Here is a 236,265-nt window from a genome sequence, read left to right on the forward strand (position 1 = left end):
ACAGTTGCATCTCACACCCACACACACATGCAACATACACAGTCTCTCAAATGCACCACACACAGGTGCACACATGGGGCACACACATAGGCACCCACGGGTGGCACACCCACACCCAAACACTTCATAGGCATGCACTCACATATTCACACACCTTCACACCCATGTGTGTGCATACTCACACATATAACACAGGTACACACACACACACACACACACACACACACGCTCCCGCCCACCCACATACATACCCACACAGTTGTTTCCTGACCCTTCAGACTCTTCAAACACACTTTCCTCCCTGAACCTCTTTACTTCAAACAAATTCCCATTCTGAAAGGCTATTTAATTAAGACAAGATGCCCAGCATTCATTCAGCAGGGAGGAGGAAGGGGAACTGATCTCTCTAACTTTTGTCACATCAGTCAAAGGAAAAGTTAGGAGAGTCTAGGGTTCTGTTGTTAAGTCCTTAGTTCTTCAGTTTATAAACCCACCAAAGTTTCATTAATCTCATCTCATTTGCATATAGTTTCTGACCCCACTGATTCAATATATCACAGGTCAAGAAATGTCGGCTCCACGGAGGTTCAACTTATCAGGATTCAGTGGGTGAGGGTTTTGTTCCTTAACAACTGCATACTAAAATACTTTCTTGTATTTCATCTCCACCAGGCAAAAAAAATAATGGCATACCATCTGGCCAAACTTTTAGATTGACCATTTATAGAAAAGTAGGAGTATTATCTTAGTTTGGGGAAAATGCTTACGTTGAGACATGTCTGGTTATTCTAAACCTTAAAGTACAGGGCACTATAAATCCAATTCAATCTAGACTGTGGCTTCCCTAACAAGGTCATCACACCAAACCCCTTTCCTTAGACAAATGAGGGAAAGAGAGGGGAATGAAAAAGGAGAGAAAATTATATAAGGAAGAAAGAAGGGAAAAATGAATAAGAATGCAAAAGAAGAAAGATATTTTATTTAAAAACTTGCTGTATAGATACTTCAGCAATGACTGCTACATATCTTACTCGAAGTCATAAATTTTAAGTCTTCAAGAATCTCTTGAGCCCTAGCTGGTTTGGCTCAGTGGATGGAGCCTTTGGCCTGTGGACTGAAGGGTCCCAGGTTCGATTCCAGCCAAGGGCACATGCCTAGGTTGCGGGCTCGATCCCCAGTAGAGGGCGTGCAGGAGGCAGCCGATCCATGATTCTCTCTCATCATGGATGTTTCTATCTCTCTCTTTCTCTCCCTTCCTCTCTAAAATCAATAAAATATATTTTTTTAAATGAATCTCTTGATTTGCTGTCTGAAACTTCCAAGCTCTTTATAAGTAAACAAACACTGCTTATTAAGCACAGTTATTAGTAAACAAAATATAGTTACCATGTATGATTCATATACTAATCTTGAAAGGACAAGAAATAAAGCCTTGAGACACAAAATGACAATTTTGTTCTCATTGAATTTAAAAATCACCCACTTTGTGAATATCTCAAATGCAAAAAATAAATGCAGATGATTCTAGATGCTAATAGTTGAAATAAAATCCATTTGATAAAGGAATCTAATAAGTGATCACATCATGTGCTTCTTCTAACATCTGGACTAAATAAAGTTTATTAATTAGTCTAGAAATGGAAATACCATTTCTATACCACTTCTTTGGGGGCGGGAATGCTTTCAGCATTCTGAGCAAAAAAATAACAAATTTAGATTGCAGTGTATTCTGAAATGTCTGCAGGAAACATAACTTTCATAAAGTTAATTATATGCCCTAGCCGATTGCTCAGTGGATAGCACGTCAGCCTGTGGACTGAAGTGTCCCAGGTTCTCTTCTGGTCAAGAGCATGTACCTTGGTTGCAGGCTCCTCCCCACCCCAGGCCCTGGTCGGGGAATGTGCAGGAGGCAACCAATCAATGTGTTTCTCTCACATCAATGTTTCTCTCTGTCTTTCCCTCTCTCTTCCACTCTCTCTAAAATCAATGGAAAAATGTCCTCGGGTGAGGAGTAAAAAAAAAAAAAAAAAAAGCTATCTAGCCATGAAACGACATATTAAATGCATGTTACCAAGTGAAAGAAGCCATTCTGAAAATTCTACATACTTTATGATTCCAACTACCTGACATTTTGAAAAGGGCAAAACTATGGAGACAGTAAAAAGATCGAGGGAGAAAGAGGTATGAATAGATGGAGCACAGAGAATTTTTAGGGTAATAAAACTCTGAATGATACTGTTCTTTTAATCCTCACCCAAGGATATATTTATTGATTTTTAGAGAAAGGAAGGGAGAGAGAGAGAAACATCAATGTGAGAGAAAAACATCGATCAGTTGCTTCCTGGGGATCGATCCTGCAATCTAGGTATGTGCCCTGAACAGGAATTGAACCTGCAACCTTTTGGTGTACAAGACTATGCTCCAACCAACTGAGCCACCCGGCCAAGCCTCTCTGTGTAATATTTTAATGGTGGATAAGTCTTCATAAATTTGTTCAAATCCATAGAATGTAAACATGAAGAGTGAACCTTAACAGACAATAAACTCTAGGTGGTACTTTTAGTACAAGTGATGAACCACCGTTGTGTATGCTTCTTTGATAATCCAGCAGGAATGCTTGCTCTTCTCTCTCCTGACAAATGTGCTCTCATTCTCACATTCAGCCTTAATCTCCTGAGTTTCTCGCAGCAGCATACTTATCAACCCCACTGTCTTCAGAGTAGTTTTAGCCTATTTCCTTGGGTTTTAACAGTCAATTATAATGGTATCCAATTCAGTATTTTCCTATCATCTAATTTCCTCTTCTGACAAATGCTATCATTGAGAAAGTATGGAGAATTTCCTGACTCCTGTTCCCCTTAATTGTGGCCTCTCCTGAGCATTTCCACTTAAGTGTTCTGAATGGGGGAGCACTGGATGCCTGGGAAGGGTGCTGACTCTACAGTTTCCAGTTGTGGATGGGGAAAAAAGAGAGGCCTTCTTAATTATTTATTCTGAGGAATAGGAATGTAAGTCTTTTAGAATGCTTGGACTTAAATCCAGTGGAAAGATTAATTACGTATCACCAGTAGTGGTTTGGACCTAAAATAAACTGTAGATACTTTATCATCTATAAATATTATAAACTAGAGGCCTGGTGCATGAAAATTCATGCACTGGAGGGGTGTCCCTCAGCCCAGCCTGCCCCCTCTCATGGTCCGGGAGCCCTCAGGGGTGGGAGGCAACCCGGTGATCAGGGGAAGGCGATGCCCCATCACACCTTTGCTGCTGCCACTGCCAGCAGCACAAGCCTCGGCCGGCCCTGGTTACCTACACCTTGGGCAGCCCTGGGCAGCTGGGCAGCCAACATCCGAGGCTTGCCTGCACCTCAGGCTGGCCCTGGGCAGCTGGGAGGCTGAGGGGACTGGGAGACTCCAGATGCAGGCACGCAGCAGGGGTGAGCCTGGCCTTGCCGCGTGCCTGCCGCCCCGGCAGGGCTGAGGGGACTGGGTGCTGCCATCTGTGGCGGAGGGCGGGGCAGTCAATTAGGATATTCCCTTCTTATTGGCTGTGGGTGCCACCACCTTTGAGGACAGGGCAATCAATTAGCCTATTCCCTCCTTATTGGTTGTGGGCGCCGCCATCTTTGAGGGCGGGCAGTCAATTAGCATATTCCCTCCTTATTGGCTGTGGGTGCCGCCATATTTTTGGCAGTATGAGGGTCAATTAGCATATTTCCTCTTTATTAGATAGGATAGCACCTAGATCTGTCACAACTATGATTACCAGGGATCAAAAAGACTGAATGGGTCCCAGAAACTCCATCCCAGAAAAATTTCAAAGCCAAAATTTATTCTGCAAGGAACTTTTTCTCATGAAACCTCTGACCAGCTACATTTGAGCAAAACAAACTCTCATTGCCATAGGAAGCGGAGTGGGAATGTTTTACCTGTCTGGTCCATGCTTTTTCACTGATCGGTTATCTTGTTCAATTTCTGCAAAGGCGCATTAGGAATATGTGTTGTGTTTTTGTCTTCTTAAACTCTCTAAAACTGACTCTTCTTCACCAACTTTAATAGAAATATCAAGTATACTGTAGCTTTGGGGTCTAATAGTAGCCCTTCCTAAGATTTTAAATGCATAAATTGCAATATCCAATAGGCATCATTTTTCCCTTAGTGCATGAAGAGAAGAAAGAAGTGAATGGTCTAACCTACTCCAATATGGGCAACTTCAGTTAAATATTAATTACTCTAATTGAATATTGCAAATCTAACCTGCCATCCAGGCCATATCCACTGCCCCGCAAAGCCTAGCACGCTCCGCGGACACTGCTAGCAGCCTGCTCCCTGCTTTTGATGGCAGGGGGTCCGCTGGTGCTGGGGCAAACACACAGCTCCCTGCTTTCGATCGCGGGGGAGCTGGCTGTCTGTCCACAGGTACACCAGGCCTTTCGAAAGCCTCCGGCGCGGCAGAGGCTTTCGAAAGGCCTGGTGCTGGAGCGGACAGGCACCCAGCTCCCCCGCTTTTGATGGTCCGCAGCAGGACGTGGGCTCGCTGCCCCAGAGGCCCCTTCTGTGCCACAGCACAGCCATGGCGCAGACGTTGAGCTCGCGCCGCCTCTGGCGACACGAGCTCAGCGTCCCACCGGCCCAATCGGCCACCCCGAGTCCCACCCCCTGTGCCTCCCGCTGGCCCAATTGTGGGCGTAGCAGAGTGATGGTGATTTACATATTACCCTTTTATTAGGTAGGATAGAGTCTTTTTCAATTTCCAAAGCTATTTCATTGGCATTAACTCATTTAATCATTACAAAACACTACAACTTTTACATTATTCTGTTGGTCTCAGAAGAATCAATGACTTTTAGCTGTACTTTTATAGCAAGAGGCTGCCTCTCAGTCTTGTATCCACTAAATGTATTCACAGAGTGAATTCATGGAATAATAGAGATGACCTGCCTCTGGGTCTTCATTTTATAGAAGAGAAATTCAAAATCCAAAGATGTGTCCAAGTTCCCAGAACTAATGGTGGAATGGGAACATGAGTTTGGGTCCTTGGATTCCAAGCCAGGGGTCCACATTGTGCCTTTGCAATATATCCCATGTTTCTAATTCCCCTACGGTATGACAAGCAGGACCAGCCTGCCAACCTCAGCATTTCTATCTAGAGTGATTTCAAAGAGTCTTTAGTGTGCCCAGAGGTCACTGCTGTTCCAACCTGGTGGAAAATGGGCTATGCACTGCCCAGCCCTGGTCTAGCAACACTCCTGGTACTGACACTCACATTTAAGGCTATCTTCATCAAATGTCACTTGTTCACAGTGGAAGAACCTGTAAGAAGGTTGATATTTTGAACTTACCAGATTAATGCTTTGTAATCCTATATAATAATGAGAGGAATATGTTAATTATCCATTACGCCCTGAGGTGTAACGACCAACCACGTAACAACCAGATCATGGATCTGTAGGAGGGAGGGGCAGCAAACTACAAGCGGGTGGCCGAGAGCTACAGGAGGAGGCAGGGCAGCAAGCTATAAGGGGGAGGGAGGAGGGAAAGGGCGGGGGGAGCTACAGGAGGGTGGGGCAGTGGGTGGAGAGCTACAGGAGGGTGGCAGCGACCTCCTGGTGCACAGATTCATGGTGCACCAGATCTATAAAAGAACAACAGAGTGGCTTATCCATAGGGAGAGTCATGGATGGCAGGAAAGCTTTGGCATTTACAAGTCGTGTGACCTTGAAGAAGTGCCCTCATCTTTCAGAACCTCAATTACCTGATGTATAGAATGGGTGTTATTCCTTTAGACATCTCCAGGAGTTGGCATGAATTTTGAATGGAATAATATGCTCGAGAAGTCTTCTGGCACCTCCAAAGTAAAGATCAAATGTCATTAGATTAGCTGATGTATACAAAGCACTCACATGGTTACTGCAGCATAAGAAACATGCCATAAATGTTGACTATTAATATTAGTTAACTAGAGGTCCGTTGCAGGAAGATTCCTGAAATAGGGCTTCCTGCAGCCGGAGTGAAGCAGAGAAGGGAGTGAAGCCTGCCAAGATGGATTTCCCTCCTGTCTCCGCCGCCACCTCGACTCCCTCCCTTCTCCGCTGCCTCGCTCCCTTCTCTGCAGCTTCGCTCCCTTCTGCAGCGCTTCGTTTCCTTCTACACTGTCTTCAGTCTTCACTCCGTGCCTGCGTATGCAAATGAACTTCCATCTTTGTTGGGTTAATTTGCATACTCGCTCTGATTGGCTGGTGGGTGTGGCGGAGGGACAGTCAATTTGCATGTCTCTCTTTAATTAGTGTGGATTATATCATTTATGTAGAAATTAGGACATTTTTGAAAAATTGATCCTCCACATTGAAGATTTAAAATTTTTTCCAAAGAAAGTTCTAGCTTTAGGGTTTTTTAGAAACATATTTTGAGTTTTAGTCAGTTTGGCTCAGTGGATAGAGCACTGGCCTGTGGGCTGAAGGGTCCCGGGTTTGATTCTAGTCAAGAGTACGTACCTCGGTTGCAGGCTCAAACCCCAGCCCTGGTTGGGGCATGTGGGGGAGGCAACCAATCGATGTGTCTCTCTCACATTGATGTATCTTTCTATCTCTCTCTCTCTCCCTTCCACTCTCTCTAAAAACCAATGGAAAAATATCTTCAGGTGAGGATTAACAAAATAAACACATACTTGAGGTATAAAAACATATGATTTGAGATGAAGTGCATAAAGTACATTAGTCTTAAGTATAGAGTTTGATGAACTTACGCACGCATATAACTACCACCCAGATAAAGATATAGAATATTTTCAGTAGCCGAAAACGTTCCCTCATTTCCCTGCCCAGTCAATAACCTCCTTCTCTACTGAGAGGTGACTACTATTCTAGCTGAAATCACAACAGAGGAGTTTTGCCTATTACTGAACATTGTATACATGGTATCATTCAGTGTATATTGTATCTGGTTTATTTCACTCAACGTCAGTTCTGTGAGGTTTTCCCATGTTATTTGAATACTAGTAGTTTACTTTTATTTTTATTATTACTATATAATATACTATTAAATGAATTTTCAACAATTTATCTATTTCTTTGTTAATAGACATTTGGGTTGTTTCCAGGCTAGGGCCATTATGAATAAAGTTGCTGTGAACATTCCTATATGTCTTTAGGTGGACCTATGTACTAGTTTCTCTTGGGTATATTTCAGAAATTGCTATATCTCAGAGTAGGAATATGTTTCAACTACAGTGTTTTAAAGAAGCATGATTTTAAATAATATTAACTTCTAAGTCCAGTCAAACCTAGCCTGACTCTAATTCTGTGCATTTATCACAATATATTTTACTCAATAAATATTTTTTAGGATCTGCTATATACTAGGAATATAGCAATAAATGCGGCAGACAGACACTGAACTATAAATGTGAATGTGATGAATTCACCACGAAGGGGAAGTACAGGTCACTATGAGAGCATAATTGTTCCAATAGAGTTAAGAATGAATCAGGATAAAAAGCTCTGAGTAAAGAATCAGAAGACTGGGTTCCATTTGCAGTTTTTCAATCAGGCAGCTGTGTGACTTAAGGCAAATCTCTTACCTTTCTGGGCCTCCCCTGCAGTAATCATATCATCTTATATTTTTATCAAAGTAAATTGTTCCCCTTAAGTTACTTGAAGAAACGAGTTTGTAATCGTCACCGATTACATAAACAAGCCAGGAGAGAAATGTCAGAGTCCTGCTGCTTTTCTGACCACAAAAAGATATCTATAATGCCTTTATGTAGAAATGAAGTAAAAATTCAGTTCCTCTGGAAACAATTAGTCTGTGTAGCTATAAAAATAATGTTAGCTATCTTAGTTCAATTATAGCTCAATAAAAAAAAAAGGACAATTGTTCACTGACCGGTTTGGCTCAGAGGATAAAGCGTTGGCCTGCGGACTCAGGGGTCCCAGGTTCGATTCCGGTCAAGGGCATGTGCCTTGGTTGCGGGCACATGCCCAGTGGGGAGTGTGCAGGAGGCAGCTGATCAATGTTTCTCTCTCATTGATGTTTCTAACCCTCTATCCCTCTCCCTTCCTCTCTGTAAAAAAATCAATAAAATATATATTTTTTAAAAAAAGGACAATTGTTAAGTTCAGAGATTATCATTAATTCATAAGTTCTTTAAACAACAGGCTAGGAAGATTTTTATGATGACTAAATCAGATTTAGGTATCTGCATAGGATGTACCCTCTGACAGGATGTACCCTAATCACAAGATGCAATGTATGCCTTTAGTATCTTGTAAGTCAGCAGTCCTCAAAGTAGTCAGGAACACTTAGAAATCCCCAAGACCATTTCAGGGGCTCCATGAAGTCACAATTATTTTTATAATAATAAGATATTCTTTTCCTTGTTCATTCACATTCTCTCATGAGTTCAGAATGTAGTTTTCTGGAGGCTATGTGACATGTGATATTTGCAAGAGACTGAATGCAGAAGCAGATGTGAAAATCCAGCTGTTTTCCATTAAGTCAACATTAAAGAGATTTGAAAAAAAATGTAAAACAACACCACTTTTTCAGTAATTTTTGTTTTTTAAATTATAGCTATTTTTCGTGAAAATATTTATGTTAACATGTAATAAATTTATTGTTCCTTTGAAATAAATTAAACATTTTTCCATTTTAATTTCTAATACAGTAAACATCAATTAAACAAAAGCTCTTCAGGGTCTTCAGTAATTTTTTTAGAGTATAAAGCAACCCTGAGAACAAAAAGTTTGAGCGCTGTTGATCTAAGCAAATGTCTTGCAAACACTTCTCAGTCTCCTTATGTAACAAGCTCCTGGATCAAAAATCTGGCTTTAGCCATGGTCACATTAGCTAAAATGAAATAAAAGAAAATAGGGCTTATGGAAATCAAGGATTAATTAAAGAATGTAGGGCTTATCTTTTCTCCTCAAATAATATCAGACGTATATTTTTTATCTCTCCACAGATAGTGCAATAGTTCATGAGTCCACATTTACATTCATGATTTTATTTAATCCTCATAACTCAGAGGTAAAGAGGAAAAGCATTATCCTTGTGATTTTCTGGACGAGGAAACTGACATAGAGAAGCTACATGAATGATCCATGGCTACAAGTCCACCTGCCTGGGCTGGGCTTGGAATGTATGTGTCTGTGATTCCCTCTAAGTGTGCTTTCCATGGAGCAGAATGAAGGACATGTATCTAAATATTCTCTAAGTAAACTTTGAATACTTTATAACTCCATGGTTCTTAATCAGTATTATCTTCCCGACATATTTCCTTCAAAAGAGGCAACATCATCATTTCTCTAAAATCTACTTTCACCAAACCTGAAAGTATCTTAAGAGAAGCTAATTTGAGGAAGTGTCTTTATCCTCCAAGAGGAAACAGTCAGACATCCATTTTGTCTTTGCATTCACTAAAAGCAAGTACATGGTCTCATTTGGCTTGGAAGCAAATATATCTCCTGAGACAGATCTAAGAGTTAAACTTACACAGTCCATAAAAAGAACAGAAGCAGTCCTTAACACAGCAGTTAAATACCTTATGAGAACCGAGTATTTAAATTAAAAAAAGAAAGATTTCGCAATTATTTCCTAAGAACAGTTGTTGAATCATTTTGTGATTTATTGATAATTTTATTTTTGTCTCTAAATCAATGCACAATTTGATGGGTTCCCCCCACACTTTGACTTACTTCTTAAATGGATGATTAAGTGATATCCATTTCTGCTTGAGATTAATGGCATGCCATTGATTAATTAAGGAACTACTTAAAATGGCATATAAGTACAAAACTTCAATTCTTTTTACTGAGGAAGGTGGTCAGTTTTAAGCAGACAAGAATCTTAGTCTCAATTTGGGGGTAGCTAACTGAGATTCATATCATGAAGACAAGTTTGGTTATCACTATATTCATAGGAATACCAACAATTTGAAGTGATTGAACCAGGTAATTAAAGCCAGGAGATTCTTTAACATAGATAACAGCATGGTTGTTAGTAAGGTTTTAACTATTCCTAAATATGAGAGCACTTTAATATTTATTAATGAATAATCAATCACTTTAAAAATGTCAATGACAGACTTACAAGGAACTTTTCAACTTCTCCAAATAAGTGTCAAGCATTTGAAGTGTGAACTTCCAACTTTTTTATTTGTAAAAAAAAAAATCAGATGGTCTTAAGTCATTTTGTCATTATAATGAAAACTATGTGGAATTAGGGAAACGGAGCAGTTTGAGGATTGGAATAAAGAGTGAGGTAAGAATTTTCCTTGGGAGACATCTTCCTAAATTTGACTAAAAAATTCTAAGCCATCCCCATCATAATTTAAATGGAAGATCACAGATTTCCCATAGTTGGTGCTTTGGAGCTGTTTTTATAACATAATGATAGACTACTCTACTTGCCAAGAATAAAACAAGAGCACAGGGAATGAGAAATCTGTCAATCTCTAAATGAAGTGCCGTTAGAGTGCCAGAGATGGCAAATCAACAGCCAGGCTTGCTTGCTTGCTTCCCAGTAAGCAAGGCGTGACATTTCAGCAGCAAGATAGCTTTAGCAAAAAGTAATGTCCTTTGCAAAAAAGGCCAACAGCGCAGTCACATGAGGCTGCAGGACGCAGAGAATTCGAAGGTAAAGCAAGCTCTGAAAATATGACCTACTATGTGTCAGCACTCCCCAAACCACTGCCACGACAAATCAGACAGTTAGAGGAGGGATGCAACTCACCGAAGTAACTGATGGAATTCCCCATCTATTTCCAAAGAAAACCCTTCAACTTGGTACTTTTCAGCAGCACTGAGTTTACCTCTACATTATGAAGAAGTTATCATTGATGAAGTAGGGGTGCCCCATTCCACAGATTGAAACAGGAATTTAGAAAAGAGGCACCACCCTAAGAGGGGTGGAATTCCTTCTTTCCTCAAACCGAGTTCTATTTCTATGCGTGTGCATATTTGGGGCACCTTGTCTCAGCACTCTACACTCGAGATTTTTAGCATCTGTCTACAAATTGTTCACTAGTGTGCATACATTTTAATTAAATAGGCAACTGCTTTTAAGATTAGACTTAATTTCAGTGTAACATAAATCTTGGTCAAGTAGATATCTTCAGACATTTATGGCAGATTCTGCCGCATAGGCGAAATCTTCTTGAGCTCTGTTATGTGGGAGTGTAGCATCTGCTTACTATCAAGAGGCTAGGGAAAGCATTTTCCGATGACTGTTTCCTGGGGGGATACATAGGGAAAAAACTTAATTTTTCAGCATCCATTCCTTTAAATCTTATATTAGCAGCACATTTACAACTAATGGTCTTGTTTTACAATGATAACTTAGAGCTGGGGAAAATGTTTTTTCTTCTCAACCACTTAAAAGTAAACAATTAGCCTGGTTCAAAATTTTTGGTGGTGGGTCAGCTTTTCAGTCTACTCCCAAGGTAAAATTTATTTAAGGAAACTTGAAATGGCCACGTCTTTTCTAACACATCTGATGCCTCAGTCTAAATCTAAATACTGTTTTACACATTATTATGGACCATAAGAAACTGTTGGTTTTATTACTTCCAGAATTAAACCAAATCAAGATTCTCCTACCTAAAATGGTCTTAGCTCGGCATCTCATTAGCAGGAAGCTGTTCTTTGGTGGTCTCCTGGGCAAGTACAGGAATATAATCAAGCATTTAGGACTCGGTCATCTGGTATGCAGACCTGTGGTTCAGTTCATTACTAAGCTACAGTCACTGGAATCATGGATTCTAATCCTAGGGTAACTTTTAACCTCCCAAGATTAATTTATTTTTGTGGGTTGCACTTGGGCAACATTACTCTCCTGAGTACAGTAAGGGACACTATGTATAGGCATACAACACTCACTATTTTATTTATTTGAGATTGTAGCTGAAAACATTGTTAATTGCATGATGAACTCCTTAAACTAATATTTAGAAAGCAAACAGTATGATACCAAGCACTTTTCCGACATGCCCTCATTTAAACATTCCGGCGATGCCGAGAGGAAAACACACTTAGTCTCATTTTGCCTGTAGGAAACAAAGGCTTAGAAAGACCCAAAGACTTGCTCAAGTTCAGGAGCTAGGAAATAAAAGAATCAAGACTTGAACCCAGGTCTACCTGATGCCAAAAGCCAGCTTTCCAGTACATGAAACCCTCCTGGGAATTCTGTCTTAGGCCTAGGTACCCAAGGAGACTCTAATTTTCTGGTCAACAGCATGATTTTCCTTGTGAATAAGGAAACCATACAATCTACACTGGTTTCCTTATTAATTTGACCACTACTAAGCTCATCTTTTTTTTAAAAAACAAGCTATTTCATTGTTTTCCTTTGTAAGTCTCCTTAGGAAAATGTCAAGCTATTAGAGATAAATACAAAGTGCAAAGTTTTAAAAACTAACAAAGTTCTAATACCCAGAAACAATTTAATTCTTAAAAATCAGCTCCTTCTAAAAAGTAAAATATCTGATACCATGCAATGTTGGTAAGGGAGAGGCCAGACAGTTCATTCACATCATGCTAGTGCAAGAGCAAATAGGGGACTCTTCCTGGAAAGCCATGTAGCAGCGAACTAAAGAGTTTTTAAATGTCCGTCCTTTGACTTAGCAATAGCTCTTCAAGGACCCTGTCCTACACAATCAGGGAAAGGGACAAAAATTTATAATGTTCATAAATTCTTTGATAAATTTATAAATATTACTTACAAAGAATACAAGTTAAAACAACAAATGCCCAAAACTAGACAAAAATTTAATTATGAGATATAATAATAAAACTCACACTTCATTAAAAATCAAATTACCTGTAATATAATTTAAGGGAATAAAACAAGCCACAATATAATTATTATGCAATAGTATTATTTTTAATAAAGTTACTTACTATGAATATTAGTATATTGATATTGCTATTAATATTAGTAATAAATATTACCACAGCAATTATATTATCAACATAGTAAATATATTGAACAATTAATACATATATTAAATGTTATAGGCATATGTTGATATTATATTTCTGTTGCTATTACTATATTGATCAAATATTAACATGCTGATATATTTATATTGGTTTTATAATATCTAACAAATTGAGTTTTTCCCACTATGCCAGGCCATGTGCTAAAACCTTTTTGTAATTTATTCCATTTAGTCTTTATAACAATAAGTACTCTTATTATTTCTTTTTTTTTAACTTTAAAAACTATTTCAAAATAACTTTTTCCAAAGAATTTTCAAGAATACTACAAGCACTCTTTTATACCCTTCACTTGGATTTACCAAATAACACTTTGTCACATTGCTTTATCTTCTCTCTTTCTGTCTCTGTCTCTCCAAACACACACATACATTTTCTGAACAGCTTGGTAAATCGCATACATCGTGCCCCTTTACTCCTAAGTACTTCATGTATATTTCCTTATAAGAAGAGCATTTTGTTTTATAAGCACAGTATAATCAAATCAGAAACTTTCATGCTTATACAATATTTGATATACTACATTGCCCCAATAGTATTCTTCATAACAATTTTTTTTCAGATCCAAGACCCAATCCAAAACCACTCATTCTATTCAGATGTTATGTCTCTTTAGTCTCCTTTAATCTGAAACAGTTCGTCAACTTTTGCTTTTCATAACACCGACATTTTTTAAGTGTATAAACTATGCATTTTTTAGACTTCCCCTCATTTTGTGTATATCGTTATTTTTGGCAAAAGCACTATATATGTGATATTGTGTCCTTCTCAGTGCATTGCATCAGGAGGCACCGGATGTCCATTTATCGCAATAGTGGTGATGTTAAATATATATGAAGACATTAGGTAGTGTCAGCCAAGTTTTTCTACTGCAAAGATATCTCTCTTTTTTTATTCTTGAAAATATACATATATATATATATATATATATATATATATATATATATATATGCATCAACTCATCAAACCTTACTGTTATAATATTTATAAAAATTTCTCTGAATTGGTTTTTTTCAATTGCAGTTTACTTTCAATATTATTTTGTTTTAGTTTAGGTGTACAACATATTGGTTAGACAATCATATGCTTTACAAGGTATTCCCCTGATATTTCCAGTATTCAACTGGCAACATACATACTTATTGCAATATTACTAACTGTATTTACTATGCTATACTTTACATTCCTGTGGCTATTTTTTTAAATTGATTTTATAGAGAGAGGAAGGGAGAGGAAGAGAGAGTGAAACATCAATGTGAGAAAGAAACATTGATCAGTTGCCTCCCGCATGTACCCTGATGAGGATTGAACCTGGGTATGTGCCCTGACCAAAATTCAAACCCATGAGCTTTTGGTGTACTCGATGATGCTCCAACCAACTGAGCCACACCAGCCCAGGACACCATGACTATTTTTTAACTATATTGTACTTTTTAATCCCTTCAGCTCTTTCTCCAGTCTCCAACCTACCTACTCTCTGGCAACCACCAGTTCACTCTCTGTGTCTGAGTCTATTTCCATTTGTTGATTCATTTATTTTGTTCTTTAGAGTCTACATACAAGTAAAAGCATATGGTATTTCTCTTTCTCTGACTGACTTATTTCACGGAGCACAAGAAACACAAATTAAAACCACAATGAGCTATCACCTCGCACCTGTCAGAATTGCTACCATCAATACATGTACAAAACAAATTAAAAATAGAACTGCCTTATGACCCAGCAATTCCACATCTGGGGATTTATCCAGAGAAAATCAAAGCAGTAATTTGAAAGAATTAATGCACCCTCATGTTCATTACAGTGTTATTTACAATAGATATGAAAGCAACCCAAGTGCCCACCAATGGATTAGTGGATAAAAAAGTGGTGAAACATATATACAATGAAATATTACTCATCCATAAAAAAAGAAGAAATCATACTATTTGCTTCAGCATGGATAGACCCTAAAGGGTATTATGAAATAGTTACTATTATAATGGTCACAAAATGGTGATCTACCTCTATCATTACTGACTTTCCCCTTTAAGGAAACATTTTTTAAAATTTACTTAATTGCTTCTGTTTATTATTATTATGAACTCACAATTTCTACTTTATTCAATGAGTTATATAAATTATTTTCTTTTTTTCATAGGTCCTGTGATAGTTAATTTGGTATTAGTAGGTGTACCTGTTAATAATGAGAATTTTGTAATCAAAGAAAGCATGATAATTTCAAGAGAAACATCAAAAGTGCTTTATTCAAAGTAATGTCTATCGCTAGCTACACATTTCCCCATCTTTCAGGTAATCTGTGGATACCGTCCCAATAGAACTTTTCTTGTTTTGAGGCAAACCATTCAGAGACCCAATTTTCCACTTCTTCGTACATTTTGAAGTGCTGCTCAGAAAGTGAGTGTGCCATCAATTGGAACAAGTGGTAATCTGAAGGAGCAAGGTCTGGTGAATATGGTGGGTAGGTTAATACTTCCCAGGCAAGATCTTTTACCATGTCTTTAGCTGGTTTTGAAGTGTGTGATGGTGTGTCATCATGAATCAAAATTACTTTGCCGTGTCTTCTGGAACATTCTGGCCGTTTCACGATCAAAGCGTGGTTCAAATTGATTATTCGTTGTTGGTAGCAATCAGTATTAATGGTTTCACCTGGTTTTAGAAGCTCATAATACACCACACCTTCCTGATGCCACCAAATGCATTCTTTCCTAAGCGATTTGGCCTTGCAGTCGATGTTGATGGTTGACCTGGATCAACCCATGATTTTGTGCATTTGGGATTCTCAAAATAAATCCACTTTTCATCATCAGTCACAATTCGATGCAAAAAAGACTTTCTTTCGTGCCATTGAAGCAACATTTTACTGAAGATTTTCGGTTTTCCATTTGTCTTTCGTTCAGTTGATGTGGCACCCATTTTCCTTCCTTTAAAATCTTTCCGATTGCTTGTATTGACAGGCATCTTCATCCAATAATGCTTGTAATTGTTGATCTTCAAACTTTTTCAGTTGACCTGGACGTTCTTTGTCTTTCACATCGAAAGCATCAGTTTTAAAGTATTTAAATCAACATTCACACGTATCTTGAGATGGAGCATGTTCACCAGAAGCTTCCTGAAATATTCAGCAGCACTTTTCTTCAAAATAAAGTAATGAGTTATAACTTCCCACAAATGCTCTTTTGGGGGGCACGAAATTCAAAATTTTTAAGTGTAAAAATATCTATGATGTTAACACCTTCAGCAAACTTGACATGTGAAGTTTTGAAGCTTGTTGTCAATACAACAAAATAGCATACATATCAAATCGCATATATATCAACATATGTGTAACCCCATCTATTGAAAAAAATCCGCCTTATTAACCGTAAGTTGACTGGGCCAGGCGCTGCCACATATTTGGGCAAGCATTATTCTGGGAGCTTCTCTAAGGGTGTTTTGAATGAGATTAGCATTTACATCAATAAAAGCAGATTGCCCTCCACAATGTGGTTAGGCCCCATCCAATCACATGAAGGCTTAAATAGAACAAAAATGCTGACCCTCCCCCCAAGGAAGGAGAATTCTTCCTGCCTAATGAATATTTTTCCATGTGTTTAATGGCCACTTTTATGTTTTTTGATCTTTCACTCATTTTTCTATCAAGTTTTTGTCATCATTTCTCTTTAACATATGAGATAACAGACTCAGAGAACTAACCCAGCATCATATATGCAGGAACTGCTGGAGCTGAAATTGGATATTGACTATAAGGGAGAAAGCTTCACACACACACACACACACACACACACTTTGAGATAACTCTCCCAGGATGGTGGCCATGGCAAAACAGCTTTATGAAGACAAGCCAGTGTTCCAGCAAAGTGGGGGAAAGCCACACTGCACCCCACTGACTAGGAATCCACATTGGAGTCATACAGAGTTAGCAGCTTTCTCTGATGAAATGCTGTTCAAGTGTCTCCTGACTTTTAGAGTTATTTTGTTTTCTATTTCTGAATTTCTGATCCAAAGCTCTATTATACAGCAAATTATTCTTCAAAATTATGCAATTAGTTGCAACCTGTATTTCTTTTTCGAAGCCAGCGCAGTGTGGTCCACCATAGAAGTTAGGGGGAAAGAATATAGGAGTGGAATAACCAAGTCAGAGCCATTTGCTGTCTCTCTGAGGGGCTGAAGGATGACTAAGGAGAGCCCACAAATAGATTACTCTTCCCCTGTACCTCTAAACACAGAAACAATTTCCAGAAAACACAGAATTCCCTCAGTGGGTTGTTTCCTTGTTCTTTTAGGTAGTAGGACCATTAAGTGTGATGTAAATTATGTTCTTAAGGCCTCTCAATCAAACCGCTTAGACTCAAGGGGGAATAGGAAGCATTCTAAACTGGAAAATACTTACACTTTTTTTTAAAATATCCTTCCAATAACTAAATGCCACTTATTTGCATTCCCCTCCTCAGGGATTTTTGTGACCTAAGGAAATGCATTTGATGAGGGCTGGAAATTTCTTAAGCAATTTAAAGTTTATTTTCATTGTTTGCAGCAGATCATTGGACATCAAAGATTCACTGAACTAATTACCAGGAGCCTTCTTTTTCAATTCGGTGTAATTTGAAAGGCTGTACAATGTGTGCTGATGCAAGCCTTTTTCAGTTCAAGAGAATAAATGTTTACAGATATTTAAAAAAATATTTAAGATAACTCAAGTATATTTTTGTTGTTGTTTTGGATCTTTGGACTTAACTCTCCAAATTTTCTGTCACAATAAACATATATTACTTTTATAATTAAGAGAGAAAATGAAGTAAGTTTTTTTAAAAAAAGAATGGAAGAAAGTAGAAGAAAAACCAGCAGCTCCTTAAGTCACAACTTGCAGGTCTGCCAGCATAATCTGTACCTTGAGGTGGGCGCAGTCAAGTGGCCAGGCTGCCAGCTTCCAGGGGCTGTAGGAATTCACCGTATTTGTTTTTACTTTAAATGAAAAAGGGAAAACAATGAGAAACAAGAAGAAAATATTGATAAGGTGACATTTCAGAAGCCTCAGATTGCACACTGAAACCAAGGAGCAAATGGGGAACCATAGGAACACCTAAAATCCATCAGTGACTTGAGCTTCGTAAGAGAAATGGGAGAAGAGGAAGCTCACCCATAAGACAAATCTCAGAGACTGTTTCAGACCCTCAGACGTGACTACGAGGGTGAGGTTTTCAGCACAGAGAAGAATGTAGAAGTAATGCAACCAATCTGATACCTCGGAGAACTGAAGAATGGCAAAGTCTGTGGAAGTGAGTTGTAAATTGGCTTTTCTGCTAAGCAGTGGTTCTCAGCCCTGACAGAAGTGCAGAAAGACTAACATCACCAGAGGAACTTTTAAAGCAAGTGGATGCCTGGGCCCGACTTTGGAAATGAAATCAGAATCTCAGAGGCAGGAGGCTGGAATCTTGTTAAGAACCACAGGTGTAGCCACTGCACAAGAAGTACCTTTTTGGAAGTTTTTAGATTTTCTTCAGAGGATAAGAGAAAGGGATCAGATCTATAATTTAACTCAACAGGTCTACCCATCAGTACATATAAAAAGACTATATTACCATCATCATCATCACCATCATCATGGATCCCAACTAGGGAATACTGTACTATGTCCCAGGTCCTATGCCAGGTACTTTATACTCTTTACATACCCTCATCTTCACAGCAGCTCTTCAGGATAGATATTACTGTTTTTATTTTAGAGTTGATAAAACTAAAGTGCAGAAACATTAAAAGATATACCTAAGTTTACTCTTGGCATACTTCCCATCCCAGTTAGTTTTGTGATTGTACCACATTGTTCACATTTATCAATATCACCAACTACACTTATTCTATAATACAGTGATTCCATTTCTAGATATAGACCCAAGAGAATTGAGCACCTGTATTTAAAAAACAGATTTCTACAAGAATATTCCTAGTAACAATGGCACCTCCATTTATAATAGCCCCAAAGTAGAAACAACACAAATGTTCATTAGCAAAAGAAAAAATAAACAAATCGTGGGATATCTACACCAAGCAATATTACCTAGCTATTAAAAAGAACAAACTTCCAAACTAATACACACAACAACATGAATGGATTTCAAAAACATTTCATTGGCCCTAGCCAGTTTGGCTCAGTGGATAGAGTTTCGGCCTGCGGACTGAAGGGTCCCAGGTTCGATTCTGATCAAGGGCATGTACCTTGGCAAAAAAAGGGTCAACAATATTCAAACCACATGAACTGAAAAGAAGGTGGGTGGTTTCTTAAAAGAGAAAATTGGGGTGCTATTACTTAAGGAAGCAGAAAGGAATATGGGAAGACAGAAACAACAAAGCTACTTATGTATCATTGTTTAAACATATTTTAATGACTTGAGCCTAAGGCAAAATTTTTCAGCAAAGTTCAAAACAGTTACAAGTATTGTGGCTGTGCACCAACCTGCAAGTCACTCTCTCCATCTACGGGGAAAATCACTATTTTCTACATTCCCATTTTACTTAGCTCATCAACTCTGTTTGTAAGCCTGAGCACATAGATCCCAAGTAGGGGGTGTGCAGGAGGCAGCTGATCGATGTTTCTCTCTGATGGATGTTTCTAACTCTCTATCCCTCTCCCTTCCTCTCTGTAAAAAATCAATAAAATATATATATTTTTTAAAAAGCATTTCATTCAACAAAGAAGACAGACATGAAAGAGCACATACTATATGATTCCATTTATATACATTTTAAAGACAAAATTAATCCATAGTGCTAAATTAGAATAGTGATTATACTTGGCAGGGAGGGGCAGGTATATGGTCACATAGGTATATACATATATAAAAATTAATGAGTCACACATTTCAGATTTGTGCATTTTACTATATGTAAAGGAGAACTCCATTAAGCACAGTAATTTTTTAATTTTTTTAAAAGCTTACCCACAGCCACAAAGCTAGTGGCTGAGCCAAAATTCAGAACTTAGGCTTGTCTGAGACAAAGCCTATGATCTATTAATTGGGCATATTATTCCCCTAAATATGTATTAGTTGTTCCTATTCAAGTATCACAGTTACTCAACAGAACTAAAATAACCCAAATGCTTAAACAGGAGAATGAACAGTATGGTATGCCCACATAATCCTATATAATAAAAGCTTAATATGTTAAGTGAACAGTTGACCAGTAGGCTGTTCAACCAATCAAAGGATAATATGCTAATGATATGCTAAGGTTGCTCAACTGCTTGCTATGACATGCACTGACCACCAGGGGGCAGATGCTGCAACCGGTAGGTTAGCTTGCTACTGGGGTCTGCCGATCTGGACTGAGTGAGACAGGCTGGACATGCCCTGGAGCCCTCCCATGGTCTCTCCCGGGCTGGCCAACCTCCCGCACCCCTCCCCAGCCCTATCGTGCACTGGTGGGGTCCCTCGGCCTGGCCTGCACCCTCTTACAATCCAGAAACCTTCGGGGGATGTTGGAGAGCTGGTTTCAGGCCAATCCTGCAGCCCAGGCCGAGGGACTCCACTGGTGCATGAATTCGTGCACCGGGCCTCTAGTAAAATATAATTCAGCCACAATTTGGCCCAGCCAGTGTGGTTCAGTGGTTTAACTTTGACCCATGAACCAGGAGGTCACAGTTCAATTGCCAGTCAAGGTACATGCACAGGTTGCAGGTTCAATCCCCAGTGGGGTGCATGCAGAAGGCAGCCAATCAATGATTCTCTCTGTCAATGATGATGTTTCTATCTCTCCCTCCTTCTTCTTCTCTCTGAAATCAATTTTTTAAAAAACTATAAAAACTTCTAATTTGTTATAACTGAGGGATTGTGGGTGATTTTTTTTAAAGTTCCATTTCCATCATTGTTACAAGACTGTCTTGACAATGAATTATAAAGGACTCTATAAAATTATTATGTCATATTTCCAATGAAATGAAACAACAGCTCCTGTCTAAAAAAGATACCACCCTACTATACTATCCAGAATTATGCTGGAGGATGAGTGGGCTGTGAAATATACCTGATACTTCCAGTACCTGAAGTTTCTTAGATGGGACCAATTTTAGAGACAATTACCTCTAATGTAAAAGTTAATGATGACAGAATATGCAATTATATGAAATTAAAAAGTAAAAAGAAAGAAGAATCAAATATTTTAAAAGGTGCCATTCAAAGAGCCAGTTCCAGTATGTTATATATGAATATATATTTTTAATAAGCAGTATGAGTTATTATTTTTTGCTTGTATTGGTGGACAGTTAGAAGACAAGGTCAATTCTAATTTGTTTAATACAAGTTCAATTTTTTGAGTTTATGCTTTAGTCAAGAGAAGCATAGTATATCTGTATTATTGATTTAAAACAATGGTGTATCCTTGTTTAAACATGGCAGATTGAACACATTTTGCTCTGCTTCTTTCCCAAATCTTACAAAAATGTCAACAAAAGAATAAAAAGAGCCCTAGCCAGTTTAGCTCAGTGGATAGAGAGATGGCCTGAAGACTGAAGGGTCCCAAGTTCAATTTCAGTCAAGGGCACATACTTTGGTTGCAGGCTCCTCCCAACCCTGGTTGGGGCATGTGCGGGAGGCAACCAGTCAATGTGTGTCTCTCTCTGTCTCTCCCCCTCCCCTTCATTCTCTCTAAAAAATCAATGGAAATATATTGTCAGGTGAGGATTAACAAAACAAGCAAACAAAAAGAATAAAAAGACACAAGACTGCTCAGCCAAACAGAATACCTGTAGTAAGATAACAAAAGATGAGTCTAAGAACTGATGGATAAACAAAATGTGGCATACCCATACTACAAAATATTACTCAGCCATAAAAATATATGAATAATAGAGGTGGTATAGAGGGCATGTCAGCCTCCAAATATGCTGACTAAAGTAAGAGATGCCTAGCTAACTGATAAGCATAACAATCATTTTCTACTTACTGAATTACTAGTAGCTCTGGCACGTTTTATGTACCTGATTTAATTATTTTTATGGGAAAACATACTGCAATAAAACTAAGTACCAGTAAATATTTCTCCTGCTATACATGTAAAATTATCTTTGTTGTAGTTAAGTTAGTAACAACTGCCTGTTTCAACAAATACAAAGAAAAAAAGAGCAAATATAACCTGCTCAGTCAGAGTCGGTTCTGAACACAAATTGAAAGGATCACTAGTAGAATTTGTGAAATATGTAGTCCTTGAGTCAGACTTTAAAATCTCTTTCAGATGGAAACAACAAAAACCCTTAAGCATCTAGCCAAGGATTATAATTTGATTTCTACATATCATAAACTTGCATCATGTGTGTAGTTACATAGACAGTATCAAAGACCTTTTAAACATGATGATGGATGTAACCTTGGCTCACAGTCTTTTTGGTGACATACAGGGTTTCCTTGCTTGTAGGTGCTGGTATTCTCCTAATTGTTTTGTCCTTCAGTGAAAAATGGTACAATCTATTATTTTAAAAAAAAACTTAATGAAGGTAGATCAACTGAACACCTGAATGAAGGACAGCCAGACTCTTTCCCATCCTGCAGAATTTCATGTAATAACTGGAGTTTCGGGGCACTGAGAACTGCTAGCATGGATGGAATATGGTGGGTACTTTTCATTACAAAACAGTCTGTGAACAAACTGAGTTAGAAAACATATGCAAAATAAAATGCAGACTTGCCAGAAATCCCCACTTCTTCGCTCAAAATGTATTTATGTATGTACATATGCATGTCCACCTTCTTCCAGAAAGAATTTAAAGTATCCTTGACATTTCTCCATCTGTACAAAACAATTCATTCTAAGTTCTCTCCACAAACTGCAAATATTTACTTCTAGCCCCAACCAAGGGAAATGTGGCAGTATCCAAATCTTCTGGAAGTTTACTCTCGTGGGAGAAAATGTTTTGTCTTTCTAAATAAAGACAGCCAAAGAATGGAAAACTTTGAAGAGGTGGGGAGTGTTGGAGATGTTGGCTACCACGGTGAGAAGAAAAATCTTTGAAGAAATTGGGAAATTAATAAGAGCCATCATCAGATGGATATAGGACCCTGGCAAATTTAATATGTAGAATCTATTTCCAAATAAAATACATTGTAGAGTCTACATATGCTTCCTAAAAGGAGGGCGGGAGGAGGTGATTTAAAGAAAATAATCCCTAATAATTAGTAAAAATTCCCAGGAGATCTTCAGCCCCAAAGACTATGGAAGTGGTGATCTCCAAGCCTATATCTTTAAAGAGTAAAGGACAACTAGCAAATATCCAGGTTATAATGGAATTAGGGAAAATTACATACACTAAGGAGTATATATATGATCTCCTGAGGAAAACGGGAAGGACCAGGGCAGGGTGGAGAGGTCTATGGCCATGAGCTGGTGGTGGGATCTGCCCGCTGGATGGTGGGAGAGGGGCCGTGGGATCACAGTCCTTTTTTTGTCCCCTCGTCTTCTTTCGAGCCTTTCGTGACTGCGGCTTAATCCTGGGTGTGGGCCTGGAACCTTAGACTGGAGCATCATTCTCTTTGCCCCGTCTTCTGAGACAGCAGTGCGTCCGGTGATGGAGAATGTTGGCAGGTTTCTTCCGTTTTTCAGCGAGTCTTGGGAATTTGGTTCCATCTTTATTTTTTGTGGGGGGTTGGTGTCTTCTTTTTGTCCTGTGATTGCGTTCAGTAGAATTCAACATTTAAAAAAGACTGTGCTGCCCATCAGGTAGGGCATCTCTAGGTCCAGCTCACAGGAAAGACTGACTTTTGATTTTTTTTTTCTTTCTTCACATTTAAAAAAAAAATCAACTAAACAGAGAGACATCAGGAATGAAATCTCAGGGAAAGATTAGGACAGGGCAAGGGAGAGAATAGGAATCAGAGCTTCTTTCCAAAGCTCACAGACCATCTACTTGAGTGTCGTAGGGGTTCTACAATCATCCCAAATACCATGATTTGGGGACCAGAGATTGGCTTATTAGGAGAATTCAGGACATCGGTGAACAGGTCCTCAGCATTGCTCATCAGCCATCTTCCCACCTCAGGTATCTCTGGGCCAAGCCTCCTTGTTCTGTTAGTGTTGATCTGTGAGCCATGCCATTTTCTGACAACAATTGGAGAAAAAGACTGAAGGAAGAAAACACTAATGAAAATATAGTAATTTTTTTAAATCCACATAGAAAGCAATGACAAATCTTCTGAAAAGGGGCAGAGCAGTTGATGCCAAAGGTTGTGAGGGAGCAGAAAGAGGAAAAAACCATGAAACTATCCAGAGAAGGTAGCATTAGGTGAGATGTCTTCCTACCATAATTGCTAAATTACCGTAACAAGCCAACTGCTAACAAAATAGCAGAAGCAGTTTATAAGAAAGACTGACTAATAAATCAGACAATCCTCTGCCTTGCAGAAGTTTTTTTTTTTTTTAAATAGGTTGGTTTCTTGAAGCTCTTTGGACTTCCTGTCCATAGCTTTTTATTTGGGGCGGGGGGTTTCACTAATCTATTGATAAATAATCAAAACCTATTCCAAAGAACCCTAGAAAAAAGGAGGCTCTAGTCCAGTGGTCGGCAAACTCATTAGTCAACAGAGCCAAATATCAACAGTACAATGATTGAAATTTCTTTTGAGAGCCAAAAACCAACTTCTGCCCATGGGCCACGAAGTTTCAATCGAACTGTACGTGCGCGCCCGCACGTGGTATTTTGTGGAAGAGCCACACTCAAGGGGCCAAAGAGCCGCATGTGGCTCGTGAGCCGCCGTTTGCCGACCACTGCTCTAGTCTCTTCAAAGAGACACAGTCTAGTTGCAGAGATGGAGCAAGCTCACAGGAAAGCTAGACTTGTGTGTCTGCGCCTAATACATAGGACATTACAGCTCACTCTTAATAAAGTGGAGGATGGAATTCATGCTGCAGCTTTGATTAACAGGCACTTTCAGGTGTCAGTGGTCTAAAATCAAAGCCCCATTCTCCCTTGGCTGAATAAAACTGAGTGATTTAATAATGTTGAAGGCGATGATGATAGCCATAACATTAGAATGACCTGCTATTTACCCAGGGTACATTTCAGATACACATATCATCTTCCCAACACTATTGCACTATTTCATTCTCACAGATGAGGAAACCATCTCAGAGCGATTGAATAATTTACCCGGGTCACACAGCAAGAAAGTGGCAAAACCAGGGTTGGGATTCATGCTTTCCAATCAGTGACTCATGAAATGTCCTGCTTCCCATCTGTGTGATATTGGGCCTGTTGCAGACACCTTGGAGGCAGATCTTTCTCTGTAAAATGGGCTAAAAAGATTATTGAATTATTGTAAGGACAAAAAATTAACATATGTAAAGGGGCTCAGAAAGTGGTAGAATGCTATCAACATATAACTTAATATTATAAAGAAAGCTTACAAATAAATTTCCAAACTCATTTTTGGGCTGTTTTATGCCAAAGCAGGCCTGGATTCCATATATGAGAACTCGTTGGTGACACAGTGCTTCACATGTTCAACCATTTTTGTTGCATTTGCCGTGCGATGATTGGGTCCCTCATTTGGGATACGTTTACAAAGCTGGTTCGTGTGTCGAGCAGACTGCTGGGTGCTGGCTGCATGATGGGGTGTATGTAGTCGGCCTTCATGGAGTTCATACATCCATGGGGGGAGATCAGAATTAAATACACAAACATGGAAACATACACATATAGTTACAGTTTTTTATTAGTCCTTTAAGAAGGAAAAATACCATTATGAGATAAAACCAAGAGCGGAGGCATAATTAAATGGGGCAGAAAGTAAGGATGAATAGGAGTTAATTGGGTGCAACCAGACTGTGTCTCTTTGAAGAGACTAGAGCCTCCTTTTTCTAGAGTTCTTTGGACACAGGTTTTGGTTATTTACCAATGGATTAGTAATACCCCCCTAAATAAAAAGCCATGGACAGGAAGTCCAAAGGGCTTCAAGAAACTGACGTATTTCAGAAAAAACTCTGCGAGACAGATGATTCAAATCAGAGCCAAAAGCTCCTGGCTCCATACTCAGAACTTTTTAAACCTTAGGCCAGAAAAACCAAACAGACCTGTGTCCCGTTTCTGGAAAGAAATCAACTCTCTGATGAGTGGACTGTTAGGCAGGGTGCCACAAACAACAGTCATGGTTCTTGCTGTTGTTCAGGCCGACCTGGTTAGGCCCTCACAGAGCAGGTACGACCCTGTCACAGGGAACTCGGTGAATTGAGGAGGACAGATGGTAATAATTAGGAGGCGGGGTGACAGGGGTGATACCTGAGGTTTATGTTTTCAGCATCCCCTAGATGCTATCTGCTATAACCACCGGTAAACTGCACAGAACCAATCCTTTTCAAAGGGGTTGTAAGGGTTCCCGGTTTCTTCCTCAGGCTATGACTTCAACATCCTTATCTCTATGAATAAGGGTCCCTGGTTTTAATCCTATGAGATTGGCCACATCATTTCCTGTTTGCAGCTCAGCCGAACACAAAGGCTGGGATTCAGAGCTCCAGCTGCCCCACAGCAGCAAGTCTCCTGTCTTGACTGACCCTTTCACGGAGGCCCCTGGCCATTGTGTTTTCACACTGAAAAGTGAAAAGATCTTTCTTACAGTAGGAAGGTTGCTCAGATATGGTGAAGGCACTAAAAGCAGTGAATTTGGGGCCAAACTGTAAGTGACAAGAATCCAAGTTTATTACTAGATCAATCTCTGCAGTATTGCTTCAGTATATCATGTCTTAATCATAAAAATAACAGCTGCTATGCTGGAAAAACAGCTAATATGTCTTGAAATAATATAGCCAATATTTATTTAACACTTACCCTTTGCCAAGCACAGTGCTAGATTTTGGAGAAATTAACTCTTGGATCTTTATCATCGCCAGGTGAAGTAGGTACTATAATTATCTCCATTTCACAGATGAAAAACAGAGACTCGGAGAAGTTAGGCAATTCTTCTGAGGTCACACAGCTAGTTAGCAACAGAAGAGATAACTAAGCTCCGTGCTTTAAGAAAATGGGTGCCTGCCATTTACCACGGATGACTGCTAAGAGCAAATCAGCTCTTGTGAGTTTGTCTTGCCTAATTTCCTTTGAAAAGAAAACCAATATTCACAGTATAAAGGGGGTTTGATGACCCTCTCTATAGATCAGGCTCTGTAATGCGCTTTATTTATTTATTTATTTATTTATTTATTTATTTACAATCCTAGGAAGTAGGTACTATTTTTGCCTTTGCACTCATGAAGAAAGTGAAGTTCAGAGGAGGTAAATAATTTGCCCAACATCATTCAGCAAATGTGTAATAGAGCCTGGATGGAGACGTAGGTCTGAACCCAAAAACCATGCCTTTCTTACCCACCAAGTAATGGCCATGACCCCACATTTCTCAAAGCAATTTATTATTCCCTTTACTTTTACCCACTAGAGTGTAGCAGGAATTCCCACTGGAAGCCAGACTTCTAGCTACAGTCTTATTTGCACCAGTAATGGAATTGTCTGTTCTCTGTCACACACAAAAACAACCCATCATAATTCCATGAAGAGCTGCTGGGACTTTATTTATTCCTGAACACATGAAGACTCTTTACTTTCCCAGCTTTTTATCCTTCTAATGGATGAAGCAGGAAATTCCCATCTTTAGTCCCCAACTAAAATATTCAACTGAGATTTCAAGTATGGAGAAATCAAAGACCTCGCATACACACATGTATATCATGCCTCCCCTATGAGTTCTCAGAGTGCTACTCCCGAGGGGCATAAAGAACGGCAGCCATGGTAATCTCACATTTGGCAAGGGCTGGAGGGGACTGTATTTTCCAGACAAAAGCCAGACCAGGCAGTACACAGAATGGAAATGTCTGTAAAAACCTGTGTCAGAAAAATAAAGTGTTCTTATCACTGAAGTGTTAAGGGCTTTAAAAAATCTGACTTAGCTCAAAATACCAGAAAACAAAACACAATAGAATCCTAAAACCTAGCTGGTTTAGCTCAGTGGATAAAGCATTGGCCTGCAGACTAAAGGGTCCCGGGTTCAATTCCAATCAAGGGCACATGCCTGGCTTGTGGGCTCGATCCCCAGTAGGGGGTGTGCAGAAGGCAGCCAATCAATGATTCTCTCTGATCATTGATGTTTCTCTCTCTTTTTCTCTCTCGCTTCCTCTCTGAAACCAATAAAAATATATTTAACAACAACAACAAAGAATCCTGAAACAGTTCACGATGGAGCACTGTCATAAATAAATACTTGCAAAAGGCTGGCCCCATGCTCTGTCTAGATCTAAGAAGAAAGACAAGAATCTATTGGCAGAGTCAGGCTCATTTGATATCTTCGATAGGAAGGGGGCAAAGTTTATCTTCCTAACCTCTCATTTGCAGTTTTTCTGGTCATAGTTACTTTGAACTTCAGGATTTCTTTTCGCCTTCTTCTATCAAAACAAACTCTCAAAAAAAAAGAATAGCTGTCGATTCATTTCCATTAAGTAAAAATTAATGTTATGGCTCTATATGCTACCTATTCTAGGGGTTTCTGCCTCACAACCAGAGACAAATACAGTAGTTATATATTTTTAATTGCCTCCTAATTTTGTTCCTTTATGGAGAAGCTAGTTTTTCTTCCTGGTCCCCTTTCACCATGAAGCCTAATAAGCCACGAGGCAGGGAAGAAAAGTCCCAGCTAGCCAGAGAGGAGAGGCACAAAAAAACTGTCCTTTCTACACCAAGGCCTGGTGGGAATATGGAGGAAATCAAGGTAAAGTGAGAAAGTTAGGCTCCAGATGCCTTCTCCTCTTCTGCCAGCTACACCAAAGATGAGCTGACTTGAGAAACATCCAGAACACTGGGGGTGGGGGTGACATCCTACTCAAGCATTGTGTTGGGGAGACCGTGGGCCCAGAAATGAAACATAGCCTTGAGAGCGAAGCATAATATTTAACAGTGTAGGAAAAGGGGGGGGCTTGGTTGGTGTATCAGTAGGAACTTACAGACCCAGGCATAAAAAGCCTCTTTAAATTATTATAGCAGGCTGGATTTACTGTTGGGTTGGCCATAAGAAAGTACCAATAATCATCACTTTTGACCTATAGCAATCTTGTATGGTTCTACTGGAAAAAAACAGAGTGGGGGTTCACAATGAAGATGACTACATTTCATTTCTTTGCACGTGTGTATAGCGAGATTAAATGATTAAAATTGCTATATGAAAGGAAGGTACAGAGGACATCTTTGGTCCACTTCTCCCAATCCACTTTCATTCCCCTTTATCTGTTCCATAGCCTGGAAAACTCACCTGTATGGGCTATGTCACCAGGCTCCTGTCCTCCAGCTTCCTGTTGGAAACACTGACAGGAAATAGAAGAATGAGGTAACAGTATTTATTCCCATTTCCCTTTCTGCAAGGTCACTGGTCTTCTCAAGGCCACATTTCCTACAAGACTTTCTCCTCTTATCCCTTCAGGCTTGATATAAGTGCTTTCTCTACTTTTATTAGCCCCTGTACAGCCCCTTGTCGTTCTCTTATACTCTGCCCAACTTTGTAAATTATCCAAATTTCAGCAGATCATCTGTTTCTTGCTGGGACATCAATTACTACAAAAGGGAACAAAATTATTTTAAGTCGTACCTCTGTATCAAGCATTAAGCTAGGTGTTATACATGTATCATTTCATTCCATCTTCCTAACAAACCAGTGAGGCAGGTGTTATTATCCCCATTTATATATGAGAAAACTGAGGCTCAATGAGTTTAAGTAGCTTGCTTAACAATGTGTGAATGAATCTGACTAGTTCTAAAGCCCATGCTCTTTCCAAACATGCTTCCAGGGCAGAGGTGGAGAAAGTGATATCTGAACTAAATCTTACAGGGAGGAATTTCACTGGGTATACAATGGTAGAAAGGGAAGAGCATTCTAATATGAAGAAACAGTATTTACAAACAGAAGAGAAAATACCCTGAGGTGTTCTCTGGGCAAATACCTGTGACTTGGTGTCCTATGTGTCCTTGTCATAATGTCAAATCTGAAAACAATTAGCAGATGCCCAGGTTCTACTGCAGTTTGGTATACGTGGGCTGTAGAATGCACCTGTCAGTATGGAGAGGTGAGCATGGACTGGATGAGATCAGGAACTGGCTGTGTGCCATGGTAAAGAAGGTGAGCATGATCGGTGATCAGCTAGGGTGTGGTTGCAAGCAACAGAAACCAGCTTGGCTAACATAAGCAAAAAAGGAATTTGTTATAAGGATATGAATATATGGTAGCTCCAAGGTTGAGAAAGAGCTGAAGAACCACCACAGAATGTCAGCTCCAAGACAGCATGAACTGACCTGTCTTATTTAACACAAAATCCCTGAGACAGCAAACAATATCCATTAACTATTGAATGAATGAATGAATGAATGAATGAATGAATCAGGCTTCAGGGGAGAAAGAAACAAACACTGCTCAGGATCTGGAACAGAAACTAAGAACGGTCTCTTTCAGGTTTTGGTCCCTCTTCTCAAGATTCAGTTTCCCACAAGAGATCAAAATTTGGCCTTACTCACATCACATGACCCATCTTGGCTAATAAAGAGTCAGTGCGTTAACTGACAGTCCCACAAGAGGTATATGAATAGAGAGATAATTTTCCAAAGCAAAATCAAGAACCCACTACCAGAGAAGGGGAAATGGATGCTGGATTACAGTTGCAAAGATGGTCCTTATACTCAACCCAACTGTACCCAATTTGTTGGCAGTGTAAAGAGGAAAGAGATTAATTTCTCTCAGTAGATGCCCTCTGATTGTGTTGAGCCCCTTTCCCCACTGAGTTGTGGATCCCTTAGTGACATCTAGATTCTCTACCTTCTTAATCAACTTCACCTATAAGAATATCTTCTCAGTCTTTAAGGCTTAATCCTATTTACTTTACTCCAGTTCCTAGTCTCAAACTTACACCAGTGTGGACGTAATTTTAAAATGTTTATATGTGGCTTCTTAAAAGGGCAACAGGGGTCAGAGGACCAGCTCTGAAGCCGTAACATCTGTGCTGAGTGTGCAGAGGTCAGCCAGGCATTCGCACAGAGAAAGACATTCCAGGCAGAGTGGGTCTGGAGAACAAAACCACTCTGAGCATTAAGTCCAAATAACTCTTCACATGGAGCCTCAGAACAGCTCAGAAGGATAGGAGCAATGTGTCAGAAGCCATTTCCAGAGAATAAAGGAATAGTCCTCATGTGTTATTTTTCTTATTGATTCAGAGAGAGGAAGGGAAGAGAAACAGCAATGAGAGAGAAATATCAATTGACCGACTCCTGCACATCCCCCACTAAGGATCAGGCCTGCAACCTGGGCATGTACCCTGAACGGGAATCAAACAGGTGACCGACCTCCTTCCTGGTGCACGGACGATGCTCCACCACTGGGCCACACTGGCTGGATATCTTTTATCCACTCACTCACTCAAAAGCCTAGAAAAATGACACTCAAAGAAAGGACCACAGCAGAGCAGAAGGGGAAGGCAATTCAAGTGCATTGGTTTCAGGTAACCTCACCCAACGCAAGAAACGACATGGGGAAGCTCAAAGCCCTAGCCACTCTCTCTTTCCCTTTAATCACTCATCTTACTAGTAATTTTCCTTTCAGAAGAAGAACCACTGTCGAGTGAAAATAAATAAATAAAAGTGCTCTCTGGTGAGTGCCAGAAAGGCATTTGTTCCAGTTTGTTTCAAAATATAGAGATCATTAGGCTCATGTGGCCCCATGACCTAAGGCAAGAGCAGAGAGAGTTTCTTCTGTTCTTTTTCAAAACCATTTCCATTAATCTGGGGGCTGAGATGCTCAGGGTGATAGGTGAAGAATGTTTGCCTAATGTGTCACACGGTTGAGTGCTTAAAAAAGTTCTTTCCAATCTGCCTAGTAGACCATAGCTAAGATTATTTATGAGATAGACATAATTTTTACAACTATAAATTTCCTTGGTTACATACAATCCTCATTAATGAATATTTATGGACAATTCTGATATCATCTGCTAGATACAATAACTAAGAAATGTATTAGCCCTTAGCACTAATAATGTCTTAGTTTCATGTGACAATAAAGATCATAAGAATATTGTTTATTCAGAATTAGAATCTTCATTTATTGCCTTTTCTTTATCGTTGGTACTTAACATGCATTTGAACTGTTTATTGTCTATCTTCTCGCAATGGATTGCGGTCTAGGAGAGGAGGAGTCTGGTCTCCTGTCACTCTCTCTCAGCACTTAGAACAATGCCTGGACCATAGTAAAAGCTTTTAAAAAATATATATTTTATTGACTTTTTACAGAGAGGGATAGAGAGCTAGAAACATTGATGAGAGAGAAACATCGATCAGCTGCCTCCTGCACACCCCCTACTGGGGATGTGCCCGCAACCAAGGTACATGCCCTTTACTGGAAATGAACCCGGAACCCTTCAGTCTGCAGGCTGACGCTCTATCCACTGAGCCAAACCAGTCAGGGCTGTAAAAGCTTAGTAAGCACCTGCAATTCAGCTAAAGAACAGCTGTGGCAGACATACGGTATAAGAGGTTGGGCTATGGAGTCAGAAACCTGATCCAAATCCTAATGCCACTAGGAACTAGTTGTGTAAACTTGGGTGAGCAAGTAATATCTGGGAGCCTCTGTTTCTTCATCTTGACTGTGGGAGAAAATACTTCACCGGGTTATTTATTGTTATGTGAAATAATGTATAGAAAATGCCTGTAGGAGATCAATAAACACTAGTGGAACTGAAACCTTAAGCAGTGCTAACATTACTATTACTTAAATATTGCCCCAGGGTGTAGGTGAAAAATTTACCATGACTAAAAGGTTAGTTAATACTAACTGACAAGCCCTGGCCAGTTTGGTTCAATGGATAGAGTATCCACTTGTGCACTGAAGGGTCCTGGGTTCAATTCCAGTCAAGGGCACGTACCTCAGTTGCAGGCTTGATCCCTGGCCCTGGGCGCATGCGGGAGGCAACCAATCCATGTGTCTCTCTCACATCAATGGTTCTCTCTCTGTGTCTCCCCCTCCCTTCCACTCTCTCTAAAAAATAAAAATACCATCTCACACCTGTCAGAATGGCTATCATCAACAAATCGACAAACAACAAGTGCTGGCGAGGATGCGGAGAAAAAAGAATCCTCTTGCACTGCTGGTAGGAATGCAGACTGGTGCAGCCACTGTGGAGAACAGTATGGTATTTCGTCAAAAAATTAAAAATGGAACTGCCATTTGACCCAGTAATCCCACTTCTAGGACTACATCCCTAGAAAACAGAAACACCTATCAGAAAGGATATATGCACCCCTATGTTCATAGTAGCACAATTTACAATAGCTAAGATTTGGAAACAGCCTAAATGCCCATCAGCAGATGAGTAGATTAGAAAACTGTGGTACATCTACACAATGGAATACTACTACGCTGCTGTAAAAAAGAAGCAATTCTTACCATTTGCAACAGCATGGATGGAACTGGAGAGCATTATGCTAAGCGAAATAAGCCAGTCAGAGAAATATAAATATCACATGATCTCACTCATTTTTGGAATATAATTAACATCATAAACTGATGAACAAAAATAGATACAGAGACAAAGAAGCATTGAACAGACTGTCAAACTACAGCGGGAAGGCTGGGGAGGATTGGGGGTGGGGGGTAAGAGATCAACCAAAGGAGTTGTAGGCATACATATAAGGATAACCAATGGACACAGACACTGGGGCGGGGGGTGGGGGGGGGGTGAGGGCGTGTGCCCAGGGATAGGAGAGACTGGGGGGAGGTCAATGGGGGAAATAGGAGACATATGTACTACTATTTGTAATACTTTAAACAATAAAAAATACTGACAAAAGATCTCAAACTTCAGTGTGCTTGAGCATCTTCTTCAATGCAGATCTCTGAGCTCACCATGAAGATGCAAATTCATAGGACTGGCATGGAACCTGAGATTCTGCATTTCTAACATGTACTTTCACCATTTTGATGCAGGTGATCTATGGAACTAAAGACAGCAGCATAATTTAATCTGCAAAAAATTAGATTAAGAGGTTGATAGCTCCACAGTCAATATCTCACCCTAAAATAAGGAGGGCAGAGTAGGAGAGGTAAATGGAAAGCAAGCAGGTAAGTTTGCATCAGCCCCCCCATCTAGTCAAATGTTAAGATTGCTCCAAGAATAAAGACATTTGTGCTGCTGGGGCTATGACTGACCTAAAATCATTTCTATGTGTTTTGATGTTTAAAAAGCTCCAAATGCATTTTCTCTCCCTCTCCCTGTGCAACCACTACCACACACCAGTCTTAAAGCCATGTTTATTTCAAAATAAATCTAATCCATATGTTTGTCTTGTTTAGACTTGAGTCCAAAATATTTTTTGTTGTTTTCTTCCTTAGTGTCCAAAATGTTTTTAGTTTCAATTTATAAACAAGAGAAACCCTTTTCCATGAAAACAACAAAGAAGAATTAATCTACCTTTGGTCAGCATATTTTGACAATAAATATTCATAATTGAAGAATGGGGATTAAAACTGGGAGAAAGAAGAAAGAAGCAGCAGCAGCAATTCAAAAGCAAGTAAGAAGGATTTTTCTATTGCTGCTTAATGTTTAATTCAGTTCAAAGCAAACATTCTCCACTGCTTTGAACTCTTAATTTACTGCTCTCTCACATCCATACTTCCACTACAGATATATAAAAAGGGCACATTTAACCAAGAGTGAATTAGTTTTGATATCTCATCATAATAGTTGTATTGCTTTCAACTATTTTTTAAAATAAACTTTTTTTTTTTATGCAAGAGACTTGCCTCTAACCACAAACAAGCCACGAGGCTATTTATGTTTATTTCTTGAGAATAAGCCAAATACATTAGGAAACTAGACCAGCTGTACTTTCCTGTAGGTCTGAATTTAGTCATTGCTTTTATATAGTTATTTTCACAGTCAAAGATGATATCATAAGAGCTTAACAGTCCAAAGACAACCGAAGTATTTTTATCACTGGGGAGAGAATGAGCACTGGCCCACTGGCCCAAGTGGCACTCTACTGTCCATGAGATTTTAGAAGCTAAAGAGAGAGCAGCACTAATCTGCTGGGTCCTAGAAGAGGAGGAAACGCTGCATCCTGTTAGATTTTCCAGGCTGCCACGGAAAGGCAGGGCGAAGTAGTGGAGACAGCATAGGTTTGCACGACTCCTGTCTACTGGTGTCCTTGAGGGAAATTCTTAATCTCTTTAAGGTTCATCTATGAGGACGACAACACCTTATAAAGTTATTCTAAATTATACAACTGATAATATATGTAAAGATTAGAATGGTACCTACCAAGGCAGGTACTGAGATGAGACTCACACCTATGTGCAGGTAACAAGAGGGTGCACTGTCTGCAGAGAATTTTAAAACAATAATAAAACTGGGTAAAAGTTAACCCGCTTTTTACTATTACAATACATGAAAATTTTTAAGCAAACTTAGTAATTAGATACTTTTCCCACCGGAGCAGGCAATTTCCGCTATACCTTGGTACGCAGTTGTCTTAGTGACTGGTGCACAGTAGGTCCTCAGGAAATGCTAGTTTTGTTTTAGGTGAAAATGGGGGCAAATCTGTGTGAAAAATAGTTCTAACGTAAGAAAAGAGTCTTTGAGCATGGATCCTACTGGAGTTCAATTGAGCCCCAGTTGAGACAGTGACATTTATGGGATGTTACAAAACTGCTTTCTGTAATCCAAGTGTTGACTGACTTTACATGTTGTCTCTGTCTTCACCCTACACTTCACCCCTTCTGCAATGAAGAGACTTCCACTTAAGATTTTTCAGTGGAGATGGACATAATTTATATCACACAAGAAGTATTTCTCTCCAAACATCGCCATAATACATCTCCATTACTCCAAAAGTTCTCCCAGCCACCATCCAAAGAGTCACCTCTTTCTATCCTTCCCCATGGAGACATCAAATCTCTTAAGCTGCAGCACTGGTGCGTGGACCTCCCTCTGGGCCTCTGTCTCTCTCCTGTTTTAACCAGAGCAATTTAGGTCCATGCCAGATCCTTCATACTAGCTTCAAGGATGAAAAAGACCAGCAAACATCAGATCCTTCCATCACCATGTGTCCAATTGAGTTAATAGTGTATAACAATAAAAAATAACACCTATTTTTTTCTTCTTCACATGTGAAATTGTTTCCATTCTGACACCCAGAACTAATCTACCCAACAGAAAGGGACATAAAAAAGTCACACCATCAATTTTATAACAAATCAACCAGTTGGGTTTTACTTAATAAAATTAATTTCAAAACATCAAATTAAAATACCCTCACAGGGCCCTGGCTGGGTGGCTCAGTTGGTTAGAACCGTGGTCGGCAAACTGCAGCTCGCGAGCCACATGCGGCTCTTTGGCCCCTTGAGTGTGGCTCTTCCACAAAATACCATGGCCTGGACGAGTCTATTTTGAAGAAGTGGTGTTAGAAGAAGTTTAAGTTTAAAAAATTTGGCTCTCAAAAGAAATTTCAATCGTTGTACTATTGATATTTGGCTCTGTTGACTAATGAGTTTGCTGACCACTGGAGAACAATCCCTGATACACCAAGGTTGTAGGTTCAATCTCCGGTCAGGACATATACAAGAAGCAGCCAATGAATGCATAAATAAGTGGAACAACAAAGTTCTCTTTCTCTCTCTCTCTCTCTCTCTCTCTCTCTCTTCCTCTCTCTCACCCTTTCTCAAAAAAAAAATCAATACAAATATTAATTTTTTAAAAGCCTCACAGCTGTTAAACAGCATGTTGATATTTACTCAATTTCCTGTTCTTCACACTCATTTTATCAAAAGACAACCCCTAGAAAAAAACATAAGCCTAATAAATCATTGCTTTTATTTTTTAAAGGGGAAAAATTCACAAAATACACACATTGATGAAACAGAAGCAGCGTAGTAATAGAATGAAGAAAAGATGAAGGAATCATGGAGTGGTCCTTTAGCCTAATGTTCTCATTTTACAAAGTCAGAGCTCACGGTAGCAAACAGTAAGAGCTACTTAAGTAGAAAAGGTATTTGTAGGGAAGCTATTGGCTAGCCCCTGGAATCACTGTGAAGATTGAACAGCAGAGATGAAAAAAAGGCAGGAACCAGGGGAGGTAGCCAAATTGAGACACTGCCAACATCATTCCACAGGAACTGTTTTGGATTTTACCACTGGGGCCCCAACACTGGACACTCATCATTACACCCTGACCCTGACCTCCACTACCACATGAAGAGTCACTGGCTTTTCCTGCATCTCTGCGCCATGCCTTCAAGAGCCAAAGTCCCAGGCAGGAGTGCCCAACTGGATCAATCCTTGGTCACATTTCTATAAAGCAGTAACTCCTCACCCTGACAGGTTACATATGCATGAATGACTAGGGGTGTCCCGGCAGGGGTCCCAGGTTGCCTTGTCAGAGAGTCTTCGGGGTGGGGAGCAAGAGGCATGTGACACAGGTTGTACCTGCATGAAGCTGGTCAAAGTTCACACATGTTATTCTAACAACAGCCCATGAGGCCAAGGGGATTGAAAGTGTGAGCACAAAGACCCTGTATTTCTTTAGGATTTTGATTCCCTTTTGACACACGTGTCTCACTACTGGCACATAAGTGTCTTACCAGAACATCTAGGGCACCCACTACCCGCCTCCTTGGGTCTTACCAGTATGATGTCATCAATGTAATGGACCAATATAATGTGCCACTGAAGAGTAAAAATGGGGGTGGGGGTAAGGGGGAGAGATCAACCAAAGAATTTGTATGCATGCATATAAGCCTAAGCAATGGACACAGACAACAGGGGGTGAGGGCATGAGTGGGGGGGGGGGGGGGGAGAGGGATGGGGAGGTAATGGAGGAATAAGGACACATAGGTAACACCTTAATCAATAAAGAATTTAAAAAAAAAAAAGGGTGAAAATGGCCAAGGTCCCAATGCCATTCACTACAAAGTGGCATAAAGTCATGATGTTGGTATCACCTGAGGCAACTTAGCAAATTTTATTGCTATTCCTTCTAGGTGAAAGCAAGTGTTTCCTAATATTTTCTGCTAACGGAATATTAGGGAGAAATGCCGGATCAATTGTTAAATCCAGGGGCCAAGGTGGAATAAATTTGTTCCAGGTAAGGATACTATATTTGGAACTTCAGATACAGTTGAAGTCACCTCCTAATCAAGATTAAGAAAATCCATTCTTGCCCGGCCCATGTGGCTCAGTGATTAAGCATTGACCTATGAACCAGGAAGTCATCATTTGAATCCCAATCAGAGCTCATTCCAGGGTTGCAGGCTCGATCCTCAGTGTAGGGTGTGCAGGAAGCGGCTAATCAATGACTCTTCCTCATCACTGATGTTTTTATCTCTCTCTCCCTCCCACTTCCTTCCTCTCTGAAGTCAAATCCTATCTCATAATAGACAAATATGCAAATTGACCATACCTCTGACACACCCAGAAGCCATGCCCACAAGCCACGCCCACATCCAATCAGAGCGAGTATGCAAATTAACCCAAACCAAGATGGCTACAGCCACAGAGAGCAAGGTTTCCTAGGTAACAGAGGAAGCCAAGCTTTCTGCCAGCCATTGCAGGCCTAAGCCTCCACTCAAGCTACAAAGTTTCAATTATAGAAGGTAAACAAATTCAAACAAATGGCGGCAGAATGGAGCTTGAGAGAGCAGGCCAGGGTTGCCGCCGGCAACAGGGGAAGCAAAGCTTTCCACACACCCTGGCCGGGCCCGCCCGCTTAAGGCAACAAAGTTTCAATTATAACCCCAACACAAATGGCTGCGGGCCTCGGAGGGAGCCCCAGGCTTGGCTCTGCTCCAGGCTATAAAGTTTCAATTGTAGAAGGAAAATAAATTCCAGATACCAGGGCCTCCCCTTGGGTTGCCAGGGGGCGTGGCCCGCCTGCAAACCACCACAAGCCCCTCACTCAGGCCGCCCCATGCCCCAAGGGAACCCCACCCTGATCAGGGACACCCTTCAGGGCAAACCAGCTGGCCCCCACCCCTGTACCAGGCCTCTATCTTATCTAATAAAAGAGTACTATGCAGATTGATCATCACTGCAACACACAATATAGCTGTCCCCATGTGGTCAAAGATCCTGCCCCCATGTGGACACAAGATGGCCACCACAAGATGGCCAGCAAAAGAGGGCAGTTGGGAGGCACCCAGCCTGCAAGGGAGGGCAGTTGGAGGTGATCAACCCTGCAGGAGAGGGCAGTTAGGGGTAACCAGGCCGGCAGAGGAGGGAAGTTGGGGGCAAACAGGCTGGCAGCAGAGTGGTTAGGGGGTGATCAGGCTGGCAGGCAGAAGCGGTTAGGGGCAATCAGGAAGGCAGGCAGGCAAGCAGTTGGGAGCCAGCAGTCCTGGATTGTGAGAGGGATGTCCGACTGCCCGTTTAGGCCCGATCCCAGGGATCGGGCCTAAACGGGCAGTCGGACATCCCTTGAGGGGTCCCATATTGGAAAGGGTACAGGCTGGGCTGAGGGACAACCCCCCTCCGTGCATGAATTTCGTGCACCAGGCCCAGTGCATGATTGAATCATGCACGTGTAGGGTCCCCTACACGCTTTAGATCGCGGGGGAGCTGGGTGCCTGTCCGCTGGTGCACCAGGCCTTTCAGAAGCCTCCGAAGCCTCCGCCGAGCTCAGCGGAGGCTTCGGAGGCTTCTGAAAGGCCTGGTGCCGGAGCAGACAGGCACCCAGCTCCCCCGCTTTTGATGGTCTGCGGCGGGACGTGAGTTCGCTGCCCCAGAGGCCCCTTCTGTTCCGCAGCACAGCCATGTCCCGCTGGCCCAATCGGCTACGCCAGCCACCCCGAGTCCCGCCCCCTGCGCCTCCCGCTGGCCCAATAGTGAGCGTAGCGGAGTGATGGTAATTTACATATTACCATTTTATTAGGTAGCATATGAAAATCCATTCTTAGTCTCTCACATCCTTCTGTGTTCTGCAATGTCCAACCAGAAGATTCAAATTGGGGATGTGGTAAGACCACCCCACCTCTTTCATATCCTTGGTGGTGGTTCTGACACCTGTGGTTCCCCAAGGGCTGTAGTATTGCTTTTTATTTGTTTTTTTAGGGAAGTGAAATATCACATGCTTCCTCCTTTTGGTGTTTTAGACCATAATAGCCTTTATCATAAGAATCTGAGAGCCAAAGTGAGGATTCCGCTATTTGCTAAGGAGTCCGCTATTTACCACTTAAATTACCACAGGGAAACTAGAAAATTAATGCAGAGATATATGCAGGGTTCCACTGAGTCCAGTGGGAATATCTTGGTTTAAAACGCATTCATCTCCTGAGTCTGGGTTTCACAAACCCCCACTGGCATTCTGTGTCCCAGGCACCAGTACTGTTTCAAAGTCAGTGTTCAATCATTTTTACAGTTCGAGGTATTTGCCTCTTCTCAGTGTGCAGAGCCTATGGGAAATGCTGCAGGTCCCTCTGGGGAAGGGTAAGAACAGTAGCCCCCATATACACAATGTGGGGCAAAAGTAAGTTCACAGTTGTTCATTTGGAAAATAATACAATTAATAAATAACAATACAAGAATAACTGTTTCATAACTTACTCACAACTGTAGGCCTACTTCTGCCACACCCTGTATTTGGAACATTATTGCAAGTTTCTCAAGTGTTCCAACCTCCTTTTCAAAGAGCTCTGAGACTATGAAGTGACTCATTCTAAAAATTAAAGGGACAGTGATGGTCTACTGTATCAATGGCTCAAGTCAGGCAAAGTTCTGGAGTAAACTGGGCCCAAATTTTTTCAATTATAGCAAGCAGATCTTCGTGGACTAACTTTAAATTGAAATGTTTAGGACTCTGTGATCAAATAGCCACATTAAAAGACCCCCGTGAAAACCAAACAAAATAAGAAAAAAGATCATGATATTTTTATCCTTGAGTCATTCTAAAAACAAAGGACATTGTCTTACAAAACCATTCATTATCACATCTAAAAAAATTAACAATAAATTTTTAATATGTTTTTTATTGGTTTTATTTGAGAGAGAGAGAGAGAGAGAGAGAGAGAGAGAGAGAGAGAGAGAGAGAGAGAGAAAGTGAGAGGGATAGAGATAGAAACATCATGATGACAGAGAATCATTGATCAGCTGTTTCCTGCACACGCCCTACTGGGGATCCAGCCTGCAACTGGGAATTGAACTGTAAACTCCTGGTTCATAGGCCAATGCTCAACCATTGAGCCATGGTGGCCCGGTAATAATTTCTTAATATCATCTAATACCTAGTTCATCTTAAATTTTCCTTTATGTATGTCCCAAATACCTTTTCACTATGGTTTACTATATTGTATTATACTACATTGAAATATATTACATCTTATATTAAAATACATTATATAAACTTCTGGATCTAGCTTAGAGATGTGGAGAGCCAGAAAAGGCATCACCCACACCCTTAGGACAAGAAAAAAGCGGAAGTGCAAATTATTGACTTTTCTTGACCTCATTGGACCATTGAGATCACAGAGCAAACAGGTAATGTGAAATGTGGGAGTGACAGGCGCCAGGCGGGAGAAATAGGACTCCAGGATTTGCTTGCTGGGGGAAGATGTCACTGGAAGACATATAAGTCAGCAAGACGTTTTAGCTAGAAACCCAAAGGATGAAATAAATATCTTTGAGCCCATGGCGATGCAAATAAATGATTGCATAAATAAATAAATGAGGGAGAAGGGACAGCTCTTCCTTACACAGAATGCCAAGTAGTGAGTATAGGGATGAAGGGCAAAGTAAACCATCTTAGAACACCACCGGGATAATTGTTACAATAAGATTCACTGATGAATGAGAAAATTCTCAGAACAACCTTATAGGGGAATGGGATATTTACATAGCCTCAAAGTATCTTGCCCAAATATTTGTTAATTTCTGTGGTGATTCTAACAAATGCCCAGAAGTTCTCTGAGAATCTGCCCTCCAGGGAAGATGGGTAAGTGCTGTTTGCAAAGAAGCTGCACTTAGTGACTTCTAAAGAATGGAGAATGGAGAGGGTAATATAATAAGCTGACAGCGGAGAAACCTGGCAGTCACCACCTTAACCAAGTGACCAACGTTAACATCAACAGGAAACAAGCCATGTTGATAGCATGGACTCTGACATAATGCAATGAGGAAAGTACTTCACCTCTGTGGCATCTTTTCAAAAAATCCATAACTCCAGTCTAATCACCAAACAAGCCCAAATTGAGGGACATTCTATAAAATACCTGATCAGTACTATTCAAAATGGTCAAGATCATAAATTAAAAAAACAAAAAACAACCTAAGAAACTCTTATAGCTTGGAGGAAACTAAGAAGACAGGACCACTAAATGCAATGTAGTATCCTGGAAGAGCAAAAGAATATTAGTTGTGGAATGACTGGGGGCATCCAAATAAAGTCCGTAATTTGGCTAGTAGCATTATTCCAAAGTTAATTTCCTAGTTTCTATAACTACCTCATGATTGTATAAGACTAGAGGCCTAGTGCACAAAAACCATGCACTCATGGGGGTCCCTCAGCCCAGCCTGTGCCCTCTCACAGTCCAGCTTCTGGCTGAGTGGTGCTCCCCCTGTGGGAGTGCACTGACCACCAGGGGGCAGCTACTGCATTGAGCGTCTGCTCCCTGGTGGTCAGTGTGTATCATAGCAACTGGTTCTTCCACCGTTGGGTTGATTTGCATATTAGCCTTTTATAATATAGGATGTTCAAATTAGGGGACAGGTCTGAGATTATGATGACCAAACAGTCTCTATGCCATTGAGCAGAAGTACTGGGGATTGTTTCAGAGACCATGTAAAAATATTTAAATGGGTCTTCAAAGTATAAGTAGAGCCATACAATAACAAAAAGTCATGAATTTATTACTCCTCAAATTCTAAATGGTAAGTTTTTTCATATACTCTAATAATAGAAAAATTAGAAAATGGGCATGAAAAGAAAGAAAATGAAAATTATCACTGGGATATCTTTTAATATCAATAAAAGTCATTCTAAAACACAGTTTTTTCTATCTCCATTTAAGTTATTAAAGTTTGGCTAAATATGATTCACAGGCAGAATATAATGTTGTAGTAGTCAGTAAATTGATAGCTACAATATTTCAATTTGTTGATTACAGTAACAGCCAAAGTAATGCTTCTAAATGCAGAAATAAAATTTATAGGGGGAAAAAAAACTTTACTGGCTGATACATCTCCTAGGGCAAGAGAAACAAAGGGAAAAATAAATAAATGGGACTACGTCAAACTAAAAAGCTTCTGCACAGCAAAAGAAACCATCCACAAATGAAAAGGGAACCAACTGTATGAGAGAGCATATTCACTACTGATACATCTGGTAAGGGTTAATTTCCAAAAGTATATAAAGAACAAATCAACCAAAGGAAGGCAAACAATTCAATTTAAAAATGGGCAAAAGACCTGAATAGACACTTCTCCAAAGAGGACATACAGATGGCCAAGAGACATATGAAAAAATGCTCCAAGTCACTAATCATCAGAGAGATGCAAATTAAAAACACAATGAGGTACCATCTCACACCTGTCAGAATGGCTTCCATCAATAAATCAACGAACAAGTTTTGGTGAGGATGTGGAGAAAAGGGAACCCTAGTACACTGCCAGTGGGAATGCAGACTGGTGCAGCCACTGTGGAAAACAGTATGGCGATCCCTCAAAAAATAAAAAATGGAACTGCCATTTCAGCCAGCAATCCCACTTCTGGGACTATATCCTAAGAATCCTAAAACACCAATCAGAAAGAATGTATGCGCCCCTCTGTTCGTAGCAGCACAACTGACAATGGCTAAGACCTGGAAACAGTTCAAGTGCCTTCCAGTAGATGAGTGGATAAAAAAGCTGTGGTACATTTACACCATGGAAGACTATGCAGCTGTAAAAAAGAAGGATTCTTACCCTTTGAGACAGCATGGATGGACCTGGAGATTATATGCTAAGTGAAATAAGTCAGGCAGAGAGAGACAAATATCACATGCTCTCGCTTACATGTGGAATCTAATGAACAAAATAAACTGACTAATAAATAGGTCCAGAGACGTGGAAGCATGGAACAGACTGACAGATCTCAGAAGGAAGGGTGGGGGCGGGTGTAGGCAGGAAGCTATTAACCAATACTTTATATGCATATATGCATAGCCCATGGACACAGGTAATAGTATAGTGAAGGCCTGGGGTGGGCTGGGAGCCAAGCAGAATGGGGCAAAGGAATGGAAAATGGGGGACATCTGTAATACTCTCAACAATAAAAATAAATTTTAAAAAAACCTTTACTGCTAAGGACCTAATTAAGCAGTTTTAGTGAGCTCTCGGGGCCTTCTCAAAGGCCCTCTTTGCACAATTTCCCTTATTTACATTTATTCCATCCTAACCCAGGAACTCCTATACCAGAGAAGTATCACTAAAGAATTAAATTTTTTAAAGAATTTATAGCAAATTACAACATGCTAAGTTCTATACTCAATCAGATCATTAAGTCTCAGCTGCTTGTACAAGCTAAATCCCTAAATAAACATTTGGTGACTGATAAGCGAATAGCTAAGGAAGTCAAGAAAGAGAACCATGACCTGCTGTCGCTGCACAGCTTGAAATAATCAAGGGAAAAGGAGACTAAAGAATACAGTTTCAGTATTTCTCTATCCGAGTGTGGTAGAAAGTTAGTACATGGGAGACTATATGTATGGACTCTGTTTTGACCTTCAAAATGAAGGTTGATTCTTGTTAATTGCAAGATAAACTATTACTATCAATAGTAATGAGTCTACTAAAAATTGAAGCACAAGACAAGGCGTATCTATAAGGGAGGCTTATGGAAATAGTGGTGTCTTCACTGAGGAAACACGTATTTTGTTGAACGAATCCTAACAAACTGTTCATGCTCTAGAAATCCAGGGTAGAGTGGATCGAGGGGGATGATACTCAACACAGGTGTACACAAATCGGGTATCCATGATCCCCAAGTAACTTACACGCATAAACCTTATGTTAGAAGTAGTCTTAGAACTTAATTGTCCCAATGGCCCAGTTGAGGACTCCACTTATTACAGCCCGTAGAAAATGATACTCATAGAAGTCTGTGGCAGGAAGAAAAGGTATGTAAAGTTCACCTGAGTGAAACGATCTCAAGATAGAGAAAGTAGAGCTCTGAGGAAACCAGCAGAGAATAGAGAAATGAGATTCTCAGTGAAAGATTTTTAAAGAAAAATGGGACAGCATTCAGCCTTGAAAAAAGACAGTCACAGTGAACTTCAAGATTTCCCCCAACCCACTTCAGGGTGGGATCGGTTTTCTAAATCCTCCGGGAAGACCACAAAAGGAAAAATTTTAACTAACAAGCCATTTCATTCTTTGCTGTTGTTGTTCTATTTAAATTATAAAGCAGAGAACTGTCCTAAAAGGGAAAAGGTGAAACAGGCTACAGAGGGAATGTGGCTAAACTCCATCATTCTGGAGATGTTTAAAAACTGGACTGATTTAAGTATAGCCTGAAGGCAGGAATGGCTGGATGCAAACCAACCGTTGGTTTTCATGGCTTCTGCAAAACCCCAGCAGTCTGGTATTTTACAGGGTCTTTCACGTGCCCAGGAAGAATTCAGGAAGTTCAATAATTTCAGAGGTCAAAGTTAACAAGTCTAAGAATTCTACAGCATTGCCAAGAACCTTGGACTTTATTAATAGTGTTCAAGGATAGAGGACAGAGGAAAGGAAAAGAAAGCGCTTCGGTGAAGGCTCAACTTCTTTCCAAACATTTCTTAAACTTTGGTATTCCTTTCCTGAGATCTGATTTAAACTTATCTACAAACTAATTGATTAGCCTATTGCTGTTTCTTGGATGCTGGCAGAAGCAATAAGACCTCTGGGTTAGAGACAAAGGACTTTACTCACGGCACAGCAAGCAGTCTGAGCTTTAGCATGCTTGCATCTGTTCCACTTGCCCTCCAACAGTGCATTTTTAAGTTAATTTGGAGAAAGTACCTAGGAACTAACTGATATTTTTTTAAGTTTTGGGATCCTTTCTAAGAGAAGGGTTTGATTCTATTAGCTTATTACACACTTACACACACACACACACACACACACACACACAATATTGTCTTATGTAACCCTTACAACTGAAAGAGTTTATCACATTTGCTCGGCTTCGCTAACAAGCAGATGCTTGTGCAATGCCTGTGGGAGGCAGAAGAGAGGCTGGCCCTCTTACACAATGTTTTTGAAATAAGTTAATTCAGCAAATAATAGGACCACTATTTCTCCTTGCTGTATATTGGGAAGCTCCTAAGCTTAGTCACTCAGCCACCAAAAAGGTGGTCTCTGTGCCCAGGAGCACAAGCTATACAACCAGATGACTATCTCTGTTTCTCCCTCTCTCATATCTAATATTCTTTGATCTCTGATTTTAATATTCCCACATCACACTCATTCCTTATGGGCCATGTAGGAAGAAGAGGCAGACTCACTAGCATTCCCACGCATGAGAAGAATCTCTACCGTGAGGGCTCCAGGAGTTTATGCTGCCGTTTATCAGGATCTCACCACACGTGGACACTATGCCCAGTGTCTGTCAGCTCGGATTCCTTTACTGCTCCTTTAACAGCAGTCCTCTGAGTGCTTGCCCACGGACCTGAGTGTCAACCTCCAGAGCCCACGCTCTGGCCATGGCTATGCTATAAAAGGGTCAGTGGTGTCCTAAGAGCTATTTTCCAGAGCTTGAACCTCAAGGAGGTAATTTTCCATCTGTTCTTTCTGCTAAAGCTCAAACAAACAAACAAAATATGAGCTTAAATTACAAAGAAAGTTTGGTAGACACGTGGATAATAACCCACTGAAACAGGAGGCTAGGAGAAGCGTAGACGCTCCATCCTCAAGCGCGCCTAAAAGAGCCACGGCAATCCCATCTTGGGTTGTTTAGGGAAAACCTAAGAAGTCTTTCTTCTTTCATGGTCAGCCTATGTAAAGGGGAAAACTGAATCAGCGAATACTAATCGCTAAGGTTTAATGTGGTGTCTTTTCTGTGCCAGACTTTATTCAAGTGCTTCATATTTGACTAGAGGCCCAATGCATGAAATTCGTGCAAGAGTAGGCCTTCCTTCCCCCAGCTGCCAGCTCCGGCTTCCCTCCAGCACCTGGGACCCAGGTTTCCCTCCGGCACCCGGGACCCAGGCTTCCCTCGCAGCCCTGGCTTCATCCGGAAAGTCGTCCGGAAGGACGTCCAGTCTAATTAGCATATTACACTTTTAATATTATAGATAAGAAAACACAATTTTTTTCCTTGGAAAAATAGACATTCTCCTCAAACTATTTTTAAAATTACAAATAATAAAACTCTATTTCACAATAACCATCAAAATAATACTTCAGCTCAACCGACAGTTTAAAAATTGGTGGTGTAGGTGGAGAAAAGGGGGGAAATAGTAAGCAAGAGAGGCAAAGGGGGCAGCAGTGGGGAGGAGGGAGTAAAGAGAATATAGGGGAAAAGATAAATATTTAAGTGTGGGGAAGAGGAGAAAATAAGAGAAAGAATCAGAAGGAAAGAATAGAAGAAAAAACTGAGAAGCAAATAAAAAGATAAAGGAAACGAAACCCTAGTAAGATTACTCTTATATCACACTGCTATTCAGTTAGGTTATGAGTGCATTTAGGCCAAGATATCAATGAATTATTTCCTTTTGCAATGTCTAGTTAACTGTTTAACCACTGTCCACAGATCTCCAATATTAAGTTTTCTGAGTCTTGGCTCCAACTGATGTTAACTGCAGTACCTATCTGGCAAAATTATTGTTCAGGCCACTCTGCAGGTATCCAGAGACTTACTGCTTCCACACTGAACAACATTGAAATAAAAGACAAATTGACTCTCAAGTCCAAAGCAATTTAAATATCACCTGAGGAAGCAGACTGGATTGCACAATTTATACTTCAGTTCCATGCCCAAAAAAGTTAAATTAAATTAAATAATATCTCACTAGAAGCATTCTCAAGTGAAAAAGTATGTCCTTGGCTGGACTTTAGATTTCCTCCCTCTCGGGCAATCCTTTGCTACATCTGTTTCTCCAGCTCGTCATAGTCTATTTATCTTCCTTCTAGTCAATAAGTTCTGCTGGCCGGGCTCCTCACACCCTTAAAGAAATTCTCTGAGGTGTTCACTACATCATCACAATAGGTGAAGGGGCTCTCCTGGCCTCACTCATCTTGGCTTTCCATCATTACGCTCTTCCACCCTAGCTCCAGGGAGTGAGGAATAGTAGCACATTTTTCAAGTGAAGTTGAAAATGTTCCAGTTCCCTAAGTCTTTGCAGGCAACTTACAGATTTGTATAACACAAAATGGAACTTCGAAAGCAGAATGAAGCTGCTAGGGAATAGTCGGTCACCAGATGTGGCTGTTACAGAGAATATAAAATGCTTTCTTCTAAACGTGCAAGTGATTAAATCTGGGGGAACTACTCTATCATTATAGTAATAGGGATTTTTTTTCCTTACAAAGTTGCATTTTTCCTGCTCAAAGTCTCCTTTGACTAAATGAATTTCATATGTGTAATCAAAGCATTGTACTTGGAGTTAATTTGAGCAATTTTTGTTAAAATTTACCCACATGGTGAAACACTCTTTGAAAAGAATTTCATGAAAGGGAGCTTTAAGGTTATTATTTTAAGCATAACCATGCATCTTTACTTTAGCTGTGGTATGTCTTCTCTTGAACTAAATGAGTATCCTTAGACACAACATGTTTTTACATCACTGTAGGAATTCATCTTGTTTCTTAAGCAATGACTAGGTTTACTATTACCACACAGGGAAATTTTAAAACTTCAAGCCTCTTAGTTGTAAAGGAATTTTTAAAAAATATGATTAATAGTGAAAAATTGGGAATAACTTTAATAATATTCATTCACTTATTCAGTCAACAAGAATTTATTGAGCACCCACCCTGCGCTAGCCTTGTTCTAGGCACAAGAAAACCACAGTACATGGAACATCCCCACCTCATGATGTTCAGATCCTTGAGAACCAGAAATTGTGTTGTGCAAATTACGGTGTATTTAAAGAGAGGAATACTGTTTGATCCTAAAAATGATGTTGTACAAACAAATTCATTAACTAAAATGATGTTCACACTATAGTAAGTAAAGAAAACAAGTAACAAAGAGGATTACAGTGTGAAAATTTTTATGTAATATATATAGTAAGGTAAGAGCTAATAATTATTCAGATTTTACTATAGGTTGGCACTGTTTTAAGTACTTCATATAAGTTATTTCATTTTATCATCATTACAGTTCGGGTCAGAGTTTGGAGTTAATATCACTACAGAAGACTTTTATTGTTCTTATTTAACAGTATTTCCCACTTTTTCTATAATATATATGTATTGGGTGATTAACAAACAATTAGATATAAAATAAAATTTACATTTCTCAATTGTTGCATGCTACAAATATTATAATTTCTCTAGAGAGGTGACAAAGAATGCTAAACTTTTATCAAGCACATTCTATATATCAGACACCATTTTGGGTGAAGAAAACATGAAAATGAATAAGACATGGAGCAAGCTCTGACAGAGCTTACAGTATAATAGGAAAAAAAAAAAGTGTGAAGGGAGACCTGTAGAGAGAAGGGAATATTCTTAAAGACACATGCACCATATTATATAGCCCAGTAGAGACTGGGAAGCAAGAGAAGACTTCACACTGAAGGGGATGAGAAACTGTCTTCCAACTTCTCAGAGGAGGAAGTCAATTATAACTACGTTGTTTCATTAGAACACTGATGAGATGTTGTAGGAACTTAACTCTTGTTTATATCAATTAGCCTGTGGTAAAATTGGTTTCGTTACAAGTCGTTGCACTTAAGGTTGCAGAACCTATCAACAATGCTAATTAAGGACTTACCACAACATGATAGGAATGTCAGAAGCAATGAAATCAGCTGCATACATTGTGAGCTATAAGCCACACTTCCATTTATGAGAGACTTAAAACTTACCAGCATCTTATCTGTGCGTTCCCCTGGGGATCAAATCACTTCTCATCACGCTTATAGGTGACCCTTTAGCTTAAGTCCTAACAGTGAATAGGAACGTTCTTCTGATACGAAAGAGCTGGAGTGCTTCAGCTAAATCTAAGGATGAAGTCTGATTACCAGTGGAGAAAGTCAGTTTTAGATGATACTTGGATGCTGCTGCTCATATACTGTTATTCTTCCAATTCTTGGAGAGCAGATGTTTATTTTAAAAAAAAAACAAATACAATTTTCTTACTCTCTTAACAAATTAGGCACAAAAATTTCCTAAGTTGTCAGCTGAGAGAGAATCTATCATAAGAACAAGAATTGGAACTACATTAAAGATCTGATACAAATCACTAAGATAAATGAAAATGTGCCCTGACAGGGAATCGAACCATGACCTCCTGGCTCATGGGTCGATGCTCAACCATTGAGCCACACCAGCCAGGCTGTGCTTTTTTTTTCTTTTCTTTTTTTTTTTAAAGAAGGGTGTGGATGTATGGTGCAAGCTCAGAAACCCAACAGTCATATTGACTTTCACGAGGCTAACGTCAGGCTGTGAGCCCCCATTCTGTTTATGGCTTAGTTATAAAAAAGCAGTACTGATTCTCCACCCCCTGTGAATGGTGCCGCCTATAGAGGAAAGTGATCAATGTTCAGATAGAGATTTTTGAAAGTATAACCCAATGGAATCAACAAGCAATGCCCAGGAAAATTCTAGAATTGACTGCTACTCAGAATTTGGGGGAAAAGTTAGTGAAGAAAGTAGCATCACTATGGCACAATATAGGCTCAGACAAATGAGTCAGGTCCCAGGATTCATAGAACAAGAAAATATCCTAGATAGACTAAATCTAGATCTCATAAAATATTTTGTCTTTTTTGATATCTGTGACCAGTCACAATTTTGTCCATTGGCTTTTTTTTAAAAAAAATCACAGTTTATTAAATGTTTGTGTGGATACAGCATCCACTCTCATCTTTTTATCACTTCCACAATGCCTGCATATTGCAGGCACTAAATAAGTGTTTGCTGAATTGATGAATAAATGATGCTACATTTTCTTTGCAGATCCCAGTAAACTTTCCCATGGAAAGTTAGTTTTTAGAGAAAAGGTTCTAAAGGTAAATGTAAACAAAGGCTTAATTTCCTTTAGCAGAAAAGGGGCAAATAAATTTTCCTTCTCAAATTCCTAGATGAGAATAAACCATATTTCACTGGGTCAGGTGAGGTGAATCCATCTGTTGGTGCTTATAAAACAAACACTTGTGGTTCTGTTACATTCAATCAGTCCACAATTCCTACGCCCCGTACCCCTGTCCCAAATGCTAAAATCTGAGTGGTGCTGACTCAGCTCACTTTCCCTAATATCCTTGGAAGTCAACATTTCAGGATAATAAAATCTAGCATGATCTGAACTGTAACAAATAGTAAGAGAGCTGAACAGTGAGAAGGAAGGCACATGATATGATCAGCTTGGATTTTACAAACCTTAAGAAATGTCTTGTCCTCGTGTGAATAACAGCTTAGTTAGTTTTTCCTCATTTGCTTATTCTTGTCTGGAATTAAATTAAATATATGTTCACTTTCTGAAATGCTTTCATTTCAGTAATTTCAGCTCTGTACCAGAACACAGGAATCCTGGTTTTCCAACTGCCTTCCTGCTGTTTAAAAATTTTATAGGAGCCCTAGCCAGTTTGGCTCAGTGGATAGAGCATCAGCCTATGGACCCAAGGGTTCTGGGTTCGATTCTGGTCAAGGGCATGTACCTTTTTTACAGGCTCCTCCCTGGACCAGATCCGAGCCCTGGTTGGGGGCGAGCAGGAGGCAAGCAATTGATGTGTTTCTCTTACATCAATGTCTCTCTCTATCTGTCCCTCTCTCTTCCACTCTCCCTAAAAAAATCAATGGAAAAATATCCTTGGGTGAGGATTAACAAAAAAATTAATTAAAATGATAACTACAAAAATAACACTGCTTTAAAAAATAAAATAAAAATTTTATAGGAGTTGAGGTGAAAGGGAAGGAGGGATGGAGGGAGAGGGAGAGATGGAAGGAGGAGGGATGTGAGAGAAAGGAGGGAAAAAAGGAAGAGGAGAGGAGAGGAGAGGAGAGGAGAGGAGAGGAGAGGAGGGGAGGGAAGAGAAGGGGAGGGAAGAGAAGGGGAGAGGGGAGAGGGGAGAGGGGAGAGGGGAGGAGGGGAGAGGAGAGGAGAGGAGAGGAGAGGAGAGGAGGGGAGGGAAGAGAAGGGGAGGGAAGAGAAGGGGAGAGGGGAGAGGGGAGAGGGGAGAGGGGAGAGGGGAGAGGGGAGAGGGGAGAGGGGAGAGGGGAGAGGGGAGAGAGGAGAGGAGAGGAGAGAGGAGAGGAGAGGAGAGGGGAGAGGAGAGGAGAGGAGAGGGGAGAGGAGAGGAGAGGAGAGAGGAGAGGAGAGGAGAGGAGAGGAGAGGAGAGGAGAGGAGAGGAGAGGAGAGGAGAGGAGAGGAGAGGAGAGGAGAGGAGAGGAGAGGAGAGGAGAGGAGAGGAGAATGAATTCGGGTCTTTAAATGAGAGGAAACAGCTAATCTTCCTAAATGTTTAAGTGAAAACATAAATTACAGGTAACTCCCACCATAAACACAGCTGCACTATCTCATCTCCTGACATTAAAGATAAACACTCTTCTGCCAGGATCTCAGGAAAGAAAAGCAGCAGAAGTCTGTCTCTGCGTGGAGCAGAGTAAAACAGTCCCCTTGGCGTCCCCAGAATGCTGTGGGCGCGTCTGAAGACAAGGGCAAACAAACTCCTCCCTCCCATCCACTTTGTCTGGCTTTAAGATAAGTAGGAGTGTTTCCTTTAAACAGCTTCTACATGAAAGGCAAGCCTTTCCAGCTGGAATGGAAGCCTGTGCGTCAATGACAAACACATGCACTGAATGTCAACTGCACAACAGTTTGAAACATTACAGGAAGTTCCTCAAATGACTCCGTTCACTGTAGGCCTAACTGGCCGTGCTGTTGAGATACATGTAATCATAAAGGACCCACAGGCACAGCTCCAGCGCCGGGCCCCCTCGCAGGAGAGACTGGGCTGAGCTGGTATAAAGAGCCAAGATCATCTCAATGTCACTGCGATAGTTTCAAAGTGCCTAAGAGCAAATAAAACTAAAATGGAGAGAATATACTACTTTATATGTATTTTTAGTAGAACTATGGCTTTGACATCTCCAATGCAATAGCTGAAAATAAAAGGGAGAAAGGGGAATAGAGGAAAGAGGAGGAGAGCGGTAAAGAAGATTCTAACTGGGTTAGAATCACAGAATTTTAGTTCTGGATGGAACATAAATGATGTAACCCAGTGGTTCTTAAGCGCAGTTACACCTCAGAATCACCTGGGGAGCTTAAGAAAAGATGAGTGATTTGATAGATAGATAGATAGATAGATAGATAGATAGTTAGATATATAGATGACAGATAGATAGATAGATAGATAGATAGATAGATAGATAGATAGACAGACAGAACTCATTCCCCAAGTCTCTGAGGAACTTGAGACTTGAGCTCAGGCAGAGCTAGGAGGACATGGATATATTTTCAGTTCTCCAGCAGAGGATGCTCTAGTTGTGTCAGGGCTGATAAACACTTATTACACACACACACACACACACACACACACACACACACACACACACACACAGTGTGTTCAGAGCTAGGATACCAGAGGTTTAGGTTGCTATGGAATCACAAACAAGAAATCTCTAACCCAATCTGACAGGCCAGAAGGAGTTCATGACATGCTGCTTAAATTGAACCTTAGATAAGTTGTCAGTCAAAGAGTCAGAAATACAACTGTACAGGTAGGCAAGACACATATAGCTTGCTAAGGAACCTGGCAATTATCCAAACACATTTGGGAATGATTGCAAGACTTTAAACAAGAAATGCCACGTGCATCTGTTGTGTTTGCCTGCCAAGACTCCCTTTGCCCCATGCATGGGGTTTGGGTGGGGTTGGCTGCCCTCCAGGTCACGGGGGATGGATGGATAACCCAGGTCTGCCCAGACAGAGGCTCTGTGACTCAAGCATCAGTGATGGAATAGATCTAGGGCCCTCCTTGGGACCATTCTGCCAAAACCATGTGGGAAGATGTTCTTATTTTGCTGGCTTGTACACCTGCTAGAGTCTGAATCCCGTGCTGCCAGTGACCAGCATACCCATCGGTGGGTATATTTGAAACTCTTCATCAAGCTGGGCCTTTAATCAGACCCATCTCTTGGATTTCCAAGTGATGTGGGCCAATAAATTCCCAGATTTGCTTAATATAGTTTGAGTCAGGTTTCACTCACTTGCAAACAAAAGAACCTAACTAATACAGGAGCACTACTGTATTTTAGAAAAACCAAGCTAGCTACAAAGTGGAGAATTCCATAACATTACAGAGGTTACTATAGCAACCCAGGTGAGACATAATGAGGAGCTGACCTAGGCGGGGATGGTGAGGAGGTAGAGAGAGAGAAGGAGGGAGGATGGGGGGAGAGGGGAGTTTTATTAACTTAAGCTACTTTAACAGTAATGCCCAAAAATAACAGAATCGAGATGCCTGTAGATCTCATTTCAAAAATATAAAGGGAAAGACTATTCATGCCTGTCCTTAGATATATTTACTAACAGAAAACTAAATGACAGCAGTATTGGAAATTTATAAAAATGCCAGCTTGATATAGGAATAGGCTATTTAAATTTTTGAGGTGTTCAGAGAAGTCTATTTCAGTGAAACACAGCAACCTTGCTTGACACAATTACACTGAGTGGCCAGATTATTATGATCTATGAACGCATTATATATATATATATATATATATATATATATATATATATATATATATATTAGAGGCCCGGTGCCTGAATTTGTGCATGGGTGGGGTCCAGGGGGAGGGGACATGGGCATTTGGCTGGCCTGCCTGATGGTTGAATTCCTGGTCAAGGGGACAATTTGCAAATTAGCCTTTTATTATATAGGATATACACTGAGTGGCCAGATTATTATGCGTTTAGAGATCATAATAATCTGGCCACTCAGTGTAGAAAGCCTAACACAATGACTCAGAGAGGTGCTGAGAGATCTAAGACCGTGCACCAAGGACATAACATCAGTATTGGAGCCCTGACAACCAACTCTCCAATTGTCAGTAACTTCCTATGACCTCATGGGCTCACTGTATTGTTCAAGAAGGAAGAAGGCTGACAGGAATGATAAAACACTGCAAAACGGTTCATATTGGCAGGAAATGTTTCTTCGACATAAGCCAAGCGTCTCCACCATGGTTCTTGATCATCAGTGTAGAGCACTCAATGTGATGGATGGGGGGAAATCCAAGAGAAGCTACTCTTCTCATCTATTTTGTTCCATGCATCCTCTGTAACTCAGTAACATATTGTAATTCAGCCACTTTCTGAATATGAACAATGGTCTCATAAAATGAAAATTTTTTTCACAATCTATTAATGTATTACAAAACAAGCAAACAAAACACCCTCTGAGTTTTAGCTAACCTGATCCATCCCATCAGGTTTGTGTTATGCAACAGGTAATTCCAGCTGGGGAAGTTGGATAATTTTTTTATTGCTTTTATTAAAAAAGAAAATCTCTTTTTTATCATTGCATGGCATTCTAAATGTTGCAGTCCTTCAATTAATTTTTAGTTTCCACATGCAATGATCATGAACCAGAATCCTTTACCAGGTTCATAGAAACCCCAACCCAGACAATTATAAGACAGCCCTTTCTCCTAGGGTAAGAATCCCATCCACGTGTCCATCAAGCGATTTCTCCACCTCAGCTTAAACATGTCCAAAGAGGGGACACTTTCCTACTTAAACTATGTTCTGATGCTTACGTTGACATTTTGCCTTTTGTGGAACAAACTCTATCCCCTTAGATACTTCGTAGAAAACATTCATCCTCCCCAGTAGGCTGCCAAGTAAAGAGGTGCTCTTCAAATCCCCCCCTCCCCTCCCCCCGCACAGAGGCCGGCTTGCTCTTGTCACAGGTATAATTTGAAATATGTAGCCAGATACTCTCAAACTGCTAAAGCAGACCCCTCAGAGTCCCCACTTACCAAAGGAACCACTGTTCCTTGCAGTTTTCTCTAGAAATTCCCCCTGAACTGCTAGGAAAAACTGCCCATTTCTGTAGCTTCTCCCGCTCTCCCTAGACTGAAATTTACTTCCTACCTGCTAGGACCCAGAGTCAGTTGAGGTGCCTCTTCACTATAAATTCTACACAGAAACACTGACACTCAGACCTTCTCACCTTCATTCTCCTGGTATTCATGAGGGAGGGGTTTTAGCTGGAGTCGGGGATGACTTGATAATCACCTGAGGCTTTGGTTCTTCAACTTCTGTGGAGCCTTTGAGAACCTGGTGAAAGTTATGGCCCTTCTTGCCAGAAAAATGCATAGACCTTCCTGGCCTCTGTAGTTCAGTGATTGAGTGTCAACCCATGAACCAGGAGGTTGTGGTTCAATTCCCGGTCAGGGCACATGCCTGGGTTGCAGGCTCAATCCCCAGTAGGGAGTGTGCAGGAGGCAGCCGATCAATGATTCTCATCATTGATGTTTCTCTCTCTCTCTCTCTCTCTCTCTCTCTCTCTCTCTCTCTCTCCCTCCCTCCCTCCCTCCCTCCCTCCCTCCCTCTTCCTTCCTCTCTCTGAAATCAATTTTTTTAAAGTTTAAAAATCATGTATAGACCTTGCATGTAATTTTAGACAGTCAAAGGAGAGTCACTGGGGCAAAACCACAGGTAAAAACTGCTGGTCCAGGCCAAGCTTTACACTTAAAATATAAGAAAAATAAGGAACAGAGGGGACAAAGGACGTGTCTAAGATCTTAGAGCTTCGTAGTGGCAAAGCCTGCTGGGTCTCCTGCTTCCTGGTTTGGTGCCCATTCTACCATCTCACGTTGCTGCTTCATATGTTGGAGGCTAAGTTATTTTTTTAATTGGGCAGAATTCGGACCTGCAATTCAGTTGCAACAAAGGCCTCAGCCAACCCTATGAGGAATTCTGGAGTGAGGCTGTCCTGAGTTGAGGAGGGGTGGAGGGTGACATGAAAAGCCGGGGCCCACACATTCCCACATCAACCCGTCAATAGATGTGGGCTGCTCAGAAGACACATGACCTCGGGCCAGGAAGATCTCTTCCAGCTGAGAGTCACCTGTACCCCAGCAGTAGAGTGGAGGGAGGCCTCTGTCCCCCAGAGAGGGGAATCCGGGCAGGGCACCGTAGCGTCCACCACAGGGGTTATAGGAGCTCTTGTAACCAGCCTCCTATTTCTTTTCAAATAACCTTCAAAATTCTAAGGTAACATTTCCTTCTCTTCAAGAACTGAAATCTGCCCACAGATTCTCAAGAGCAGAAAAATGCAGCTACAATGCCCCAAACATATCCGAGCTAGCCTGAGGACTCCTCCAAACATTGTCAAGACAATTGACCTTGACAAAATCAGGGAAGTCCATTTCTGGAAATAGTCTCTGGGGCATCCCAAAGGTAATGGGATGAAATTGATCGAGCAGTACACTGTTTCGCTTTATAGCCTTTGCATTTGTCATACAAATCATAATGAATACTTATTTCTTGATTTACATTTCGGCCTTCACACAATTGGCAGCTCTTGCCATGTTTACATGCACCATCTGGAAGAACTAATGAGCCAAGGAGCACCAGAAATTATAACTTGCTTTGACTAAACCTAGAAGACTTTTACTGGCAATAAAATGATTTTGCTTTTTTTTTTTTTCTTTCTGGATTTGCAAGGAGATTAAAAAATGAGCTTCACCAAGTATAGGCAAAAATATGCAAAGCTAATTTTAATAGAATGAACCTGAAGGCATCTGGCGTTCCTAATCAATTCAGAATCATTTAGTCATTATAGCAATAGTCTCAGGACAGAAAGTCTCTTCTAACATTGGAATACTTAAATTACCTCGTCTATACACAAATCTCACAGTAGGTCTCCATGGGCATAAGAGGGAACACAGGAATGCTGAATAGTACAGCGTGTAAGAAATTGTACTCTGGCTTCCCGTGGGCCTGAGTCTACCTCTGATACTAGAGTTATGACTCTGGGCAAGTTAGTTAACCTCTTTAGATATCAGGTGCTTGTATATAAAATAAGGATGATAATGGGAATGACATAATGGGGTTATTGTGAGAATTAAATGAGATAATGCAAGTAAAGTACATTGAATTATTAGGGCACAACACTAAAGAAGCACTCAATGATCATTAGTAATTATTATCTCTTATCTTTTGAGTGTCTACAAAAATAAAAATTCTTCTTTCAATGTAGCCCCTCTTGGGTCAAAGCTGCCCTTGATAGAGGGTAACCGAGGATAACGTGAATGAATGAAATACATCCATAGTCCATCCATGTGCTCGTTTTTGTCCCAAGACGGAGTGTGAAGGTCTCTGGTTAGCCCTGATCTATCAGGGTAAGTGCAGGGTTCTCCAGGAAATGTAAATGGAATACAGATGGGGCCAGCTGCTTGGGAGACATTTCACACTCTTGTCTTCTTAAAAGCTAAATTTAGAAAAGGAAATACGTGACTGTTCTAATCATTTCTGTTGCCATAGCGTCTCCCCCACTGGCAAAGTGAAGGAATGAGGCAAAGACTTAGGACTCCCCACTAAATCTAAAAAGATGTTGTCAGAGCCTTTGAAAGACTCTTCTAAAAATAACACTCAACTTGGCATGCTAGCATTAAATTGTCATCGTTTTTATAATATTGTATTTGTTATTTATGATTATAACACAAAAGTTGCCTATTGCAGAAAATACATTAAACTTTTGAAGACAATAACAAAAATTACCCAAATCCTACAATTTGAACACTTAATATATGGATGGGTTTTCTTCTAGTTTTTTCTATGCAAAAGTAGCATTGTTTTTTGTGGGGTGTTGTTTTTGTTTTTTTTTTTCCAGAATGGTCATCATACTGTCTACTTAGTATTTGACCCTGCTTTTTTCATTTAATATTTCCTATAAACACTTTCCCGTGTCTTTACCTATTTTTTGAAAATGTGATTTTTAACAACATGGACTATCCGTTTACATAGATTCATCCTATGAGTCATTAGTTGTTTCTAACATTTTACTCTAAAAATGAAGTTGCAATAAGCATCTTTGCACATTAATCTTTGTCCAAATCTCTGGTTTTTTAAAGGATACCTAGAAATTACTGCAAAGATTGTACTTTAAGCCAATTATTGCCCATCAATTGCTTTCCAAAAAGATACCAACTTACATTTCCATCAGCAATGAAAATGTAAGTGCCCACCTTACCAACACTTTGCCCACACCCAATGTCAAAACTTCTAAAATTCAAAGAGTATTTGATACAAAATAATTGATATCTTGGCAATAAGAATATTTTAATTATCTAAAATAAAATTTTAGTTATCTAAATTAAAATTAGAAAGTTAATTCATGACAGTTGGATCAAACTTAATTATGTTCTCTCTTATGATCAGTCTTGAGGTTGAGTTATTTGTGTATTCTTTTACCTGTTGCCACAGCCACCAGTTTATGAACTTCCGGAGGGCAGCAAAGGGGTTTATGTACCTCCCACACCATCTAACAGTGTCTGTGTGCACTCCATGCTCAACAATTATTTGTGGAATGGAACTGATTGTGCTATCAAGCCTTTATGAGGATTTCAGCCCATACTGGGAATGAGAGAGACATAGATTACAAAACCCAGAAATGCCTACCTGCCCATCGCCATCATCTTATTTGGATCAGAGGAAAATAAAAAGCAAACCACAGAAAAACAGTTCAGTGGTGGTGGTGAAGGGGGGAGAGGACATGGAGGGTATAAATGATGATAGAAAAAAATGTTTTAATATTTTTAAAAAACAGCTCTACAGCAACAACACTGGCACATTTTATGCTGGAACAATAGCTTTTAAATTTTTTTTACCATGGCCCACAGTAAGAAAAACATTAACACCATGACTGAGCACAGACATAGAGAGAGAGATGATTAAAATAAACATTTCATTCCTCTTTTATTACCTGTGATGTACTCTGCCGTTTTCTATTTCATTTCAATTTTTACAGAATGTTCATCACAACTCAGCAAATTATTTCACAATATATGGTTCAGAAAACAATTCGGTAGAGTAAGATCAGAATTAGCCACCATTTGCATGGCAGCCTCAGAGGCCATCAGCTCCATACTTCTCTGGGGTTGGGGAGACCTTCCTGGACTCCCTACTCCCCCTTCACCCAGGAGTGAGTCTGCAAACCACCTCCACCTGAGGTGGTCTCCTGGTGTGCCCTGTTTCTCTGGACCACAGATCCAGGCTACAGTAGGTAACCTGTACTACCTCAGCAGTCTGGCAGCTAATTCAAAACAGTCAAGAGGACAATCTACAATAATAAAAGGGTAAGATACAAATTGACCGTACCTTCATGACGCCCACCAGCCAATCAGGATGGAGTATGCAAATTAACCCAACAAAGATGGTGGGTTAATATGCATACACAGTTGCTGAGCGGCCGGGGGTGGGGCAGGACACTTGCTTCGTTGCCATGGCAACAATGCAGGCGTTCTGCACCGCCCCAGCAGCTCTAGGCCTCTGGGCAGTGTTGGAAAGTGGAAAGGCGGCTCCGGGCCAGAGCGAAAAGGTGGCTCCAGCCGGAGCAAAGGCGGTGCTGGCAGCCAGGGGAAGAAAGGCCCATTCTTGCACGAATCTTCGTGCATCAGGCCTCTAGTTATTTAATAATTAAATGTAAAACTTGTATAATGAGAATGGATGACAACTTATAATGAACGGAAAAGTTGAAAACCCTTAGGAAAGAGGCATAGATTTCCCATCAAGCCCTCAGATTCAACTAATCAGTTTTCTGTAGAAATCAGAGCTCCTCAGAAGTCTGAGACTCCAGCTCTGTCAGATCCCAATGCCAGCTTCCATTGCAGATTGTTGAAGGCCACACTACTCCTCACAGGTTCCAGAACTTCGTAGAAGCTCTAGCAACCATTTTCTGATTCTGAGATTCATAAGCAGTCAGGTAAACCCCACTTTCATTTTCAGAAACCAGAGTTCCAAATCATGACATTTGTGATAAAGACTACAAAGGAGGCAATTCTCCATGGGATGAAGGGGAAAATGGCGAAGATGCATAAGGATGCAAGACATTCAACATCCTTCACAAACACCTCAAGTCTAACTCTTCGTGCCACCAGGTAAAGCTCCAAATGGACACAAAAGGTGAAGATATCACTTGGCCATTGTGAAACAGTAAATCTCCTGGGGATAGAGCTTTAAAATAAATATACAAGCTGTTTAGTAAAAACTACCCAGCAAAAGGCAAGGATCCAAGTAAACCTACATGTTTTCTGTTATTCACAGCTAGTTGAATAGTTATATCCCAGGTGCCATATCAAAAGCTTTATAAGGGCCCAGCTGGTATTGCTCAGTGGTTGAGCATCGACTCAGGCACCAAGAGGTCAATGGTTTTATTCCTTGTCAGGGCACATCCTGGGTTGCAGGCTTGCTCCCAGTAAGAGGTGTGCAGGAGGCAGCTAATCAATGTTTGTCTCTCATCGATGTCTCTCTCTCTCTTTCTCTCTCCCGTCCTCTCTCTGAAATCAATAAAAATATACTTTTTAAAAAAGCTTTATAAGCATTATCTCATTTAAGTCTCATAATTTTATGAGATCCATCTCATTTTCCCGATGAAAGAAATGAGACAAAATAATCCTATATAATAAAAAGGCTAATATGCAAATCAACTGAATGGCAGAACGACTGGTCACTATGAAGAGCACTGACCACCAGGGGGCAGACGCTCAACGCAGGAGTTGCCCCCTGGTGGTCAGTACACTCCCACAGGAGGAGCGCAGCTCAGCCAGAAGCCCGGCTCACGACTGGTGAGTGCAGCAGTGGTGGCAGGAGCCTCTCCCACCTCAGGGGCAGCGCTAAGGATGTCCCACTGCTGGCTTAGGCCCAGGGGGAGCGGGCCTAAGCCATCAGTCAGACATGCCCCAAGGGCTCCTGGACTGTGAGAGGGTGCAGGCTGGGCTGAAGGACCCCCATCCCCACCCCCGAGTGCTGGAATTTCGTTCACTGGGCCTCTAGTTATGAATAATTCATCTGTGGAAGAGAGCAACTGTGCCCTTGTACCCATTATCCTCTTCTTTCAGTAATAAACATCTGAGTTTAGCTGGGCACATAGCCACTTGACTTTAAAAACACACTTTCCAGTTTCTTTGTTTGGCCACTGTCTTAGCTCAGGCTGCTATAACAACATACCATGGACTGGGTGGCTTAAACAACAGAAATTTATTTCTCACAGTTTTAGAGACTGGGAAGTCCAAGATCAAGTTGATCACCAACTCAGTTCCTGGTAAAAACTCTCCTTCTGGTTTATAGGTAGTTGTCTTTTTATTATATCTTCACAGAGTGCAGAGAGAGAGTAAGCTCTCTGGCCTCTTCTTAAAAAGGCACTAATTCAATCATGAGGGTCTCACCCTCATAACCTCATCTAAACCTAATTAACTCCCAAAGGCTCACCTCCTAATACCATCACATTGGGAGCTGGGCCTCAACATATGAATTGAGGAAGGCAGGAGATACAAGCATTCAGTCCATATGAGCCATGCAATTAAGTCCTGGGCGATGGACTGTGAGTTAAAGTGACATGTGTGACTTCTGGGTTGTTCCCTTAGAGGGACATATCCCCAGTTCTCTTCTTCCCTTTCCACCTGCTGGGATGTATATTTGGCAGCGGGAGCTGGAACAACCATCTCAGACCACAAAACAGAAGCTATATGTTGAAGATGGTAGAGCAACCAGAAATTAGAGACCAGGAATTGTCACTTCAACTCTAAAGCGTGAACTCTGTTAGGTGTGATGGGTACGTGCTTCTGTCCTACTGAGGCCACTTCACTTTGTCCTGTGCTACAATAGCTGAATCTGTATCATAACTAATTCATTACCTGGGTCACATCACCGATAAATATTTAAGCCCAAGTCTGTGTGACTCTAAAGCCCAGTTTCTTACTGACCATAGAGTGCTGCCTGCAAGATCCAAAAGGAGAAGGTATACCAGAAGGAGGGCAGGCTGGCATCCAGAGAAGGTACCAATGAAAACTACCTTTAGCTCTTCAATGCCCGAAACAAGCCTGTGCCACACGCACTGGAAGCACAGGCCTCCTGATCTTGAATGAAAATACCGATAAACAGCTGGAAGGAACAAGGGGCATTCCACAAACCTCGAGCGGGCGAGCACAACCTGACCGTTGCAGATGAGGGCCGGATCCGGGCTGCTGTGAGAAGCAACCCCTGTCAGCGGCCTATGGAGATAACACCATGTCAGTGACATTTCCCAGCTGAAGTCTCGTGTGGCAGCACCACGGTCATTTGGTTGTGGCCGCCTTCCACCCTGCTCACCAAAGACATTCCTCCAGCCCTTTCCCAGTAGCACCCGGGGCCTGACATTGGAGCATAGTCAGTCCAGAATCTACACGTGGAAAGATCGGGGCTGGCCCACTTCTAGGACCTAAGCCAGCAACACCCCTCCTGGGCAGGAAAGCCTCACTTTCCATGACAGGCTGGTTTAGCCAAAACCAACAAACAAACAAATGGGACAATCTGCTTTAGACCCAAAAGATTTTCAGATCCAGCCACTAGATCCTCTTCCCATGTTCATATATCTCTGCCCTGCCCACACCTTCCCCCTCCTCCCCAAGCCCTCATTCACCCTCCAACCCACCACCCCGTGAGTGTCTACTGAGGAAGCACCTCAATATGAGGAGTTGGAAGAAATTGTATGGGTTCCTTTTATTCTGTGGACCTGAAGGAATCACTAAAATCAGTTGTGACCCAAATGTCAGAGCGTAGGGCCACATGTCACAGCCAAGCAACAAGGCTTCTAAACTAAATCGGCCCAGCTGTTTGTCCCTGCGGACGAAGGGAGAGCGAAGATGGTTTCCAGCCTGCCCGCGGGCAAAACAGAAATCCAACAGCCCAGGGAAAGTCTCAATTCCCTGTAAACAGAGGGAAGAACTGTTTATTACAGCCACTGAGGTCTTTCAATATCAGGCTCCAGCTCTGTCAAGCTCACCAAACAAATGTAGATTCACCACCTGTTCCGGAAAAGAAACACCCATGCCAGACCCCCCAAAAGCACCTAGATATTCCCAGTGTGGATTAGTGGGGAGTTTTTTCAAGCATGTTCTATATTAGTTGGTAAGCTGGACACCTAATATATACCATACGGCTGCCTTGGAGGATGTGCAAAGTTTTTCTCCTGTGCCTTTAAAAAATCATATTTCTTGCCAGGCCGGTGTTGCTCAGTGGTTGAGCATCCACCTATGAACCAGGAGGTCACGGTTCGATTCCTGGTCAGGGCACATGCCTGGGTTGCAGGCTTGATCCCCAGTGGGGGGCATGCAGGAGGCAGCCCATCAATGATCCTCTCTCATCATTGATGTTTCTATCTCTCTGTCCCTCTCCCTTCCTCTCTGAAATCAATAAAAATATATTTTAAAAATAAAAAATAACAATAAAAAATCAAATTCCTTTGCACCACTGTTACTAGACAAAATTTGACAAAATGGTTAGCAGTACTAAAATAAAATTAAATAAATAAAATAAAATAAAACAACCTACCCACCCTTGATGTGACTCTGAGTTGGGGAACAAAGAAAAGAGCCTGTAGTCTTACTGAAGGAAAAAGACACATACTTGAAAAATTCCATTGTTCAAGAGACATGCCAGAGAGTGTGGTTAATTGGCAAAAGGGTGAGCTAGATGGTAACTGATAAACCACAGATGTGTAAGTATGTCAGTGCCAAGAGGTATAAAATGCCATATAATAGGCAGGTAACAGAAAAACTAATGCCTCAATTAAGCCATATAAAAGGGTCCAATTTTTTTGAAGTAGCAAAATATTATAATAGGGAATTCTAAAAGGAAGATATACAAATGACAAATAAGCCCATGAAAATACTTTGAATATCATAGGTTATCAGGACATTTCCAATTAAAATCTCAATTTTTATACTGCTACATACCCTTGAGAGTGGCTGGAATTTTAAAAAGTAACAATACCAAGGGCTGACAAGGCTGTCGAGAAACTGGAACTTTCCTACATTGCTGCAGGGTTTGTAAAATGACACAACCACATGTCAGCCATGCACTTCTCAAAGGTAATCCATACACTTAACCATAGAACCCAGCAATTGCTCCCCTAAGTGTTTTTTCAAGATAAAAAACATACATCCATACAAAACCTTGTATGTGAATTCTGTTATAGCTCTGTGCCTAATAGCTCCAAGCTAGACTGTCCTAATTACTCAAATGTCCGTAAATAAATGGATAAGCACAGGTGGTATATTTATATACTACTCAGCAATCAGAAGGAATAGGGATAAGTACAACATGGATGAATCTCAAAAACTTTATGCTAATGATTCCATTTATAAGAAATTTTAGAAAAGGCAAAGCTAATCCACAGTGACAAAGAAAACCAGTGGTTGCCTGACATGGGAGGGGCAGGCTGACTGCAAAAGAATAAGAACGAATTTGGAGCTGAGGAAATTTTATAAACCAGGGCTGTAGCAGTGGTTACTGAGGTGTATATATTTGTCAAAACTCATCAAACTGTACATTTCACAATAGGTACATTTAATTGTATGGAAATTACACCTTAATGAAGTTGATTTTTTAGATCTCTTTGACACCACCTACTATTCTATTCTCTGCTCCCTTACAGCCCCTCTCAGAGAGGGTTATCTATAATTGTTAACTATTTCCTCTCCTCCGTGTTTTGAGCAGGCTTATGACCACACCACAGCACCAAAGCTGTTGTTAGATCACCAATGACCTCAAATTCCTAACTTGAGTATCAATTTCCTAAAATTTCTCATTTCCGTCTTCTTGATATACTTGGAGACAACCTTTTTTCTTTTTTGGTTCTCCCACCTCACTAGCTATTCCTCAGTCTTCTCTACTGGTTTCTTCGCATCTTTCTAACCTCTACTTGGAATTTTCCCATGCTTAGTAAACCTCTGTTTTCTCTCTGCACTCCTTTGCTAGGTGATCTCATTCAGCCCCTTGCTTTAAATATTAAGTATAAACTAATGATTCAAAAGCTGTATCTTTATCCCAGACCTCTTCCTGAGCCCAGACTCACATGCCAACTGCCATGGACACTCTACCTGGATGTCTTAGAGGTATCTCCAACTCACAACACCTGTAGTAGGCTGACTAATGGCCGGCAAAGATAACCCAGGTTCTAATTCCCGGCACCAGTAAATGTTTGTATGACAAAAGGAATTTGGCAGAGATGTTAAGGATCTTCAGATGGGGAGAGTAACATGGATTTCCCAAATTGGCCCTAAATGTAATCACAAAGGTCCTTTTAAGAGGAAACTATAAGGAGACTTGGTTACAAAAGAAGAAGGCAATGACATACAGACTAACGACGACCAAAGGAAGAGGCAAGGCTGCTGACTTTGAAGATGGAGGGCAAGGCCACAAGCCACAGATTGTAAGGGATGCAGTTCTGGAGACTGGTAAAGTCGTGGGAACAAGTTCTCCCTGAGAGCTTCCGGAAGGGACACATGCCCCTCCGTACCCACCTCGATTTCAGCCCAATAAAAGTGGTTTCAGACATCTGACCTCCAGAACCGTAAGAGAATAGATTCCTGTTGTTTTAAGTCATAAAGTGTGTGGTAATGTGTTCTAGCAGCAATAAGGAACTAATACAATGTCCTAAAGCGAATTCCCAGACTCTCTCCTCCAAACCCCCACATCACTCTCATTCTCAGGAAATGGCTCAGACCTAATAAACCTTGGATATATATTCAAGAGAAGGGACAATGTTATGCACTAGTGTATCTCTAAGTATAAAATAATGTAGGTATTTAAAAGCCACCTGTAAAAAAAAACATGAAAACCACCTGTTGAATAAATACAGATTATTCTATATAATAAAAGCCTAGCTAAGTATCCGGTTGTCCGGGGATGGGTCGACTGTTCAACCAATCAAAGCGTAATATGCTAATGATATGCTAAGGTCGCTCAACTGCTCACTCTGATGTACACTGACCACCAGGGGATAGATGCTCCAACTGATAGGTTAGTTTACTGCTGGGGTCCGGCCGATCAGGACTGAGCAAGATGGGCCAGACACACCCTGGAGCCCTCCCACAGTCCCTCCCCAGCCCTGATCATACACCAGTGGGGCCCCTCGGCCTGGCCTGCGCCCTCTCACAATCTGGGACCCCTCAGAGGATGTCGGAGAGCTGGTTTCAGCCTGATCCTACAGACCACTCCCCTCGGGAGGGTGCCAGACGCAGGGCTCACGGGTGGTGAGCGCTGCTGTGGTGGCGCAAGCCTCTCCTAATAGGGACTGATAGGGCACAAGCCCCCAGCAGGCGCAGTGGGGCCTGGATGAGTGGGAGTGACAGGTAGGAGCTGTAGGTGGTGTTGGACTGTGGGTTTCAGCCCAATCCCCACAAGCTACCCAGAGGGACCCTACCCATGCTTGAATTCGTGCACCAGGCCTCTAGTAATATCAATATAAAACTATTCTTAATATCCTAAAGTTAAAGTTAGATATTACACCCATGAAAATTAATGAATAAATATAGTATTAAATATCAAAAATAAAAAATTGAAATTTTATAATCACACAAAAAAAGGCTTTGAAATAAAAAATGTTTTGGCTGAAATATTTTTAAAATTCAATATAAAGGTTGGAAGAAAAGAAGGAAAAAGCAGAAGATGGTAGAAAATAAGAAAATTAGGATAGAGGCCTAATTCTAATCCAAAATTAATATTGAGACCCATGGTCCAATTAACTGAATTTTTAGACAGAGAGAACAGAGAAAAGAGAGGAGAAAAAACTGCCTACGAATTTTCCAAAACCGAAGGACATGGGTCTTCATTTGCACATAAAAGTGGATTCTAAAGGAACGTTACCATGAAATTTTAGAATAAACAGAAAATTCTAAAGGGTTGTACAGATTTAACAATAATAACAATCTACTTACAAAGAAAGTGGGAATTGGAATCATTCTCATTTTCTTAACAACAAAACTAGATTAGCTTGATAAAAGAGTAGGATTTTTCTCATAAAAAAGAAAAGGTAAATACGTCAAGTGAAAATGTATTAACTCAATGGAGAGAATTTATTCACAATGTATACAAATATTAAATTGCTACATTGTACATTTAAAATATCTCACAATTGGGTCAATTATACATCCATAAAGCTGGGGAAAAAAGAAAAACCTAGATTATCAAAGACAGTGAACAAGGCCTTCAGAATCCTGATGGATGGGAACAGAATTCTATACCAGGTAACACTATTAACTAATCAAGGTGTGATTAGAATGAAGACATTTTCAGACTGCCCCAAAACTCAAAACACATGGTTCTCAAACAAGGCTGGGCTCCAGAAAATCAAGGGATGGAAAGGGCAGGGATCTAAGAAACAGGACAAGACCGGAGACGTCCCACAACGATCCCGTGCTGCAGGCCATGGAGCAAGTGCTCTGAGATGGGGTAGGAGTCAGAGGGGGAAATGGAACCCACAGCCTTTTTGTAAAACTGGTTTGAGTGTTTAAAAAAAATATTGACAGATGTTTGACAAATCTGTTGGGACAATTAAAAAACAAATTATTAATGTATACATAGAAAACTAAACAAATGTAAAAAAATAAGGCAATGTTAACATCAAGATTAAAAAGGTAACTAAGAAAGAAAATGCAATTGTCAAACATGACTTGATTCTACAGTGAGCAACTTATATGGTTATGATAATGTAAACTAGAGGCCCAGTACATGAAATTCATGCACAGGTAGGGTTCCTTGGCCTGGCAGGAGATCAGGGCTGATGGGGGCCTTCCGGCTGCCAGCCGGGGCCTTCCTCCCCGCAGCTGCTGGTTGGGGCCTTCCTTCATTCTATGCCACCCCCTGGTGGTCAGCATACATCATAGCAAGCAGTTGAACTCCCAGTCAGTCGAACTCCTGAGGGGACAATTTGCATATTAACCTTTTATTATATAGGATGCTGGGTATTGATTTAATAAAAAAATTGATATAGCCCTAACCAGGTTGGCTCAGTGGATAGAGCGTCGGCCTGCAGACTGAAAGGGCCCAGGTTCAATTCCAGTCAAGGGCATGTACCTTGATTGCGGGCACATCCCTAATAGGGGGTGTGCAGGAGGCAGCTGATTGATGTTTCTCTCTCATCAATGTTTTTAACTCTCTATTCCTCTCCCTCTCCTTCTCCCTTCCTCTCTGTAAAAAATCAATAAAATATATATATTTTTAAAATGTGATATAACTAGATTAAGAGAAAGGGGCCAGGAGCAGAGAAAGCAGTGGGGACAAGAAAAAAGATAGCTGAAACCTCATTGGCAGAAAAAGAAAAATGTCTAAAATTGGGTGGGAGGGGAATATATAATATCAGTATAAGCATATTAGAGAGTATAATAAATACTAAAAGAAACAGCTAAAAAGAGTTTAATGTAATCATTTTCAGGGAGGTCCGGGACAGCGGGTGGGAGGAATGGGGCAGAGGACTGCTATTTTCTTTATAGGTTTTTAGTCCTACTTCATTATGTTAATATATGTACATGTATTACTTTGATACAATAATTATTGCTAAAGTAAAAACTAATAAGATTAAATGAGAGGCTCAAGCAATTATAGATATAAAGAAAGAGAATCTCCACACACCCCTATATGGCCAATTTATCTATAACAAAGGAGTCATGAACATACAATAGAGTAAACACAGTCTCTTCAATAAATGGTGTTAGGAAAACTGGATACATGCAAAAAAAAAAAAAATGACATGACCACCTCTTATACCATACACAAGAATAAACTCAAAATGGATTCAAGACTTAAATGTAAGGCCTGCAACCATAAAACTCCTAGAACCGTGGTCGGCAAACTGCGGCTTGCGAGCCACATGCGGCTCTTTGGCCCCTTGAGTGTGGCTCTTCCACAAAATACCACGGCCTGGGCGAGTCTATTTTGAAGAAGTGGTGTTAGAAGAAGTTTAAAAAATTTGGCTCTCAAAAGAAATTTCAATCGTTGTACTGTTGATATTTGGCTCTGTTGACTAATCACTGTCCTAGAAGAAAGCAGGCAGTAAATTCTTTGATATTGCTCTTAGTCATATTTTTAATATGTCTCCTTGGGCAAGAAAAAACAAACAAAAATAAACAAAAGGGACTACATCAAACTAAAAAGGTTATGCACAGCAAAGAAGCCATCAACAAAATGACAAGGCAACCTACTTGAATGGGAGAATATATTTGCCAATAATACTTTCCACAGAGAATTAATATCCATATTTTATAAAGAACTCATACAACTCAACACCAAAAAGCAAAGAACCCAAGGAAAAATTAGGCAGTGGAACTGAATAGACACTTCTCCAAAGAAGATATACAGATGGCCAATAGACACATGAAGAGATGCTCAGTGTCACTAATCATGAGAGAGATGCAAATTGAAACCACAATGAGATATGACCTCACACCTGTCAGAATGGCTAGCATCAATAAATCAACAGACAAGTGTTGGCGAGGATGTGAAGAAAAGGGAACCCTCATGTACTGTTGTGGGAATGTGAATTGGTGCAGCCACCATGGAAAACAGTGTGGAGGCTCCTCAAAAAGTTAAAAATAGAACTATCATATGACCCAGCATTCTGGGTATTTATCCAAGAAATCCAAAACACTAATTCAAAAAGATATATGCACCCCTATCTTCACTGCAACATTATTTACAATATCCAAGATATGCAAGCTACCTAAGTGTCCATCAGTAGACAATTGGGTAAAGATGTGGTATGTATAATATACAATGGAATATTACTAGGCCATAAAAAAGAAAATCTTACCTTTTGCAACAACATGGGTGGTCCTATAGGGTATGCCAAGTGAACTAAGTCAGACAGAAAGACAATGCCATCTGGTTTCACTTATATGTGCAAATTAAAAAAAATAAATAAATAAAACAGAAACAGATTCATAGATACAGAGAACAAACTGAAGGTTACCAGATGGGAGTACAGTTGGAGGTCTGGGTGGAAAAGGTGACAAATTCAGTACAAATTTTGTAATAATTATATATAGTGCAGTTGGGTACTGGAAATACAGGGGGAACACTTTGTAAAGTATATCATTGTCTAACCTCTATGCTGTACACCTAGAACTAATCTATATATAAAAAACCCTAATATGCAAATAGTCCAAACAGCAGAACAACTGAACAACCAGTCACTATAATGTGCGCTAACCACCAAAGGGTACGCACGGAACATGGCGGGCGTCAGCAGCAAGCAGCAGAGCGCAGAACATGGCAGGCATTGGCCGCAGCAGGATGGTGGAGCATGTGAGCGGGGGCACCAGACCAAGGCAGGGCGCCGGTTGCTGTCATCAGGGCAAGCCTCTGGTGGTTACTGAAAATTCTTTGCTCCTGCGTGCTGCAGTCCCGCAGGGTGCTTGCACCTGCTGCTGGTGCTGGAGCCACCACTTGCACCCACTAACGGCACCTGGCACCAGCCCCAATGCTTGGCACCGTCAGTGGGTGCGAGCAGTGGCTACTGGCCCTGATCGCCCCTGAGGGCTTCTCCACCTCCCCCTGATCCTGAGGGGCAATCGGGGCAGCAGCTGCTGCTCGTACCCACTGCTGGTGCCAGCCCCAATCGCTCTGCACCATCAGCGAGTGTGAGTGGGGCCGACACCATCAGTGCATGGGAGCAGCAGGAGCAGGGCTGCCAGCAGACAGGGGACCAGGCAGGGGCACGGAGGATGGGCCAAAACCCGCCCCTGTGCTCACCACAGCCTCGCAGCCCACAGTTCCTTTCAAGGTGCAAGAATTCATGCACTGGGCCCCTAGTATAATTTTAAATGTCAACTCTAATTGAAAAAGAAAAAGAGCCATGGTCAGTGTGGCTCAGTTGGTTGAGTGTCAGTCATCCCATGCACAGAAAGGTTGCTTGTGTGATTCCCAGAAGGGTTACATGCCCAGGTTGCTAGCTCTATCCCCAGTAGGGAACATACAGGAGGCAGCCGATTGATGTTTCACTCTTACATCAATGTTCCTCTCTCTCTCCCTCCCTTCTTACCTCCCTCCCTCCCTCAGTCACCTGGAGCAGAACCAGGAGAATAAGGAGAGCAAGAGAACACAGACATGACAGAAGAGAGACCACTTTCTAGACACACCCGGCTCTGAGTGTTTATCAGTCCCTTTGTGAGAAGGAAATTGGAAAGTAATGTATACAATAAAAGGTAATATGCTAATTAGACTGGATAGACTGGACATCTTCCAGATGTCATTCCAGACGTCCTTCCTGACAAAGCTGGGGGCGTGGCCAGCCTGCAAACTGCCTAATGCCCCTCACCCAGGCTGGCCCTGACCCCCAGCAGGGACCTCTACCCCATTCCAGGGCTCTTTTTAGGGCAGGCCAGCCAGCCCCCACCCGTGCACCAGGCCTCTATCTTACCTAATAATAGACAAACATGTAAATTGACCGTACCTCCGCTATACCACCAGCCAATCAGGAGTGATATGCAAATTAACCCAACAAAGATGGTGGTTAATTTGCATACACAAGTGCTGAGTGACAGGGGTGGGCGGGACACTTGCATCATCGCCATGGCGACGATGCAGGCATTCTGCCCCACCCCGGTCTCTCAGGGCCTCTGGGCAGTGTGGAAAGGCGAGGCTTGAGCGGAAAGAGGCGGCTCCCGGAGCAGAAAGAGGCAGCTCTGGGGCCTGAGTGGAAAGGGGCTGGGCAGGAGTGGAAAGGCGGTGCCAGCAGCCAGGGAAAGGAAAGCCCATTCTAGCACAAATCTTCGTGCATCAGGCTTCTAGTCCTATATAATAAAAGGGTAATATGCAAATTGACCCTAATGGCAGAACGACCAGATCAACTGCTGGACCAGTCACTATGAGGCGCACTGACCACCTCTTGGTTCGTTTTCCTGGCCAGCAGGCTCTGATTGCCTCATGGCCACCCATGGAGGGGGTGAGGCCTGCAAGTGGGGGGAACAGCTGACCTCTCGGTCCCTTCCCCCGGCCATCAGGCACCTATCACCCGATGGCAAACGGGGGTGGGTGGTGACGGGGGAGCAGGGCCAGCTGCAGACAGCTGGGGAAGATGGCCCTGATCGCAGGCCAGACCTAGGGATCATACCTGCACACGAATTTCATGCACCAGGTCTCTAGTAAAATTATATATTGATTTTAGCTTTTTGCATATCAATGTTTTACCATATAGAAATGTGTGTACAGTTATCTTCCATGGTATGAGTATACTCATTCTCAATAACTGTGCTCATCACCCTACAGTTAAGAGGCCTTCAGGACTGTCATTAGATAGAAATCTGCGCTGGCCAGGACCAAGAGGTAAGTCCAAGGAAAGAGTTTCTATCACAGAATGCTAATATAAATTGACTCTTCGTTTTAATCATTCAAACACCATCACTACAACCACACCACCTATACACACATCCCCCACAGTGTGTTCTTGGGAGGGGTTTTCTTTTTAACAATTGTCTTCTGGCTTCATTCACTCAGCATTTACTGTTCCTCTCTCCCTCCCTGTCTAATTGAACGTCCACTTTCACCTCAACTAGAATAATGCAGTGTAAATTACATTGTGTGAGCTGAGCAAAAGGCACAGAATATTCTAGCCCATAGCATGACTTGTAGCAACAAATTATGATGCTGCCTAAGCTGACTACAAAAGCAATTAACCACACCCCAAAATTGCTCCAATTTAACATGATCTTGCTGCATTTGGAGAGACTTCTTAATGCTAAGGCTGCATATGTTATTGCCACAAAGCTACCACTTCATAGTCACATATTCACTGTTGAAACAGCCCCACAAGGTTTAAGGGTCTGCCATCCTAGCAGGCCATAAAATAAATTTTGACTTTAAAAATAACACTTTGTTTCAAAATAACGCACAGGTACTTTTTTTAAAAAAAATCAAATTATGTTCAAAGATATTGCTTGTGTAACCCAGAGGCAGTGGGAATTAAAGAATTAAATGGCAAACCCAGCATGTGAGCTCACACTAAGTCTCCAGCAAACCCTAGAGAGAAAGAAAATACGTGATAAGCTTGTAGACACAGACAGAGGCGTTTCTAAGTAAAATCAGGGACTTCTAAACATTTGTTATTCTAAAACCAAGGAGGCTCTGAAGCCCTTCCTCACATAGTTACAAAGAAAGAGCATTTGGCAAGAGGCTTTAACAAGGCACCGTGAAGCAGAGCCCGAGACGTCGATATGGGTGTGGCCCGGCTAAGCCAATCAGTGACTTCTGGTCTGTAGCTTTCACAGAGGTCCTGGCGAATAACTCCAGAGCAACCCTGAGGAAGCCTGTAGCTTGTGTGCAGCTCTTCACAGGTACACACATGTATATGGACACACTGACATGACTTGCTTAGCCTGTGTCTGGTTAAGAGTTGTGGAGTGAGGTCACTATTATGTGGTGGGTTACATTGTATGAGTCCCATTCCTTAGTGTCAGCGTGACACTGATCCACGCCCTGGCGCTCAGTCTACATGGGTTTATATCCCAGTTCAGCTACCTACGTGACCACTCTGTGCTTCTGTTTCCTCGTCTACAAAACAAGAATAGAATGATACCTCCTTTGTGGGATTTTGTGAAGATCAAATCTATATATATAAAAGCCTAAGCAACTGTTATGACGCGCACTGACCACCAGGGGGCAGATGCTCAATGTAGGAGCTGCCCCCAGCCTACAGTCCCCAATTGCTGATCAGGCCCTGCCAGCCAACCTCCCAGTCCCTCCCCCGCTAGCTGGCAGGCCCCAATCAGCCCACCGCCCATCTGCTGCAGTGGTGATTGGCCCCTTCCCCTGGCCAGCAGGTCCCTATTGGGGCTGGGCCCTAAGCTGCGACAGGGAAGCAGGGATGGGTGGCGGCAGATGCAGGCTGCGAGGGAAGGAGGAGATGGGGAGGCGGGAACCTGATCGGCCTTGATCACCGGCCAGGCCTAGGGACCCCACCTGTTCACGATTTCATGCACCGGGCCTCTACTGAATAAATAACTAGATAGCCCTTAGAACAGTGCCAGACAAAGAAGAAGTGCTACGTAAAGGGTGGTTATTGCTACTGTTCTCAGTGCACATATTTGTTATGGTAAAGAATTTGTTATCAGCAGGATTATCAATGCAAGGGAACTAAATCTGGTGGCCAAACTCTGAGGCCAAGACAGTCACATGAACATTGGGGTGACAGGGTAGGCTGCACACCTAATTCAAGTCCCAACTCCCCCATCTTTGCACTTGGAATAGAATAGAAATTACTCTAAGTTACATCAACCTTGTGAAAAATTGTTGTGAGGATTAAATAAACTTCCATCAGTGAAAGTAGCTGACAATAGCAGGTGTCCCTTGGACAGTATTTTACTTTTGATTCCCTTAGAAAGTGGAAACCCCCTGGACAATCAGCTCCACTGGGACTAAATCAGACTGCGTCCCTTGTTTCCTGTTGTTTTCACCAGAGCAGTAAACAAATGGCTGCACTAAGTATGCGCCCATCAACAGTGGTTGTATGAATGAATGAATGAATCTGTCAACCGAGTATTAATTAATAAGAGAGTAGATGTATTTGTAAATGATATATTTCTGAGAGGTTACACCGTTTCTTACAAACCAATATTCAAACAGTTGATTGAATTCATCTGCTTTAAGCTATAGGTATAGATGAAGTTGAATTAATATAAGAGTGAGCCCTAGTTGGTTTGTCTCAGTGGTTAGAGTGTCCACCTGCAGACCGAAAGGTCCCAGGTTCAATTCTAGTCAGGGGCACATGCCCGGGTTGCAGGCTCGCTCTCCAGTGGGGGCCGTGCAGGAGGCAGCCAATCAATGATTCTCTCTCATCATTGATGTTTCTATCTCTCTCTCTCCCTTTCTCTCTGAAATCAATAAAAAATATATATTTTTTATTTATTAAAAAATATATATTTAGTCATATATATATATATATATATATATGACTAAAATAACTACAATAGTTTCAGGATATGGTAAGTTATGAAAATATTGGGATTAACCTTAAAACTATATGATAAATGATACTAGAGTCAAAATACTCTCTAATAAAATGTGACAGGCCAATATAAATGATAAAATTAAAAATGGCAGAGATTACAAGGATGCAATATATTCTTATGTAAATTAGTAAATGTGTTTCCAGTCCTGAAGATGTCTGACCTCAGAGATTAGTAAGTCCAACAGAAATTGAAGAACCATCCACTCCACACACTAGTGGGGTAGAGACTATGGGAATTAGTCATTTTTTCAGGTCAGACACCAAAACTCTAAGGAGGACAGTCTTCTGTATGGAAGATACAAATGAGAGAATACTAGAGACCTGTCCTGAGAGATGAGGGAAGGGGCTAATAGTGATTTTGTTACTCCTGGGGCAATACAGAGCTCATGAGATAAATGCCTTCTGAACAGCCAAAGAATGCAAAAGGCGTGGCCGAAATAAGGACTAAGAACTGAAGGTCCTGGGAAGGACCTCAGACTGTTCCTATCCCATTGTAACAGGCTCTGAAATAAGACCAAAAGAGGAGTTTTTAAATGTTTGAAGTCACCAAATCATCATTAAATGCATGGCTCTCCACAGTGGCTTCTCTGAAGAGCACAGTGATGGTTAGAAGCATGCATTTGGATTTGGTGCTGAAATTCAATCTCATTTCCTTATACTATGTTTGTTTTGTACACACAAGGAAAGATAGTTTAAGGGAAAGGTGACATTAGGGGTTGGATGATCCAAAGAAAGCTTCCCATGGGAAGTAACAATCACACTGGTGGGCCAAAGTTCTGGAAGGACTCAACAAGAAAAGGGAGTGCATTTATTTTCTAAGCAAAGGGCCTTGGTAAGTGACAACAGTTAGCCAAGGTATGAGAAAGAGGTCATACCCCTTCGGTAAGTACGCCTGTGCCATTATTCCAGAGAAGTGCAGGCACCAAATGTACCAGTGTTATGGGCCAACGTCTCCATTTCATAAAGCAACCAACTCTCACATTCTTGTCAGAGAGAATGAATTCTGAACAATATGCTGTTTTCTTATGTCTTTGTTTTTCAATTAGCAATCTACCCTGTTTTTTAACCCTTTGCACTCGCTTGCTTTTTTCTCGATTCCTTTATTCTAATGCTAACTGTGTCGAGTCACACTCGACATCCAAGTGCAAAAGGTTAAAACATTCTCCTTCTCAATGTTTTTCATGATAAAGATCACTCTTCAACATTTTAACACCATCATCTTACAATGAGAAAACTTCCACACAACATTGAAAGCAGAACCATGATTCCTCCCTCATCCCCCTCATTCTCTGAAAAACAAACAATAGTAAATAATAATAATAATAATAATAATAATCCTATCTAATAATAGACAAATATGCAAATTGACCATACCTCCGACACACCCACAAGCCACGCCCACAAGCCACGCCCACCACCCAATCAGAGTGATTATGCAAATTAACCCAAACCAAGATGGCTACAGCCACAGAGAGCAAGGTTTCCTAGGCAACAGAGGAAGCCAAGCTTTCCACCTGCCCTGGCCAGGCCTAAGCCTCCACTCAAGCTACAAAGTTTCAATTATAGAAGGTAAACAAATTCAAACAAATGGCGGCAGAATGGAGCTTGAGAGAGCAGGCCAGGGTTGCCGCCGGCAACAGGGGAAGCAAAGCTTTCCGCACACCCTGGCCAGGCCCACCCGCTTAAGGCAACAAAGTTTCAATTATAACCCCAACACAAATGGCTGCCTGCCTCAGAGGGAGCCCCAGGCTTGGCTCCACTCCAGGCTCCAAAGTTTCAATTGTAGAAGGAAAATAAATTCCAGATACCAGGGCCTCCCCTTGGGTTGCCAGGGGGCGTGGCCGGCCTGCAAACCACCACAGGCCCCTCGCTCAGGCCGCCCCACACCCCAAGGGAACCCCCACCTGATCCGGGACGCCCTTCAGGGCAAACCAGCTGGCCCCCACCCCTGTACCAGGCCTCTATCCTATCTAATAAAAGAGTAATATGCAGATTGATCATCACTGCAACACACAATATAGCTGCTCCCATGTGGTCAAAGATCCTGCCCCCATGTGGACACAAGATGGCCACCACAAGATGGCCAGCAGGAGAGGGCAGTTGGGAGGCACCTGGCCTGCAAGGGAGGGCAGTTGAGAGGGACCAAGCCTGCAAGGGAGGGCAGTTGGAGGAGATCAACCCTTCAGGAGAGGGCAGTTAGGGGTGACCAGGCTGGCAGAGGAGGGAAGTTGGGCAAACAGGCTGGAAGTAGAGTGGTTAGGGGGTGATCAGGCTGGCAAGGCAGAAGCAGTTAGGGGCAATCAGGAAGGCAGGCAGGCAAGCAGTTGGGAGCCAGCAGTCCTGGATTGTGAGAGGGATCCCAGATTGGAGAGGGTACAAGCTGGGCTGAGGGACAACCCCCCTCCGTGCACGAATTTCGTGCACTGGGCCTCTAGTAATAATAATAATAAAGAGCTTTGTTTTGATATCTTCTGATCCCCTAAGCATGTGAGGGCGGCAAAATGGAATCACTAAATAACGACTCAGATCGTTTCACGAAACAGAATAATAGTGGGAACATTTTTTGACTCCAAGGAAGCAAATGTTTCTAATTAGTGGCAAGATGAGCTGAGGTAGCTGCTTGAGGCATCTGTGCCTCGCATTAGGGTTACTGTCCCATTGAGCAAAGCAACCAAATTGCCTGAATTTGGTCGCCACCTACCGAAGAACATGCAGTACTGCAGCCGGCTTCAAGCAGGGGAAATGATGGGGGAGTAAGGAAAAAACAGTTGATACTCCTGGGACAGAGTGGGATTTCTGTGCCCAAAGAGAAGGCAGAGGGGTCCTGCACTGACTTGGCAGGATGCTGCCGTGGGTACAGCAGGGGTCAGGCTGGAAAGCTCTGTGGAGAAGGTAATTACTGGGCCTTAAGGCCTCATTCAGGTTTAGCAAAGGAGTGAGGGGAGTATGTGAAGTGAAGGAGTAGTTTGCAGACAGACACAGAGAGAAAAACCATGAATAAGAAGAGAGCCCCATGAGGAGATGAGACTGGATGTAGAAGAGTGTTTGCCCTGGTAACTCGTAGGAAATAAGAATAGATCCTGAGGGCCTTGAGTTGGTGGGGTAGGATTTTTCCCCAAAATCAAAAAGAAACCCTTAAAGATTTATCAATACCTCAGCAAATGACCCTCAGTTAAAAACACTGTGGTAATCACTTCATAATATGAATCATCATGTTGTACAACTTAAATTTACAAAATCTTATTTGTCAATTATACCTCGATTATATATATATATATATATATATATATATATATATATATATATAACTTTTTTTTTAAAGAACCAATGGATTGTGGAAATAGTTCCATTAGAAATCACTTTTTGGAAATTGCCTCAAAGGAAACTATTCAGATTAAACATGGACATAATAATATGACAGGTAAAATAATGATCCCAACGCCATCCTGGACCACCTTCCTCCACCAAGCACGAAGAGCCACAGCACCTGTGGCTACCCCCTCCCCTGATATCTGTCAATATCAAAGCCAAAACCTGCCCCCAACACACTGAAGCCCACATTCTCCAAGCATACACCTGTGCCCCCATAAGAGCAATTCACCCACTTTACTTTACTTTCTACTTTACTCATTTGTTCTAAATACATTAACTGAGCCCCAGCCATGTTCCTGGCATTAGCATTAGGGTAACAAAGGTAGAAAGATATGGTCCCTTCTCTCATGGTACTTAGAGTCTAGCGAAGCTAGAATAACTACACAATGCTAGTATACAGTGACGAGTACTCCAAATTCAAGGCTGTGAGAACCTAAATAGGGACAAGAGTTAGTCTGAAGGTGGAGGGAGTATATAAAGAGACTCTTACTGAGGAAACAATATTTGACCAATATAAACTGATTTGTGGCTTCAAGGGGGCAGACAGGAGCACAGGGTTTGTAGACCTCAGACCACATTCCACCTTTTAACAGCTCTATTTTTCTGGACAAGTCACTTTAATTCTTAGTCTCAGTTTGCTCAGGTATAAAATGGAGAAAATTGTGGGAATTAAATGATAAACTCCATAGGATGGGCTTAGCACAATGACTAGAACATAGTATACCTACAGTAACTGTTAGCAGATATTTTTGATATTACAAATCCTCTCACTTTTATGCTGGGGTATGAACAGTAAGGAAGGAGAGGAAAAGGGAAGATTTGCATTTAAAAACTGGAATTGCTGTCTGCACATATATGTAACATGGTATTAACTTAGTTTCCAGAGAGATTATAGGATTAATTATGATATAGAAGCAAATATAAATTAATAATACTATTAAAACTCTCTCTTAGCTATCTAGCTGGAAATTGAACCATTATCTATATATATATAAAAGGCTAATATGCAAAGTGCCCCTACAGGAGTTCGACCAGGATACCAGGAGTTCTATTGTTCACTATGACAAGCGCTGAACACCAGGGGGCAGCGTGGAATGAAGGAAAGCCCCAGCCAGCAGCCTGGGAAGGGAGGCCCCAGCTGGCAGCCAGAAGACCCCTATCAGCCCTGATCACTGGCCAGGCCCAGGGACCCTAACGGTGCACAAATTTCATGCACCGGGACTCTAGTGTTTAATATTTATCTAGGAGAATGTATTCTAATCCAAATCGAATTAACTAAAAAATCCTTGTAAACACAATGCCTCTATAAATTGGTAACTATCAATTATTTCACATGGAAGTACTCTATGAGCAAGAGCAATGCTTTTAATATAATGGAAAGCAGCTGAAACATAGGTAATGCCTCTCAATAGCTGTTAGCTCCTCTACCTGGGAAGGGTGCACACCCTCATCACATCTGGGAACAGCTGTGGAAATCACATGACTCACCCAGTGATGTGTAAAAACACTGGGGGCAAAAGCCTTTTAATTAGTTTCCTTTCCTACATCCCATTAAAGTGCCTCCCCCAACTTAGTGGGACCTTTTTCTCCTCTATGCCTTTTGATATGTACACAGGACCAGTCTATGCTATTACAAAAAAACAAGCAATTGGGAGAGCTTCAGGTGACCCTGCCAGTTTGAATATTTAGGTAATTCAGGCAGATTTCTAGCTTGATTTTTTAAAATAAACTTAAGTGAATGTTATATCTAAACTGAAGTCTGGGATATTAAAATGTTTCAACTCTGCTCAGAATGGCTTACAAACGCATGAGAGAAAAACTATGCATCTAAAGAAAAGGTTGGAGGAAATGTATAAAAACTGGTTAGTTTCCTTTTTTAAAATATATTTTTATTGATTTCAGAGAGGAAGGGAGAGGGAGAGAGAGATAGAAACATCAATGATGACAGAGAATCATTGATTGGCTGCCTCCTGCACTCCGCTCACTGGGGATTGAGCCCGCAACTCAGGTGTGTGCCCTGACCAGAAATTGAATCGTGACCTCCTGGTTCATAGGTTGGCGGTCAACCACTGAGCCAAGCCGGCTGAGTGGTTTCCTATTTTTAATATTTCTTCTATTTTTCAAATTTCCTTCAATGAGTATGTAAGTTTATTTTTTAATTAAATGTATTGAGGTGACATTGATCAATGTATAAGTTTAACATAAAGTGAAAAACTTTATCTACATGGGGCCAAAAAAAAAAAAATAGGCAAACAATGGAACAAAAACATGAAACTTCCTAGAGTTGGGGAAGAGGGTATTCACTTCCCATGTGATTCCTCTTTATATTCAGGCACCGTGGAAGTGCCAGAGGAACTGGGGTAACATTTTTAGTTTTTAATTGTATTGACCAGAAGCAAGCCAATTCACTAATAATCAATTCCCAGAAAACTTTCAGTGACTTGCCAACCTGAGGTAGGGCAAATTGGTTTTCAGAAAGAAAAAAAAAAAAGAAGGAAGAACCTAAAGCTGCATTGCCCAATTGTTTGAGAAATGTATGTTATAAATGGCAGTGCTGGCCAGCAGTACACACAACTTCCATCTGAGCATCTCTGAATTTAACTGCTTGTTATTTACCTGAAGAGTTCAACCATTTCTAATACTATTACAATGGAGTGTTAAGCACACAAGGGCTCCTAGGAAAGTACAGTAGCTCTTCTTCTTACTTTGACACTGAAACAATACCAAGGATTGGATTCTCACACCAGACTCACCAGTATCAGAGCACGTACCCCATACCAGGCTTTAAGGAAGAGGTGGGAGAGTTCCAGACCTCCACCCAGCTTCCAGGCCCTCACTTGCCTCGTTTTGCAATATTTAACATATGCAAGAATCACTTTCACAAAAGAAAGCTATTTCTGTCATCAAACATTTCCTTTTCATATCCCCATGGTAACAAACCGGCCCTTGGACACCGAGAATTGGAAGAGTGGAAAGAAAGAAGCAGACCCCACCCCTCCCCCACCCTCACCCCCTTCCCCATAGGTAAGTGGCAGGTTTAATAAGGAAACATATACAGGGCCTCCCTCCAGCGGCTGCGAGATAAGCCAGTCTCTGCACCTGTCCTCCAGAATCTCAAATGTCTACACAGAGGCCTTACCTGGCTTCAGTCACGAATACAGTCCAAATGGTCTCAAAAACACTTGGCTTTCCCAAGGCCGGGTCTTTGAACCGGCTCCAGCTATAGGAACCGTGGGCCAAACCACATCCCAAGCACAAGGGGGGGAGGAGGGTCTGGGGGGAGGAGCCTCTGATTGCTCAGATCCAGTTCCCAGGTCAACCAGAGGTCATGTCCTCCCCCCAACAATACCTGTGACTTTCATCCGGGGAACCATGCTCCATACATCCATAGGTTCCTGTTGTGTCTACCATGAGACTAGGTACATTCTGCTATGCTAAAAATACCCCACAATGAAGGCCATTTGTGTGTGTGCGACAGGGTCTGTCATTCATAAGGAGATTTACCGAGTCATCTTTCTTTCCAGGAAGACTCTCAGTAAAAGGGAGAGAATGGACTGCAGGCCTAGTGCTATCTCTTTCCTTCCAGCCCACACAGGAAAAGTTAATTGTTTTTATTTGCTTCTTTTATCAAAAGCTTTTTTAAGTCATCTTAGAGAAATACTCAAAGCAAAAAATACAAATAAGCAAAATAAGAATATTTAAATCAACATAATTCCTCATCCAGAGATTACCATGAATAGGCCATTGTATAACTTTTCCATTTTAAAATAAATGCATAGTATTAATGAAATGACTGCAGGCTAATGGTCCTTGAGACTACATATTAATTAGAAACAAGGAAAGGCAATAGATATCTAGAATGGCCCTCTGAAGAGCTCCTCAAACCTTCTTCCTAGCAAAACAACTGGAACTAAAAACAATAATAATAATAATAATTACTATTATTATTATTTGTATTTTTACAAAGTCTCTAGAAATTCTCCTAAGGGCATACAGCCCTTAGAGAAATAATTTATTTAAGAAAATCTATTAAATCTCAGTAAGAACAAAAAAAAAAAAAATGGGTGGCATTTCCGCCCGCCCGGAGCTCAGCACGATGCAAACACTAATCCAGGCTGGGCAGCCAAGAACAAGGCCTCCCACGCGCCCAGCTCTCAGTCGGGGCTACAGATTCACCCCCAGGAAGATGAGGCCACCAGCACTTTTCACCCCACCCTCACCCCCCAGTTTCAGTTTGCAGAAGCTCTATTCCAGGAAAGCTTCCTTCCATCACCCTTGTCTCATAGGGCAGAAGCTCTGTCTCAGGCACAACAGGCAGAGAATACTGGGACCCAAATTCCCTTCATCCCAATTTACCTGTGGGCAGAGATTTCGTGCTAGGAGAGGCAAGCTGAGAAGAGCACAGGCTACATCCCCCCCTCAGCAAGCTGCTTGGCAAGCAAGGGTGTCTTTCTGAGAGAAGTGGACTGATGTCCCTGCCCCAAGCTTTAGAGCTGTGGCACAGAGATTTTGCCATTACGAACCCAGAGCTCAGAATCTCTCCTCAGAGGGATGATTTTATTGGGAACGGGTGTGGCAAAGTTTAAGCCTGAGGGGACTGTTGAAAACAGTGGGAATTTTGGTAGTAAGCAATTAAGGAGGCTGGTAGCTGTATAAGAGTAATAAGCTAAAGTGTTGATGAGTAGAAGTTAAACAAGGAAGAACTAGGTGAAAAGACAGCAAAGAACAACCTTCCTGGGGTCAACACAGGCCTCAAAGTCTAGCCTCAAAGACTTTTGCTCCTGCAAAAGGGCCCAAATTTAATTAGAAAAGACTGTAGAGCAATTTATGTCCGGGGCATAGTTAAAAACAACAGAGCAACCAGCTGGAAATTAGTAGGGACTAATAGCTGGGTATAATACCAACAGAGATGAACACCCTAATAGAGAGAAGGGGAAGAGATAGTCAAAGAAAGCCCGGCCATGGCCACTGTCATCCCAGGGTGACTGTGAGCATGCCCGTGGCTGTACCCTCCACCCTGTACTTCCAGCCAAGTCACTGAACAAATAAAAGTGAAATATATAAGAAACTAACTCAAATCCAGTGGGACAAAAGAAAAAAAACAGAAAGAGTGAACAAAGAAGATTAATATAACAAACACTACCAGTAAAGGGTGGAAAGCCCTTCTCTATGAAAATTGGCCCATCAGTCAACACTCTCACACCGTCTTCTGGAGACCCGCTAAAGTCGGTGAGGGGTCTGACTCCATGGGGGAAGTACAACATTGGGGAGCAAGTGCCTCTGTTTTGGCCTCTTGATTGCCCTGTCACAGTAAGCAGCAGGTGGACTGTTACTCTCCGTTGGTCTTAAATTAACCAACTAAACCTCTCCATCATCAACAGGTGAGTTCACTATGACACTAAGAGTCTCAGGCCATTCAGACCGCTATAACATAGATACCATAGAATAGGTAGTTTATGGATAGCCATTTATTCTCACAGTTCTGGAGGCTGGGAAGTCCAAGATCAAGGCACTGGCAAACGTGGTGTCTGGTGAGGGCTCGCTTTCTAAGCTGCCATGTTTCGGCTGTAACCCCACATGGGAGGAGGGGCAAGGGAGGCTGTGCCTTCACAACCCAATCACCATCCAAAGTCACCTGGGGGGCTAGGATTGTAACACATAAATTCGGGGGGGGGGGGCAGGGGGGCGGGGACACTAATATTCATTCTGTAGCACAGAGCCACATTGGCAGTGATACAGATGACCCTTGGTCGGTAAATTGCATCGGGATTGGGAGAGACTATAGATGAACTCTGAAGACCTGATTGGACAATGCCACTGGGGGTGTCCCTGAGTGTGGTCCACTGCCCCCTGGAGACCCTGGGAGCCTCTCAAGTTGTGATGAGAAATACAGAGGGACTTGAGGTTTGAGGCTTCCGGCCGTGGCAGCTGGGCCCTGCCTGGTGTTTCTCCTGTCCTTCTCCCAGCTGTACCGCTGCGAGGACTCCCACTGAAAAGAAATGCCGGTGCTGCCCTGCCAATGAGCTGTGCCTCCTGCTTGACCCTCCCCGGCAGGCTGGGCCAAATGTATCCTCCCATGGCCTTGAGTTTCCGTGTTTAACCGACTCTAACAAGACCCCCGCAGACACACAAACACACGTTTCCCTATTACTTCACAAAAAGCAAATCAAAAAGCTTTGGAACCCATTTTTTGTCATTTAAAATATCCTGGCATCTTTCTGGCATTAAATACTCTGCACTTGCAAAAACTGCATAATATCCATTGAATGAACATACCATCATTTACTGAACCTGGTGTAGGACATAAAGATTTTTCCCCCCAGTTTTTTGCTATTTCAAACCACGCTTTAAAAAACATGTGTGATACTGAATAGTTTAATACATGCATGATATGATTCCTGTGGACCCTGAGAAAGAAGGTGCTTCCTAAGAAGTGGACCTGGTGGCTAATGGGGCTCAAATTTTTTAAAAAACAGATCCTAGCAGCCATTTCTACACAGGGGCCTCTCACGAAAACTGCACTTTGGGGAGAAGCCTGCACTGAACTGCCTGCACTGTGTTTCTGCCATCTGAGCCAGCCCTTATGAAGGAGTCCCCGAAATCCTGTTTCAACCAATAGGACTGAGGCTTTCCCCTTCCAATCAGAGCTGCACAGCTTCAGCCAATCAGAGTGGCTCTATTCTGAGACAGTACCTTCTGGACCAATCAAACTGCAACGATTTGACCCCTCATTTGCATGAGGATGGACCAATCACGGACCAGGAGCAAGGACTTTGGTCTATATAAGCCAACTTCCCTCTGGCTCTGAGAGCTTCTGGCTTTGAGAACACACTTTCCCTTACCACTGGACACTGTGTTTAAACTGAAGATGGCTTGCTGGAGCATAGCAGAGCGGAGAGGCAGGCCAGAGTAGAATGAAGCAGAACTGAGTTGCCTAGCTAAAGGGCATGGCCCCAGGGCCACCCTCACAGCCCTGCTGTGTCACAATTGAGCTGTTTACACTGAATAAAGTTTCTTTCTTCACCCCACCCCACCCCACATTTGGGGATTCTTGTTGGCATTGAGTTGGCACCAATGACCGTTGGTTGACATTCCAAAAATATGCTCCTAGAAATGAGAATATCATATTTATTCTGCCTGGATTCAGGCTAGTCTTGTAATTACTTCAAAAACCCTCTATGACTGTTTATTTGAGGTGAACGCTTTTTTCAGCTCTTCAATTTACTAGGTAAAGGCCTTATCCATATCTATTTTTCAATTATCTAGTACTATACTTATAATATTAACTGGGCAGTAAATATTACTTTCCAGAAATGTCCATACAATAAATCCACTTGATTGTGGCAAATATATTGCTTAATAGCTTTATAAATCTAACAGCTATGGTTTTGAGGTTAGAATTAAAGAAATAAAATTGAGTTTCTAGCATATACATTTCATTTTTCTTGCCAGCAAAATTGGAACAAGGAGAAGTTTCTCTGGTTTCTGAAGCATGTTTATAAACCACTCCTGAAATTGGAAGTAATTTATGACTGACTGTTCTGTACAATTCAGCTGTGTATCCATATGGCCCTGGTGCTTTATTACCTGATATGTCTTGTAGGGCACTTTTTAAAAAATTTCTTTTCATCCACTGAGCTTATTTAATTTCCTTTTGCATCTGGCTTCAATAATGCCAAAACTCTATTTCATCCTCATGGCAAACAAAATAAATCCCATAATCCTATGTGCCATCTTCCCAGGATCTTGTTTATAAGGTCCATAAATCAAGGGGAAGCTTTGAAAAGGATTGTTCTTAAGTTCTATTTAGAATGTGCTCACCTGTACATGAGCCAAATTTTTATGGATATGAAGGTTGGCTTTTGTTCCAAGTGGGGATACCAGGTATACCTTTTCAGAATCACAAATCTATCTACTAAGAAGTTGCCAACATCCTACAAAACCCCTTCTCAAAAAGGAGACCCTTTCTAAGCAGTTACTCAATATTTCAAGGGGCAACATGAGTAGGTCAGTTCAATAAGCATTTATCACGCTTTCTCTGACTTCAGACCGAATAGTGTTGAGCAAGTAATAATTGCCTTTGGTTCCTGCAAGGCTAATATGGAGGGCTCTATCCTGGAAAGACCAGGAATCCGGAGCCATAGCTGCCAGGTGTATGCTGTGGTTAATTGTAAAAGTGAACCCATGTGGGAGCCTTGGTACAAGCCCCTAGAGAGGACTTCGAGGACCCCCACTCCCACACTCCATTGCATCTGAGAGTCTAGGGGACACCATGAGCGGGGCAAAGGGGTGAGATTATTTTTAATGTCTTATGTATGTCCCACTGAGGGGAACATCATATCTATTGTGAATGCAAAAGGCAGTGTAAAATAGCACTGATTACCTTGTCGAGGTGGTGGGACCAAGAGAGAGAGTAAGGAAAGGCTCTGACTGATTGGGTCACTCCGTCCACATCGCAACCAGAAAACCAGGCTATCACTTAGTCCTGACACCTGGCAAATGAAGTGCCCCTCCCCAAAGGCAGGTGTGTTGCCTGAGGAAGATGTGGAGGGGAGGGGTTCTTCCTACATAGCTCTAGAGGGGGCACACATTAAAGTGAACCTTAATCACAAGATTAAAAGCCACCTATTTGAGGTTTGTTTTCTTAAATGACAAGGAAAAGAAGTTTGGAGTGTCTAAAAATTTTATAATATTCTCTTCAAAGTATAGTTAATAATGCTAACCATTATTTACCTAAGGTTTACCCTAAACACAGTTGTAAGCATATCAGAAGTGACATCTCAGTCACTAAATACCAGAACTAACAGAATATAAGTTAAGTAGCATAAGACTATAAGATTCACCTCTAGATTTCCTTTTTTTTTTTTAATCCTAAATGGGGAACATGCTTATTGATTTTAGAGAGAGGGGAAGGGAGAGAGAGAGATAAGGGGAGAGAGAGAGAGAGAGAGAGAGAGAGAGAGAGAGAGAGAGAGAGAGAGAGAGAGAGAGAGACATTAATCAGTTGCCTCCCGTGGGCACCTGGACCAGGGAACAAACAACCCCACAACGTAGGTATGTGCCCTGACCGGGAATTGAACCCACAACCAACTGAGCAACCCAGCCAGGGCTAGATTTCCTTTTGAACAAGAGCTAATTTCTTATTTATCTTTACATCCTCAAGACAATGCTGGGCATAGAGTGACCACTCAATAAATATTCAACTAAATGATGTAAAGCTATTTCAAACAGTGAAAAGTCCTCCAAAGAGAAGAAAGTCTTGCTATTTTGTAACTCAGTATTTGTTTTTAGTAACGTCAATGACATCATAGAAAAGTCATATCCCCTCCATATTATTCTATGTGCTTTAAATGTGACATCTCAGAATTCAAAAACCAAAGCCCGAACCTGTTCTAGAAGAGGCATTCACATTTACATATGCTTAGGGTGGATTTATAAAAGGTTCCTGCTGTGGGAACAACCCCCAAAGTACATTGCACAGAACACCGTTCTCTCGTAGGTCACTAGTAGGTGTGCAGAATCAGCTCTGGCATAATATGGGTTCTGTGGTCACATGGGAGTGGGTAATGCTAGGCTAAGAAACGTTAAACTAGTTTCTTTGCTGAAATACATATTGGAATCTTTACTGCCATAGGAACATTGCACACCTCCCAAAAGAAGATATGGCTTGTCCAGTCGGAGAAGGATAAATATCACATGATCTCACTCATATGTGGGATATAATGATCAACATAAACTGATGAACAAAAATAGATCCAGAGACAAATGGCAGGGGAGGTGGGAAGGGGGATTAGAGAGCAACCAAAGGACTTGTATGGGTGCATATTAGCATAACCAATGGACACAGACACTGGGGCCCTGAGGGCTTGCCCTCAGGGGTGGGAATGGGGGGGGGGGGGGTCAATTGGGGGAAAAGGAGACATATGTAAAACTTTAGACAATAAAAAAAATGTTTTTAAAGAGAATATGGCTTGTAACGTTTCTCAAATTCACTGTGCATGGAGCTGCTTTTTTTATGAAACATCTTGGGAAGTAATGCTATTTTGCTGAAACCATGTGGGAAGCATGGGCCCAGGGCAGCCATGCCTCTCCACCCCTCTTTGTCTCCCATGGTATCCTTTAGGTCTCACTTTCCTAATTGGTCATCCGCTTTTAGGAGCTAGGATTCTTCCGCTTGTTGTCTAACATTAGGAGAAAAGAAGGTAAAAAACAAACAAACAAACAAAAAACAGCCCTAGCCAGTTTGGCTCAGTAGATAGAGAGTCGGCCTGCGGACTCAAAGGTCCTAGGTTTGATTCCAGTCAAGGGCATGTACCTTGGTTCCTTGGTTGCGGGCACATACCCAGTAGGTAGTGTGTAGGAGGCAGCTGATCGATGTTTCCCTCTCATCGATGTTTCTAACTCTCTATCCCTCTCCCTTCCTCTCTGTAAAAATCAATAAAATATATATATTTTTAAAAACCAGTTCCAGGATCACAATATCTTGCACACCAATTGTTACTGATGGAACTAAGAAATGCCTTTGGAGCCACTGGGAATGATGGACAAAGATGAAAGGATAGTTGAGGCAAAGGGAAAAGAGGAGGGTATAGGAGAAGAGAAAGAAAAGAGAAAAAGAAAAGGAGGACATAAGCCTGGCCGGCGTGGCTCCTTGGTTGAGCATCGACCTATGAACCAGGAGGTCACAGTTTGATTCCTGGTTCAATTCCAGTCAAGGGCACATGCCTGGGTTGTGGACTTGGTCCCCAGTGTGGGCATACAGGAGGCAGCCAATCAATGATTCTCTCTCATCATTGATGTTTCTCTCTCTCTCTCTCTCTCCCTCTCCCTTCCTCTCTGAAATCAATTAAAAAATATATATATATATTTTTTTAAAAGAGACGGCATAAGAAGGAATACATGGCGATAAGGAATATGTTGTTAATACAAACTCTTAACTCTTAATAAAACTCATGTCTCCCACATGAACACAATAATCTCAGAGTTGAGTTCCATTCAAGCCCTCAGAGAGGCGGCATCCCTGAGGGGGCAGCCGCCCAGCCACCTGCAGAGGGGCCCTGGCCCTGGGCCCTCAGCCTCATGGCCGTGGCCCCTGCCTCAGGGGAAGTCATCCAAACACAAGGCAAAGCTTCACCATCGCTGAGATGTAGTCTTAATGTTTCTCACTAGTAGGATGCCTGCCATTTCGAATGTATAATATACCACCTACTAAAATGATTGGATTTTGACAAAAACAAAAGTACACAAAGGTTGAGTGGTGGGCAGAAGCCATGTCCACTTGGAGTTAGGATCTCAGGGTCATAGATGTGCAGAGTTTAAGGACCTTGGAGGAAACGTGTGTTGGTGACTGTCCTGAAAGTGGCCCCCAAAGATGGGTGATTTTATTTATGTTTTAATTACAGTTGATATACAATATTATATTAGTTACAGGTATACAACATAGGGACAACTAACATTATTCTTTTCTTAATTTAAACAATTTTTAAATTACAGTTTACATTCAATATAATTTTGTATTAGTTTCAGGAGTATAGCATAGTGGTTAGCCCAGTGGTCGGCAAACTGTGGCTCACGAGCCACATGCGGCTCTTTGGCCCCTTGAGTGTGGCTCTTCCACAAAATACCACGTGCGGGCGCGCACGTACAGTGCGATTGGAACTTCGTGGCCCATGCGCAGAAGTCGGTTTTCGGCTCTCAAAAGAAATTTCAATCATTGTACTGTTGATATTTGGCTCTGTTGACTAATGAGTTTGCCGACCACTGGGTTAGCCAACCATATACTTTAGAAAGTGTTCAAGATTGGTGCTTTTATAAACATTGCTCTTTATCTGAAGATCATTAAAGGCAAACCACTAACTCCCCAGTCCACTGTGGCTTCGTGTCAGAAGGGACAGTCACGATGACTTCTTGGAGACTGCCAACTGTTACTAAAATATTTGCACTGACAGTATCCGATGCAAGCTGGGGAATTTGGGATACTACCTGCAATAGTGACATCTAGTGGCTTCTACAACCTACTGCACCTCTTTAAAGCCAAAACCAAGGCCTGGGTTGTAAGCAATAAATATTTGTTGACAACATAAAGGTATTTATTACATGAGTTCTGGAAAAGGACCCCAGAAATGTTAAGGTTTAACCACCTACACCCGAGTCTTATATTTCTTACTAGATTAAAAATTATGACAAAGGAACTATTGTGATATTAATGCTTGTTTCTACAGGGGAAGTCGCTAGAGAAATATGTTGTTTTGATTGCAGTATGTCTCCAAGTGATGTCTTAGGTGAGATTTGTTTTCCATGGTCTGCCCTTCAGTACCCCTCACCCACAAACCCCACAAATGTGTGGCAGCCAGATAACCCTGCCCATACCCCCTGTACAGTTTCCAAAATGAAAGAGACAATAAGCATTCTCTCCTGAGAATCCTGGAACTGGGAGAATAAAAAATAATGCCATTTATCTGGTGAGTTGCAGGTAGACATTTCCCATGAGGTGGAGGGTAGCCAAATGGGCCCTGTACACAATCAGGTTCTGAGGAATCGGCGGGTGAAGATACAGACAAAGCTGGCAGGAGAGGAAAGAACAGACTCAATGTCCAAGGAGCAGCCACAAAGCATGAAGGAAAGAAAGGGAACTCAGTGGAGATGGCAGAGGGCAGGGGTGACTGCCCTTCGGTGGTCCTAATTGTTCTTTAATTTTTTTTAAAAAAAAGTCCTAGAGTCCTGGCTGGGTGGTCCAGTCAGTTGGAGCAGCAACCCATACACCAAAAACTTCAGGTTCGATTCTGATCAGGGCAATACCTAGGCTGTGGTTTAATCACTGATCAGGGCATATACAGGAGGCAACCTATTGATGTTTCTCTCTCACATCAATGTTTCTCTCTCTCCCTTCCTCTCTCTCTCTCTAATCAATAAAAAAGCCCATATCCTCAGGTGAGAATTAAAAAAAAAAGTCACAGAAATAACTTGAGTGATTTCCTGGGCACAAAAATGTCTTGATTTCTCTTAATTAAAATATCATCTTTCTTACAAATCTGAATTGCTTCCATCCTCCATTATAGCCTAAGTACTCTTGTTGCCTGTCTTCCCTATTTCTCACTAATGCTCAACAGCCCCGAGAGAGGGCTTCTTGCCTGGAACTATGAGATACAGGACACTTTGCTTCATATCATTGCATTTAACCCTTTGCACTCGCTTGCTTTTTTCTCGATTCCTTTATTCTACTCGAGATTTAATTTTTTAAATACCCCAGATTTTACAAAGTGCATCAGTAGAATAAAAAACTGGAGTTTCTTTTCATATAAACTTATTTATTTGGATTTTTTTATATTTCAAATTATTGATACATTCAAAGAGTAATTGTAATCTCGACATCTGAGTGCAAAAGGTTAAGACTCAACCATCTGAGAAAAATATAACCTAAGGATTCCTTTGCTTTTTACTCAGAAAGGCCCAGTTCATTCTCTACTGGTGCTTGTTTAGTCAAACTGACCACATCCAAGCCTGCTACCCACCTTCTCTGCCTCACCCTGCCAAACCTGCTCTCCCCTGTATTGCCAATTTCCTCCTGGTTACCTAAGCCAAATACTTAGGAGTAAGGCTAGGTCTAGGTCCTCTCTCATGTCCTGTATCCAACCTGGTGTCACTAAATCAGTTTTACTTAGAATTGCAGGAGCGTAGATCTTAGCCACTGCTGCAAACAAAATGCTGGTGTCCCTAAAATTCAGATGTTGAAACCTAACCTCCAATGTGATAGTATTTGGAGGTGGGACATTTGCAAGGTGCTTAGGTCATGAGGGTGGAGTCCTTGTCAATGGGATTAGTGCCCTTGTGGAAGAGGTCCCGAGAACTACCCACCCCTCCCATCCTGTGAGTGCACAGCAAAAGGAGTCCATCTGTTGGCCAGGAGTGGGCCCTCACTACACACAGAATCTGCCAGCACCTTGATCTTGGACTTCCCAGCCTCCAGAACTATAAGAAATGAATTTCTGTTGTTTATAAGGCATCCAGTCTATGCTATTGTGTTATAGCAGCCCAAGAGGACTAAGAAAGCTATCAACTGGCTTTGTGCAGTTTTCTTACAATTGCTTCATTCCTTTGGCCTAAAATAGAAATTCTTCTTACAGGGTTAACACACTAACCCTAATCGGTTCTACCACCATTCTTGACAATGAAGACCAATGAGCATTTTTTTTTCCTTATTGTAAACTAATATACCTATACATCAAAATTGTTTCGGTCTTAAGTCAACATTTATTTATCCAACAAAAAACTCAACTGGCTAATATGTCAGACACTCTGTTGGACATAAATATAAAAAATGTGATTCAAACAACTCATGTTTTCAAGAGACATACTTTCAAATTAATTACAATTAAATAGTATGCATACTATAATAAATGTCTTGATGAAAAGTATCAGGAAATAGAGGAAGAAACAATGAATGCTGTCTAAGGAATAGTGATGAGAAAAGGATGTGAAACTTTGGAATCAAATAGATATCACACACAAAAAGTGTTAGGAGAATAATTGTGTCTGCTGTTATGAAATAAGAAGGGGAAAAACACATTCTAATACATGATTTATGTGTAAATTATGTGACTGCATGTAAAAGGTAAATAAACACTATTTCCCAGCTTCTCAGCACCACCCCATAAAAACGGTGGCAAAATAGGGCAGGGATGAGATTTGGCTTTCCCAAGAGGAAGGTGATGAGGCCAACAATTCTTAAAATTGACCCGGAAGCAGAGTGGATGGATTATATGCTGAACTGTCCTCAAGGTCACCCCCACTGACCTGTGCCACACCCACAGCCACAGCATCCTCGGGGCACATACACCCCTCATAATAATGGTGGGGAACTGGAAACCCGTGGAGAGGGAGGTATGTGGGGAAATCTAGCCCCCTAGCTGAGGTAGGAGAGAACAAATGAGTTGAGAGTTTTTCCATGGACCAGAGCTAAAAGGGCCAAATGACCATGGTCACTCTACATTTGCCTTGTTGGGCAGGTGTGTGTCGAAATTGCCACCAAGGCAAAAGGACCCAAAGGACACACCATTTTCCGAAATGAACAGACAATAATATACAGGGCTCCACATTCTTGCACCAGAACCAAGGCCATCTCAGCAGGACGGTGGCCATACTGTTACCCGAATCGTCCTTCCTCTTCTCTGTCCCATCAGTCAGGTTCTTCACCACCCTTTCAGAGATCACAGTGCCCAGAACAACATCAAAAACAGTCATTTGTGTCCTAAAGGAGAACCCAGAGATGAGAAAGAGGGAGAGGCGAGGAAAGCCTCCTTTATTTGGGATGCAAATTTGCACCTGAGGTGTATTAAATTAAGGGACTTTCAACCTCCCCTTTGGAGATGTTATGCCCCATATGGGGGAGCCACTTTCCTCCTTTGGGGTGGAAATATGGCAATTAACATAGTGATATGGAATTTGAATAGAAAATAAATTGTGCTGAATCTCACATATGGTGTCCTAAAAATGTCCAAAATTATGTCATCCAAAGGTGGGTAAGGGGGGACTGCAATTAGATAGATGAGGAAGAAGCAGTTGAGAAAACAGATTAATGATGCCTTTGACACAATCAGCCAGAGAGGAATATTGGTTTCCATGACAACCAAACCACTTAACCTAAATTAACAAAGCTGTTAAAAAAAGAAAAAAACTTAAAAGATGGGGAGGGGAAAACCCAGCGCATCCTCTTTGGGGAAATTAAGTAGCCCGTCCCATCAGCGCCTGTGAGAGGTGTGTGTTAACTACACATCCGCCGGGTATGTATTCTCTTACACTCTCTGGTTCCCAGTAATTAGTTTTCAGAAGCAGTCCAGAGATGTTGAGAAGTTGTGACTAATTAGTGCAGTTTTCTGATAGAACAGCCTTATTATTATTCTGGTGCAGCCTGAGCGAGACAGCAAGGACTAGGAATACACAAAAGGCCGCTTCTTGCTTTTCCCAAACTTTGTGGTCGATGGACCTACCTGCCATGCTCACATCTTCCTGGGACCACTTTCTCAGAATTCAGCAGGTCGGGCAGCATTCTGGAATTGTCTGGAGCAGAGAATAGCTGCTTTTACAATGGAGCACACAGACCATTCACAATGAGGCAATCAAATTTAATCATAAAATGTTTATGCAGAATTTAATGTCCCCTATGGAAGGAAAAGAATGGTACTTTCCTGAGTTGCCCTTAAGACAGTATAGAAATAGCCCGCATTCCCCCAGGGCTCAGGCAAGTTGGTCTGAGTCACAGTGGACATGTATTGAGGTGACTAACAGAGAGGCGAGTGGAGAGGGAGCAGGGCTCATCTTACTTGTTTCTAATTCCCCATTTCTTTTTTTTATATATATGTATTTTTTTTATTGATTTCAGAGAGGGAGAGGGAGAGAGAGATAGAAACATCGATTGGCTGCCTCCTACACGCCCCCTACTGAGGCTCGAGCCCGAAACCCAGGCATGTGCCCTGACCAGGAATCGAACCATGACCTCCTGGTTCATAGGTTGATGCTCAACCATTGAGCCACACAGGTTGGGCTATTTCTTAATCCTACATCACTCCTCCATTTCAGCTGAGCCTGAAGGTGGCTGGGGGAAGGGGATCTTTGTTGGATGCCTCTGGGTTGTCACTGTTAAAATCATGTCCACTTTGGATAGCCTATGGACAACATAAATGAGAAAGAAAACAATAGGAACCCTAATAATATTGAGAGCACTGTCAAGTTCTAGCATTTCTTATAGATTATATGTTCTGCTGATTTTATAAAATATATACACATAAATATTATAATCAACTAAATTCTGTTAAACCCTTGTTAATATATTAAATTTTATGAAAAATACATTAGGGCTGTAAAAAAATAAAACTCAAGTTTCTATCAAATTAAAATTTTACAATTAAATCTAAAAAATAGAAAACATGCACATTGGAATTAAAAAAAGAAAATTAGCCTGGCCCTGGCCGAGTGGCTCAGTTGGTTGGAGCATCATCTCATACACCAAAAGGTCAGGCCACATCCCCAGATTGCCGTTGGATCCCCAGTCCTGTCAGGGCATGTGTGGGAGGCAACTGGTTGATGTTTCTCTCTCAGATCAATGTTTCTCTCTCTCTCTCTCTCCTTTTCTCTCTCTCTCAAGTCAATAAAAAAGATATCCTCAGGTTAGGATTCAAAAATAATAATAAATAAATAAATAGCATGGTGCATGCCCACACAGAATCCACACACATGTATCTCCCGTTTCCTAAGTTATTTGTGAAATGTAACTCACATTTTCCTTCCACTGCTGGGGATGAGAAAAACACTTTATGTATGAAATGGAGGGACTGTTAATCTGGTAAAAGAAAAGAGTACCTCATAGTTTAAACTTGACCTTTCACTTTTCACGTTATTGGTGACTTATTTATTTCTATATGAATCACCGGTGTTCATTTTTTTCTGCTAGGGCCTTACAATTTTTCTTGTAACTAGTACTGACATTTTAAAACAGTGAGACTATTCATCTTATTCCTGCCATATTTATGGAAAAAATATGCCAAATTATTACTTTTTGATTTTATGACATGTTTTGGCATAAAAAGTTTTTCATTTTTGTGTGGTAAAATCTATTGATATTTTTCTTTAACATTTCACTTTTTACTATTTTGTAATCCTTAAAGCAGTTCAGTACTCATGTATATTTAATCAATGATTTAGTTTATCTAGGATTTATTTTGATGTATGGATCTCACTTTATATTTTTTATTGAGATAAAATTCACGTAGCATAAAATTCACTCTTTGAACCACCCATAGTTCCCCACCACCACGCACACGCTCACTATGCTGGAGACTGGTCCTGCAGCCACCTGCACCACCAGAGAGGGCCCAGAGCTACCCCTCCCCACCTGCCCACTCAAACACACTGGGAAAGCAACTCCTCTGGAGAGAAGCTAGTCAGCAAATGCGCTCCCCCCAACTGCTTGTCCATTCTTCTCCCTCAAAGCCGCTCCCAGGAAGAGCAGCTTTGCAAGCCCTGGCTGGTGTTGCTCAGTGGTTAGAGTGTCGGTGCCCACGTATAAGGGTCATGGGTTCTATTCCAGGTCAAGGGCACGTACCTGGGGTGCAGGTTCCATCCTCAACCTCAGTCCGGGCCTTTGTGGGAGGCAACTAATCGATGTGTCTCTCACATCGATGTTTCTCTCTCTTTGCCTCCCCTCCTCCCTCCCTCCTACCTCTCTCTGAAAATCCATGGGAAAAATATCCTTGGATGAGGGTTAACAACAACAAAAAAAAGGACAGCTCTGCAAGATGGGGACTTCCAATCCCAAAAAAGGGGCGGCAGTCACTGAAACTACCCACAACGCTTAATTAAGGGCTTTGTGTGGCTTCCACTCACCCAGCCGGACGCTGCCATCCTCACTCCGGGCCCAGCCCTGGGGTTGCCTGAGGAAGCTGCCCTGGTAAACACTTCAGGCACAGGTGCCAGGAACAGCCCCCTGAGCTCCCAACGCTCACCTGGCGGGGGAAGCTGACGCTGCTGCGGGCTGAGGGGGCGGCCCACAGGCGGAGAGGCTTTGAATTCTGGACAACCTTACTCGGATCCAACCTAAGCTCCTCCAGTGCGCCTTCCTGAACTGAGACTTGAATCTAAACACTACATTTCCCAAGATACCCTTGCTGCCATAGATCTGGGTAAATATCCAGGCCGCTGCCCTAAGAGGAGGTCTGACAGCAGAAATGAGACAGACCCCCTCTTCCTGCCACTTGGGCGGGTTCCTATCAGCCAGCCAGGCCGTGGGCAACGGGGGATGTTACTGAGCAGGGGTCTGTGGGCCGTATCTAGAGAGCAAATGACATTCTGACACCAGGATCCCAGAGACATGGCATGTTGTTGCTGTTTTAACTCAAGGTTAAACAATTCTCTACCTTCCTGGTTATATCCCCTGGAGGTCACTTGGTCCATGCTCTGGAGTCATTCCTGGAGGCCCAGCCTAGATCCTACTTGTCTAATCCTTCTAATGATTTCGTATGAAAGCCTTTTCTTCTTAAAGTACTGGAATGGTTTCTGTTGAATCTCCACTGATACTCAAATAGCAGCAGCAACTACAACAAAAGATCGACCATAAGAGAGCCAGAATAGGTTTATCTCCTCAGCAATCCCCATGTGAGCCAGTCACCTTGCCTGGTAAGACCATCTTGCCTGGCCACTGCCCTGGAGGGAACTGCCTCTGTTGCCACTTGCCCTTTCCACACCCAGGCTGACTCATCTGTCAGGTCTGAAGGAGGCTTCTAGGCTTTTCCGCCTATTCTACATGGTCCTCCCATAAGGCAACCCGACCTGAGGCCCACCAAGCAGAGGTAAGTCCGGTAAAGGACTCCTGACACCAGTAATCAGTCAACACATATTGAATGCCCATGCTTCCCCAGGGCTGCTCATAAGAACCTACAGAAGTTCTGAAAGTCCGCGCATCAGCCTATTTTCAGCATTAAGGGAGTCATTCAGAGGACCAAGAGGTAGCCATCAAATGGTCCTGGAGATCAAACCTCTGTTGAGTTTGAGAGAGGAAGGGAGTGCTGCAGTGTTTGGCTCCGGCGGGAATACAGCGGAAGGTGTGACAAAGTGGACTTAGGTGCCTGCCTGGGTCAGCTGCCCCTGCAGCTCCAACACCACCATGTAGATTGCTGATGTCTGAGGGACAGACTCAGGTCCTGAAAACGAATGAGACTAGGTGTCTGAAAGAGCATCCCACCAGTGACTGTCTCTGTTCCGTAGGTGAGCTGGACCTTCTCATAAGTTTCCAAACCTAAGCCTTCTTTCAGAGCCCCGGTCTCAGTGGCAGGCTACACCGTGCATCTGTTTTTAAAAGCAGCCTTTATCTTTCTGCCAGCTAGTCATGAAGTCACCTTTAGGGATCAAGCTTTGCCTGGTTTGGCCTTAGGAAGATCACCTGGTTGACAAAGGGTGAAGGAGGAATGTATCCTGTTCTTGCTAGATAGAAGTTATGCATAAACCTGACAAGGAGTCGAAAAACAGAATCCCCCAAGGCACTCAAATGTCAGAATGTACACATTTCGTACAAGATTAATGAGCACCATAAATATTTACATGGTCTGCTCATGGAACTAACTTGTAGGAGGAATATGAGAAATGTGTGAGAAGCTGGACAAATACTAAGGAAAGGGAGATTTTGTAAATAATTATGTTGTCATCATTTTTTTAAATCTCTACTTTCCTGAATGAAGAGTCCCATGTCTTCCCAGAGAAGCCACTTAATGGACAAAAGGAAGAGTATTTGGCCTCATCGCTACACTGGTTCCATGATCACCATTCTTATCTCAGTGCTCACCCAGAGTTTGCCAAATAGACACTTTCCCAAATAACATGTATTTGTTTAATACTGGAAGTCAGGAAATAGTTGGTATCCCAGGACTTTAAAAGATCACATCCTTGTAATGTGGGTTTTAAGAAGCTTTCATGTTATAACCAACTTCAGGCACAGGGGAAAAATATAAAGAAAACATTCCCTCTTTTAATAAAGAAAAATATAAAGTCTCTAAAATAGTATTAAAATTACTTTACTTTTCAACTCAACACAGAAGTGCTCTGTTTAAAACTATTAATAGTTTACTAACATAAACCATTGAGTAAAGAAAATGGGAACTTTCAGGGCTAGAATGAGCCTTTATTATTTTCCATTGAATATTTGGGTCGGAATGCTTCTTGGAAATGATCACAAACAAAATAATTCCTGGCTCAGTTCTAAATAGATTTGCAGTCGGTTCTTTTCGTGTTATTTTTGGCGCTGGCTGGCGTGTAGTGTTGATATAACTGGTTTCCCAGAAAACATGATTTGTGGCACTTTGCTGCATTCTGCTCAGAGACTATCTGAGCCTTTCAAAGCAGGGCTAAAAATGCACCCATCTTCCCCCTCACAGCTGCTTCTTGGTAACAGTTTCAAATCTGCTTAATTAAAATTTCAGATGGTATGCTTGGCTTCTTCCCTCCCCCTACCCCCCAAAAAAGCTCTAATGACACCCCACCTTTTAGATATATGGGAGTCTACAAAAAGCCAGATAAAGGCCCTGTTTCATAGGAAGAGCTCATTTTTGCATTTGTGCTTCATATAACTCAACTACTGTATACTCCACACTCCTGCCCATGGGTTCCACAAGGCACACTTGATCTTTTATTGGTTTAATACCGTCCTCCTCGGGGTTTTGTTTTCACACCAGCTCAAGTTTTCTTTACTTCCAACCCAGAGTTATAACTAATATGTTCCCAAATCCACCAAGCTGCTCATGCCAAAAAAACAAAAGACAAACGTGGAAGCAGGGGACACGTTGGGAAAACCATGGTGGACCAGCCCAAATGGGGATGCGGCAGACAAGCTGTTGACCACACCCATTTCCTCCTCCCCAGCCCTCCAGCTGGGCTACATTTCCCTGCCTCTTTTTTTATTTTTATTTTTATTGATTTCAGAGAGGAAGGGAGAGGGAAAGAGAGATAGAAACATCAATGATTAAGGAGAATCATTGATTGGCTGCCTCCTGCACGCTCCCTTCTGGGAATCGAGCCTGCAACCCAGGGATGGCTCCCGACAGGAATCCAACCCCGGGACCCTTCAGTCTGCAGGCCGACACTCTATTCATTGAACCAAACCAGCCAGGGCCATTTCCCTGCCCCTTTTGACAGGAGGCCAAGCAAGTTGACTAAACTTGAACCAATGGAATGTGAACAGATGATATGTATCACCTCCTTCACACAACCCTCCAGGCTTTTTCCCCTTGGGCAACGTGATGCAGAAGAACAGTGACCGTAGCAGCCACACACTCAAGATGGCAGAGCCACAGACTGAAAGAACCTCGGTTACTGAAACGCAACATGAAAAGCCACCACAGGCAGGAGCAGCAGGTTAGAGACAGATGGTAGTTCACCCTAATGCATGCGGGGGGGGGGGGGGGGGGGGGGGGAGGCTGGGGGGGAAGGCAGTGAGGGGAGTATTTTATGTGGATTAGCCCTTTGTGGTTCTTGCATGCCTCCTCCTTTGATCCTCCTTAGAGTTGAATAAGGTCGTGGAATTATCCCCACTTTACAGGTTAGTCAAAGTTCAGAGAAGTTGCTGGGAAGGGCAAATCACATGCCACTACCCAGCCAAGTTCAGTCTCAAATGCAGACCATGGTGGGGCAATGAATGCTGAAGATGCCTCCTTAAACCAAATCTATCAGCAGCTAATCTAAACCTCAGAACTATTAAACAGAGTCTTTAAAAATGATTAAGAAGGCACTCCTCCCACAAGAAACTGTACCATCCCATTTATCTCTCTGTGCCCAATGCTCAGCCAAGAACACGGCATAAAGAATGGCCTTCAAAGGTTTGCCTGTAAAACTTTGTTTAAAAAAATAAAAAAGTCTTTTTTTTAGAAAAAAGAAACAAGAAACAAAAATTCAGGTATACATTGCACTGAGATTAAAAATCAGCAAAATATATGTATGTATATCTTTCACATGTAAGAGTAAGACTGTTATTCCACCAAGTGTAATGTATTTAAGTAACAATTCAATTGTATGTTGTAGGTAAACCAGTTGTAGCAATAAGTAAATATAGAATTCTGAGACTATCTGGCAACTTAAACATACATCTACTATGCAGGGTATTCTGTAATACTAAGGAATGAAAATAAAACATCGACTTTCAAGTTGGGATGATTTATTTGCACTCAATACAATTTCTAAGATGACATCTGTTTTCAAAAAATGTTAAAAATAGGCTCCAGGGACTGTTATCTTCATGATGAAAATTTATATCTCATATCAGCATTAGCCTACAAATCATAGATGACAACACTAACAGAAAACCAGCAAGCGAATTCTCATTTGGGAACACAGTTTTATAGTAAAAATATCAGTACTTCACAGTTTTCTCCTTCCTTCTTGACTTATATCGACAAAATGCTTTAATAGCTACACTCTTTCACTATCTGGTACCAGATCCACTGCCTACTTGATCAGCAGATGGATGCTACTAACACATTCGTCTTACATCGAACTCACACATCTTCCATTTCTGAAAGTGTCTTGCTCTGCAAAGCTGTGATGGCCGGGACTGGGAAAGAGAGAAACTAAGTTCAAATGTAATTAGAAAGAGTGAGATAAAATGCTGACAATTTTTACTAAGAAAACATTGAATTATGAAGCACATACAGGTAGCTTTGATGATTCAACAGAAAACCATACACTGATTCACAAAACACTATGGCCTCTAACTATTATGGTTTAATTCAAATAAAAATGAAAAATAAATATTATCAAAGAATTTCAGAATCCCCCCTACACAACAAGGTTAGCATAAGTGTTTTATGTTTTTATTTTTAGATCACATGACAGGTTTATTTTGTTCCTATGTTTTAAGGCAAAGTAAAATTTCCCAAGTGAAGTACCTACAAAATAAATTTGCTTTGGAAGTAAATTTCAGTAATAAAATAATACTTCTCACGTATTAAATATATATTTTGCTTTTACCTATGATTTAGCAACTTACATAAAAAAATTCAAGAGATCTTATGAACATTTGCAAATAAATATTTTAAAACACTAGTACATAAATAAGTCAGCTGGTATTCATTTAGGTGTTTGGATGTCAACAGTTAGCAAAGGGAACAAATAATCTACACTAATAAAAGAGTAAGATGCAAATTGACTGTACCTTCATAATGCCCACCAGCCAATCAGAAGTGAGTATGCTAATTAACCCAACAAAGATGGCAGGTTAATTTGCATACACAGGCGCCGAGCGGCCAGGGGCGGGGCAGGACACTTGCATCGTTGCCATGGCAACGACACAGGTGTTCTGCACAGCACCAGCCACTCTGGGCCTCCAGGCAGTGTGGGAAGGCGGAAAGGCGGCTCCAGCCAGAGCGAAGGCAGTGTCGGCATAATATATATATATTTTAAAAATGTCTGTTGCACAGCAAAAGAAACCATCAACAAAATGAAAAGACAACCATTGAATGGGATAAGATATTTACTAATGATACACCCAAAACTTATAAAAAACATAAAAACCAAGAGAACAATCGAATTATAAAATGGGCAAAGGACCTGAATAGACACTTCTCCAAAGAGGACATACAGCTGGCCAATAGACACATGAAAAGATGCTAAACATTACTGATCATCAGAGAGATGCAAATTCAAACCATAATGAGATATTACCTCACACCTGTCAGAATGGCAATCATCAATAAAACAACAAACAAGTGGTGGGAAGGATGTGGAGAAAAGGGAACCCTTGTGCACTGTTGGTGGGAATGCAGATTGGTGCAGCCACTGTGGAAAGCAGTATGGAGTTACCTCAAAAAATTAAAAAATGGAACTGCCTTATAACCTAGCAATTCCACATCTGGGAATCTATCTGAAGAAACCCAAAACACAGATTAGAAAGAATATATGCATCCCTATGTTCACTGTAGCATTATTTACAATAGCCAAGATTTGGAAGCAGCCCAAGTACTTATCGGTAGATGAGTGGATAAAAAAGCTGTGGTACATTTAGACAATGGAATACTACTCGGCCATAAAAAGGAACAAAATCTCACCTTTTGTGACAGTATGAATGGACCTGGAGAATATTATGCTACGTGAAATACGCCAGTCAGAGAAAGACAAGTACCATATGATTTCACTTTTATGTGGCATCTAATAAACAAAATAAACTAACAAACAAAATAGAAACAGACTCATAGATACAGAGAACAGACTGACAGCAGTCAGAGGGGAAGAAGGGTTGGGGACTGGGTGAAAAACGTGATGTATTATGAAAAAAACCTCATAGACACAGACAACAATATGGTGAGGAAAAGGGGGGTGGGAGGAGGTAGAAGAGGGTAAAGGGGGAATAAATGGTGATGGAAGGAGACTTGACTTGGGGTGGTGAACACAATTCAATATACAGATGATGTATTATAGAATTGTATACCTCAAAGCTATATAATTTTATCAACCAATGTCATCCCAATAAATTCAATTTTTAAAAATGTCTGCATGATTTCCAAAGCAGGGAGAGGCATCCGTTCTAATTGAAAAAGACCTTCCAGCCTTTCAAATTAACATAATTCCTTTAGAACTGAAATGATAAGCAATGTCCTTGAACACGTTTATTGTATCCAACTTCTCTGGCTATCAGTTCTGTTACACGAGACAAACTTTTTCCCCCTGCATGGTACCAAACAGACTCCCAGTAATTAAAACCAATATGCTAGAAAATATCAAGTAGCAATGAAACAAAAGTTCCCACCTGCATGTGCCAGCACCCCTTAAATTCATCTTTTAAATTATGTGTTTCTAAGAACTACTGGGTTAACATACAAGGCATATTAATACGCAACAAGTCTTATTTAATCAAGTTTGGCATTCAAGTCTCTTGAGTTTTCCTAGTAACTATCCAATCTATAGGTGTCTGTGTGACTTCTTCGTTAGTGAACTACAGTGGGGTGGCGGCTTTGACTTTGCCATGCAATGTCGAGTTACAGGATTGCTACACATTTGTGAACTGGACAGAATGGGGCTGGACTTCCTCTGACGCTAGATTGACATCTCCCTTTGGGTGGATCAGGCCATGTACCTGCTCAGTCTTCTCCGTCCACTTAAACAGTCCTTACACCATTTCTTCCTGCAGTTCCGACATGAACAGACTGGTGTGGCCTTCAGCACCATCCAGGTCAGACAGCAACTGCTCAACACAGAAGACAGTCTCCCTCCTGATAACTGCTGATGTGTCCTTTTTATTACATTTCAAGTTCAACATTCTGAAGTAACTCGAGCTAACAGGAGGTGTACAAAGGATAAAACTAGCAACAATGAGAAGCAGGAATAGGCTTTCACAATAAGTACTTGACAATAAAGAAAAAAAAAATGTAACTAATTGGTCTGGGAAGGGGAAAAAACCTGGAGGAAATCCCACATTCCTCATAGAAGAGTGTAAAGCTTGTCTAATATTTCTTTGGTGTTTCTATTTATCTATCTGTGCATTTGATCAAGAAATGTCTAATGAGATTAAGATATGTCAATTATATGTATGCATTTTATTTAGGTATCATACATATTAGAAATAATAATAGGCAGCAAAGGCATAAAATATATAACTTTAAATAAACTACCTGCCAAATTATCCTGTAAGTGGATAACTAGTACCTAAAAATTATTCTGTAAGTGGATAGCTAGTACCTTAAAATCTTTAAATAGTAATATTGGCCTAGCTGAGTTAATGTTGAAACATTGATAATATAATGGAATGAAAGGTTCAGGAATTGAAAATTTTCAGAATAATGTTAAACTTATAAAATATTATTGTAATCATAAAGTCTACTAAATCCCAAAGTTGAGAGTCACTTCCTATACAACTCTAACAGTTTATGATGTTGCATCTGAAAAGGCAGGAAAAATCAGATTAAAATAGTAATCTTAAAAAAATCTATTCTCTTAGTTTAGTATGTAAGGAGCTCTGGGGGTGGGGAAGGAATCAGGTTCAAATGTGCCAACGACCTTGATCATCTGCAGAACAGGATGAAATGAAAGTTTATGGGTACTACAGCAGAAAAGGTAAATCCCACCAATATATATTTGAACCACAATTGACAATATGGTGACTGGATGATCATAGTAAAAAGACAGAACTCCAGCAGCCCAGTATTAGGAGACCCCTAAATAGAACTGCAGCATGTGTGAGTGCTCCCCACACTCAGCATCCTTCCAACATGTGTCACCAGCCATGTTTCAAGTGCTCAACTGCCACATGTGGCCAGTGGCTACCATACTGGACAGAGCAGTACTGAAGGAGAAACAATACTCTTTAGAGATCAGGAAGGACAAGACAATTTTCCAAGATCCATTCCAGGCCTGATGAATCCCAAAATCTTTGGCATCAAAATGATCACTGGAGTCTTTGTTAGTTTATTTTCACTAAATGTATTTGAATTTTTGATTTATAAATACGTAGAGTACAGGAAGAAACAAAAATACTTTTTAAAGTCAATGAAGAATTGAGTAATTCCAGTTTTACCAGTTGGTCACAAAGACCTTTTTAAAATTGTTATGTCTAATGTGCAAAAGCAGGAAAGCATCTGTTTGAAAACATCAACAGACTCACTTTAAAGAAATGGGTGAGAATTGGAACCAGGCTATTAGTGCATATCAAAATGTAACTACCTTTAAACGTAGCTTCAAAAGAGAAAACACTTTTCTTTGAAAGGAGACAACTTTCATCTTTACACACATCCCATGGATTTGAAGCCCTAATCAAAGACTGATGGAGTATTTTAACCTCAAAGTTAAACCATTAGCTTCCAGGCCAGGTTGGAATGTTAATCACAGAGCTCTGCTAGACTACAACTTTGCCAAAGAGATGGTTATGCTGTTGGATTGTTTCAATGACTTAAAATCTTGGGCGCTAATCGATCTGGAATTCACCTTGCTACAGTTTGGACCCACTTGCCAAAGAGATAGAAAATCAATGGACTCTCTTGTCCTATGTAACTTGGGCCTTTTGTATCCAGGAGAAGCACAGAAACATTAAAATGTCCATAAAAGAGCTTATGCGGTTAATCTCCTGTTAGTTGTCAAGCGGACGTCATGCCTACATTGTCACCATCCTACAAAGCAGAACCTTTACTTGAGTCTCAAAATTATACAGCACCAATCAGAACTCTGGTTCTCCCTTTTTAAAAAAAAAAAAAAAAAAAAAAAAAGGCAATTATACTAAGAACTACACAAATTGCACAAACTGTCAGACACATTGGCAGCCCAACTCTACCACATATGCCCCTCAAAACATTAGATAAAACATTGTCACTTCAGTACTCATTCTATAGAGAACACCCTGAGTCACAAACTAACTCCAAAAATGCAATATGAGCTGATGGCACAAGACACTGGTGTCATAATATCTTAAACGTGGCAGGAAACAGTTTAATATTTGTACCATTAGTGATTTTACAGCACTTAAAAATCCATTGGATAGATTAACCATAAAAACAATAGGAAGTAACAATAAAAATAAAATTTAAAAAATAACAGTGAAATTTTAAATAGATATGAATTACTTTTATATTTGTTCATAATGCAGAGTTCAAATAAAATAAAAATAACTACTATTGGCTTAAATTGTTTTCATTTTATACCAAAAAGAGAATTTTTATTACTGACTTTCACTAATTTACAGCTTCTCACAAAAACAATGTGGATGTTTATACTTAAAAAAAAATAATGCTACCAAAGCTCTTCTAAGAAATTATAAACATTTTCCCCAGTTATATAAAAAATAATTACTAAACATGTTTTCCACTACTAGTTTAATGACAGTTTATTTTATTTCCTCTTTTGTCTGGACCTGCAGTAAGTTACATAATGCATATTAATAGCACATATTCAGATCTTCCACCATATCATCTGACTCGAACTGTACTAACGTCTTCCGTTGGAAATACATTCTCAGTATTGGACAAATACCTTAAAGAAAACAAGGCAAACACCTGCTGGGGACAGGCTCATGTCACAGGGAATAAGTAGCAAGAAATAAATGTATAATCTGGGCCACTGTCAGTGTCAAATACATGAATACATTGAAAGGTGATAGAATTTCCATGCTTTCCTCCTTTTACATCAGGGAACACAGACTCAGCCAATAGCTCTGTACTGATACTATAATTGGTGCATAAAAACCATAATCGTTACAACTCATGTTCATATGGCCTTGCACAGTTCACACAAAGCCATGCATAGGACTCTGCATTATCTGAACGAGCCCTCACAAGCACCAAGCTCTGTGAGGCTATCCTCATTAGGGAAACTGAGTCCCAGAAGAGGTGCATGGCTTGCTGCAGGGTGAGGAACTATTAGCGAATAGAGATGAGCCCCTGGCTCCCAATCTGAGGCTGTTTCTGTTAAACTGCATAGGCCTCCATGACAAGTTAGTCTTCAAAATAGAGGCAGAAACAGGACAAAACGCTGACTCATGGACTCCCAAATTGTTTTCCTCGCTCTGAATACAAACTAGTCCTTACTCACAAAACATACATATTTGAGGGTTTGGAAGGTAGAGACAGTGATGGCTGCAAAATAAAAACATACTCTAAGTGGGAGTGATTCGGATTAAACATTTTAACATTGTTTGCTGAAAATAAATACCTAAAATACTGACAGTTCTAAAACTGAAGGAGACCTTGATAATCATCTGTTCTTTTCCCATTTTACAGAGAGCGGGGGCTCCATCAAGGTCACTCTGGTAACTGCTAACCAGTAGCAGAGCCAGGACCACATGGAGTCGGACTCTCTTCCACTCAATGTCCCCATTGCATTTCCAAAATGAAAGGACTAAACACAGTCCAGATATTTACAAGGAACCGTCACAGTGCTAGAGAGATTTGAAAATTAGATCTTACTCACCAACATCATGAATGTAAAAATTATTAATATTTTACATATCATTTAAAGCAGCAGGAACTTTGCTTCATATAAGAAAAATAATCAATGTATATATATATATTTCAGGCTATCATTGCTAAGGATATTGTCTAAAATATAACTTTTTCTTCCCTTTAGATACACATTTTTTAAATTTTTGTTATTATAATAGACATAAGTACATTCAAAAACAGGATAGTCTCTCAAAAATGTCACCACATTTAATTTACATGATGAATAAAAAAAACAATAACAATATTTCACCATCTTTGCTAGATACAGGTCTTTTCAACCCACTAACTACATGATTCCATCCCTGTTCACACCACTGCCTGTCTTTTTCAGGATTCTTCAGGAGGTTATTAAGCTATTTTGAATGTAAGTGATTTTATTTCCCCTCTGAAATTTAAATTCTAGGCAACAAAATAACTCTGAAGTTTAACTGACCAACAAATCTAAAAATGGCTCAACTTGTAAGCCATTTGCTACTTAAACAATATTAATTTTCATATTAAAAAAATAAATAATCTGATTAGGCTTTATTGTACCTGTGAGTCCTTTAAGTGACTTCCCCACTCTCCAATTTAAACCTAATATGAAATTCTGCTTGAAGAGGCAAAATATAAGAATTTTCTAGATAGTACTGAACATTATTCCATAGCGGGGAGTGGGGAGAGTGGGGTGGGGGACATTCACGTAGAACAGTAAACCACACACGATAGAAAATATTGACAATAAAATTATTTTTTTCTCTCATTCACAAGATCACTTTTCCACTTTAATACAAGTGCTAATCTGTAGCAGATGTGGGTGTAACCGAGGGGCAATCCATCCATCCTCCAGGCTCTGATCATTGTGAGGAAGGCTTTCTCCAGAGTTGAAGAGCTGCCTGAATTCTGAAGTGCAGTCTAGACTCCATGGAGTAATCTTTGTAGTTGTTTCTAAAGACGATAACAACAAAATCGAAATGTCAAAAGTTCTATACCAGAACACCACCACCATCCTCCCCTCCTCTCATATTCACTCCTTATTTACTTTCAAACTTGACTATGCATACCAGTCAATACTGTTAAAATGTAGATGGTGACCTGTGAAGAGAGGGGGGTGGCAATATTCTTTATTTCTAGAAACTTCTAGGTGAGGACCTAAAAGTCAGACTTTGAATACCAAGGTTCTACTTCACTACCAAGCCATTCACAAACACCGCAAGAAGATTATGAGGAGGGTTTAACAATTTCGTGAACTATTCTTAAACAGGGGACTTCCTTTTCTGAACTGGAAATGCTAAGGCAGCCTCATACAAACAAGGTGAACTTGATGGATCACAACTTCCTCCAAATAATTATCTTGAGACTCCCATGAAACAACAACCGCAGCAAAGACAGCAGGATTACCCCGTGATACCAAAATCATTTACTCCAATTCTTACAGGCAAATACATGTAGCAACAGTTTGGCCAATAATGCTATCTAATAAAAGAGTAATATGCAAATTAAACATCACTCCGCTACACCCACCAGTCACGCCCACCAGCCAATCAGGAGCGAGTATGCAAATTAACCCCAACCAAGATGGCTGCGGCCATGGAGCGAGCAGGAGGGAGGCTTGGGTTTCCCCAGCGATGGAGGAAGCCAAGCTTTCCATACACTCTGGCAGTCCCAGGCCTCCACTCAAGGCTACAAAGTTTCAATTATAGAAGATAAATAAATTCCAACAGAAATGGCTGCAGCCACAGAGTGAGCAGGAGGCTTGGCTCCGCTCCAGGCTACAAAGTTTCAATTGTAGAAGATAAAGAAATCCCAGATACCAGGGTCTCCGCTTGGGTTGCCGGGGGTCATGGCCAGCCTGCAAACCACCACAGGCCCCTCGCCCAGGCCACCCCACGCCCCAAGGGAACCCCCACCCTGATCCGGGACACCCTTCAGGGGAAACCAGCTGGCCCCCACCCATGCACCAGGCCTCTATCCTATCTAATAAAAGAGTAATATGCAAATTGACCATCACTCCAACACACAAGATGGCTGCCCCCATGTGGACACAAGATGGCGACCACAAGATGGCCAGCAGGGGAGGGAAGTTGGGAGGGACCAGGCCTGCAAGGGAGGGCAGTTGGGGGCGATCAAGCCTGCAGGGGAGGGCAGTTAGGGGTGACCAGGCTGGCAGAGGAGGGAAGTTGGGGGTGACCGGGCCTGCAGGGGAGGGCAGTTAGGGGTGACTAGGCCTGCAGGGGAGGGCAGTTAGGGGTGACCAGGCCTGCAGGGGACGGCAGTTAGGGGCAAACAGGCTGGCAGGGGAGCAGTTAGGCATCAATCAGGCTGGCAGGGGAGTGGTTAGGGGGTGATCAGGCTGGCAGGCAGAAGCGGTTAGGGGCAATCAGGAAGGCAGGCAGGCGAGCCGTTGGGAGCCAGCAGTCCTGGATTGTGAGAGGGATGTCCGACTGCCCATTTAGGCCCGATCCCACTGGCAGTCGGACATCCCTCAAGGAGTCCCAGATTGGAGAGGGTGCAGGCTGGGCTGAGGGACACCCCTCCACTCCCGTGCACGAATTTCGTGCACCGGGTCTCTAGTTACTATATAGCAATGTCAGAAGGGGCCAGGCCATTAAAATCCACAGATGATGTAAAAACTTTACTGAGATCATTCATGACTACTCTTTGCTAGAATTGTTAAGAGTGATCAAAATGGAATGGCTTCGACTTTGGGCTCCTGCTTTCACCCATTGCTTTGGCCCATGGGTGAGCTGTAACTTCTTTCTTTGCAGTGGCATTTATGTCTTTCCACAGCCCTTCATTGTATACAGATCTAAGTACTACTTACTGGTAACCCTGAAAAGGGTTATTATTCATAATAAGGGTCATTATTCATAAGCTAAATCAACATCTTACTAGAGTTTACCAAGGGATATAATTAAGTATTTTCCTAAATGTCTGGTCACAAATTTTGGCAACTTTGCAAGGCTCCTACTACATAAGGGAAACTACAGACAATTGTTCTGGAATTACTGGGAAGACTGTTTATGTTGGCATCATCAGCACTGGCTTGAGTTAGTGGTGACTTTGGATCACTGCTGGTCTTGTTTTCCAATAGTGAATTATTAGTCTTTCATTTTCATCATTACAAATTTGCCTTATTGTGTACTGCTTAGGTAACATTAAATATGTACAAATAATGAATAATTGGAATGATAGTATTTATAGTCCCTAATTTTCCATGAACTACATTTCATGACACATACATGTCAGTTGAAATACATCATTATCACCCTCAACAAATTAATTTTTTAAAAGTTATTTGTTCTCATATCTCTCATTAACAAGGAGAAAAATGAGGAGGAAGAGGGGGAAGAAGGAAGGAGGAAGAGGAAGAAAAAAGGAAGAAGGGGAGAGGAGGAAGAAGGCGGCTTTCTTGGCTCCACCATGCCCCTGAAGCTTCCGCCCCATTACTGTGTTTTCAGAAAAACATTCTGAAAGAGTTGCCCAAAGTAGCTGGTTCTACTTTCTCACCTCACTTGTCACAGTCACCAATGATCTTCATGCGGTCAAGTTCACTTCTCTAGTCTCACTTCAGTGGACCTCTCAGCAGCTATCTGTACAACAGACCACGGTCTTCTTTTTGAAACACTTTGTTCACTTGGCTTTCCTGGATGTCATCCTGACTCGGTGGCCATTTCTCTGTTTATTCTTAGTAAAATGATACCATACCCCAAGGCTGTGTGCTGAACTTCCTCTCTCTTTCTTTCTCTCTCTCTCTCTCTCTCTCTCTCTCTCTCTCTCTCTCTCTCTCTCTCTCGCTAAGCTTCCCAAAATGACCTCATTAAGTATCATGGCTTCAAATACCTCTGGTCTGTGCTGGTGACTTTGAGATCTCCACATGTGGCATTTACCTTTCCACTGAACTCCATGCTTCTCCAGTTGACTGCCAACTCGCCATCTCCATGTGGATACCTAACAGGCTCCTCAAACCATCATGGTCCAAACAGAAGTATTTTTTTTCTCTCCCCAAACCCTCTAAGGATTCCCCATCTCAGTAAAAATCATCATTATTGACCTAGTGGCTCCACCTACCCTAGCCTAGAGGTTACTTAGCTGTGGCTCCATACAGGAATGTGCCCCACGCAGTCTTCTGCTGACTGACCTCAGGACAACCTCTACTTAGGCAAATAACAACTACAACATCTCCTCCTCAAGAAGACCTTCCAGAATCAACCCAACCTAGAGCCACAGCCCGGTACTCTGTATCAGAATGGGAGTCTCAGCAAAACACATACCACTGCTATTGTTTTACTTGCTTATTTAATATCTCCCTCCTACTCATAGAGCAGGAACATTGTCAGTTTGTGTACAGTTGTCTGTCTAGAGCCTTTACTATGCTGGGCACATAAGAGGTCCTCAGTGAGTACTTGCTGAATTTGAGTAAATGACCAAACCAACGAACCACTAAGCTATTTATGGCCTGGAGCTACCAATGGCATCCTTTACCCATGGCAACAAGTGTTCAGGACAAACAGACCATGATCTCAAGTCTGTGAGCCATTATGTAGTAGGAATGATAATAGGTGCTTTGAAATGGCCAGAGTAGCCAGAAAACAGAGAAAGCCAGGGGGAGATTCAAAGAGCTTCTTCAAGGAAATGAGAAATATGGTTGAATATACCAAAGGTCAGCAAATTATTATCAAGATTATGGCTAAATCTGGACTCACCCATTTATTTCTATACCATCTTCTGTGGCTGCTTTCGATACAATTGAGTAGCTGCAGTGGAGACCTTACACTGTAAAGCCAAAAATACTTTCTATCTGGCCCTTTACAGGAGCAGTTTGCCGACCTCTGATACAGAATAGATTGGACTAGGTATCTATCAGACAGAAGCCCACAACCACAACCTCTGTAAACAGTCACAGGGCCAGGCACTCAGAAGGTTGAAAACAGCACAATTGCAGCAAAAGCCATGAGCATAAGCGAAGCATAAGTTAGCAAAGGAAGCAGTATAACCACCTTTCATTCATGTTTTAACTTTTAAGTGTGTATGGACTATCCCTGCTGCTATAATGGCACTGACATTCCCAACTCCACAGCAACCCCAGAGAAGCTGCCATCGCCACTCACCTTGCCGTTTCCAGGGTCTTGAAGGCCTTGTCAATCTCCCCTTGGCTTTTGTACAAGAACGCCAACTCAAACAGAGTAAACGGCACCAGGTAGTGGTCATACTTCAGCAGCTTTTCACTAGAAGAATGAGTGGGAAGCAATTAAGTCTCAACAGAACAAGAAAGGTGTCATTCTTTTTCAACATACATACTTCAGCATTCCCCATTTCCCATAAAACTGGTGTTTAGCAGCAAGATTTTCAGAGAAAAGCTGTCATTATACAAAATGTACTCAAAGAATCTAATAAGCTACAGCAATAAATAGTATGCTTTTACTCTATTAATCTCTTATTTTATTCCTTAGTCTGAATTGGATTATTTACTTCCCCTTAGGGATATGAACACATATGGGCTACAATCTTCAAAGCCTAACCCTGGAAAGGACAAGATCATACTCCTGAACATAAATATTTAAAAATAAGAATGCTGTATTATTTTTTATGAAGGGTCACTTCAACTTGTTAAGTCTTAGTATGCTTAAAAAAAAAGTCAATAACTTCTGTTTTCAGCAATATTATAAGAATTCTCTGATGACAAAACATCTGCAAGCACTAAAAATATATGAGTAACACACTTTCAAATGCAGAGCTCAGCCCCCACGAACATAAAGAAAATTCTCGAACTGAAAACAACACAAAACCAGAACTCTCCGTGTGGGGGTGACCAAGCAGTTTGGGTCCACTCCAGTTCTGAACAATCAGAGCTCAGTGCTTCAATGTCCATGGAGGAGAGGAGGCCTTGGCCCACGGGACAGGGAGCAGGACTGAGACCTCAGTACAAGCTGGGGCCCTTGAAAGGCTGCTCCATCAGAGAAAGGGAAGAGTAGAAAAAAAATCTCTGGTGCAGAGGGCAGTTGGCTCCCGGGCCTTTGTTCTAGGTGGGAAGCAAAAGCACATTCCCAAGGAAAATAACAACCAATAGGCCTGCCCTCACATGAGTTTGCAATTCAGATTTACATTGCCCAAAAGACCCAAGAACCTCGACGCCATGAAATTAACATGGATGTGGTTCTGGGCTGGCAAAGTCTTCGGGGAACTGGCAGAAAGAAAAGCAAAGTGACGTTAGAGAGACTCTTCCTGAATCCTAGCCTCATTGGAGTCGCAAGATAAAATGCCAATGAAGAAAAACCCAAAATCCAAAATTATAGAACACAGAAGCACACAATTCACTATTGTTAAAACATAACAAATGGCACAAATGGGTCATCTCTTTAATAATCCTTTTGATGGTTATGAAAACACCAATAAAACAGAACTCAATGGATACTTAATACTTAACATGTTCACAAAAATTATAAGTATATTTCTTATTTGTGAACTAGACATGGGCTCTTTCCTCTCCTTCTAAGTTCACCAGCCTCCCCACATTCTCAGCAGGAAGGGGAAGAGTGACCATGGGTGGAAAAGCGCACCGTATGGTACCGAGGATGTCAGCTGGCACTCTGTGGCTGTGATCTATGAGCCAATATTTAAAAATCAGGAGAGTTTACATCAAATCCAGATTCCAGGCCTTTCATGAAAAAATTGTAGGAGTTACTGCTACAGAGTCTACACTATACAGAGCAATAATCAATTAGAGCTAAGAAGTGGCTGCATTCTTTGGAGAGAACACACAATCTCTTGAATCTCCAGGGCCCACCAATCCTTATTGCTACCACCACTCACTAAGGTTTCTTATCTGGCTCTTTGCAGATGTTTGCATTTATGATTCCAGATACAGTATAGAGAAGAAAGCCAGGCATCAGAACCTGACCCCTCATCAATGCTATTAGGAAGAAAAAAAAAAAATACTCATGTGTATACAGGAGAAATGCCTTTTGCCAAAAGAGAAGCAGTTAGTGTTTCTCCATATCTCTCTTCCCTGTGATTATTATCACAAGGATGGCAAGTCTCCTTTCTCAACTCTGAATCTCTATGATCCAGCACAGTCTCTGGCACATAGTGGGTGCTCAAATATCTGTGGAATAAATAAATAGAAAAACAAATGCAGCCCTAACCGGTTTGGCTCAGTGGATAGAGCATCGGCCTGTGGACTGAAAGGTCCCAGGTTTGATTCCAGTCAAGGGCATGTACCTGGTTGTGGGCACATCCCCAGTGGAAGGCGTGCAGGAGGCAACTGATCGATGTTTCTCTCTCATCAATGTTTCTCTCTCATCGATGTTTCTAACTCTCTATCCCTCTCCCTTCCTCTCTGTAAAAAATCAATAAAATATACTTTAAAAAATGCAGGAATCAAAGAAGTGTCAGAGGTTCTGTACATTGCTGCCCGAGTTTAGCTGGACACCTGCAGGCTTGGCCATTCATTTAGTTTTGTGTGTCACCTTTAAACTCCAAGAGGCAATGCACAAAGCCGTGTTCCACTTAGATGATCATTCGGTTCTCAAAGAACAAAGACAACACTACCGGGTTCTGTTTCTGGTCACACCAAGTAAAAGGGTAGCAGCAAGAGAAATCACTTTCCAACAGGAACTCGCAGGAGCCACAGTTTGCCCGCGGGCGGGTTTCCTCCTTTGTTTACCTTTGGATGACATGATTGAAGCACAGTTCCGCCTGCAGGGGCCGCTGTAAGTTCTTCAGGCAGCACCCCTTCAGCAGCTTCAGCAGGCACTCGTCGTCCACCAGGTAGTCGCTGCAGTCTTAAAGCAAACACACAAACATCATGCACAAAACCAAAAATACTTGTTCAAAATCCCAAATCAGAGGAAAGAACGGATACTAGCTATTAGGTTGCAAAGGGGTCATTTAAAAATAAAATGTTTCGCACGTGCTACGCCTCACTAAATAAAACACAATGAAGTTTAAACTAAGTGGATATTGAATTTACTACATTAGTCTAGTACACCCTGTTATTAAGGGGTTCACTTCGTCCACTTCAACCTTTTTCCAGGGGCTCCTATTCTGAGTGATGTGCCCTTAGCATAAGAGTAGAGCCTCTGAACTCTAAGTAAGGCAGGGCTGTATGAATTCTGTGAAAGGTAAAGCCCTGAGGAGCAAGAAGGTGCGTCCTCCTGTGGTTGTGGCTTCTAACTGTGTTAGCTTCCTATGGATGAGGACAGTACTTCCATATGGTGAAGCAGATGGCCTTCTACCCATTAACATTGCAGAGAGCAAATCCTGAATTGTTTATAACTTATCAATTCTCCCAGGCTATGTTCTTTTGAGGGGGGAGGGAATTAGATGATAAAATTAGATTAAATGGTTCTGAAGTACATGCAAGGTACCTCAGACCCTCACACATCTCTAACTGCTTGAGGCTAATGGAATGGTTTTCCTTTTGCCACTTTTTCCCTTTGGGGAAGGAGGCTTTGCCCCCCACAATATTATGTGCGAGATCTATGACAAAGATAGCTATTTCACAGCCACCACTTTTGAATTTGGGGGTTTTTGCAAGTAAGATGCAACTAAGAAGTCATTCAAAGACAGACTGATAATTTACACATTTCACATACAACACTGGGGCGGGGGGTGGGGGGTGGGGTTGGGGACACAGGGGGATGGACTGGGGCCTGCAAACCAAATTAATGAGGCCCTGGGAGTTCCTCCTATTGAAATCCTCCAGCTTTCAGAAAAAAGCTCAGAAACCACCATTCACACATGCTGATGTTTTACTTCGTAAGCTGCCCATCTATGGGAGGTTCACGATGCTGTTTAACCAACTAAAAGGGGTCCCTTTACTTCCAGGTGCTGAAAACAGCTGATATTCACCTTTCACTCCCAAGCTCTGATGGGTCATTCGCCAAGAAAAATCACAGATAGCAATACCGCATTACCTTTCCTATGACTTAAGAACCATTTTTCTACCAAAGAGGGGGAAATCTATGTATGCTTCCAATCATAGATGCTCACTGAAATACGCATTCAAGAAACAGTATCTTTCCAGGCTTATAACCAAATCCTTAGGTCCCATGCTAGATGCTAGTTTTTAGCATTGCTTTTGTGCATTTTATTGAGCTCTCTGTAGGATTTTCTGATAGTGTGTGTTATCAGAAAATTCTGGCGCCCGGTAAACAACGGTTTTGCTGAGGGTAACAGCCTTAACACCATGCAAAGCTTAAGTATCAGTAGAGCCACACTTAGCTTTTATTTAGATCGTGAGTTAGGAATATGGAAAATAGTTACAAAAATACCAACATTCCTCCAAAAACCTTAGGAAGCAAAACCATTATTTCTTCAGACCACAGAGCAACATCTGTCAGATGATTATTTTCCCTTAAGATGTGAATGTCTATCACGATTCTCCAGGTCATGGGTGAGTTCACGGATGAACATTTAAACAGTTTCCATTTTACATTCTAAGAAAAGGATGATGCCGCCAAAGCACATTCTCATCACAAAAGATCTGCACTTAATAAACAGAGGGTAGGCAGAGGAAAAAGAAGTTTGAGGCTGAGGCTACAAAAATATCTACATTGAACATCTTAGAAGCTAGTTGAAACGCACCAAAGAAAAATATTGAAAGTAGATTTAGAAAGTGAAAAGTTGTAAATGATACTTTCCCTTTTATGTCACTCTGATTATGTTTGCTATGTGATTTCAAATTAACCACAACAAATAGTCAAACAAAGAGCGAGTATATTAACTTCTGGCTCCATGTTGAATTTAGTTAGATTTCAAACGAAACGCTAATGTAATTCATATCAAACAGTGACTCCAAGCATATCACACGGAATATTTTTCTCTCTTTAAACAGTGTTGCTCCCTGGATAGCTGTAACCAGCCTCTCAGAACTATGGCACTGTCGGCGTACATCAACTGCACCCTCTGCCATCCTTTACTTTAAAGACACCAAAGGTAGAAGCAAAAGCACATTAATTCCTAATAATGGAAGTGGAGGGGTGGAGATGAAGTCTAACCTCAGGTTTACAACTTCACTCCATTTTCCAATTTTGGATTTTTCCTCTTACTCGGGAGGACAGAAACCTAATTATTCAAAGGTCATAACAGTAGTTCGGGGAGCAGGGGAGTGCCGGGTGTGTGTCAGGTAATCTTCCTGTATAACCAATGGACCTGGAAGAGATCATCACCATAAATTTCATGTGTAACATCTGGCAAAGGGGATCTTCAGGAAAGGAACCAATTTTTCTACCCAGGGGAAGCCATACAAAGACAGAGCTTGACTAAGTACAGTGTGTCTGTCTAAGCTTCCCTGGGCCCTGCATGAATATTTCTGAAGCCTATCACTTCATTATGTCAATAAAAGAGGAAGGAATGGATGGAGATATTGTCCTGGTTTTTTAAACCTCTATTGCATTTTACATGCACAGTCTGATACATATATTACGCCTTTAATTTTTTTCTCCCAACCAAAGAAAGGACAAAATAAACTTAGGGGTGGGGGTGAAGAGCCTGCCCACAGAGAGAACCTCATAGTCCTCCAGGACTTCTTTAGACAAAAGACCCTCTCTGCTGGTACACATTAGTCTACATGAAAAGGATGGACATTCAAACATCAGAATTTACTCTACTAAACCCACAACCTTTTCTTGGTAGAAAAACAGAAGCAAGCTGGCCTACTTTTCTGAGTGAAAGAATAAGCTAAAAATGTTTTCATTTAATAAAAAGAGATTTTCCTTTACTTCCCAATTTTCACATATCCACTTTTTTACTTGTTTATTTTTTAATCTTTATTGTTGAAAGTATTACATATATTCCCATTTCCACCCCCACACTGACCTCTTCTAGCCCGCCCCCGCCTCCACCCCAAGCTTTCACCACCCTATTGTCTGTGTTCATGGGTTATGAATATAGGCATACAAGTTCTTCACTTTTCCATTTAGTTTGTGGTTATGTGGGATTTAGTTATAAACAATTTCCTTAACAGCAGAAACAAATGCTTTCTCTGCCTATTATAATTCTATATCTAGCAAGGAAATCTAAGAGTGTTCAAATGAGCAAATTACTCAAAGATGGCCAAATTAGTTGAACACAAATGAATACTAATAAATTTGTTCAAAAGTCCAAATGGGCCCTAGCCAGTTTTTCTCAGTGGTTAGAGTGTCAGCCCTCAGGCCAAAGGGTCGCAGGTTCAATCCCCAGCCCAGTCGGGCACAAGTGGGAGGCAACTACTCAATGTGTCTCTCTCATGTTTCTGTCACACACCCCCCTCTCTCTCTTCTCCTTCTTCCCTTCCACACTCTCTATAAAAAAAAAAAAAATCAATGGAAAATCTAATTTTTTAAATCCTCACCCGGGGATATATTTTAGAGAAGGAAGGAAGAGAGGGAGAAAAAAACATTAATGTGAGAGAGAAACATAGGGTGCCTCCAGTATCTGCATGCCCTGACCGGGGATCAAACCCGCAACCTTTCTGGTGTACTGGTCAACACGCCAACCAACTCAGCCACCAGCAAGGGCTGAAATCTCATTTTTAAGGTGAAATTTCATAGAGTTTCATTCCATTTAAATTCAAAATGATGTAACTTTATGTTGATTTTCCACTCAGAACAAAATATTTTTCCTTTTTGAAATTATTTTACATGAAAAATAGTAAAGTTCACCTCCCACCCATTAAGATGACTACTACCAAAACAAAAACAAAACAGAAAATAACAAATGTTGGCAAGGATGTAGAGATATTGGCACACTTGTACACTTTTAGTGGGAATGTAAAATGATACACAGCTACTATAGAAAACTGTATAGCAGTTAACCCTGAAACCAATACAAAATAATACTGAAGGTAAAGTTTACAGTAAAAAAAACCAACAAAAAAAAAACCAACTGTGTAGCAGTTTCTCAAAAAAATTAAAAATTGAACTAGTGTATGACCCAGTAATTCCACTTCTGGGTATACAACTAAAAGAATTTAAAGCAGGGTCTCGAAAAATATATGTCTACCGATGTTCATAGAAGTATTACTCACAATACCCAAAAGGTGGAAGCAGCCCAAATATGCATCGATAGATGATAAATCGATTAAAGAAATGTGTCATATACATATAATGGTATATTATTCAGCCTTAAAAAAGGAGGAAATTCTGGCACAGTACAACATGGATATACCTTGAGGACATTATGTGAAGTGGAATAAGCCACTTATATGAAGCCTCTAGGGCAATCAAATTTATAGTAACAAAAAGTAAAATAGTGGTTGCTAGGAGGTAGGGTAGGAGAAAATGGGAGTTATTATTTAATGGGTATGAAAAAGTTCTGGAGATTGGTTGCACAACAATGTGAATGTAAACACCTCTAAATGGAAAAAAAAAGAAAAGAAATGGATAACAGTAAATTTTACTACAAAAAATTAAAAATAGATATAATTATTAAAAATTAGTAAGAAAGCTTATCACAACTTTATGCAATAAAAACTACATTGAAAATATGTTAGTGATAGAACTTCACAAAAAAAGTCTGAAATGTCCATACAGCAAGTCTATAGTCTGTACTTATACATACGCTCCTTTGGTTGTCTGTTAAATAGTAAAAAGTTTTGACTCCTCTTTCTCATCCCAGTTTTGTGAGACTTCTTAGCCGCTGGTTTCCCTGCTGCCCAGAAATCAGAGGGAATTATCAGTTTGTGAAGATGAATACCTCAATATTTTAGCTTCTTTAACTAAGATCCAGATCATTATGGGGGTTAACTGCTATAACTTTTCTAAAAAAGGGGAAGGAAAATAAAAAGAAAAGAGCGCCATGGTTCTTTTATAAAAATGCTGTCTTTAATATGGAAAGGTGACATTATAGTAGTCCCCCCCTTATCTGTGGGGGTATAGTCCAAGACCCCCAGTGATGCCTGAAATTGCAGATAGTACCAAACCCTAGATATCCTATTTGTTTTCCTATACATACATGCCCATGATATAATTTAATTTATAAATTAGGCACAGTAAGAGATCAACAACAATAACTAATAATAAAATAGAACTATTATTACAACATACTGTAATAAAAGTTATGCAAATGTAGTCTCTCTCTCTCTCTCTCTCTCTCTCTCTCTCTCTCTCTCTCTCAAAATATCTTACTGTACTGTCCTTACCCTTCTTCTTGTGACATCTACATAAGATGAAGTGAGATGGATGTATTGGACAAAGGAATAATTCATGTCATGAGTAACAAATGGCAGAGATCAAAACCACAAATGAAGGGAAACTACTTTCCTCACCCTCCATCAACAGATGAGCTTTGGGTGTGACTTTTCAATAGTGGAGTAGGATATTCCATTCGCTAGTCTCCTTGTGAGCATCTATTTGTATTTCCAAAATGTCTAAGGAGGGAGTGGGCGAGGGGGGAGTCTGTGGCCTCAGAACAGCACTGCTCTTTCTTCTATTGGATTCTTTAACTATCCAGCCTGAAACTTTGACCTTGTTAATAGATAAGTTAATGATTCAGCATTCATTCTTACATATTCCTTCTCCTGATTAGTGGGAATCTAAAGCTAAAATTACTTTAAATATGGAAACAACCTAAGTGCTCAAAAATACTGCAGACTGGTTAAATTATAATGCATTAGCTCCATAATGAGCTATGAAGCTTTTAAAATTATTATAAGGGTTATGTAGCAATAATTTAAAAGTTTATGGCAAAAAGAGAACTACTGTATGATATGGCAATTCCACTCAAGGTGTCTATTCAAAGAAAATTAAAACACTACCATTGACATCAGTGGATAGATCTTCCAGATAGAAAATCAACAAGGAAATGGTGGCCTTAAATGACACACTAGATCAGATGGATTTAATTGACATTTTCAGCGTATTTCACCCAAAGCAGCAGAATATACATTCTTTTCAAGTGCACTTAGAACATTTTCTAGGATAGACTACATGTTAGGACACAAAAAAAGTCTTAATAAATTTAAGAAGATTAAAATCATACCAAGAATCTTCACTGACCATATGGTATGAAACTAGAAATCAATCACAAGAAAAAAACTGAAAAACACACAAAGACATGGAGGTTAAATAACATGGTACTAAACAATGAATGGATTAACAATCAGATCAAGGAAAAAATAAAAATAAAAGTACCTTGAAACAAATGAAAATAAGAACACAACAACCCAAAATCTATAGAACACAATGAAAGCAGTCCTAGGAGAGAAATTCATAGCATTATAGAACCAACTAAAGAAACAAGAAAAATCTCAAATAAACAACCTAACTACACTTAAAGGAACTAGAACAAGAACAACAAACAAAGACCAAAGTGAATAGAAGAAAATAATAAAGATCAGAGCAGAAATAAATAAAATTGTCTAAAAAGAAAGATACAAAAGATCAATGAAACCAAGAAGTGGTTTTTTAAAAAGACAAATAAGATTGACAAACACTTAAATCAAGAAAGAAAAAAAAAAAGAGAGAGGACCCAAATAAATAAAATTAGAAATAAAAGAGGGAAAATAACAATTAACACCAAAGAAATACAAAGAATTATTTTTAAAAATATTATGAAGAACTATATGCCAACAAATTGGACACTCTGGATGAAACAGATAAATTCCTAGAAACCTACAATCTTCCAAAACAGAATCAGGAAAAATCAGAGAATCTGCACAGATTAAAACTAGTCAAAATGAAGCAATATAAAACAAACAAACAAACCAAAAACCTCCCAATGAACAAAAGTCCTGGGCCAGATGGCTTCACAGGTGAATTTTACCAAACATTCAAAGAAAAACTAACACCTATCTTTCTCAAACTATTCCAAAAAATTCAAGACAAGAGAAGACTCCCAAACTCATATTACAAGGCCAGGATTACCCAAATTCCAAAACCAGATAAAGACACTACAAAGAAAGAAAATGATAGGCCAATATCCTTGATGAGCATAGATGCAAAAGTCCTAAACAAAATGTTAGCAAACCGGACCCCGCAGTTCACCATGATCCAGTGGGATTTATGGTCGGATACAAAGTTGGTACACTATCTGAAAACCAATAAACATGATATACCACATAAACAAAATGAAAGATAAAAAACACATGATCATATCAATAGATGCCGAAAAATCATTTGATAAAATCAACACTCATTTATGATAATAACTCTCAGAAAAGTGGAAATAGAGGGAATGTACCTCAATGTAATAAAGGCCATATATGACAAACCCACAGCCAACATCATATTCGAGGGGAAAAACTACAAGTGTTTCTCTTAATATTGGGAATACGACAGGGATGTCCGCTTTCACCACTCTTATTCAACACAGTACTGAAAGTTCTACCACAACAACCAGGCAAGAAGAAGAAATAAAAGGCATCCAAATTGGAGAGGAAGAAGCAAAACTGTCATTTTGTGCAGATAACATGATATTGTATATAGAGAATCCTAATGATTCCACCAAAAAACTACCAGAACCAATCAATGAATTCAGTAAAGTAGCAGAATACAAAACAAATACCCAGAAATCAGTTGCATTTTTATACCAGAAAGGGAAACTAAAAAAAACAACCCCATTCACAAATGCTTTTAAAAAATACATAGGAATAAATTTAGCCAAAAATGTAGAAGACCTTTCTTCAGAAAATTGTAAGACACTGAAGAAAAAAATGGAAATATATACAAATAAGTGGAAGCATATACTGTGTTTATGGATAGGAAGAATTAACATAATTAAAATGTCCATACTACCCAAAGCAATCTATAGATTCAATATAATTCCCATCAAGATACCAATGGCATATTTCTCAGAACTAGAACAAATATCCCAAAAATTTATATGTAACCACAAAAGACCCCAAATAGCCACAGCAATCTTGAGAAAGAAGAACAAAGTGGGAGGAATCACGCTACTTGATATCAAACTATACTACTAGGCCAGAGCAATCAAAACAGCCTGGTACTGGCATAAAAACGACATACAGAGAGCCCAGAAAGAAACCCACGCCTCTATAGTGAATTACTATTTGACAAAAAATGGGAAAACAAACAATGGGGTAAAGATAGTCTATTTAATAAACGGTGCTGGGAAAATTAGACAGATACATGCAAAACAATGAAACCACACCACCTTCTTATACCATACACAAGGATAAACTCAAAATGAATTAAAGACTTAAAAGTTAGACTCAAAACCATAAAAATCCGAGAAGAAAACATAGGCAGTAAAATCTCGAACATTTCTCATAGCGATGTTTTTTTTTCCTGTAATATATCATCGGGAAAGGGAAACAAAAGAAAAAATAATAAAGTTTTTGCACAGCAAGGGTAGTCATCAACAAAATGAAAAGACAACCCACTGAATGGGAGAACATATTCATCAATGATACATCTGATAAGGGGCTAATATCCAAAATTTATAAAACTCAAACCAAAAAAACAACCACAATACAATTGAAAAATGGGCAAAGGACCTGAAATGACATTTATACCAGAGGACATACAGATGGCTAGTAGACATATGAAAAGATGCTCCCCCTCACTAAGCATCAGAGAAATGCAAATTAAAATCACAATGAGAAATCACCTCACACCTATCAGAATGGCTATCATCAATAAATCACCAAACAACAAGTGGTGGAGAGGATGTGGAGAAAAGGGAACCTCGTGCACTGTTGGTGGGAATGCTGACTGGTGCAGCCACTGTGGAGAACAGTATGGAGTTAAAAATGGAACTCCGTATGATCCAGTGATTCCACTTCTGGGAATATATCCGAAGAAACCTGAAACACTCATTCAAAAGAATATATGCACCCCTGTGTTCATTGCAATGTTATTTACAATAGCCAAGATTGGGAAACAGCCCAAGTGCCCATCAGTACATGAGTGGATAAAACAGCTGAGGTACATTTACTGGGACACAATGGATTACTACTTGGATGTAAAAAGAAGGAAATCTTACCCTTTGCAACAGCATGGATGGACCGGAGAACATTATACTAAGTGAAATAAGCCAGTCAGAGAAAGAGAAGTACATATGACTTCACTCATGTGGAATCTAATGAACAAGTAAACTAACAAACAAAATAGAAACAGACTTATAGATAGGGAACAGACTGACAGCTGTCAGAGTGGAGGGAGTTGGGAGGTTGGGTGGAAAAGGTGAAGGGATTAAGCAAAACAAAACAAAACAAAACCTCATGGACACAGGTAACAGTATGTTGCTCACCAGAGGGATAGGGGTGTGGAGGGAGGTAGAAGAGAGGATGGGGTATAAATGGTGATGGAAGGAGACTTAGCTTAGGGTGGTGAACACAATACAATATACAGATGATGTGTTATAGAATTGTACATCTGAAACTTATATAAATTAACCTATGTCACCCCCATAAATTTAATTAAAAAGTGACAATGAAAACACTAAATCAAAGAGATATATGACTCCATGTTCATTGCATCATTTATAATAGCCAAGATATGGGAATAACCTGTGTCCATTGATGGATAAATCAATAAAGAAAATGTCACACACACACAGGTGAGAACATATGTATACACACACACACACTGGAATATTATTCAGCCATAAAAAAGAATTAAATCTTGCCATGCAACAAGATAAATAGACCTTGAAGGTATTATGCTAAGTGAAATAAATCAGATAAAGACAAATGCTGTATGATCTTACTTATATGTAGAACCTTAAATTAAAAAAAAACACCCAACCACGCCACCAATGCTGATTAGATACAGAAAACAGATTGGTGGTTGCCAGAGGTCAGGGGTTGGGAGGTGGGCGAGCAAAGTGGTTGAAGAGGGCCAAAGGTACAAAGATCTATTTATAAAATACGTAAGTCACAGGAATGTAACATACAGCATGGCGACTATAGCTAATATTACTGTACTGAATATTTGGAAGTGGCTAAGAGAGTAATCTTAAAAGAAATGTGTAACTATGTGTGGTGACAGACATTAACTAGATTTATTGTGGTGATCATCTTGCAATGTATACAGATATTGAATCATTATGCTAACCTACTGTGCACCTAAAATTACTATGTCAATTGTACCTCAATTTTGGGGGAAAAAAAGTTTATGATATATTAAATTTAAAAAAAACTAGGCTACTATATCTTCAGGTACATTATGATTATAACTATAAAAATCAGCTAGGATGGACTATACAAAAATTGTAAATTAATTGTGTTGTAGCAAAAATACGGACACTTTTTTCACCTGCTTCTATCAATTGTAATAATGGGTTTCATTTTTAACAATTGTAAAGAGCAATCTCACTAAGCATGTCAGCCTCAGGCTGCAGCTCCAAGTACAAAAACGACCCAAATGAGGTCCTCCTCCCTGGAGCCAGCGTCAGGGCCCAAGCCCCTTGGGGAGTGTGCCGAGTAGGGGCCAGTGCTCCCCAGTGCCATCCTGGTCCGGTTAAGAGAAATGAGCTCACGGCTCTGACTCCCCCTGCCTCCTCCTGAACTCGTATGCCCTTTCCCATGCTTCTCACCACAGACGTTTTCATTTTACTCCAGAGGATAAGATCGTTGTCTTGGTAAGGCAAGGGACAAAGGCTAACACTTACGGGACGGTTTATCAAAAGAGAAATCCTCTATTGAAGACAGACAATTAGAAAAGGGCAGAACACGAAAACTCGGATATTATCGGGCCCAACACCACTCCCGCTTTAAAAAGAAAACGTGGATATTATCCGACCACACCTGAGGGTCGGGGTGATGAGGGGGTTTTCCAGGGTCTGGAAGCTGCAGAGCCGGGACTATGAGCCCAGTCCCTGACCTGCCTTCTACTAACAGGCCAGCTGCTCCCAGACAGGACACTCCAGGGAACTGGAGAGGGGCCTCTAGTGTCACCAAAGGTCATGAGTAAAAGAATAAATTTGTGATAAGATTTCAACTCGAAAACAAACAGTTCTCTGTGTCCGCAAAAGCATGAAGGACACTAGAGAGCAAAAGCAGGCGTGGCGAGAGGCACAGAATAAAATCACAAGTGCACGCTTTCCTTGTGCTGCTCGGACACTCGCCTGCCTTCTTCCCTTCCTCTTTTCTGGTAACAGATTTATTCAGATATAATGCACATACCATACAATTCACCCACTTAAAGTACACAACTCACTGCATGTATTAAGAGTTGTACACCCATCACCACAATCAATCTTAGAACATGTTCATCACCCCAAAAAGGGATGCCAGACCCTTTAACTATCACGCCCACCCCAGTTCTCCATCCTGGGCAACCACTGGTCTACTTTCTGTCTTTACAGATTTACCTATTGTCAGTATTTTATATAAATGGAATCATGTAACATGCAGTCTTTTGCGACTGGCTTCTTGCACTTAGCCGAGTGCGCCCAGGGCTCATCCATGTGTGCAGCGCGTATCCTTCCTCCCTTCACCTGCACTGCAGTCACCAGACGCCTGCAGCCCAAGCTCTTCGGTCCTCGCGATGCACACGGACGAGCACAGGCAGATGTGAGCAGGGACATGACAGGGGAGAGGGAATGGTAAGGATTTCCAGGCTTTCAAGGTTCATACTTACTTTGATTTTGTAAAGTTGCCTCAGCCTTTTCAACAGTTAACAACAGATTTTCGGAGAGGTCTTCTCTTTTGCTCACTACTGGAAAACCATTCCAGATGTACATCATTTCCTAACAGGGAGGATGAAAACCCATTCGCAATTATGTGAGGGTTATTCAATGTCCTTGGCAACAACAAAACTACGAATGTGTGTTTGCCTTGGTTGCTACGAATCTCATATGGAGTTTAGTGATATAATTTCCCCTTTCTCATTTTATTATATGACTTTTTCTTTTATACTGTGAAGTAATTCAATAGATATACTATAGTGTTTTTACTGAAAAAATAACATATTCATTCATTGAACAAACATTTATTAAGCGCTTATTGGTATCAATCATTTTGGAATTTAATCAATTATAGATACCAAAGTAAATATTTTATTTTTTAATGTTTTTATTTATTTCAGAGAGAGGAAGTGAGAGGGAGAGAGGAATAGAAACATCAGTGATCAAAATCATTGATCAGCTGTCTCCTGTACATCCCTCACTGGGAATTGAGCCCAAAACCCGGGCATGTGCCCTGATAATAGAACCATAATCTCCTGGTTTCTGGGTCAATGCTCAAGCACTGACCACACCAGCCAGGCAAATAAATATAATATTTTAAACTGATACTATGGACAATTCTATTTAATATAAATCTTTGCTGTTACATTTAAGTAAAGGGAAAACATTTTAAAATATCTGCCAATTATTTACATAAATTGTTTCCAAGAATATCACTGGAAATGAACATAGGAAATATTTCACTGGGCTCAGGTTCTTGTATACCATTAAAACATGTGACAGTTCAGTAATGCAATCCAATATGCAGAAAATGTACTCATTTGAAGGCCATATGGCTGAATGACAGCCCTTGAAAATGTAAACGAATGATTTTTTTATTGCAAGTTACATTTAACAAGGTAACAGATGAGAATTTTTTTTTGGACCAAAAGCAAATGTGCTTTTGCTTGAAAATATTTTTATAATCTTCCTGGTAGTGCAGTTCACATTTTTACAGGTATGAAATAAGCAGGGTAATTAGTATTTCTTAGAAATGAAACATGATGAAGATATTATTTAAACAACCTCTTACAGGGAAACAGTGGAAATGAGGAAAATGCAGTTGAGTGGCAACAAAGTAATCTTTAATTTAGTAGAAAACTACTAAAACTGCCTTTTATTTCACATCTTACAGTTTCTTGTTGCTAACAGTGTCACAACTCCATTCAATAACTAATGGCATATTTAATGATGATGATCTTTTTAAGATGTTGTTTTTACTGATGAAATATTTACAAGAGGAAAGTAAGTTACCACAATTCAAGCCAATTATACTGCTTAGATCTAGAGAAATCAGTGCAGCGAGTTAACCTTCTTGAAGACCCTTAATGAAGTCGGATATAATTAGCTTATAGAAGTCCTAGGGCAGCAAGAAGGCTATGGTGCTCTACATGATTTTCAGGAAAGTTCTGTGATGTAGGAAGAAAAAGTTTCCAAGCACAAATTAGTGATAGAAGTGAATTAGGAAGGGAGCTAAAAGCTGTCACTGGGAAAACAGCAGCAGGCTCCCACATTAGCTGGGAAAGAGGGATATTTGGTCCTCTTCCTGGTTTTCTTACTTTCATCTGTGCTCAGATACAGAGTGGTCAAATTTTGTCCTGCACAGGCACAGAATAACCTGTGCTGGTGTGGTGTTCCCTGAGACTGTCTATCTGAAGTAGAAAACACTCGGGCCTGGGCACTAGATGCAGGTCGCTCCTATCACCTGGAGGGGCTACAGTTTTCTTTCTCAAGGCAGGTAGAGAGACCTCCCGTAATTCAATGATGAAACAATAAATACGCGATGAAAAAATCAATGAGGTATATGAACTGTTCACAAGAGGAGAAAGAAATAAAAGTAAGTAGGCACATAGACATGTTCAACTGCACCAATAAAAAAACACAAATTCAAACAGTAAAACACTGTTGGTAGAATTTTAAATTGATTCAGCCTTTTTGGGAGGGCAATTTGGCAATGTCAAAATACTAAATCCATATACCCTATAACCAGGAACTCCATTTCATGGAAGTTTTCCCAGAGAATTATTTGCCCAAGGACAAAAAGAAGAATATAAAAGAATATGAACTGTAGCATGTTTATAATAGTAAAAACTGGGGGAAAAAACCTGAAGAACTTTCAAAGGGGAATAATTGAATAATCTCTGAAATACAAAAAATAAAATTTTTAAACATCAGGAAAAATTTAATCTCTGAAATACAAAAAATAAAATTTTTAAACAAAAAGAAAAATCTAAAGCCCCAACGAACCACAGCAATTTGAGATACCCGGTACTTTTTCAAGAAGTCTTCATTAAGAACATTTAAGTTGAAATTACGGTTTTTATGAAGTCTAGCCTTGGTGGTCTAACCATGAGGACTATGGCTCGGGCTGTGCACTGCCCAGAACAGCAGCCACCAGCCACTCAGGCTCTGAGTCCTGGAAATGTGCTCGTCCACAGGAGATGTGCTCCCAGAGGAAAACACACATACTCCAAAGAATTAGAACTCTACAGAAGAACAGGAAGCATCTCATGACATTTTTGTCGATTCCATGCTCAAACAACAACATTCTGTATATACCGGATTAAACAAAACCCATCTTTTCCATCATTTTCATGTTTCCTTTTCCTTTTTAACATTTTACCTTTTCATTTTTAATGTGGCCACTCAGAAAAGAGAAAATGACCTATGTGGCTAGCATTACAATTCAACTCAGCTTAAGTCAACTCACCCCACTCTGCCTAGATTTCCTTACCTGTAAAATGGGCTACAAAGAGAACCTACCCTCAGAGTCATCGAGTAAGAATCAAATGATATATATTTTTAAATAGTCCTTATCATAATGGGTAGAACATACCAACTTGCCAAAAAAAATCAGCTGTAATATTTATTATTTAATTATGAATGTTCACCTTATAGACAACACTTACAATAGTTTTCAATGGAGCTAAACTTCACAACCAAAGCGAGGCATGTTCCCTGCTGCTAGGAAGAGACCATTAACTTCTAGAACACAAACAGTAAATAAAACAAAGGCAGATACCAGGGCAGGCAAGACGAGCTTCACTGGTGCAGGCAATGAGGCGGAGTAACGGCGAGACTTCCTCACGGCAAACTTCTCCGTAGGGATGGATTTCCCCGCAATTCTCTGCTTCAAGCTATCCACCTGTCTGTGAAGAGCCCAGCCCAGCAAAAAGTCATTAGGACACAGACTATTCACACCTGTGGTGTTCACGCCGTGCTCCCTAGCCTAGGCCAGTGGTCGGCAAACCACGGCTCGCGAGCCACATGCGGCTCTTTGGCCCCTTGAGTGTGGCTCTTTCACAAAACACCACAGCCTGGGCGAGTCTATTTTGAAGTAGTGGCGTTAGAAGAAGTTTAAAAAATCTGGCTCTCAAAAGAAATTTCAATCCTTGTACTGTTGATATTTGGCTCTGTTGACTGAGTTTGCCGACCACTGGCCTAGCCCTAGGCCAACAGCAGCATCACGTGGAAACCTGGTCCAAATGGCAATGTTCAGGCTCCTCCCCAAACCTAATGAATCAGCAACTCCTAGGATAGATGGATGGATGGATGGATGGATGGATGGATGGATGGATGGATGAATGGATGGATGGATGGATGAATGGATGGATACTAGTGTAAACAAAGCTAAACAGATTACTCCCCAGAAGAGCCTCTCAGAATCTTTGACACACTAATGAAAACTAAGGGTATGTTAAACTGTACTCCTTAAGTTTATCTGATCACAGAATACCTTTGATACATAGCAATGGTTGATGTCTTTTGCCAACAATACCATTTTAGGAAACTGTTCAAAATGCAGTAGCAAAGTCCGAATAACAAAACAAAAAATAATGTGTTCTCAAAATTCCTGCTAAAAAAATGCCATTTTGAGTCTTAGCTAAATATATTTTTAAAGAGTGCCTGTGTTACATAAGTAGATAAATTAAAGAAATATGAAGGTGAAGCATGGGAGCGCAGTAAGGAAAAAAGAAGATGTACTTGTGTGCTCCTCTTTACATACGAGGCGTTGGTTATAGAAGTGGTATATTGCTCACCTGAATAAAGTTACCACATTCTCTTTAGTTGCTTCTACTTCCTCCTCAGGAAGCATACTCAAAATCGCAGCTTTCAAGTACACATACGTTGCCTGGAAGAAGAGAAAAAAGCACCTGGTTATAGAAGATTCGTAGGAACATGGCACTTCAATCTTGCAATCAGGAATGACCTACAGGTCTTCCAGACATAATATTTAAGAGGTATCAAAGAAATAATAGAAGATGACTCATGATGCCTGTTCCGAATGAGATTAACACTTTTCACTTACTGATGACCATTTTCCTACTACACAACTAGAGTGCTCTTGGGTGAGAAAATGGACAAAATGAACGAGAGATCATTATCTCATTCCTCCCAACTTCTCACAAGTGGATTAGAATCAATGTTGATTATTATGAAAAGCTTTGTCATCAGGGCATTGGAAAGTCTATAAAAAATTATTAAAACTATTGGTATTTAGTAATTTTTAAATGTAAGTACAATTCCTCTTCAGAGGGAAAGCCTCTGCGGAAAAGGACTCTTTGGATGGCTTTTAAAGTACCAAGTGCTGAGGACCAATAGCGTTCATAACTGATAGGCACTAAGTGCACATTTCCTCCTTTGACAGGTCTCAGTGGAGAAAACCATGTCGACATCATACTACTGAACAAATAGTCCTAATAAGTCCTGTATACTTATTAGTAAATAGATGACATTAATGGAAGCACTGCTCTTTACCTTGGACCATTTACTCTCTTTGCAAAGCAGGTCTGAATAGTAATAGGCCTTCATCCAGTTTTGTTGGAATATATTAATCCACATCAGCTCCCAATAACAGAGATGGTGAAACTGTTTCCATTCTTCTTGAACTGAAATGCATTTTCGAAATATCTCTTGTGCCTATAAGTCAATTGCATAAAGCTGATCATCCAGATATTATACAAGGAGATAATAACCTAATGGAAAAATACATAAAACACTTTGTACAGAACGAACAACATCACCCCTCACTAAACCACTCAAAATGATGCTATTTTCCTTTCCTCACATGTAATGATACAATTCTTTTCTGCCTCGCTGATTCGGTTTCTGAGGCGGCTGTGAAACTTTATAAGGTGGGAATGGGGAAGTTATAAAATGTAGTAAGATATAATATGTAGAGGTCCATTAAGAAAAGACTGACAATAAAAGTTAGAACTTTCAGAGAGTAAAATACACCTTAAACAAAGTTAAAGGCAATGGCCAGACTGGGAGAAGATATCATCAGCTAAGTAAGTGGCAAAGGATTAACCTTATACAACAAGTTTATCAAATCTTCTAGAAAAAGACAAAAAAACTCAATGAGAAAATTGTCAAAGATGAATAGGTAAATTAGAAAGATACACGAGTAACAAATATACATTTAAAGAAAATAAAAAATATAAATTTAAAAATTAGCCCAGCTTGCCTTAGCTGGTTTAGCTCAGTGGACGGAGCATCAGCCTGCGGACTGAAGGGTACCAAGTTTGATTCTGGTCAAGGGCACATGCCTGGGTTGTGGGCTCGAGCCCCAGTGGGGAGCATGCAGGAGGCAGCCGATCAATGATTCTCTCTCATCATTGATGTTTCTATCTCTCTCTCCCTCTCCCTTCCTCTCTGAAATCAATAAAATACATATTAAAAAAAAATTAGTGTGGCTGGCAGGGCTCAGTGGTTGAGCATCAATCTATGAACCAGGACATGGTTCAATTCCTGGTCAGGGCGCAATCCCCAGGAGGGGGCATGCAGAAGGCAGCCCATCAATGATTCTCTCTCATCATTGATGTTTCTATCTCTCTCTCTCCCTCTCCCTTACTCTCTGAAATCAATAAAAATAAAAATCAATAAAAATAAAATTAGGTTATCATTGTTTAGCCAAGAAAGAGGCAAAAATAAAACAGATCATGTCCAGACTGGGTAAAGAGCACTGGAAACAAGTATTCTATCGTTACAAGAATTTAAATGGAATAGCCTTAAGTCAGAAGGGCAATCTGGCAGAATTTATCAAAATGCAAACATCTTTGACCTGGAAATCCTAATGATCAGCATATCACACATATGCACAGAAATATACATATAATCATGTTTACAACAGCATTGCTTATAGTAGCCAGATGTCTATCAATAATGGACCACTTTAATAGGTATAGTACATCCATCCTAAGAAATGAAACCCAGCCATCAAAAGAAATGAATGAGAGTTACATACACTGACCTGGATAGAAATCCAATATGTATTGTAAGTAGAAAAGAAAAAAAAATCAAAGAAAAATACATGTTTGACCCCATTTGTATGGAAGACAATTGCTTGTAAGAATCCTATATAATAAAAGCCTAATATGCAAATCAACCAAATGGCGGAACAACCAGTCGCTATGACGCGCACTGACCACCAGGAGCTGCCCGCAGGCCTCAGGCCAGTCAAGGTGGGTGCCAGCAGGGGCCCCCTGCTGACCCCACCGGTCGCCCTGCAGAGGGAGGCAACCAGCAGTGGAAGTGGGGGGTGGCGCCAGTCGCCCTGCAGAGGGGGGCGACCAGCGGTGGAAGTGGGGGGTGGGGCCAGTGAGCGGGCGGTGCCAGGCCGGCCAAGGCGGGTGCCAGCGGGAGTCCTCTGATCGCCTGCCAGTCGCCCCACAGATCGGCCCTAATTGCCAGCCAGGCCCAGGGACCCTACCCATGCACGAATTTCGTGTACTGGGCCTCTAGTATTTATATAAAAGGCTCTTCATCTTCTTCAAGGTAATTAGTGAATAATTCGCTTTGATGAAGAGCACACATGTAGTACAGTGAGGTTGCATCTCATGCAGGGGCTAAATTCCAAAGTCAATATATAATACTAAAGGCCCAGTGCACGAAATTCGTGCACAGGTAGGGTCCCTAGGCCTGGCTGGCAATCAGGGCCGATTGGGGGTCTTCCGGCTGCGGCTGGGGCCTTCCTTCATTCCACACTGCCCCCTGATGGACAGCGCACGTCATAGCTAGCGATCGAACTCCCGGGCTCCTGGTCAAACTCCTGAGGGGACGTTTTGCATATTAGCCTTTTATATATATACTAGAGGCCTGGTGCACAAAATCTGTGCACTGGGGGGAGGGGGTGTCCCTCAGTCCGGCCTGCACCCTCTTGCAGTCCAGGAGCCCTTGGGGGATGTCTGACTGCCACGGAGGCAGGAGAGGCTCCCGCCACCGCTGCTGTGCTTGCCAGCTGTGAGCGGGGCTTCTGGCTGAGCAGCACACCCCCTGTGGGAGCACACTGACCAGCAGGGGGCAGCTCCTACATTGAGCGTCTGCTCCCTGGTGGTCAGTGCACATCATAGCGACTGGTCATTCTCCCGTCCGGTCAATTTGCATATTAGCCTTTTATTATATAGGATAGATAGAAATTGATAATAGTCAAGTCTTTTTAAAAATCCCTTAAATTGTACATCTGTATTTTGTATACTTTACTATGAATTGTTTCATGTACTTTATGTGTAAATGTAGACTGTAATTAGTAATCTACTACATATAATAGCATACACACACAAAATTCAATTTTGGCTTTTTAATTACAGAGTTTTTCCTTTGCTTCTGTCTAGGGCACACAGCTAAACTGACTTATGTTGAATGAGAATGTGATGCAACTCCACCACACAGACAACTTCCCAAATAATCCCTCCCAAAGAAATTACCTCTTCTACATTGCCTTTCAGCAGCTCTATTCGGGCGTGATAAAACAGCATGAATGAGCCCTGAGGAGAAAGGAAGAGATACACTGTTCAATGGTCAGCCCTGGCCTGGGGATCGCGGCTGAAACTACACTTGCGGTTCTCGGCGTACGTTTGGAAACTGCTGCAGGAAGGGCGCCAGGAGACTCTCCGCTTCCACCAGGTTCACCTCTCCTGTCCCTGCAAACGCAATAGCAACAGCCTCAGTCTCCAGAAAACAGGCAGACCCTGGTCATCAATCCCCCCAAGTTCATTACCATGTAGCAAAGGCCTATTCATGGAAAGGATGAAAGCTGTTCATTTCTTTGGAAAATATACTAAGACAAGCCTCATCTGTGACTTTTCGTTTAAGAAAGCTCTAGGACAGACTAATTCCTAAGAACAGAGGTGTTGTCTTAGACCCCTAATTGGAGTGTCTGGTTTTAATAGCAATAGTAACTTATTTTAGCCCACATTTTAGTTTAAAAGGAAATCTAGGACGTTAACATAGATCTCCTTCAACAGGTATTATAGAATTTATTTAGCTATGAACAGATTTTTAAAATTCAATGAAAGAAACCCTCCACCATCCCTGACAAATGTTACTATTTTCCATCTTTATTCATAAATAAATAAATAAACAAATAAACAGATAGATTTAGACTATTACCATTTACTGATTTTTCAAAATTTTTACTTAGATGAAAGATAATCCACTGATAATGACATAAAATGCAGCCCAGCACTTACCAAGTATTAGGGAGATGTAAGTATGGAAAGACAGAATGGTCAAGCAGCAGAGTGGAGACCTCATGCTTCTTCCAGATGCACCTTCCTGTAGCTGCAGGAGGCCCAGTTCCTGTGGGAATTAAACGCTTTTTAGAATGAGAAGAGCGTGCCTGGGAAATCATACTCAGGAACTTGAAAATGCTAGCTCCTCTATCCCCACCCACCACAAAGTTCATCTTCCAAGAACTGAGAATAGTCGTAATTCCTAGCTAGAAACAAACTTTACATTTTAATGTGGCATAAGACAATCTCACAAATTCTTTTATATCATGTGATTCTAGGGAGAGAGAAAAGCAGAGCTCATTTCGGAGAAATTTTGTTATTTCTCTGATATAGTAAATATTAATTTATTAAAACATACTGAGGATCTAAGTGGAAGGCACTATGGTGGGTATAAATAAATATGGTTCTATGTCTCTCTATAGAGAAGACAGTATACAAGCACATGATTTTACTAGAATATAGTGAGTGCCACGTGAAAGAAGAATGGTCAAGGGGAAGGGGAATGATTAAATACAGTCTGAATAGAACATATCATGAAGAGATCACCGCAAGTACATAATGCCTTATGAAGAACAGATACAGTAGAATAAATGAGGGGGAAAATTAAAGGTTTTTGCCCTGGCTGGGTGGCTCAGTTGGGTACAGCATTGTCCCATAGACCAAAAGGTTGTGGGTTTGATTCCAGGTCAGGACATATATCTAGGTTGCAGATTCGATCCCCAGTAGGGGCATGTATGGGAGGCAACCAATTGATGGTTCTCTTTCTCTTTTTCTTTCCTTCCCTTCCTTTCTCTCTTAAAAAAAATCATTAAAAAACATATCCTCGGGGGAGAATTTTAAAAATTACAGGTTCTTGTACGTATTCTCATACATTTCTTGAAACCTGCTCTCCTAATTAACAGGGATGGCTTTTGCAATAAGGCAACTTTGATAATAGCATATTGAATGCTATGATTAATAAATGCTATACAGTACAAAAACAAACTCATGGAAAACAAATGTCCTTGCTTAGTTTTATAGTGAAGCTTGTAAAAACACAAGGAAACCCAAAATACTGCAGCTATGCTTGATCATGTGAATCATAAAATGTTAGACTTGGAAATCTAGCCAATTTCCTGATTTTACAAAAGATTCTGGGGTTGTAAAAATGTTAAGGAAGCAAATCTGAACCACACAAGTGTACTCAAGGTCCAGCAAGCACAACACAGGGTGGGGCAAAAGTAAGGTTTTGTTGAGTACACGAAACACGGACTTTATTCTTGTATTATTAATCACTGCATTATTTTCCATCTGAATAACTGTAAACCTACTTTTGCTCCACCCTGTCTTAGTAAAATAAAAGTTTTAATCTCAGAATTTAGGTAACAGAGATAAAAAAAAAATTAACTTTCAGTAGAAAAAGCATCTCTAATTCCTAAAAAACATGATCAAGGACCAATGGCTCTTTATTATCCTGCACACAAATTGCCAACAATTGTCATGTTGGTTATGAGGACATGTTACATTGCTCTACTATTTAGTAAATAAAATTTTATCTGTCAAAATTGAGATGAAATTAAATTTGTACCCTATTTCCAGAAAATCCTATAAATTCTAGTAGTCTGATAATCCGTGCTGGTAAAAGGGACAGCATCTGTAAGAAAAAAAATAATACCAGTGTACTCACATGTTAGTGTATCTAACTGTAGGCAAATGTCAAACTCCAAACAACTTCAAGTTTTAGTAATTCAGTAATATGAAAAATTAGAACCGAGTTGAAATCACCAGACGTGTCTCAAGCATCACTTACTGCACAGGTTGCGATCACTACTTGTGAATTAATTTCATTTAGCTAAGACAATAATCTAAAAAAAAAAAATGTTTAAATAAGGAAAACCTGGCCTTTTCAGCATGCTCTCAAGAAGACGTGCTCCTTTCACGTGCAGTGATGAAACGATGAGAAGGCAATTCCTCAGGGCCCACCTTTCCAGCGAGGTTTCTTTTAGCTTCCTCTTCAGACAGCACAGGCGTGCTGTATTCTGCAGGCCCTGCAGGCACCACCAGAAGTGGACCGCTGCACGCTTCAACCCCTCCCTGGACAGCCCTGCGGAGCCGTGGCGAAGGGAAATCCTCCCGGCGCAGAACGTCCAGCTCTGCACCTGGCCGTTCCCTTTGCTTAGAAGGAGAAATGGCCACATGTGTGATTATATGCGATTCGTGGGCTGTAGCCCATGGTTTGCTTGGATGGTCAGGGATCTGGGAAGAACATGATGGGAACATTGATGACAAGAAGGTCTGCGGAAGAGGTGTGTGGATGGACCTCTCTGAATGGGCAAAAGCCATGAAGATAGTTGTGTCGCATGTGCATGTTCACTGAAGGCTGACCTCAGCAGAGGAGGGTTTTAATCATCGGGTGGATGGGGTGACCCATTCTGTGGACAGTGGTCAGTTTCCTTGCTCAGCCACCTCTGTCAGCGATCCACGGGCTCATGAACAAAGTGGCTGTGGTAACATATACACTCGTGCATACAATTCCCTTTACCAATTTATTTTCTCAACAGTTCCAGTCAAACCTTAATAAAATTTCAAAATCTCTAATATATAACAATTTGATGGGTATCTACTCCAAGCGTTTCACCTCACCCAGAACATCAAAATCATTCCCTATGTTATGTCACTTGGTCACCTATTTTTTCATTTCAGAGCCGTCATTGCTATAGCAACAATATTTGTGGGTTTTTTTTATTTTATTTTTTTATTGTTTAAAGTATTACAAATAGTAGTACATATGTCTCCTTTTTTTTCCAATTGACCTTCCCCCAGCCTCCCCTATCCCCAGGCACATGCCCTCACCCCCCTCCCAGTGTCTTGCGTCCATTGGTTATGCTTATATGCATGCATACAAGTCCTTCGGTTGATCTCTCACCTCTCCCCTCCCACCGCCCACAACAATATTTCTGATGTGGAAATGGAACTGGATTCCTAGGTCTTCTTACCAAAAAATGTTACTTCTTCATTCAGAGTGCTATATGCTTCCCTTATTGTACAACCCAAAACTATTCTGAGCATGTGCAGGACTTTACAACACATACTCACCAAAACCCCTACTGAGTCTCAACAGAAGAAAACTGATCCCACTCTATCATTTACCAACCAAACCCAGGCAGAGGGTCAGGGTGAGGTTCAAACGTAGTACAGAAGGCACTGAAAACCTACGATCTTTTACAAAAGATTCTGGTGGATATGTAACTATTTACTTACCAAATTAAAGGCCCCTATTCCAAGTTTGACACCTCCTTCAAACTCATGGAAGAATTGTTGCTCAACTTTGTTCTTCTGAAGTATATGCAGAATAGAAAGACATTCTCTGGATTGAAGAAAAAAGTTAGAGCATAAATTTATTATGACTCTGAAAATGACTGTTAAGTCAAATTTCACACTTACACACCATAAAATAATTGTCTTTTGCCAAAATTCTAGAGAATATCTAGGGGGATGCTGCTGTGTTGAGTTTTACCTTTAAAGCTATTGCGTAATTAATTATCAGTAAGGAAAAATGACACTCTCATTTCTACACTGTTTACCAGGACTTAAAGCAAGAGAGGTTTAAACACCAGCAAGTATGACCCAGGAGACGTAGGACTGCAGGACCTCGGTCTCCCAGTCTCCCACAATGTGGTGGAGGGGACTTCCTGGGTACGGTCCATTCCTCAGCCACCCTATCTTCCATCAACTAACTGAGATGCTACTGACAAAAAAACAACTGAATTTCAGTGTGATCCTCATAGCCTCAAAAAGACCAAATGAATTAGAGCTTGTGACTAGGAAACACTGAAAGAAGAAAGCAAATTCTACAACAATAGCTCCATTTGCCCTCTTATTTTTTCTGTTCCTCCAAGCAAATCTTACTGATTTCTCACTTTAATATCTTTTCTATACATTTCTCCCTTTCCCTTCACATCTTCAAAAGAGAAATGCAAATTAAACTCAATAACAAAGATATAAAATTTATAATAACCAGGAATTGCCTAACAAATTGATAAATATATTTTAAGGGTATTAAGAAATAACCAGATGTTTTGTATTATGATGTAATTATAATGCATGCACCTATATTATGATGTGTTTAAGCCAAATTAATTTAACCTGAATGTAATAATCCTGTAGCTCAAACTTGCAGATTACAGGAAATATAAGGAGCTATAAACTGAATTATGTCTCACCCTCCACAAATTCATAACCACCCAGTACAATGGTGGGACAATTAGAGAAAATTGAGTAAAGTCAATACATTAGTTCATAATATTGAATCAGTTAGTTTCTTTATTTTAATAACTGTACTGTGGTTCTATAAGATGTTAAGTTTTGTGAAACTGAGTAAAGAATATCTGAAAATTCTTATAAAAATTCTAAAATTATTTCAAAGTGAAAAAATTTAAAAAAACACAAAAGTTTAAAGGTCTTCATACTTTAGGATTATAAAAAAAACACTTTCCTATGTTTTATTAGTATTCTTTTTTAAATATTCTAATATTAAATCTATATGGAATTTATTTTTGCATAGTCATTTTTTCAAAATGAAGACCAATTTCCCCAAAATCATTTGTTAAAGTCGCCGTCTTCCTCCATTGTTTTGAAAGAGATTTATGGATGTGTAGGAATTTAGTATATTTTAATACACACAAGTGTGTGTACACGTGAATACACACACATGACGCATCTGTTTCAAAACCCCATGTTCCATTCCACTCGTATATGTCTGTGCCATTATAAGACTATTTTAATTTCTTCAGTTTTTTAAGTTTTGATGATTAGAAGCAATCAATTTTAACATTCATTTATAACTTCTAAAAATATTTTGAGAGAAAAACTAAAAAGAGTTTATCAGAATCCCACAATCCATCCCCCTCCAGGGTTTTTGAATAAAATATAATTTTATGAAATCATTTTGGGTAAAAGTATCTCTAAAAATACTAAATGCTTCAGTCTGAAAATACACAGGAAAAAAATGAAGAACACCAAAAATGGTAGCTATATGGGCACATAAAGAAGACTCTAATATAAAGACTGTTTCAACAAAAGATTGGTACTGCATTGTGAGGTTTATAATATGCATATGTGTACTATCATCAGAGTAATATAAAAGACAACAGGTGGAATATGAAACTATACTTTTGCAAAGTTCTTATATTTTATGTGTAATGGTACAATATTAACTCTATGTTGACCATGACAAGAAGTATATTGCAATCACTAGAGCAACTATTAAAAAATTAAAGATGGCTATAGCTGGGAAAATAGAAGGAGTATTTATTTTTTAATTTATTAAAGCAAAAGAAGAGGAGAAACAAATGAGGCAAAGTGAAAAAACAAAATAGTAGTCACAAGTGCAAACATTGTCATACTGAGTAAAAACGCAGGACACGATGCACAGCTACAAGAAATGCAATTTAAATATTTTTTTAAAGGTTTAAAGTAAAGGAATATATGCCACACAGACACTAATTGTAAAATAGCATGAATAGCTGTATTAATATCAGGGTGGAAAAAAGATTTCAAGACAAGGAATATTACAAGGAGTTAAGTAGGGACAATTCATACTTATAAAAAGGTTAATTTATTGGGAAAATAAACCAATTAAAAATATATAAGCCTAACAACAGAGTTTCTAAATATACAAAGCAAACATTGATATAACTAAAGGGAGAAATAAATGACTCCAGAATCAAAGTTAGAGAGTTTTAACATTGTGAGTAAATGATAAAACCATTAGATAAAAATCAGAAAGGTTGCAGAAGCCATGAACAATACCATGGTCTACCTTAATTGAACATCTGAATCACTGCAGAAATTCTATTGGGCAATGCTGCTCTAGAGGCTGGGCCAAAGATATACCTGTTATTTTAAATGTATGGACTGTTTTTAGAAGAGAGATACTAAGATTATCTAAACACAAATTATCAGCTAATGTTTAGCTGTTTTCCCTTAACCTTTTGCACTCAGATGTCAAGATTAAAATTACTCTTTGAATGTATCAATAATTTGAAATATAAAAATATCCAAATAAATAAGTTTGTATGAAAAGAAACTCCAGTTTTTTATTCTAGTGCCGCGCTTTGTAAAATCTGAGGTATTTAAAAAATTAAATCCCGAGTAGAATAAAGGAATTGAGAAAAAAGCAAGAGAGTGCAAAAGGTTAAAAATTACATTGAAATTGAAATTCTGTTGTCCTATAGTAATCAATTAGTAAGCCAGAAATCAAGTGCATTTTTACCAACATCAAATAAAATAAAAAACCCTAGTCATAAATTCTGCAGTACAAAATGGTACATAGTACAGGAATCCTTTAAAAACCACATGATCATGGTCAAAGGTACAAACTTCCAGGGGTAAGATTTAAAAAGCCCACATCTTGCCCTAACTGGTTTGGCTCAGTGGATAGAGCGTCGGCCTGCGGACTGAAAGGTCCCAGGTTCGATTCCGGTCAAGGGCATGTACCTTGGTTGCGGGCACATCCCCAGTAGGAGGTGTGCAAGAGGCAGCTGATCGATGTTTCTCTCTCATTGATGTTTCTAGCTCTCTATTCCTCTCTGTAAAAAAATCAATAAAATATATTTAAAAAATAAATAAATAAAAAGCCCACATCTTAAATTTTAACTTACTTATATATATGGTAGCTCGTTCTAATTTTGAGTCCACCTTTGATGAAGTTGATCATATTTTCATCCTGAAAACAATTCAATTAAATAATTAGATCATTTAGCAAGAGATTCTTAAACCTACCCCACAGCTATGTAGTTGTGTGATCTGAACAAGATACCATCTTTTGAGAAAATCATTTTTTAAATTAAAATATTCTTATTATTTTATATTTGAAATACCATTTTCTTCCAAGTTAGAGGACAACAGAAAGGAAACATTTTTTAAATCCTCAAATTACTTTAAGAAAGTAATTAAAGAAATAACTCTCACAATTAGGGGCCATATAGGTGAATACAAACCTACTTGAATGAGCAACTTTCTTCTTGGTTCAATAGAACCCAAAATGGTTGGCTTTAGGAATATGATCTAAGGCAGGGGTCCTCACACTTTTTAAACAGGGGGCCAGTTCACTGTCCCTCAGACCGTTGGAGGGCCGGACTATAGTTTAAAAAAAACTATGAACAAATTCCTACGCACACTGCACGTATCTTATTTTGAAGTAAAAAAACAAAACGGCAAAAACACCCCATGTGGCCCGCGGACCGAAGTTTGAGGATGCCTGATCTAAGGCCGTTCCTGTCCCTGTCCATCATACTGAAGCCAATGGGATTACGGTTCTTTTTTCACAGGGTATTTTAATAGGCAGAGACCATTTATCATTGTGAATACCATTCATATACATTTCCAAACTAAAAATAACTGTTCTGGATTCTAAATTTGTTGTCAATAATATGAAGTTTTGTTTTTTGGGGGGAAATGCACTTCTCTTTGCCTAATGGTCATCTAGCATCAAATTGAGGCAGTTGGCCTAAATGAATGGCATTTTTAGACTCAGCATTCTAAGGTTCCAAGAGTCTCTTTAAAAAGCATACCAAATAACTGCTTGAAGGAAGTTACTACAGGGTAGCAAAAGGAGGTTTACAGTTGTCTGTATGGTAAATAATACAATAAATAATAATACAAGAATAAACGCTGTTTTGTGTACTCACAACTGTAAACCTACTTTTGCCCCACCTGGTATAATAGATGATGCAAATGGAGATGGCCCCATGTTTCCCATTTCCAAGAATACTTTTCTAAGCTATTCATATCAGAAGATGCTCTGGTATTTATCTCCTGTGCACCTGAACATCGTCTGAAGCAAAAGAAAAAATGACTTTAGTTTAGTAATTTCATCAGATACTTAAATATTTAACATTTAAATTACTATAATATTAATAAATACAAAATTTACTACACAACTTTTATCATTGTATTTTAAGGCTTTTTATGATTACACAAATTGCAATAATGGCCAGAAAAAATTGCTTAAATTAGATTAAAATCAGCCTCAAATAAGAATATTTCATTTCATGATTCACCAAACATTGGCTGAATGCCTATTTTACACCAGGGCACCCAGATGCAAAATTAGACTAAAGCAATGCAATGTGCTCAGGGATGGAGGAATGCATACGGATGGAGACATGCACAGCAGGATGCTATAACAGTACAAAGGTGGGAGGGCTGGAGGACGGGAAGTATCAGTGCTTAAAGCACAGGTGTACTCACACCACACACACACACACACACACACACACACACACACACACATACACACACAATGATTAGGAAGTAGCCTGGTGAAGAAAGGCAAAGCAGATGTAAACTTCGCAAGCAAAGGAAAATTCAGTGGGAAGACGAGAAAGCATTACAGGTCACGGGGTGCTTGGCCATCCTCAGCACTGCTGCAGAAATCTACAGCAAAGGGAATGACGAAGGAGTAAGAAAGCCACCTCTACCCGGGCCACTCAAATATGCAGCATACCTGCCACCTGAGGCCGTCGGGAAGAGGGGAGTAGGGAACTTGGGGGAGATACTGGTTTAGTTTGAAAAAGCCTCCTCCATTTCTGGTATTCTAATACAGAACCACTGCTGTAGTCCGTGAGAACTACTCAAGGCTGAAGCAGAGGAATGACAAGGTGAGGTTCTCTCTGAGAGGGTGCTCGATTGCACAATGGAGAATGAGCGGGAGGTCAGAGAAATTAGAGTCACTGGGTTGCTGTCCAGCCCGGGGAAGAGCTGAGGCGCACCTCCACTGGACAATTATAGTCAGAAGAAAGAGGAAGAGATGGAGCTGCTAACTCTTCCCAAGGTAACAGAGGCATGACCATGAGACTGACTGGATATGGAGGCGTGCGGAAGAGGAAAACCATGGATATCTCCCGGACGTTTGATTACAAACGTAACGTAAGCCTTCAAATCATAGATTTGATGGTCAAATCCCCATTTGGGAAACACATCAGAAAAAAGCGAAGGCCTCCGTGACCAACATTAGGTTTATTTACTAAGGCAGGAAGACTTGTTTTTAATCAGCCTTCATAATATGTTGGATTTTAGGAAACAGGGTCATGGGCCCGATGGATTCAATTTTGCCGAACCAGAATCCAACCTAAGAGGTCAACCTCCAGCAAAAGAGAAAAGCAATTCTCAATACAATGTGAAACACTGAGATTGAGGAAGATTTTTTTCATATTACAGCTGAATTTCTGCCTCTTACAATCTCCACCCCACGGCTGCCCCACGGTGCCCATCACTGCCACCCATGTTTTTTAGAAGCATTGAGAGATACAAGGATAGGTATTGGTGGCAATAGTCTCTAGAGGTGCAATTAAAATGCCTCCTAAGGAAATGATTCATGGTTTTGTTAGTAGACTTTTTAAAAATGCTCATTCAAAGGAAGAACTAAAAACAAGACAGGGGAATGACAATAGGAAGAGGGAGAAAAATAAAATCTGAAGTATGCATGAAAAGTGTGGCTCTCGATGCATGCATAACTGAGCTTTGCTGAAGCATCTGATGCAAGAAGGGAATGGCCAAGGACTAAGGAAGCCTTTGATGCCCGGGCCACTGCTGTGTGCCGCCCTCTACCAATAAGAGCAAGCTCAGAGGGAGAGAGAAGCTCAGTTTCCATACAGAGGAGCATCCTGAAATTAGGTGTGGTACTTGCAAGACAGTTTCTTTAAAAGGCAGTAGTTTCCAGTAGACTGAAGTTTGAAACAGATTCTAAGTGCATGTGAATAGGAATAAAGCTCCCTAGTTTATCAGAAGAACAAGTATCTTTCATTGCAACTCTAAGTCAAAAGAACTGGAGCGCTGACATTGAAGGAGCCGTGTTTTTTCTATGGCGTTCTGGCAGGCTACCCCAGCAATATGGACTCTCAAGCAAAGGTTCGTTACCTGCACAAACGTGAGTGCTGCTTTCTGTAGGAGACACTCGGCATAACAGATTTCGGCATGCATTTCCTCTATTAAAAAAAAAACAAACAAATAAAATCATATTAAGGAAAATCCCAGGTCCACAGTAATTGCTCAGAGATGTTCAGAAAAGACTGGTAGATAAATGAACCCAAGAGAAACACAAAATCCTAGATCGCCCTGATGCTTCTGTAAAAGTGGAACAATGACCTCAGTTCTCAAGTCTCTCCACAAGCTTTTCCCAGAATGTGCAAACTGGCTCAGGAAAGTCATCTTGTGGTTCCATTCAAATGTGAGGGCAAGGAGTCGGGCACTTAGTTTCAGGGACCCAAACTCAGCTCACAAGAGGAAAAAAAAAATTCAAAGCATTAAAACAAAAAAAGAAAACCACTTATTTTTATTAATAATATTCAAGTTTAACACAGTTATAAAGATTGAAAAAACTAACTTACGTTTGTGAATTCTAGCTTCTAAAATATGAAGGTGCGATCATCATGGCAATGATCAGACACATTAGTAACCTGAGAGCAGCCATTCTCTAGAGCTCTGTGAAAAAGAACGGCCCTGTGTGCACATGTCATGGCCCCTACACACAAAAGATGTGAAAAACGCACGAGCCAGGGTTTAGGCTATTTTGATGGCTGTGACACCGAGCACGGGAACAAAGCCCTGGCACGGGGCTCTGTGCAGCTTGCATATCCCAGGGGCACGTGGAGCGCCTCAAACACTGGGTCTATCTTCCCAAACAAGCCGTTACACTTGCAGAGATTGGGGGGAAGCGGAGAATCTTTGCATTTTTGCATCAAAAACATCAGCAGATTCCTGTTTTATCCCTGACATACGAACGGGTAGTAAATGAGCTTGGGGAGTTTAACCGCCTGGGTTGGAGGAGAATATTGCCAAGTACTTAGTGGTAGGACCTCAAGAAAACTCCCGGCCTCTCTCTGATGGTCTCCTCCTGTACGGCCTGGCTACAACGTCTGTACTTCAGTGCTCAGGAACCCCGTGAGCTGCTGCGTGTGGAGCTCACCATTCAGAGAAGCACTTGATACATAAATACAGCAGGACATTTTGTGTGTTGTACTGAAAACTAGGGTGTTTCCATGCTAGTGGAAAAGCTGTTGAATTAAACTGGATAAGAACAAAAAATAAATAAATAAATAAATAAATAAACTGGATAAGAACTATTGCTTTTATTTACGCACCAGACCCCCGACCTCTCGCACACACACACACTACACACCACTGGTTTTCACAAATGGGTTCTACGTCCTGCCATGCTCATATTCCACAGATTGAATTTACAAAAAAGCAACTCTGCAGCTAAGATCGCCCACGAGCACCCATAAGGCTGGGGCCACACCTGAGGAGTGATGGCCTGTGCACATCCCGGCAGCATCGACAGGGTCTCAGTCCTTCGAAACACCCCACCTCCACGTGTGCTTTTGGGCTTCCCCAGTGTATTCAGTCAATAAAAACTGGCAACTTCTATTTGTAGAGTCACCTGACTATCCCCTCCCCCAGGTACACTTGTAAGGAAGTGGGCATGGTTAGGAACTATTCACTTTGAAAGCCTGCTCAGTAACCCAGACTGCTGGCGTGGGGTGGGTGCCGAGGGGGAAGCTGCCATAGGGCGAGGGAAGTGCCGATCACCTGCAGGTGTGCCTGTGGCTGAAGCACCAGGTGCAAAGGGAGGCGTGGCCTCTGAGTCTGGAAGTGTAAGTCGGAGCTAAATTATGGACAACCCTGAATGTCAGAGTCAGGGCTCGATTCGGGAGGCAATGGTGAGTCCTCGCAGAGATCTGAGCAGAAGGGTGGCAGGGTCAGGGTTAAGTTAAAGACAGACCAATCTATCAGCAGCTAAAGGATGTAAGCAGAAAGCAGAGATAAAAGGCAAGGACGTTTGAACTCTATGCACTATACATACATATTCTTCACATTAAATCCCTCTCACATCCTAAGCACTGCCTATAAGTATGTGTTCCTCAAGGCAATCTGAAAGCCATTCAGGGCACTATGCCAGCCACGAGAGAAGGACGGGAGTGTTCCATGTTAAAGCCACGAAAAGTTTAATTAACTGTATTTCCTCCTGCACACAACCAGCCACTCAAGGATGTAAATGAAAATTACCAAGAGGAAAAACAAATCACATGCTAAAGCTACAATGTTTTGACACGCTCCCTTGAACACAAAGTCTGTCTGGGTTGCAGTGGCAGCCAAATTCATTAGGAATACATGCAACTTAATTTGTGAAAGCCTTATTTCTTCACAATTTCTTAGTTCACTGAAGGAAATATCTTCACTTTGCATTAAAATGTTAGCTAAGTTATAAGTACTTTTATACTTCAGGTATAAAAGTCCAGACTCAGGGGCCAGACCTCCCTTTACACCTATATTTCAGAATAGGCTACAGTCATAAGTTCACTTACTTTTTTAACTTACGATTTTTTAATTAATTTTTATTTTTTAGAGCCGTTTTACTAGTAGACTCACAGCAAAATTGCGTGCATGGTACCGATTTCCCACATGGCCTCTACCCCCGCACATGCATAGTCTCTCCCACTATCAACAATCCTCCCCTCCCCGGTGACACATTTGTTACAATTGATGAACCTCCACTGACATCATAATCACCCAAAGTCCATAGTTTACACGAGGTTTCAGTCTTGGTGTTGCACGTTCTCTATGTTTCGACAAACGTACAATGACAGGTATTCACCATTATGGTATCCTACAGGTGCCTCGGTCCCTAAAAATCCCCCATGTTCTACCTATTCACGCCTCCACCTGATCCCCCGGCAGCCACTGATCTTTTCACTCTCTCCATAGTTTTGCCTTTTACCGAATGTCATATACTTAAGAGTCATACAGTATGTAGCCTTTTCCGATCGGTGTCTTCCACTTAGTAATATGCATTTAAGGTTCTTCCATGTCTTCCCATGATGTCATGGCTCTTTCTTATTCTTAGTGCTAAATAATATTCCATTGTCTGGATGTTTATTTATCCACTCACCTACAGGAAGACATCTTGGTTGCTTACAAGTTTGGGCATTTATGAATAAAGCTGCTATAAACATTCATCTGCAGGTTTTTGTATAGACATAAAGTTTCAGCTCTTTGAGGAAGTATTAAGGAGAGCGGCTACTGGATCATATGGTAAAAGTATGTTTCGTTTCATAAGAGACTGCCAGACTAGCCTCCAAAGTGGCTGTACCATTCTGCATTCCCATCAGCCATGAAGGAGAGTCCCCGAGGCTCCACATCCTTGCCAGCATTTCCTGTGGTCAGTGTTCCAGATTCTGGACATTCTAACAGGTGTGTAGTAGTGTCTCATTGTTGTTTACTTTTTAATATTTAGTAAAAAGTATTCCAGATTTTCTAAAGTGCTATGTCCAAAGACATAATAAAAAGATCAGAAAACAGCACCATCTATTGTCAAGATCTCTAACGCAGGAACAATTCAACATTTCCCTTATCCGTATAAGACACATTCTATGACCTTTTCTACACGTCTACAGGAGAAAGTTTGGGTTACAGAGGAAAGAACTATGGCTTAGGGAAAGGTATATATATATATATATATATATATATATATATATATATATATATATATAAAATGCAATTCTATGCTTGCAAAAGTGAATGATACTTGAACAACTATAAACACCCCACGTCAACCTTGTGTATATTTATATATATATATACATAGAAAAGTCTGCAAGGCTTCAAAACCACCTCCTACCAGTAGTTACTTCTGGAAGGTATGATGGGGAAGAGAAAAAGACAATACTTTATATGATATATTTAAGTATTGGATCTTATGAGCATGATCCTGTTTCAATTTTTCAAAGAAAGGAAAAAATGTATTTTTTTAAATGACTCTTACCTTCGGTCATCTGTTCCAATGATCCTCTAGAAAGAAGACTTGAGAAAGATTCTACAACCGTGCTTTTTTTCCTATATCTGCATAGAATAAGGAGGAGGGAAGGAAAGAGGAAGAAGAAGTAACAAGAAATTAGCCCGAGCTCATTTTCACTCAATGTTCACTTCAGTCACAATCACACCAGAGAGTCCTGAAGACAGACAGAGCTCAACACCACCGTCCCCAGGGCAGAGACCACCCTTGTCAGCCCTGCAGCCTCACCTCCCAGCACCGGGCTGGCATGCGGGGGCACTCAACCCCTGATCGCTGAACACGTGAGTGGACAGACCCGCACAAAACAGTGACCCCAACCTGCCAAGCACCTCCCCTGATCTGTGGCTGAACTCAGCATTTCTGTGGTAAGACTCACCACAGATAAAGAATGAACGTAAGAGTGCAATACTTGAAAGCTCTCTCTTCATGTGTGGGGCTTGCCACAAAATTAGGTGAGTATGTAATTCCACCAAGGTTAAAATTCACCAATGCTAGCTAACAGCTTTTGCTAGGGTCTTCCTATGGACACAGAACACAGATTAAAATAAAATTGAAAACCCATCTCATTTTCACCAACTACATTCTTTGTAAGCAAATAAAACATTCCTTTCTGAATGGCAGCCTCCCCTACAAAAAGAAGAACGTGCCTTGCTTGGCCTGGTTCGGGTTGCGGCACGTCAACTCACCACAGGGAGACCCTGGAGCGGCTTGCTGCTAACCCCACTGAAATCTCAGCCCTGCTGGCTGCTTCAAGTTACCACAAATGTCATGCGTTTGGCCAAACGAGAAGCATACTCTAATTCCTAATAGGGATTTTTGTCTCTATTACATAAAACTACATCAGGCCGAGAAAGCTCTGAAGCTCAAGTCCTTGTCTTACAACTGTGGCCAACTTCCAACAGCTCTCAGTCAGGCAAAACAGCATTCATTTGATCACACAGACATATAGGTTTATAGTTATATCTCAAGCATGTAATTACTGAGTTCATACTTTTGGCAGGTTTGTAAGGCGTCCCTCATGGCAGAAATGCCATTTTGGATGTCCTGTTGCTCGAAGGTCATGATGGCCTGCAATACCACAATGGTACTGTAGCCCAAGGCATGGTACATGCTGTCCTTAGCCCTGGGGGCAACACAGGGAATTAGCACATTTCAATTCAAACTGGAAAGCATTCAGGTCTAGTCTGATAGTCATCATGAGAAATCCTAATACATGCATGTCTTGACTTTCACAGTGACAATCTTGACTCCTGTGCCATAGTCCCTGAAAGAATAGGGACTGTAAAAGACGGGCCCTAAAACACTCCCGTATTGAGGATTTAGCGATGTAAGCTCACACAGGCAGCACAGAACACTGCAGGTTGAAAGAGAAAGAGACGAGATGCTTTTCCCTGTTCCAGCACAAGGGGGCAGCCTGCGGGTTCATTTCCTAGAAAACGTTTCAAAGCAAACCGCTTTTCCCCAGTTGAACCAGGGGCAGTGTACTGCCTTTAGCTCTGATATAAGAGCTACAATAAAAGCCACTAGAAATGTATTTTGTGACAGATTCTGATTTTTTTTGAAAGATAAAGACTCATTAAAAATTGTCCCCTCTCTGCCCTAGCCGGTTTTGTTCAGTGGATAGAGCGTCAGCCTGTGGATCAAAGGGCCCTGGGGGAAGATTCTGGCCAAGGGTTTATACCTTGGTTGCAGGCTCCTCCCCAGCCCAGGCCCTGGTCAGGGCTTGTGTAGGAGGCAGCCAATCGATGTGTTTCTCTCACATCAATGTTTCTCTCGCTTTCCCTCTTTCTTCCCTAAAAAAATCAATGAAAAAATATCCTCGAGTGAAGATTAACAACAACAAAAAAAATTGTCCCCTTTTCTCTCCCAGCCAGAAGCAACATTTTTGCAATAAAGTTAGGTAGGCAGAAAAAAGCACATTTTAAACTCCATTGCTAATCTAATCCCGTTATCTGAGATTCCTGATTAAAGTTCTTGATAATTCACATTACCAGTGAGAATCACTTAGATTCTTAAGAAGGTCAGTTACTCCTGATATATGACAGACACCCCAGATTCTCAGGCTGTAAAAAAAACCTCACCATCACTTTTCTCAAAACTTCTTAAGTTATGTTAATTATTTATAAGATGTAAAATATCAATGCACGATTCTGTTTTTAATTCAAATATAATCACAAAAGCCTGCTGCTGTGCAAAACAAGTGCAAGCCACTTTATTCTCTTCCCCCACGGAGATAGTCTAAACATCCTTCAGTAATTTGCAGCTTGTCCTGAACGGTGAGGGCACTGGTTGTTCAAAAAGACCGCAAGGAATAAGAGCAGCCCAAAGTTAATCAGTAACTGGGGTTTTAAACCTCGTATTTAAACCGGAATGTCCTCCAAGAGGAAAAAAAGTATTCAAGTAGGAAAAATATATTCTTAAAAGTGACAACTGCATAAAGATCAGAGAATCTATAGCTCCATTAAATACAATTCTAAATCATTTATTTTCATTCCATATTATGTCCAGCTGATTTCAGTGGCATAGAAAAAAAAGGAGACGTGTTTGACTAAAAAAGAAGGAGGTGAGCAGGCAGGCTGAGAGGAGAGACAAAGAAAAAAATACAGACAGACAGAGAGAAGACAGGGAAAGGTAGAGACACAAGATAGAGAGATGGAGAAGTCATTGGGCGAAAAGGTAGGAGACAGGCAAGGTAGAGATTGCGAGACAAGCAATGGAGACAGCACTGGACAATTTCTGTAGGCTACGGGCTTCACCATCTATTTTAACATATGTTCCTAACCTCTGAAATGCTAATTGGCCAAGATCATCTAAATCTGAATAGAACTGCCTTCGCAGTTTCTCAGTAGGTAAATCCATTTCTAAGATTCAAGGTTAAGGACAAGAATCACATCACCGTACTGATGGCTTAAAAGAATAAGATCCCCACTTTTGTTCCCAGCTAAGCTTCTAGAAAATTATGATATGAGGTCTAAGCTTAACCCAAGGAAGTGACTGTGTCTGTAGAAACAATGTCAGAGTAAGCATTCCTGTCAAGCTACAGTCACACCATGGGGTTGGGGACTGTGGTCAAAGTGAGGTCTAATAAGAAGGCTGAGCATGGAGTGGGGGGGGGGGGGGGGGGAGGAATTAACAGGTACTATTAATTGAAATTAAGTTGTTTAACCTAAGTTTATCACATAAGCAGCGAGTCCCTATAATATTTATATCATTTTAAATTTATTAGCACTTGCGATTAGCATTTTCTTGTTCTTCCCTTTCCCAATTCAAAGGAAACTCTTCTCCATTATATTTAAGGTTAAGAGGAACATCCGTAAAAATAGTTCACCAATGAAAGCAAAATGGAGCTCTACAAAACTACAAAAATGACACTATTTAAACAAGTATAGAAATTAAAGGATGAGAAAAAATCAGAAATTTTCTACTGAGTAAAGTTGAAAAGACAGATTTCTTAACTGATATTAAGAGGTCTCAAATATTTAGGTGGAAATACAAATAAATTAACTGACAAGTAAGACATAAAAGACATGAATGTCATCAAAAACATGTGAAAAAATATATTTTACCTAAAAGAAATAAAGTTAATTACCATGGTTGAAGCAATTCTAAGGCATCTTTAAATCTGTTATTCAGAAATAATTTCAGTGCCACTTCACATTCTTCCAGGCCATTCTTGAGATCAATCTTGGTTGATGATGACCTAAAGATCAAGAAAAAATATATATGTAATTTCTATACTTTTTACTATTAGCAAGTTTTCTCAGGGAGTGTGTGTGTGTGTGTGTACATATGTACTTTGCATACAGATAGGCTAAAATTCTAACTCTGCCACTTACTAGCAGTGTCTTGAACCTCTGGGAGCTGACTTTCTCATCTGTAAAATGGGACACCACACCCTACTTCATGGGGCCATTGTGAGGATGGAGTTAATGACAAATATGGCTCATTGCGAACAGTGAATAAATGATAGTTATGCCCTCTTTCCCCCCCCCCCCAATTACTCCTCCACAAGTAGAGGAACTACCTTTTTTCATGGGAGAGGCCAAGGTTATTTGCTTTAGTTTGGTTATATAAAGGGGAGAAATGTGCTTCAGTGGAAAACTGAACTGTCTAAGGGAGACCCCTCCTAGTTACTTGCTTTTGATTTTATGGGAGTTTTCTTACAACTCTGTGAATTGTAAGTAACTGATAGCAATGCAAACTATTTGTTGTCTATAGACATATCAATTTAGTCCAGGCCAGTAGAGGTTCAACTGACTTACCTCCAGTGTAAAAGAAACTAGTTGTTCCTGAATTTACACATTCATCTCAACACTTTTTAGTCCATATAAATTTGTGCTGTCTTCGTTTCTCCTTTGAATCTGCTATAACATCTGCCTAGTTCCTTCATTGATTAATGAGTTAAGTAAAGCCTTTCAAATGCGGTGATTTCTGTATCTCTATGAGAGTTATCATTATACACTATTTGAAAATTATCTGCTAATGATTTATTATTGATAGAAATATCAATAAGTAAGCAAATGAGTAGTACAATTTATTTCAAAGTACTTAAAGTTGAATTGCCATGCCTCCAACCTCTCCAAATGCATTCTTTCAAGCATGAAAACAAAATCTTACTAGTTACTCATCTACCAGATATGGGTTCTGAAGGTTCTACAGGAAATGGTCCTACGCCTCCAAAACTTCTCATGGCTGGTTCCTTCCTGTTATTCAGATCTTAGCTCAAGAAGCATCAACTCAGAACTGCCTCAGTGACCCAACCCATACTGTCTCACTGTTTTTTCACTCCACACCACTTATTACTATCCCCAGTATCCCATGCAGCATTTTAGACATGTCTGTCTTCCTTCTCTAGAACATAAATGCAAGGAGGTTGTTCTAGTCACTGCTGTGCCACCAGTATCTTCAGTAAAATCTAGAACATAGTACATACTCATTCAATATTGTTGAGCTGGTGGGTGGGTGGGTGGGTGGCTAGGTAAAGCTGATCTGGGTAGGAACACAGAATTCCTCACGCCTAGAGCTTGAAGATGGTGCAGAAATGAGACAAGTTTTTGGTGGAAGGGTAGCTGAAGAGCTGAAAGTTTGTGATGGTTAATTTTACGTGTCAACTTGACTGGACTAAAGGGATGTCCAGGCAGCTGGTAAGACACTATTTCTGGATGTGTCTGTGAAGGGTGTTTCTACAAGAGACTAGCTGTTGAATTGGTGAATTGAGTCAAGCAGATGGCCCTCCCCAGTGTGGGTGGGCATCATCCAATCCACGGAGGGCCCAACTAGAACAATAAGCAGAGAAACAGTGGATGTGGATGCTCTCTGTTTGAGCTGGGCCATCCACATTCTGCTCTCTTGAGCTCCTGGTTCTCGATCCTACAGACCCGAATGAATTGCACCACTGGCTTTGATGGTTCCACAGCTCACAAAGAGCAGGCCTCCATAATTACGTGAGCCAATTCCCAAGACAACTCTCCTCATCTATATATCCTATTGGTCCTGATTCTCTGAAGAACCCTGAAAAATCCAGAACTGTTTGTTCTTGAGTATCCAGTGACTACAGAGGCCAAATATGAATGCTAGGAATTCACAAACCTCTCTCAGGAAGATTTGCACAAGACAGTTGCTTGATACCTCCCTTCAGTCCATCACCATGTTTGGTCAGTGTTACTTCCCGAACATCTCCTGGATTTACCTTGTTTCACCTCCACTGCCCAGTTCAACTGAGCTGTCATTTGCTGCCTGGTGTCTACAGACACATTTCACCCATCTCCTACCCCTACCTCTCACCCCAGTCAGATCTCCGCCTAGAATTCATTCAACTAATATTTATGGAGCTCTAAGTGTGTGCCAGGCACCCTTGTAGGGGCTGGAATATAACAATAAACAAGACACACAGGCCCTAACCGGTCTGGCTCAGTGGATAGAGCATCGGCCTGCGGACTGAAGGGTCCCAGGCTCAATTCCGGTCAAGGGCATGTCCCTTGGTTGCGGGCACATCCTCAGTAGGGGGTGTGCAGCAGGCAGCTGATCGATGTTTCTCTCTCATCTATGTTTCTAGCTCTCTATCCCTTTCCCTTCCTCTCTGTAAAAAAATTAATAAAATATATATTTTTAAAAAGACACACAGGATGCGGGGCTCTAAAGTAGCTTCCATTCTCCTAGAGTAGGGTGCAGACTTAAACGAGAAGACCTGTAGCTAAGATCATCTCAGGCTGGGTTAGACAGTCTGGGCAAGAAACTGGTTTGGGAAGATGGGTGGGTAAGGCCCACCATTAATGAGGATGGTCATGGAAAGCTCTCCAAAAGGGTGACCTCTGAGCGCTGTAATATGGACCCAGCCATGAGAATATCTAGGTTGAAGGGAGAGGGGGAGATTCTAAGCTGGGAATATAATAAGCAAGGCAGAGAGTGAGAGAAGATGAGGACAGCAACCAGGCAGAAACCAGAAATCATAGTGGCAGAAAGGTGGGTTTTATTCTAAGAACAAAAAGAAATTCTTAGCTCAGAAATCTCCATTCCCTTTCTAACCACCCCTTCAACTATTAGGTTTTCCAGTTTTACCACCTCCCACCCCATTCTCTTACTCTTCTCTCCCACCACTTCTCTCAGCTTACAGCTCAGCTCTTATTACAAGGAGATGGGCTGTGAACAAATACTGGTCCCCTTGCCAAAGGACAATCGCCCCTGCATCTCAGCAGGCCACAATCACCGGGAGGACCCACTCAGATGCCCAGCTTACAAGGATAAACAAAAGTGGGAGCTCAGCACCTCCAAACACAGTCAACTCAACCCTTCTAAGCAGTTTACTAAGATGTTCACATGAAGTTAAGAACCACTGCCCATATCCCCAGAATACCAATGCTACCAGGTGTTTTGCACAGAATGACCAAGAGAGCGAGGTGAATCTCAGCGGGAACTTCTCAGCATCTCTGGAGTCAGTTCTCTCCATGTCCATTGCCATCACATTAACTGAGACCCTTCTCACTTCCAGTCAAGAATGCCTTCCCGACCGTGCTGCTTTGATTCCATGGTTCTCAAACTTCAGCGTGCAAAACACTTACCTGGAGGGCTTGTTATAAACCAACGCTCCGCTGAGCCCCACCCACCAGCATTCCTGACTCAGTAGGCCTGGGAAAGGCCCAACAAGTTCCCAAACAATTCTAATTTTGCTTTCCTTCATCCTGCACACCACTCTCACACTGCTCTTCCTGAAACAGATGTTTAATCACTCTGCCTCCTTAGGTTAAGAACCAAAGGGGCTGCCCGTATCTACCAGAGGAAGTTCAAACACTTCTGCCCAGCCCTCACCACACCTGTCCAATCAGATCAGAACGAAGAGTATGGCTATTTGAAAACAGACAAGTATCTTGCAAGAGGCTCATCAGTATGCATTCTCCTCAAGCCTGACGTGATATAATGAGAATTCCTGGACTGGACACCGGAAGTCAGCGCTGCTATTCTCTAGCCATGAGATAGATCTTCATTCAGAAAGTCATCTATCTTCCCTGAGTCCACTGCCTCCTCCCCTTTTACCAGTAAACGCCCTCCCATTTCACAATGTGTGCAGGATGGACAAAGGCATAAAGGTTATATTCCCTATAAGATGGTCAGCATGTCAGAAGTTTATTATTTATGACAAAGTGAGGGTACGTGTTGGTGAGGGAAGAGAGGGATCCAGGGAGCAGATGGAAATCGGCATTTTAGAGTCTTGGCTAAGTGCATCCAGAGAAAGTTCCACTTTGTTCAGGAGCTCAGGGCCCCTTTGCCCCAAGAGCTACAGTTCAAGCTATCCTGTATATACTGATTCCACTCACACTGTGGTCCCCGGTGAGCAGACCTCAAACTCCTAGTCCACTTCCCACATTTACCTGGAGGTTTTGCTTCCTACCCTCTGAGCACTTCACAATTTACACTGACTTATGTTGGGTAGAGAGATAATTGGTGACTGTTTTCTCCTCTTTGCAAATTATTTAAAATCTTTTCATCTTACTTTTATGATGAAAAACTGATTTATATAAATCTTACACACAAAAGTAATGTTTTAAAGAAAAACAAAGAGAAACGTCCTATTTGTACCACTTCCCAGCTCTGAAACCTCAAACAACCACACCACCTCTCTAAGTTTGTCTCTTTATCTACGCCTGCTGTTACTACTTTACAAGGTAGTTATAAAAACCAGGTAAGCTCATGGAAATAAAAGTACAAGCACTGTTTATATTGAGACATTAGTGTAATTCTCCAGGAATGTCTAAGACAAACAAGAAGGACAAAGAAAGCTAGATTGAACTCTATAATAATGTCTGGGCATTCTTTTTTCTATTTCTCTTTAATTATGGTAGGATACACGTAACATAAAATTTATCATTTTAACCATTTTAAGTGTACATACAGTTCAGTAGTGTTAATTATATTTACTTTGTTGTGCAACCAATCTCTAGAACTTTTTCATCTTGCCACACTGAAACCCGATACCCATTAAACAATAACTCCCTCTATCCTTCACTCTTTACAAACCAAGCAAAGAGAGAGGGTCCCCTCTTCTCTCATAAGCCCCTAGTCAAAATCTGGCCAAAACCTTAATGATTTAGCCACTGGGAAACCTTATCTCACTAAACAGATACTGGAACTCAGCCTCCTGAGGGACCAGAATTCCCTGCATAAACTCTGTGATTCTCCCAAACCTCATTAAGTAGTTAAAGTTACCAGTAGTCGTGCCATCCTTTGCTGACAATTTAGGCTTGGTAAGTGAAGAATTCGAAGGTCTATAAAAGATTTGATCTCTATATCTTTAATCCTGAGGCCCTAGACCCCTGTTCTGCTTCCTGCTTTTAATGAATTTTTCAAGTGGATTGAGAAGACAAAATACACTGTATCTCAGAGATTATTTAAAAAATATATTTTTGTTGATTTCAAAGAGGAAAGGAGGGAGAGAGGTTGAAACAACAATGATGAGAGAGAATTGCTGATCGGCTGCCTCCTGCACCCTGGTGATCGAGCCTGCAACCCGGGCATGTGCCCTGACCTGGAATCAAACCGTGACCTCCTGGTTCATGACCTCAACCACTGAGCCATGCTGGCTGGGCGTATCTCAGAGATTTTACAGTGTCTACATCATTATAACATTTCCCATAGAAAAATTCATATTTGAAGACTAGACACGTCTCTGAAATAATAATGACATGTGTTCCAAGGAGGAGGTGATGGGAAAGCTCTGGACCAAGGTAGAAAATCTTTCCTCATTTTTCCCAAAGTGACCCTAACATAGTTGCTTCATCAACTAGTGTGGCAACAGATTTGAACCAATTAACACAAAACTTACAAATGGCTGAAACTTTGTGTCACGGTGCCAGGTAAGGGCACTAGCAATAAACTCAAACTCAATAAATATCAGAGTTGCAAGGCATTGGGATCCTTATAAGGGAAGACTCTTTCAAGTTGAAGACCAATCAAAAGAAACCATGGTTGTCAATACACTGCAAGACTAAATAGATGAGAAGGGTTATAACTCGGTTGGGGAGGAGGGTGGGGGGGGGGGGGCTCGTGAATGGTGTACTAGCCTAGAAATGAAATGAGAAGACAGAGCATCAAGGTGCAATTCAACTACTGCCTTGGCCATGGCACCTTGGGGATGTCATTTGATATCCAGGATTCCTTGTCTATTAAATAATGACCAAAACACCCTCCTGGACTGCCACACAACTTTGTGTTGAGGAGTAAATGCTTTGGGTTTTGTGGAGTGAGCAGTCACAGGAGGTGTGGTGCATTAGGTAGGGTGCTATTTTGTTCTCTGCAGTCTACCCACACACTTATCCAAATCTGAAGATTTTTGTCCACTTTAGACCTTCTAGGCTGCTTCAGAATACACTTACAACTGCTTGTTTTTACAAATGCACTAAAAAACCTATTGATTAAAAGGCAGAGGGGGAATTTTATTGTTTAATATTTAAAAAGAAAAAGGCTATGAAATCTGCAAATGGTAATACTATATACTTGACTATGCCTCTAAATACTGTAATTTCTTAAATTTCCCTCCATTTCTTCATTTATATATTTTTGTTTGTTTATTCTTCAATTAAAGTTGACATTCAATATTATATATGACATTCAGGTATAGCCACGATAGGGGTTAGACATCTACGGTATACAACTTAACAAAGTGAGCCTCCTGATGAGTCTAGTACCATGGTTATCACATTATTATTGACTACTTTCCCTATGCTGTGCTTACATCCTCGGGACTAATCTGCAACTGCCAATCTGTACTTCTTAATCCCTTCATTTTATTCATCCAGCTGCCCCAACCCCCTCCCATCTGGCAGTTAGCAGACTGTTCTCTGAATTTGAGTCTGTTTCTGTTCTCTTTGTTTATTTATTTTGTATTTTGATTCCACATATAAGCAAGATCATATGGTATTTGTCTTTCTCTGTCTGACTTACTTCACTAGCATAATACCATCTAGGTCCATCTATGTTGTTGCAAATGGTAAGATTTCTTTTACTGCCAAGTAATATCTCATTGTATATACATCCCACCTCTTCTCTTTTTTAACTGTTGTTTTTTTAAAATATATTTTATTGATTTTTTACAGAGAAGAGGGGGGAGCGATAGAGAGTTAGATAAGAGAAAAACATTGATCAGCCGCCTCCTGCACATCCCCCACTGGGGATGTGCCCGCAACCAAGGTACATGCCCTTGACCGGAATCGAACCTGGGACCCTTCAGTCTGCAGGCCGACTGAGCCAAACCAGTTAGGGTTTAACTGTTTATTTATTGACTAGCGTTCCCGTTGCAGGAAAAATCCTGCAATAGGGTTTCCTGCTGCACTCTACCCCACCCTGCCTGCTCTCCTCCCTTGTCCCCCGCCCCGCGATCTCCGCCAGCCCCCCTACTTTTCTAACTTCTCCGCCAGCACGCTCTCCTTCCTTCTTCCCTGGCCCCGCCTCCGCTCCTCCCTTCTCCCTCGGCCCGCCTTCTCTGCCAGCCCGCCTGCTTTTCCCTTCTCCCCCGGCCCCGCCTCCGCTCCTCCCTTCTCCCCCGCCACGCCTTCTCCACCAGCCTGCTCTCCTTCCTTCTCCCCCAGCCCCGCCTCCGCTCCTCCCTTCTCCCCCGGCCCCGCCTCCGCTCCTCCCTTCTCCCCCGGCCCCGCCTCCGCTCCTCCCTTCTCCCCCGGCCCCGCCTCCGCTCTTCCCTTCTCCCCCGGCCCTGCCTCCGCTCCTCCCTTCTCCCCTGGCCCCGCCTCTGCTCCTCCCTTCTCCCCCGGCCCCGCCTCTGCTCCTCCCTTCTCCCCCGGCCCCGCCCCTTCTCCCCCGGCCCCGCCTGCTCAACTTCCTTCTCCCCCGGCCCCGCCTCCGCTCCTCCCTTCTCCTCCCCCCCCACCCCTTGCTTGCTTCTCTGCAGCTTTGCTCCCTTCTGCAGCTCTTGGCTTCTTTCTACACTGTCGTGATATGCAAATTAGCCGCCATCTTTGTTTTGATAATTTGCATACTCGTCCTGATTGGCTGGTGGGCGTGGCTTGGCTGGTGGGCGTGGCTTGGTCGTAGCGAAGGTGCGGTCAATTTGCATATTTGTCTATTATTAGATTAGATTTGAGAATGAGAGAGAGAAAGAAACATTGATCTGCTGGTCCACTTACTAGTACTTATGCATTAATTGGTTGATTCTTGTATGTGCCCTGACTGAGGGCCGAACCCAAAACATTGGCGTATCAGGATGACGCTCCAGCCAACTGAGCTACCTGGCCAGGGCCTGCCCCACTTCTTCTTTATCCAGTTGGCCATTAATGGATTGCTTCTATATCTTGGCTATTGTAAATAATGCTGCAGTGAACATAGGGGTGCATATATTTTTTCATATTAGTGTTTTGGATTTTTTTGGATAAATACCCAGAAGTGGGATTGCTGAGTCATATGTTAGTCCTATTTTTAATTTTTTGAGGTAACTCCATACTGCTTTCCACAGTGGCTGTACCAGTCTGCATTCCCACCAGCAGTGCATGACGGTTCCCTTTCCTCAACATCCTCCCCAACACTTGTTATTTGTTGATTTATTGATGATAGCCATTCTGTCATGTGTGAGGTGATATTTCATTGTGGCTTCTTTTTTCTTTCTTTATTGATTAAGGTATTACATATGTGTCCTTATCCCCCCATTGCCTCCCCACCCCCTCACCCCCGCTCATGCCCTCACCACCCTGGTGTCTGTGTCCATTGGTTAGGCCTATATGCATGCATACAAGTCCTTTGGTTGATCTCTCCCCCTTACCACCACCCTCCCCTACCTTCCCTCTGAGGTTTGAGCATCTGATCGATGCTTCTCTGTCTCTGGATCTGTTTTTGTTCATCAGTTTATGTTGGTCATTATATTCCACAAATGAGTGAGATCATGTGATATTTATCTTTCTCTGACTGACTTATTTCGCTTAGCATAATGCTCTCCAAGACCATCCATGCTGTTGCAAATAGTAGGAGTTCCTTTCATTGTGGCTTTAATTTGCATTTCTGATGATTACAGACATAGAGCATCTTTTCATATGTCTATTCACCATCTCTATGTCCTCTTTGGAGACATGTCTATTTAGATCCTCTGCCCATTTTTTAATTGGATTGTTTGTTTTTGGGTGTTATGTTGTATGAGTTTCCTTTGTATTTTTGGATATTAAGCACCATTGGATGTATTATTGGTGAATATCTTCTCCCATTCAGTAGGTAGTCTTTTGGTTTGTTGATGGTTTCCTTTGTTTGCAAAAACCCTTTTAATTTGATATAGTCCCACATCTATATATATAAAAGAGTAATATGCAAATCGACGGAATGGCGGAACAACCAGAATGACCAACCAGTCGCTATGAGGCGCACTGACCATCTCTTGGTCCCTCCCTCTGGCCGGCAGGCTCTGATCCCTCGATGGCGAACAGGGAACTCAGAGTGGGTGGTGGCAGCTGCCAGTGGCCAGAGAAGATGGCCCTGATCGCAGGCCAGGCCTAGGGGCCGTACCCACGCACGAATTTCATGCGCCGGGCCTCTAGTTTTTTATAATTCCTTTTGTTTCCCTTGCCTAAGAAGACATATCTAAAAAGATATTACTAAGAGCCATGCCAGATATTTTATTGCCTATGTTTTCTTCAAGGGGTTTTATGATTTCGGGTCTTACATTTACTAGTAAGTCTTTAATCCACTTTGGGTTTATTCTTGTAGCATATAGTGTAAAAAAGTAAAGTTTACTTCTTTCTTTCTTTTTTTTACATGAAACCATCCAGTTTTCCCAACATCATTTATTGAAGAGACTGTCTTTAACCCATTGTATATTCTCCCCTCCTTTTTCATGGATTAATTGACCATATAGGCATGGGTTTATTTCTGGATTCTCCATTCTGTTCCATTAATCTATGTGTCTGTTTTTATGCCAATACCATGCTGTTTTAATTACTATAGGATAGTTTGATAGCAGCATGAAACCTCCAACTTTGTTCTTCTTTCTCAAGATTGCTTTGGCTTTTACCAGCACTTCTGTCTGGGAGAAAGCTGCCCCTTCAGGTCTTGGCACTTTTCGAGCTGCTGCCCCAGTGCTGGAGCTCAGAGGAAATGAGTCCATCAGTGAGTAAGGCCACGCACAGGCCCTTTATGAGGAAAGCCTGGCACTCCAGCTACTTTTCATCTTATCAGGGTGCACAAAATCCCTACTGATTTTCACAGCCAGAAGTTGTGGGGACTCCTCTTCCCAGGCTGGAGAGTCCAGTGTGGGTCTGAAACCCCTCGCTCCTCAGGGAAAACCTCCACAACCGACATAGCCCAGCTGATTCTTAACCACCACACTTGGGTGTGGAACCAGACTGTTTTGCGTCCACCCCTCCTACCAGCCTCAACTTGGCTGCTTCTTTATATCCTTGTTTATGAGTTCTGTTCAGCCAGTCTTCAGGTGGTTCTCTAGGGTGTTGTTCTATAATTTAGTTGTAATTTTGATGTGTTTGCGGGAGAAGGCAAGCACAGCATTTATCTGCTCCGCCATCCTGACCGAACTTCCTTTATGTATCTTTAACCTCTTCTTCTCTGACCGCTTTTCAACTCAGAAACATACACAAATCTTACTTATTTCTACTTAATGTTAACCAAGCAAAAAAAGGTAACTTTCCTTCACTCTTGTTTTCTCTCTAACACCATACCCTTTATTTAGTACTGCTTTCAGTCATTTATTTTAGCTATTTTATTACAGCTTTCAAACTCAGCATTATAAATGTTGATGTAGTAGGAACCTAGGAAACTCTCAGATAAATGAGGATAACTCTGAAAGAGGGGCATATATTTCTGAAGAAAGCTCAGATTTCCATGAACAGAGACATATGGAACAAGATAATATTGTGAAAAATAAATGCCTTAAGATACTTACAAGTTATTTTCAAGTTCATCTCCATTCCTCAACCATCATATTATTGCACCCCTTTCTTACATTGACAAACTGAGTATTATGAACACATTCATAAACAGCTACAATTTCAAATACAAAATGCTAAAGATCTGTTGTATAGTTAAAGTCTAATAAACCTGTAGGATAGATGAAAAGCACTTTTTTAAAATATAATTTTTATTTATTTCAGAGAGGAAGGGAGAGGTAGAGAAACATCAATGATGAGAGAGAATCATCGATTGGCTGCCTCCTGCACGACCCACACTGGGGATTGAGCCCGCAGCCTGGGCATGTGCCCTGACCGGGAATCGAACTGTGACCTCCTGGTTCATAGGTCGACGCTCAACCACTGAACCACACCGGCCAAGCCTAAAAAAACAGCTTTAACAGAGTTGTCTTAATAACTGATAAAGGAATAATCTACATGTTTAAAAAGAAACAACTAGTTAATTCCAGAATAGGCAGGAAAGGAACAGAACTTAGCAATGAAATGTGATATTATATAAAATACTTAAGGAAAAGAAAAAAATATTATGATTAAGTTTTAAAAAGTAAGTTACTAAACAGTATATTTAATATAATCCCAATTAAGCAAAAAAAAAAAAGTTAGTATCTTTATATATAAGGGGGAAAAGAAAGAATATTCATCTAAAACATTGTTGTGAAAGTTATGGTGATAGTAATACATATTTTATTCTTTATGATTTTTCTATATTTCCTGAATTTTCTATAATGAACATTTTTTAAATGCACTTTTAAGCCAAGATTACAAGAAGAATATTATTAGAAAAATAATCATAATACAATACTGACCAAAAACTCTTTGGTTATATCCATTTCAAGAAACACAGGCCCAGGGAAAAGACTGAAATGAAATATACCAAAATGCTAACAGTCTGTATTAAAGTCATAATTATAGTTTATGTTTCTCCTTCCTCCATTTTCCCTGATGCTTGGCAATGTGGTTATATTATTTTATTTAAAAATTAATGGTTTACCCTAGCCAGTTTGGCTCAGTGGATAGAGCGTCAGCCTACGGACTGAAAGGTCCTGGGTTTGATTCCGGTCAAGGGCACATGCCCGGGTTGTGGGCTCGATCCCCCGTGGGGGTGTGCAGGAGGCAGCCAATCAATGATTCCCTCTCATCATTGACGTTTCTATCTCTTTCTACCTCTCCCTTTCTCTCTGAAACTAATAAAAAAATATATTTTTAAAAATTAATGGTTTAAAAAATTTGAGGTAACAAAGACACAAAGGGAGCTGTGCCCCAGAAGTTTAATTTCGTTTTGTTCCTGCTTTTATGTAACGGAGACACCTACTCACTGAGCCCCTTAGCCTCCTTCCCTAATTTGTAAAATGGGCCCTCTACCTGCCTGGGCCTCTCCTCTCCCCACAGGTCAATAAAACACAGAGCCTGATCTGACATCAGCACTGCAGTTCACCGAAGGGTAGGTCTGGTCCCCCCAGGAATGCTCGCACCCTTTCTGACCTGCTCACTTTGGATGATCGGTGCTGTCCAGAGGCCTGTTTTGCGTCCAGTGATGCCAAGTGAGGTTTGCTTGCTGCCATCTCTGTGCGAAAAGGCCTGTTAATAAAGAAGGCAGAGTGAGGTGTCTTACAGGAAGCGTTCACATCAACTTAAGTACACAACACAAGTCCTTCAATTATTTACTGCATCTCACCTCCATTTCTTTTTTTTTAAGATTTTTTAAATTGATTTTTGGAGAGAGGGGAAGGGAGAGGGAGAGAGAAACATCGATGTGAGAGAGAAACATGGATCGGCTGCTTCCTGCACACCCCCTACCGGGGATCCAGCCAGCAACCTTTCAGGGCCACGCCCAACCAACTGAGCAACATCAGCTGGGGCACCTCCATTTCTTAGCAATTTGGAAAAACTACTCAGTTACATGGCGAACATTCCTGAAATACAGCCCCAATAAAATAAACTTATTTTTCTTTTATTCTAGTGCACACACACACACAAAAGAAATGAACTGAAATCATCCCCCACAGCTCTCCACCCAAAGAAGCACTGTATCTTGTATATATCCTTGCATATCTTTTCCCAAGTAAATCTACACATATATTTTTATATTTTACTAGAGGCCCGGTGCATGAATTCATGCACAGGTGGGGTTCCTCAGCCTGGCCGGCAATCAGAGCCGACCGTGGGAGGTTGTCTGGCCGGGGGAGGTTGGCTGTGGGAGCACACTGACCACCAGGGGGCAGCTCCTGCATTGGGCGTCTGCCCCCTGGTGGTCAGTGTGCATCATAGCAACTGCTTTTATATATATAGATTAAACTGGAATAGTATAGTAGAGGAGAAAAAAGTTTTCTTTGACCCTCTTAGGGTCCCTGGTTGGGTCTGAAAAGTAAAGTAACAAAGACAGGTTAACAAGAGAAAAGCATATAAATTTTATTGAATTTTTACATGTACATGGGAGCCTTCACAGAGAATGAAGTCCCAAAGAAGTGAACAATAGGAAGCTTTTATACCTGTTAGACAAAGAAACAGTAAGTTTGTGAATAACTGACAAGACAAGGAGCTGGGCTAGGAGTAGTAAATGGTGAAGAAGTAACTAGGAATATAAGGATTACTTCAATAAGGTTTGTCTGCAGGTTCTATGGGCGGATAGGTGTCTGTCTCCAGTAAAAGAATTTATTTCCTGCCTTTATGCAGCAAAGGGAGAGCTTTCACTGCCTTTTACTGCTTCTTAATTACCTTAAGCTCAAAATAATTTTTGTGTCAAAGAGGCATATTTTGGGGTAGCATAGTCTAGTTTCCTTCATTATAACCTCCATTTATCCTGAATCTCGTCTTCTTAATAAAAAGAGGTGCTCTATTGTAGTTACTGTCTGCACAGCATTCTACTGAATGAAAGTAACGTAATTTGTTACCCCATCTTCACTTTGGGTCATGGAGGTTGCTCCCAATGTTTTACAACTACAAATAATACCGTAATAAGCCCCTTTATACACTTTTGCCTGATTATTTCCTGTGGATAAATTTTTGAATTAAAGGGGGTACATTTTGTAAGGTATCTTATTTGTAATAAATTGCTTCATTTCCATATATATATATATATTAGAGGCCTGGTGCACAAGATTTGTGCACTTGGTGGGGGGTCCCTCAGTCTGGCCTGTGCCCTCTCACAGTCCAGGAGCCCTCAGGGGCAGGCCTAAACTGTCAGTCGGACATCCTTAGCGCTGCCGCAGAGGTGGGAGAGGCTCCCGCCACCGCCGCTGTGCAGCGCTCCCCCTGTGGGAGCACAGTGACCACCAGGGAGCAGCTCTTGGGTTGAGCGTCTGCCCCCTGGTGGTTAGTGCACGTCATAGCGACCAGTCATTCTGCCATTCGGTCAATTTGCCTATTAGCCGTTTATTATATAGGATACCACAGAGTGCTGAAGTGACATAGAGGAGGTGGACATGAATCTGGTTTACAGAATCGTAGGCCACTTTACTGACCCAGAGCTACTCAAGAGAAGAAAATGTCTAGAGTTTAAGAATAAGCCCACCCTGTATTGTAATAGAATCTCCAATCTCCTGCTTCCATTCATCTTAAGAGCACACATCCCATAAAGAAGAAAGGAGTATTGACTATCCTTAAGGGAAGCCTTTTTTTCCCAATTCTAAGATATATAATGCCCTCAAGTACGTGGAGTTTGATTATATTCCACCTCACAAACTTCCCAGTACCCTCTAATATTTTACATTCAACATTCACCATATCTGGAACAGATCAACTTCCCTAAGTTTTATACATCAGGTTAAGGGAAAATCAAAGTTCTTCTTACAAGAGTCATTGGGTGTGGGTAGTGGGAGGGAAGAAAAAGCAACAGATAAGGCAGAATGTAGCTTGAACTCAGATTATGTTCCAGCCCAAGAACTTTATACCAGAACAGAGGAAGCATTAGCACTTATGTACACAAAACTCTGGGGCAGTGGCTGCCATATCCGTTTACAAACAGGGAAAGAGGTGAAAACAGATTCAAGAGACTGTGAACCCTTTTGAACCATTCCTGCCCATCTGCTCTCTTACAGCTTCACCCTTGGCCTTGATCATAAAATTCTCTCCAGTGTTTAATTTTTTAGGGTTTTTAAAATCAAAAGTAATCACTCTTGCCCTGGCCGGTGTGACTCGGTTGGTTGGGGTCGTCCTGTGCACAGAAAGGTTGCCAGTTCAATTCCCCATCGGGGCATATGCCTGTGTTGTAGGCTAAATCCCCAGTAGGAGGTGCTGACCAATGTATCTCTCTCACATGGATGTCTCTCTCGCTCTCTAGCCCCCTCTCCCTTTCTCTCTTTGTAAAATCACATCTTTAATGTTTTAAACATATTTTTTAAAAGGCAAACATTGCTCTTTCCTTTAGCACTTCTGATTTTGAGGGCATACTCAGAAAAACTCCCCTCCACAAAGATTTTCTATCATTTTACCAGTGTTGTTACTTTTTAATATTTCATCCGTTGATTTATTTATAATTTGAGTGCATGGTACAAGATAGTGCTGTGAATTTGTTTCTTAGTCTTTGGCCATTTTCCCAAGATAATTTTTAAAAGACCATATCTTTTCCCTCAATGATATGAGAGACCCTTATATAAAACATTAAAATTTTATTAAGTTCTGCTAAAACCAACATTTACCAAGTAAATGTTGCATGTTTCAAAGCTACAATTATAGTGTCTTTACCTGGCACAATAGACTTGAATTTAACAGAACTTAATAATTATTTTTTTAAAATATATTTTATTGATTTTTTACAGAGAGGAAGGAAGAGGGATAGAGAGCTAGTAACATCGATGAGAGAGAAACACCGATCAGCTGCCTCCTGCACACTTCCCACTGGGGATGTGCCCGCAACCAAGGCGCATGCCCCCAACCAGAATTGAACCTGGGACCCCCCCAGTCCGCAGGCCGACACTTATCCACCGAGCCAAACCAGCCAGGGCTTAATAATTATTAATAAAATAAAATTAGATTTTATTCATCTTTTCTTTTTTTAAAAATATTTTTATTGATTTCAGAGAGGAAGGGAGAGGGAGATAGAGATAGAAACATCAATGATGAGAGAGAATCATTGATCGGCTGCCTCCTGCATGCCCCCTACTGGGGATCGAGCCCGCAACCCGAGCATGTGCCTTTGAATGGAATCAAACCTGGGACCCTCCAGTCAGCAGGCTGACACTCTATCCACTGAACCAAACCAGCTAGGGCTTATTCATCTTTTCTGATGCTAAAGAAAACAACATGTCATATTTCAAGTTTAGATTAGACACCTTTAGTCCTGTATGCTTTTATATACATGTATACAAAGTCCCAGAAATTATATTTTAAAATTTATATTAATATCACAATAAATGTATAATGCTACAAAGTGATTTTTTATTCAATGGTATTTTGATATAGACCTAATTCACTCACTTAAACTATTACCTAGTATTTCATCAAGAACTATTTTTTAAAAGTTTTTATGAAAAATGTTTCAAATACATGGAGAAAATAATATAAGCAAGTAAATCTGAAATTCATTTTTGTGTACAATGTGAAGTGCACATATTTGTTTCCCACATGGACAGGCAATTATCCCAACACCAATGAATAACTCATCCTTCAGCTACTCCTTAGCTTGGAAATAAGACAAAAGGAAAATCAATGTCCTTTCAATGTCATGTTGGAGCACTGTCTAACAGGCCCACCCAAAGATATACCTTAGTTTGATTTGCTAATGATTATTGATTGAGGCCTATACTCTGTAAAATTATATGTTAACTTGTAGATTATTTTTCTGGTAAATACCCAAATAATTAGTCTGGTAAAGTTATGGTTTTATTGCCTTGTAAGATATTTCCCAGTTTTAAATATAGCAAATCTTATTCCAACATTCGTTCTTCCATTCCCCAAATATTTTTAGAACCAGTTTTACCATCTTGCTGATTGATAAATAAATCTTTGACATTTGTTCATTCTGTAAGTTTTACACAATGACATGCTGAATAACACTGCAACTCTGTAACACAGGGCCAATTTCCATATGTACACACGTCTGTTCCCAGGCACTCTTGTTCCACTCATGTATCTGCCTCTCTGCACTTTCACTATCATGGCTTTCTTTATATGCCAAAGGAGCAAGTCCTCTACTTTATTAAATGTTCTTTTTCAGGGGGATGGGAGGGGACTGCTATTATTTTACCTTCATTCTTAGTTATAAGTTTCAGAATAAGTTATTATAGAGTTACCAAAAAAAAGTCCTAACATGGTTTTTCCTGGGACTTCATTACATTTCTAGCAAACTTTGCAGAGAACTGCTATATTTACAATATTATATTTTCACATCTATACACATTTATTCAAGTCTTATTTCCTTCAATAAAGGTTTTTTTTATATTTTATTGATTTTAGAGAGGAAAGGAGAGGGAGAGAGAGATAGAAACATCAAGGATGAGATAGAATCATTGATTGGCTGCCTCCTGCACGCCCCCTACTGGGGATCGAGCCCACAACCCAGGCATGTGCCCTTGGCCGGAATCGAACCCAGGACCCTTCAGTCCGCAGGCTGAGGCTCTATCCATTGAGCCAAACCAGCTAGGGCCCATAAAGGTTTTTAATATCTGAAACACTGCAGTGGAGTACATGCATCCTTGCAAAAAAAAAAAAAAAGCCATGTAAACGTTCTTTAAATTGCTTCAGTTTGGGGATCTGTTCCGCCAAAGTAAGAGCAGTTATTAAACATTTAAATAGAATGACTTGTCTGCTCCACTCCTGAGCATGACGAAGATGCTATACTGAGATGTTAGAAGAAACGTATTTTTAGCTAGTGAAAAATATTATTTGGTTGACAGATGCTAAAGGAACCATCATATTTCAATTACTGTTATTAGTGTTTGGAAAATATGTCCTCATTTGCCCTGTATTTACTGCTCTAATTTATTTAAGTTTCTAAAAAAGCTTTATTGAGATATAATTCACAGACCATGCAATTTACCCATTTAAAGCATACAATCAATGGTTTTTAGTATACTCATATTGATAGCAGTGTGCAACTATCCCCACAATCTAATTTTTAAAATATTTTGTCACCCAAAAGAAACCTTGTATTTATCCATTAGCAGTCATTCCCCATAGTCCTTTGTATCTACATATTTGCTATAACTGGCTTTTTTCACTTAGCATGTTTTCAAGATTCATCCATGTTACTGCATGAATCAGTACTTCATTCTTTTTAATGGCCAAATAATATTACATTGTATGGATATAATACATTTTGTTTATTGTTTCATTTGTTGGTGGATAATAACCCAGTTATTTCTACTTTTTTACTATCATGAATAATGCTATTAACTTTCATGTACAAGTTCTTGTGTTGATATATATTTCCTTTTTTCTTGGGTATATACCTAGGAGTGGAATTGCTGAGTAAAATACTAACTCTATGTCTAATATTTTGAAAAACTGCTGGACCATTTTCCAAACTGGCTGTATGATTCTGCATTCCTATCAGTGATGTATGAGAGTCCCAATCTCTCCATATCTTGGCCAACACTTGTTATTGTCCATCTTCATGTGGGTAACGGTATCTCATTATGGTTTTGCCTTTCATTTGCCTCATGACTAATGATATTGAGCATCTGTTTAGGTATTCATTGGCCATTGGTGTGTCTTCTTTGGAGAAATGTCTATGTAGGTTCTTTGGCCATTTGTTATTTGGGTCATTTGTCTTCTTTATTTTTGTGTTTTATACTAATCTAATTTTTAATCATGAGGTAGAACTATTTTCAAATGAAAAGCTTACAGCTGTCTTTGTTTACACTTTTTCTCTCATTCAAGTCATAATTAGCAGAATCAATTCAAATTTAATTTCCCTAATAAGTTCAACGCAATGTGCTATGTTCCTGCACAATAAAAAGCTAGCTCATTTTGAAAAGAAAAAAAAAATGAAGTAAATTTTTCAAAAATTATTAAAAGACAATATCCTTCCAGGTTCTCATCAAAGTTAAAATCTCTCTTTAAGGGGAGTAAAGGAATGAACAGAGATGGCCAACCGTTATGCTATGAGAGGCACCATTTATATAATCTACAGTCTGAACAGTGTCCACCGGCATTATGAACATGGGACTCCAGTGGATACCACCACCAGATTTCCAGGAAATTTATTGCTTAATATTATTGACCATATGATTAGCTTGTCTTTCTTACTAAAGAAAACTGCTCACCAGAGCAAATCCTGCCCGATGGGCAATTCCTTCAAATAGCCATTCTCCGGGCCACTGATCAGAGGCAGGGGGGTCTGCTACTGCTGCAGCTGCCGCTGGGAGAGCAAGAAGAGCCCAGAAACCAGCAGGTACTCCCCACGGACCTCTGACTGTCAGCTCCAACCCAGGCCTGTCACCAGAGCTATCAGAATCAAGTGAAAGGAATTCAACATTTTCTCACCACTCTTGCAAGTGGAAACTCCCAACAAGACTGTGTTGATTAACTGATTAACTGACTGACTGACTGACTGACTGACTGACTGACTGACTGAACAACTGGACAAACAGAGGAGCAACTGGCAGACAGCACTGATTTATTTTTTCCTAGAAGGAACTGGCCCTCACTCTCGTCTGGTCCATCCAACCACCTGAACTATCTGATGTTCTAGACACACTGTTCTAAGACAACCAACGATTGGAAATGCAACTAGAAGCCCACAGCCAGGAAAAGACTAAAGCCAGTTCAACAAAAGGACGAATTCAAGGAAGTGGAGAAGCTTAACCTGAAAGAAAGAACAGTTGGAGGAAAGCAGAGAAAAGGAAAGAACATGAGAGCTATTTTCAGACAGTTTCCTCTCTAATTCATCCTGTTATGTGTATACAGAGAGAATAAAAAAGCAAAATGTGGCAAAATGTTGAAAATGGATTAAGGGTATACATTAAATTCTCTATTATTTTCACACTCTTTTGCTACGTTTGGAATTATTGCAAAGTAAGGAAATGTTTTTAAAAGACAGCTTAGATGGCCCTGTAGCAAAGGGCAGCAACAGGGATCAAATGAATGGTCGCTGGACCTCAGTCACTCCTTGCCAATGCCAGTGGAGAATGCTAAGCCCTCAGAGTCATGGACACACCAAGTCCAGCCACCACAGGTGCCTGGGCGGCAGAGGCAGTGGAACCAAACACAATGAATTTGCTGCTCTGGGTGTTTTATTCAAGAACAAGACATGGTTATCATTAGGTATTTTATGCAGCAACTAAAGGGGATTCACATCCAGATCTCTCTGCCCTAAGGGAGGCTTAGCCATTGCTTATATACACTATTTGGTTAATTACATGTTGATTTCTTCTTTGCAGTTGACTAAATTATTAGGGTCCAGGCAAGCTCATCCGGTTACAGTTGTGTCTGCTAAATACTGTGCTCCACTTTGACGCTTAGCAAGAATATCATTAGTAAAGACTGCCCAGACCTTGAGACCCTCGTCCTATGTAGCAGCAGCAAGGACAGAGGGCAATGCAAAAACAACTGGATGGAGCCACCAACCAGAGAGCAAGACCCAGATCCTGCTCCATCCCACTCCACTTCCTCCTGCACCTGACACCGCCTGGGAAGGAGGAGAGGGAGGGGGAACCTCAGAGAAGGGAGGCGTGGGCCTGACAGTTTACGTGACTGGCACTTGCCTCTGCCACTCCTTCAAGAAAACCTGAATCACTCCAAAAGAGACGGTTTGAAATTTGAGCAGATGATGTCATCTTTAATTGGCAATGTTTTTTTTCCATCCTCAATGGGGATGAGAGTTCCAAAGGCAACTGAGAGCAATTGGAAAGAATAAGTTCATTTTGCATAAACGATAGTGTGTCTCAGACCCCACTCACTAAGAAAATGGAGGGTAAACTTACAGTCTCTTCAGAAAAAAGAAACTATCCCAACAGATGCTGTTTCTCTTGCCCACAGCCACAGCAAATCCCTGACACAGTGGAAACTAAACCAGAGCCTGTGTCCCTTCAAATTCTTTCCTTCGGCAAAACAAACTGCACTCTTCACATTATTCAAAACAAACAGCAATGGAATGTTAGATTGGCAGGAGATAAGCACAGCTCCTGTTTCATTTTGCTGCTTTTCTTTATTGTTTTTTTGTGTGTGTTTTTAATTTAAAAGAAAAAAAAAAAGCCCTAGCTGGTTTTGCTCAGTGGATAGAGTGTCAGCCTGTGGACTGAAGGGTTCTGGGTGCGATTCCAGTCAAGGGCACGTTACAGGGTTGTGGGCTCGATCCCCAGTAGGGTGTATGCAGGAGACAGCAGCAGATCAATGATTCTCTCTCATCATTGATGTTTCTATCTCTCTCTCCCTCTTCTTTCCTCTCTCTGAAATCAGTAAAAACATATCCTACCTAACAGTAATATGCAAATTGACCGCACCTTTGCTACGCCCAAACCACACCCACCAGCCAAAGCCACGCCCACCAGCCAATCAGGGTGAGTATGCAAATTACCCAACAAAGATGGCGGTTAATTTGCATACGCGGAGGGAGGGAGGAATGAAGACTGAAGACAACCTAGAAGGAAGAGGGAGGAAAAGCGGAAAGCAAGGTGGCTGCCAGAGGGAAAGTCCGGGCAGGGCAGAGCGGGGTGGAGCGGGGCGGAACAGGGCGGAGTGGGGAGGGCGGCAGCAGCGCGCGGGTGCAGGCACGGCGGCTGCAACGGCGGCGGCAGCGGCTATGCACGCGGCCGCAGCGGCGCTTGCAGGATTCTTCCTGCAAATGGGCTACTAGTCTATATATATATCTATATATCTATATATCTATATAGATATATAAAACCCTAATATGCAAATAGACCAAACAGCGGAACAACTGAACAACCAAACAACCGGTCACTATGATGTGCGCTGACCACCAGGGAGCGTGCGCAGAACGTGGCAGGCATTGGAAACAGGCGGCAAAGCACAGAACATGGCAGGCATCAGCTGTGGCGGGATGGTGGAGCAGATGAGCAGGGACGCCAGACCAAGGCAGGGTGCCAGTCACTGTCATCGGGGCGATCCTCTGGTAGTTATAAAAATTCTTTGCTCCCACACACCACGGTCCCGCTGGCACTCGCACCCGCTGCCAGTACCAGAGCCACCACTCGCACCCACTGCGGGCGCCTGGCACCGGCCCCGATCACTCGGCGCCTTCAGCGGGTACGAGCAGTGGCTGCTGGCCCCAATCGTCCCTGAGGGCTTCTCCACCTCCCCCTGTTCCCGTGGGACGATCAGGGCAGCAGCCACCACTCACACCTGTTGCTGGCACTGGCCCCAATTGCTCCACACCATCAGCAGGTGCGAGCGGGGCCAGCACCATCAGCACATGGAATCGGCGGCGGCGGGAGAATGGGGACCAGGGGCTGTGACCAGAGGGGCTGAGCAGAGCGTGGAGAACGGGCCAACACTCGTCCCTGTGCCCACCGTTCCTCTCAAGGTGCACGAATTTGTGCACTGGGCCCCTGGTATATATATAAAACATTCCCTACTAGAGGACTCTCTTATTACTAACAGAAATCTTCAGCTAGTTTATTATCTTTTCTCATCACCCTGCAGTAGTGTGATTTAGGAGAAAGCGTGCTGGGTTCCCAGCCGAGGTGAGCAGTGTGGCGTTGCACCCTTCACTCACTTTTATGAGCCTAAGTGTCCTCACCTGCTCAAACAGAGAAAGAATACAAATCATGGAAACAGATATAATGGTGGGTGCCAGGGGCTGGGGGACAGGGGAAGTTGGGAGCTATTGTTTAATGGGTATAGAGTTTCAGATTTCCAAGGTGAAGAGTTACAGAGATGGATGGTGGCGATGGTTACACAACATTATGAACGTATTTAATACTTCTGAAGGGTACATTTAAAAATGGTTAAGTTTATGGTATGTGTATTTTACCACAATAAAAACAAATTGGGGAGAAAGCCTGCACACACACACACAGCCAGAGGAGGGCTAACAATACCTGCCCTGTCTACCTCAAGGGATGTGATGAGAGGAAATGCATCCTATTTTATGAAATCACTTTTTAGACTGAAACATCCCATACATGCGGTGCTGGTGTTGAAGAGTTAAGTGACTGAGGCCAAGAGCCTCCCATCAGACCTACGTTTATACTCATGCTACTCAGTAGGGCAGTGTTTCCTGCCCCCTGGGCAGAAGCCACTTAGGCAGCACTCTGCCATTTTCATTACATCCTCAAGGGAGGGATGCAGAGCAAATGCAGGTTTTCAGTGTGGCACTGCGTGGGTGATTATCGTGTCTTTTAAAACATCACAACCTAAAACAAAGAAAACCAAAACAATAAATTTTTAAAAATCTATGCTAAAAGTAAGTTTTCCTTTCATTTGACTCTCAAAATAAAGACTACTCGATACGTCTTTTTCCCAGGCTACATAATGTGTCTCTCCTCTGGGTTCCTTGGTCAGAATTTACAACTCATCATAGTATAATTATTGGGTTACTTTTTAGTTATGGTGAATCGATTATGAACCTTTTAAGGAGAGGAACTCTCTGGCTTAGCTGAGAGATGCTCACTGATTTTTTAATGAATGAATGACATTTTTATTGATTCCATACTAGCACCCTGTGCCAAGTACAGTCATGATACTTGGCATTTTATGTCACATACGTAGAGCACGGAAAGTACCAATGAATATAATATCACAGAGTCCTTTATTCAAAAAATAAGCAGCTTTCAGTAAATACAAGGACTTTCCTTACTATTAGGTCAGACAAACAAATGAGAAGGGAAAACATATAACTACTCAAGTAATTAAGTGCCAAAGTTTCATTTTCTTTAGATCTTCAGTATGTGACTATTTTCATAGCTGGTGTTTATTTATTCAACCTATAATATCAAGGAGACACACAAAATGGTTTTGGTATACAGGGATGCTATTGCTTAGAAAACAAAACAACAACAACAAAAACACCTAAACTAATATTGAGGAGGGGTGATGGCTCATAAATGCTATATAGGGCCTGGTTTGCTGGATCCGGGAATGGCTCAAAATTTGCTTCACCCACTAACTAGGAAGATAATGACTATAGTCCCAACCCACAAGAGAAATTCAAGTCTTGGTTCCACTCTTCCTTGCTTTCTCAAACACAATCACCTGTAATGACTTGAAATGAGATAGTCCATAACACACTCGCCCAAAACAATCACCAAAGATATCCATTCATACCATGTGAGTGGTCTAAAGACTTTCCACAACTGCAGACTGACAAAGTATCGAAAGAAAAGTAACCCATGCATGAAATTCATATCAAACTCATGTTCATGTCCTTTGCCCATATATGCAGCCCCGCCCATTCTAAAATGAAGCAAAGTGTAAATATGGTGTTAAAAAATGGAAAGCAAGTGCAAAATGAAGTCCAAAAATACTGAGCATTTGTCATGACACATGTATCCAGGAGTGCACTGTGGATTTTTAATAATAGGGGGCACGGGGCTCCCACCAGTCAACCTAATACAATACAACAGCTGGAGCACAGATCTGCCAACCTCACCACAATGGGGTCTCAGTCAGCAGGAATTGGGCAACTGATTTAGCCTTTGTGCACCTTATCTTCCTCATCCGTAACAGGGAATGGCAAGCCCAATTATCTCAGTTGTTGAAAATACAAGGACTTACCACAGGTACTGGACCTGGCACAGAAGACATTTTTAAAAGGTTCTAGTTCATCTCTTCTCAACTAAGATATGAAAATGATGACAAAGCAAAAAGGTGCTTAACATTCTGTAATCGGACAACCAATGGGTCCAGGCTGTCTATCACTACTTTAGCCAATTAAGCAGAAACAGGGTTGAATCGTATATGAGCATTTATTCCAATAATGCCGGTAGCATGGGAAAGCAGCAGGTCATCCATGAATATCTGCTCTCCCCTCCCCATAAGCCAGGTGTTTATATTGGGTAGAAGGCAAAGATTAGGTGGGAGAGTAAGAATTACAGGAATGGGAAAGTAGGCAAGGTATAATGGTTACAGGCAATGTAGGCTTGGGGGCGGGGAGAGGGGGGTTGCAGGGGGCAACCTCTGGGACCAGATTACAGGCAATAGGGCTAGGGGTTGCAAATGGTGAGTGCCAGGGGGCCTAGATTGTTCCAGGCTGTAAAACTTTGCATAATGCTAGGCAGTTCTTGGGAAAGGAGGAACTGCATTCCAATGTTAGCTCCCAGGTCCCAGGACATACAACTCTCAGCCAGGTTAGAATGTGCTCTCTCTAATCAGAACAGAACCATCACAGTTAACAGAAAATGAATATGATTAATATTTCTTATATTTCTAGCTAGTTCCCAGTATTCTTTTTCTGCCCCTAACACTTCCTTCTTGCTTTGAAACCACATAGAGCAAGCATGTCAAACTCGCAGCTGATGGGCCACATGTTTGACAGTTTGATATAGAGTCTCAAAATGTCCTGTCTTACAAGAGGCCCCAGAGCCTTCTGCTAATCAAATGAGAGATTTGATGCAAAAAATGGGAGATTCGCAACGACACAAGCTGTAAGTAGGTCATTTCCTATATAAGTTTGTTTATAAGTCACTTGGTTAGAAATCAAAGCATCTATAGATATAAAAGCCTAAGCGACCAAACAACCGAATGACCGGTTGACCAGTCACTATGACGCTCAATGCAGGAGCTGCCCCCTGGTGGTCAGTGCGCACCCACAGCCAACCTCCCGCGACCCCTCCCCCTAGCCAACCTCCCACCACCCTGATGGGCCCCAATCGCCAGCCAGGCCGAGGGACCCCACCTGTGCACAAATTCGTGCACCGGGCCTCTAATATTTTCTATAAAAGCAATAACTGAAATACATATACAATCCTATCTAATAATAGACAAATATGCAAATTGACCATACCTCCGAAACACCCACAAGCCACGCCCACAAGCCAATCAGAGCGAGTATGTAAATTAACCCAAACCAAGATGGCTACAGCCACAGAGAGCAAGGTTTCCTAGGTAACAGAGGAAGCCAAGCTTTCTGCCTGCCCTTGCCAGGCCTAAGCCTCCACTCAAGCTACAAAGTTTCAATTACAGAAGGTAAACAAATTCAAACAAATGGCAGCAGAATGGAGCTTGAGAGAGCAGGCCAGGGTTGCTGCCGGCAACAGGGGAAGCAAAGCTTTCTGCACACCCTGGCCGGGCCCACCCGCTTAAGGCAACAAAGTTTCAATTATAACCCCAACACAAATGGCTACCGGCCTTGGAGGGAGCCCCAGGCTTGGCTCTGCTCCAGGCTACAAAGTTTCAATTGTAGAAGGAAAATAAATTCCAGATACCAGGGCCTCCGCTTGCATTGCCAGGGGGCGTGGCCCGCCTGCAAACCACCACAGGCCCCTCGCTCAGGCCATCCCACACCCCAAGGGAACCCCCACCTGTTCCGGGACGCCCTTCAGGGCAAACCAGCTGGCCCCCACCCCTGTACCAGGCCTCTATCCTATCTAATAAAAGAGTACTATGCAGATTGATCATCACTGCAACACACAATATAGCTGCCCCCATGTGGTCAAAGATCCTGCCCCCATGTGGACACAAGATGGCCACCACAAGATGGCCAGCAGGAGAGGGAAGTTGGGAGGCACCCGGCCTGCAAGGGAGGGCAGTTGAGAAGGACCAGGCCTGTAAGGGAGAGCAGTTGGAGGTGATCAACCCTGCAGGAGAGGGCAGTTAGGGGTAACCAGGCCGGCAGAGGAGGGAAGTTGGGGGCAAACAGGCTGGCAGCAGAGTGGTTAGGGGTGATCAGGCTGGAAGGCAGAAGCGGTTAGGGGCAATCAGGAAGGCAGGCAGGCAAGCAGTTGGGAGCCAGCAGTCCTGGATTGTGAGAGGGACGTCCGACTGCCCATTTAACGGGCAGTCGGACATCCCTCGAGGGGTCCCAGATTGGAGAGTGTACAGGCTGGGCTGAGGGACAATCCCCCTCCGTGCACGAATTTCGTGCACCGGGCCTCTAGTGTATCTATCTATCTATCTATATGTATTTGCATATGCATATGTGTATGTACATGCATATAGATATGCACACACATATGTTAAATTCTCAACATAAGCCATAAAAACCTATTTGAGACCTAAATTATTAATAATTTTGACCAGAGTCTTAGAGCCAGGAGCAAGGTGTCATACTTTAGGGCTGAGGCACACTTCCCCTCTACCAATCCCCACACTGTGGCCAGGGAGTCCTCACTAAATACAAATCCATGTGATCTTCCTTATGTGGCTGGTCACTTCTATTGCCACGGTTCCCTGGCATCTCTCTTCCTCTGACCAGCCTATCCTCACTAGAACTGCAGGCCTCCCAAACTTCTTGGCAAATACGAAAGAGATGGTGGTGAAGGAGATCAGAGTCTGTTACCCAAGAATTTAACATTTTGACAGAAAGACTGTTTTGAGCTGAAGGCAATGAGCTCTCTGCCCTCCCCTTTTCTGTCTAAGAGCAGGACATAAATTTCCCTTTGTAAAGGTATCCCCCTCTCCCATACTAGGAAGGACATGACCCCAGAGGTAACTCTTACCACCTGAAAAGGATTTTTATTTGTATAACAAACCTTACAAAACAATTCTTATTTACCACACATTTCCTAATCCTTTTCCCATAACTTACCCATCCAGAAGCCCAGAAATCCTTTTCTTTAGCCCAGCCTCTTCCCCAGGATACATCATCCTGTGTTAAGATGGAATATAAGCCTCAAATTCTAATCACCTCCTTGAGAGGCACATTTCTTTGTGAACTCTGTGAATTTTTTTTTTGTGTGTGTAAACTGATCTTATTTTTCCCTTCTCTTGCTAATCTGTCTTTTGTCCATTTAACTTGCAGAACCCCAAGCAATGAACCTAAGAGTAGAGGAGAAAGTTTTTCCTTTCGTACAAGGGCCTCATATCTCAGGGGCTCTGCAGTTCTAACAAACCACCTCGAGACCCGACTGCCCAAGTATCTAGCAATATCTGCCTAAATTCAGACATCTCCTCCAGAAAGCCCTAGGAGGTCACCCCTAGGCGGTCAGCATCTGCCCAGACTCCTGCCCATCACCCACGGTTAGAATGGTCACCCCTCATCATTGCTCACAGACCCTGTCCTTCTCCACACACTGTTTATCCTACCATGTCCCAAAGACAGAATTTCCTGTATTTCCCAACAAACTGTAAGTTCTTGAATGAGTATCTATCAATAGGCCAAGATATTTGCTGTATTAAAAAAAAAAATCTTAATTATTCACTCTCAAGTACTAACCATCAGGCAGCACAGGGAGCCCTCTGAGTCGGGGCTGTCAGGGCAAGTGGGTTAGTTCTGCCGGGATTCCTTCTTCGGAACCAAGACCAGCCCAACACCTTTACAGATTCAGACTCTTGTTGCTGTTACTTTGGTTTGGTTTGGTTAGTTGATTTTTTGTCTGTTGTTTGCTTTCTATTCTGTTTTTTGGTGTCACGGTATCTTCGAAGATACTGGAATTAACAGTGGCCAAAAAATCAGGAAACCATTTTTTTTCCTTTTCTTTTTTTATTGTTATGGGAAGCTATTTTAACTATTGTATGATCTCTCTCTATACAGGGTGTCACATATACATACTTTACAGCTGACAGTTCAATTGATGCATCTTTCTTTTCAGATTTAACCCATTGGGATTTATAATTATTCAAAGTGGGTATACATTTTTGGGACACCCTGTATATAGTACCTATCACATGCTTATTGAAATAATTACATGATTTCCAAAATCTCTTTCCAATGCAAGCATCCTAAAGAACTGTGGCTTCAGAAAATCTGGGTCAAAATGAGTGGCAAGTATTTGTATGTCCTGTGTAGTTCTGGCCACAAAGTACCTACACTTCTGCAGCTGAAAAATGACCACAATTGTAATGAAATAATTAGGTAGTTTTTGAACGTCTCTCGCCTGCTAAAAATATCTGCACCAAGAGGAACAAATGTAAACATTGGTTGAATGTTGAAATAAATTAATTAATGAGCGGTTATAAATTTTGCAGGTCTAGAGAAGGCAGAATTTCTAATTTTTAGGCATCTTTTCCTAATTCAATTCAAAGTTGCTGCATTTAAGTATGACAACATGTTTAAAAATAAAAACAGCAAATGTTTCACCTCTGGGTGGCGGAGAGTTTCTTTTTAAAATCCTTGATTTATTTTACGCTGCAGGAAATCCACCAAAATACTGGCACCCACAAAGCTCATATAATATGTCACCCTAAGCCAAACATATTCTGCAGCTACAAAGATGACTGCTACCAGTTGGTGTTTAAAAGCATCCTGACTACTGGTCTCTGAACATATCAACTTTTAGAAACTGCTGCAGCTAATGTGATTTTAAGATAAAGAACTGAGATCAGTAACCAAACAATACGAATCAATTCACTAAAATAATAAGACTTCCATTTAACAAAGGCAAATCAAGAATCACATATGGGGGTTATAGTGGGAACCATAATTTAACCTCTATCTTTACAAAATTTTCACAATTGATTCAATGGTAATTCAGCAAGGTTACAGTTCTAGCCTCCAGTAAACTCCAATGGGGGAAACTGGGACACGATGACTAAGGACAGATGTTTAGACTAAAAGGGTCTGCGTCACCAGGGGGAAAAATGGCACGGATTCAAATGCACAATTAGGAAAGGGTGATCATGCAAAGCTCCCTTTGTGGTGACTCCCATTTACTGTAATCTTGCCACAAAGAGACAGGCTGAAGCTGACACAGCAAGGCGAGGGGTGATATCAACCCACTCTATTCTGAGAGCGTGACCCTGTACTTCATCTTTCTTAAGGTTTTAGGCACACTAGCAAAACAAAACCTATGATGAAGCCCGCAGAGGATGTAAGACAAACACGGGGAACACAGAGTGAGCCAGTGCGATCCTTCCATTGTTCTGCAGCCCCATGCACACCTTGCAGCGATAAACCAGCCATGGCATCCAGGGAAACCACAGCCTCTGCAGCAGGGAGATTTGCTGTTTTCTCTGATTTCAGCACTCACCCTCAGGGGGACAGAAGGGGGAGGGGGAGTGGGAGGAAACCCCTGGCAAGTTTGACATAAAGCCTTTAATAAAGAAAATGTCAACTTAAAAAAAAACAACACAAAAAACAATTCCAGATCTCCAATGAAATTTAACTCGGATTTTAAAAACTGGCATTGTTTTCCTCGAATTCAATCCTCACAGATCTAAAGAGAAGGTTGCAATCAGACCCCTGGGAACAGCTAAATAAATGCGACATACTCACAGATTTAGACCAGCTGTGACTCTGGAGGAATGAATGATTTTTAAACAGCCAACAAAAAGAAGAGGCAGTCCTCAATTTAACAGTCAACAAAAATCCTCAATTTCTGTTTTATTTCTCGGTCCCCAGTGAGACTCTAAATTACCAGGCATGAGAAAAGAAGTTGCTGAGGCGGCTGACAGCATCCCAGAGCTTCCCAGGGCAGAATTTAAGACTTGTCAGTTAAAGTGGCAGATCCGCTCTGGCTCTGCCAGTGGCTGATGCTCCTGCAGGAAGGGATGCCGGGAGATCCCCCCTCCTCCCCTCCAATCTCTGCTGCAGCCTAATGCTAATCCATCCCTGTTTAATTGTCTTAGGGGAACAGGAAATAAAAATACAAATGGCCTGGATTTATAAAATCTACAGGGTCTTTTTAAAGATTTTTCAAATAATCCATCGAAAAAGGGCCAATTGCAAAATGCAGTGAATTTCTTTTGTTTCAAGGAAAATGTAAAAGCAGGCTGATATTCCCAGGTTAGACTTGGATTTTATATCCCATGGACTTTTTAAAAACACAAAATAAGGGAAAATGACATTCTCTGAAGTTTTTACTCTAGTGGTTTGTTTAATGCACAAAAGTTAAATTAGTGAAGTAAATGAAATACACAGGACATAGACACACTAATACCATTGGAAACAGCACTTTGAAATTAATATTAAACAATATTTGAACTGGCCTTGATGAGATCTTTTTAAGTGGTCTTAGAGATGGTCAGTGACTTGGAAACTTTCTTGTTGCCTTCTTGTCTTGAATTTATCTAACTTGTATTTGAAGAAGGGCTCTTGAGCATACTAGAACTGAACTGTTGGTTTTTGTTTTTTTTATAATGGGGCTTACCATTTTATCTAATTATAAAAGTTTTAGGTACTGTGTTCTGGATATTTCCTGATTATAAAATAATAAACTCCTCGGAGAGAACTGGAAAACAATGAAGAAAATTAAAGCCAGCCATAATCTCATAACCCAGAGATAACCAATGTTAATATTTTGCAACATTTACTTCCTCCTCCAATATATATATATTAGAGGCCTGGTGCATGAATTCGTGCATGGGTGGGGTCTGGCCAGCCTGGCCAAGGGGAGGGGACATGGGTGGTTGGCCAGCCTGCCTGCTGGTCGAACTCGTGGTCAAGGGGACAATTTGCATATTAGCCTTTTATTATATAAGATATACACTGAGTGGCCAGATTATTATGTGTTCAGAGATCATAATAATCTGGCCACCCTGTGTGTGTGTGTATACACATTTTTCTTTAATTCTATTATTGTGTATTACCTTTTCACACAGCATCATGTTATGGTAACTGTGACCCAATATTTAACCACCTATATTTCTAAAAGCGCTCAGAATAGCATAGGACAGTCGGTCAACATGTATTTGTATGCCTACTATGTGTGGGCATGGGAAATACAGTAGTGAGCAGAACACACATGGTCCCTGCTCCCAGGGAGCTCTCCATCCAGCAGGTAAGCCAGAGAGTCAAATGATAGCAAATGTGACAGGTACTGTACTTCAAAGGAGAACCACAGAGCATTTTAGAAATCTGTTTAAGAGACCTGGTCTTGCAAAGGTCAGGTTTTCTCAAGGAAGGAAAAGAGAATGACAAGGCCAACTGCAAAATTATTTGTACAATATATTTTCCCATCAACCTAAGTTACTTTTATCTAATATTCTTTTTTCTTTTTCAATAGAAACTTTAAGTCCAGCTATATTTGTTTTGAATAATGTGCAATATGTAAGAGAATTCATCTAACTTGCATTTGAACAAAACCTTTGAGAAGTTACAAAAGGTAGAGACCACCCAGTTAATTTCAGACATCCCTAAAATGGTGAGTTACCACATATTTCCAAGAGCTCTTCAACCTAAAATTAACTTATCCATGCTCAGAATCTCATACAGATTAAAAGACTCCTTTGAGAGTGTTGAAATATGAAAATTTGACATGACCATCTTGATGCAATCTAAAAACAAAAACAAAAACACTGAACATCCAAATAATTTATGTAGATTCTCTGCCCTCATTTAGGGGAAACATAACTCCTCCACCCCAAAAAAAGTAACTTGACAGTGGAAAAACCTGAAAAATACAATTGCTGCCAGGTGATGCAGACCAACATCAACAGTGATAAATAATGTTGAGAGTATAGACCCTGATATAATGTAATGAGAGTGGCACTTTAACTCTCTTCTCTATCTGCCAAAAATCTGGAACCTCAGTCTTACCTGGAGAAAAACATCATTCAAATTCCAACAAAGGGCATCTTACAAAATATCTGACTAGTAGTACTCCTCAAAACATTCAAAAAGAAAAAACAAGCCTGAAAAACTGTCACAGCCAATTAGTTAAAAATAAGTAAGTCCAAATAAAGTATGGTCTTTAGTTAATGATGATGTATTAATATTAGTTCATTAATTATAATAAACTAGAGGCCCAGTGCACGAAATTCGTGCACGGGCGGGGGTGTGTGTGTGTCCCTCAGCACAGCCTGCACCCTCTACGGTCTAGGATCCCTCTCACAATCCAGGACTGCTGGTTCCCAACCACTCGCCTGCCTGCCTGCCTGATTGCCCCTAACCGCTTCTGCCTGCCAGCCTGATCACCCCCTAACCACTCCCCTACCAGCATGATTGACACCTAACTGCTCCCCTGCCAGCCCAATTGCCCCTAACTGCCTTCCCCTGCTGGCTTGGTCACCCCTAACTGCCCTCCCCTGTCAGCCATCTTGTGGTAGCCAATTTGTGTCCACATGGGGGTGGCCATCTTGTGTGTTGGAGTGATGGTCAATTTGCATATTATTACCTGTTTATTATATAGGGTTATGATACTGATTTAAGGTGCTAATAAGAGGGGAATGATGGTACAGGTAACTCTCTGTATTATCTTCTCACCTTTTCAGTAAATCTGAAACTGTTCTAAAGTATAAAGTCTTTTATAATCCTTTTTCCCAAATTAAAAGTAATTTTATTTCTTTTTTTATTTTTTATTTCTTCTGATCATTAGTAAAATGCATCCCATAAAGACTTTGACAATGCAAAGATATATCAAGGGGACCTTTTATAAGCACCGTGTAACCCCACCATGCTGAGATAACCAATTCCTAACAATATAGTTGTATGTGTGTGTATTCTTTTCTGCCTGATTTCATGAGTCCTTTAGATTTGTTAGTGACTATTAGTAAGTCTTCAGACTATTTATTAAATGTATATGATACATGATACTGAATTACACAAATGTACCTAACCCGAACATCACTCCATCTTTGCAAAGTTCTACGCATGATGTTCTACAAACATGATGACACAAATGGAGGAGAGAGGGAAGAATGAGAGAGAGGAGGGACTAGAGAGAATGATAAATTTTCAAAGCATAAACAATGGAGCAGTTTGATACATTTCAAAAGGCAAAGCTCCCAAGTAGTATCTGCTTTTTGGAAGTTTTATTATTCACTTTGGGCTATTTTTATCAAAAGATGGATAAAGGACTCCTGAAATCAGGCAGAAAAGAATGGTAGAAAGTTAACAAAAGGCAGTGAAGCTCGCTCTATCTCTGGAGACTCTGTCTGACAGCTTATTTACATAAACTTCAGATGAAGAGTGAGTCAGCCCACAGTTGAGAAATAGCAAAGGAGACACCCACCATCCTGAATAGTGTTTACTAGGCCCAAGCAATTGGGCATTACCTAATTATGTACTAGTATGTATTTGGGTTGATTAGCACAACTAGCTGTAATCATTATTTAAAAGAAAATACACATCCCAAAAGATTCATTAACTCCCTTGAACAATAACAGCAATTATTATTATGCCCTTTCCTTGGTAAGTTCTCAATAAAAGATGACTGGATTTTTTTTAATGCACTGCAAATCCTTGCAGTCTACTTTGATTACACATCTATATTTTCTGATTAGTACATTCATTCAACAAATTCATTAATTTGACAAATATATATTGAGGACCTACTATGTGCTGAGCATGGTGCTTGGATGCAGAGTACATAACTGTAATGAGCAGCAGAGACCAGTCCTATCCTCATGGAACTTAGAGCCCAAAGGAACAAATGGTCAAAAAACAAGTAATAATTAACTACAAAATGAGAAATGCGAGTTAAGATAGAGAAATGGGAGAGGAGTAATCTATTTAGGAGGAGTGATTACAAGAGGTGGGAGAACATCCCAGCTGAGAGCGGTGGGTGACAGACAGGAAGAAGCCCCAGGAGAAGTGGGAGGAAGTCTGTGGTCAGAGACACCCACATGCACAAAACGAGGGCAGCAAAGGGTTTGCACACTCAAGAAACTATAAGAGGCTTGTGGCTAGAAGGCAGTGAATGCGGGTGAGAGTGGCCCTGACCAGGTGGAAGCAGTGTGTGGGGGCCTGACCACCTCAAGCCTTGTGGACTGCGGTAGATTGGGGTCTTCATCTCAGAGACATGCAAACTCATGGGCAGATTTTAAGCAAATTGACATCATCCAATTTGATTTCAAGAAGGATCACTCTATCCTGATTCAAACCAACATGATGTTAATAAATTATATGAGACAACTGGGGAAATTTGAATACTGACAGGATAGTTGATGAATATTGTTAATTTTTTCAGGTGTGATTACAGTCTTGTAATGTTTTTAAAAAGAGACCTATCCTGTATATTTGCATACTAAAATATAGATTAAAATAATGCCATATTTAAGGTATAGATTAGGTAACAGTTCTATATGAATGTTATTTTCCTGACCTTGATATCTGAATGTTAAGAGAAGGTCTTTGTTTCTAGAAGTACATACTAAAATATTTAGAGGCAGAAATAAAGTATAGTGAGTGTCTAAGCTATGATTCCAAATAACCTGGATTATAGATTAAATGAGATGGGTCTTGAGTTGACAACTGTGGAAGATGAGTAATGAATACACAGGAATTCATTTACTATCCTTGCTACTTTTTGTATATATTTGAATATATATTAGTATATATATTCTAATTTTTCATATTAGGATTCTTTTATTTATTTTTTAAATATCTTTTAAATATATTTTTATTGATTTCAGAGAGGAAGGGAGAGGGAGAGAGAGATAAAACATCAATGATGACAGAGAACCATTGATTGGCTACATCCTGCATACCCCCCATTGGGGACTGAACCCCCAACCTGGGCATGTGCCTTGACCTGGAATCGAACCGTGACCTCCTGGTTCATAGGTCAACACTCAACCATTGAGCCACATAGGCCATTCCAGAATTCTTTTTAAAATAAGATAACTTTTGGTGTTGTGTGGAGAATGAATGGGGTACGGTTGGGAGGGCAGAAGGAGAGTGAACAAAGGAAACAAGAAAACACATTCGGCTGCTCTTAAAGTAATTCAGGCAAAATCTGGAAGTATCTAGAGCTAATGTTATAGAGAGGGGAGAGAGAAAAGTGAACAGATGGGAAATAAATTTTGGAGGCAGAAATCATCAGACTTGGTAACATGGAAGTTTAAGGAAAGGGAAGGAATCAAAGATGACTCCCAAGCATCTGGCTTGAGCAAGAGGTTGAAGACATTCACAGAGATGGAGAGGCCTGGGAGAGGAAGAGGTTTCAGATGGAGGAGGGAGGTAGATATCAAGAGTTCAGTTTGGAACATATTAATTAAAGTGTTTGTGAAACATCCAAATGGGTGATCAGATAAGTAATGATTGGGCCTATCTCCCATTACAGCTATCCAAATAATCCCAGACAGAGCAGCAGAGAGCAGCTGCCAAGTCCAGAAGGTCACAGCTAGAGGAAGGGAGAAAGTCAGCACTGAAAGCAGGTCCCTCTGGCTTTCAGACACAACCTGGGCATTGCTACCCAGGGTTGAGTGACCGTCAGAGAAAATTTTGAGTCTGCAGGAAAGGCAACCACAATGGCAAAGGCCCTGCCCATAGGGACTCACAGATATAGCATTCATTTTGCCACCACTAAGGCCCAAGTCTTCCACCTCCTTGGTAAGATGTGAAAATTGGACCCAAAGGTTACTAAGAGCTTTCTTTCCAATGATGAAATCTTGTCACTCCTCCTCATAGTGAAAGGGAGCATATATATAGAATATATTCAGTTTAACAAAATGTGCATCCCCATTCTCTCAGTGGCCTTATGTAAAGAACGGCTCATTTTAGAAGTTCTGCTACAACAGTAGGCCATCAAAAGAGACCTAATAGCACAAAATAGACTACACAGAAAGCAATTCAATATAGGAGAGGACACTGGGCTTGTTAGAGAACGTTTATTTCCATTTATTATATTTCACTGACTCTATGACACAAGATTTTTCATTATGCAATATGCCTGAAACCAGAATACACCTTAAAATTGCCAGCAACTTCGCCTGACCTAGATCAAAGTGAAGTTCTTGGGGAGAGGATCTGCATATGCTTCTGCCAATTACCTGATGCACCAAAAATCTGATGCACTTAAAATTAAATTACTTGCTTGCACTTGTTTGGGCCACACTGGTAACTGAGATTCAGACCACAAATCTAATTCTGACTCAGATTTTTTATTAGAGTGTTAAGAAGTTAAACATGGGCTTCATGTATAGGACCCACCAACTCCACTCCAAGGTATGCATGCTGGAGAATGGCAAATACATGTATATAATTATTTGTAGCAGCATTATTCACAGTAGCCAAAAATTGGTAACAACCTCAATGTCCGTGAACTTATGGATGGATAAGCAAAATGTGGTATATCCACACATTTGACTATTATTCAGCCATACAAAGAAATGAAGTTCTGATACACAGCACAATGTGGATGAACCTCGAAAACCAGACACAAAGGAACACATATGATTCTATTTTTATGAAATGTCTATAGAGACAGAAATTAGATTAGTAGTTGCCTAGGGGTGGGGGTGGAAAAAAGGCACAAGATTTCTTTTTCAGGTGATGAAATGTTTTCAAAGTAGATTATAGTGATGGTTGTATAATTGTGTACATATACTAAACTTAAGAGGGATTTTATGGGATATAAATTAATAAAGCAATAGAATTTTTATTCAATTCTCAGAGCAGAAAATTTCACGAGAGGTTTCTTCCCCCCTACCTTGTACCAAGACTGAAATACACAAGTCTCCTTACTGTGTCTCCCTGCATGACAGCTATTTTTCCCTTCCCTTAGGAAAGGTCGCCTAAGAACACACATTCTCCCTGGTGTGTCCTCCTTCCTTAGTGGCATATAAGATAACAATGTCAATGGCATCTTTTTAAAATATTAGGTTGGGAGGAGGGTTTTGGCATTGTGAAGAGTGTCCCTCTCCAGACCTGAGAAACAACTGCATTACTTAGACAGGGAAGTTGGGGGGAAAATCAGAGAAAAATGAAAGTAAATCCAACTCTGCCTGTGGTTAATTCTTTATCATTTAACCACGACGAAGAAAAATATTAACTGCATGTTTTTCACTGATTTTCACCCTAAATAACCTTAAGACAGACCAAACCATTACATCATAAGTAACTGATCTAAGCTGATGGGGCGGGGGGGGCGGGAACTGGCCTTAAAAGCTTTATCTCATTATAATCTACAATTTATGATTCACAAGAAAAGGTATGAAGAAGGAAAAAGTCCATGAGAAATGCTATACTACAAAACATTCTGTTAATCGTAAGCTTCTTATCACCTGGCTAAAAATGTCACCATACCACCTTTATCAACTTCTAGAGGTAAGGACAAAAATCAGTAGTTCCTGCTCAAAACCACATTCATCCCCACTGCATTCACACTACCTCAGGACTCGATTAAACACATACAATTCCGTATGTTAGAATAAATTTAAAAATTTAATAAGGTGCTAGGAATATGAGAGATCACTGCTGAGAACACATTAAACTAAACTGCATCTGTTCTAACAGTCTTTAAACATAAATTTAATTTATCCTCTGACTCTCTAAACTATCATAAAAAGAAAATCTTGATTAAGTAGTACCCAACAGGCCCCTGAGTTAATTAGATTTCTGTGTCATTTTCTACTGTGGTTTTTATATAAGAAACCAATTAATTGAAAATACTACCAAGTCACAGTGATCCCAAGTGGTTAGTCCACTCTCTTTACTCGATGGAGGCCAGGAATCCTCAGTGACCCAACTTCACTTTGTCCGCATGTCCCAGGTAACCTGGTGTCCCCTCAAAACCCAAAACCAATGCCAGGTGCTCCTGTCAACCAGAAAGAGCTCTCTTTGGAACTCCTGAGCATTTTATTTATTTTTCACATGTCTGTCACTGCTACTTTATGAACATGCTTTATTCACACTCCCCACTGCATTGTCAGAAAGGGTAGTGGCGCACAAACACTGAGAAAGAAGGCTACCCAGTCACCAGAGTACCAGACGCACATGACAGCATGGAACTGTTAAATCAAAAAGAGCCGGGCTGGGGTGGCTCAGTGGTTGAGCCACGTATGAACCAGGAGGTCATGCATGGTTCAATTCCCCATCAGGGCACATGACCATGTTGCAGGCTTGATCCCAACTAGGGGGTGGAGGCAGCTGATCAATGATTCTCATCACTGATGTTTCTATCTCTCTCTCCCTTCCTCTCTGAAATCAATAAAAATATAATATAAATAAATAATTTTTTAAAATAATAGATTAAAAGGCAAAAGAGAGCACAGCTAATCTGGCAAATGTCTATAGTTCATGACATGGGTCTAATTTATAGGGCACCTCCTCTGCCAAGCAATTCAGAAAGTTCATAAACAATTTTTATTTTAAAAAAGGATGTATCACTAACTATTTGTGGAGAGGTTTTTTAATCTCATTTTATCTCCAGTTCTAAATGGTGGAGATGTTTGTATGATCTAGCAGTTTGCAAACCTAGCAACTTTTCAAAATAGTTAAAATAACACAGTGGTTACCACAAAGATCAGAAGTAGGAAAATCTATGCCTGCGGTGGTCAATCCATTAAGCAGAAAGGGAGAATAGGAAATAGTTTTCTTTTGTGGAAACAATTTAAGGCCTCTCTCGTCTGTTAGCTCAAATCTTTTCATTAGAAATTCAGGAGAAAATTTTCCCAGGAAGAAATTAATCATCAGGTTGGCAAGAGGTCCGTGTCTTGCTACAGAGAGGTTGAATCACTGCTATTTGCACTAGAAACACAAAACCAAAATGTGTGGTTCAATCAGCATAATGAAAAAGAGCTCTGGTGAGGTTAGCAGCTAAAGGATCACAAAGGGAATGTCGTGGCATCACACATTTAGGAGGCAATGAAAGACAAATATTGACCAGTCCTGAAATTAGGACAAACTAACAGTTCACACACACACAAAAACAACAGACACATTTTTTATAATTAACATGTATTTCAAATCAGAGAAAACACACACAATTTTTTTTAAAAAATATTGAGCCCTAGCCGGTTTAGCTCAGTGGATAGAGGGTCAGCCTGCAGACTGAAGGGTCCCAGATTCAATTCCGGTCAAGGGCACAGGCCTGGGTTTCGGGCTCGATTCCCAGTAGGGGACATGCAGTAGGCAGCCAATCAATGATTCTCTCTCATCACTGATATTTCTAAATCTATCTCTCCCCCTCCCTTCCTCTTTAAAATCAATTTAAAATATATATATTAAAAAAAATATTGAGTAAGAGATTACTTCTGCAACATTTTTTATTTCAAAAACAGGTTAGTAATGCAGTAAACATAAATGCAGAAACATCACACTCTGTGTTGGGGAAATAAAAGGAACCACCTAAGTGAGCGTTCCCTGTGAATGAAAGGTATCCTACTAACTTTCAAAATGCCACCTTAATACATTTGTCATCATCCTGAAATTTTTTTTAACATATGTGATACAAGTCTCTACCTTTTTAAATGGAATACAGTGGATATAATTTCATTTAAACTTCCCTCAATGTCTCAGTGGAGACTGACAGTAACTGAGGTAGGAGGAGCAGTAAAGTACCAATATTTACTGAGCACCTATAGGTGCCTTACTCCCATAATCACGTTTACATTTCATTTTTTACCTTCCCAATACATCTAAGAGAGGATGAAGAAACTGAGATTCAAGAGTAACTGGTCGCTGGCCTCCCAGCCAATCTATGGCAGCTGGGACTAGAGCTCAATTCTACCTGTGAAGTCCAAGGACTGATCCCCAGGAAGGTGCATCTAGTTGTGTGCACCGAAGCAAAACAAAACCAGGCTGCTGTGCTTTTGAGTTCTATGACTGCATGTCATGTTTTCTTCCTTCTTTCACTGCCATTGTTTGCCACTGTCCACAAACTGGCTTCTAAAACCACCCCCTCACCATATCTCTCAGAACTCTGACAAAATTATGCCACAAAACAACGCTCATTAGAATCAGGTCAGAAGTAATGATAAGTAGTCTCTGGCTGGAGGCCTCTACTACAAGTAAAAGACAAGAGTTTTAGAGCATGGACACTAATACGTACTTTGCCTACCTTTCTGGCTTTGGGCTCTAGTTCAGATGGGTGAGGTTCTCTGTTGGGTGAAGGGTTGCTACAACTACAGTGATGGGAGCATGTACCGGGGACATTTGGGCAACACTGAAAAGGAAACACCAAACTGTTTATGAGACATTCTTAAAGGACACAAGAAATAATGCACATCAGAAACCTAAAAGAGCAAGAAAATTCTGAAACCTCTGGATTTGCTAAACTGAGCAGGACAGGAGCTGAAAATTCGAAGACAAAAGAAAATGCTGGCAACAGCCGATAAATACAGCTGGAAGAGAGGCTGAAAGAGGCAAGGGATGGAAAAGAAAACGAAAGTGAAGGAGCGTTAACGAACTATTGGTTTCAGGATGAGAAAAATTACAACATGGTTGACATTAGAATAAAAGAAGCCAAGACACGAGGCCTCCAGAATTCTGCATTTTAAAGCTCAAGCACTTTCTGACAGGAATAGAACAGGTCTCCATCACAGGGATCAGTTTTAAATGCTGTTCCGAGTACTGGTCCTAATAGTATTGATACATCTAAAACAGTTCAACGAAGAGTAGTTTTTGTGTAAACACAGACATATAGATCAAAGGAACAAAACAAAAAGCCCAGAAACAGAGCATTATTATTTTAATGAAATTATTTGATAAAGGAGACACCATACATACATTTTCTTTCCTTCACAGACTTAGCAAATGGTGTTGGAACAGTAGGCTAGAGGATTTAGGGTTTGCATGAGAGAGGGGTCTAAATTAACTTCAGTTAAGTTCAAAAGGGTTGTTTTTCTGTTTTGTTTTTTAATTCAACTATGTCCTTACTGATTTTCTCCCTTCTGGGTCTGTCCATTTCTGAGAGGTGTATTGAAGTCACACACATCTGAGATAATAGTTTCATCGATTTCTCTGGGCAGTTCTATCAGTTCTTGCCTCACATAGTTTGACACTCTGCTGTTAGACACATATACATTAAGAATTGTTAAATCTTCTTGGAGTTGACCCTTCTGTCACTAGGCAATGCTCTTCTTTATCCCGGATAACTTTCCTTACTTTGAAGTCTGCTCTCTGAAGTTAATATAGCTACTCCTGCTCTCTTTTGACTAGTGTTAGCATGGTATATGTTTCTCCATCCATTTTCTATTCATCTATATGTATATTTAGAGTGAGTTCCTTAGACACAACATATAGTTGGGTCGTGTTTTTGTGTGTTTTTTTAATCCATTCTGACAATCTTTGTCTTTTAATTGGCACAGTTAGAACAGAGTGGCAATTTCCAAGCTCCTGACATGTGAAACCGGAAACTGGATGTCAGGTTCAGAGTTTTGTTTGTTTGTTTGTTTGTTCCTCTAGGATTTGATTTCTTAAAAAACCAATAAATGTTAAAAATAGCTGACAAGGCCTTACAGACCCAAAGGTCATGTCTCTGCCCGTGTAACGCAGCCAGTAAAAGCTGAGGGAAACACAGTGAAAATGTGCTGTTCTCGGTCACAGCAAGGACCTCTGACCTGCTCTCATCCCTTAGGCCGGGCCCCTCTCTCTGGTGTGTGTGTCTCCTCCCACTGGGAGCAGCAGAGCCTCGGCTGGCGAACTCCACTTACCCGCCTGCAGCCTGACCCCTTCCAACCTCCTAGACTGCAGTCTCCTATCACAGCCCAGCTCAGTCCCAGACACCCAGCGGGCACGGAAGCCGCAGGCCTGAATAATTACAAGATTTCTGGATGGCGGATGACACGTTCACCTTAAAAGTGACTTTTTAAAAATAATGTCACATAAACAGATAATCTTCCAAAGAGTACAGCATGAACAGAGAAAGGGAAAAGGGGAGGAATCTACAAACACCATCTCCCGCCAGGTGATCAGAGGTGCTATCCTGGTCAGCCAGGTTGACAACACAGGGCCTTGATATGATGTGATGAGCATGGCCGGTGTCTTCCTCCCCAAAACACATGACCTCAGTGTAAGAAGATAAAAGATACATCCCAACTGAGGGGCATTTTGCAAAAAACTGACCAGTACGGCTCAAAACTGTCAAAGCCATAGAAAGCAAGGAAGCCTGAGAAACAGTCAAAACCAAGAGGGGCCCAAGGAGACAGGAGGACGAAGTGAAACGGGGCATCCTGACGGAGATGGTGGACGGGAAAGGGCAGTAGGTGAAAACTGAAGAAATTCAAATAAAGTGCGGACTTTAGATAATGATAATGCATCCACTTAGGATTATTAACTGTGACAAATATACTGTGCTAATGTAAAGTTAATAAGAAGGAAAACCAGCGAGGGGTATACAGAAACTCTCTTTACTGTCTTCACCGTAATTCTGAAACTGTTCCAAAATAAAAATAGTAGTCATGATTAAGTTTTTTTAGTCACATAAACAGTCAACAATATAAACATTAAAACTTTTGGACAATATAAAAATTTGTAACTCTAACATACAGAAAAACAGCAATTAAGGGGAAATATTTGTAGCAAATATGACAAAAGATTAAAGTGTGTGTATATATATCTTAAAGTTCATAAGTATGTAAGAAACATTGGAAAAATAGTTAACAAGGAAAAGAAAACTAGCATTCATACAAAAGGAAATTCGATGTTATAAACAAACAATGATAAACAAAGTTTTTAAAATCTAAAATAATTAGATATCATGTAAGGTGAGTATACATTTTAAAACACTTCACTTACACAGTATTGGTAGCCATGTAAACGGATAAAAACTCTTTTGAAAGTGCTACGGACTGAATTGTGCCCCCGCCCCAATTCACATGGTGAAGCCCTAACCCCCAAGGTAATGGTACTGGGAGATGAGGCCTTTGGGAGATAATCAGGTTTAGATGGGGATCCTGAGAATGAGCCCTTCAGATGGGATCAGTGCCTTCGTAAGAAGAGATGTCAGAGAGGTAGTGTGTTTTCTCATTCTCTCATTCTCTCTCTCTCTCTCTCTCTCTCTCTCTCTCTCTCTCTCTCTCTCGCTTTCTCTCTCCCTTCCCCCCCCCCCCCATCTTTCCCTTTTCTCAAAGGCAGCTACATGCAAGCCAGAAACAGTGCCCTGACCAGACCATGACCATAACGGTACCCTGCTCTCAGACTTCCAGCCTCCAGGTCTTTAAGAAAATTAATTTATGTTGTTTAAACCACACAGTCTGTGATATTTTTTATGGTAGCCCAAGGCAAAATACAGAAAGGCAATTTGAGATATCATAAATAGAACAATGCATCCCTTTTAACCCAATGATCCTACATCTGTGAAGTTAATCTTTGGTGATAATTCAAGAATATGACAAAGCTACACACATGGAAATATTCATTACTTAGTTTACATTTTTAAACCTTAACCTGTTGGAAAATGTACTTTTCTCTTCGTTTCATTAATGTTATAAGAAATAATACTCAAAAATATATTTGATAGCAACTTCAAATAGATCCTTTCTTAAGCATAGCCATATCCTAACCCTTGAATTACAGAAAAGTGACTTCCTTCTGACACTGGTCAGTAATCTCAAAAGACAAAAAGGAAATTTACATTTTATATAAGAGAGCCATCAATTTTTATTTACTACACATTGTTTATTATGGTACTACTTACGCAGAGATGGTTTCCAAGGCATCTTCAAAAATGTCCTGAGGGGGAACAGAAAATACAATGAGTTTCTCAAGAATCAAGAACTCCAATGGTAAACAAGCAGGCGAGTATGTGGGTGTGCGCAGAGGCGAGGCAGTCTGGGTGGGATGCAGTGGGATCACTCAACCCTCACTAAGGAAATGTCCGTCAGAGAAAGCAAGCATATGAATTTAAGTGAGGTTTAATTTTTTTTTAAATAATTAAGGCTGGTAAAAACTTGGCTTGCAATCAAACTGGGGTAATTTGAATGAGTGTGACTTCTTTAATGGAGTCATCTTTTACTCCTTGGTCTCATTCATCCCAGACAGAGAATAAAATAAATAACAGGATTTACCCAATCTAGTCTTCCCTTTCTCCATGGCTAGCCAAGTACGCATCCTCTGGGCCCCTTTTTCACATCTGATTTCAATGCCCTCCTAGCTGGCCTTCCTGCTACCAGCCTTTCTCCCAGGCCAGTATGTAAATCTGTGCCACATAGGACAGCCCTTAAGGAATATGCCAAAGGCCTGTTCAAAAGCTACAACAGGAGAAAAACTCATATCCATACACACACACACAGACACACACACACATTTATATCCACTCACAAATCCACACATGCACCCCACGCTCATCCACACTGAGACTCACACACTCACAATCTCATATATAAACTCATAATCATACACACACACTCACTCACAAATTCAAACATACACAAAGCTCCCTCAAAGCTGCAAAATCAAATCCCGGACCCACCACAACCTGGTCGAATCGTCAAAGCATCTTTCTCCCACATCCCTCCCACCTTCACCCAAACTCAAGGACTGCACTGGTCCCCCAACTCCCGGCTGCCCCCTTCCTCACTCCACATAAGGCACAGGTCTGAGTTTCTGTTCCTTCAACAAGACAGACTCATCCCACACCTCTCCGAATTGTTCGCTCTCATAGAATGCTCTTCACTCAGCTCTTACCAGGACTGACCATTCTCCTCCTTTTGTTTTCAGCTCAGAAAGCCACCTCTTCAAGGAGACTGGCTCTGATAACCCTAATTAAAATTACTAAAAATAGCCGTTTACTTATAGTTTTGTGTCATCTGATTTATTTCATTCATAATCTTATCATAATCTCTAAAACCTTGTTTGGTTGTGTGGCTACAATCTGTCTCCATCAGGGCAGGTTCCTGTTGATCATGTGTTCACTTTAAGTAACGTCTTTCCATTTTTTCATATGCAGAGGGTTCTCTAAATGAAGCATACTACCCAATGTGGTGACTATGGCTGGCAATACTGCAGTGTATATTTGAAAGCTTCTGAGAGTAAATCTTAAAAGTTCTCACCACACAAAGATAAAAAACCCTGTAAATATGTGGGGTGACGGAGGTGTTAACCCTACCATGCTAATCATTTTGCAATAATACCTATCTCAAATCATGATGTTGTACACCTGTTATATGTTAATTATCTCAATAAAGCTGGGATTTTTTTTAAATTAAAAATGTTATAATCGCCCTGGCTGGAGTCGTGGCTCAGCTGGTAGGAACATCATCCTATACACCAAAGAGTTGAAGGTTAGATTCCCAGTCAGGGCACATACCAAGGTTTTGGGTTCCATCCCCATGCTAGAGGCAGCTGATCAATGTTTCTCTCTCACGTGGATGTTTCTCACTCTCTCTTTTTCTATCTCTCTCTCTAAAAAAAAGTCAATGAAAATGACCTCGGGTGAGAATTTTTTTAAAAAGTTAAAATCTTTTTTTTCCATTTAGATGAAAATAGGATACTTCCATTGACAATGTAGAAAATCCATGGAATTCTAGGACATTATTCTAATAAACTGGAGATGAAGAAGGAAAAATGGGAGGGCGGGAGGGAGGAGGGAAGGAAGAAACTTTTCCTATGACGGCCAGACACAAAAGATAAAAAAAATTTTTCATTTTATGAAGAGGAAAGAGCAGAACTAAGATTTACTGATTGCCGATCATGTGCCAGGGACTTTACAAAAGCTATCTCATTTGCTCCTCCCAATCTATAGCAAGTAAATCCAGTCACAGGTAACTACCTGCCCAATATTGCACAACTGGTAAGCGAAGGAATTAGAATTCAATCTCAGATTTCCTTAACGCCAACGTAGTTTTTAAATGGTAATAAAACTATCCAAATCTTGGAGCTGAGGCAGCTGAGCAGGAGTGGAAAGCGTGTGGGAGAGGAGTGGGCAGCACACCCTCCATGTCACACGGTAGCACTGTGGGAACTAGCCCTCCACGGAGTGTTTCCTTCTCTAGGAGAACGTACTTGTGTTTGACTTTGTATTTACTGTCTGATTAGAACCTAGACACAGTGAGGTTACATGCTAACATGTAGATTTCTGACTCAAAGGTTGTAGTTATACTGCCCTATAGGACACTGCCCAGTGTTGTGTGTAGCCTAGCAATCCTAATCTAACTTTCTTTTTTTTCAAACCTATAAATACTCAGTTCCTCAAATACCCTTTGAATCAGTTTGCCATCTCACTCGTTTCTGCCATGATAGGCGAAATAAAATGTTGACATGTTCATTTTCTATCTTTATGAGAATCATATTTCTAAGTTTCGAAAATTATACTTTGACAACAGACTCTCTCCCTGGTTACGTGCAAATACAGTTTCCCAGCTTCTTGGGGAAAGTTATGTGGGTCCACCTTGGGGATAAAATACCAGAAATCAAAGAGACTGTCTGCTCTGACCTCCTGTACCATATACCCAGGGACCAATGGCTTCCTTTTCCTCAAATTCTATCCCTTCCTGCTGCTGCCTCAGGGGGCTCCTTTCCTCTGTGGGTTCCCATCAGGACGCCTAGGTTTGGCACTGGATCTGAAATGGACTGCTGGTCTACAGCCTCTCCCCAGCACTAAGTATGCCCGCATATAGTCATCACACAGCAGAACTATTACAGTTTTTTCTACCTCTGGTCTCTTTGCTTCTCCAGATTCACCATCAGCTTCCCAGTACTTCTCAATGTTGGTTTTCATTTCCCCAGTGATTACCATAAACTGGTTTCCCTTAAACCTCCCAGTACCAGGCATTTCCCTGGTGATTACCATAAACTGGTTTCCCTGAAACCTCCCAGTACCAGGCAGGCACACCATGTGGACTCCAGTTGAAACATATACAGTCAGAGAAGCATCCAGAGTCTTCCCGTTTAAGGAAAATAAGACAGGCAAGCTCATGTCGCTGATCAATAGGATTTGCTCATCGGACAGCTTTGGGGTTTCCTTCTTCCCTTGAAGGCAGCTAGCTGTCTTTGCCTCCCCATCTTCCCAACAAATGTTTAACTGACCATACCTGGCTCCTCATCACACATTGCCTCAAAATGGTACCTGACTTTTTCCAGAGTTTATCTTGACTTCCTGGCTAGAGTCAAGGGATATCACACTCCTTTTAAACCCACTTTATAACCCAGCACAACACACTTCACATATTCTTAGCAAACAACTGTCAGCTGACTGGCTGGCTGAGCAGCCTTGTCCTGAGGTGGAGGCTCCTTACCTTGAGCAGTTTCATTTTGCAGGTTAGCAAATGGCTTAACCCTGTGAGGTGAAAGAGACCCTGGAGGACCTTCAGACCCAAGGCTGGCCCTCCAGGGCCGGCTCCCTACTGAGGGGAGCCCTGGTCATGGAAATGGACGTAGAAGTGAGGAAAGGGGTTGAGGGTGCTGTATCAACTATTAAAGCTTTTCTGAACAATTTTCAAGTTGATTGGTTAATGGGGTTATATTCTGAGTATAAAAATGCATGAAAGTGTGTTTAAATAACAGCAGATTCTTAATAAATGTTTAATAAACTCAGAATCTTAAATAATGAAGATACTAATGATAAAAATGTTTACATTATTTTTATCCTGAAGGGGAAGAGGCAAAGAATAAAGATGACATCACGGGAAGTAAAGTACAGCATAGGAAAGAAAGTCAGTAATATTGTAGTATGTATGGGGTCAGGGGGGTTACTAGAAATTTGGGGAGAACACTTTGTAAAGTATATGACTGTCTAAACCCTATGATTTTCACCTGGAACTAATAGAAAATAATATTGAATATAAACTGTAATAAAAAATTAAAAAATAAAGACACAAAAATGAATAAAGATGACAAATATGCTATTAACAGTAATAATTTAGTCAGTCTGCATTAATTTCCAAAGAGACCAGATAGATTTACAAACTCTTCAGGATTCCCCATGTGAATTTTAATGCACTTTGTGGCATGAAAAGGAATGTATGGTAATGAAAAGGAATGTACTCCAAAAAGAAAGAGGAAGTAGGAAGGAACATAATAAATGTTCCTTCAAAGGGTCCCACAAATCCAAAAAGTTGACTCACTTCTCTAGAGCCTCTTCCTGTCTCCCCTTACCTCTTCCTCTTCCTCCTCCTCCTCCTTTTCTCCCTCTCTCTCATGGATGACTTCATGAGGTCTGTGAGCTGATGTGACCAAGTTCTCATGTAACTGTTCTTTAGAGAGGGACTGCACAGTGTGATAGGACTCTGTAGACACCTTCCTCCTCAGGGAGAACCAGCCCCACATGGCCCCAGACCCTCCTCACTGGAGCTTTCACCCAAGATTCCCTTCTATTGACCAATGATGCTATGTGTTTGGTTCCGTGGGCTCAAAGAACTCTAGAGCTGCTGAGAACTCTGACAAGTCACAGGTTCTACCTACAGCTGGCTCCGGGGCACATCTGGACCACTCCCAGGAAAATGAGGCATGAAAAGAGTGCCCAGCCTCCCCTGGGACTAGGGCAGGGATTAAGGGCCATGGATACTGAGGTTCCAAGACTGCACACGCTCCTCCGCATGGCCTTCATGCCTGGTGAATCAAAATATTCAAAGTGGGAAACCAGGTTGACATCAATTGTTATACTTCAGTAATACCATAGTGACACACCAGGAAGGTTCCTCAAATATTGGCTGTAAATCTTTTCATACATAAAGGAGAGGGCACACTGCTAGTTAAAGGAATCATATGAAAAACACATACACTTAAGTGGCATCATTCCCCACTCTAGCATCGATAAAGTATTGATTTTTCTAAATCAGGATGAATTTAAAATACATCTTTATTATATGTCCAATAACTTTTAATAGTGACTTTTAGAAGATTGGGAAAAGACTTTTTAAAAAAAAGATATATTTGCCCTGAGCTGATCCGTCAGCAATGTTTTTTCATTGTGCTTATATCTGCCATCCATTTCTCTGCCATCTTACCCATTTGTAAAAAGCAGCCATGGCTTCATTTAAACTCCCAACTGCCTCCTGAGGGCTCCACAGTGGCATGTGCTATGTAATGCTACTTGCTTTTTTAACTTCACGCTGTGTGGTGAGTGTCAATGCCCTGAGACGCCCTGGTGGACACATGTAAAACGCAGCCTCAGCATCCTCGTTACTGGGTCTGCAGAGTGCAAACCCCACTCTTACCTCCCCTCAAAGGATTACCAGCAACGCACGTTCCCTGTGAATCCTTTACTGACCCACAGAGCTCTTACTCCAAGGGAAGGACAGCAACGGGGGTCCATACAGAAGAGACTATTCACACCCCAAGTCCCCACATGGCCCTTGCAGGGAACAAAATGTGACTTTCCCAGGGCTTAAAAAGATCAGGCTATGGGCATAAGTTCTCCACCATCGCAGACAGGAGCAAAGAACATGACACAGAGTTCATCTTCCGAACATGCCCAGATTTGTAAAATCTGATTTTTTTATACACTTAGTAAAAAACTGGAGGTTTTCAGACATTCTTCCAATGTAGAGCTTTATGATTTTTAAAACTACACACCATAAAATCAGCTGCCAGAAGAAAAAAATATATGCCTTAGAAAATTTTATTTTAAACAATCATCACTTGGCATTGAAAATAATTTGACATATTCTCTAAGTATAACTTTAATATAGTTCTCTAATTGCTCTTCTCCGGGGGAGTGCTCTAATATTACCCCATAAATTATGTCTTTTTTCTTAAAGCTTCATATTTCCAATCAGACCTGATAAGTGAAAATTAGGCATACAAAAAAAACAGTCATTTCACTAGAAAAGATTACTTTGAGCACATAAATTGAACACATTTTTATTAAGCAACTATTACATGTTGGTGAGTTAGGTTTTATTTAATGATTCACTCAAACACTGCAGTAGTAATGTAGTACATTTCCAACATAGGACAGTGGGAAACATATATTTCGGCCTGAAAGTTTTATTTAGACCTGTCTGGGTCTGAATCTTAGACCTACCCCCGACCCTGGGCAGATCTTACCCTTTCCATCCTCCACTTCCTGATGTGTAGAATGGGGATTTCAACAGCCTCCCTGGTTTTTGTAAGAATACTAATGAGATCATGCATAGCAGGTCTGTCTCAAAACAAGCCAAATAAATACCATTCCAGAAGGTCCTAAATTCTCAGATATGGGATGAATCAATGGACTCGTGGAGCCAGATCCCCCACTATACTTCCTCAACAACTCTTTTTCATACCAAAGATTCTACACCTCCTTTTGCAAGAGAGAAAAGAGGCCAATTTATAGCAAGTAGGTACTCAAAAATGTTAACTGCCTTTACTTCTCCTATCTTAAAATGTCTTCACCTCTTATTCTTTAATGCCCAGACCCTTCTTACTCAGTGGGTTACCCAGCATGATAAACATAAGTTATGGGCACAGAGCCCAGGTCCTCAGCTCAATGGGGAGCAGAATGACCTCGGCCAACGCAATGTGAGCTTGGCCACTACACCCAGTGAATGGCTAGGGGCTCCAGCCTCCTTATGAGTGAAGCAGACGGGTTGGCATAGATGCCATCCCTTTCTCAAAATCCTAAATTTAACAGAAATCCTCCCCAGTGAGGAAGCTGTTTGTCCATCACCCTCAGAAAAGCCTGGCATTCAGAGGGACTGCATCTAAATAGACTGCTGAACTTTTCAGATTTTGAGCTGTATCAGTGGTACCAACTTGATCCTCAACAGTTAGCTAGTATGTTAAGTACCAAGCAAAGCAGTTCACAAAATGACTCTGGCATTTCAACAGCTTTTAGCCAAGCACCGAGGAACCATGAGAATTAAAAAGGAACCACCAGATGTCACTCTCACAAAAAACAATAAGGAAATTAGACGGCTTGGCTTTAGTTTCCACTGACACATAGATCTGTGGGTGGAGAAAAACGAAATAGATAACTTTATAAGGAGGAAAAAATTTCCCTTCCTACATTTTGTTATAAATATGGAGTTGAGTCTGGCTTAAGACAAGGGTTAAGTCCTGAGGTCAATACTTAAAAGGAAAATATATAGTCAAATTTAACATTGAACAAATACTTTAAATTGTCATCATAACTGTCATTATGATGGTTTTGAAAATAACCTCATAGAGGAATGGGTATGTACAAACATAAAATGTGTACAGTGAAATATGGTGTGTAATAAAGGGTACATATGCAAAACAAAATTTTTACAATTGTGTATTATTGAATTTATTTAACATAAATAAGCAAATTATCTTACTCCCCTGTACATATGCCTCTGCCACTAGTTTTATGTCTGTGAAATGAACCGTGGCAATCACTTGATATGTCAAGCACTTCTGTTCCCTAGGGCCCAGCCTATCCAATCTGTACTTCACAGAGGAATATTGAGGGCATGCCATTTCTTCAGGAGAATAATTTTACACAGAACCAAGAGACTTTTTAAAACTGTGTAATTTTGAAATCATCACTAGTAAAGATGTTTTAAAATTAAAATGAACAGAGCTTATCGTTTCTTCCTATGAATAAATACCATAATTCCATTCATTAATACCCAGGCACGCTGTTGGACACTTAGATGCTTATTTCTAATTCACACAAAAATCAGAAAACAGTGAGCATTTCACCTTTACTATTACTACTATCACTGTGTTCTGACAATAATAATAACAGGTAATACAATTGAGGGCCAAAAACTGCTCTAAATGCTAACATTCATTTACTCATTTAATCTTCATTATGACCCTAGGAGATAAGACTACTATTATGTCCAAATAAGGAAACTAAAACTCATAAACTTTTAATTAACTTATCCACCATCCCATAGATGAACCTCGGTTTTTCTATCCGTACAATTGGAATAATATCAGTTAGTTTACATCATTGTTGTGAGGTTTAAAGGAGATAATGTATTCAATGCTTCAGCACAGTGTTGACACGACTAATAAGTGATTTCTTTTGTTATCATTAAAGTGGTTCTATAGATAAAAGGCTCCAGTGCAGCCTAAGGATGAGCAAAAAGAAACTTCTTGCATCATCCTGCTAGAGACGCTCAAACTTTCCGGCTACCACAGAAAACTGGCAGTGAGCATTCCTTTACTCACAGCTCTGCTCCAAAATAAATGTCTTTAAACGAGAATACAGCCCTAGCTGGTTTGGCTCAGTGAATAGAGCGTCGGCCTATGGACTGAAGGGTCCCAGGTTCGATTCCGGTCAAGGGCACATGCCCCAGTTGCGGGCCCGATTCCCAGTAGGGGGGTGTGCAGGAGGCAGCCGATCAACGATTCTCTTCTCATCATTAATGTTTCTATCTCTCTCTCCCTCTCCCTTCCTCTCTGAAATCAATAAAAATACATTTTTTTTAAAAAGAGAGAGAATACAGAATCTTGTCTCTTAATATGAGTGCTTGGAAGAGGCGGTTCCCAAAAACTAAGGCTACATACAAAGGTGACTCAAACTGAGGAAGCCCATACCGCAGGAGAGAGAAGGCCAGAGGACGTGAGTGCACACGCTGAGAATCAGCCAGCCTGGGTTCAAATCCCAGTTCCATGGTGACTCACTAGCTTTTTGGGCTATTTTCCTTTTTTGTGCCTCAGTTTCCCATCTTAGAGGGATGTCCACAGAGTAAATGACACATGTGAAAAGCACATAGAACCAAGCACTGAGTATAAAACATTTGTAAGTATCCCTATTATTGCTGGGACTAACTCTCCTAAAGGCACTGGCCAGCACTTCAGCCTGCAGCCTGGAGAAGGTCGGGTGCAACACTTGGCACTAAAGAGACTGCCTCCCCGGCAGACGCACCCTGGTGTCCACAAACAGGTTAGTCCACCACCACACAGGCCAGCGAACTACAACCCGGGGCCAAATCCAGCCGGCTGCCTGTCTTTGTAAATGAAGTCTTACTGGAACACTGTCACGCTCCACACTTAAATACTATCTATGGCTGCTTTCCTGTTACAACTGCAGAGTTCGGTAGTTGCAACTGGCCTTCTACAGAAAAAGTCTGCCTGCCTTGGCACAAATAGATAAAACATTGAATTTTCTTCCCTAACCCAATTGGGTATTTTGAGAATAGAGTGAGAAACAGATGTGAATAATTTCTAAAATAGGAATTAAAAACAAAACAACAAAAAAACCATGGCCTTCAATCTTGAAAATGAAGGGCGAAATAATGCTAAGAGCATGAGTGTAGAGGCCCACCACGAGCTCCATTACTCATGTGTGGCCTTGGGCAGGTCACTTAGCTGCTCTAGGACTCATATTTATTAGTGTAAAATAAGGACAACAATAAAAGCACACTTGCGGGGTTCAAAGAATTACATGAGGTGTACAGAGGGTTTGCCCTGGTGTCGGGTCCACAGTGAGTTCTTGATAATGTCAGCACTCACTAAACTATTGCTTTCATTGTTATTACTTCCGGGAAAAGCTGCATGTCCAAACATTGGACCACTCAGACAGTACTTTTCCTCTCCAAGCATCTCCCCTCATGAGAATTACCAGAGTTAGCAAAGCAGAGATGCTGAGAACTGTAATCCGTTCTTTGGCAGCAGTCTAAGAGAGAAAAAGCTAAGATTTTGATAAATCCACTTCTGTCAACATTAATTTTCCTCTACTCCCACCAACGTTCCCTTCCAACAGTAAGAAATCTTGGGCAAGAAGCTAAATGTTTATCTACATATTAGTATTATGTAGAGGAATAAACTTTATACTATTAAGACAAAGTAACTGAATCAATCCTATCACAAGTGAAATGCTGACATTTGGTTTCTAGCAAGAAGCAAATTAAATATGGAAACTAGCAGAAAAAAAAGAGGCTGCTAGAAGGATAAGCATAATAAATCATATAATTAGTATCTCAAACCTAATAGACATTCTACATTAAAAAATTTTTTTAATGAATTAAAAATTCTAAACAGCTAAAGACAATACAAAAATTCTGTTAGAACAAATGCATGAAAAAGAATCTGGCCTTGGCTGGTTTGGCTCAGTGAACAGAGCGTCGGCTTGTGGACTGAAGGGTCCCAGGTTTGTCAAGGGCATGTACCTTGGTTGCAGGCACATCCCCAGGAGGGGGTGTGTGGGAGGCAGCTGATCGATGTTTCTCTCTCATCCATGTTTCTAACTCTTTATCCCTCTCCCTTCCTCTCTGTAAAAAATCAATAAAATATATTTAAAAAAATCTGAAGTAACAGTAAAGAGTAATCAGGGCACTTTGGGGCTGATACAAATGTATAATCTACCTAATAAAAGAGTAATGCTAATTGACATACCTTCACAACACCCACTAGCCAATCAGGAGTGAGTATGCAAATTAACCCAACAAAGATGCAGGCGCTGAGAGGCTGGGGACGAAGCGGGACGCTTGCGTCACCATGGTGACAACACAGGTGTTCCATACCACCCTAGCTGCTCCAGGCCTCTGGGCAGCGTGGGAAGGCGGAAAGGTAGCTCCAGCCAGAGCGAAGGCGGTGCCGGCAGCCAGGGGAAGGAAGGCCCATTCTTGCACAAATCTTATTGCATCGGGCCTCTAGTGTCTTGATAATAGTGGTAGTTCAATGAGGGTATTCATTTATTAAACAATCTGAGCACTTAATATGGGTCCATTTTACTACATGCAAATTAAGTCTCGATAAAGTTGATTTTTAAAAGAATTTGGGTAAACAAAATATTACATATGAAGTATTAAAAATTTGGATGCTGATGATATGCTAATAATGGCTAGCACTTCTATAGCACTTTTATGTGCCAAATATTGTTCTACACACTTTTCCATATATTACTTCATTTGTTCTTCATACCAATCCTCTGAAATGGTTTAGTATGGTCCCCAGTTTACAAAGAGTGAAACTGGGAAACAGAGAGGTTAAGTAACTTGCCCCAAATCACAAAGCATCTAAGTGCAGAACCAAAAAGAACAACAGATAAAGGTTGTAAAGACAGTACACTAGAGAAGAAATCCAGCAGCCAGTTAACTTGGAAATGTGCACTTAAAAAGTGATATTATTTTTTTAAGTGATATTGTTTTGTCCATGGGAATCAGCAAAATTTGCAAGACTGATAATATCCACAGTTTGCATTGCAGAGATGCTGGAAAGCGAGCATACACTGTTGCCTCAGACTATTTAGAAGTCAGTCTGGCAACATCTATAAAAAAGTGTATGTGCATATACATTTACACAGCAACACTACTTCTAGAATTCTATACTATAAAATATGTATACATATGCACAAGGACCTGTGGTAGGCAGTGAGACAGGCGTGAGCAGAGCAAGGACGATGGGTCAGGTACAGAAGGTCACCAGGGTGGAAAGCCCTCGGTGCCTAGCAAAGAACAGTTGTAGGATGGGACCTCGTCCTCAGGGTGACCTTTTCGCCCTAGACATAACATCTAGGCCTCAGTTGCATTTCAGCTCCAGGCTCAGAAAAACAGCAAAATCGGATAAGCAACACCACAGCTGACCTCAGGACCAGCTGCGCTGGATCATGACCCCTTACCCTGAAAGGCCACACCTGGGAACCACAGTAAGGAAGGTGACATTTCAACTAAATTTATTTTATAACCCAAATCCTTCCACGCCTGGGATAAGTAAAGAGCACTTTCTGTCTCTAGTAGTAAAACTTTTTTAAAAAATCCTTTTATTTAGAAATAATTTCAGACTTACAGAGAAGTTACCAGAGTAAGAACAGTTCAAAGAACACTGGGTGTTCTTTATCCAGATTCATCTACTGTTAACATTTTGACCCATTTGCTTCATAATCTTTTTCCTCTCCCTCCCCCCCTCCCTTTCCAAACTTCTCTAGCTAGCTAACTAGATTTTTTTTTTTCTGAACCACTAAAAGGTAAATTACATGTAATGTGGCCCTTTATCTTTAAATATTTCAGTGTGTATTTCCTAAAACTAAGGATACTCTCTCGTATAACCAGTCAGTACATTTGACTGCTCTCAGCTAATGTCCATATGCCAATGCTGTCTATTAAGCCAACAATTTTCCCTTACAGTATTTTCCCCCGGCTGTGCAGGAGCTAGTCTCGGGTCAAATACATTTAGCAGTCGGGTCTCCTGGGCCTCCTTTAATCTGGAACATTTTCACAGCCTTTCTTTGCCTTTTATGACACTGGCGTTTTTTGAGAGGACAGCCCTCTTCTCCTTTCCTTAAAAATAGAGCCTTCCTTATTTAAAGTTTCTGTTGTTTCCTCGTGATTAGATCCAGGTTAGACTACTCCGGAAGGGACACGGTGCCCTTGTCACGTCCTTTATACCTGGAGGCAGAGAGGTTCGCTGTCCCCACTGGTGAGGTGAATTTTCATTACCTGGTCAGCGTGTTGTCCCGTTTCTCCCTTTCACAGTTACTATTTTTGTCTTGCAAGGAATCTGTAGCGAGATAGTGTAAGACTAGGTATGTACCATGATCCTCACCCAAATTTGCCTGTGGGTGATTCAGCACTCTGATGGTGGCTGCCAGACTCACTCTTTACTATGATAGCTGAAAACTGGTTTTCAACCCCAACACTCCGCCCACCTTTACCAGTCGACCTGTGGCATTCTCTTGAAAGTAAAAGCCCTCCAGTCTCCTCCATGTATCTATCTAGTTATCATCCATATAGATTTCAGGGAGTTCTACTTTTTTAAATGGTCTGTAATACAACTACTGGCTTTAATTATTTTCATGCTCAAATTGTCACAAATTTGGCCTGAGCAACTTTTAAATGTCTCACTACTTACCCCTCTGAGCAAATTCTAATAATAGAACTTGCTTATCATGAGGATTCTGTTTGCCAAGGAATCTTACAAGGTTAAGGCATAGCTAAACTTGAGCAATAAGATTCAATTATTTTTCTGATTCCCCTAATGAAAACTGAGATATGTAGCCACTGACTTACCTACTTGATCCACCAATGTGCATTACAAAATGGACTTGATTAAAATGAGGCTACAGTGAAAAGAGGAACTGCCAACATTACGAAGCAGAGAAACAGCTAGGGACAACAAAACAAGCCAATTGTACCAGCGTGTTGCTCAGTCACAACAGAAATTTGAGGAACTTCAGCATAATTCACAAAGGTGGGAGCTCCTGTGAGCCTAACAGATTGGTGGCTGCAGCGGAAGTGAGTAGACTCTGGGTGAAGAATTAGGTTACACCCTTTCAGACGTACCTTGCGCAAGATCCAAGAGGCTGAGGTCATTTCCCTGCCCCTCTCTGACTTTTCTTGCTGTGATGCACATGCTGAGGAAACCAGCAGTACCCCAGCATCCACTCCCCAGCTTCCTGCCCACAAAGGACAGCAGCCACAGGGGCTTCTCCATTCCGGCCTCCAGATCCCTGAATCACAGCTCCCGCAAAGTGCTGTGAGCTCTCAGCTCTACAATCACCAGCCACAGAACAGAGCACCTCCCCTAGGGGGTCAGTTCTGGGTGGGACTGCGGGTCATTCCTGGAGGTGCAGCCTAGAACCCCTCCTTCAGCTCTCCGTGCATTTTGTAAACACCTATTTCCCTTCATAAACTCTTCTGATTTCAACTGCCTACAGCAGTTTCAACTTCCTGCACTGAAACTCGAGGGAGTGAGGCAGATGACAGAGAAGAAAATAAACAAGATAATATAGAGTGTGATCACATCTAAGAGGAAATAAACAGGATGTGTAATGGAGAAAAGAGAGAGGCTGCTGTGACGATGGAACCCGAGGACGGCGGCACTTGGAACCTGATCTCGGAGGTGAGGACGGTAAGCTGAGAAGGAGCCAGTCACGTGAAGGGCTGGTGAAGTCCGCCGGGCGGGGCGATCGCCCTGCACAAGCACCAAGGTGGGACGGAACTGGGCAGGTTCAAAACACCTGCCGGCAGCTAGGGTGGCTCCAGCAGAGGGAAGGAGAGGGAGAAGGGCGGGAGGTACACTGGAGGAGGAACGCAAAAGCCACACCACGCAGCCCACAGGAAGTACTGTGGGTTTTACTCTAAATGTTACAGAAAGCCACTAACCAGTTTTAAGCAGGGAAGTCCCCTGTATGAGTGTTTTGTACAGGAGCCCTTGGCAGAGGGGAGCTAGGAGACCAATTAGATAGGATGCTCTCCCAGGACCACAGGCATGAGAAGGCAGTGGTGTGGTGTGGGGAGCTGGGGGTGGAGACGGGCAGAAGGCACTGGTTTGCAGTAAGGAGCCATGTTCTGCAGGTAGATGCAACAGGACTAGCTGATGACAGAGAAATGGGACAAAAGAAGGGTCAACTGCGGGAAACAGAAAGGGAAAATTAAACATCAGGCCAGGGGAGGGCTTCATTGGTTGCGCAATGCTGTTTTAAATTGTTCCCCCCAAGCCTCGTGTTTGCTCCTGAAATAATTATGGCAAGGGCAATTGTCTCCCAAGTTGCCACAAGTGAAATGTAATGCTTTACAGTCTTTAACAAAAAAGATAGGAATTCACTTAAGCATGTCACATGTCACATGTCTATCAGCAGGAGACGAATCTGTTGTCAACTGAAACTTCCTTTCCCCAAACAGCAGAGTTCTGATGTGGAAAGAGCCTTATTTAAGTTAAAGTGTAACTTCCGCCTCCATAAGCTACAAAGGAAAGTAAAAAGGCAAGTCTTCAGAAGAAAAAAAGGATCCTTTCCAAGCCTGTATCTTTATTTTTTAAATTTCAAATATAATTAGCAATGCGATTAGACGCTACAATTTATGAAATCAGAGGTTTGCTTTATGTCGGATGTAAAAAGAACTCCATCAGTCTCAATTTTTCCATTTTGAAAAGTTGGGAGGAATACCAAATGCTATTATTACTAAGTAAGCAGCTTGTTAGAAATGTGAATACTTCAGGCTCCTAAAAGCATTAGGTGTATGAATAAATTATAATCATCCTCACTTTGTGAATGCTCCCAGCTAGACTGCCTAAGTTATTCCACTTAAGCCCCACTGCAGGAGTCGCTTCTCCAAAAGGACACCTACCACTGTTTGTATTTTAAAATAAAAACAAAACAACTTCCCTCCCCAAACTAGTTCTTACATCAATATCAGCAAATAAATATTTAATATCAAGATGTTCAATATGACTAGTTGCAGTATTTGATACAATCTTACTACGACTCTTCCCTGCTCTATGAAATTCTGAATGTACTGATAAAAAGCAAAATACATACATATTGTCAAATTAATGGTTGCAACTAAGCACTTACACTATGGCAGGCACCGGGTGAGATTCCAGGCCACACACAGGGACGCTAGGAGGTGGGCATCAGAAGCCCCATTTGACGGATGAGAGACTGAAATTCACAGAGAAATTAAACAACTTGTCCAAGGTCACACTGCCAGCAGGTGACAGAGCCCAACCCAGGTCCGCTCACCTGCAAGCCCACCTGTGTTCTGTCCTCTCTCCCACAGGCCTTCCTAGGCTCGGACACAGCAAATCTGAAATTCGGGGGTGCCTGACAGGAGGCCGATTTTGCTGAACTCTTGGTCCCACTTGAGACTTTAGCTATGGTGACAGTCCCTTTCATCCAACTGTTAATGGCTTAGAAATGCAAATGTTTGTTCATCTTTCTTAGCAAGACATGGCAGATAAATAGCAACTGCCTGGGGGAATGAACTAGAAAGTCCTGGAAAACCATGACTATTTTGGACACGGTTATTCACACAGCCCTCAGGCCTCTCTTCTGGTGATGTCACGGCGTAGGAACCCAGTCAAGCACTGGCCCAAATGTACCGTGCTCTCCAGTCTTGCTTTTCAATACCTAACCTGTTTGCTTTATCCCCATCATACATTTTGGCTGCTCGCTTTTAGCCTGGGAACTCCTATTTTATCCTGGTGAATTTTAATTTTTCAATTAATTTAAATGCGAAAATTTACTGAGGTGAGAGCAAATGGGCACAAGGAATCTTAATGGGGTGATGGAAATGCCCTTAAATTGATTGTAGTGATGGCTGCACAGCTCTGTACATTTACTAAACATCATTGAGTTGTACATTTAAACGGAGTGCGCTTATGGCATGTAAATTATACCTCAATAAAGCTTTCTTTTAAGCATACTGAGGCAATGCTAACAGACAATGGGGGTAATTCTCCTTTCTGGTGGAGAGGATAAAAATCTCACACTGTTAGAAAGCACTAAGGGGAGTTCCTCTGCTGCTTTCTGTGCTGGTTTCTTTCGGAACACCTGGGCGCCTACATCCCATCCCACTGGGCGTCATAACACATGTGCCAAAAGAGAAATATTGCTCCTTCCAGGCAGCCGAGCATGTTAAATAGTTGTTGAGCATCTGCAAGGGAAAGGAGGAGGGGATGCGTATCTGGGAAGGCTGGAGGAGGAGGGATACCTAAGGAAGGTCTCAAATGCTAAAGAGCAGTGGCCAAGTGAAGGAACAGCAAATGAAAAGGCTGGGAAGTGAGAAAGGACGGACCTTCCGGGAGGTGAGGTATAGATGGGGACCTACAAGCACTTCAGCATGGTTGATGTTAAAGGTCATGTTAGGAATGCAAACTCCTGGGAGCCACTCAGACCTACTGACGAGGAATGGCTGGTGGTGGGACCTAGGAACATCCATCTTAACAAGCCACCCACCCCCTAACCAGGTGCTCTATGCTCACCAACGTGTGAGGACCACTGAGCTGGATCCTAAGCAAGGCCTTACGTGCCATGCTAAAGTGTTTGCATTGTACCTCACAGGCTGTGAACAGATTTTTAAGCAGCAAGGTGACAAGGGATTTGAACTTCAGAAAGAGCAGGCTGGCCTAGCACATTGCCTTGGGGCAGAACAAAAATCCCAGAGCTCCCTCCAGGGCCCAGGAATGCACAAACATTGTCCTCTCCTTTACCTTTTAGCCTCTTACACTAAGTAACCTAACACAAACATACCTTTCATAGGTCCAAGTCTCCAACTAAAACATCTAGGTGCTATGTGAAAAAAAAAAAAAAACTGTAAGAACCATTATGACATTCACTAATACTAGCGAGGGGACCCTTCCACACAGCAAAAAGTTTGGAGAAACCAGAGGTTACCACACATACTATTCATGTGTTGGTGGGCAAAGCCATTTTCAAAATACTAGTGACACTGCACTTCCCGTGCTCACAGGTCTAACACTGTTCTGCTGAGACAGATGGCCCTCTGGGTCCATGCTGACTCTCTTTTGTGGTGTTTGCCCCTCTCCCCTCAGAGTCAACCATCCACATCCGACAATCCTTAATAATAATGCTTGGAGCCAACATTTGCGCCCCACGACCCAAATGCATTATAGGGCTTTCATCCTCACCATAACCTTCAGAAGGAGGTTCTGTTATCTCCAATTACAGATGAAGAAACTGAAGCTCAGAGAGATTAATGTATTCAAGGTCGTACAAGGAGGAGAAGGGACATCCATGTGACTCCAGAACTTGTACGATACCACTTCATGGAATATGCCAACTAGATTTATATTTTCTCCTAGTTTTTTATGCCAATACAAGTATTTAGGAAATAAGCAAATTTATAAGGCTTACAACACATTATAAACAAACTTACATACAGCTCTAGAAATCACTTAGTACGGGGGTCAGCAAAATTTTTCCATAAAGAACCTATAACTATTTAGGCCACGTAGGCCATACGATCTGTGTCCCAACTACTCAATGCTGCCATTGTAATGCACAAGCATTCATAGGCAACACCTGAATGAACGGGCATGGCTGTGTTCCAAAAAAACTTTATCTACAACAACAGGCAGGAGGCAGGCGGGCTACATTTGGCCTTCCTGTGACGTCCCCTAACCCAGTGGGAAGGGCACAGTACGTAGCGTTAGAGCATGTGGCTGCTAACCCTGGTTCTGTGCCCAGGCAAGCTGAATGACCTTGGGCCAGTCCCTTCCTGACTGTGTCTAGGATGTGTACTTCTGCGGAATTTTCTTCTCAATTGACTGCAAAAATAAGGTGAAACTATTTGAGTACACTAAAACATCCATGGCTGATTTTTCATCAAACCCATAAGTAATAAACAGTAACAGCAATACCTTAAGATAGAGCATAAGGGAAAAGAGAACTGGCTTTCAAGAGCACTTCTATGTCCAGATGCTTTGTAAAACAGAATCTTATTTCATCTTCATCATCAACCTTGTAGGGTAGATATATTCCCATTTTATAAATGAAGAGCATCCAACTAACCAAATAGCATGCCACAGGTCACAGAGCAAATGAGAAGCCAGGATCTGAAGCCAAGCTGGCCGCTCCTCAGAAGCTCAGTACCGCTCTGTGTGTGTGTGTGGGGGGGGGGGGGGGGGGGCTGCTTTGGGCCAACAGGTCCTCGGTCAATGATCCTGCACAGGTGATGACTCTGAGTGCTTCTGGGTGAGGGTTCTGGAGTCAGGCCTCACTCCCCCATTCTCTCTTCAGGACTCTCTCTCTCTCTCTCACTCTGTCATCTGTCTTGCCCGCCTCCTCTCAAAAAGATCAGACGCCATTGGGCCTCAAAAACGAGGTGAGAATCTGAGGTTTGTTTCCTTTCGTTCTGAATGAAAGAATTGTGACTCATAAGCAAAGACCAGCAACCCCAGGACTCTAGAAAGTGCTCTAAGGAAGCAGGAAAGGCGAAAAGAAGGACTGAGGAGCCCCTGAGAGAACGCCTGACTGGTCCTGCTGACCACACCAGAGGGGGGTCCGGGTGGCTCCGTGTCTCAGAACTCGGCCGAGGGTAAGTCTAGGTGATGAAACATAAGCCTATGGAGTTAGGCAAACGTGTCTGACTCTGTCTCCTTAACCGCTGCATTGCAGTGTATAGTTATCAGTTTAAAGCTGCACGTTGGAAACGGGGCTGGGGAAGGAGAAAGTGAAACCAAGAAATGTTGTCATCATTGCTTCCTTTATTCAAAAAGAGAAAGAAAGAGAGAGAGAAGGGAAAACACTCCATAAATAAGGGAGAATACATGTGTCTCTCAACTGTCAAAAAGAAGAAAATAAAAATCCTTAGCTGAGGGCTCAGGGTGGATCTAAATCTGCTGGAACACACAGCACCGCTCTGCTGCCTCAACCACCTCACTCGCACACTGCGCTCCCGCACCGTGGCCCCTCATGCTTCGTCCACGCCTGAGCATGTTCCCCTGCCGCTGCCTCCGCCTCGAGGAATGAAGGTGTGATCTCTCCACCACTGCCTGTGGAAATGCCACCCTCAAGGGCCAGGTCAAATGTCACCCTCTAGATCACAGATGTCAAAGGTGAGAGGAACTTCAGAGACAGACCAGTAGTGCCAGTTCCTTCGTGTCACCTATGAGGACAGCAGGCCCACAAAGATTAAGTCACACGGCCGGGCAGTAAAGACTTGGTCTGCAAACCAAGTCGACCGACCTGGGTAGGGGCATGCCCTCACCACGTGTCCGCGGCAGCCCTGTGAACGCTCTCTTCTCTCTTCTTCTAGGAGCACCAGGCTGCTCACACTCTCTCTGGACTCGCCCCTATGTCAGGATAGAGTTGTTTGTTGTGTCCACATTCCTGACTGGCTGCTCCAATGGGGAGCCACACCCTGCCCATCACGTTACCCCAGTACTTAGCTACCCTTGCATATAGTGGGCCTTCAGTGGGCTGTTAACAGTCATTGGACAGACAAAACAAAACACGAGAAAACCACGTGGCTCTCCATCTCTGACAAAACAAAACACGAGAAAACCACGTGCCCCTCCATCTCTGACAAAACAAAACACGAGAAAACCACGTGCCCCTCCATCTCCGGTGTGCCTCCCTCCAGTCAGCCTGCATGCACTCCAGAGAGAGCCACCTGCCCAGTGCTGATCCCTCCCCACTTCTCTTCAGCTTAAAACACTAACTACACACCACGATGGCCACAATTTGGCATCAAAGACATGGAACGGCCCTTCCTGCCCTTCCAATATTGACCCCTGCTCCCCAGAGCACCACAAGCTCTCCCCCACCTCCATGCCTTATGCCTGCTAGGTCCTCTCCCTGAGACACACTTCCAGAGTTCCCTCATGCCCAGCTCTCTGCTCAGCCATACTTACCCTGCAAAATCCAGAATTCCAAAAAGTGGTCTCTTCAAGGAAACCATCCCTGACTACCCCCCCCCCCCCCCCGAATTCATAGTATCAGATTCACGTCGTGGATCATTAGTAACAGCACCCGAGGGCAGGGAACTAAGAAAAGAAGTGAAACAGCTAACTCAAGGAAGAACTGACACCTGCCCAGAGGTGAGGTGCCCTCCTCTGTGCACCCAAAGCAGCCTGGCATCCCTCCTCCATGGTTCCCAGCATGCAGCAGTACATCTGTTTGTCCACACACCTGCCCCTGTTCCTGACTAGACCGTAACTTAGGGCGACAGCTATGTTTGCCTCTCCTGGACCTAGCACAAAATCTAACACATTACATTAGACTCAATAATTCTCACTTACTAGTTACAATGAGACCCAACAAATGTAGGGTGTCCCCCAAAAATGTACATACATACTTTGAATAATTATAAAGGCAGTGTATATATGTAATATATATCATTTTACTAAAATATTTTAAAATATGTAGGATATATATGTATATATACATGTATATATACGTCTATATAATAAAATTCTAATATGCAAATCGACCGAATGGCTAAACGACCAGTCGCTATGGCACCGGTCGCTATGGCACGCACTGACCATCAGGGGCAGATGCTCAATGCAGGAGCTGCCCCCTGGTGGTCAGTGCGCTCCCACAGGGGGAGTGCTGCTCAGCCAGAAGCCGGGCTCACGGCTGGTGAGCACAGCAGCAGTGGCGGGAACCTCTCACGCCTCTGCCACAGGCGGGCAGTAAGGAGCGAGGGGTCCCGGACTGGAGAGCCATGGACTGCGAGAGGGATGTCTGACTGCCAGCTTCCTGGGAATTGGGCCTAAGCTGGGAGGCGGACATCCCCCAAAGGGTCCTGGATTGCAAGAAGATGCAGGCCAGGCTGAGGGACGCCCCTCCCCCCCCCGACCAAGTGCACAAATTTTGTGCACCGGGCCTCGTGTGTGTGTGTGTGTGTGTGTGTGTGTGTGTGTGTGTGTGCGCGCGCGCGCACGCGCGCGCGCATAATTTTACTAAAATACTTAAAAATATGTAGGCCTTATGTATATATCAGCATAATATCAGCAATACATTCAAGGGGACATGTCCCCAGATCTCAGCAGAAAAGCATTTACTACACAACCACAGTCTTAACCTTTTGCACTCAGATGTCAAGTGTGACTCGACACAGTTAGCATCGGTAGTAGCTCTTTTTATACTCTTTGAATGTATCAATAATTTGAAATATAAAAAAATCCAAATAAATAAGTTTGTATGAAAAGAAACTCCAGTTTTTTATTCTACTGCCGCGCTTTGTAAAATCTGGGGTATTTAAAAAATTAAATCCCGAGTAGAATAAAGGAATCGAGAAAAAGCAAGCGAGTGCAAAGGGTTAAAGAGCTTAAGAAACACACTGGAATGATGAACTCCTAGGCATTCAACACTTGAGGAGTCCCAGTGAAGAGGTGTGGTGACCTAACCAATTCAGCCATCTAGCCAGAGTGGCTCTGAGTACAGGACCAATTTCCACGAAGCACAGGAGAGGAAGGGGAGAGCACTGGAGACCAGCAAAGGTTTGCAAAGGAAAACTCTCTCTGAGAAGCCTCACAAGTGCCCAGAGAGTCCCCAGGTACTCAACCTCTGCGCAGTGAGACCCACCCGAGATGGCCACTGGGCACCTGAGCCTAGGGCAGTGGTCGGCAAACTCATTAGTCAACAGAGCCAAATATCAACAGTACAACGATTGAAATTTCTTTGAGAGCCAAATTTTTTAAACTTAAACTTCTTCTAACGCCACTTCTTCAAAATAGACTCGCCCAGGCCGTGGTAGAGCCATACTCAAGGGGCCAAAGAGCCGCATGTGGCTCGCGAGCCGCAGTTTGCCGACCTAGGGCCTAGGGGCTGGGGAGCTGTCCACAGATGGCGTAGATGCAAACCACCAGCCTCACAGAATCCACAGAATCAGATTCACGTGTGGATCGTTAGTAACAGCCCCCGAGGACAGGGAACTAAGACAGGAAGGTAAACAGCTAACTGAAGGAAGAGCGGATACCTGCCCAGAGCAGCATACCTGCACTACTGGCCTGGAAAGGAAGAAGGGAGTATCCAGGTGTGCGGGGAAGGAAGGAGAAAATGAGGGCAATTTTCACTGAGAAAGGAGCAGCAGCCCCTTGCTCTTCCTGCTGCCACCTCCACAATCTGGCTGCATCAGCTTTACCAGATTTAACTTCCTAAAATAACCTATCACACTTGTGTCTAGGGGTTGGGGAGCTGTCCTGGCCTGGGTGCTCAATGGTTAGATCATCAGCCTGTGCATGGAAGGGTCATGGGTTCGATCCCCAGTCCTGGTCGGTCTGGGGTGTGGGAGAGGCAACCAATTGATGTGTCTCACACAGATGTCTCTCTCTCTCTCCCCCCCCCCCCACTCCCCTTCCACTCTCTCTAAAATCAATGGAAAATATATCCTCGGGTGAGGATTAACAAAATAAATAAATTAAAATATTTTAAAAAACCTTCCACCACAGGGATGTAAAGTACAGCATAGAGAACATAGTCAATACTATTGTAATAACTATGTATGGTGCCAGGTGGATACTGGAAATATAGAGGGAAATACTTTGCAAAGTATATGATTGTCTAACCACTATGCTGTACACCTGAAACTAATACAAAATAATACTGAATGTGAAAATATATATATATAGTTTGGATTACATGAAAAAAGAAGTCCAGATTCCCATTTTTTTAGAATAACCCAAACGCCTTAGCCTGACATTCAGACACTGTACCACGTGATCCAAGCTGGCTGTGCAGGCTCAGCCCTCACCAGCTCTCCTTCCCATGGCTGAACCCCTGCTAAGCCAGGTGCACTCGCATTCCCGCCCGTCTCAACGTCCACCCAGGCCTGAGCTTATCCCATTGCTCTTCTCAGCATCATCTTGCTCACCCTTCAAGCCCCAGTCCAAAGACCATCCCCTCTTTAAAGTCTTTGCCAGCCACTAAACTAGGGTGTCAACCATCACTGCCGTCCTAGGGTAACTCCTGAAAGCACCCCGTTTACTCTCAGAGTGTCCTATTATGACAATAAATTACATGGCCCTCCTACCGAAAACCTATCCTGGCCCAAAGACAGAACTAGCTACTTGTGCACCTGTGTCCTTTGCAAGAGAGCTCTGCAGGGCAATAATGCTGTCTTACCTCAGTGTGTGCTTCCAGCATCGAAAGGCTGTTAGCACCTAAGTGCTCCAGAAACACTGTGACTGAGGGAATGAAAGCATGGAGCTGATTCTAAGAAACTGTAGCAATCAATGTGATCTAAACTTCACCTAAAATTCCAAGGAAAAAAGTTTCTAAATCAGAATAAGACTTAAAAAATTCTGGGCCCCAAAAGCAGGTCATGGGAACTTCTGTCACATAGGCCATTTCCTTCCCTAACTCGGTGATTCTCAACTGTTTTTCATTATGGCCCCCTAAGAAGCCTTTTTAGACATTTTTTCCTAACTACACCCCCATGAAATTTTAATAGCACCCAGATCTATCTGTGCTTTATACATAAAACAAGTATACCGTATTTTCCGGCGTATAAGACGACTTTTTAACCCAGGAAAATCTTATACGCCCAGTCGTCTTATACGCCGGAAAATACGACAGTTTAATCTTTTTGTTCAATAATGGATTCAGATTGACTTAATAAAAAAATTTCAGTTATTAAAAGTTTAAAGCTATGAACATTTAACTTTGTAACTGTATTTGCTGAGTAACTTTTAATAGAATTTTAATATAAAATACAATGCATCTGTTTACATGTGCAAATTACCAATTTCTACCTAACAGAAATATAACCAAATTTTTAAAAGACATTCAAAACTATTATTTTTCCAGCAAAGGTAAAACAATTGAAAAATTATCTTCTTAAAAGTTATTTTTAATGAAATTAACTCTTGTTTCATATGAGAAAATAATTTTTAATTTAACTAGCTCCTAGATATTCATTTAGATATTGTCAATATATTCTCCTCACCCAAGTAGAGAGAAGAAGTAAGGAAGGGAGGGAGGAAGGGAGGGTGGGAGGGAGGGAAAAACTTCAGTGTGAGAGAGAGACATCAACTGGTTGCCTCCCACATGCCCTCAATGGGGCAGGTGATGGAACCTATAACCTAGGTACTTGCCCTTGACAGGGAATGAAACTCTGGACCCTTCAGTGCAGGGGGAGGGTGGGAGCAGATGCTCTAACCACTGAGCTACTCCGGCCAAGGTGATATATTCTCTTTTTAGTACTTTTTCACATAATTATTGGTGGACTGAATAATTTTAACAGGATTAAATAATAAATGTAAACAAACTATTTTTATTTAATTCTCAAATTCCAAATCACACAAAAGCACGGAGGGCCAAACATAGCAAGAAGGGCAGCCAACAGCAGCCCATAAGAATGAGGAGTTCACCAAGAGAGAGACAACTTCAAGATCAAGCAACTGATGGTCCTCCAGTCATAGCCATCTATTTGCCATAGATTTGTAGTATTGACCTTGCACAATTGCTGTATACCTTTCATGAACCTCATGTCAATGTTGCTTGTGTAATTCCCAAGAAAACCTAATGTTAAGAAATGAGATTTTGTTAACCAAGGTTTGAAGGACCACACACCATTGTAAAATCTAAGATGTTTTTGTCTCCCCTCCAGAATCAATTTTTGGCACCTTTGAGGTTGCAGGTCCTAATCTCTGTATTCTCACATTTATCCTCCTAGAAAAAAACAAAAACATCCATTTACACTGCATCCCACAGCGTAATGCATCTCAACACATCTGCTCTCATCATGAGAGCTCTTCTACTACCATCATCTCTTTAGTTACTTTGAAAGAAGAGATCCCCATATTATTAACCCTTCTCCCAAAAAGGAGCCCCCCTCTGCTCCAAAAGCACAGACTTTTAGAGCTGGAAAAACACTTAAGGCTCATCCAGCCCCTCCTTCTTCATCTGAAGAAACAACAGAGCCCTAAGAAGTTGAGAGACATGTCAATTGAAGTCACCAGTTATGGGCAAGGTCCTTGTCTGTCTAGTTCACTGTTGTGTCTCTGGGCCAGCACTGGGTTTGACACATGAGACAGTCAGATGTTTGCACACATAATGAATGAATGGTTATGGGGCAAATTAGTGACACAATTGAGAGCCCAGTTCACCTAATTCTGAGGCTGTTACTTTTCCAATTATACCATTGGCACTTGTACTACCCTTTCCAACCACACCCTTCTATTTCCCTGGAGTATCAAAGAGTGGCACAAAGACTATTAAATGTTTAGTGTTTGAAAAACTTCCCAGCTGAAATAAGCTATTTTAGTTCACACAACCAGCAAAGTTGAAGGGTAGGGTCTTGTTCACTCGTGTGCAGAGCATTTCAGCCCACTGAAAGTTAGGAACTTTGTGCAAATAAGGATACCCAGTCTACAATGCACTATTTCTAACTTGCTTACCTTGCCTTGAGCTCTTTTCTAGAATCCTGTACACATGTCACATCCCCCTACCCAGACCAAGAACCCTAGACGGTCAAAACTGTGTCTTGTCTTTCTAAAGCACCTACCAAGTTTGAACACAGAGCAAATGTCCAATAAATGTTTGTAAACTTATACCAATGGAACGGGTGCACCATGAGGGACAAAAGTGGATTTGGCATGAATAAAAAATACTACTTGTACCTGCTCATCTCCTAGGACCAGTACGGAACCTAATATGTAATAGGCGCCTAAGAGTTATTACATTTAAAAAGTGAATGAAGCCCTGACGGGTTTGGCTCAGTGGATAGAGCATCGGCCTGCGGACTGAAGGGTCCCGGGTTCGATTCCGGTCAAGGGCATGTACCTTGGTTGCGGGCACATCCCCAGTGGGGGGTGTGCAGGAGGCAGCTGATCAATGCTTCTCTCCTTGATGTTTCTAACTCTCTATCCCTCTCCCTTCCTCTCCGTAAAAAATCAATAAAATATAAAAAAAAAGTGAATGAAATATATGGAAAAATATAAGAAATTACTGAGCAACATTTTTTCTGCAGTCACTCATTTGTTCCTTCATTCAACAAATATGTCTTCATCGAGTATCTGTGTGCCAGGCTCGCTGCTGCTCTGAAACCTAACTTCCCCCACAGAGCGACAGCCCTTCTAATGCACCTCAACACATCTGCTCATCTTTCAGGCCATGGGCATAGCCAGGTGGCCATATGTCTCAATATGCCCAGGAGTGTCCCAGTTTACACCTATTGTCCAAGCATGAATTATTAATAGCATCCGCGTTCTCTCTCAACAATACCCTGGTCTAGACAATTATACAGCCCTAAGTGTAGCACTTTTTTTTTCCCCGATGAGCAGACTAGGGATTCAAAATTTTCACTCCACATTTACCAGCTACTCTTTGGTCTTGTTTCCTCACTTATAATATGGGCATAACACTGATTAAACCAAATGGCTACACAGAGAAGCAGCTGGGGACAAGGCTGGAACATCGGATTGAGACCACACTGTACAGAGCCTTGCATGCCAGGTGCATGGATACTACATTCAATATACAACAGGGAGCCGTAACAGCTTTTGAGGAATGGGGTGCCTGCAGGGTCAAAGCACACCACACAAGTGCTACCACCTTGATTACAGTAGAGAACTAAGGAATGAAAAACAGCTGGTTCCGACACGCCAAAAAAGACAGCCTAAAGTTATAAGGAAACGTTGTCACCGATGAAATTAGCAACAAATGTAATACTGCATCATTGGCTTTTTGTAATACCGCATCATTGGCTTTTTGTAGTTTTAAAGTTTCAAAAGAAAACAGATGCAGTTGAGCAAGCTCTAGCTCACTGGTCTGTGATCTTGGTGCCCTCGTCCCGAGGGACAGGCTGTAAGGAAGGTTCTGGACCGCCAGGCTTGCCCTCTTGTCTGCAGGGCACGTAAAGGAGGTATATATAGTTCGGGTTTGGCTTGGCTTTTATTTTAAGGGCTACATTTAAAACATCGTGTTCACCGTCGGGAGTTTCCCGGCTTTGAGGAAAAGGATGGGAATCTTAACCCGCCTCCTCCAGATCTTCCACTATTGCATCATTTGAAACTAAGCCTCCTCAGGCAGCGACTTGTAAGATTCAAGTCAGGTAAAATGGAGGCAGCAGCAGCAGCAGCCGGCCTCAACTTCCAGCTCCAGAGAGCGCGTCTCCCCGGAGCGGCCAAGTGCAGAAAGGAGAGTCTGTAAAATCAACAGGTCCGGCGCGCGCGCCCCAATGTGCCCAGGCCCGGCGCGCCGGCCGCGGGAGGAAGTGGTTAATTACTTCCATACAGCGGAGACGACAGGATGCCGGAGTGGGCTCCGCAGCGCCTTCTCTCCGTCTACACCGCCGGCCCCGGGGACCGGCTTGGGAAAGGCCGGGCGCCGTGGACCGCGGGGAGAGCGCCGCTCCGGGGCGGCGGCTGCGGGCCCTTTGCGCCCCAGCCCTCCGGCAGCCCCTGCCCTTCGCACCCAGGAAGACAGACACCCCTGGGGTTCTTCTCCCTCCGGCGGTCCCCCTCCTCTCCTCGACTGTAAGCCTTTCGGTTCTGCCCCCAGGAAACTTCCATAGAAGGTGCGACTCCCTCCCAGCTCAAGACAGAACCGGCGAGGGCCGGCGTCGGGACTGCGGGGCCAGACCTCAGAACGCCGGGCGCACCTGGAGAGGCCCCGAATAGCTCCGTGCGGCGGGTCCCGCGCCCTCGCACCCATCCACCCGACGACCGGACGAAGTGTCCCCCGTCCACCCAACCCCAAGGTGCCGGCGCCCCGAACCGCGGCCCCGCCTCCGCTCCGAGCGCCGCGGGGACCCTCCTCGCTCCCGCGGGGGCAGACAGACCTCCCTTCCGCGCTCCTGCCCATCCCTCCAGGCGGGAGGCAGCCGGTCCCAAACTGGGACCAAGGGGGCGGGACTTGGGCCATCCCGGCCGGGTCCAGGCGCAGTGCCCACACTCCCCCACCGGCCAGTACCTCGTCCGCTTCCAGCTCGGCTCCGTTGCCTACGAGCGCCATATTCCTCCTCCGCCTGCCGCCACCCAAAACCGAGCAGGGAGCTCAGAGCCGACTCCGTTTCTCCGCTCCGGGCTCAGCCCAGCGCCAGTGTGGGAGGAAGGGGGCAGCCCCGCCTCCCGCCGGCTCCCGGGCGGGGCCAGGGAGCAGCTACACAGGCGCTTGCCCCGCCCCCGGCGCCCGCAGACCTGCGGAGCATCCATCTCCCCCAGGGGCGCCGGGCGGCCCTCCGCGCCTGGGCTCCGCCCCCACAGGCCTCGCCCCGCCCTCCCACGCGGCTCAGACGGTTCAGCCAACCAGGTTTCCCCGACGAGTCTCTGCCCCCAGTCCGCTTCTGCCTTCGACCCCCACGTGGGCGGGGCCACTCAGTGGGCGGGGTCACCTCGCACCCCGAGGCTTAGCGGGTTGGCCCACCCACCGGTGAGGAACCTGAGGTCCCCGCTTCCAGCGCTCTGCAGAGGGCAGGTGCTCCCTGGAGCCAAGAGAGGGCGGGCTGGACGAGGCCAAGGTCAAAGCCGCGTTACCCCTGAGTCCTATGAAGCGTCCACATGGTCCTTGGACTGATGCCAGTCCTCTTCCCTCGCAGGTGGACACCGGGTCTCACAGATGATGTGGCCAGCGTGCCTTATGTCACTGTCACCGGTCACCCAGAGGCCTCTGCCATATAGGTCCGTCAGACAACAGGGATGCTTTGTTTGCTTCCGTGTATTTTTTTTTTTATCCTCACCCAAGGATATTTTTTCATTGATTCTTAGGGAGAATGGCAGAGAGAGGGAAAGACAGAGAGGAACATCGATGTGAGAGAAACTCATCAGTTGGTTGCCTCCTGCACCAGCCTTAATCAGGGCCTGGGCCAGGGAGGAGCCTGCAACCCAGGTACATGCCCTTAACCAGAATCGAACCCAGGACCCTTTGGTCCACAGGCCGATGCTCTATCCACTGAGCCAAACCTGCTAGGGCTGCTTCCAAGTATGTTTGAAAACTAAAAGAAAATTCATGGACACATATTAATACTACTTAGTGCTCCTCTACCCCTCCTCCCACTACCTTGTCACCTTTATGTCCCCAGCATCCCGCACTGACCCCTTTTGTCGCCCCAAACATAGGTGTATAATGTGTGCTTGAACTAGAAGCGACTGAAGGGATGCTGTTTACTTCAAGGCTGTATCCCCAGCACCTAGAACGTACAGTGTCCTGTATGTAGTAGGTGCTCAACAAATATTTGTTGCCTGAGTTTAGAAATTGATTCTTGCTTCTAACATGTAAAATAATCGAAGTATCCAACTGGTAAATTCAAACCTATATTTCGGGGGTGAGAGGGTGTCAGTTTTATTTTACACACCATAAAATTTGCCAAGTTTAAGTGTATAATTGGATGACAAATGTTTACAAAACACCATCCTGAAGATAATACAGAAAACCCCCAAAAGTTTCCTGTGCCTCTTTGCTGTTAATGTCCTATCCCCAGTCCCTGGCTTCTGGCAACCACTGATCTGCTTTCTACCACCATCATTTACCTTTTCTAGAATCCTATATAATAAAAGCTTAATAAGCTAAGTGTCTGGTCACCTGGTGGTCTGTTCAACCAATCAAAGCGTAATATGCTAATGATAAGCTAAGGCCACTCAATCGCTGGCTATGACTTGCACTGACCACCAGGGGGCAGACACTCTGACTGGTAGGTTAGCTTGCTGCTGGGGTCCAGCCGATTGGGACTGAGCGAGATGGGTCAGACACGCCCTGGAGCCCTCCCACGGCCCTTCCATAGCTGGCCAACCTCCCACATCCCTCCCAATCCCAATCGTGCACCGGTGGGGTCCCTTGGCCTGGCCTGCGCCCTCTTGCAATCTGGGACCCCTCAGGGGAGAGCCAGTTTCAGCCTGATCCTGCAGGCCAGGCCAAGGGACCCCACTGGTGCACGAATTCATGCACTGGGCCTCTAGTTTCAAATAAATTGAATCAAAGCATGTGGTCCTTTATGGCTGCTCATAAAAGACTAATGTCATCAAGTGATAACTATAAAAGACTAATGGTCATCAAGTGATAACTATAAAAGGAGCTAACATTTATTGAGTACTAGAGGCCCGGTGCATGAAATTCATGCACTCAGGGGGAGGAGGGAGTGTCTCTCAGCCCCGCCTGCCCTCTTGCAGTCTGGGAGCCCTTGGGGGATGTCCAACTGCCAGCTTAAGTGGGCCTAAGCTGGCAGTCGGACATCCTTAGTGCTGCCACAGAGGCAGGAAAGGCTCCCACCACCGCCACTGTGCTCCCCAGCCGTGAGCCCGGCTTCTAGCTGAGCAGCGGTCCCCCTGTGGGAGCGCACTGACCACCAGGGGGCAGCTCCTGCGTTGAGCATCTGTCCCCTGGTGGTCAGTGAGCATCATAGCGACCAGTCATTCCACTATTCGGTTGATTTGCATATTAGCCTTTTATTATATAGGATTTCTTATATGCCAGGAGTATGCTAAGCCCCTTGCATATATGACTTCATTCATCCTTCATAACCCCATGAAGTAGGCACTGTCAACGTACAGATGAGTAAACCCAAGCTCAGAAAGTTTAAGTAACTTGCTTGAGGTCAGACAGCTATGAAGCAAGTAGGGATGCCAGAATCTGAGCTCCAGCAGTCTGACTCAGGGTGTGGCTGGTAACCATTTCTCTGCACTTCCTCCAGCCACTCTCCCTCTCTTTCTCCCTATTTGTTTCAACAGAGCAACTGCCTGAACATGTCAACTACACATATTTTCAGTGAATCATCTTTGCATCCTTGAATTGCTCTACAATTGTAATGAGTCCATAATGTACCTTTATACTAAAAAAATAAATAACATGGCTTCTACCCTATAAACCCCATGGGGAAAAAAATGGGTTATGGTGATGGTTGCACAACTCTATGAATTTACTACAAATCATGAATTGTATACTTATAATAGGTGAGTTTTATAGTTTTGCATATAACATCTCAATTAAAGTCTTTTTAAGAACTGGTTAACACACCTGTTGGGTGTCCTTAGAATCAGATATAGGGGGCTAAAAGGGACCTAGAGACCATTTAATTCCAATACCCCTGCAAGTTTCCATTCCTCCCCACAACCTCCTGTTTATACTTCACTTCCCGAGACCAGATTTCCTGTCTAAGTCCAGGTTCTACTCTGTATTACTCATGCATGATTCTGTGTTATAAAATTCATTGGTTCTTAAATTGATATCACACATCTTTTTGACATCTCCTTGCTGGCTTCTTCCTCCCCCATATGCTTTCTTATTGTTTTACTTCTGAATTTCAACTCCTCGAATTTTGAAGAGATACAAAAAAACTTGGCTCTAATTACTGTCATGATTGTGTTATAATGAGAATCAAATCTAATTTTCCAAAAATCTATTCTTGTAGATGAAGGTTGGTGTGATATTTCTTTTAACACTGGGGATCAAATCTGAAGTCCTGTATGTTTTAAATTCACATCACTAGACGTGCAACACTCATATTTCTGAGGAAGCTAATTATAAACACTGAATGAATAAATGTGTTCTAGCCACTAGAACATCTAATCAAATTTGCTTTGCTCCTGGCAAATGCCAACTTTCTTTTCCTGCACATGTGTGATTTTACAAGATCATGAATCACAAAAAGAAAACAGCTTTTTTTCAAAGAACAGTTAGGATAGATTCATTTTTATAACAAAATTTCCCTTGCCAGTTTGCTGATAATAAACTTTGTAGATTACTCAGATATTGTGTAACTAGCATAGGGATTAAGCAAGCAAAGTATCTGAATTTTTTTGTCATTGAAGGCACACCTGCTGGGAGCTGTTTGGGTTTCAAAATAAATCTAATATTGCAGAAATCTAATCTTTAGTATTCCTGAACTTGTTACCCTTAGTGAATGCAAGGCTTTTTTGTTGATACTTGATTTAAATAAAAATTGCATTTTTATTTATGTAGTGGAGAGAGAATGGTTTTGCACTTAGAAATAAAATGTTTCAGATGTTCATATCCATAAAGTAACTGCTCATTGTAAATTATGCATTCGTCAATGGCTTTGTCTCACTTTTAGTCTTAGTTCCTCAAGGACTTCCCCTTCTAAAATAGCCCCTCCCTCTCAATCCCGTGCTACCACGTCATCCTGCAGCCTACACTTATCACTCTCTGGAACTATCTTGTTTGTTTATATATTTACTTGTTTTTTGTTTTGTTTTATTTACGATTACTATATTTCCTTTCAAGAGGAAAAGTTGAACAAATTTTGCAAGTGTCAATCAACCCTTGCTCAAATTGGGCACACATCAAATCTAGCATTATGGGAGTTTTATTCAGAAGTCAACTTAACTATTATTAATACAAACGTCAAGATATTACACAAAACATCCACAAGAACTTTTTTTCCCTTTTTTTAAAAAATATATATTTACTTGTTGATGGTCTATCTCCCTCAATAACAACACACACACACACACACACACCCTATAAGATAAACTCTCTGAAGGAAGTAACCTTGTGTTTTGTGTTTACAACGAAACCACAGTGCCCAACATGTAATGGATACTTAATAAATGGATATTGAGTGAATAAATGAAAGTATGAAAAAGTTCATAGTATACAGAGCATTTTGTTCAGACCTTGGAATACTAATGCTTTAGCATATGATTTTTTTTTTAATTGAGAAAACTGGTAATAATGAAGAAGATTAAAGAATATAAATTACATAAAGCCTAAAAATTAAATACTATTTTTCTTAGGGTAATGTGGCAGGCAGGATGCCTACTTTAATGCCTACTCACTTTTGCAGAATTATACAAGAGCTAAGCCCTTAGGGGTCCCTCAATGACCTAAAGGGGATTAATTCATATCCCTGGGAGAGATTTAAATGCAAGAGGGAAAAATTCATCATTTATTGGAGGCTGAAATCCTCCCTTAAGAACATCCTTGTTCTAGGAATTTGGAGCTGGGTAAATATTTATTTTGCCCTGTTTATCAGTTCTTGGTTCACTTTTTTCACATACATACATACATACAATATTTTCAATCACCTTACTATTTAATTTTACTATACACTTTAAATTCTATTAACTTTTTTTTTTCACATGAGGAAAGTGAGACCCAGAGAAGAGCAAAGCAAAACAAAGACTAATTTTGACAATACGAGACTTCAGAGCAGAATGTTGAGGACTTAAAAAACAAGAATAAATAAGCAATCTGTGGTAGAGCCTGCTCCTTGCTACCTGCTGCTCATTCTCTCTTTGCTCCATTAGTAAGGAAACCTGGTTTTATATTGAGCAGCGTGGTGCCTGCCTAAAAAATTACGTTTTCAAGGATTCCTTTACAACTAGGAATGACCAACGGTCACTAAATTCTGGCCAATAAAATATATTATATTTTACTCCCAAGAAGGCTACTTAAAGGGCTTGTGACCTTTTGCCCTTTTGCCTCTCCTCCTCCGCATAGCCTGGAACAGATATGATGGTTGGAGCTCCTGCCACCCTATTGGGCCATGAAGTAATACCTTGAGAATGGGAGCCATGAATTAAAATACTGGAACAAAAAGACAGAAGGAGTTTGGACTTTTGATAACTGTGGAACTAAGCCACAAATACTTGACTACCAACCTCCAGATTTCTATTGCATGAATGATAAGTCAATTACTACTTTGTTTAAGTCACGGTTCTATTGAGATTTCATTATATGCAAGCAAATATAAATCTAAACATATACATATGTAATTCAGTGTTTTCAGATGTTCTGGGTTCCTATATATCTTCCCACCAACTCCAGCCAAAGCATTTAGAACTTCTGGTCAATGTTGAGTTGGCATGACTTGGAGCAGTTTTGCTTGTACACCTTCTCTCCAGGGGGCACTTCCCCCAAGTCCTCTCTCTATGGGTTCTGTTGTACCTTCATTTCTGGCATGTTTCCCCTCACACGGCTAGAGTCTTTCATTGTCCTACAAGTCCAAGTAGTCTCCACATTCTGACGAATACTAGCATCTTTTTTAAAATGACATTCTCATTGTATTTCATGAATACATTTTTTTTTAAATCCTCAACTGAGGACATGTTTACTGACTTTTAGAGAGAGGAAGGGAGAGAGAGAGAGAGAGATAGAAACATCGATTGGTTGCCTCTCCTATGTTTCCCAAGCGGGGACCCAACCTACAACCTAGGCATGTGCTCTGACGGGGAATTTAATCTGAGACCTTTTGGTGTGCAGGACGAGGCTCCAACCAACTGAGCCACATCCACCAGGGCGTGAAGGCATTTAGTAAATAGACTAGAGGCTCGTTGCACAAAGATTCGTGCAAGAATAGGCCTTCCTTCCCCTGGCTTCGCTCCCAGCAGCTCAGGAGCCTTTGCAAGTCTTCGCTCCCGGCCGGAGTGCCGCTCCTGTAGCTCCCTCCACCCCCTCCCTCCCCCTCATAGCGGGTATCTCGCCCCATCCAGCAGCTGTGTATGCAAATTAACCGGCCATATTTGTTGGGTTAATTTTCATACTCACTCCTGATTGGCTGGTGGGTGTCATGGAGGTACAGTCAATTTGCATATTTTTCTTTTATTAGTGTAGATAATTATCTTTGGCCACCTTTGGCAATTCTATTCTCATAGTCTTTTTTGGGCCTAGTATTTCCAACACTTCTGATTGGGCACTTTGGAGTTCTATCAGGCAGTTCCTTCACTCACCTAAAGGAGGAGATACAGATACAAACCTTCTTCCTAAAACTTACTCCTAGTAACATCTATATTCTAAAATCAGTTTGACTTGGTGCTAGTGATTAGCTGTAAGTATCTCTAAAGCAATGGTTCTCAAACTTGAGAGGTATTAGAATCACCTACAAAGGCTGCAAAAACACAGATTACTGGCCTTGACCCCCAGAGTTTCTGATTAGATAGATCTGGGGTGGCGCCGGCTTGTGCCCTGGCTGCTACTACTAATTCAAGAACCAGGCCTTGTGAACCACTGCTCTAAATCGCGGTAAGCAACTCAAGTCCCTGAGACACAAGCAGCCTACCTGCCAGACAGAGCCCCACTAAGATTTCAGGAGCAAACACTAGAACGGTGCTCTTGAGTTGCAACTTAGCACACAAGGCTGACGTTAACATTAACATTCCATCTCAATGAAAATCTGTGACAGTTTCCTCCCTGACATTCTTCCAATAACAATCTAGTGGTAAGAATATATCTTTGTTTTCTATGTGACCCAATAGAATAACTTACATTTCATTTCCAATAATTTTTATTGTTGTGCAGTTGACCATTGTAAAAAAAGAAAAAGATGGTTCTTCACTGCTTCAAGGGAGCCTGACTCTGGCACCAACACTGGACTCCCAGTAATAAAGCCTCATTTCCTAGCTTCTTGAGACCTGGATTTGTAACCTTGAACAACGCACTTCGATGCTCTCAGCTTTTTGTGTGCATGCAAGTCAAATATAGAATGGGGGTTTTGTGTATATAACTATTCCTTTCTAGAAGACTGCAATCCTGGGATTCTAATAGCTGAACTGACGAAAGTTCTCCTTGGCTTGTAGTTACGACCGAGAGTGGGGTGTGGTGACTGGAAGTAGCCAAGTAAATGACTTTACATATTCCCAAATCACCAGGTATCTCAAGGGGTTTTCCAAAAAAAAGGTCATACTAGCTCATGTGTTGGGCGGGGAGGGGGGACTTTTAAAGTGAAATAATTTATGCTCTCCTATCTACTATATACTATCTCTAGTCCATCGCCTCTTTCTGATGTTTCCAGCTGACTCGGAATTCCCCATTGGTTTCTCAACAGAAAGCTTTCTCTGGAAACATATTTAAATATTGAAAAAAGCAGGGTGCAGGGGGAAGGCCTCCAGGTGCAGTCTGGGAACCTCTGACCCACTCAGCAGTTATGCCCACGTCGGAGGCAGCATAGTATGGTTCCTGTACATCTGAACTATTTTATCATCTGCTAAGCACGTTCACAACAACCCTGTGAGCTAGGCAGGGTTTACATCTTACAGATGAGGAAACCGAGCTTCCGATATGTTTAATGGCTCACCCAAAGTCATTAGTCAGTGGGAATAAACCACATGCTAAGGCCCTTTTCTGAAAGGTATTTTATAAAGGGTACTAGAGGCCCGATGCAGCCTGGCTGCCTCACAGCCCCGCAGCCCCGCTCACTGGTTGTTCTGGAAGGTCGTCTGGAAGGTTGTTCCGGAAGGTTGTTCCACCACCGACTGGTCTAATTAGCATATTAGCTCTTTATTAAATAGGATAACTGAGGCCTGGACCATGTTTTTTAGAGAAATTAGGAAAGGCTTAAATACCCTAAATCTGCCTCAGTACAATACACACACGCCAGAAACTTGTGAGCTCCCTTACCACTCACCCTACTGGCTGGCTATTTTGTCTTTATCAGGCAATTCCAAGGCCTTTGTAGACATAAACCCTTGGTGAACTCACAAATGTATTTTTCTGGCACTGTTCACACACAAGGGATCTATAGAAATCATCGTTATCAAACTGTGAAGAATATAAAATAAGTCCAGAGAAGACCCAACTGCGGGTAAAAACTCTCAGCCAAAAACAAAACAAAAACCCACCTGAAGGCACCGGGAGCGACCCAGAGAAGGTGATTGTGAAGGCGGCCGGGTCTCATGCTGAGAGAGAAGTACGCTGTGGCTTTCTCGTTCTCAGTGGCATGACCCTGAGGATAGCCTGTGCAGTTTGATTGACTGAAAGAACTCAAGTTCAGAGCAGCTAGAAATTAAGAAGAGATGTGCAGGACAGGAGGCGGTAGGGGCCTTCACTTGTACGGGTAGACACTCCTGCCCAAATCTCCGACTGACCCTGAAAGGTGCACACGTGAGGCTGACTCAGATCAGCGCCCCCGCCCCCAACACTGAAGGAGCAGAACTGAAATTTCCGCAACCACTCAGCACAGGGGAAAGAGTGTTCGCTGCTTGTGTTCAGCCCAGTTAACTGATTTAAAAAACAATAATAATTCAATACTCTTCAGAAAATATAAAAGAGTCTAACTCAATCTCTGGCATATCTATTTTCCTAGCACTTTACTTCTTTACACTCTTCTTTTTGAGCATTGTGGGTGGGAATGAGAAAATTGGCACATCTTTCCTGGAGAGTTTCCCAAAAGGGATCACAAGAATTTTAATTTTTTACTATACTTATTGGGGTGACATGGTTAATAAAAACATACAGGTTTCAAGTGTACAACTCAACAAAACATCATAACTTTTGATTCAATCATTCTAGGATCCTCTCTAGGATCTCATCTTTAGAGATAAGCAGACAAGGTGCAAAGATACATGTAAAACTTTTTAAATTGTTACACTGGTTTTAATTTTTTAAATTGCATATTAATTACCCAGTAGGCAAAGATTGAAAAGTTTGATAAAATGCGATGTTGGAAAAACATTTTACCAAAATAGTAACCCTAGTGGATTTCTGAGTGGTGAAAT

At 41.5% G+C, this 236,265-nt stretch overlaps 1 protein-coding gene across 3 annotated transcripts; it reads right to left on the minus strand.

The window, feature by feature from the left end:
• Nucleotides 1-102,156: 102,156 nt before the first annotated feature.
• On the minus strand, nt 102,157-226,855 carry TTC39B (tetratricopeptide repeat domain 39B). 3 transcript variants are annotated; one of them, XM_079790493.1, is made up of 20 exons: nt 226,793-226,855; nt 198,551-198,585; nt 166,797-166,892; nt 154,499-154,609; nt 151,901-152,032; nt 150,880-150,956; nt 146,976-147,043; nt 143,717-143,781; nt 140,316-140,421; nt 138,643-138,708; nt 137,034-137,142; nt 136,417-136,484; nt 136,269-136,328; nt 133,321-133,482; nt 132,603-132,694; nt 131,585-131,711; nt 128,478-128,586; nt 116,618-116,735; nt 114,063-114,179; nt 102,157-109,899 (listed from the first exon to the last, which is right to left on the minus strand). In XM_079790493.1, exons 1-20 carry the CDS (start codon nt 226,832-226,834, stop codon nt 109,809-109,811), a joined length of 1,851 nt encoding a protein of 616 aa, XP_079646619.1. In that variant the 5' UTR covers nt 226,835-226,855; the 3' UTR covers nt 102,157-109,808. The 3 variants fall into 3 exon arrangements, with proteins under 3 accessions (XP_079646619.1, XP_079646617.1, XP_079646618.1); XM_079790491.1 differs by lacking the exon at nt 226,793-226,855 and adding an exon at nt 214,151-215,964; XM_079790492.1 differs by lacking the exons at nt 198,551-198,585; nt 226,793-226,855 and adding an exon at nt 194,972-195,837.
• Between the last annotated feature and the right edge of the window lie 9,410 nt (nt 226,856-236,265).

The sequence above is a fragment of the Cnephaeus nilssonii genome (genome assembly GCF_951640355.1).
Source record: "Cnephaeus nilssonii genome assembly, chromosome: 14".
In the NCBI taxonomy this organism is placed as follows: domain Eukaryota; kingdom Metazoa; phylum Chordata; class Mammalia; order Chiroptera; family Vespertilionidae; genus Cnephaeus; species Cnephaeus nilssonii.

Coding starts and splice junctions, on each gene's coding strand:
- TTC39B (XM_079790491.1), bottom strand. CDS start 214,303: ATGAAAGGGACTGTCACCATAGCTAAAGTCTCAAGTGGGACCAAGAGT. Junction 198,586..214,150: donor GAACACAGGTGGGCTTGCAG/GTGAGCGGACCT, acceptor GTTCCCCCTCAG/GACATTTTTGAAGATGCCTT. Junction 109,900..114,062: donor AAGACCCTGGAAACGGCAAG/GTGAGTGGCGAT, acceptor TATCGTCTTTAG/AAACAACTACAAAGATTACT.